This window comes from Dysidea avara, chromosome 1 (genome assembly GCF_963678975.1).
Source record: "Dysidea avara chromosome 1, odDysAvar1.4, whole genome shotgun sequence".
NCBI classification, from domain to species: domain Eukaryota; kingdom Metazoa; phylum Porifera; class Demospongiae; order Dictyoceratida; family Dysideidae; genus Dysidea; species Dysidea avara.
The window spans coordinates 49,144,274-49,423,935 of NC_089272.1; the positions used below are offsets into that span (position 1 = coordinate 49,144,274).

At 37.3% G+C, this 279,662-nt stretch overlaps 10 protein-coding genes and 7 long non-coding RNA genes across 43 annotated transcripts; 7 read left to right on the forward strand and 10 right to left on the reverse strand.

The window, feature by feature from the left end:
- Positions 1 to 2,341: 2,341 nt before the first annotated feature.
- LOC136266307 (uncharacterized) lies at positions 2,342 to 5,795 on the reverse strand. The gene is made up of 9 exons (XM_066061318.1): positions 5,338 to 5,795; positions 4,944 to 5,214; positions 3,340 to 4,879; positions 3,202 to 3,282; positions 3,064 to 3,144; positions 2,920 to 2,997; positions 2,761 to 2,826; positions 2,630 to 2,695; positions 2,342 to 2,541 (listed from the first exon to the last, which is right to left on the reverse strand). Exons 1-5 carry the CDS (start codon positions 5,496 to 5,498, stop codon positions 3,080 to 3,082), a joined length of 2,118 nt encoding a protein of 705 aa, XP_065917390.1. The 5' UTR covers positions 5,499 to 5,795; the 3' UTR covers positions 2,342 to 2,541; positions 2,630 to 2,695; positions 2,761 to 2,826; positions 2,920 to 2,997; positions 3,064 to 3,079.
- A 1,461-nt stretch (positions 5,796 to 7,256) lies between these two features.
- Positions 7,257 to 9,101, reverse strand: LOC136250741 (uncharacterized). Its single transcript, XR_010698697.1, has 4 exons — positions 8,738 to 9,101; positions 7,771 to 7,896; positions 7,667 to 7,706; positions 7,257 to 7,614 (listed from the first exon to the last, which is right to left on the reverse strand). It is a non-coding gene; the product is annotated as an uncharacterized lncRNA (long non-coding RNA).
- A 4,290-nt stretch (positions 9,102 to 13,391) lies between these two features.
- On the reverse strand, positions 13,392 to 14,929 carry LOC136250743 (uncharacterized). The gene is made up of 4 exons (XR_010698703.1): positions 14,459 to 14,929; positions 13,656 to 13,757; positions 13,538 to 13,605; positions 13,392 to 13,480 (listed from the first exon to the last, which is right to left on the reverse strand). It is a non-coding gene; the product is annotated as an uncharacterized lncRNA (long non-coding RNA).
- A 4,855-nt stretch (positions 14,930 to 19,784) lies between these two features.
- LOC136267138 (E3 ubiquitin-protein ligase TRIM71-like) lies at positions 19,785 to 70,655 on the reverse strand. 3 transcript variants are annotated; one of them, XM_066062233.1, is made up of 6 exons: positions 70,157 to 70,655; positions 21,827 to 22,134; positions 20,458 to 21,505; positions 20,316 to 20,408; positions 20,173 to 20,241; positions 19,785 to 20,122 (listed from the first exon to the last, which is right to left on the reverse strand). In XM_066062233.1, exons 1-3 carry the CDS (start codon positions 70,244 to 70,246, stop codon positions 20,650 to 20,652), a joined length of 1,254 nt encoding a protein of 417 aa, XP_065918305.1. In that variant the 5' UTR covers positions 70,247 to 70,655; the 3' UTR covers positions 19,785 to 20,122; positions 20,173 to 20,241; positions 20,316 to 20,408; positions 20,458 to 20,649. The 3 variants fall into 3 exon arrangements, with proteins under 3 accessions (XP_065918305.1, XP_065918287.1, XP_065918296.1); XM_066062215.1 differs by lacking the exons at positions 19,785 to 20,122; positions 20,173 to 20,241; positions 20,316 to 20,408; positions 20,458 to 21,505; positions 21,827 to 22,134 and adding exons at positions 67,832 to 68,289; positions 68,339 to 68,429; positions 68,479 to 69,512 and having other exon boundaries at positions 69,843 to 70,603; XM_066062224.1 differs by lacking the exons at positions 19,785 to 20,122; positions 20,173 to 20,241; positions 20,316 to 20,408; positions 20,458 to 21,505; positions 21,827 to 22,134 and adding an exon at positions 68,447 to 69,512 and having other exon boundaries at positions 69,843 to 70,603.
- LOC136267195 (uncharacterized) lies at positions 57,734 to 60,961 on the forward strand. The gene is made up of 4 exons (XR_010706570.1): positions 57,734 to 58,510; positions 59,368 to 59,433; positions 59,489 to 59,576; positions 60,540 to 60,961. It is a non-coding gene; the product is annotated as an uncharacterized lncRNA (long non-coding RNA).
- LOC136267200 (uncharacterized) lies at positions 63,417 to 158,746 on the forward strand. 3 transcript variants are annotated; one of them, XR_010706576.1, is made up of 9 exons: positions 74,328 to 74,418; positions 76,698 to 76,859; positions 77,054 to 78,470; positions 152,779 to 153,216; positions 156,525 to 156,648; positions 157,047 to 157,120; positions 157,663 to 157,910; positions 157,987 to 158,094; positions 158,501 to 158,746. It is a non-coding gene; the product is annotated as an uncharacterized lncRNA (long non-coding RNA). The 3 variants fall into 3 exon arrangements; XR_010706579.1 differs by lacking the exons at positions 74,328 to 74,418; positions 76,698 to 76,859; positions 77,054 to 78,470; positions 152,779 to 153,216 and adding exons at positions 63,417 to 66,253; positions 79,781 to 80,218 and having other exon boundaries at positions 158,501 to 158,736; XR_010706577.1 differs by lacking the exons at positions 74,328 to 74,418; positions 76,698 to 76,859; positions 77,054 to 78,470 and adding an exon at positions 150,971 to 151,606 and having other exon boundaries at positions 158,501 to 158,741.
- Positions 91,772 to 94,585, forward strand: LOC136267213 (uncharacterized). The gene is made up of 2 exons (XR_010706584.1): positions 91,772 to 91,954; positions 94,309 to 94,585. It is a non-coding gene; the product is annotated as an uncharacterized lncRNA (long non-coding RNA).
- Positions 106,704 to 110,416, reverse strand: LOC136266315 (uncharacterized). Its single transcript, XM_066061329.1, has 6 exons — positions 110,263 to 110,416; positions 109,887 to 110,183; positions 109,476 to 109,757; positions 108,746 to 108,822; positions 108,128 to 108,365; positions 106,704 to 107,629 (listed from the first exon to the last, which is right to left on the reverse strand). The coding sequence occupies exons 1-6, from the start codon at positions 110,327 to 110,329 to the stop codon at positions 107,619 to 107,621; spliced, it is 972 nt and encodes a 323-aa protein (XP_065917401.1). The 5' UTR covers positions 110,330 to 110,416; the 3' UTR covers positions 106,704 to 107,618.
- LOC136242038 (E3 ubiquitin-protein ligase TRIM71-like) lies at positions 125,595 to 129,605 on the reverse strand. The gene is made up of 3 exons (XM_066033360.1): positions 129,411 to 129,605; positions 126,869 to 127,410; positions 125,595 to 126,540 (listed from the first exon to the last, which is right to left on the reverse strand). Exons 1-3 carry the CDS (start codon positions 129,603 to 129,605, stop codon positions 125,685 to 125,687), a joined length of 1,593 nt encoding a protein of 530 aa, XP_065889432.1. The 3' UTR covers positions 125,595 to 125,684.
- On the reverse strand, positions 133,869 to 144,564 carry LOC136266338 (E3 ubiquitin-protein ligase TRIM71-like). Of its 3 annotated transcripts, XM_066061373.1 has the most exons (7): positions 143,972 to 144,564; positions 135,939 to 136,471; positions 135,361 to 135,605; positions 134,556 to 134,664; positions 134,420 to 134,505; positions 134,275 to 134,370; positions 133,869 to 134,224 (listed from the first exon to the last, which is right to left on the reverse strand). In XM_066061373.1, exons 1-5 carry the CDS (start codon positions 144,491 to 144,493, stop codon positions 134,493 to 134,495), a joined length of 1,422 nt encoding a protein of 473 aa, XP_065917445.1. In that variant the 5' UTR covers positions 144,494 to 144,564; the 3' UTR covers positions 133,869 to 134,224; positions 134,275 to 134,370; positions 134,420 to 134,492. The 3 variants fall into 3 exon arrangements, with proteins under 3 accessions (XP_065917445.1, XP_065917439.1, XP_065917430.1); XM_066061367.1 differs by having other exon boundaries at positions 134,275 to 134,505; XM_066061358.1 differs by lacking the exons at positions 133,869 to 134,224; positions 134,275 to 134,370 and having other exon boundaries at positions 134,472 to 134,505; positions 134,556 to 135,605; positions 143,972 to 144,563.
- On the reverse strand, positions 158,174 to 184,709 carry LOC136267073 (uncharacterized). Of its 12 annotated transcripts, none has more exons than XR_010706528.1 (12): positions 184,606 to 184,709; positions 176,396 to 176,472; positions 175,871 to 176,081; positions 174,994 to 175,356; positions 174,021 to 174,146; positions 173,919 to 173,958; positions 173,797 to 173,866; positions 171,080 to 171,118; positions 160,815 to 160,977; positions 160,629 to 160,759; positions 160,515 to 160,582; positions 160,160 to 160,462 (listed from the first exon to the last, which is right to left on the reverse strand). XR_010706528.1 is itself a non-coding variant. In XM_066062128.1 (9 exons), exon 9 carries the CDS (start codon positions 169,902 to 169,904, stop codon positions 168,285 to 168,287), a length of 1,620 nt encoding a protein of 539 aa, XP_065918200.1. In that variant the 5' UTR covers positions 169,905 to 169,924; positions 171,080 to 171,118; positions 173,797 to 173,866; positions 173,919 to 173,958; positions 174,021 to 174,146; positions 174,994 to 175,356; positions 175,871 to 176,081; positions 176,396 to 176,472; positions 184,606 to 184,709; the 3' UTR covers positions 167,450 to 168,284. The 12 variants fall into 12 exon arrangements, 3 of the variants coding, with proteins under 3 accessions (XP_065918200.1, XP_065918209.1, XP_065918217.1); XR_010706519.1 differs by lacking the exon at positions 184,606 to 184,709 and adding an exon at positions 171,002 to 171,028 and having other exon boundaries at positions 160,815 to 160,954; positions 176,396 to 177,763; XR_010706509.1 differs by lacking the exon at positions 184,606 to 184,709 and adding an exon at positions 171,002 to 171,028 and having other exon boundaries at positions 176,396 to 177,763.
- LOC136267162 (uncharacterized) lies at positions 166,407 to 168,214 on the forward strand. The gene is made up of 2 exons (XM_066062254.1): positions 166,407 to 167,007; positions 167,402 to 168,214. Exons 1-2 carry the CDS (start codon positions 166,407 to 166,409, stop codon positions 167,761 to 167,763), a joined length of 963 nt encoding a protein of 320 aa, XP_065918326.1. The 3' UTR covers positions 167,764 to 168,214.
- On the forward strand, positions 177,234 to 179,409 carry LOC136267258 (uncharacterized). Of its 2 annotated transcripts, XR_010706604.1 has the most exons (4): positions 177,234 to 177,313; positions 177,362 to 177,668; positions 178,889 to 178,966; positions 179,162 to 179,409. It is a non-coding gene; the product is annotated as an uncharacterized lncRNA (long non-coding RNA). The 2 variants fall into 2 exon arrangements; XR_010706603.1 differs by having other exon boundaries at positions 177,247 to 177,668.
- A 2,249-nt stretch (positions 184,710 to 186,958) lies between the features above and the next one.
- LOC136250751 (E3 ubiquitin-protein ligase TRIM71-like) lies at positions 186,959 to 189,180 on the reverse strand. The gene is made up of 2 exons (XM_066043027.1): positions 188,223 to 189,180; positions 186,959 to 187,894 (listed from the first exon to the last, which is right to left on the reverse strand). Exons 1-2 carry the CDS (start codon positions 188,624 to 188,626, stop codon positions 187,039 to 187,041), a joined length of 1,260 nt encoding a protein of 419 aa, XP_065899099.1. The 5' UTR covers positions 188,627 to 189,180; the 3' UTR covers positions 186,959 to 187,038.
- Positions 189,181 to 189,946: 766 nt separating this feature from the next.
- On the reverse strand, positions 189,947 to 190,486 carry LOC136247228 (E3 ubiquitin-protein ligase TRIM36-like). The gene has a single exon (XM_066038867.1). The coding sequence runs from the start codon at positions 190,484 to 190,486 to the stop codon at positions 189,947 to 189,949; it is 540 nt and encodes a 179-aa protein (XP_065894939.1).
- Positions 190,487 to 193,044: 2,558 nt separating this feature from the next.
- Positions 193,045 to 196,074, forward strand: LOC136266359 (uncharacterized). Of its 5 annotated transcripts, none has more exons than XR_010706081.1 (10): positions 193,045 to 194,554; positions 194,706 to 194,749; positions 194,800 to 194,977; positions 195,027 to 195,082; positions 195,138 to 195,322; positions 195,362 to 195,517; positions 195,568 to 195,648; positions 195,700 to 195,787; positions 195,841 to 195,898; positions 195,950 to 196,074. It is a non-coding gene; the product is annotated as an uncharacterized lncRNA (long non-coding RNA). The 5 variants fall into 5 exon arrangements; XR_010706078.1 differs by having other exon boundaries at positions 193,087 to 194,558; positions 195,373 to 195,517; XR_010706075.1 differs by having other exon boundaries at positions 193,088 to 194,554; positions 195,027 to 195,086; positions 195,373 to 195,517.
- A 28,688-nt stretch (positions 196,075 to 224,762) lies between these two features.
- LOC136267267 (uncharacterized) lies at positions 224,763 to 234,073 on the forward strand. Of its 5 annotated transcripts, none has more exons than XM_066062362.1 (18): positions 224,764 to 224,908; positions 225,860 to 225,928; positions 226,535 to 226,616; positions 226,674 to 226,973; positions 227,106 to 227,387; positions 228,399 to 228,475; positions 228,778 to 228,994; positions 229,068 to 229,376; positions 229,900 to 230,019; positions 230,085 to 230,118; positions 230,188 to 230,266; positions 230,586 to 230,624; positions 230,679 to 230,705; positions 230,802 to 230,840; positions 230,902 to 230,979; positions 231,325 to 231,366; positions 232,970 to 233,082; positions 233,859 to 234,073. In XM_066062362.1, the coding sequence occupies exons 2-18, from the start codon at positions 225,863 to 225,865 to the stop codon at positions 233,875 to 233,877; spliced, it is 1,923 nt and encodes a 640-aa protein (XP_065918434.1). In that variant the 5' UTR covers positions 224,764 to 224,908; positions 225,860 to 225,862; the 3' UTR covers positions 233,878 to 234,073. The 5 variants fall into 5 exon arrangements, with proteins under 5 accessions (XP_065918442.1, XP_065918434.1, XP_065918449.1 ...); XM_066062377.1 differs by having other exon boundaries at positions 224,767 to 224,908; positions 225,860 to 225,965; positions 229,897 to 230,019; XM_066062355.1 differs by having other exon boundaries at positions 224,767 to 224,908; positions 229,897 to 230,019.
- The last annotated feature ends 45,589 nt before the right edge of the window (positions 234,074 to 279,662 follow it).

Below are 279,662 nucleotides of genomic sequence, written 5' to 3' on the forward strand. Positions count from 1 at the left end.
GGGCCACTTAATGCATCATAATTTAAATAAATAGGATGGCCAGAGCCTCAATATCTGCTTCTCAGCAAATATTCTTCTGTTGCTATTTTAATGAGTGGACAGCTAACCTGTTTCAAGTTGAAGTTAATAACCTGTTTTGTAAGTTTAGTTTTTGTAAATACTTTTTGCCGTGCCTGTGTACTGTCCTCATTTTCGGTCAGTTGGGCGGTCGCATGTTGTCCGAGGATTGACTTGCATTTACTTTGTAGTTGTTTCATCACAATTTGATGGTGTTTAATAAAAATATCCTATAATACTATTCATTGAAGTCTTTATACGATATAACTTTTTTTATAGTCAAACAAATTACCAGACCACATTGTAAACTCCCCATCTCTTGATCAGTTTTACTTGTACTTATTAAATACTGTATTATGATTTTATGTAGCTAATGTATTTTTGATCTATATATATGTATTGTATCCTTCAAAGTGAAGTTGTATTGCAGTAATGGTAAATAATAATGACCCTCATATAGCTAGAGGGGAGCCTATGTGATTTTGATCCTGATTATAACCTTTTCTCCATACATTAATGATACTGCCTAGAAATTAATACCAGTTTTCCACCATGTATACAGGTTATACATACCGCAAAATACAGCTATACATGGATAAAACAACAATAATAAACAGATTACTTGCTAAACAGAAAATAATATGCATATGATCCTGTGCAGTTTTCTAAGTTTAAAACCATTTCATGGTTATATTTAATGAAACGCTGTTGATTGGTTGATTTCATGCCATCATAAAAGTATGGTCGTCCATGCCACAACACAATTGAAACAAAGTGGCCTCCAGTGTTGATCGTGCAACCACCAAGTTGGTAACAATAATTGTAAACAGTGATGGACAGTGGCATCCAGTTGATCTGATGAAGGCTGAGAGATTCAATGCTAATAGGAAGCAGCCATGGATGCTTGTTCATGAAACCAGATGAAAGGACTCTTGGTTTTCCATTGCAGGAATAGAATTTCTCTCTACTGTTTTGTGTTTTGATAGTTTCTGTGGTATTAATCCTGTCACTGAGAATATAAGGAGCTTTCCGAGGTGGTTTCTTAGGGAACTCGGATCCACAGTATCCCATGTCATCTCCTGGAACTGGAAAGATTCTCTGAACATTGGATGGACACAGAGTCGGAGGCAATGAGAATGTTGTTTGGTAGCCTGTTTTCACTGGGTTGTTGGCTGGACAGTATTGAGATTTGCATTGCTGCGACACCTGCAGTTTCCATACATGTGAGATTAAACACAGAAAAGCATTCTCTTCCGTTCCAAAGCAATCGATCTTTTCATTATCAGCTTTGGTGAAATTGAGTCTACTGTGTGCTGCTTTCAGAGCAAGTGACTTTGCTTCTTCGATGTTTTTTCTTTTCATCAATGTGATACAAGCCTTCAAGGTGTTTTCCATGTCATCAGTGCCAAGGTTTTCTGTGAAGTTTGGGTATTGTAGGCAGTACAACATAAAGATGGTCAGAAAGTTGTCTGATGTACATGTGTTGGTGAATTCTCGATGGTGCCATTGAATAGTTGCTGGTATGATACATCTACTGCAAATAAAATCACTTTTGCGTGTAGGTATTGGTATGCCAAGAGCATTCAGGCAGGCTTTATGAAACCAGTCTTCGCATCTGCTGCATTGATACGCTTTATACTCCTTTTGGTGATCTCCATAAATTACTCTTGATGTAGACCCATCAATCCAAGGAGTCTGGCAGAAACAGTAGAGATTAACATGATCTATTGTAGTCTGGCAGAACTGTTTTTGTTACATAGATAGGTGTAATGTGCCAACATCTGGAGCTTTCAAGCTTAGGAAGCTGTGGAGGTATTGTGATGTGTCTTGAAGATTCACATAAGCTCTAGCTAGGTCCAAATTCTCATCCAGGCATGTCGCAATGAGAAGCACTGCTGTAACTGCATCGGCATCATTTGGTTTACAGCATTTCACTCCAGTGTAGACAGTTAAAACTGCATGAGCAAGTGAACGACAAGCTGTCCCAGCATGATAATTCAATTCCATGATGTCTGGTTCATCATATGTACAAATCACCTGTGCATGAAATGTACTTTTGACTAATTTCATTTGACCATTTAGCTATTATATGTGTAATATGTTTTATAATAATCACCTGAACTGCTGGTACATTATTCTCATCAGGAAGCCGTCTAAGAAATGCAACTTGGTTATTTCTCATAGTCTGGACAACTACTATCTTTCCCACCACTAAATCAGCAATTTGCTACAAACAAATGCAAAATCATCTACGTACATGTCTTTTAACTGTTGTACATACCTCTTTCAAGCTTATTCTACAGACATGTGGACAAAGAAGTGTTTTAGGATACATCTTCTGCAACTTTTTCAGAATACTAGACCACTTAAACTTGGTAGAATCGCAACAGGCAAAGTCTCTGGAAGCTGAAACATTGCTCATCCTTTCCCGTAATATTCTTGAAGTATAAGGTGACTCACTCACTCTGGTAAATCTTTTAAGATCTATTGTTAACAAATTAAAATCAAAGTACACTCATCAGATCAGAGCAATAAGTATGCATGTTATAATCATTTTAGAGTGTAAGTATACCTTCAGATGCCAAACAAGTGTGTGAAACATAGTCACTAAGCCGTCTGCTTATGTTGTGATTGCTGCCTATTATGTAGTGTGAAATTATGACAGTATTAGGATAAGTGTACTATGCATGTGAACTCACGTACCATTAGAATTATTCAAGATACAGTTCCGATCTTCATGATCTTCCACATTTGAGTTGGTGTTGACATCTACAATCATAATGAAGATAAGAAATACATCATTCAGCATTATCATTTTAGCTACTGCATAGCATGTGAACATTAAAGTATGGGTCTATGTACCTTCATTCTCCACATTTTCAGTAATACTTTCATCAAGATCAGGAGTTGCCTCAGTGCAGGTGGTTGGTTGACTTGGTTCTAATTTCACAATTAAATTATATATTAACATTATGTATGTAGTCCATATTCTAATAATAAACTGACCTGCTATGGAAGCACATCAGTGTTTCTTAGAAGGTTGGCTAACAACGTGATTGGTTTTTCCAGCTGCAGTATTGTCTGTGCCTGTGTTGAATGGTAGTACCTATACATGTATATATGACAAAACAATTGATGTACTACCTATATTGCGGCCATCCTTTTGTTCCATTGATTGATGGCTATTGTGAACTGTTTCACCTTCACCTTCACTGTCATTGACATCTGTAACATGGAAATACAAGAATATGTACACATCTATTGGAAATACTATAAACTTACTATTAGCAGCAACCTGGTTAAAATCTCTTTTTCTTGGAGGTTTTCTACCAGAAGGTCTTTCTTTGTTCTTCTGTCTCACCCTCTGAGTAAGCAGTGTCATATTAGGCTTGGTGTGGTCACTGATGTCCTGCCCTATCATTAGCTTGCAGGCAATTATGTGGTAACATTTTTTCACTGAAGGACAGGAGCAAGTCTCTTTTGGAAACAGTCGGACAGCATACGGTGTCTCATTATCTGCACCTCTTACAATCCAACATCCCATTTCAGTCAAACCAACTCGCTTGTCATGAACTGCTTCTCGTGCCAATGCTAGCTGACTGTTTAGCTTGCAAGTGGCTTTGTCACTGGATACTGAAGCAGTAGTGTCATCACGAAAAGAGCAAGGGCTGGCTTCTTCATAAGATGGTAAAATTCTATCCCCGGCTTTGGCCACAATTTCTTTGGGGTCTATTGCTTTTGGCAAGAATGGCATTAGACTGGCATCTCGCTGCAAGTAAGAGAGTTCTTCTTTCAATTGCCATGAACCACAAAGATGGTAAGCCCTAATAATTTCTCGCTGGTAATAGCTTGAAAGATGAAATAGAGATACACAGATAACATCAAGGGGAACTTGTTTCCATTGCTGCAGATTGTGGAGAACAGCATTCATGGATTCAGATGGATTATTTGTTAGCCCATTCTCTGGATCAGAAACCCCCATTTCTCTAAGTTTCCAAATGGATGAATGCTCCTTAAACGCTGGCAAAAGCTTTTGTTCAAAATATCTCAGAACAGTTGGATTCGTAAAGGAAGCCTTGGTGATGCTCCAGGAACTGTCGAAATCATCTTCATTTTCTTCAATCATCAAAGCTTTGAAACTGTTGGCATAATAACTAATCTCAGATGGCTTACAATTGGCTGAATTCTTCAAGTAAAAATGCAAATCAAGTTCTAGATGGTTCCAACAAAAAACATTCAGACACATTGGAAACACATCAGAAAAATCAAATTCTCGATCAGTAACCATTAGAATCTTCTTTGAAGCAAGCAGAGGTAGTGACTTTCTTATGGTTTTCATAAACAGCATGTGGTCTTCCTGAAACCTCCTGGAATGGATAAAGAAAGCCACTGGTGTGATAGGATCTTTCTTGAAAATAGCATTTCGGAAAACTAGAGTAGACAGATAGAAATCTCCCATGTTGAAAACAGTGTCATAATGCAGGGTTACAGGGGTCGTGGAAACTTTCAGAAGCATCTCTAAATTCTCCAAGAGAGGATGTGGTACCATGTGAACACAGACTGTTGGGTACACTTGAAAATTTCGAAGAAAATTTTGGGGCTCTCCCTTACGATCTTTCAGTTGCAGCTGGAAACATAGTTGGTATGTGTTGTAAATACCATCATGTGAAATCCGGAACTGGCGATTCTCATCTTTCTGGAAGTTTTTGATTTGATTCTGGTCTCTAGGTGTGTTGATGACATGTCTAGGCCCACCTTCATCTTCATTGACGAACTGTTGATAAACTTTCTGTGCTGACATCATTGGTCCTTTATTAGTAACCTGCAAAATTTTGAACATAATAGGCAGGTCCCTAACTATTTCATGCTTAACTATTACACTATACCTTTTCCTTAATGTGAGGTGCTGACCGTACAAATGGTTTGGTACTTTTCTTGCTGTTCCGGTGTGCACATGGTACAAATGCATTGTGATCTCCCAGATAGTGAATTAAATAGCTTGAGCCAATACCCCAATATTCCAACCGCTTGAAGGAGTTATCACCAGTTTGCTTTTCTATCCCTGCTACATCAATAGCTCCAGTCTTCTTCTTCACAGAATAATTCCCACGGTCAAAAGTCCTAGTGCCTTTATGGACCCATCTATATTGGTCACATCTGTGTAGATAAAGAGGTAATTTTAGCACAGTATAATATACACAAACAATATAGGTATAGGCAAGAGTTAATAATAACTCTTGATATAATTCTATATGTTCATGATTGCATAGCTCACTATACCTTAGCTTCTTTTTGTTGCTCTCCCATTGAGATTCATCTGGACCTAAATCAAACAATATCAGTGTTCCTCCTTGGGGTTGCACGGGTGGCTTGACAGAGGTGTTCAAAAAATCTTTGTAGTTGGTTCCAGCTCCTTCTAAATAGGATACAATCTCCTCCATTTCGAGGGCACCATTTGAAATCACTGTGCAGTCATCTGTGTCGTGATTCGAGCCATCTTCCTAGTCATCCATAAAGAGATTAGTCTCAGCAGATACTAAGTAGCTCAAACTGATTTAAGTCACCGTTACAATAAGTCTGTCTTGTAAGTTTGAGTATAATGTAGCTAAATCTCTCAAGCTTTATTATAAATAGCACCTCTGAAGTAAAGAATGCTGCTCTCAGCTATGGCTTATTGCAGAAATCTCTCAGTGACACGTGAGCACAGCTACGTCAACATGGCTTCGTCCCCGTCCCGCTTTTACCCCCTTTCGTCCCCGTCCCGCTTTTACCCCACCCCTAATCATGCAGTTAAATCCCTGATGTTGGCTGCAGATTGTTAACATGAAACGATCTGACTGCTCTATTAGAGTATTTGAGCGTTCTATTAGAGTATATCGATCTTTTAGAGGTTTTTCAGCTCCTTTCAGCCAGCACTCCTGTCAGCTTTATATCATGTGGTAACTTAACTCTTTCTTCTAGGTAATCAAACAGAGACACGCCCCCTAATTCCACCGATTATTCCCGTGGTCGTCCGATTATTCTAAAATTATGCCTGTAACCATCCTATTATTCCGGAATAGAGGATATGCATGCTATATTATTCGAACGAAAAATGATCAGCGGCGCGGCGCTTCCAAAAAAAGTTGATGGTGAACGACTATCGAAGATTTACGAAAATTCCATATAAAAGTACTGGGTAGTGAATGCGGCTCGAAGTATAACTCGCCTTTTAAGCTACAAGCAGGCTTTCTGTTGTCGTGAACGATTACCACAAGGTCACGAAAAACTCATATAAAAGTATGGGCAGTGAATGAATGTTCGAACTGGAACTCGCCACTAAAGCCACGGGCCAGCTTCTTCTCGCCGGATGTACTACTTCTTAGGCAGAAGGATATGTCACTTAGTAAGAATTGCTCGTAACTGATCTACCGTCCATGTAATGAATCGATTCGCATTCCGTTCACCGTCATGACGTATGAAAAAATCACGTGTTCATTAGAATGTATTCGGCAGTGCATATCCTCTAATTGAAATTGGTGACCTATTATTCTCAAGATTACTCCGACATAATAGGCGCAGGCTTAATAATTAATGATCAGTCAGTGGTCATGGTTGTTTGCAAACAGCAAGATACATTCCTCTTAAGTGAGTGTAGCTTTAACTCACCATACTAATAAATTACAGTAGCATGGTTCCACATACAGTATCACACATTCCTGATATTAAAAGTGAGAGTGGCTCACGAAAGAAGCTGGCCTACCACAAGATTAGACCATGTCTTGTACAATAACAATCAAGTAGTGAGCAACAGATATGGATTCGTGCAAGCTGAAACTACTGACAAACGGGCATGGCTGTATGTATGGCTTTGTACAGACAACAAAGCAGTCCTGATAAGTGGAAATGGCTCATGAAAGAAGCTGGGTTGCAGCAGGACTAGACTATGACGCATTAATACTTTCAAATCATCCAACTATTTAATTTGTTTCACACATGATCTACTCCAGGTCAGACCCGGATAAAATGTGACCTGGTTGACCCAACTTGGTTTCAACACTGTTTTAAACATGTGCAAATAAAGGCTAGACACTACATTTTAAGCATTTTGTCCATAATTAATATTCTAGAAATATCAACCAACAAATATTAGTAGTTTTGATAATTACAAATTATAATTAAAATTCCATAGTTGTATTATAATAATTATAAGCATTACACTATTGCATCAATCACCACAATATACATTATGTATAGCAATTATCGTGGCATAACCTATACAAAGAATATGTGTGAAAGCTACAACTTGTATTTAGCAAGTAAAAAAAAGGTAACACATACACAGTGGAGCCTCCCTACATATAATAGACATTTTGGAACCAAGATTGTTTTTGCTGGAACATGCAAGCATGGTCACAGATCTCCATGTTTTCAAGGAAAGTTGTCAGGTGGTTTCACCGTAGCTACAACTTTTCCCTCATCAACAAATTTACAACACAAATTATTCGATCACTCTGATCCTTAATAGATTTATTAGTAGATCTGGAGCTGGGTGATGATGATTGGTCAAGATGGACTCTGGGTTAATAGAAAACAGTTCATGTATGCCACACATCTATGTATAACTCACATTTTTGTTTCCATGTCAGATGACAGGAAATTCATCTTTCCTGCACACAAATAAAATTGTCACATAAAACTCACAACAAAAGTATTCCATATAACTAATCATACTTCGGCTCTTTCTTCTTAATACACACAAACAGCAAGATATGATGACCAGCAATACAGTGATAACACCAATAACTGCACACAATGCAGCAATGTATATCATAGCATTTTCATCAAGGAATGAAGAAGCTGTAGGAGGGAACAGTATGTAAGTATCACAAATCATATCTACTTAGTTACCTGTTGTAGCTATAGGAACTGCTATCTCAGTAGGGACCACATAGAGGGACCCTTGAGAAGTTTAAAGCCTGTCAATACAAGGAGTCAGAGTGTAGGCACAAAAAGTGTCAAATGCAAGAAGACAGACACAGTGGTGACTCTATCCTCCAGTATTAGCATGCACCAAAGGAGCCACAACCCTCTAGCGATTCAACCACATTTCAAACACATTGATTTCTCAAGAGCAATAGGCTATATTGGATGTAGTATATATGTATGTATGTCACTAGGGACAATCTGTAACATACAGGGCTACTATAAGCAAACTTCAAAACTACTACCAACTATTCAAAATGTCGTTTATTTTCAGACGACCATTCAGTATATTAAATATAAAAATTTAGTTACACAGTTTCTTGGTGTTTGTAATCTCAGGCATTCAAATTCCACTGGACACTTGTTGGTAATACTGGACATGTGAGGCATTCCTCCATGGTGCATTAAAATGAAATGGATGTTTCACAATTTATGGATCCTACACAATGACTAAAGTTATTAGTCTCTTGTTCACACTGATGACACCAACCTGACACCTTCCTAAAACAAATGTTTAACCATAGCTAGTGCACTGTATCCGTCACTACAATATAAGGCCATAATATAGACCCTACAGTTACTATTAACAATTGCAGCATATAATCATCCAAGCATGTCAATAGGTAAGTGCACAAGTAAAAACCATTCAGTTAGCTACATGCAGTACAGTGTAACTGTGCAGCTTCTAACCAGTTCAAGCTAGTTAAAAACTTACAGGATGTTCCAGGTTCTGGCTGTTCTGTTGGTTCTGGCTGTTCTGTTGGTTCTGGCTGTTCTGTTGGTTCTGGCTGTTGTTTTGAGCTTGGCTATGATTAGTGTGTGGGATTCAGCTCTGGTGTAAGTTTTGGTACTGAGACAGTTTCTACTATACTGTAATTCTCCAGTGGCATACACCTGTACTGTTTTGTGATTCAACTACCAGCACAGAAATGTGGTAGTCAGTATCAGCCATGACTGATATTTCAGTATGTCTAGTGAACACATCAGAAGTGACCTCATCACATGTAGTTCAGTCTTGCTAAAACTAGGAGTTGACTTGGTCACATCACATGATATGTAGATGGACTGGCTATTTAGAAGCAGCATGATTGATGCTGACTGGAGCCATCGTACAGCTACAATATAAGTATAAAACATAACAGTCAATGAAATGCTACACAATATTGCTGTCCAGGAGACCACCTGATTATAAAAAGCTGGTACCTCTGAAAGTGTGTAATTAAAATGGTTATTGCAGATACTTGTACAAGGGCCCAAAACATAAACACCTTGACAATCAGGACACTAGTCCTACACTGTCTAGATTTCATATTTGTATTTCAGTAAACAGACCCCTTACATCTGGACACCTCATAAGGAGACCTGACACATGTTCATGTATTGATGTACACATTTACACCTCCAAAATAAGGACACAACAACACCATCTTAAGTTGTCTGGAACAGATACGTATGCAGTGAAACCTGTCTAAACTGGTTGCTTCAGGGAAAAACTTTTTGGACAGGTGAATTAGTGTATAAACTTCCCACTTATGGTTAACCCTTTTCAAGGTGGCCTTTCTATACAAGTGGCCACTAATACAGGTTCCACTGTAATTCACCACTTAACCCCCTGTACAGTACATACCTAATGAAGTACTAACTGTCTCAGTACATCCCACACTGTTCACACTACAAACAGAAATGATGTAATCTGTTCCAACATCAAGATGTCTGGAAACATTATCATCTGATGTCATATTATGTGACATTTGGAAGGTAGTTGTGTTAGGTGATACTTGGAAGGTAGTTGTCATATCATCTTCACCAGTCAAAGAGACATTTAAGGCCTCCACCTCAGTCATGTTATGTGACAATGATGATGCCTATAGACACATAAGATTCAGTAATAAGTGCACATTGCATCAGTGTTCAAAATGTGTAACAAGAAGAGGATAAAACACTATGGACTCTATCCTTAATATGCTGTATGTTATGCACACCTAAAAGATCTGTCATTGACAGCTGATATTTGTAATAGGTGTTTATAAACTAATATAGCTGGATAAACTACAACACAGGCTGGTCCCCATTTAAACAATGTGAGTAAAGTTTTATGATCAGCAGCTTTAATTACTAAGCCGAGCAGCCTTGTTACCAGACCAGTACTCTATATCCACACACACACTTGTACCCACTCACATTCCAGGTTATGATAACAACAGGCTTGTAATCAACAAATTGTAAGTTGACTACCAAATCACTTGGAGAAGGAACTAAAAGATTAACAAACATGTAACACACAGCATTACCATACATACATTATATGTAAAGTTAAGTGAATTGACGTTCATACATACATGACAATAGTCTCTATACAGCACATATGGAGGACTGATAACTAGCCAAACAATTATTGTGGCTAGCAGAAACATCCTGTATGTATTTGTTGGTGATATGACAGTTACAACATTTGTGACCGGATCTGCGAAAACCCGACACAATCACGCAAGCCTAAATTTACAGTATAAAGCATTGAATACAATGGTGAAATACTTGTGTATTATTGAAAAAATTCTGTAAATTTTTTGAACGCCTCTTTCTTTGTGAAGGAAGGGACTAACAGCAAAATCCTGGATATCATCTTATTCGCCTACTCAAGAAGAGTTGGCAAATCTTTGTTTTGTTGCAGTAGATCCAAGGATACGGAAGTTATATGAGTGTTTGTTTACGACGCATCAAAGCAATCGTACGCAATCGATTTTTCTTCATGAATTTCGCCTTTGTATGCAGTGAAGAAGGATGAGTAAAGGAAAAACTTACCCAGTAATTGATTCCCCAGTTCATGGTGAACACGATAGTGAAAATTGTAGCTCTGTACCTCAATTCGTTGGTAAGTTACAACCGTTATTGTAGACACCTTCAATTTATTTTCCCTATATTTGCTGTACAAATCAATTTTTCTGTTGGTGTAACTTTGTAGGGCTGTAACTCCCAAAGTTATTGGCATATGAGGCTGAAACTTTGCCAGAGGATACACTTGGCTAAGTAGATTATAAATATTTAATAAACAGAAATTTGAAAAATGCGTGATTGTGTCGGGTTTTCACAGATCCGGTCACATTCAGCCTCCTTATAATCTTTGTTTGTGGAGGTAGTGGTACTTCAATACTGTATTTCATATAAGGACCCGCCGAATATGCTCATTATTTTACCTACTGCGCTATATATGCTGCCCAGCTCAAAATTTTTCCTAATATGCTTAAAGTAATTCTCAACATTTACCTATTATGCTCAAAGTATGCTCAATATTCATACCTCAGTTCCCATGTTTTACTAGTAAATTTGCACTTTATGGGAAAACAGTAGTTGCAGAAGCACAGACTGTAAATCCTTGCTTGTTAAAATGCATGTCACAGTAAAGATCAATATACTCTAATAGAACAGTCAGCTGTCGGATTATTCTCTGACTGCTCTATTAGAGTATATTGATCTTTTCTGTGATATGTATTTTGATAAGTATGGTAATGCACAAGTGTTCTGCCTATTATGCTAGCATTATGCTCAATGCGTTCAGGAACCTATTACCGTATAGTAAAAAACTTTGGCGGTAAAAAAGTGTGATGAAACCACTCTGTTGAAAAAATTGGCAGAAAAAACTTTGGCGATTGAAATAATATTCGCCAAACTTTTTACTGTATGGTACGTAAGGATCTTGGTAAGGATAAGACGACAAGGTCAACTCATCAGTTAAGTAGTGTAGTAAGCATATAGGTAGCTAACGTTGTTGTTGTAGCAGTACTTTTGTAGCTAAGTGATCTAACGATGCACTAGCAAAGGTGTGCTTCTCTACCTCCTGCGATGCCGAGAACGACTGTATTTGCTTCTCAGTGAACTCCAGTAGCAGAGGTTATCACGTATATCAAAGTATTTGGCCAAATCGATCACGAGGTGGCAAACTAACTGACGTGTGAACGGGAAGCCAGTTGGAAATGCTAGTGCTTACAACTGTGGGACACATTCCTAGGAAAATCAAGATCTCCAAAGTCAGCTTGATCTTTATTGCGTGGTTGTACGAACTGACCTTCATCTCAAGTTCTAGTTACTCAATGCGAGTCTCAATGTACTCGTGTGATCAACTAAAATAATTGGCAAAAAAAACTTTGGCAAATTGAACGCTACTCGTCAAATTCGTCAGTCTTTTACCGCTAAAATTTTTTACTATACGGTATGCTCATTATTACACCAGCATAATCGGTGGGTCTCTAATTTCATATTATTGACACACCACAGTGTTTTCAACATAAAAATTACCAGAAATGTGATCCTGTTACAAAATGCTCAGTGTTTTCTGTTTCAAAGATTACGCAATAGTCTACATAAGCATAGCAAACCTTCTAGTAGCTGTGTGAAGCACTGCCATTGCTGCCCAGTGAACCACCTGTGCACAATTCATAGTTGTGTAGTGTGATCAACAATAACAGCAAAACAAGTAGATAAAGTGTCTCCATTTTCTGAAAAAAATTCTGCCTGCAAACTGAGCTTCTAAAAATTTTTCGAATGAGCACACTTTTGCCTAAACCATCTGTACATTCATAACTTTGCCATGTTATAGTATCCACAAGAGATCTGTAGTTACAGAGAAACTGTTCATGTCTCACAGATTTCATAATCGCAAAAAAAATTATGCTGGAGGCTATCTTAACAGCTTCACAAAACAATAATCTGCTATACCAATAACATGCAACACACTTTCCCTTCATCACATTATGTGCAGTCCAACATGCACAACAAAAGCAAATACACATGTAACTGACATGTTATAATAAACATGTATAGGGAAGATAACATGCAAAAGGTTTCAAGCAGGAGACCCTGTTGAGTTATTTTAATGAGGTTGTCTAAGAGTTTCAGAGAAAAGCCACATTAATAATTAGCACACATAATTATTAAAATTCATAGATGATATATTTTTTTGTTCAATATTATTATCAATACACTAAGCTGTTATTTCTACCAGACTATATCATTGTCTGGTAGAGAAATGACAGTGGAGCCATGAGGCAAACATGCTGGAAACTCTTGTTTACTAATGTGAGGTGGTTAACAATGAGTCAGACAGTCTATGAAACTTCTGTATATAACATGGTGAAAATTATTCCAGCTGAAAAGTTACTTTCATGGAATTAGCCACAAAACACTTATTTTTATATAAGATTGACCTAAAATATAGCACTGTGACAAGGTTGAATAAAGTACATACATATGAGTGGGTGAGTTAGAGAACTTAAAGATAGCATGCGATGAAACACTGTAGTGTAAGATTGCTGTATTGGTATGAGAGAACTTTAGCACAACTGAGTAAACAGCACCTAGTGTTACAAGGTAGTACCATGTGGTAATTTTGTTCATCTCTACGAATCATCAATACGACAAGCTTTATCACTGGCAGACTCATTGCCTGAATGTTTTCCGTGCACTGTAAATGGAAAAAAATAGATGTAATGCCAAAACATTGTACAGTATGATTAGATACCTGTTAGTATTGTATCTTTTCCAAACAACGTTCCACCTCTTAAAGTCGTATCTTTCTAATAGTCATATCTAACAAAAAATATATTACCTACTATAGAATTATCCTTCAAGTAACTCACTAGGAAATAATCAATCTAGATGCCAAAACAGCTTGTCCTGGGCAGCGATCAATCCCTGAATAATAATTCTATTACATGCTGAATGGTCCGACGCAGAGAATGCTATTGAAAAGAAGATACGCATGTGAACTACTGCTGGTAATAGGAAAACACATCACAATACCAGTACAAAATATTTTACAGCTGTACAAAGTGATGAATTAAGAATCCTTGTATTTTGATGGTATGTTGTTGTAGCAGTAAGGTTCACCTCACTACCATAGTCAACCTAGTAAATGCGACGGTCTTCATGTAAACTTACCTAGTTTGTAAAATTTCTAAAGTTCTTTTGATTTTTTCAGGATTGAAAATTTAATAAAACATATAAACTGAGTATGAATACATAAGTATAGAACTGCATACAGTAGTACTATACAAAAGCAGTTTAAATTATCTGCCTCTTTAACATTGGACCACAGTGGCGTTACGTTTTTGCATAGGCTAATGGTAACAGGGATACATTTATCTGATGTGTAGTAAACAATGGTGTGCATGTAAAAGCTCAGATTTTGAAGCCACCTTGCAAATTTTTTTGTTGGATTATAATATAGATAGCCACTATTTTCATGTCATTGTACCCACAAACAATCAAGCCAAATGTCATAGCATGGTAAATACTATGCAAAACTATACATTAGCATCAGAAATGTCAAACAATTATGCTGTATCCTAAACTTCTAATAATGCCAAAGTCAAGCAGAATAAATCCACTATATTTCTGTAAAACACTCTAGTTGGTCATAAGGACCTCATACAAGCTCTACCTTCTGTGTTCACTGTCCAGTGCCTAACCAGTAAAGTTGATAATACACTTGAGAGCCATGGGTATGTGCTATTACAGATTTTTGATCAAGAATTGGATTCCAGGATAGATACACAAAGTACCATATCATTTACACTTAGAGGAGACACACATTCCACACTAACATCCAATACAGTTTTTTGGATCTAGAATTGGATTAGAGGAAACAGATGCACAAAGTACCATATCACTTACGCTTAGAGGAGACACACTTCTTGACATACAATCCACACTAACAACCAATATCACATTAATGATAACCACTAACCTGAAACTTTAAAAATTTTCATGTGGTTAGGCCACTCCAATTTGTTTTTATGTTTCTGGTCATCTGAAATTTAGTTTTAGATGCGGCCGGGCAGAATTCAGCAACAAATCAACCATGAAGTGACTGCTCAATTAGAGTATTTTTTGTGATTTACTGACTGTTCTATTAGAGTATATTGATCCGTACTATGCACTCTGACATTATAGTGACACGTAAGCAGTTAGATTTAGTATGTTTGTAGCAGCCCAATATTTGTTACTGAAATCCAACTTTTTCAAAAATCTGATGCGAGCATATTCCCCATGTATTTCTGAAATTTCGCTTTCTGTAAAAAAGGATGCGGGCGATGGACCAGAAACATAATTACCGAGTGGCCTTAGCCCATTCTTTGTCTTAAATTGTATCTCATCCCTAAAAAAATGCAAAGGAGTACGTGCAATCTCATACACACAACTCACCTCAAACATAACCTCGAGTAACCATCAGTCATTCGCTAAAACTGCTAGTTCATAAATCTCGCGATCCGCCGGTGTTGCTACACTAAAATCAACTATAACAAACACATGCAAATTACTGCTTGCCTTTACTGTGCTTGGGTATCAAAAGGCGGCACAGAGGTACTGAAAGTCAGGAAACACATACTCGTACAAGGCGATGGCGCCACCATAGTCTGAAGGCCACGGCAGGATTTCGGGTCGCCAAGCTGCGATCTTTCTCCTCCATCCATGCGCGCCACCATCACGCTACTTCAGCGTTAAACCTTAGTGTTAACTGCTCTAGCTGTACCGCTGTCACCGTCAGCCACTTCTTCCTCGACTTCTTCTTACAATTTCCGTAAACTATAATAAACTAACATTTCCAAGAAGCATTAGCGCAGTAATGCGCTGTTGCAAGTACGGAAATTATAAAGTTACTCTGCGATGGCGATAACGGCTTCAACTAGACTACCTGATGAATGGTGATAATAAGCCAAATAGATAGAAGTCACAGTGGCCATGCAGAGCGCCATGTTCTAGTAAGGCCACTCCAAATAAATTCTCTGTTTTCCGTCCTGGACACTGGCATCATTCGCATGCGGGCGGGCGGGCGGTCCATTTCCATTATTTCATTATAAGATTGGCTAGCCTTTCAAGCCATTATTTGCCTGGAACAGCCAAAAAGGCTGCATAAAAGCATGCTTAAACTTGTTCCTTCCTTAGTAAGTTGCAAAAATAACACAAACGCGACGTTTGTGCTGACTTGATAGCTGACACGTGAGCTGACACTGTTTCAAGATAGCTTTTACTGAGTCTATCAGTATGCAAGAATAACCGGAAAATAATGGAAGAATACGGAATAATGGAATATTTAGAGCTGGCAGTAACCAGATGCGGGCGGTGGACGGGAAACAGAATTTATTTGGAGTGGCCTAATCGCTGGCATAGCAACTTGACGTCTAGCAGCCTCGGTCGGACTGTCCAGCTCGCGCGTTGTAACCATAGTCAGTCTCATTCAGTGGTGCACATTCATCAGTAATAATAAATTCTTAACTAAATAACTTCCATTGCATACATTTAAAATCTTAACTACTTTACATATGTTTACTGTGCAATGTAAATATATGGAAAGTTAGAGGGCTTTCAAAGATCGTCTTTCGGCCATGGGTTTCCTGAAACAAGGAAATATACATAAATCCAATCCGTTTTTGTAGTGTCGAATCCTCAAAACTCAAGGGTACAATTATCAATTTTGTAGTACTACCTGACCCTCTAAAAACAAATTAAATTTTTAATCAAATGTCTGGCCAGGCACAATATTATTTTATGCAATAGCGGATCCAGCATGGGGCATTTGGGGCAAATGCCCCCCCCCCCCTTCCACCTGTGGAGGAGCTATGCAGCCATGCTTCTGCTTAAAATAGCTACTAAACTTTGTGTCAGGCCAAGATGAGTTTATTAACACATGAAAATATGCACTATTTATTACAAATTCACGTGAAACCAAAACAAACCAGTCAAACTAATTGTAAAATTGCCATCCCAGCACCTTCGTGCGTATTAAGCGCCTCTAAAATTAATTATCGCGTTGCTGTTTTCTAGATATTCAGAGCCTTTTAATAGCTTTAAGACTTCACAACCATCCGAAAAGGCCAAAATGACAAAAATCAACTGTAAGACACTACTAAGAGGTGATTATTTGTTGCTTCAAAAATGCAGCACTGAACTAGAGAATCTGGCCCTCTCCAACCACCTACAACTTAGCCAGTTTGTGCCCCTCCCCTTGCCAGCTCCTGGATCCGCCCCTATTATGACCAATCAAAATTACACCAAATGTTTCCTAACGGCATTCATCCATTGTATCCCCTCCCTGAACTTGTAAGTGGAATCACTACATGCACATACATGCTCTTGACACCTTTATTGCTATCATTAATCGTGCATCATGCACTTGTACATTATTAATGGGTAATTTTTATTAGTTTAGTTCTAATGCACCTATCAATGTTAAGTCCCACTACCCCCCTCCCGCGCTTACTAAGGGATTAGTGGGGGATTTTCGCCGATTTGATCAGAAATTTTGCCCCACTAGTGGGGCATTTGACCGTTCGAAATTTTAGGCGTTTGCTTTAGCTTGCGAGCTATGAGAATTGATCTGTTTCCTAAAGTTTATTCCAGTGATACTACATGGAGATTTGACCACTAGTTGTTCCCCAGTGGGTGGAGAATTTGATTTTTCAAAAAGTCAAATCTCCACCATTTCCCCCACTACGCCCGGGAGGGGGGAGGTGGGGGATAACATTGATAGGTGCATAACAGATTTGCAAAAAGGGTCGGGGAACATTTACTTGAAATTTAGTCAAAGGGTGACCACCAACATATACTGGTATACATCGCTTAATGGATGGTTCAAGTTTATAATTTTATGTATATCTGAAGTTACTGGAATTGGATGTGTGTGAAAGATCCCTTTTCACAAATCCAGTCACATAATGATGTGACCCTATGGCATAGGCATCTTGAATATTAGTGGTGTTCACAATTCCATGAACAAAGTTAACCACTACTTCTAAAATAGTGCTTAACTTCGGACGTTATTTAGCTACATGCTGTTGTATTTCACTTACAGAAATGCCACAAGAGCACCTATGTGGAGTTGGAAGGTTTTGATGACCAGAGACTTACAGTCATGCCTGTACCAGTACCAGAAGTGTTCAGATGTACATGTGAAAGTTTACTTGAGGTAAGTATAGTAGTACAGTGTACACTGTAGACTTCAAGTGGGAAATGAGTCGTCATTTTAACTATGGAAAGTTTCAGTAAAATTTTTGTGTGCCTCAGTATTGTGTGGTGTTTGGTTTAAATGATCACAACCAGCTATCATAATATAATTAGCTTTAAAATAATTCATTTTACTTGACTGTTCTATTAGAGTATTTCAATCTTTTGCAACACTGGTAACCATGGTTGCATTGTAAACAATGTTGAGTAGTGATGTTATCACATACAGTAGATGGTGGATAATGAAATGCTTGAAATTGTATATGATTGTTCAATTAGAGTATTTCAGTCATAGTTGTATGTTTTATTAGAGTGTTTTAATGGCTCTGTATGAACTTCTGTTATCTGAACAATTTGGTAAACTAAAACACTTTTATCATATGCATTGGCTGATGGTTTCTATTGTGCTACAACTAAATCTATACTACAGCTGTATATATTATGAGGATTGAGAGAAGATGAGCTTTATTACTTAATTTAGTATTATGGCCAGGCCTGCCCACTTAGTCAGAAACTTGACTGTAAAATGTTCGATTTGGAGAATTGACCATGAAGCTACCTACACATGAAAATAGTTGTTTTTGCTTTTCCTGTTAAAATACACTGATGTCTTACTTTGGAGCAGTCCACTTCACTCTTTGTCTTGTTGTCGTTTGTGTATTCTGTGTATATGTGTATGGATGTTTGTTTGTTTACATAATATTTTTTCATTTACAGTAAACAAAAACTTCAGTTGCTTAGCTATTGTATTGATGTTATGTTGTATTAGGGCAATTTTAAACAAGTATATTATTTTGCTGCACTTATCCTTGTCTTGTAGCATTAAAACATGATGGTGTGCTCTGATTGGAAGACTGGTTATTGAACTGTGTCGTTATTAAGATGTGGCAATGTATGTTTGATTTCCAACCAATATTGGAACTCATGATAAGCTAATATTTAGATACAACTAAAATTATAGCTATAGCGTTTGTGACAATTCAACAAAAAAGTGTAGTTGTCTAAAAAATGGCCATAGTCAGTGTAGACAAACTTGTGGTCACATGTCAACAAGAAGCGTATTTAATGGACTATTTTAGGAAAGTGACCTGACTCTTAGTCCCTATTAGTTTATCGTAGGTAAACTGCTACAAATCATTTTTGTCTGTGTGGCAATTATTATAGCAGTGATTGTGTAGCCACCATATCAACAAGCTTAAGGTTATTAATAACTAATTGTACATAACAACACTTGAAATATCACCTCATTGGTGTGTGTACACAGGAATTCTGAAAGAAGGTTTCCACTAGTACTGCATACGCAGCTAGTGACTGTTCTATTATGTTTACCATCATTCGGAATAATAATGTGACCAGATCTGCAAGAACCCCACATATTAGCAGATCTACGAATTCCATTTTATTACATTTTCTTTACCTAAAGGAATGATCAACTGAAATTTCAGTTCTAGAATCCAAGAAATTTTGAAGTTACAGTACTATGAAGTGGTAACAACAGAAAAATCTATTTTTCATATAGTGATGTAAATAAACCTCACTACTGTACATGTCATATGATATAACATTTTGGTAGGAGAAAATTTTTACAGTTTAAAGCTTAGTTGCATGATATTATTTTGGCAAATGCTTGTGCCATACTGCATTGTCTCTAATAATTTTACTTGGATAATTGTTTTGTATTATATGCTGCATCAGTAAGTGTCCCTGAGTTATCTAGTTTATAGACTACTCATAAGTCATAAATCCCTTAAAGGTGTTCAGGCTGTTTGTGTAATAATTATGTACACGAAATAAAATGATTTATTTAATTCTCAGAAATACATTTGTCCAATCAGTATAGTAGTGACCACACCCACCTCTACAGGAGAGTAGGATCTGGTGATATTGGTCAGTATTGGACACTGATGTGTTTAAAATACATTAAGCCAATCAGAATGTCTTAGAATTACATCATCTACTACATGTGGTAATGGAGAACTAATAAATTGACAGATGATCCAAAAATCCTAACCATTATCACCAGACCCTATACCCTAGTGTGGAGGTGTGGTGTGGGTGTGAGTAGTCCGTTGGTAAATAGGAGAACATGTTGTAACACCTACTGAAATAAACACATTTAAATGACACATCCAAATAAGGTAGTACACATACCTTATTAAGGTGAAGACTGATTTAATCACTTGACAACCACAACAAATCCCTCATGTAGATGTCACTACACTGGGTGGATCACATGATCAGGACACTGGTAGTTTATAAAGTTCACACATTGTCAAGTTACACATTTTGATTACTTTATTCTGTACACATAGTACAATCTGATTGGCTAAAAGTCCCCAATGACATCATTTCAGATGATCTTCATTGTACACATCTACTTTCTCCACCTGTATAGAAAAGACACTTGTATACCAGCTCGTCATCACCAACACTTACTGGTAACTTCCTGGTAACAGTGGTTGTGTGGTTGTCATGGCTACATAGTAACAACACAAAACAACCACACCATCATCCCTCACAAACTAATATGTACCAATCAACCTCTCTAGTTAGAATATTGTATAAGCAATTAGTAACCATAGTAATAATAGATTACACCATACAAACACACAAAATAACAATAATTATTTAACTGATAACTTGTAGTCTATTGTTGTATCCCTCCACAACATAAACACTACCAGTAGAATAGTTTATTGCTATACCAGTAATAGCATTAAATTCTCCTTGTTGAGATCCCCTCTTTCCAAACTGTTCGATTAACTGATGGGTGGGGCTCCATACTCTAATTTTATTGTTATCACCACCACAACCAGCTATGATGTGACCATCAGGGCTAACTGTAATGGCCCATGGCTTGTCACATGTTATCCTACTAATAAAACTGCCAGTATTACTGAAGAGACTAATATGATTACCACCATGGTCACTAACTAACACTCTATTGTCAGTATCAATTGCTATTCTACCAGGATACTGAAATTGTCCAGGGTTGAACCCTTCACTGCCAAATGTAAATGCAAATTTATCATCTTGTTGGAATACCTGGACCCTGCGATTCCTCCCATCTACAACATACAACATTTTATTACTACTGAAGACTAGTCCCCTAGGTTTATTAAACTGGCCATTGTTGTTCCCTATATTGTTACCAATTATTGATAAGAGTTTCCCTTGTAGGGAATACTTCTTCACTTGATGACTATCAGAGTCACTAATAGCTATGATGCCATCCTTACTGACTGCTACACCATTAGGATTGACCAATCTGTTGTCACCACTTCCTTGTCCAATCACTGCTAATAAGGCAAAGTTACAGTCCAGCACAATTACACACTTGTTAGTAACATCAGCAACGATGACTTCATTATTAACTCCTATAGCAACATCATGGACTTTACCAAACTTGTTCCCACCATAATGAGTGATCACTTGGCAGTGTCCTTCTCTCATCTTGCTGTAGTCTCTCAGTACAACTGATATCCTACAGTAACATGACAGGATCACATGATCTACTGTACATTAATAATACTGGTGACATCACTTCCTGGAAATGAGATAACATTATAGTGGAAAGTTTGAATGATAATCACTTGTATGTTTTGTATGTATGACACATTGTATGGGAAAATAATACATGTATAGCTATTGTATAGTAGTGTGACTGTATAGACTGACTGTGTAGTAGTGTTAATATGCATAGTCATTGTGTAACATTAGTATACACTAACTGAATAAGTATAATACAATCACACCTCACATGTTATCCACAAAACACTCTAATAGAACACACACTATTCCTTACTTGTGAGGACTACCTGGGATGTGTTGTCCATCAACTACAATTGATATCATGTGATCTCCAAGTGTCCTTGGAGTGAAGGGTACTGTGTAGTTTCCACCACTAATATCCTTGACTGGTCCCACTACTATGGCTTCTCCAGTTTTGGTGGTCACGGACACTTCTACTTCACTACTCTTGTCATCAACAATGTCACCATTGACATCTCTAAGTGTTACTATTAGTGATGTCTCTTTGTTCATTGCCATTGCTGTAGGGAAGGTCACTTCACACTTGCTGGGGTCTAGTGGAAATCCTCCCAACTTGGTCACCTCCTCACAAAGACGATCCACCTCTCCATACTCAACTTCTCTTTGTTCGTTTATTGCTGGTTCCAGTCTTGATCTCTTCTTCATTATCATCAGGTGATCTTGTCGTCGCTCCAGTATCTTCCGCCTCTTAACCAGTTCAGTGGTAGTCACTTTGTTCTCTCTTGTCTTCTTTAACAGCTCCAGACAATTCTGTAGTTGTGTCCATAGTAACAACAACCTTTCCAGCTGTAGCTAATATTAAAACAATAACAACAATAACTGGAGACACATCTTTACAACAACCAAATCCATGAAGAACTACTTTGCAGCATAAAATTACTGATAATACTATTTGCATTGTTGGTTTAGGCCGTGCAAAATATGTTTCTGGTCCTACCAATTCCCCAAAATTGACCAGGTGACCAAGTTTTTTTTTTTTGCAACTTTTGGATGTGGTACACTACATTTGACATAGCAGTACATGGAATTATAGGGAAAAACAAAGTTATTGTATAAAGTTAGTGTATCTTTATAAAGAGAGAGTGTTTACAAGACATGAAAACCTTTCAACGAAGATAAAATATTTCAAATTATTGTATGGTGATTGTGCAATTCGTTCAGCAAAAAAATGACCAGGAAGGGAACCAGAAACATGTAATTAACTTTTCGTGGCCTTAGCTTTGACTAACAATTTCAAGCCAGTTTCAAGCTTTTAGTTAGTAAAACAGATAATGTGTTTGCTTTTAATTTTTCTAATAGAGAATGCTAAATGGTAGGTGGGAGGGGCTCACCTATTACACAAAATCATGTGAATTGGTTTGGTATGTAAACCTGTATGGTATTATAAATAAACTTATAATAGATCTTGCATGACAACAACACATGTCATCTGCAGTAATTAATATCTAATCCAAAACAGCCAAGCTGTAAAAAAAGAGCACGGCCCTCAGAAAGGCTATGGTGAAAAAAGATGTGAAATTCAAGGTGGCGGCCAAGAAATGGCTGTGATGGTAGGTTAATGGTAAAAATTTTAATAACAACAATTCAGGTGAATTTGGTGCCGCTTGGTCTTGGCACAAAATTCACCTGAATTGTTGTTATTAAAATTTTTACCATTAACCTACCATCACAGCCATTTCTTGGCCGCCACCTTGAATTTCACATCTTTTTTCACCATAGCCTTTCTGAGGGCCGTGCTCTTTTTTTACAGCTTGGCTGTTTTGGATTAGATTTCACTTCTTTTTGTATTTGTATACCCCAAAGCTGGCCTATGGCTGGCTTTGGGGCTTTTTTAACTTATCTTTTTTTCTTTACCACAGGAAGAAGAAAAAGATGAAATACTTTAACTAATTCAGATTTTATCAGTAAATGTACAAATTATATATATATAATACATACAATTATTGCATGTCAATTATTCCCTACGGATAACTTGTTTGCAGCTGATCTCTCTACTGGGTAACTTGAAATGTAGCTGAACTCTGTACAGGGCAATTTGTTTGTAGATGAATTCTCTACAGGATTCTCTCTACAAGGTTACTTCTTCTAGCTGAACTCTCTACAGGGTGATATTTTCGTAGCTGAACTCTCTACAGGGTGATTGATTTTTTTGCAGCTGAACTCTCTACATCATTGTTTCTTTGTAGCTGAACTCTCTACAAGGTGACTTCTTCTAGCTGATCTCTCTACAGCGTGATTTGTTTGCAGCTGAACTCTCTACATGGTGGTTTCTTTGTAACTGAACTCTTTACAGGATGACTTGTTTCTAGCTGAACTCTGTACAGGGTGATCTGTTCATAGCTGAACTCTGTACAGGGTGATTTGTTTGCAGCTGAATTCTCTACATGATGGTTTCTTTGTAGCTGAACTCTCTACAAGGTGACTTCTTCTAGCTGATCTCTCTACTGGGTGATTTGTTTCAAAATGAACTCTCTACAGGGTGACTTGCCTGTAGCTGAATTGTCCATCAGATTAACTGTTTGTAGCTGAATTCCCTACAGAATAACTTGCAATGTAATACAATTCTATAATGGAGTGAGTTATAAACGTAGCTGAATGCTTTATTAGGGTGACTGTTCTATTAGAGTATATCGATCTCCCATTTGCTACACGTAGTTGTGTTTCGAATCATAACTCAGTGGTTTGTAATCCGATTCTTCTGTACTACTGCAAGGACTTTCTATGATGATTATTCCAGCTACATACTGATTTTCAGCTCATTGCTCTAAGCGGTTTGCCTGGTAGATGTGAAAACTAATAGTTTCTTTATTCATAAAAATCGATCGCGTAATTTTGACACAGGTTGGGTTTTGTGTCATATCTCCATGGTCTTTATCTCGATTCCTTTCAAACCACAAAAGGCACTCCTACAACGGTTACTCCATCTCCTATCAATTTTCAACTGATTCCTCCAAGGGGTTTACCCTGAAGGCGTGACAGACCTTCGACCTTATTTTGCGCAAATAATCGATCATAACTCCGTGAATGTTCATCGGATTCCTACCAAAGTTGGTACGGAGATCCGCCTTAATGAGCCCTTTAAGTGTGCCAAATTTCAGCCCGATCCAAGCATGCATTCGTGTTTATGGAAGATTTTGCAAAGTGTGCGAAATGAAGATGAAGAAGAAAAAACGAAGAAATTAAAATGAAACTTTGTTCGCTCATATCTCGGAAATGGCTGGAGCGATTTTCTTCAAATTTGGCATGTAGACTCCCCTAACTGGCCAGCACTTCTGTAGCAAATTCGGTTCCAATCGGATTAGGGATCACAGAACTACATAGGTGTGAAAATTGCATTTTCTTTCTTCCTTTTAATATACTCACGGTGTAGTGCGCTGGCTTCTTGGGCCACATGACACACTACCGTGTGTCTTGACTATAGTTTAAACATAAAAAATGAATTGATTTGATTGGTCAAAATCTTGTGCACGTGATTTTGCTGGTATTTGTTGTCACACAATATCTATTAGAACTGCTGTATCTAGTGCAGTACATAAGCCCTAAAAATTGACATAATCGTTCACTTTTTGATAAAAGCACCAATTTTTTTACAGGGTATATGGAACGTGCACTAAGTGTTTTAAGAAGGGGAGGCACATAAAAAGTCCTCAGGAACACCCCTTTTTGCACCCTGACAAGAAAACCATTTGTTACTATTAAAAATCAATCATGTTTCTATCAAGTTAACTGCTGGGCCTAGTATCATAGTAGTACAAAGCATACAGCTGGAACATAATAGCCTATTAGTAATCTATAAAAAAACAAATAGTTTTCTCACCTAGGCAGTAAACAAAATCACTAAAATTTCCATTTACAGGGATTCTGTTAAAGTTTTGGACCTTCAATGCTGACGATTGTGTAGTACTATGTACAAGGATCATCCTGATGTGTATCGTTTCTTTATTAAAGGGGTATAACAAAAGTTATTTAATGCTAAAGTCACAGGTGGATATCTCAACAGAAAACCATGAACTACAGCAGTTCAATTATGAAGCACAGAGCTTGAACAAAAGGTCCCTTGTCCTTATACTGGGTACCATGTGAAAGGTAGTTAAATTTCTAGTTTAATGAAGGCAGTTGCAAGTTGTTTCAACATCTTGTTCTCAAGTTACAGCGCTTTCAATTCAGTGTAATATAGTATAAGCAAGAAAAGCACATGGATGTGTCATAAGGTACTTCTTAGTGCTCAAAATTTCACTTCATTGGAACCCAGCTCCTTTATGCTTATTTTGAGCATTATTACAGCACTAAGAAATACCTTAATATTCACCTGTGTACTTTTCTTGCTTATGCTATATTACACTGAATTGAAAGCGCTGTAACTTGAGAACAAGATGTTGAAACAACTTGCAACTGCCTAACTAGAAATTTAATTACCTTTCATATGGTGCCCAGTATAGGGACAAGGGACCTTTTGTTCAAGCTCTGTGCTTCATAATTGAACTGCTGTAGTTCATGGTTTTCTGTTGAGATATTCACCTGTGACTTTAGCATTAAATAACTTTTGTTATACCCCTTTAATAAAGAAACGATACACATCAGGATGATCCTTGTACATAGTATTACACAATCATCAACATTGAAGGTCCAAAACTTTAACAGAATCCCTGCAAATGGAAATTTTAGTGATTTTGTTTACTGCCTAGGTGAGAAAACTATTTGTTTTTTTATAGATTACTAATAGGCTATTATGTTCCAGCTACTACTATGATACTGCCCAGCAGTTAACTTGATAGAAACATGATTGATTTTTAATAGTAACAAATAGTTTTCTTGTCAGGGTGCAAAAAGGGGTGTTCCTGAGGACTTTTTACGTTCCTCCCCCTCTTAAAACACGTAGTGCATGCTCCATACACCCTGTAAAAAAATTGGTACTTTTATCAAAAAGTGAACGAATATTTGGCTTAGGCGCTGGACTAATCATGTTACTGAGGCAATAACACTTTTGTCTGGCAGATTAACTACAAAATAATACCTTTAGTGTGTTCTCCCTCTTGTCTGCTCCTTTGGTAACATCTGTTATGACTTGTTCTTCTCGTTCATCGATGACTTTTCTAAGAGCGTTAAACACCTCCCTTGTCCTCTCCATGTTGTACTCCTTTCTGCTCCTAACACGTTGTCTCATTTCCTTAACAACGGACACTGCTCGTTTCGTCTCTTCCAGTAAACCCGTCATGTGACCCACAGCTTCTCCCAGTCTCCTGGTTTCTTCATCAGTTACACTTGTAATGCTAGTACGCTGGTGTGTTGAGTGACCATGGGAGACACAATCTCTACATAACTCAGTTCCACATTGTCTGCAGAACACGTCAAGTTTTCTTCGTGGATGATCAGCACAATATTTAGAAATAGGCGTGGTGGCGGGATACTTCAACAAAGCGGCGCATTCTTCGCTACAGTTAATAGCATCTTGAAGTTGGTCTAAATTATCAAAATGTTCCATCAACACTTGACACTTCGCCACAGAAGACACGGAAGGAAGGAGAGCAGAATCCATTTTGATCAAACGCACGGGACACTCTTTGAATAAGCAGGTACTAGGCGCGCATAAAAAAAATTGAAGTTACAGAAGTTCGCACGTCTGGTCATCTAGTCATCTATGGTCGCAGCATAGATAATAGACAGGGGTGTCTATTATCTATGGTCGCAGCAACTGTTATTGGTCACCAGGGCGTGTTTAATGGAGTGCTGATAACGGAATGACAGTTTGTGTGTAAGTTTTTAATGTGTGTCTGTGCTCATTGCGGGACTGTATGGTATTTATTTATTTATTTGTGTATGCTGTGCAAAACCACTTAAAAAACACTTAGTGAATTTGCCCTCCCCCCGGCTACGCCTTTGGTATTTATTTATTTGTGTGTGCTGTGCAAAAATCTCAGATAGATACTAGCTATAGCTTATGAAACGGGTTGGAAACTGATGATGTCACATAACAAGGGGGTGACACACAGGCACTCACTGTAGGTAGATCTGTGACCGCGGTCAAAGAAGGTCAAGGCCACCAAAATTGTGCCAATTCAATGGTCAAAAGTAAAAGCTTCCAACCCACAATTGAAAAGTGCTGAAATATCGTTGCTAAGTCACTGGTCAAAGGTCGAAAAAGGCTCTTAGTCACAGGTCAAAGCGAAATTTCAGCCAGTCAAGACTTTGACCGTGGTCGCTGATCCACTTACAGCACGTACCTACGTGACACCCCCTTGCATAACTAATGTGTATTGCGTTTACTTGTTAGTGAAAACAATACAGAAACAACAAACATGTTCCCCCAGGCTTGGTATGGTTGCACCAGGTGTTGGTCCACTTGTCCGTACCATACATTACTTCAGCTGTTACATTACTTCAGTTGACCTAACATTGATAATTAATAAACTATGTTGTAGTGTTTAGCTATGTGCATGGATTGTCTGAGTAGTTTGCTGAGAGCAGTGGCAAATTATAAGGGGACTTCAGTGGTACACATCTCATCAAGTGCTGATGAGCTGGCTCAGAAGGCAAGCATGTAGTATAATGGTGCACATCAGCTACCCAGTGCACAATTGTCTTCTCAGTCAGCCACACAGTGTTTTCCATGTATACAATACATTGCCAGTCACCTCAGATAGTCATAGTAAACGGTGTTTCAAACATACCGAACAGTGGTAACAGGCTGTGAACAAAGTCAACAACACACATGCTATATGACTGGCTCCTGCAGGAGCTACTTCATCCAGGTGGGTGGCAATGGAAAGAATGATGGAAGATTTCATCTGCTCTGTTTCATAACAGTTTTCAGTTACAGGTTTCTGACTCCCTGCTTCACAGGCTCACTGTTAGCCTCCTTGCAAATCTCTAGAGGGATAGTTGTCTAATAATAACAGGTACAACCTTTCATGTATTCCTAAATGTTAACATAAAAGCTCAACCTTATACTTGACAAACAAACAGAACAAAAAACAGAATTTGTTATGTTTAAAATGACACTGATCCTTATATTTTAGTTGTCAGATATAAGACATTGAGGAGAGTTGTTCTGGAAACACAGTAACAGTACTACAATGAAAAATTAATTTATTATTTATACTCCCCAGTATTGAGCAGTAACACATGACGTCACAATAGTTACATAATCACTCCCGTAGGGCAGAAAATGTGTGCATCTAACCTGAGGTTTGTTTAAAATGTCTTAATGTAACCATGTTACCAGGAGCAAGGAAGTAAGCAGTGTAAGAGATATTTTAGTGTAGGGTTATGGCAAAAAAAAATGTGTAGGCACAAGGATTTTGACACTTTCAAAAATACAATAGAAGAGTCCTCCCACAATGTTCATATCAACAAGTCAACATACAATATTTCATTGTTTCTTACTGAAGTGTTGTTTGGTGACAATCATTTTATTGAGCTTATCCTTGTAACTAACCTGATGCCAATTGCCCCACGGAATTTGCCATTACACATTTTAATTGACGTAAACGTTATCCCTTTATGGGCTAAAATCGCCTTTCAACTGTGGTGGGGATTAGACAAACCCTATCCCCCAGCAGTGGGGCTTTAGCTCTTGCAAACTGTCAAATACCCCATACATATGAGGTGGTATGGGGCTTAATGTTGATAGATACCATGAACCGGTATTTACTAATTTGACTACATAACCTCAAATACCAACTCTTCCTTGGCTCTACTGCACTAATAAATAACTTCTATAGCCTTATGTGTAGGTGTAGCGTGTAATATAAATCATGACATACAGTTTAGGCATTACTGGCAAATTGTGTTTGTTGTACAGGTGCAATGGCTACAAAACAATTTCTGTGAACACAACAATGAATTACTAACCTTTTCAACCACACAAGGGAACATAACTCATCTGTATAGATGGTTTTGTCTGACACTTCGTCACTAGCTTAACACTCCTTGTCTGCCCATTTTGTACACACATTACTTATGTGATGTCATCAGTTTCCAATCCCTTTTCTATAACTAGTATATTAAAAATTATAAATTTAAAAATAAAGTAGGAATCCAAGCGATAAAAAGTAGTGAAACAAGAGAAGAACGATGGTAGCTATTACAGCATAGCTCGGTGGGAAATCCCTACTTTGGCATGAAATAGCCATTATATTGTGTTCAATGCCAAAGTAGGAATTTCCCACTGAGCTATGCTGTAATAGCTAGCATCGTTCTTCTCTTGTTTCACTACTTTTTATTGCTTGGATTCCTACTTTATTTTTAAATTTATAATTTTTAATATACTAGTTTGTTTAGTTTTTTTGTTAAAGCATACAGCTAGCTATAAACATGTGACTGTTCTATTAGGGTGACTGCTGTGTTAGAGTATCTCGAGGCAGCCTGCAAGATATGCGCTTGCCCAAAAAGGGGCATGGTTTCGATCGATTATAGAGTATGCCGAGTCAGCCTTCCAAATTGAAGGTGTGTGGTCACTGAAATACAGCTAGTGCAAAAGTTGTATGTCATCGTGGTTTCAATCGATAGATCGATAATGCGTAGAATGAAGAATGGGTGTGATCTTGTGACCTATCGTGAAGCTATCTAGTACCAGTACCTCCGTACAGTACCCTCCGTCATAGATTATATCAGTAAGGAATATAATCTATTCTTCTGTACAGTAGCGTAGTCTAAGCACCTTAAATAATCTTGTGGCGTCTATTATGCTGCTTAAGAAAGTGTTGATACGGAAAATTAACGTCTTGATATGGTTTCGTTGGATGAAGAAAAAGACAAGCAGCCTGATTGAAGATAAAAGAAAAGACAAGGCACAGAGGGCACACACTCGTCGGAACCCCAAAAGGCACATCCCACTGGTGAGTTTGTTATTGTTGCATAAAATGGTGGCCGTGCACTGCTTCGTTTGGCCTCTAGGCTGGCGACTGTGGTCAGTCAGTCAGGCAGTCAGTCTAAAATTCAAAGTTTTGGTGATTTTAAAATTCTGTATCTGGCCACCTGTAAGCGTTTTGTTGTATTTAATGCTGTTTTATGTATTATATGGACTAGTACTATTCCATAAAGGTGATTTTCGTCTCGTAAGATATCTCTAGGATGATTTTTAAAGGCGGGATTTTGGGTGGCGCGCAAAAATTTCACATGGATTCCTACTTACGTAAATGGTACGACTGTACCGTTTGATATCTATGGGTTAGCATAGGCATAGATATTATAGCTTCTATAATATCTATGGCATAGGCAACTCATTTCTAACACCCCCAACCACTATGGAGAGTGTCAATGAGTTCCAACAAGCTTTCGCCCACATTTCGACCCACAGACATTCAATATTCAGTTATACGTTTTTTCAACAGCAAGATTTCAAACCGTGCCGTGACTGTGACGCCGTAGAGCCTGCTTCACTGGCAAGTACCGTGAAGAAGAAAGTGGTATGGTTTAAAACACGAAATACCGTATAGCGGGAAATTTCCGGAGGGTGTAATTTTCGGATAATGATCATTGTGAACTATTCCGGAAATAAATTTTTGGATAAACCACCACAATCGACACTTCACAGAAATATACAGAATCGCGCTCTAGCAAGGCAGGTGAAAAACTTCGTGCGTTATCACGAGGCACGTTATCAGGTCATGGATTACGTGATGGACTCTGCTGTAAGAGGTTACCATATATATCAAGCTATATGGCCTAATCCGTATATTGGTGAACGGTTAGAGTGCCAGGAGGAATATGGCAACGTTCATGATATGTATGCCGTTTCAGTGGTTCATGAAGATACTATCGTTGGTCACTTACCACGCAACATTTCTACACCTTGCCATGTGTTTCTTCGTTCTGGAGGTAGTATAGTTTCTGTTGTGAATGGAGCGAGGCGTTATTCAGCAGATTTAGAACAAGGTGGACTCGAGATTCCTTGTTGCTTAATTTTCAGAGGCACTACAACTGAAAGCATTGAGAAAAGTAAAGGAAAGTTGGAAAAGGCACCTAAAGAATCATGTGAAACTGTAGTTCAGCCTATAGACAGTGAGAGCTCTACTAAGCCAATGGGAAATGACCTACAGACAAGTAAATTATCCAGTTCCAGTACCACTCAGCCAATAGGAGATAGCTCACGGACAAGTAAAATACCTAGTAACAATGCCACTAAGTCAACAGGAGGCCAGTCAAAGTTCAGCGATAGCAAGCTACAACAGAAACAACCAGAAGAGCATTCCACTGCATTTGTGGCAAGCAGCAAAGCTGAAACCTTGTTTGAAGCAGGAGGGTCAAATGTACCTGATGGAACCTACCTTATTATAGAAGATAGTACTGACATGGATGATAATGAGACGTGGCTCAAGATGTGTAAGATTGCATTGCTAATTTCAGATAGAAAGATTCTTACTTCAACTGGTTCACCACTGAATGACAAGCATATTAACTTGGCCCAAATAATGCTTAAACACCAGTTTAACACACTGAACGGTTTTTGTTCTACCTTGTTACAGCATAAAAGTTCAGGCAATAAAATGGTCACTGGAATTCAAATATTCCATTGTAATTATCACTGGTTTACTGCTGCTAAGCTTTATTCTGAAGGGCCTTTAAAGGTTTATGATTCTGTGTTTATGTACATTACTAAAGAAGTTAGGTCTCTTTTATCTAATAAGTTTGAGTTTCACAACCTTGAATTGGCTACAATGCAAAAACAGACTGAAGGCAATATATGTGGACTTTTTGCAGTTGCTATTGCTATTGTATATGATCAAGACCCTAGTGATATGCATTTTGTTGAGCACAAAATGAGGGAGCATTTGTGCAAGTGCTTTGAAGAGGGTTTCGTGTGCACGTTTCCCACTCTGTAATAGATCCCACTCTAGATAGTTTGTGTGGTGTGTACTAGTAATGAACTGGACATCTATATAGTAGCTAGTTGTCACTTTGTAATTTTACAGATGTAAATCATTATACAAAGCTATAATAATTGCATATACAATAATGATCTGCAATATAGATTGAGCTATAATATTGTAGACAACATGCTTGACTTCAACCTGTTTTCCCAAATATGTAAGCATTGTGTATATAGAAGGGCACTATAAAAATTTTTTTTTTAAATTAGAAAAATTTTTTAGCTACTTTAGTATACCTGGATTTGACTGAAGTAGATATAATTTGCAGCAAATGTATGGTGCTTATTGTTTCTATCTTAATTCTCTGGAATCATTACTTTTGATCCTGCATGACAATGCGTTTTGTTTGTCCCTTTAGTAATTCTAATAAGTCCCCTTACTTCAGCTTTTATAAGTAACTATATGTCTATAACTGATCTCAATAAATTATTATACTACTTATAATTACTCCTGCATGGCCACTGTGAGTGGAACTTCAGTATGCATAGATCTTAACGACTACTCGTGATTGTATTGTTCATGTACATATGCCATAAAGCAAATTAATAATAAAGTTTAAAAATGTTATGCTGTTAATGTCAAATAATCAAATCACATAAGACATTGTACAAGAAGTACTGCCAACATAATGAACAATGTAAGAATGGTTATATAAAAATGATGAATGCATGTCATACATTATGCTCAACACTTTGTAGTATACAGATGTTATTCTTGTAGTCCAGCTTTCCGGAAACCATTGATTATAATTTAAGGATTACTTTTGAAGTAATCGGACATTTTAATCAGCCATTTGGCACCAAGAGACTTAACTGCACTCATACGAGTATCTACTGGCTTTACTGATGATCCTTCTTTCAACTGATGGCACACTTCCCTGGCATACCAAAGATGAAATTGTCGACGCAGAAACTCTTTAGCTGCTTTATTCACAGACACATCTAGGGGTTGTAAACGATCTGTACATGATGCAGGAATAAGCAATGTGTCAATATGATTATCCCTCAGTATCTGTAGTACATTGCTGGTACACTGGGCCTTAAAACGGTCAAATACTACAAGTGCTGGATGATCACTAGGCAACTCTAATTCCTCTCTCTTTTGTTTTACATAAGGTAACAATATTTTGTAAATGTAATCTTTGGTTTTCTCATTAGCCCAATGGTTTTCAGTACACGTAATGAGCCGGTCTTCTGGAAAATCAACTGTTGGCAGACATCTTTTCGTCTTTCCTTTATATATCACTTGAATAGGTAAAAAATTTCCTGTTTTGGTCGCAGCAAAGACAGCAGTTATCTGCCGCTTGTCATCTATTCCAGATATCTGTACTCGCTTTTGCCCTTCCTTTTCCATCGTCCAGGATCCTACTGGTATATACTTAATACCAGTATGGTCCCAGTTGATCACAAGAGCATCAGGAATATTCCCATAGTCCACCAATACTTCAGCATCATAAACAAACTGAGCCTTACGTGCATCAAAATCTTTTGGTGGCACCTTCGCAGAAGTACTGACCCTCCTTTTCACATAACCCATTCTGTGGAGGAGTGATTTTGCCCAATCTTTACTGATTGCAATGTGACCGCCATTGCTTGCTAGTAAGTTATTATCATGATGTAACACTATTCCCTCAGCACAACCCATTACGACTGCTGTATACACCACCACTCCATGACAACGCATATCTCGTACATACGATTGGACATGCCCATCCAGCACGTTGCCCAACAGCAATGTCCGACCTCTCTTCTTACTAGGAAGCTCTGTAATTTCAAAGTCATCCTTTCCTTCGTGTTTCTGTTTTTGTACTTCTTGCTGATATTGCTCTTTCCAATCAAATACGCCGCTTGAAGGCAGTGTTTTCTTAGGCTCTATCTTCACGTAATACTTAATAGTGGCACTAATCCCGTAAACAGCTGCTCTCTTCGCTATTTCCGCCTTTTCTTTTCCTGTGTACACCCGATATTCACCACGTGGCTTACCAGTTTCCTGCTTCTGTTGGCGTATCTCCATCATTCTGGTGACACTTGAATTGGCAGCAGCAATTGCAGAACTGGGAACTTCTTTAGCCAGCGGACCGTTATCATCAGGTAAATAAGAAATACCGGTATCGCCACTCTGTTTACACACCTTGAAGTACTTGAGGAGCACCATGACAACTCACGATTTTTACAGCCTAAATGTACGTGTGAATAAACAATTTCGGAAAAATTATTTTCGGATATTATTTAGTTTTCCGAATTGTCCGAAAATTACACCCTCCGGAAATTTCCCGCTATACGGTATGTTTACCTGTTAGGCATAGTGTCAGTCGCTTTTGTCACCAAATCCATGCCTCGCTTGGAATGGCGCACGACTCATCAACTGGCAAGTGCCAAAAAGATTTAGAATTCGAATATTGAATGTTTGTGGGTCGAGATGTGGGCGAAAGCTTGTTGGAATTCGTCAACACCCTCCATAGTGGTTGGGGTGTTAGAAACGAGTTACCTATGCTAACCATTCAAGGAGGTGTCATGTTGGCTCACGCTGTAGGTAGATCTGCGACCGTGGTCAAAGCCTTGACCGGGGAAAATTTCACCTTGACCCTTGACTTGCAGCGTTTATCGTCTTTGATCTGTGACTTGAGCGTTTCTTATCGAACTTTTGACCTCCTCTATTTTCCAATACACACCTGTACTTGTAACCTAGTATAATATTTTCTTAGTGCGTGCTACCAGCAGCTGGGTAAGAAAAATCATTATAATCACGGCGAAATACCTGGGAGATTTAAAACATCTTCTTGGAGATCCTTACTTCTTGTGTATAATTCTGTTAACTTGATAATAGCTACATATAGTTTCCGATTGAACCTTCTGTATCGTCTTGACCCTTGACCCACTGTAAGAGCTATTTTGTGGCCTTGACCGTTGACTTAGAGTTTGACCGTGGTTGCAGATCAACCTACACAGCAAGAGCCTGAGTGACACCCCCTTGCCGTTTCAGACCCTTTTTCGGAGCAAGCGCTTTCCAATCGATAAGTGCTGTGCGGAGAAAAAGTGGTCTGGCCACGCGAGACTAGTATCTGTGTTCATTGCTACTGTATGTGAGACTGTGTTTGTTTTGTTTACTTACTAGGGATGCAACAATATTACAATATATCGATATATTGCAATATTTTCTACCATAATACAATACAATATTGTCATTGCTGTATTGCAATATACAGCAATGACAAAGGGACCAGAAAGTAATAATTGATGATTTATTGGTGACCAGAAGCTATACTCTGAACGTATAGCACACCTAGCTACTTGTAAATGCGTTTGATGATGGTTGCTTTACCTGTGGGTATACAGTCTGCTGTACCTCAGCATACAGATATGGGCTATTCAAACAATTGCAACATTCACTTTGCCACATTTCAACATTGTATTCAAATATTGCAATACAACAATATATTGCAATATTTTTGAAAACAATACGCAATATGGAGTTTACCCATATTGTTGCATCCCTATTACTTACAGTACGATTAAACCTTGTCTTTTGTACAACCCTGACCCTAGACATCACCATAATGTAGTACACGTATGGCAGTCATTTACAGCCTACCAACCTAGGAAATAGTCTGGTAACACCCACCTCTTTGTATTATAGAGGAAGGGTCTGGTGACCATAGTATATGGTACTTGTGCTACTACCACTATAGTGGTGGAACCAATCAAATCACATTATCCAGTTTAAATAAGCATGTAACATAAACCGTGTATAACACAATAACAGTGTTGGGAGTAACGCGTTACTTATGTAACTCGTTGCATAATATTATTACTTTTGTGGTACAAAGCAATATAACGAAATACGGGCTTTCTTGCCCATAAATAAATACGGGCTTTCTTAAAATGTAACTAAGCAATATAACGAAATACGCTATAAAAACAGGTAATATAACTCAAGTTACTTTACTTACAAATGTAACCCGTTACCTAAGTAATATAGTTACTGTAACGAATCTAATATTACGTAATATTATTACTACAAGTAACGAAGTTATTAATCTCGTTAGTAATCCACTGAGTAACGCTTAGCCACAATGAAGTAATGAAGCCTACTGAATGAGGCTTATTCACCAGCTTTTTACTTCTAGCCAAGATTTGCACATTGTCCAACAACGCAATCATGTCACGTGATAAGATGGTATGTGACAGCTTAAGGCTGTGGACACAAAGTAATATAATGTGTAATATTATTATAGTTACTTTATTTTATGGGTAATATGTAACTGTAACTAAATAGTTCAGTTGCAAGTAATATGTAACGAGTTACATTTAAAAAGTAACTTGCCCATCACTGTCAGTTACACTAGTTGATGTCACTACTAGAGTACTTGCTAGAAGTAATCATATCACCATCGACCTTCCTTCTTTTGTGCATTTAAATGATCGTGTGGCTAGAGATGATTGGCTTTAAAGTATATTGTACCAATACTAGCTCGCCTATTAAAAAGGTTAACAAAACCACATGATAAAGGTTGAACAAACCCCATAATATTATAAGATAATGTGTGATTAGTTGTGGTTGAGGATGGTATGTTAATGGGATGATGTAAGAAGCCCTATACTCTCTGAAGTGGTATATAGTTATATATACCACTTTCACACCTCACTTCAAAGGGAAGAGAAGGTGTACTAGTGGTATAATAGTACTGCTATCAGTGCTCAGGAATGCATTAACGAGAATAGGAGGTAGTATATACAAGTTATATCCCTCCTAGGAGGGATATAACTTGTATATACTACCTCCTATTCTCATTAATGCATTCCAAGCATTCTCAGAAATCATTTGATTTATTTGATGAAACTGTGTGATCTCCTCTCCTTTAATATAGCGACACTTCACAGGATCGATAGTGGGTTTTAATTTTTATAAAGTGAGCTAAAGTGCTCAGTGTAAAGTGATCATGGACTTAGGGAAGAAGATAGTTCATTGTTTTACTGAATGAAGAAGGTCACAGGTTAGTTTATATTGAACATGTTGCATTCAATAGTCATGTGGCGATGTCCAGACACTGAGTATAGTGCTTAATTGATTTAGCCCCATTAATGTTAATAGTATTCACTACTTAAGTTTATTCATGGCTAGCAAAGTAAGTACTTCAGTGCAGTTGAATCGTCTTTACATTGCTGTTTTGACACATGGTGCGATGTCACAAGCGCGTAGTGACTGGGCATGGCGCTTAATTTGCTAGGCCATTATAGTGCTGTAAACATATTCACTGCTTTAGTTTATTCATGGCTAGTATAGTAAGTACTTTATAGTGCACTTAAGCTCTTCATTATGAGCTGTTCAGCTCATGTTTGGGCTTCCTGTGTTTAATTGCGTACCCACAATCGAAGCGATCTGCATGCTCGTGACGATACACTTACGTTCGGCCTCTCAGCAGCGTCTTGTCGTTGCTCTTACGACGTTATCCACAATCGAAATTCACATGGTCCCATATAAATACACTCGCAAAGCATTCCTGCAGTTTCCATGTACACTTGCAGGTGAGTCACCCAAGTGGAATATATTAGTTGTAACATGGGCACTTGTGATTTGCCTGAAATATACACACTCGCACTCGGGCTGTGCCCTCGTGCTCGTGTGTATATTTCAGGCAAATCACTCGTGCCCATGTTACAACTACTACGTACATATAAGGTCATAAAATAATAGCGTTTAAAGGGTATGTAGTTGTATTAGTTATTGGTGTGTAGTGTATACTACATTACATATCATAGTACTGTATAGTAGGGACCACGAAAGATTGGGCGTGGCCCATGAAGAAACATCAAAAGTTAACAACCAAGTACACAAAAAAATTGGAATTTTCAACTAGAGTAGGTAGGGACCATAGCACATCAATAAAAGTACTGAAACAAGTTGGAGTAGTGCACGATATTAAATCACAGTAAAACAATAAGAAGTGTTGTATAGGGTTGAAACGATCATGGCTTTTTAGTATTTGAGTACTCTCTAGAGTTAACAATCGAGTACTCAAGAATACTTACTACTTGTAGTCATACACATTTGACATGTTTAATACTGACCTTTAGCAGTCTATTCAAGTAACACTATACACTGTATTAAAGTACTGATTAACCAATCGAATTCTATAGCCTTCATTGTGTCACTCCCTAATGACAAATACATCATGTGAGCTGGGTCATGTGATCTTAACAAGTACTCTAGTACCAATTTCACTATCGGAGTATCAAAATCCTTAATGAGTACTCACTGAGTATTGCTATTGTTTCAGCCCTAGTGTTATATCCCTACTGTGCTCAAGATACCATAACAAGAGCACAGTAGGGATTGATATAACACTACTTGTTGTTTTACTGTGATTTAATATCATGGACTACTCCAACTTGTTTCAGTACTTTTATTGATGTGCTATGGTTCCTACTCTAGTTGAAAATTTCAATTTTTTTTGTCTAATTGTTTATACTATTATCAGATCATCTGTGCTGATTGTCACAACAAATTATATCTTGTACTGACAAGTGGTTGAACACATTTTTAGTAATTATTTCATGTTCTACAATAAGTTAAAGAATGAAAGATCAAAGCGAAAGTAGTGCTATATTTACCATACAGAACAGTTTATGCGCGACCTTAGTGCTATATTGGTAACCACAGTGCTATCTATATTGGTAACCACAGTGCTATCTATATTGGTAACCACAGTGCTATCTATATTGGTAACCACAGTGCTATCTATATTGGTAACCACAGTGCTATCTATATTGGTAACCACAGTGCTATCTATATTGGTAACCACAGTGCTGTATTGGTAACCACAGTGCTATCTATATTGGTAACCACAGTGCTATCTATATTGGTAACCACAGTGCTATCTATATTGGTAACCACAGTGCTATCTATATTGGTAACCACAGTGCTATCTATATTGGTAACCACAGTGCTATCTATATTGGTAACCACAGTGCTATCTATATTGGTAACCACAGTGCTATCTATATTGGTAACCACAGTGCTATCTATATTGGTAACCACAGTGCTATCTATATTGGTAACCACGGTGCTATCTATATTGGTAACCACGGTGCTATCTATATTGGTAACCACAGTGCTATCTATATTGGTAACCACAGTGCTATATTGGTAACTGCAGTGCTATATAGAGGTAGTTATAGCACTGTGAGTGGGCTTCAGACGATTAGTTACGTGGCGCCTGACCCTAAAATTGAGACAGCAAGGACGATTAACTGGAGAAGAAAGCACCTAAGAGACAGAGGAAAAAGCACTTCAGAGGGTCTTTAAGGTACATTTGTATCCAGGGTTAAGTTGATTGTTACACTGAAGGCTTGCTTCACTGAAGGCTTGCTTGGTGAGTCTCAAATAATTTTACACATGTTTCACTCAAGCTCCAGCTTGAAACTTGGATGTTCTTTAAATTAGTTAAAGCATTGCCTCGCTCATGCTATGTGAAAAATATAGCACTCAAAGAGTGGTCTTGAGATGAAATGCAACACTCAGCCTTGCCTTGTGCTATAATTACTATATTATTTTGTCTCTTGCTCACTCTTATATTTTCATGTAGCACTCGTGGAAATGCTTTAACTAATACATATAGTACTACCATACTGCATGATACTGTGTTAACCCTGCACATGTCATCATACAGGAACTGTGTTATTTTTATATATACCCTGTGTCTGAAGTCTCTAATCATTTTAGAGAACCTCTCCAGAGATCTCTTAGTGATTTTGAAGACCTAATTACATGTATCTCCCGAAGATCAAAGGATATTAAGCATACCATTTTCTTAGAGCTTACAGTGAGCAGCACTGAGGGTCTATAGCACCTTGCAATTGTGTTGCAGCCTTAAATTTGAATTACTACAATATACATTACTGTGTTGTGTGTCTTGGTTGGTGTTTTCGCTGTATTGCTAGTCATCATATCTTACTGGTTGTGTATATTAAGGAGAAGGAGTCAAAGTATGTATGATTGTGTTTGGTTGTGTGTTATAGATAATAATTTTATTTGCATGCAGGAGTTGGATTTTTGGAATCTGATATGGAATTAAAATTGTGAGTTATAGAGCTGTTGAATTGTGTAGCATACACAAACTGAGTGTATTTCATGTGTTATTTATCATTAGTCCATCATGACCGATCATCATCACCAGCTCTACTGTCTATTAAGGATCAAAATGATGTACGTAATAATTTATGTTGATCATATTTTGTCACTTTTAAGTTCTTAGTTACGGTGAAAGTTAATTTGTTTAAATTGAGGAGATGATAATCATTATACAGTATGATATTACTGTATAGTAGGGACCATGAAGGTTTGGGCGTGGCCCATGAAAAATATCACCCAAAAACTAGCCTCACTTTTCCCTGACAATGATGAAGTATTGGTTTGGAAAAGCCTAAAAAAGCTTTCAGATTTATCTAAAATGCTTTCAACAAGTTGCTATGAAATTTTTTTTTTAAATTTTTAAACAGAATTTTTTAATGACTGACCGAGTAACTGACTGATTCCTTGCAAGCATAACTCAATAACGGCTAAGGCTATGGGTCCGATTTTTCACTGTTTGTGAAGTCGCTTTAGCCGGACTAGGCCTGAGCCTATTATGCTTTTCAAATTGCCTATTATGATTTTGAGCAATGCTCCAAAATTTCCCCTATCAATTATGCCCAGTTGTGTCCCATTATGCTCCAAAGATTCTCATATAAATTATGCATTGACTGCTCTATTAGAATATATATTTCAACTTGCGGTGACTGTTCTATTAGAGTATATCGATCTTGACTAATCTTTTCTTCACAACATAGGTATATAAAATAAAATCTGATTTTTGTTGTGTTTGCACACTATTCCATTCTGCATCATGCAAAATAGGCAGAGTTTCAGCTTCTATGATAACCAATACAAATGCCTACACCCTGGATTATGCTGGCATTATGCTGGCATTATGCTCAATGCTTTTGGCTACCTATTATGCCCCAAATTATGCTGGCATAATCGGCACAGCCGGACACATGCCTTTTTGCATGTACAATGCATTCTTCATGGACTTACCAGTGTCCTCCTTTGTGTCCGTTCATCTTTGCTGACAGTGAAAGGTGTCGATTTGGTGGTGGTGCGTGATGGCCTCCCTTTGTAATGGAAATTATCTGTATTTTTCATAGTGGCTACTTTGATTGCAGAAGTACTTTTCAAACAGCTCTTGATTTATAATGCTGTGTATAGTGTGAGACATCATAAACTTCCAAAAACGACATGCTCAGAGTTTTCTTTAATAACTTTTGAACAGGTGTTCTGTACACATTGTTTTCATATTGTGTCAATTTTTACACAAAAATTCTAATTCTCTCTTTTGTTAGAGCACCAAGTGTATGCTTTATTAGAAAATTATGTTTTAATTTTTTTTTGAAAGTTTGGGTGTGTCTGCCAACTATTTACTAAAACTCAAACTACCTATAGTTGAAACAAAAATTTCCATTTGCAAATTTATCCTTAGAAAACATGATATAGCAGTGTTTTTGAAAGTATGGACTGTAAAAGATCTGGTGAACCATTATATGTATGACTCTGAAATTTATGCTATAAACAGTGTACACATACTGTAAAATTTCCACTGTAACAGAATTTTAAAATTCTAAAGTTAACAGAACTGAACTAAAAACTAGACTATGAATTACCGCCCACACAATTATAAATCTATTAGTATCGTTGAGGCGTTCCATATTTGAAACAAGCAAAAGTGTTTTTTATGTCTTATCTTATGAGTACATCATAGTCCTAAAATGATATTTTGAAAAGTGTCTTGAAAATTTTCCCTAACTTTAGAAGTTTTGGAAGTTTATGATGTCTTGCACTGAACATAGCTGACAACAAAGCGTAATGGATACTTCACTTTTCAGATGATAATTGATAGTAGGGCATGTGGCACCATTTCTTTCTTTTGATGTGGTATGCATGAGTTCACCAGTAATAATTATAAAAAAAAGTTAACAAACAAGTACACAAATGCACAGTAGGAGATATAACACTTCTTATTGTTTTACTGTAATTTAATATTGTACACTACTCCAGCTTGCTTCAGTACTTTTTAGCAATGTGCTATGGTCCCTACTCTAGTTGATAATTCCAATTTTTTGTATACTTATTTGTACTTAGAGTATTTATTTCCCTTATTATTCCAGAACAAATGTGCAAATAATGGTGCCAAATTGTAGAGAGGCTCTACTGTATGTAAACGTGTAATATTCATGTCACTTACATGCATTCTTTGTAAACCGCAATTTCATACGGTTAGAGAACTTCCCAGTCACACTCATAATCTACTTAGTTGTTATGGTCCCAATTACCCCTTAATTGGTTTAGGACAAGCAGGACACTTTGATAATCAGGTTAGTTACAAGCGTCTGTACTGGTCCCATCTATTTTGTGTACAGTTTAGTAGATATGTGTCTTAAAATGGTTATTATTTTATTGTAGATGCCAACGTATACTGAAGTTGTAGACTTGATAAAACCAGTAAGTGATTTTGATTAATGTACATACCATACATGTTAGAATTAACTACTGGTGTTTTTGCTTATAGCTACTAAAAGCATAGTGATACGTATGTAAGTATGTACTGTTCATCGCTTACATACAATGGAACCGCTCAGTGAAATGTGGACATTTTTCTATCAGGACACTTGTCATATACACACATTTTTACCCCTGAAATTGGGACACCTTTCCTGTAAGGACACCTTGATAAACAGGATACATGTCCGTGGTCCAATATGTACATCAAAATGAGTACTGCATACTTTGAAGTTATATTCCTGGTTGAAGTGGCCAGGGGTAATAACCAACTACAGTATTTGTAAGACATTTACATTAATTTCTTCCACTGTAAAGAAAAAGTGACCTTATTTACCTGAAAGAAAATCAATACATAGATCACTATGTGATAGGGATGCACCGATACCACTTTTTACCAGCCGATCTGATACATATTTGGTGAAAATTGGCCGATACCTGGTCAATACTGATACTTTGCCATAGAGGCATTATTTACAAGAAACAGCCACTAGTATTTCCACTCTGTTTAATAAGCAACTTATTTAAATACAGTTGCTAATGCCTTATAGCACTGCTTGTTGGTTTTGTGGCCATCAGGCATCTGTAAGATGATCAGTCATCACTTATCACATATGGCTTCAATGAATCTTGTTTTGTGGCTTACTGCCTATTCAACTGTACTAACAACCATAATCACTGGCTTCTTTCAAGTAATTTATGGTTATAAAATTATGTTCTTCTTAATACCGTATAGTAAAAACTTTGGCAGTAAAATAGTGTGACGAAACTCCTCTGTTGAAAAAATTGGCGGAAAAAACTTTGGCGATTGAAATAATATTCACCAAAGTTTTTTACTGTACAGTACGTAAGGTTAACAACAAGGTGTCAGCTCATCAGTTAAGTAGTGTAGTAAGTGTATAGGTAGCTAATGTTTTTATGTAGCAGTGCTTTTGAAGCTACTGATCTAGCGACGTGCTAGCAAAGGTGTTTTTCGCTATCTCCTGCAATGCCTCGTGCAATGCCGAGAGCGACTGTATTTTACTTTTTCAGTAGTAGAAGTTATCATGTATATTAATTTGGCCAAATCCATCACAAGACGATGAACTAGCTGACGTGCGAATGGGAAGCCAGTTGGAGATGCTATCCCAAGGAGTGCGAACACATTTCGAAGATCTCCACCAAAGTCAGCTCGATTTTTATTGCATTAGCTGACCTTCATCTCAAGTTCTAGCCACTCATTGTGCTCATGTGATCATCTAAAATAATTGGCGAAAAAATACTTTTGCAAATTGAATGCTATTCGTCAAATTTTTTTACCGCCAAAGTTTTTTATTATACGGTAGTCCATTCCACTCACTGCCATCTTGTAAAACAATTAAATGATGTCATACAAAGTATCGGTTATGCTATCGGTCACTTAAACCATAATCAATACTGATCTGATACCACCAAAAATGGCTGATACTGATAAAATTGTTGGTATTGGTACATTCCTACTATGTGATGTAGTACTGTATTGTGGGGACATTGTTGAAATCATGTTTTATCTCATCCGATTTGTGTCCATTAATGTACATAGATGTTTGTTTGCTTCAACTAATGATATTGTGTTTTGTATAGATACCAACATACAATGAAGTCACAGCTAGTGTTCAAAAGTCTGGTAAGGAATTGACCTGTGTTTAGTACTTGTAAATAGGACTCAAGTTGACCATTGTATGTACTTGTTTGAATTGAATTTATTATGTCATGTCAAGTATTTACGTAGTTTTGTGTAGTTGCCGAGATACAGTGAAGTTCATTTAATTAAGACTTCATAAAACTGTTATGTATGTGACTGTCTCAGCAAAAACCTGACTTGTTCGCAATTTTTAAAAAAAATTATTCACTTATTCATTCATTCTTTGTAGCATACGTAATTTATGAATTATTTTTAAAGTTTGATACGCATGCAAGTTGGTTTTTTGCTGAGACGGTCACATATTTGTCATACAGTATTTGTAAACATGTTTTTGAAATGATGGGTTTATGTGTAAGTGTTTTGATAGGAAATACAAATAGTTGAATTTCATATTTTATTTGTATAGTGAGAAAAGTCATCAACAAGAACTTCTAGGGAATTAAAAGAACCACAAAAGGTACTTGTGTACTGTTTACACATGTACAGGATATTGGGGTGGAGGAATGGTATATCATAAAGTTCATCAATGTACTATAGAATTAAAGTAGTGTTGTGATATAAGTATTGACCTGAAAACTATTGATTTTTACTGACAGTATGAGCTATGGATTAAATGTCTGTTGGTACATACATTTGCAGTTGTAGGCCACCTCCCTTGTATCATGGCTTTCATTGAGCTTAATTTTCCTTGTACTTGCCTATCAATTGTATTGGGGACATAATTACAGGTATGACAGGTGAACTCAGACATACCACACCAAAAGAAAGAAAGGTGCCAAGCATATCATAAATTACATCTGAACATGTGCCCCAATTATTTATTACTGAAACATGAAGTGACCACTTGGTGTTCAGCTATGTTCAATTACATACAAGGTGTTACAAATGAGAACAGTACAAGAAGCATCTCTGCCAGCAATCCAGTCACTATGGAAAATAGAGATAATTATAACTGAAATAGTAGACAGCACAAGGAAACCATTATATGTACTAGTGAGTATTAACACCTTGCACTGCCAGCAAAGAAAAATAAGACACAAAGGAGTACAAAGCCAAAGGCAAGTAGTCCATGAAGTGATCATTGTATGTACTCAGAGCCTGAAATTACAATTTTAAACTTTTCTAACAACATGTCTGAACATATGTCAAAGTGTTCAGACATTTCAGCTTTTGGTCTGACATAGCCAAGTTCAATGTACAGTGAGTATTACTATAAAGTGACAGACAAGTGGCAAAAATTAAGCAAACCACAAAACCAATAAAATGCAAAATAAAATCCCAGTCATCTAGTATGAACTTGTCTAACTCCTTATCCTCCTTGTCAATATCTTCATTACCGGCATCATATTCCTTTTCATCATCATCAAGCACTACCACATCGCATTCCGACGTGCTTAACTTTTCTTGGACATTCGTGCCTGCCAACCAGAACACTGCAGAGTGGACTGCTAACCTACAAGAGGTAATAGTTAGCTAACACTAAAGCGGTACACAAGATGTGCGCCAGCTAGTCTTGCTCTCTAAGCAAGCCAGCCTTAGCTGCACACCCGTATTGCGAGCGTACAAAGCTAGAATTAAAACTTAACTTACTGTACCAATTTTCCCAGTTTTAAACAAATAACGTGATGAGTAACACGAAGAATAGCACACCAACAACAGTCATTCAACAAAGAAGTAGGGAAATAACGCAAGAGCAGTACAACTTTTGGCACCATGAGGGAAATATTTCATATGTGAAATTTAGCACTTGCTCATAGAATTGTCTCGCATCCTCCAGTCCAACTTTGATCGATTTGCAACAAGCAATTCACAGCAATCTATACCCGCATGTGGAAGGCTTTCCTTTAAGTCACTTTGGCAATGGATAACTAGCATTTTTAATGGCTCGGACACTATGTCCGCACTAAGTCATACTTGGTCAGACATTTGCTAATAATGGTCGGAAATTGTCCGATGTCCGACTGTAATTTCAAGCTCTGTGTACTGTGGTGTGCCAGTAAATATCTGCTGGGCTGGAGCAGCAAGCCTGTAGTCTTTACTGTTGTACTGATCTGAAGGCATTAGTAAGTAAGTAGAATATTCCTTTGAATGTAATTTTAAAAATATTGTAGTTACTGGAAATTTTGGATTGCACATACATAAGATACTTGTGAGCTTGATTATACCTTGTGAGCTTGATTATACCTTGTGAGCTTGATTATACCTTGTGAGCTTGATTATACCTTGTGAGCTTGATTACATGGAGGTGTAAGGTATTGTGAGGATGGGTTGTGATTAATATTGCGAGGAAGTTCAAACCTCCATGATCCCTTTTATACACTTTATGATGGGTAGTAGTGTATGATATTTACATGTGTATGTTCGTTTGGTTGTAAATAATTATTTTATGTGTCTCTTTATTAGCTGACAATACCAGACACTTGTGCAGTAGTTGACATGACAAAGGTGAGTATTACAAGTATTAAATGTGGAGTAGTTTCGTTTATTTTATTATGCGCATCTAGATATTGTATACTTAACTGTAAGCTTGTTCTATTTTATAATTGGGCTGTGTGAGAAACCAAAACTCCCCAATACTTTTGTGAATACTATTGTCTATTGATGCAAAAGCCCTTAGTGGTAAGATTCACTAGTGAAACAAGTTGAGTAGTTATTTGTGACATACAGTAGAAACTCAATTATCCATTGCTTTAAACGATGTTCCAATTAAAATGCAGATGTGTGTTCTATTAGAGTATTTCAATAGCATGAAGTGGTTCCATGGAAGGAACCATGGAGGTGCACATAATTGATATTGGTGTGTCTATTGATAACACATTAGTGTAACATGTCAGCTTTATTATCCACACAACACACTACCTTGTGTTTTGATATTGTTGATGTATACAAGTGTTATGGATGTTTGTTTATTTTGTGGTTTTCTTCCTTTACAGTAAACAAGAAAACTCCTCATTAAACTTCACTTGATGCTGACCTTTTACTGAAGACCACCTCAGTGCAGTGACCAAGGCTATTGGAAACCAGAAATGAAAAGGGAGAACGGAAATGGTCAAGGCTTCTTCCATGCTACAGATAAACCTCACTTTATGATCACCTCTTAAAGAACACCTGTAGTAAAGAATCAAGTATAATTATGTAGGTCCTACACACTTTGTGACATCATGCAATAATCACCCTAGTCACCTATAGTGTTCTGTGATACAGTGAATTTTGTGTATCACATATCACCATCAATAAACTGTTCGATATGATACTGTATCATGATACTATAATGAAGTGGTCATGGCTAGTTATAACTGGCATATTAGCTAATAATTGTAATAATATCCAATTTATCTGTACCTTAAAGAGCCGACACTGATTCTACGTACATTCACTGTGTATTCTTTATTCAGTGAAACTACAGTATTATACTGATGTGACATATAGCTAGTGTGTTCTGATATTTGAAAAACAGAGTTGCTGTTAAAAAGTACATCTCTACCCAGATACCTGCCTCTACCAGACATTTAGCCACTGTAAACATTTTAATGCATGTTCTCACAAAGGCTTGTCCGAATTACTCTGCATTTTGATGAGTTGTCAAGATGGCTATGGCAGGTTGTTTACTGCTTGGTGGTGCAGTTCTTTATAGTTAAAATGTAACAGCTACTGTTTTTAGAAGACCCAAGTAAGAATATTTTAGCCATAGTAGCAGCACTTATACACACATATCTGTATGGCTTCTCGTAACATTGCATTTTATAGCACAGGTAAATAGAGAGGCTTTCTAATTGAGTATCTAGATCACTGTTACAGTAATAGAGCAATCACTGACTGTTCTGCTACAAAACTTCAATATATCGATATTTTCTAAGTACAGTATCGTGATACTTATTTGCTGTATCGATATGTATTGCAGATCCCTATATAGTCACCTAAGCTGTATGAAAGATAAAAATTCTTATCAAGCAGATGTCCTATAGCTAGCTGTTTTCAAGCCGAGCTATGTGATGTTTGGGACTTAATTGTGAAGAGGTGACCACCATAATTGAATGGTCTAATCAACGATGTCATTAAGTAGCTATGCCTTAACTAGCTTTGGGACCAAAGTCTTTGTAAAATGGTGGCCACTATGTGAGGATTTGCTTATGCATGCAGAGTAGACCATTTCCATTTAGACTATGGTACGCATAGTATGCTTTGAAGTTTAGTCGTTAATGAGGTGATTAAAATCCAAACGATACCTGTGGATAGGTATCTACACTGGTTAGGTACCTGTGACAATTTTTTTGTCATGTGTGTGACATGCTTTGCTGGATTCCAGTCACAACAGCCATCAGAAATCATCACAAGAGTGTAAAGAAAGCATCACTGGATCATAAAGATGATGGTATTCATCTAGGAAGCCCACCAGCAAGTTATTTTAGCACTGATTTAATCAGGAAGCCATGCAGTGACCAGAGCTGCACAAGCCACAATCACCCTTGGTGATTATTGTGCCATTCCTCAGGCATCAACATAAGTTATGTGTTATTAGGTCCCTTACTTTAACAGCTGTAGTTCTAAGATTTTAACACTTCTCATAAGAAATACTCATAATGGAATAAAGGTTTCCCTACTGTATGATATTGTTAAAAATCAATTTTATTTCTTATGATATCACGTAGGAACACATTTGTCCAATCAGTACATTAGTGACCACACCCACCTCTACAGGAGAGTAGGATCTGGTGATATTGGTCAGTATTGGACACTGATGTGTTTAAAATAAATTAAGCCAATCAAAATGTCTTAGAATTACATCATCTACTAGATGTGATAATGGAGAGTTACAGTGATTTGCATGTCGGTTGTCTGTCGTACAAAAATTCTGAATGGGACTCACATGAAAACCAACTATAAACAACCAGACCTTTTCAAATTCTTATGAAATACAGTATCTGATTGGCTATTTTTCACGTGATATTGCCAGCAATATTATCAGACCCAATACCCTAGTGTGGAGGTGTGGTGTGGGTGTGAGTAGTCTGTGGAGACCATGTTGTAATGCCTCCTAAATTAAAAAAATGTTTAAATGACAGATCCATATTAGGTAATACACATACCTTATCAGGGGAAGTCCCTGGTGTGATCACTTGGCAACCACAACAAATCTTTTACTTCAGTAGATGTCACTATACTGGGTGGATCACATGATCAGGACACCTTTGATGCTGTGCTACCTATAATAAACCAGGTGCCCAGTTAATACTATCCCTTGAATTAATTAACTAACTCTTTCTAAATTTTATTTTCTAAAGCTATAGAACCACACAGGTGAAGTCCATACTATGACACACAACATTTCAAATCTCCCTGCTATAGTACCACAAACACAATACCAGGTTCTTGCATTACAGTATGTACCAACAGTTGCTGTTCTGCACATTTGAAAAGTATAGCAGTATATTAATTATTGTTGTAATAATATAATAATTATACAAACATTGATAATAGACACCCCATACTGGACTGGAAACTTCTAAGCGCCACCTAATCGATCTGCGCTTTACATCCCTTATACCGTACACAGTACTGGGATTATAGTTTATAAGAATGTGTTTTGCTTACTGGTGAGTAGTAAACATACCACAATGGAATATAAGGTTTGGCCTGCTCATAGTGGGTGTACTGATGTGTATTAGCTAGAAGTTTGACAAACATGAAAGGTTAATATGAGAGGTGGGATTTGTGAACTTGTAAACATCAGCCTTAAACTAGACTTGTTCACCCCACCATTTTCACAAACATGTTCAAATACTTTTTATATGGAAAGTGCCTATACCAGTAGTAGGCCAATCCCCACCCAAGAAACAATCTACTAAACTTACTAGCTAAAGTAACTGAGCTGTATCCAGACAGTAAAACAGAATCTTCAAATGAAAAAGAGTGTTTCAAAACTTCAGGCACTAGGCCTTAGCCTATTATGCTCTCAAAATTTTACCTATTATTCTTTCCCAAAAAATTCTCCTATTATTCTTTTTGTTATTCTTGTATCCAGCCTATTATTGCATAATTATTTTCATTCAGTATAATTTATATCTGTGGCTAGTTGTTTAGTTTTCAAGATGCTGCTATAAGTAGTTTTGTCCGAATTATTGCCATAGCTATATGAAGCATTCCACCGTACACATCACAATTTTTTCTATCCATAATAGTTACAGCATACTTAGAATAGCTATCTACAGTAATAATTCAAGTGTATTTAATTATTAGTGTATTATAATAATATGCTGTAACTACTACCAGCGGCGGAGGAAGTAGTTGATATGAGGGGGGGCTGTGGCTGACCCAGACTTATTTCTATAGTTTGGTAAGGTGAGACCAAAAAAAAAAAAAAAAGGTCGCAACCAACTGACAAGAGCTTTCCACCTCACCAGCTACCATTTCTAGCTGATAAACTACATAAAAATCCTTACATAGCTCGCTACACACTGACTACTTTATTAGAGTGACTGCTCTGTTAGAGTATCTCGATCTTTATCATGATTTTCAGCCCCACTCCAAGAAAGATAATTTCGGTGTGATATCATTTTGAGGGGGGGGCTAAGCCCCCCTCAGCAGACCAAGGGGGCTTTAGCCCCCTAGCCCCCCCCCCCTTTCCGCCGCCTATGACTACTACATGTATAGCTACTAAGACTAAGTTAGGTAAATAATAACGCTCAAAGACTTAAAGAAGATACACTGGAATAAGATGTACAAGTTTCACAATTGCAGATAATCATGCAGTTAAATCCCTGATGCTGGCTGCAGATTGCTAACATGAAACAATCTGACTGCTCTATTAGAGTATTTGAGCGTTCTATTAGAGTATATCGATCTTTTAGAGGTATTTCAGCTCCTTTCAGCCAGTGCTCCTGTCAGCTTTATATCATTTGTAGTAGCTTAACACTTTCTTCTAGGTAATCAAGAAGAGACACGCCCCCTAATTCCATCGATTATTTCTATGGTCGTCCGATTATTCTAAAATTATGCCTGTAACCATCCTATAATTCCGGAATTATTCTCACGGAATTGGTGATCTACAGTCGATTGCAGAATTGTTGAAATTCCTCTTCCCGTGCCGTAAACATTCCGTGGGCTGGAAAACTATTTGTAGTGACGCCGGATCACCCGGATTGAGGAAAAAGATTAGTGTGGTTCAGTTGCTGTTGAATCCGTAGCAAGGACAATAAAATTTACTCACAGGGAGCCTTACGGAAGCACTCACGGTACGGCATACTTTTTTCAAGAATTCTGCAATTGACTGTATTATTCTCAAGATTATGCCGACATAATAGGCGCAGGCCTATCAGGCACTAACCGTGGATAGTCAGTCACGTAGTTTCATATAGGCACTATACGTGTGCTTCCAATCCAGGTAGGGGTGTCTACTATCTATGATGCAAATTACTGGTAATGCATAGGCGGATCTGAGGGGGGGCCAAGGGGTGCTGTGCCCCCCCTGGCCCTTCTCTTGCCCCCCCTTGGACCTATAATACTATATTGATACCAGAAACTAGAATCATGCATTTACACTGTATTCAGAAGTATAGAAAGCCAATGGGCAAATAGAAAACAACAGTTTAAAATGTACAGTATAGCCAAACTGTACACCTGTACACTGTAAAGAAAGTGAGGCAATAAATTTTTGAATTTTGTTTCAAGATCGAGATACTCTAATAGAGCAGTCACTACTCTAATAGAACAGTCGCAATTCCAATTCATCGATTTACAATTTTTACAAATCATAACAAAACTAGCTACTCCTTATTTTGATTTAGTATACACTTTACCATCAAACAGGTTTATCTCAGATAGGCTAACCAATCTTTCTATGCATTACAAAGCATACACTTTGTTAGCTAAGTGTTATAAAAAATTCTCTCAAATTCAATCCTAGGAGGTCTAATTTTCTCCAACTACAGTCTAAAACTGTATGTCCATCATTCATCCAGCTATATGCTGAATAAAGTTATGCAAATGAATATAACTTGTGTACTAGAATTCCATTCTTATTCTCATAGTGGAATAAACACTGTTGTGCACTAAAACTTCTTGCTCCCCCTTGGCCCCCCCTGACATTGTCTCCTAGATCCGCCTATGTGGTAATGTATTAAATTTCATAATTCACCAATTATTTTGCATTTCATGGCTTACATTAATATGCATTGCTAGGGACATGAGGAGCAAAATTTTGGTTAATCTATAGCATTATCTAACTGAACAGTCATTTTTGATTTTGAACACTGAATAATCATTGTGTACTATATGTGAGTGGTCCCAACATGTCCACAATACACATGGGGCTCCATGATATCTTCTGACACATGACACTGATATAAGGTAGTCATGTACATTTACTATACTAGCATTCAGTGAGTGACTAGCCAATGTTCTAACAATGGCTACTCACATTCCCACCCTTATTTAGAACCCTACAGCGTACCTACCTCAAGTCAACCTTCACATCTGAATAAGTCACTTCTGGTACTGGTACAGGCATGACTGTGAGTCTCTGGTCATCAAAACCTGCCAATTCCACGTAGTTGATCTGGTTGTGCTTCTGTGAGTGAAGAAATATAAAGTAGATAAGTAAGGAAACATTATGTGACTGAATTTGACAAAGTACACAAAACATTGTTAGAGATATGTGACTGGGTCTGCAAAAACCTGACACAATCATGCAAGCCTAAGTTCACAGTATAAAGCATTGAATACGATTGGTGAAATACTGGTATAAAATCTGTAATTTGTTTGTATGCTTTGTCCTTAGTGAAGAAAGTGCCTATCAATAAAATCCTGGATATCATCTTATTCACCTACTCTAGAGGATTTCAAAAATCACTGTTTCATTGCAATAGACTAAAAGATACACCAATTACTGGTGTTTGTTTACGTCACGTCGAAACAATAGTATGCGATCGACCTTTCTTCACTTCGTAAAGGGAATACGCAGTTAAGAAAGGTAATACAATGAAAAACATACCCAGTAATTGATTCCCCTACTCATGGCAACATAATGGTACACATTTCAACTCTGTATGTCATTCTGTTTATAAGTTACAGTAAGCAGCTGTACCTATACCTTGCTGTACAAATTGGATTTTCTGTTGGTGCTACTTTGTAATGCTTTAACTTGAAAGTTATTGCCAAACCTTATAGCCAGAACATATGCTTGGCTAAGTAAATTATAAGTATTTAATAAATAGGAATTCACGAATGCATCAGGCTTTAGCAGATCCAGTGATTTTAAGTACAGTGGAACCTCGATTATCCATTGAGGGGAAAGGGTGTTCATATAATCAAATAGTATGTAAAATCGAACATCCATATATTTAGCTTTGCTCAACTACTCCAATAAAACATATCAAACTACTCTGATTGAGCAGTCAATTTGGCGTTTGGATAATTGAGGTTTCACTGTATTGTGACTTTCTAGTCTGTAGAGCTGTAACAGTATGTAAAGTGTAATAAATAACCTTCAGGTCCTTCACATCTGAATAAGTCACTTCTGGTACTGGTACAGGCATGACTGTGAGTCTCTGGTCATCAAAACGTGCCAACTCCACATAGTTGCTCTTGTTGTGTTTCTGTGAGTGAAATATAAAAGATAAATAAACATGCCAATGAATTTGACAAAGCACAGAAAGCATCGTTAGCAGATATGATGTGACTTTCTAGAAAGTACAACTATATGTGTAGTATAATTGTATGTCCTATTTTGTTAACTATTTTAAGCTGGGTGGTGAGATTGGTGAGTTTTTGTATAGAAACACAAAATGGCATCAGAAGACAAGTTAAGACCAGAGGTCAATTTTGGGGTCCCCATGGACCCTTCTTGTGCTCAAAAGGCTCCATCTAAAATGAATGACATCATCCTGCAATTTGTGGCTTAACCCACCATATTATAAACACCATTCCAACAATACCATGGCTGGCTCTACTTGTTGTCACAATGACCACCACAGAAACCAGAATTACCAGTTCTGATAGAGTGATGTATGATAGTCTACTAAGCCAACAATACAATTTGTGTGTGATCGTGTGCAGTGTGTGCGTGGAAACTGGGTTATCTTAATAAAATCACGTTAAAAAGTTATATTGATTGTGCACCTATTCAAACATGTAATATTGTATGTAATCGGGATCTACAAAAACTAGACACGTTGCACAAATATGCCTACTTTTTTCTTCCACGAAGTATATGTACTATTGCAATATTCAGCCTATAATAAACTACTAAGTGGCTTTGTAAACACAGTCAGTGTTGCACATGACTTGTTATGTGATGAGGTGTAGACTGTGCCCACATGTCTGGATCATACACAAAATATTGGAATTAACATCATCAAACAATTTTAATGACATTGCATTGCAGTAATAGTAAACTTTTTGGTCATGTATTGTATAAACATTCCACAAATAGAACACAATAGTGTGTTACACTGTGTATGTAGCCAACAAAGCCAGCATGCATGCCACACTGTACATAATATCCACCTCAAAAACACCTTCGCTGTAAAAAAGGCGCGTCCAAGAAACTAGAAGTACCTGTAATCCAATGTAATTAAAAACAGCTCAGTTGTAGGGAAAGACTTCATAAAAGTAAAAATAACTGGTAACTTAAAGAGCTGATATCTGGAGCAGCCAAGAATCAATCTTACTCATACTAAATTTTTTTACTCCATGAAAGAACACCTTGCATTGCATAATTGGCTGTAAAAAAAGTGCACCCAAGAAAGTAACTGGCAATTGAAATAGCTGATATCTGAAGCGGCCAAGAATGAATGCTGATATACAACTAATTGGAATTAACAAAAAGTTTATTATCGAACCTTTATCTTTCAGCTGTGTTCTACATTCACTCTTGCTGCATCATAAATTGATTTCTTTTAACTCTAATTGGCTGGTAATTTGGCTGCCTTTTTTAATATTCAGTGTATAGAGCAAAAAAAAGGCGGCCGAATTACCAGCCAATTAGAGTTACAAGAAATCAATTTATGATACAGCAAGAGTGAATGTAGAACACAGCTGAAAGATAAAGGTTCGATGTTAAACTTTTTGTTAATTCCAATTAGTTGTATATCAGCATTCATTCTTGGCCGCTTCAGATATCAGCTACTTCAATTGCCAGTTACTTTCTTGGGTGCACTTTTTTACAGCCAATGCAAGGTGTTCTTTCATGGAGTAAAAAAATTTAGTATGAGTAAGATTGATTCTTGGCTGCTCCAGATATCAGCTCTTTAAGTTACCAGTTATTTTAACTTTTATGAAGTCTTTCCCTACAACTGAGCTGTTTTTAATTACATTGGATTACAGGTACTTGTAGGTTCTTGGACGCGCCTTTTTACAGCGAAGGTGTTTTTGAGGTGGATATCACTCATTTTTGTTATATAGTGATAGTCCCACTGGGGGAACAACAAAATTGTTAAAAATTTAATGGTAACATTTAGCTGACTGATATTGGGAAATTAGCAATAATATTATTGTCTTGGAGAGTCAAACATGTGCACCTGTCATTTTGTTTGACAAAGGCATGCACATTACAGACTGTTCACACTGTAAATTTGGAAGTATGAATTTACAGTGTAGAATAGACAGACTGTTCTATAGATTTATGTTTACTGTGGCGTTCATTTACTATTTACAACATCTCACATCTGTGGTAAATGCTTTAGATTATGCACATAATTAGCAAGTGCCTAATTAGTTCACAATTACTACGCAGCTAGCTATTGACTGTTCTATTAGAGTATATTTATCTTTTTTATAATATTATTTACAAAATATATCTGTGGAATACTTCAGGCATCTTATGCTCAAACTTAGCTAAGTGTTAACTGGGTGCGTAATAAATTACTACACAGCTAGCTATGCATAATTTTGACTGAATTCATAATACAGACAATTTATTGCACAGGCATTGATTGATGGTAATACGACGCAATGCTTACCAGCAGCTATAGTGATCTTACTTAGTTCACTGCAGCTATATACATGTAAGTCTCAGATTATATTTCAAGTGTTTTTGTGTTGTGGCACTGTAGGGAAACACTATGCATCTCCTCATCTCAATAACTGCATCATCATCATATTTATAGATCAACTGTTGTAACTGGATTGACAAGGTGTACTGATTTTCTAGTCATATAAAATCAATAAAGAGGGATCAGTAAAGAGGATGGAGGGAAACCAACAAGATATCAGATAATTGAACAAGAATTATAGGAGGAACAGTCACAATGCACTTAAATAAAACATATTCAAAACTCTTTGCTGATACGATAACCATGAACTCTGCTCAGACAATTATCTTATCATTGTGTTGAACATTTTATAATTTGATTCTTAGTGTGGAGCTAGAGCCTTAGATTTCCCAGGCCTCATAGTACATGGAATAGCAATTTATACCGGCAGATGAAAGAATATCTTGTATATGCAACCTGAAAGCTAAACTCTAGTGGGATAGCATTTAATAATAATAAATAAATACATAAATTATAGTCATTATTATCAAGAGTCCATGCAAGCATATAACAAGAGTTCATTTTAATATGAAATAGGGCATCAGAAGATACTACCAGTGCATTGAGATCTAAGCCTTTTTGACTGGAATTAAACAAACTTTCAAACTTGATGAAGCGAATTTGGTCACTGAAGGACTAGCTAAAAGTTGCAGTATACTTAGCTAAAATTTTCTGAGGGAATATGTCCCAGAGGGCCAGACTATATAGACCAGTTGACTTAGCCTTAGCTACCACTTTCACCTTACTCTGGTGCCCCTGATGTATCAGCAACATAATAGTAGCTATAGAAAAAGCTAGTTAATGCCATAGGCATAGCTAGGGTGGGTATTTGCCCTACCATCATGCGTTCCATGCGACCATATGCATCATCACACAAGAAATCCTATAGCTAGGCTATAGTACACACGTACCGCAATGCTGAGCCATGACTAAGGACAAGTACCACACAAGACTGACAATTATCACGTGATTTATTTAGGGGAAGTCCGTTGGAATGTCCCTGCAACATCCGAAGTGGACACACGTGATACGCGGTTTTGATTAAAATTGAACAAATGTTGTGTAAAATGGCAGTCCAAAAAGGAGAGTGAGAGTAACGAGACTGAGTAATCAACATTAAGTCTTGTTGTAACTGGATTTCATTTCATAGTGAGGTGTACTTTAATGCAGAGACCGTACACCGTTGTTGAAGTATGAAAGAACCCGTGAAAGAATAAGAGTCTGGAGTGGAGGTTAACGAAACTGATTAGATCGAGGATTAGATCAACATCGACACACACCGATTAACCCCATTTGCAGTATTTTAGAGTCCCGCCAGGCGAAAACTCCTAGTAGCTCCACTAGCTCGTATTAATCTCATGGCGAGATTGTAGTGACAAGGTGTACGGGACCAATTACCAAAAAACCATGGCTATCTTATCACAAGGGGGTGTCACTCCAATAGGCACTGTACTACGATCTGCGACCGGGGTCAAAGCCGGTCAAGATCGATTTTCGATTTTGACCGTTGACTTTCATCAAAAATGTCTCTTGATCACTGACCTGGTTCCGTTTATTTTCGCGATATTTTCGTGTACTACTTACTCGCGAAGCTTTGACCGTGTTGAGAAAACAGTTTGACCGTTGTTCTTCGTGAAAAATCAGCCTTGTTCATTGACCTTTAGTTTTGACCGCGGTCGCAGATTGTAGTACAGTGCCTATTGGAGTGACACCCCCTTGTATCATTTGCCACTTACATCATCATCAGAATTCTTGGAACTTTGGCTGCAGATGAAAAGTCAGTAAGTGAATCTGTGTCAGATATCGATGTTTGTATGAAAAGGTATACCCATTCACATGTTCTGGTCTAAATTACTGAATTTATGTACAGTAAACATGAAGAAGTTTGCTGCATGGGATGGACATTATTTTGTTTAATCATAGAACACTGTCATTTTCACAAACTAACCTGCAGAACTAATTCACAGTGCTTTTGTTCAATTGTAACAATAATGTAGTGAAGGTTAATAATGGCTGTCAAGACATCAAAATAGATCAGAACGTTCCTTTCCAAATATCTGGCATTCAATTTGCCATAGAAAAAGTAAGTGATTTTCAACCTTAAAATGACAAGCTTAAATTTCCTGATTTCCTTCTGCTATAGCTCATCTTAATCACTATTCACTGCTATTTCCAAATCTGGTTCGGAATCTGAGGTATCTATCACATGTCATGGGTTATCACGCCGTTTATTGCATGACCCCAAAACACTCAATACAAAATGTATGGGGGAATTCGCTACACCTGGTCAGTTTAGGTCATTTTGACAAGCCAAAATTTCCGTGAATTGGCGGCATCATTGTACTCGCAAAGAGTTGCTCTACATGTATCAAATTCAGAAAATTACTAAACAGACTTGAGGTAGGTGGTACACGATAATTAATTTAATTTTTATATTGAAATGTATTGGACATGCTGTCCAGCTGGCGTCTTTGCCATGTAGCAAATGTCTGCAAACTTCTTGATATGTCTGTCTATTCAGGTCTCTGTGTAACAATGTCAACTGTTTAAATGAATGAAATCCTCAAATGTTTATTTTGTGTAAAAAGTGATAAATTTAAGTGTATTGCATTTAATGCTCACCTATCTGTTCTTACAGGCAATCTAGTCATAGCGATTCACCCACTAACAGTGGATGTGGTTGTGATACTTAACTCTGGACCAGGTAGGACCTTTATTAGTATTGTGAATTTCATACGATTGGTCTCTTGTGTTGTCAGATTACCAAGCAAGTTGTGTTTTGTGGTGACCACAAACCCAGCCCTAGTGATAATTGGCCAGGTGTCTGATTAGCAGTTTTGACTTAAGGTATGTACACAAGCTCACAGCAATTGCTTTATAAGTTGTACTTTTATGCACTAATGTAACTTAATGTTACTTAAGATCAGGTATTGGTTGTAAAATGGGTTAAACAATATTATCAGGTATTCACTTAGCTTAAAAGTTGGAATTGGTACAATTGCCAGCGGCGGAGGAAGTAGTTGATATGAGGGGGGGCTGGGCTGACCCAGACTTATTTCTATAGTTTGGTAAGGTGAGACCAAAAAAAAAAAAAAAAAAAAAAGTCGCAACCAACTGACAAGAGCTTTCCACCTCACCAGCTACCATTTCTAGCTGATAAACTACATAAAAATCCTTTCATAGCTCGCTACACACTGACTACTTTATTAGAGTGACTGCTCTATTAGAGTATCTCGATCTTTATCACGGTTTTCAGCCCCACTCCAAGAAAGATAATTTCGGTGTGATATCATTCTGAGGGGGGGCTTTAGCCCCCTAGCCCCCCCCCCCCCCCTTTCCGCCGCCTATGACAATTGCAATCCTGAATTTCCTGTTGTATAGCTAAGAAATATATTTACCATGTTGTATATTCTGTTTGGTGGTCACTTGTTGTTTGACAGGTCTCATGTTTACGTACTTAGGCACCAAAACACATTTACGTTACCTCTGGTACACACTAGAAATTTCAGAGGGGGTTTCAGATTCCACTCAACTTTAGCCTAGCTATAAGTCAAAGACCAAAAATAAAAAAAAGGTCACAACCTGCTGTAGAACGTCGTAATTGTGATTTCAAAGGCTAAAGTATGAAGTTTTTCATTTTACACCCATAAGACGACTCGTCAATAAATTTTGGGCGTGCTATTTCCAGAGAGGATTTCAGTTGAAACCATTGCAACGCCCTTGTATCTGCCACTGGTACACCAGATTCACTTATAGTCTTAAATATAATTTTTTAATTGTTTAATTCAGTGCCTGCTTATTCTTTTACAGGGCTCACTTAATGTTGTGTCATCATGCAGATTTCGAAGAAATAATCACTTGGTGTTAAACTGATGTTTATTAAATTTTTGTTATGTGTTGTAATAGCATTGTTATATGTTTACTCTACCGCAAGGAATTTTCATGAATTTTGCAGCAATCTTAGAATTGCCTCATTTGTTCTGTCACGGCAGTTCACACTTCCACAAAGCACCATCAGTTTAAGGTGGAGTGTAGTGGCTTTCATTATGTGCGTAAACTAATGTAGGACAACAAAGTTTTGTCTGGAATGTGGTTCGTGGTTTGTGACTACATGAGTCTTCAGTGGTCATTCCACACAACTTGCTTGTATCATAAGTGGTGCATGGCACTAAATGGAGTATTGACTAATGATTTGTAGTGTCTGTACATTCTTCACGCTTTCACACCTTGTTTGTAAGACATCTGTCGATTATAAACGCTCGCATGGGGCGTGGCACTAAATGGACTCTAAAAGATTTCTGCTCAAAACGCCTTCCCTAGGGAACCTACGGATCTGCACGTTTTCACAACTTGTTTGTCAGACATTAGGGCTTGTGTCCACATTGTGTCTTTAAAAGTTATTGTAGGGATTACAGGTTTGAATGGAGAAAATACGCGTAGAATTAGATAATGTCAGGCCTAGATTACAAACACGGGTAAGATGACTGGTATAACGTGACGATACGTGTAACACAAGGTAGAGAAATAAAGTGAAATATGTCTATATACGGCTATATTTTTTATTTTAGCAAGGTCGCAAGAAAACGATGACTAAAGATTTTTTTATTACGTAACGCAATACAGATATGTTGCGTAATCCAGGGCTAATATTGCGAAACCGACCCTACACGTAAATAACTCACAGTAGTGGCCGCGTCTTTTAATTGGGCGTGCGCTTCGTTTCTTGGCCGCGCGCCTCACTACCATGAGTCTTGATATTGACAGGAAGAAAGAAATGGCATTTTCTTTGCAATATAGCTGACTGCCAGGTTGGATACAATATAGGCTGCAGGGAAAATTACACCAGTCAATTGTGAGATGAATGATTAAAATATTTTCCTTCATTTTTCTTCCTTCTTAAGCCATAGGGGATCTACAGGGGTGGGTTTGCAAAACTTTCAGACAAGTAAATATGTAGCTAAATAATTTAGCTACATATTTTGATTTATTTTTCGATCTACAAGTATAGTAGAGGGAAAACAATCCATGAAACATAATTATGATCAAATTGGTATGGCCTGATTATTCAAAACTATCATGATCACTTGAGCTGTCATGACTATCATTTGAGCTTTAATTTCATGTGACACCATAAGTGAAATTCTCGAAATACAATGTGCAAACGTAATTAGTACAAGCCCCTGCGAGCAAGAGGAACATTCAAATTTAATAGACACCTATTTGAATAAATTTTATTCTACAACATGTGGAGGGGGGGGATTCTCTGATGGCTCACGGAAGAAAACTACATGTTCATGTGGGCATCTGTTCAGTTTATTGGTGGTGAATCCTCGTTGAATACTTGTAAAATATTTTGGAAGTTTCTGAGAAATTTCAAACCTGTAAGATTGTTAATAGATTTGTATATAAAGGAATGGCACATCCTTTCATATTAAAACTAATGTCAAATTTTCTGGATTCTGTTTTAGGCTTTGACCGTATTTGGTGAAAATTACAGTACCTTGCAAACAAACCGCCATAACTTCCACATACTTTAGTATACAGAAACACAGTTTAGTTTATCAGATTCCTTGATGTCAGGCGAATCCTGTGGTGTATTAGATTTTGTTCTGAGACAAGTGGAAATGACAAAAAGAGCCTTGTTCTGGTAAATTACGCATCATCAGGTGGGTAAATAAATGCTGGGAAAACAAGGTTTTTTGGCGTACTTCTCTATATGATTCTATATGATCTCATCCGGGTCAGACCCAGATAGTCAGTGAAGTGGATAAGACCCACTTGACCCGGACAAAATGTGACCCAAATGACGCAGATAATCCGGATGACCCGGCCCACTTACAACGCTGGTTTGTACTTTTGTGTTTTCTGTATATTGTATAGAGGGAAACTTTGGCGATTTGCTACAAATTCACCAACATTTAACCTGTCAAGTACTTGTAGCACCTCAGATTAGCATCTTTATAGCTAAACATTGAGGTTGAATTTGCCAAAGTTTATTTCACCAAATGCAAATTAATTTAGCTTGCTACTGATCAAAGTTTATCCCGCCAAGGTTTCCCTTTATATGGTATAGTGCAAAAAGCATGTATTATGTATTGGACAAGGGAATGACAAGGAATGACAAGGTTTTTTAAATCAGCTTGTTTGACCAACCTAAGATTGTGGAAGAAGAAGAAAAAGCAGATATTACATCATTTTAATGATTAGAATTAAGGGTAAAACTATGTATTGAGTGAAAAAATTATACCATCGATAATGGCTGCATTTGACGAAATGTATAGAATAGTTTTGATATGTTATGACTCTATTCCAAGGTAGGCCATATAACAAGGATGATATGATATAGTTGTAATTGTAACCATTAACCAATGTAGAGGCTGGATCTTATAAAAATTGATTATTGTTATTATGGATCCCGTGTAGAACTTGCATGTTGGTCAAGCTATATTTATGCTTTGGTTGCAAAGAGCAATTAAGTTTGATGAAATATTAGAGGCATTTTATTAATGTGAGGACTTGGTAAGAATGCTGTTTCACATTTTCTAGTCCTTGGTCTTAATGAAGTAACAGGGCTGGAGGAAGCGGTCCGGCCTATGGCCTGACCACTTTCAGCATTAACTTTTAAAATATATTTCTGAGTCGCTGATAGGCATTGGTCGGTTATGCTGGCATGTTATTCGGAATGATAGATACCTAAAGCATCATGCTAGCATTGTGTTATAATGCCAGTAGAATATTTATATCATACTGTTAATCCTTCCCTGTGACAATCAGTCATGGAGATGATCGAAACACTCTAATAGGACAGCCACCCTAATAGAGCATTCAGGTACTTACTGATTTATTAGTCAAACACTTTATGAAGCTTGCAAATACGAAATAAATTATAAATAGCTTTGCATGGAAGTGTACATAATTGGATGAATATTTGAGCACTGCAGCATGGCATGATAGGGTAAGATTAAACATATAGTTTAGTGCCTAGCTAGCTATTCACTGAGTTGTGGCTTCATCTCATTAAAATTAGTTGTAAGTTACATTAGCTATCAGTTTCAAATATTAGACTCATGCATGCATATACTGTAGCTATAACAACAGGTAACAATACTGTATTTACATGTGTTACAACTGTATAATGTAAGAAATTAATGTGATCACATGATGTAGCTGCATGTAGTGAGTTTAACACAAGTGTTAGTCAATAATATGCTAGGGAATTTACAGCTGAAAATAGTCTCAGATTTAATCTCAGAGCATGCAATTTAGAAGGGTAGCATGCCCCCAGACCCTCCTAGCATTCACACAACAAGTGCTCAGCATTTCATAGTGCCTACTCCTTGGCCTGACCACTTTAGAATTGTTTCCTCCGGCCCTGAGTAATCTGTGAGTATTGGAGAATGTATTCTGTAACATTTTAGTGTAGTTCAATTTGCTGTAAAGTTATGGAGCATATTGTTTACCACTAACATGTTCAACACTATCAAATATTAAATTAATTTCAGTGTGGCTTTAAGCAGTGTTACTCTTGTGAGGCCCAACTAGTATCAGTAGTAGAACACATTTCAGACAACTATGACCAATAGAAGCAGATTGATCTTATGGCAAATCATGATGGGATATTACCCTTCTTCTTGTAAACTGGTGTAACATTTGCAGGTAAGGCAATCACAATAGAAACAGTTCCAGTTGACAGATTAAGTAAAGATGATCTGCATGGAGTCAGTGGCGTAGCTAGCTCAGAAGGATTGGTTGGGCACCATTGTAGGCGTACAAGTTGCAGTAATCAGCATGCAAAACATGGGGGTCTGGCATGGGCATGCCCCCCAGGAATATTTTTGAAAATTACATGCTGAGATTCAATTTAGTGACATTTTGCAGTTAATCTCTAGTAGGACACTAGCTGTACGAATGCTTTGTGTGTATAATAATTATTATTAGTTAGGTAACTGTAGGAGGCTTCATATTGCACCTCGTATCACACAGTTTAGCTATAGCTAGCTACGTACGATGAGTACCTGTGCTGGTAGGGCACTGGAACTGATTGGTTGGGCCTGTACCCTACCAGTACCCACCTTAGCTACACCACTACATGGAGTATATAGGTGCAATTTCTGCAGCACATACAGTGTTTAGATACTATTGATGGAATTTCATCTGATTTGTTAGTATCTAGCAGTCACTGTGGTTGCACAAGACTGAGTATGAGTAGTCCTTATATGGCTAGCTACTTTTCTCTTCTATATTATCATTTAATGGACACCATTCATATTAACACATGTATAGTAACCTTGTCCCCACCAACCTGAATTTTGTAGGTGTGAATCAGTTGCTCTTCCCAGTTATGATATACTCACATACACTAGGTGATATACATGCTCATGGTATGCCTCATGTGTATAATGTAGATTACATGTACTTATTTCTACAGGTGAAATGACTGGGGATTTGTTTATATGGTCATGGGAAATTATAAAATTATCAGTGAGAAGTTTGATGAACTGACTCATGCATGACACTCCAGTACAGTACTTTGGATGCTGAGCACCTTTAATTCAACAATGTCATAATCTATGTATGTTGGCTATCCTTTTGAACCTTGGAGAGGTTACTTCTGATATTCACACCTATATACAAACAATATAAAACTCAGATACACATTTCCCCAATAATATGTAAACAAGAAGATTCACCACAATGATCTTCAAAACAACCCTGCTGAGTGGCTATCCAAGGTGTGTAATGATGTGGCAACACGAATTAGCAGGAATATGGAGACCACATTATTAGGTAGGTAGAATAAGCTTTTTACCCCCTCCCCCCCCCCATCCTTTACATGAGGACATTAGTTGTCTACAGATGTGTCTCACCAAGGTTCCACTGTGAGCTGAATCCTGGTAGAATTACACAATCAACTCATTTGTACTACATGATCATCCGAAAACATTTTAAAATCTTTTCACTCAAGTGTTTGACACAATATTTATGACCAATCAAAATTACACCTAAGGGAAAAGCCATAAAGTGCACCATCTATATCCAGTGGAGCCAAACTGCATGTATACTCTCAATTGACACCTTTATACTGTCACCATTAATTATGCATCACTTGTACATTTCTAAAACTGCTCAGTATTGATTAATGAGTAGTTTTTATTAGTTTCGCTCTCCCGGAATTGCAACTTACAAAAAGCAAGTGAGCATGTCCAACATATACATCACTTAATGGATGGTTCAGGTATATGTATTAAGTTATGGTATCTGAAGTTCATGGAATTGGGTGTGTGTGAAAGATCTCCTTTTTGAAAATCCAGTTATGTGATCATAATTTGGTAGGAATGAGAGGTGTTTGCAATTACATGAACAAAGTTAAACACTCTTGTTTATGTACATTCTGTTATATTTCACTAACAGAAACACAACAAGAACAGCTATGTGGAGTTGGCAGGTTTTGATGACAAGACACTTACAGTCATGTTAGTACCAGTACCAGAAGTGACTTATTCACATGTGAAGGTTGACTTGAGGTAAGTACAGTAGTACATGTACAGTGTATACTGTAGACTTCAAGTGGGAAAATGAGTGGCCATTCAGTTTTAACTTTGGCAAGTTTCAGTAAAATTTTTGTATGCCGGCCTAGCTAAATAGATTATTCAGTTTTGTGTGGTCTACAGATTAAATGGTGATTATAAGGATTGAGAGAAAATGAACTTTGTTGATGGCTGATTTCTTCGAGTAAGTTTTGTATGTGGTCTGGCCTGTCTACTTGGTAGAAAATTCCACTATAAAATGGTCCCATTTTGAGAATTGACCGTGAAGTTACTTACACATGAAAAAATAATTGTCCTTTTGTTTCCCAGTTAAAAACACACTGATGTGGTGTGCCAGCTTTCTTTGGAGCAGTCCACTCCACTGTGTGTCTTGTTGTTGTTTGTGTATTCAGTGTCTATACATGTATGGATGTTTGTTTACATAATTTTTTTTTCATTTACAATATAAACAAGAAGCCTCCGGTTGCTTAGCTATTAATAATTTTAAACAACTATTTAATCTGTTATTATTTTTGTTGCACTTATCCTTGTCTTGCTGTAGCATTAAAATGATGGTGTGCTCTAATTGGATGATTGGATCAGTCATTGAACTGTGTCATTATTAAGATGTAGCAATTCAATTTCCTTTGAACTGATAATAAAATGGAGTACGTCACCAGTCCACATCTACAAGACTACCCACAAGATGATGTGGTCCTGTACCTAGCAAACTGTTAACCCAGCCAATGAATAATATATCCACGTGCCACTAGGTGATGAGTGTGGGCTGGGAGTATTTTTATTGTTACAATACAGCTAAAATAATTTATTATAGTTAGTATGTGTGGCAGTTCAACAATATAAAGTGTGGTTGTCTAAATGGTCAGTGTAGACAAACTTGTGGTCACATGTCAACAGGAAGTGTATTTAATGGACTATACTTTAAAAAAGATTGTAATAACAAGTTAGTGTGATTTGACTCTTGGTCCCCATTAGTTCATGGTAGGGTAAACTGTTACAAATCATTTTTGTCTGTGTGACATTAATAATGGCAATGATTGTGTAGCCACCATGTATATTAACAAGTATAATAATGACTAAGTAAATATTGTACATAATTATACAACACTTGAAAGGTTTCCACTAGTACTACAGCTAAGTGACTGTTCTATTAGAGTAGTTGATATTTACCAGACTGCTTAGAGTATGATTTTCATTCAGAATAGTATCAAGAGTTAATAATATTATGTGACCAAATCTACAAGAATCCCACATGTTAGTGGATTTACAAATTACATTTTTCTTTACCTAAAGGAATGGTCAACTGAAATTTCAGCTTTGGAAGCCAAGAAATTTTGAAGTTAACAGTGCTACAAAGTGGTAACGACAGAAAAATCTATTTTTGTATAGTAAACCTCATTACTACCATATATGGTACAAAATTTTGGTAGGAGACTTAGATAATTTTTTTGTTGTATCACATGCAGCATCAGTAATGTACTATCCCTCAGTTAACTAGTTTATAGACTACTCATACGTCATAAATCCCATAAAGGCTGTTTCCGTATAGTAATTATGTACATGAAAGAAAATGATTCATTCAATTCTCAAATACACAGAAATACATTTGTCCAATCAGTACATTAGTGACCACACCCACCTCTACAGGAGAGTAGGATCTGGTGATATTGGTCAGTATTGGACACTGATGTGTTTAAAATACATTAAGCCAATCAGAATGTCTAAGGAATACATCATCTACTACATGTGGTAATGGAGAACTAATAAATTGACAGATGATCCAAAAAATCCTAACCAATATCACCAGACCCTATATCCTGGTGTGGTGTGGGTGTGAGTAGTCTGAGGAGAACATGTTGTAACACCTCCTGAATTAAACACATTTAAATTACACATCCAAATAGGGTAGTACACATACCTTATTAAGGTGAAGACTGATTTAATCACTTGACAACCACAACAAATCCCTCATGTAGACGTCACTACACTGGGTGGATCACATGATCCGGACACTGGTGATTTATAAAGTTCACACATTGTCAAGTTACACATTTTGATTACTTTATTCTGTACACACAGTACAATCTGATTGGCTAAGTCCCCAATGACATCATTTCAGATGATCTTCATTGTACACATCTACTTTCTCCACCTGTATAGAAAAGACACTTGTATGGCAGCTCTTCATTACCAACACTTACTGGTCACTTCCTGGTAACAGTGGTTGTGTGGTTGTCATGGCTACATAGTAACAACACAAAACAACCACACCATCACCCCTCACACACTAATATGTACAATTACGTAGAATATTATCATATTGTGTAAACAATTAGTAACCATGGTAATAATAGATTACATTATACAAACACACAAAATAACAATTTAACTGATAACTTGTAGTCTCTTGTTGTGAAACTCCACAACATAAATACTCCCACTACTGTTCATGGCTATACCATTGATAGTATCAAATTCTCCTTGTTGAGGTCCCTTCTTTCCAAAATGTTCTATCATTTGATGGGTGGGGCTCCATACACCAATTTTATTCCTATCACCATAACTAGCTATGATGTGACCATCAGGGCTAACAGTAATGGCATATGGTTTATCACATGTTATCCTACTAATAAAACTGCCAGTATGACTGAAGAGACTAATATGATTACCATCATAGTCACTAACTAACACTCTATTGTCAGTATCAATTGCTATTGTAACAGGATACTGAAATTGTCCAGGGTTGGACCCTTTACTGCCAAATGTAAATGCAAATTTATCATCTTGTTGGAATACCTGGACCCTGTGATTCCACCTATCTACAACATATAACATTTTATTACTACTGAAGACTAGTCCCCTAGGTCTATCAAACTGGCCATTGTTGTTCCCTCTATTGGTACCAATTATTGATAAGAGTTTTCCTTGTAGGGAATACTTCTTCACTTGATGACTACTAAAGTCGCTAATAGCTATGATGTCATCCTTACTGACTGCTATACCAACAGGATAGACCAATCTGTTGTCACTACTTCCTTGTCCAATCACTGCTAGTAAGGCAAAGTTACAGTCCAGCACAATTACACACTCGTTAGTATAATCAATAATGATGACTTCATTATTAACCCCTATAGCAACATCACCGAGTTTACCAAACTTGTTCCCTCCATAATGAGTCATCACTTGGCAGTGTCCTTCTCTCATCTTGCTGTAGTCTCTCAGTACAACTGATATCCTACAGTAACATGACAGTATCACATGATCTACTGTACATTAATAATACTGGTGACATCACTTCCTGTATGTACAGGAAATGAGATAACATTATAGTGGAAAGTTTGAGTGATAATCACTTGTATGTTTTGTATGTATGACACATTGTATGGGAAAATAATACATGTATAGCTATTGTATAGTAGTGTGACTGTATAGACTGACTGTGTAGTAGTGTTAATATGTATAGTCATTGTGTAACATTAGTATACACTAACTGAATAAGTATAATACAATCACACCTCACATGTTATCCACAAAACACTCTAATAGAACACACACTATTCCTCACTTGTGAGGACTGCCTGGGATGTGTTGTCCATCAATTACAATTGATATCATGTGATCTCCAGGTGTCCTGGGAGTGAAGGATACTGTGTAGTTTCCACCACTAACATCCTTGACTGGTCCCACTACTATGGCTTCTCCAGTTTTGGTGGTCACGGATACATTTACCTCACTATTCTTATCATCAACAATGTCACCATTGACATCTCTAAGTATTACCATTAGTGACGTCTCTTTGGTCATTATTGTCATTGCTGTAGGGAAGGTCATTTCACACTTGCTGGGGTCCAGAGGTAGAAATCCTCCCAACTTGGTCACCTCCTCACAAAGACGTTCCACTTCTTCATACTCAACTTCTCTTTGTTCCTTCATTACTGGTTCCAGTCTTGATCTCTTCTTCATTAACATCAGGTGATCTTGTCGTCGCTCCAGTATCTTCCTCCTCCTAACCAGTTCAGTGGTAGTCACTTTGTTCTCTCTTGTCTTCTTCAATAGCTCCAGACAATTCTGTAGTTGTGTCCATAGTAACAACAACCTCTCCAGCTGTAGCTAATATTAAAACAAGAACAACGAGACACATCATTACCACTACCAATCCCAGGAAGAACTACTTTGTAGCATAATATTACTGATGTTAGCATTGTTGGTTTAGCTTTGACTGTCAATTTCAAGCCAGTTTCAAACCTTTAAGTCAGTAAAACAGATAATGTGTTTGCTTTTAATTTCTCTAATAGAGAATGCTAAATGGTAGGTGGGAGGGGCTCACCTATTACACAAAATCATGTGAATTGGTTTGGTATGTAAACCTGTATGGGGTTATAAATAAACTTATAATTAAAAGACCTTGCATGACAACAACACATGTTATTTGCAGTAATTAATATCTAATCCAAAACAGCCAAGCTGTAAAAAAGAGTGCAGCCCTGAGAAAAAGGCTATGGTGAAAAAAGATGTGAAATCCAAGGTGGCGGCCAAGAAATGGCTGTGATGGTAGGTTAATGGTAAAAATTTTAATAACGACAATTCAGGTGAATTTGGTGCTGCTTGGTCAATTGGCACAAAATTCACCTGAATTGTTGTTATTAAAATTTTTACCATTAACCTACCATCACAGCCATTTCTTGGCCGCCACCTTGGATTTCACATCTTTTTTCACCATGGCCTTTCTCAGGGCTGCACTTTTTTTACAGCTTGGCTGTTTTGGATTAGATTTCACTTCTTTTTGTATTTGTATACACCAAAGCCGGCCTATGGCCGGCTTTAGGGCTTTTAACCTATCATTTATTCTTTACTACAGGAAGAAGAGAAGATGAAGCAGGGTGATTTCTTTGTAGCTGACCCCTCTGCAAGGTGATCCTTCTAGCTGATCTCTCTACCGGATGACTTGTTTCTAGCTGAACTCTCTACAGGGTGATTTGTTTGTAGCTGAACTGCTGAACTCTCTACAATGTAACTTCTTCTAGCTGAACTCTCTACGGGTGGCTTGTTTCTAGCTGAACTCTCTACAGGGTGATTTGTTTGCAGCTGAACTGCTGAACTCTCTACAATGTAACTTCTTCTAGCTGAACTCTCTACGGGTGGCTTGTTTCTAGCTGAACTCTCTACAGGGTGATTTGTTTGTAGCTGAACTCTCTACAAGGTAACTTCTTCTAGCTGATCTTTCTACAGGGTGATTTGTTTGTAGCTGAATTCTCTACAGGGCAATTTGTTTGCAGCTGAACTCTCTACATAGTAGTTTCTTTGTAGCTGAACTATCTACAATGTAACTTCTTCTAGCTGAACTCTCTACGGGTGGCTTGTTTCTAGCTGATCTCTCTACAGGGTGACTTGTTTGTAGCTGAACTCTCTACAGGGTTATTTGTTTGTAGCTGAACTCTCTACAAGGTAACTTCTTCTAACTGATCTTGCTACAGGTTGATTTGTTTGTAGCTGAACTCTCTACATGGTAGTTTCTTTGTAGCTGAACTCTCTACAATGTAACTTCTTCTAGCTGAACTCTCTACGGGTGGCTTGTTTCTAGCTGATCTCTCTACAGGGTGACTTGTTTCTAGCTGAACTCTCTACAGGGTGATTAGTTTGTAGCTGAACTCTCTACATGGTAGTTTCTTTGTAGCTGAACTCTCTACAATGTAACTTCTTCTAGCTGAACTCTCTACGGGTGGCTTGTTTCTAGCTGATCTCTCTACAGGGTGACTTGTTTCTAGCTGAACTCTCTACAGGGTGATTAGTTTGTAGCTGAACTCTCTACAAGGTAACTTCTTCTAGCTGATCTTTCTACAGGGTAATTTGTTTGTAGCTGAATTCTCTACAGGGCGATTTGTTTGCAGCTAAACTCTCTACATGGTAGTTTCTTTGTAGCTGAACTCTCTACAATGTAACTTCTTCTAGCTGAACTCTCTACAGGATGATTTGTTTCTAGCTGATCTCTGTACAGTGTGGCTTGTTCCTAGCTGAACTCCCTACAGGTGATTTGTTTGCAGCTGAGCTCTCTTACATGGTGGTTTCTTAGTAGCTGAACTCTCTACAAGGTGACTTCTTCTAGCTGATCTATCTACAGGATGACTTGTTTCTAATTGAACTCTCTACAGTGTGATCTGTTTATAGCGGAACTTTCTACTGGGTGATTTGTTTGCAGCTAAACTCTTTGCATGACTGTTTCTTTGTAACTGAACTCTCTACAAGGTAACTTCTTCTAGCTGATCTCTCTACAGGATGACTTGTTTCTAACTGAACTCTCTACAGTGTGATCTGTTCATAGCGGAGCTTTCTACTGGGTGATTTGTTTGCAGCTAAACTCTTTGCATGATTGTTTCTTTGTAACTGAACTCTCTACAAGGTAACTTTCTAGCTGATCTCTCTACAGGGCAATTTGTTTGTAGCTGAATTCCCTACAGAATAACTTGCAATGTAATATAACTGAGTAAATTATAAATGCAGCTGAATGCTTTATTAGGGTGACTGTTCTATTAGAGTATCTCGATCTCGCATTTGCTGTATGTAGTTGCCTTTCGAATCATAACTCAGTGATTTGTACTTCGATTCTTCTGTACTACTGCAACAACTTTCTATGATGATTATTCCAGTTACATACTGATTTTCAGCTTGTTGCTCTAAGCGGTTTGCCTGGTAGACACGAAAACTAATAGTTTTTTTATTCATAAAAATCGATCGCGTAATTTTGACACAGGTTGGGTTTTGTGTCATATCTCCATGGTCTTTATCCCGATTCCTTTCAAACCACAAAAAGGCACTCCTACGATGGTTGATCCATCTACATATCAATTTTCAACTGATTCCTCCAAGGGGTTTACCCTGTAGGTGTGACAGACCTTCGACCTCATTTTACGCAAATAATTGGTCATAACTCCGTGAATGTGCATCGGATTCCTACCAAAGTTGGTATGGAGATCCGCCTTAATGAGCCCTTTAAGTGTGCCAAATGTCAGCCCAATCCGAGCACGCATTCGTGTTTTATGGCGAATTTTGCGAAATGAAGATAACGAAGAAATTAAAACGAAATTTTGTTCGCTCGTATCTCGGAAATGGCTGGAGCAATTTTCTTCAAATTTGGTATGTAGACTCCCCTAACTGGGCGGCACATCTCTAGCAAATTTGGTTCCAATCGGATAAGGGATCACAGAGCTACATAGGTGTGAAAATTGCATTTTTTTTCTTCCTGTTAATATACTCATGGTGCGGTGCGCCGACTTCTTGGGCCACACGACACACTACCTTGTATCTTGATATTATAGTTTAAACATAAAAATGAATTGATTTGATTGGTCGAAATCTTGTGCACGTGATTTTGCTGGTATTTGTTGTCACACAATATCTATTAGAACTGCTGTATTATGTTACTGATACTAACTTTGTGTGGCAGATTAACTACAAAATAATACCTTTAGTGTGTTCTCCCTCTTGTCTGCTCCTTTGGTAATATCTGTTATGACTTGTTCTTCTCGTTCATCGATGATTTTTCTAAGAGCATTAAACACCTCCCTTGTCCTCTCCATGTTGTGCTCCTTTCTGCTCCTAACACGTTGTCTCATTTCCTTCACAACGGACACTGCTCGTTTCGTCTCTTCCAGTAAATCTGTCATGTGACCCATAGCTTCTCCCAGTCTCCTGGTTTCTTCATCAGTCACACTTGTAATGCTAGTACGCTGGTGTGTTGAGTAACCATGGGAGACACAATCTCTACATAACTCAGTTCCACATTGTCTGCAGAACACGTCAAGTTTTCTTCGTGGATGATCAGGACAATATTTAGAAACGGGCGTGGTGGAGGGATACTGCAATAAAGCGGCGCATTCTTCGCTACAGTTAATAGCATCTTGAAGTTGGTCTGGATTATCAAAATGTTCCATCAACACTTGACACTTAGCCACAGAAGACACGGAAGGAAGGAGAGCAGAAGCCATTTTGACGAAACGCACGGCACACCCTTTGAATAGACAGCTACTAGGCGCGCATAAGAAAAATTGAAGTTAAAGAAGTCCGGTCATCTATGGTCGCAACAACTGTTGTTGGTCACCAGGTCGTGTTTAATGGAGTACTGATAACGGAATGACAGTTTGTGTGTAAGTTTTTAATGTGTATCTGTACTCATTGCGAGACTGTATGGTATTTATTTATTTTATTTGTGTATATTATATGCTGTGCAAAACCACTTAGTGAATCCACCACACCCGGCTACACCTTTGGTATTTATTTATTTGTTGTGTGTTGTGCAAAAATCTCAGTAAATACATAGATACTATAGCTTAGGCCACTTCAACTTAATTTCATGTTTCTCGGCCCGACCGACTCATTTAATTTCTTGGAACAATGTATATGTTAACTTTTAAAATCATGAGTTTAGCCACATGAGTGGAAGGAAATGGTGTCGATGTATTGCTGGCCTTCCGTATCAGTAAAGCGCGGAGCGAATTTGGTTATTGCAAGAAAAGATTTAGCTATTTTTATTTTTGTTGTAAAATAACTTGGCACATGAAGCTATTTACTTTATGGGTGTGTATATAATACTACATTAAAATATGTATTATTCTTTTGCATGGTTTTATTATACTGTGAGTGACATGTTTAGCTTGATAATAGCTATGTATACTTTTGATTGTGGGTTTTGAACCTTCTGTATCGTCTTGACCCTTGACCCACTGTAAGAGCTATTTTGTGGCCTCGACCATTGACTTAGAGTTTGACCGTGGTCGCAGATCAACCTACACAGCAAGAGCCAGAGTGACACCCCCTTGCCATTCCAGACCCTTTTTCGGAGTAGGTGCTTGTAATTCCAATCGATAAATGCTGTGCAGAGAAAAAACGGTCTGGCCATGCGAGACTAGTATCTGTGCTCATTGCTACTGTATGTGAGACTGTGTTTGTTTTGTTTACTTACAGTATGATTAAACCTGTCCTTTGTACAACCCTGACCCTATACACCACCATAATGTAGTACACTTATGGCAGTCATTTACAGCCTACCAACCTAGGAAATAGTCTGGTAACACCCACCTCTTTGTATTATAGCGGAAGGGTCTGGTGACCATAGTATATGGTACTTGTGCTACTATCAGAGCCAATCAAATCACATTATCCAGTTTAAATAATCATGTGACATAAACCATGTAGTTGTGCCATTAATAACACAATAACCATGATGACCAAATTAGAAAGCAGTGGATAATCCCCAAGTGAGACTCTGAGATGCACACACAGTAAAGACTTTTGTTAAGAAGTATAAACTTTTGTGCTTTCTTTGCCAAGTTACAAACTAAACAAGTAATACTATTATTACTTTGCAGAGGCGGATCCAGGAGCTGGCAAGGGGAGGGCACAAACAGGCTAAGTTGTAGGTGATTGCAGGGAGAGCCAGATTCTCTTGTTAGTTGCTGCATTTTCTGAAGCAGCAAATAATCACCTCTAATAGTGTCTCACTGTTGATTTTTGACATTTTAGCTTTTGCAGATGATTGCGAGGTCTTAAAAGCTGTGTAAAAGGCTATGAATCTCTTAAACAGCAGCAACGTGATAGTTATTTTAGAGGCACTTGGTACGCATGTAGGTGCTGAGGGACAATTTCACAACTAGTTTGACTTTGGTTCACTTCGGTTTCAGTTAAATTTGTAATAAATACTACATATTTTCATTAATTATAAATTGATCATTCTTGCCCTGACATAAAGTTTAGTATTTTAATCAGAAGTACATGTATGGCTCCTCCACAAAGTGAGAGGGGGGCGTTTGTCCCACATTCCCCATCCTGGATCCGCCATTGCTTTGTGCACACATTTACATTCTGGTCACACAAGTACCATATACTATGGTCACCAGACCCTTACTCTATTTGAAGGGGTGGACTACTTAGGAAACAGATAAACCTTGAGACTTGGTCTTGATGTGTAGAACTGTATCTGTACATTATTGTAGGCAGAGATGACAGGTGGAATAGCTGTCATGTTCAGACACTGGACAAAACACATATAATACACATGCTCATCTTCATATAGACATCAATATAGTATTGAGAACATGTTTTGTAGTGATAAGCTGCACAAGAAACCTATAGTAACTGTGTAGAAGTCTTTCAAGGTTATTTCTCCAGCTAAAGATATCAGTGTTCTGTGATATAGTGCATTTTGTGTATCACATATCACCATCAATAAACTGTTCGATACGATACTGTATCATGATACTATAATGAAATGGTCATGGCTAGTTATAACTGGCATATTAGCTAATAGTTGTAACAATATCCAATTTATCTGTACCTTAAAGAGCCGACACTGATTCTACATTCACTGTGTATATATTTTAAATTTCTTTATTCGGTGATGCTGATAAACTACTGATGTGACAAAAAGCTAGTGTGTTCTGATATGATTTTTAGTACGGACAACAGAGTTACTGTTAAAAAGCACATCTCTACCTGGATACCTGCCTCTATTACACCACCCAGACAATTAGCTACCACATGCAGCTCTTCATACCTAAAGTGTAACAGCTACTGTTTTTAGAAGACCTGGGTAAGAATGTTTAACCATAACAGCAGCACTTATACACATGTATTTGTATGGCTTTTTGTAAAATTGCATTTTATAGCACAAGTTAATAGAGAGACTTTCTATTTGAGTATCTAGATCACTGTTACAACAATAGAACAATCACTGACTGTTCTACTAGAGAACTTTGATATATTGTTCTTGTATTTCACTCACAGAAACACCACAACAACAACTATGTGGAGTTGGCAGGTTTTGATGACAAGACATCTACAGACCAGTACCAGAAGTGACTTATTCAGATGTGAAGGTTGACTTGAGGTAGGTTTCTACTAAGCCCCAATAGACACAATACAAACCCTAGGGGTTAAGTGGGTATTTGTTAGATATTCAGATTGTACTTCACATATAGCTAGGCTACAAGGGAATTATATAATATGCTTGTTTTGTAAAAATGCTTAGTACAACTCATTATATCATCAAAACTAGTCTACACACAATTTGTTCTGGCATTAACATCAGCCACTCAACTACTCTTACAGGTACAAATGACATCAACTGATCCTAAGCTTTAACAACTGTTTATTTTGTTCAGTTTCTGTAGTCAGTTACACTAGTTGATGTCACTACTGTAGCATAGAGTGATAACTCAAAATTACGTTAAAATGCGTAATCGTAACTTCCACGGGGTAAGAAGTGGGGCAAATTCAATGGGGGGGCACCTTCAAGAGGCTACAACTCGGTTTCTGGTGCTTCATTCGGCATGAAACTTACTCAGGACATAGAACAAAAGTTGGGAAGCATGATGAAAACCATCACTTGGGCATCGGGTTGGTTTTACCTGGGTTCAAAGGATAAAACGGCTGTTTTGGGCTCAACTCGAAAAAGCCATTGTCACTAAACAACACTTCAGTAAGAAAGAATAAACAACTATGAACCATTGTATGTCAATGTGTCGATATAAACATTGTGGGACTCTTCTATCGCACTTTTCAGAAGTGTCAAAATCCTTGTGCCTACGCATTTTTTGTCAGTTATCAGCCATAACTCGCCCAGCACGGATCAAACTAACTTGCACTACTTAAATATCTGTTATACTACTCTCTTCCTTGTTCCTGACACCGTGGTTTTATTTAGAAAGACAGTCTCAACAAACCTCAGGCAAAGTAAACTCGTGCCCCAATGGCATGCATACTTTTTCTGCCCTGCAGAAGTGATTATGTAACGACTGTGACGTCAAGTGTTACCACTCTATAGCACCATCCACCTTCCTTCTTTTGTGCATTTAAATAATCGTGTGACTTGAGATAATTGGTATATTGTACCAATACTAACTCGCCTATTAAAAAGGGTAACAAAACCACATGATAAAGGTTGAACAAACCCCATAATAATATTATAAGATAATGTGTGATTAGTTGTGGTTGAGGATGGTATGTTAATGGGATGATGTAAGAAACCCTATACTCTCTGAAGTGGTAGTTATGTACATATAAGGTCATAGAATAATAGTGTTTATACTGTATGTAGTTGTATCACTTATTGGTGTGTAGTGTATGGAACTTGTTAAATGTGTGAGATTTTGAAGATTGAACACATTGAAACACTGTGTTAAGATTTCATGGACATGATAAGGTCACTATTGATAATTGACTTCAGATCTACTTTGTAGATAGTGCTTGTGCCTTGGGAGAGTATGCCCTTAAAGTAGAACCTGTTGTTGTGTAGAGTTTGTGTACTATTGTTGTGTAGAGTTTGTGTACTATTGTTGTGTAGAGTTTGTGTACTATTGTTGTGTAGAGTTTGTGTACTATTGTTGTGTAGAGTTTGTGTACTATTGTTGTGTAGAGTTTGTGTACTATTGTTGTGTAGAGTTTGTGTACTATTGTTGTGTAGAGTTTGTGTACTATTGTTGTGTAGAGTTTGTGTACTATTGTTGTGTAGAGTTTGTGTACTATTGTTGTGTAGAGTTTGTGTACTATTGTTGTGTAGAGTTTGTGTACTATTGTTGTGTACTATTGTTGTGTAGAGTTTGTGTACTATTGTTGTGTACAGTTTGTGTACTATTGTTGTGTACAGTTTGTGTACTATTGTTGTGTACAGTTTGTGTACTATTCAAGTTACTGGACCATGTAGTGTGTATATAATACACAAGTAGAGGAAGGTGAAAAAGTTGAGGGCTCAAAATATTTGAGCAGACCCTTGTATGGAAGCTGGAGTCTTGTTAATGGTTATAGTGATTACAACAGTGTGCTTTGGTGCACTCAGCATGCTCCTTTTAGCCCCCCCCCCCCCCCCCCCAAAAAAAAAAAAGTTTTGGTGCTATGCGATTGATTTGGGTGGTACTTTTTGTAAAAGCATTGTCAATTAAAATTCATGACAATGTTTTATCATGTGATACACTTGTGACATCCAAAAGGTGCCATGCAAAATAGTGAGAAAGTTTGTCCATGCAAAGTGAAGTTTACTACTTTATGACAAAGTGGTCTTTGTACAGAAATGGTCTATATAATTAGAGTTGAGTGATAGTGGATTATTGTGATAGGTATATATAGTAACAATCATGATCTTAATGGTACACTATCGTGCTATCACGATTGCTTATCCATGTCTGTGCTTGGGCAAATACGTATATGGATAACAAAAGCAAAGATGATAATGTTGAAGTTCAGTAAACTGTAAAAGACCAGTAGCATGAGCATGAACAACAAAGATAACAACTGTAATACTCACACAACAATTATAATAGTTGTGCTGTCGCTCAGCTCTATATAAAAAGGTGGTCTTTAAGAGGTGGCCACTAAGTAAGGGTTGTACTTTAGTTATAATAACTTGATTATTACCATTTTCTATTTACGGTTTCCGTTTCCACTGATTCCAATTGCTCATTTTGTGCACTTGTAATCACTGTTAACCACCTATAAAAAACAAGTGTTTTTTTGCAGGCACTGAAACTTGACACCTCTAACTATAGACGAAAAGTTCATATATGATAGCTATGCAAGAAAAGATGGTATTAGCTTTTTGCAGAGTGGCACAATTGTAGACAGTGTGGCTTTGTTGTGCTTCTTGTCCATTCTGAACTAATTCACATACTGTATCACTGCTCACGGGTCCCCCAATTTACCAGTTAGAAAGGAGACTGACTTCACTGGTAATATCATGGGACACATTCAGCCATACCTCATGTGGTGATGTGACATACAATGTGACCTTATCTGATGGGACAACAGAACTGGTGGAGGAGAGAACCACTACTAGTAATACTATCAGTTTCATTGATCTTGATAATGATACTCAATATGAAGTGACAGTGTTGGCTATTAACAATGCTGGACCAGCAACTGTTGTTACTACTAATGTAACCACCTTAACTCCTTCAGGTTAGTGGATGTGTGTTAGTCGAGTTGTGATAATACCATGACAATAATGTCTTGTGTTGTGTAGGGCATTATACAACAGTTACACATGCCACATTATGTGAGCCCCATGAACAATCAAATATCAAATTACTCACTATAAACAAGGGATTCTATTATCTAGTAATTGTTTACACAATGACAACCACAAAGCCATTGTATAACTTTGAAGTACAATATCAGCCTAGGAAAACCCACATGTAAAATTTTACAGTAAACTTATCAGTCTAGTAGTGTTTATGTGTACCAGTAGTGAAGAATGGCTTTGTCGACTTCTGTGAGTTTAAGCACAATAAACATTGCTTACCTGTTGACATTTGAAGAAATTATCTTCAAGTGTGGTTTTTAGATGTTTGAGCAAGTGCACATGTACATATGTGCTGTACAAAAGTAGCAGTACGCCACTCTAACCTTTATGATCTGTCTCCTTACTGTTTCTCTTGTTAATAGTACCAATATCACTTGGAATATTTTGCTACAATGTTATTATCGACCATCAAAAAGTGTGTGATGTCATCTTTCCCACAATCATGAGTGAGGGACCAGTTATCCCTGTTCCCCTTCACTTTAGGGTGTGATCATTACAGATCTACTAACACTTTTGACAGACGCTATACAGAGCTCTTATAAAGTTATGCTACAGGTATTTATAATTGATTTTGCCATAACTATTATGGCTGTTGTGGCTGTGGTTGGGCAATGCATTAATTAAAGTATCACTACAACAAATTAACAAACAAAACCACAATAAAAGGTTAAAGTCATGCACTATTATTATGAGGTCATTTTGTGGTCTGTGGGAGGATATTCCTGTAAGTAGAGATCCCCCAAAAATGATGCGTGTGCCTAAAATGCCGTTTTCAAGAGACATCTTATGCCACGAAAGTCACCTTTACGGAGTAATATTAGTCCATCTAAGGCCAATGAAACTTGATTACCTGTTTCTTGCTCAGATTTTTGAAAATTTGATGCAGGCAGGTGGTTATTATTCATTATTTTCCAAAAGCACAACACACATCCAAACATGAAGATTTTTGCCAAAAAAAACCCAGTGAGATCTATATTGATTACTCTTGCATTAAATAGCTAAAGTATAACAAGTGATTTTCCCATTAGAGTATAGCTGATTGCTCTATTAGAGTAAAAGTGACTGCTCTATAATAGTATTTCGATCTGAAATACCAATAATGAAATTCCATGCAGGTGTATCAAAAGCATGCGGGCGATGATGCGAAATTGCTAATCAAGTTTCATTGGTCTAACATGAAATACAGTATTAAATACAAGAAAACACCTAACAGTGACTGGATATAGAATTTTTTTTTTAAATCGCCCAAATTTGAAATTTTGTTTCACTCACTCACTCACTCACTCACTCACTCACTCACTCACTCACTCACTCACTCACTCACTCACTCACTCACTCACTCACTCACTCACTCACTCACTCACTCACTCACTCACTCACTCCCTCGCTCGCTCGCTCGCTCACTCACTCACCCACCCACCCACTCACTCACTCACCACAGTCGCAAGCCTAGAGGCCAAATGAAGCAGTGCATGGCCACCATTTTACGTCACAATAATAAACTCACCAGTGGGATGTGCCTTTTGGGTTTTTACCACTTTTCGCTGTTTTCTTCTTTCAGATGCAGGAAGTGTATTGACCAGACCAAATTTGTTGTCTTCCTTATGGACTTTTTTCTTGTGTCCTTAATTCAGAGAGTTTGTTTAGAAAGACATCAGCTGTGGACAGTGAGACCTTAATTACCCAAACTTTTGATTATCCAAACCCTTTTGAGCTTCATTGAGCTCTAGCAATTTTATGATGAACTTTACAATAGAGCATTATTTAGAATATAATCTGATCTTATTTTCAGGTACCTGTGTTATTGTTCCATGTGTTCTTAGTCACTAGTAGTAAATGCAGTCGACTTCGGTGTCTACAATGATGCAAGTAGCTAGTACATTAGTTTTCATCATGCAGTTATCATTGAAATTCAATTACATTATGCAAAAATTGTTTGCGTTATGACATCATGTCCCCCCCCGACTATTTATTTTGTTCAGTTTCTATAGTCAGTTACACTAGTTGATGTCACTACTGCAGTACTTGCTAGAAGCAATTAATTCTGTTCATACCATCCTCCGTCTTCCTTCTTAATGCTTTTAAGTGATCATGTAACTTGAGATGATTGGCTACTGTGCTGCCTAATAAAATGAAACTGCAGAACAAAAGCGTAACAAAAAAACCCCTATAATAATAATAATAATAATATTATCATAAGGTAATATGTGATGTAGTTGTGTAAGCTGTGGTTGAGGATGGTATTTTAATAGGATGATGTAAGAAACCCTATACTCTCTGAAGTGGTAGTTATGTAGAAGTAAGTACATATAAGGTCATAGAATACAGTGTTTATATAGGACCTACTGTATGTAGTTGTGTATATCACTTATTGGTGTATATTGTACTTTGTGTGGGAGTATCAAAGCAATGCCGCGTATTGTATTGTCCATACAGTACTAATCAACTGCATAACTGTACTGTATGAGTCATACAGTACAGTTATGCAGCTAATTGGGCAAATACAGCACAGTTATGCGGAGAATTTATTTAAGTAACCAACACACTGTAAATCGCTAAAACCAGCCATACTAATCCTATGAGTTTGTTCTACAGCTAGGAATAGATTGTATAAACACTTACTGATCGTCTGATCACGAAGCTTTTTAAACATGACTTTACTAAGACAGCATGATTGATCATGTGTGTGACATTGTAAATCGCTAAAACTAGCCAAACCAATCCTATTAGTTCGTTCTACGACTAGAAATAGATTAGTTCAACACTTATTGATATCCTGATCACCGAAAATCACCACGGTTTGAGTACTAGAGAAAATCGGTCTGAGCCAGATGACCAGGAAGTACAATAGCTATGACAGTTAAAGCACCGCGTATGTTTGTGTGTATGAAAATACTGTGTGTATGAAAATACTGTGTGTATGAAAATACTGTGTATATGAAAATACAGCACTCGGGGGTGCCTTGAGGTAAATGCAGCACTTGGCTTCGCATCTTGCTGTATTAGACTCTCGACACGTCCCTTCATGCTGTATTTTCCATACACACGTGCAACAGTGCTTTAACTATAATATAGTGTAAGGAACTTATGTGGGAGATTTTAAAGATTGGACATTTGCGTAACCGAGGCACTATGTTAAGATCACATGATCATGAACTGCATAAATTTAATTTGATCATCAGGACACTATTGGCTGGCTTTAATTACGCAGCTCTACGTTCTAAATATTGTTTATACCTTGGGAGGGTGTGCTTGTAAAGCAGAACCTTTGTTCTTTAAAGTTCATGGCTATACAGTGTTCAGCTTATTGGTGTGTAGAGATTGTGTACTATTCAAGTCACTGGACCATATGTAACAGTTAGAGACCTACCATGAGGATCTTTGTGATTTTAAAAATCCAAGGTGAAGCCAAGGTATTTTTCTGAGTGGGCAGCCTCTAACTGACTTAGAAAATGGTGTGGGACTAGTAGATAGGGACCCGCCGATTATGCTCATAATTTTATCTATTATGCTATGCTGCACTGCTCAAAAATTCACCTATTATGCTTAAATTAATGCTCAATATTTACCTATTATGCTCGATTATGCTCTATGTTCATGCCTTAGTTCATATGCTTTGCTACTAGTTTAACACTGTATAGAAAGAAAAAAATGAGTGGCTGGAACGCAAATAATAAATTCTTGCTGCATGCCAGCATGTAAGAGAAAAGATCGATATACTCTAATAGAACAGTCAGTTTGATGATTATTCTATTAGAGTTACTGACTGCTCTATTAGAGTATATCGATTTTTTTGCAATTGTCATTTTTCCAGCAAGAATTTACACTATCGTACAAATATTTAACCTATTATGCTGGCATTATGCTCAATGCTTTTAGGTACCTATTATGCTCAAAATTATGCCAGCATAATCGGCGGGTCCCTACTAGTAGATAGATTGATCGTGGGTTGAGTACAACGTCATCGTGTCATCATCTTGCACAAAATGTGAACCCACAATCATTTTCCACATTGCCGATTATCACTGATCTGCTCTGCGTCCTGCTATTCAACACATTGTTAATCAAAACAACTGGCTGTCTTATACCAGCGTTGAAACCGGGTCGGGTCATCCGGGTCACATTTTCTCCGGGTCATCCGGGTCTGACCTGGTTTACAATTTATCCGGGTCTGACCCGGATTGGATCACGTGAGAAACGAAATTGTTCATTTGACAACGTGGAACTTATAGACGCTATCGCGTAGCTCTTTCGTGAGCCACGCCCACTTATCGCATTACCAACATATACTCAGCCACGCCTATTTGTTAGTAAGTGCAGTATGTAGCACGAAATTGAGGGTATCTATGGTGAGGGGTAGCTATTGTCAGTAGGTGAAGACCCTTTTTTTTTTTTTTTTTGGTCTTCCACCTACAGCTAGGCTGAAGTTGCAATATTTACTCAACACGAATCAAATGCTCAAAATGTAGACTCATTCGTTCGCCCGAGACTAGCCGAAACACGTCTCGGCTTTAATTAATCCGGGTCACATCCGGGTCAGTGGGTCATCCGGGTCAGCAGTAGTGACCCGGTTTCAACGTTGTCTTATACGTATGTGATTTGGTGGTGTAGTACATTGTGGGTCATTGCTCCCAGAGGAGGTAGGACATGAACTGTACACCACTTGATTCATTGAATAATTTACGTATTATTATCTTATGAGTTTCAATAATCACAGTACAAAACCAGCCAACAATGAGGTTCATTTGGGATCAGTAATACTCTCATAGAAGTATTACAAGGCTAGTTTCTTGTTAACATTTTGTGGCAAACCTATATCTCCTATATGGGTCATTCCATACCAAATCAACAAAAAAAAATCCGGCCCCCTTTCGATTTTCATGAAATTTGGCACAAACATGGACCCTATCAAGAAACTTTCTCACACCAAAATTTAGGTCATTTCATTGGTCTCCCTTTAAGTTATGACCACTCAAAGTTTCTGCTGAAAATTTTATTTTGCTTACACGTCTTCAATAAAATGACCATAACTTTGCTTGTGATTGATGTAGAAATTTCCAGTTTAGATTTTTGAAATCTTTATTAAATTCTCTTTTAGGTGATATATAATATTTTATAATTGCTCAAAGGAAAAGGTCAAACCACAAAAATGAAACGTTTTCCTTTGATCTTCATTTTCAAAAATATATATTCTTTAATTAAATTTATTTTTGGTTTGCATGTTGCTCTATTGCCTATCATTCATCACTGTGAGTTTAAATTTGGGACCAATAGTAGATCATGAGTTATAAGTGTTAATGTGTAGCCTTGTAATCACTGCTGTTTGTATGATATTTTTACAGTGTAATTTCTAATACCAATTACAAGTAGCCTTATATTGGTATGTTAAATATCATTTATGCATTAAAATAGTATTGACAAGGGCTCACTTCAGTGAAACCATATTAACAGAGCCACTTTTAAAGCTAAGAAAGTTGGAGCAATAATAAGGCTGCCTAATAAAGGAATCACTGATTATGTTTTTGCTGTAAGTTCAGTGTCTTATAAAATAGAGGTGGCCACTATAACAAGGTGGTCTTATTATAGGGGTAGCTATATTTATAAGGGATTTTCTGTACGACGAATGATATTCCAATCTATTCTTTCAATTTTATTTACTGTATAATAATAATACTCAGCCACAGATTATGATGATAGTTTCCAATCTTATATGTGTGTATAATGGATGCAAACGACAGTTATTCATACATATGTACATGTAAAGTGGAATTGAAATGCCATGTCTTAGTGATATCCAAAGCTTCTTGGTATTAATAACTAGATAGCTGCTTCATATAGTTGCACTAGAGTAGAAATATCCTATTTTAAGTTGGCTCTTATAAAAAGGTGGCCTTTAAGGTAGCCGCTAAGGTATGTTACACTGTATATCACTTTTGAATCATACTTTGAAAGAGCAAGCCTACTACTGACCACTTACAGGCCAACTTTATATGTTTGTACCTATAAACAATGCCTTTGCTGGAAAAATGTACACTTTTAAAACCACTTACTCGTCAGAAATTTGATGGAATAGAGTGGAAAGTTACCACCTGTATAGAAAGGCCACCACTCCATAAGGACCAATTTTAAATTGTTGCTATACACTTATGCAAATGTATTAAGCAGCTACCTGCACATTAAGGCCCAGAAATTTTGGCCCTAAGGTACCTGACTTTAACTCCATACATCAACTGTATCATGATAAAAATAGCAATGTATATAGCTCTTCTATAATTAGAATCATAGAAATGTTCCATAGAAATTACATTGTAGAAAGGTTCACTACAGCAATTGTACACTGATACATATCTATAGCTCTACGCGAAATACATTAACAATCAATTAAAGAAAGGGTCAAGGTAATTAACTTAGAGTTAAATCAGAGCATTATAGTAAAACTTGAGACTGAAAGTGGTGCATATTGCATGACAGTCTCTACAATCATTCACATGTAACTTTGATATGCAATGAAATCTGATGCATTGATATCAGTACACAATTGAATTTTTGAAGGTATAAGTTGAAAAGACTGTTAATACTGTATCAGTCATTCATTACTACTTGTTAGAAAATCTCTAGTAGATTACAATATTAAAACATTCATGTCTGTGTTAAGAACAAAGAATGCAGCTACATAACATCATGTTTTATTTTAAGTGTTTCAAATTACAGTGGAACTTGTCTTAGTGGCCACCTGTAACGAAAGGCCACCTTTCTATTAAGGGCCAACTTTAAATTGTTCTAGTAAGACATTTATACACATCAAACTATATAAATAGCCACCTGAATATTAAGGCCAAAAAAATTGGCCCTGACTGGCTTAGATAGTTTTCACTATAGCTACATTTGTGTATCAAAATACGCACTTGCATATCAACAATCAGCATTAAATGCTAACAGTAGCAGTAGCAGTTACTGTAGCTAGTGAAAATGTCATCAAGTTCAATATTTCACTACTGTATAATAGACTTGGCATCATAATCAGAAACAATTTATACGAGCTTGATCAGGGGTAAATTACTTGAATATGTGTGTTTAAGTATAAGCTTTTACTGGGTTTTCTTACAAAACATAAACAAATTAACACTACTTACAAACCAACAATGTATTAATGATTGTGACATAGTATTATATAAAGTTACTTGCAATTGGTATTGCATCTTTGCATACTTGAACCATACAAACAACAGTAATTACAAGGCTACACATTAACACTTATAACTCATAATCTACTATTGGTCCCAACTTTAAACTCACACTGATGAATGATGGGTATTAGAGCAACATGTAAACCAAAAATAAATATAATTAAAGAATATATATTTTTGAAAATGAAGATCAAAGGAAAAAGCTACATTTTTGTGGTTTGACCTTTCCTTTGAGCAATTATAAAATATTATATATCACCTGAAAGAGAATTTAATAAGGATTTCAAAACTCTAATCCAGAAGGTTCTACGTGAATCACAAGCAAAGTTATGGCCATTTTATTGAAGACGTGTAAGCTTCATAAAATTTTCAGCAGAAACTTTGAGTGGTCATAACTTAAAGGGAGACCAATAAAATGAGCCAAATTTTGGTGTAAGAAAGTTTCTTGAAAGGGTCCATGTTTGTGCCAAATTTCACGAAAATCGAAAGGGGTCTGGATTTTTTTTTGTTGACTTGGTATGGAATGACCCATATACTGTATAATACTACCATACTGTATGATGGTTAGAGCTGTATGATATATTCATTTGTTTTAGTAGAGCGGCTAGCAACAAATTTTGATGAAATCATTCACTTTGTGATAAAAGTACTAAATTTTATGTAGAAATAGAGTAAAGTATACTAAATCATTTGAGATATGGTGCCACATCAAAATCATTGCCTTAGGGCATGTTTTGAATCTTTTAAACTAGGTTATAAGCCCATTTCTGGCTACTCGGGAAACCATACAAGTGCATCCAAAATCTTTTGTTTTTGCTTAAATAGCATAAATGTACCTCAAATTTACAAAAAATCTTTCAAAATGTGGTAAAATAACCTGTTTTAAACACTTCAAATGAACCAATATTTCAATGTTAAAAGTACAGGTATCACCCAATAGAAATAATGTATTGCACATACATGGCTTCATACACCATGACCCTCTGTGCTTCTTAACATGACAATGGAACATAATTTATAGCCAAATATATCACACCTGTGGTTGAGATCAAAAGCGCCGTGCTGTGGTATATACCACAGCAAACTGTGGTATATAACTGATATACCATGCTTTGTGGGTACGCTTACCAAATATGGTGTAACTCCACTCATTCTGCGAAATCCTTATAGTGCTACCGGGCATAAACCTCCAAACTTATTTTACTTCATCGCCCACACATTTATTTCTATATGCCACTAGATACATTCTGTAATGTTTTTATCCTTTCATGTGTTACTTTGCTCATTAATATTTCATATTTTTTTGCTTTTATGTGGTTATGCATATTTGCAGTGTCTCAGAGCGTACTTTTATAAATTGTGGTTTTCAACAAATTTCACAGAAAAATCAGTAATCTGACTTCTTGATGTCATAAAACAAAAACTAAAAAGAAATTTATAAAACCCCAACTACGAATTTTAGGCATGTCTATCTCCTTTCAGAAAATAATGAGTATATGTAAAAATTTTGAAGTATGTGAAACTAGATACATTTTTTCGAAACCCTATGAAAATCACAAAAATCACCATAACTTACTTTTAAAACATTTTTTTTACAAATCTGGCTCTACAAACTGTAGGGCTTGATGAGACCTTTCATCTACTAGAAAATTATTGAAAAACTCAAAAGTATATAAAACTAGATACGAAAAACCAAAAACCATAAATATACCATTTGCGAGATAATTGTGGTTGTTGCCATGGTGACTTTTGTACAAATATGTACAGATACATGAGTATAACCATGTGCAAACAACAGAATTAAGATGTGTGGTGTATGTCTCAAGTTATAACCAAAAATATGAAATTTAACTTTGGAAGTACATGCCCGGTTGCACTATATCTAAACGGTAAACAAGTCTCTATTAACAAGTGCTTAAATCAACCAACAATTATTCACCTGAGCAATTTTCCATGAACTCTTGTCTCCTTTACTAACTTCTGTCTCCTTCAATAATCGCGAGTAGATGGGTATGACATCACTATAGAGTCTAAAACGTCTGATCCATCAAGGATTTCAAGTCTCTAATACTGACAAGTGCCTAGAATCATTCACCTGAGCAAGGAGGATTTTCGATGAACTCTTGTCTCCTTCTCTAACTCTTGTCTCTTTCACTAATCGTGAGTAGGCGTGGCATTGCTAAAGAACCTAAAACGTCTAATCCATCAAGGATGTCTACTCAACAAGTGCTGTTTCACTATATATACCTTGTTCATGGGATGGGAAATTGGTCCATAACTTTATGTTAAAGATAAGGTAATAGACAAAGTGATTTACAAGCCAGAAGTGCACAAGACTGCTTGATAGCCACCACATTAGAGACAACTAAATTGATTATGTAGGTTATTGCTTAGGAAGATAAAATCAACCATAGAAAGCAGACCATCATAAGTACATGTAATTTAGCAATGCAAAAATGAACAAGTTATTGTCACTTTGTGCACCTGTAATTGTGTAATTCTGTTGTGGTTTTGTGCTCACATGACCCAGTTTAAATGTATCACCTGTACATCCCTAAAACTGGTCAGTATTAAATGAGTGTCTTTTATTATGTAAGCTCCAGCAATATGACCCAGTGGTGCACATCTTGAATGTTAGTGATGTTTATAATTACTTGACCAAAAGTTAACCACTACTAACGTTTATACATGTTCTTGTCACTAACAGAAACACCACAGCAACAACTATGTGGAGTTGGCAGGTTTTGATGACAAGACACTTATAGTCATGTCAGTACCAGTACCAGAAGTGACTTATTCACATGTGAAGGTTGACTTGAGGTAAGTATGGTAGTACAGTGTATACTGTAGACTTCAAAATATGGCAACTTAATTGGCTTTCAGTAAATTTGCAGAGATACTTAAATTCAATTTTGTGTGATTAGTTGAAATGATAATAATATTTCTAGCAGCTACTATAATTATTACAACATGAAAACTGACTAATTCTTAAAATTCATTAAAGCACTGTGTGGTCAAGTGAACATGCTGCATTTAGGCTGTGCAAATATCTTCTATTGCTATGTTGTTGCTGCTAAAAGTTGTGCAATAGAACTGACTTTGTCTCACTTATCAGTACCTAGTGTCAACTCTGCCTGAGCATGTTGAAGATGCTTTAATTAAGCACCACCTAAATATATTTCTGTATTTGTATAGTGTTTGGTATTTTTCTACTGAGCCCCAATAGACACAATACAAACCCCTAGGGGTTAAGTGGGTATTTGTTAGATATTCAGATTGTATACTACACATATCGGCTTTAAGGGAATGTGCTTAATTTGTAAAACTGATTAAGTTTTATTAGTACAACTCGTTGTGCTGATCAAAACTTGTTTACACACAATTTGTTCTGGCATTGATATCAGCCACCCAACCGTTCTTACAGGTACAAATGATACAAATGACAACAACTGGATTATAAGTTTTATCAACTATTTATCAGTTGAGAGGAGGTAGGACATGATGTCACAATAATTGCATGACATTTGCGTACTGTACATTTTTAGCATATGGTATAGCTCTAGTAAACTTTGAAGTTTAGCGCTGGATTTATTGTCAGAAATAGTAATTCACTAGTGTAGAAATCGTTTCATGTGATGAGCTTCATTGAGCTCCAGCGATTTTACAATGAACTTTACAATAGAGTGTTATTTAGAATAAAATCTGATCTTATTTTCAGGTACCTGTGTTATTGTTTGATGTATTCTTAGTCACTACTAGTAAATGCAATCGACTTCGGTGTCTACAATGATGCAAGTAGCTAGTATATTAGTTTTTCATCATGCAGTTATCATTGAAATTCAATTACATTACGCAAAAATCAGTTGTGTTATGACACCATGTCCTACCCTGGCTATTTATTTTGTTCAGTTTCTATAGTCAGTTACACTAGTTGATGTCACTACTACAGTACTTGCTAATAGCAATTAATTCTGTTCATACCATCCTCTGCTGTGATCATGTAACTTGAGATGATTGGCTACTGTGTTGCCTAATAAAATGAAACTGCAGAACAAAAGTGTAACAAAAATCACATAACAAAACCCTATAATAATAATAATAATAATATTATCATAAGGTATTATGTGATGTAGTTGTATAAGTTGTGGTTGAGGATGGTATGTTAATAGGATGATGTAAGAAACCCTATACTCTCTGAAGTGGTAGTTATGTAGAAGTAAGTACATATAAGGTCATAGAATAATAGTGTTTGTACTGTATATAGTTGTATTACTTATGAGCCTTATCCGAAATTACGTCACAGACATAAAAATGGCCGCTGTAGTGTGGGGACGTTCGTAACATTTGTATGGGCGACTATGGGGAGAAAATTTTTGAACGGCAATATCTCAGCCAAGGCGGAAGATATCGAGCTCTAACCAACAGGTATGGTGATAAATTTGCTGAAAGAATAGGAATCTAGCGTTGTTTTGAAAATCAACCGAAAATCGCTTTTACGTACTTATTGTAATGTCTTATAGCCATACCTGCTAGTTACAGTTCGATATTTTCCTTCTTGGCTGAGATATTGCCGTTTAAAAATTTTCGTCCCATAGTCGCCCATACAAATTTTACGAATGTCCCCACACTACAGCGGCCATTTTTATGTCTGTGACGTAATTTCGGATAAGACTCATTGGTGTGTAGTGTATGGAACTTTTCAAGTGTGGGAGATTTTACAGATTGGACATTCACATAATTGAGGCATTATGTTAAGATCACATGATCATGAACTGCATAAGTTTAATTTTGGTAATCAGGACACTATTGGCTGTACTGTATTGGCATACAGATTCACTGCTCTATCAGAGTAGATGATTAGTTTGTTAACTTTTTGCTATAGCCAGTATATGCTTTATTAGAGTATCTAATTTCCCTGCTCATTTCAAGTGAACTACACAATAGATTAAGGGGCGTGGTTACCATATCTTGTTTTCTACAGTAAAAACTGTAGCTGGGAATGTGGTTACCATGATCTGATTGTTGTTTAAGGGTGTGGCAGTGTGTTCTGTTAAAGGGAGGGTTGCTATGTAATTATTTTATACAGAAAGTACAACTACAGGTATCGACTCCCTCTTACAATAGTGTATGTGTTTCAAGTATGTACGTAGTTCGGTCTAAACATGCTTCTCTCAGGAAATTGTTTATAAGGGAAATTAACACTTTGGTATTGTTTCCTTTCAAGAAGAGGAAGATGACCAGTATGATTGAAGGTACTGTGCAGCGTTGTAAGTGGGTCAGTATTGTTGACCTGTTTGACCCGAATAATAATCCGGATGGGACCTGGATCTGACCCAGTTTAATTGAAATAGAGGCATGCCTTAAGGGCTAGATTGAAAGTTTACAAGTTCCAATAGTTAGCCCTACACTATAGAAAGGATTGTCTGCAAAAAGTAAGTTGCTGCGTATTATCAAGTGGGTGTGGCTCTACATGCACGTATTATCAAGTGGGTGTGGCTCCACACGTGTTATCAAGTGGATGTGGCTCCACGTAAGTCTACATGCAGCTACAGCAATTAAGAATTTCCAGAAGTTAGTCAAGTAGCAACACAGATTCGGTAATGCCATGCATACCCACAGAGAACAGCTGATACAATTCTGATAAGTGGGCGTGGCTCTACATATCCTGCACAGACAGCAAAAGTATATTCCGAATGATTATTATGATTATGAATGGCGGGCGTGGCTCCACGTATGTTTCTTGAGTACCTGCATTTCCACCAATACAATCGAGCTTGTTAACTTATAGTCACATGCGATCTCATCCGGGTCAGACCCAGATATTCAGTGAAGCGGAGAAGACCCACTTGACCCACACAAAATGCGACTCAAATGACCCGGATAATCCGGATGACCCGGCCCACTTACAACGCTGGTACTGTGAAAGGCAAGGCACAGAGGGCAAACACTCTTTGAAACCCCAAGAGATCCGAGTTAAGTACTGTGGCATAAAATTGTAGCTGTACATTTTACCCCTAGCCTTGTGAGTGTAGTTAGTGAGGCAGGCAAGTAGGCAGACCAATGCCGTGTATGTATAAATTTTTGAGGTATGTAATTTTTGTGGATCGATGAATTTCACCGGTTTTATTTTCAAGGATCACTTGTTTTTCACTGAGGTTATCTATTAGAAAACAGAGCTTACCTTGACAATTGTTAATTTTCAAGGATGAAAAGGTTGCAGAAAGTTGAGCAGCCGCGAACATTACATACGTCGAAAACTTTTACATAATAAATATTATGATAATCGTGTTCTGGTGATTTTTAAAATGAAAAAATAGATTTCTGCAGAATTAAATGCTGAATTGGATGCTAGGTGCACCAAGACTCTTCCTTAACTTGAAATCCTTTAGACCTGAAGTGTTGAAATAAATAACAAACACATGTTTTGCTATGTTGGTAGATTCACTCTCCCAAATCACCTACCACTATTACAAGTATCCTTTATAACATTGATGTACATATCTTAGCCCTGGTCTTCTATGATTAACCAACCCATCAGTGTAGGTGTATGTTCTATTAGAGTATTTCAATGACACTATGTCATAAAGTAGTCCCATGGAAGAACCACAGACGTGCTACATGGATATTGGTGTGTTTATTCTACCTATTGATAACTCATTAGTGTAACATGTCAGCATTAGCGTCCACACAACACACTACCTTGTGTCTTGATATTGTTGTTGTATATAATTGTTATATGTATGGATGTTTGTTTACTTTGTGGTTTTCTTCCTTTGCAGTAAACAAGAAAACTCCTCACCACTATCCCATGAACACTACTACAAGTACTACTACTACTTTGTGTAATAAACACTTTGTAAAGACTGTAACCACATGATGTTGTGGTAAACTAATTCTGTTCTTGTCCGCAAAGCTTCCTTGATCATCTTTGTGTGGAATAAAATGACAATGATTAATGTACTATATGAGAAATGTTATTGGCTATAAGTGTACTACATGTATGTGTCACTAATATGGAAAAACAGAATAGACAGGTACTATCAACCTTTTACTTAAGACCACCAAAATACAGTGACTGGCATGGCGTAATTGGAGACGATAGAAATGATCAAAACTTCAGTAAAACTTTGCTTAGTGGTCTATTAACAACACCTGACTACATGTCTGTCAAGTGTAATGAGGTCCTACATCACTGTGGTATGACAGTGGTATGGCAGATCTGGCACAGTGGAGCGTGTGTCCATCCCCTCCCCCCAAAGAAGATACAACATCCAGATACTGTAATAGAACAGTCAGTCAAATATTCTAATAGAACAGTCACCTTACATAACACTATTAAGAATACTCCATAGTTACTGAGTTAGAATCTACACATGTAGTGTCTAAGTGTACCTCATGCATGGGCACACTTATCCTACTAAGCACATGGTCTTGTGTATGCCATATATAGCTACATGTATAAGCTAGCTGAACTACTCATGATAGTCACCAGGAGCTTATAAGCGCCAAAGGTGCAAAAGAGTGTGAAACTTCAATTCAATGAGGTTGTGTGGTAACAGTGCTGAAATCCAAAGTTACCTTATATGGAACACCACTAATAGTGTTGAAACCTCACCAACCACACAGGCCATCCTACATACCTGTCATTATAAACACATTCACTAGTGCTGTGCAGCATGAAATGAGCAGTACCAGTTGTGGATCAACAGTTTTTAGCTGGTTAGCAACACTTCCCTTCTTGTTGCTGTCTCACATGCTATAAAATTAATACAAGTCTATTGGTGTCTCCCATCACTATAAGAACTGTTGCATTGCAAATGCTTCTTACTAATTGCTTATGTAACGAAACCACCAACAGGTGGCCTGTGGTGTTCCAAATAAGGCAATATTTCACTATAGAAGTCCCACATGGTTAAATGCATTCATTTCACACTCCTTCGGCACTTATAAGCTCCTGTAGTCACTTATCCCTGTGCAACTCTCACTTACAAAGCAGTATGATTTAGATTTTTTTTTTTGCATAATTAAAGCAATTCAATCTACGTTAAAATCTGAAAGCTTTGCACCCCCAAACTTCCTGTGTCTACTACCCACCTTGCCCAACCCTGAATTCACTCAAGTGAAGTGTTGTACACTATACAAAACCTCAGTCCTACTGTATGAAGATATGTTAATAAGGTCACAATACCACAAAGGGTTAGCTGTCATTTACACATTAAGTTGTGTTATATGATTGTTGTTTTAATTTACACAGAAATTATAATACAGTTGTCCATGGCCAATTAGTACAGTAGTGACCACATCCACCTCTACAGGAGATGAGGATCTGGTGATATTAGTCAGTATTCTTGGATGTGTTTAAAATACATTAAGCATGTCTTAGACATGTGGACTGGATTATAGACAGATGATCCTAACCAATGTCACCAGACCCTATACCCTAATGTGGAGGTATGGTGTGGGTGTGAGTAGTCTGTGGAGATAATGTTGCAATGCCTCCTAAATAAAAAAATGTTTAAGTGACAGATCCATATTAGGTAATACACGTACCTTATCAGGGGAAGTCCCTCATGTGATCACTTGACAACCACAACAAATCTTTTACTTCAGTAGATGTCACTACACTGGGTGGATCACATGATCAGGACACCTTTGATGCTGTGCTACCTATAATAAACCACGTGTTAACCGGGCACCAACTCTTTCTAAAGCTACAGAGCCATACTATGACACACAACATTACAAGTCTCCCTGCTATATTATACCACCTAACCACAATAAGCTCATCCATATAATTATGGGCTAACCACAAACACAATACCAGGTTCTTACATTACAGTATGTACCAATAGTTGCTGTTCTGGACATTTGAAAAGTATAGCATAATATTAATTATTGTAATAATTAGTGCATAAACGAATCTACTGCATTCGTTCAATGGTTCGAAGGGTACATCATTCAAATGGCAAAAGTGAAGTTCAAATTTTGCACAAGCGCAACCTGGCCATATTAGTGAGCAGAAGAACGTAAGAATCCAACTGCTCAACACGTCATGAATAATTTCACCGTGGGCAGTTACACTTGAGACACTAGAAAGCAATGGAAGGTGGTTGTGCTAGGTGTTTGACAAGTTAATTAGCTCACACCACGAGTGGCCACACCCACCGCTAATCATGAAGTGTAGTTGGGACAAGCTGTAGAGGAAGAATATTGGTGAGTTGTGTACTACTGTAAGGTCTTATAGCAGCAGCTATACATTTTGTTTTGTGTTTTCTCCAGCTGCTATATCCTGTTAAACAGACAAGTAATATTGTCAACGTGAGAAATTCCACTTGTCAAAGGGAGCCAAAACAAAAAAGTGGAATTAGCTACAATAGTACAATACACTCAAAATTATTCCACCTACATAATAGTAGCTAAATATTCATCAATCCTTCGAATATTGCATTCAAATCTTTGAAGCATAAAATCGACATCGATTTATGCACTAGTAATAATACATGTAAATTACTGGTAAGTTATTAAAATTTAATGTATTTCATAACTCACCAATTATTTTTGTAAATTCATTGTTTACATTAATTGCTAGGGACAAGTGAGGCACCAAAATTTTAGGTAATCTATAGCATTGTCTAACTGAACAGTCATTTTTGATGATAATCATTATGTACTATATGTGAGTGGTCCCAACATGTCCACAATACACATGGGGCTCCATGATATCTTCTGACACATGACACTGATATAAGGTAGTCATGTACATTTACTATACTAGCATTCAGTGAGTGACTAGCCAATGTTCTAACAATGGCTACTCACATTTCCACCTTTATTTAGAACCCTACAGTGTACCTACCTCAAGTCAATTTTCACATCTAAATAAGTCACTTCTGGTACTGGTACAAGCATGACTGTGAGTCTCTGGTCATCAAAGCGTTCCAACTCCACATAGTTGCTCTTGTTGTGTTTCTGTGAGTGAATTATAAAAGATAAACAAACATGCCAATGAATTTGACAACTATTTTATGCAGGTAGTGAGATTAGTGGGTTTTATATTGAAACACAAAATGGAGTTGGATGACGAGTTAAGGCTAAAGGTCAAATTTGGGGTCCCCATGGACCTTTTGTGCACTCAAATGGCTCCAACTAAGCAATTTGTGGATTAACCCAGAGGAGGATGGTCATGCGTTATAAGCCTACGAGGTAAAATTATGCAACCAAGCATTGTTCTAGGTGTTAAGGCTTGTTTAGCAGCTAGGAAAGCAGTGAGAAGGTTTGTAAGGATGCTGGGATGCTCTGGTATGGATATACAATTTTGACCTTTAGAATATTAAGAGGTATGAATGTTGAATTAGTTCAACACTTTCTTCTTTACTGGGTAAGTTTGTCCTTTACTTGTATTTTTGCACTGCATACAAAGGAGAAATTGGTGAAGAAAAATCAATTGTGTATGATTGCTTCGACGTAACATAAACAAATGCTCATAACTTGAGTATCCTTGGGTCTACTGCAACAAAACAAATATTTTCCAACTCGTCTTGAGCAGGCGAATAAGATGATATCCAGGTTGTTATTGTTAGTCCCTTCCTTCACTAAGAAAGAGACGCTCAAATATTTATGGATTTTTCAATAATACGCAAGTATTTCTCTCATTGTAATCAATGCTTTATACTGTAAATTTAGGCTTGCACAATTGTGTTGGGTTTTCGCAGATCCGGTCACATATACTCTAAGAAGATTTCTGATACTTCCAATTTCATGTAATAACCTGTGGGCCATAGCTAGGCAGCGTGTGGCTGTAAACCAGTTGCACTAAATGGAAGTTTTAACCTTTAAACCTGTAAAGAACTTTAGCAGAATGTGTGTTTACATATTACTGGCATGCTTGGTGACTTAAAAAGGAGAAACTTAACTCTTTGTGGTTAAAACTTAACATTGGTTAAAACTCTGTTAACTGGGCTACTTGGAGAAGTTTAAATGAACACTGCAGCTACAAAGGCTTATTTGCTATGAAAACTGTCAAAGGATTCCAATGCACTAGTCCATCATTGCGTGTTCTTGCCACATGTATAGTTTTGATTGTGGGTTTAATCACACAAGTAATAGATGCCCTGATGGAGAATTCAATGACACAAATTGCAAGTTGATAGGAGCAACCATTGTTAAGTAATAAATAATTTTGTAAAGGTACAGTATGTAACGTTTTGTGTGTTTCTCTACCGAAAAGCTGCTTACATGGCAGGTTTTGGCTCTACAGTTTCATGTTAGGGTAAAACCCTGGGTACCATTTTACTGATTATTACAGAACAAGTAGAATAGCATAAATTGCATAGCAATAGGAAAATTACAGCACTTTGTCTTAGGCATGTGTATTAGGACCAGTTTTCTGGCCTGTGTGGGTTTAAGGGTTATGAGGACTTTATTACTGAAGATAGGAAAATGTGACAAAGAAGATATGTGACTGGGCCTGCGATAATAGGGCATGTGGGCACATGATTTTTGCCTACTTTTTCACACTTTCATCACTCATAACGTTTTGTATCAATATGCTATGGCATTGCAATTTTCAGCTCTTAGTAAGCATTTAATTGGCATCATTATGCAAGTTACAGAATGCAAAAATACTATTCCAGTACTGAGATATGACCTGTAGAGTGATGAGGTGTAGTTTGTGCCCACATGCCCTGTTTTCGCAGGCCCGGTCACATATGCAGATTGCAATGCAAATTCATTGTGGTGATAAATGGCACAAGTCGAGTTCTATCAACTACAAATGAATGATTCTAGTTAGTCCATCACTATAAGTTTTGATTTACAACTTATTGTGATTGTGTACACATGACCAGTCATAATAAAATTACACAATAAGCAAAAACTACTTCACATTATAGCCTGTACATGTAATTGTAGTAACTGTATCTAGAGGTGTACCGATAATCGGATCGGCCAAAATATCGGCCACCGATATGGCATTTTCTTTACCAACATTGGTATCGGTACAGAACAGTAGGAGGACCAATATCGCTACCGATATTTATACAGCAATAGTTTTGTACATAAACAGATTAAAATATTGGTTTTCTATGTTATCCATGTGGCTGTTTAGTGGCAGTGCCTCTACAGCAAGTGCTATGAAAAGCCATACAAATACACACAATTCTAGTGTTCGTTGCTGGAAAGTTTATCAGTCTTAAATAAAAGAAGCAGTTATATATTTGCATATAGTACCTTTATAATATATTAGACAATGGTATGCAGCGTTTCGTTTGATGTGTGGAGGTCTCTTATTTGCGAAGAAACCTGGTATCAGGTGTCTTACTGGTAAGACACCCCACAGTTGTTTACAACCATAATGTGGCCTACAGTAATGCAATTAGCCTTTTGTGGACAATTAGTATTCCGCACATCAGTAAACACCAAGCGATTGCGAGCAGGTTATTACAAAGAAATTACACTCAGGTACGCTGTTATCGTGAGTAGCTCAGCGGATTTATAGACCATCATGGTACAAGCCATTAATTCAGTTTGTGGCCTTCGCCATATTAAAGCACACTCTGTAGACCATGCAAGACAGCTATGTTGGCACTGGCTATTCCCATTTGCTGCCATTCACACGCATCTATAATGCCTCAAACATACTTTTTCAGTATCGACTTTACAAACCTTCAGTTATTCGCGCTTCATGGCTTGCGCGCGAGCTTGCGCGACCTCACATCTTTTGCTCGCTGAAATACCCTAGGTGTTTACAATGGGAACTCTCTATACCAACTCACTGCTTCTACGCCATTGTCTAAAACACTTAGACACTCACAATAGGCGTCTTCGAGGATTTAAAAACCATCGGTGACGTCAATAATTACCTCGGCTGCGCCTCGGTAATTATTGACGTCGTCGTCACCTCAGGTTTTTAAATCCTCGAAGACACCTATTGCGAGTGTCTAACTATTACAAAGAACAGTCACAGGATAACCAAGGAAACCTACTGTACCAGCCTTCATACAAACCAATAAAATGCAGAGTAATGCAGAAATATCCATTTAAGGCTCTGTGGGAGTATGTATAAAAATGTCTGTGGGTGCCTAATTGTCTGGAGTGCACAATAGAAACCCAAGCCAATATCACCATGGCATGGAGTGAGCAATGAATATGTCCACATGTTGTTGTAGAGTAGGTAAATGTACACTTTGCATAGATTAACTATGACTTTTGTTTGTAATGCAAATATCGGATCAACTATCAGATCAACTATCGGTCATCGGCTTCTTTTGGTGGTATCTATACCGGATATTGGTACATGCCAAAAACCCATATCGGTATCTAACTGTATCACTGACCTTTGTCATGTCAACTACTGCATAAGTATCTGGCATTGCTGGCTGTATAAAATAAAGTGAAAATAAGTTAGTGAATAATACATGCACACAATACCAATTTATGTACTATAACTATTGCTGCATATGTCATGATGTTGGAGTAATGAGAATTGTAAACCTGTCCTCTTAAACCACCGGAATGTAGTGTGTGTGTGCGCTTGTGTGCATGGCGTAGGCACATGAAACAGTGATTTTACTCTATTTCACTAATAAATTCAGAGGCCCTTACAAAACAAAGTAGATGACCTTGATGTTTATGCAAAGTGCTAACTAAATATCCACGAAGCCCCTCCCCCCTTTGTTGGTTTGTTTTGTACTGTGAATATTGAGACTCACGTGATGGTAGTAAACAATTTAATCAAGTGGCATGCAACGCATATCCTACCCCTTCTGGTGTGTGTAATACTGTGTATGTGTGTGTGGTGTACATGTGTGTAGTGTACATGTGTGTAGTGTACATGTGTGTAGTGTTCGTGTAACAATACAACACACTGAACACAAGTACATTTTGTGGTTCTGTTGATTCACTAAAAGTTCTTGTCGGTGATTTTTCTCCCTATACAGTGTATATTCAATGAAAGGAAACTGTACAATACAACACAATAAACCCTATAAGGCTTGATGTAGTATGTACAATAAAGGTTATATGACATGTGTTATCACACACAAAAAGATATTATAAATTCAACAGCAAATGTGACCATCTCAGCAAGTTTGCATAACCAATTTTTTCTCTCAGTTCTCAGTGTAGAAGCAATGGGTGAGCCTATTGTGGTGAGCAGTTTAGGAATTATATTAGTCAGTATGAACAACAAAGAAATTAATTTGTATGATGACTACACTGAAAAATAAATCAAACTCACATCATTTGCATTGGTCTACAGAGTTGGAATTTGGCTTAAAAATGATCACCATGAACTGGCAAATCAATTAAGATAAGTTTTTAGCCTTTGACATATGTAGATGTATGAAGGCATTTTAAATAAGAAATGACAACTATTTTGCATATGTCTACTGCATCACATGTGAAATACATAATATGATTGAGGTTAAAGAAACGAAACTATCTCCAAGAACATGTGAATATAAAATGGTGTATAGGTGTAATTGATTTGAGATTTACCTTCCCTGAGTCTAAAACTTGTACATTGTTTTCTTTGTAGCATGAGAATTTGGTTTTCTCAAAAAGCATGGTAGGTGGGCAGGTTTTTGCTGAGACGGTCACAAATATAAATATCATCAAATACATTTGAAGTCTGCAACTTCACTGTACGTCGACAACTAAACACACATAAAAAAATACATTCAAAGATTTGATATAGTGTACTATTTAACAAATCAAGACATATATTTAAAAACTAAAATTCCAAGAGTACAGTACATGCACTGAGTCAATATGTGCCAATCAATTACTTACCGGGCTTTTGAATTCTGAAACTTCATTGTATGTTGGTATCTACAGAAAAATAGTTGGACAACCAAACATCAATATCTTTCTGAAGAGCACAATTCCATACAGTTATGAGTTTGAAAAAAGGAGGCAAACTTTATGCCATCTCTAACGTACATATTTAAATGTACACTATGCACATATACACACGTACCTCATATGTGCTTTCAGAAAAATTTCTTTTTCTATAACCAAAACACCAGTAGTTAATTCTACAATGTATGGTTACATAGATCAAAATTACTTACTGGTTTTTCAAGTATACAACTTCAGTATACGTTGGCATCTACAATAAAGAATGAATCATTTTAAGACACATGTGTAATTTAGTGATGCCACAATATAGAATTGTATATCATGATACAATATGATATACAGTGTACACTTATGCTCATCATCACTTTACTGCATATTTATGTATGGTGTTATTGAAACCAGGTCACTGTATGACCTGCTGACCCTAATTAAACTGAGGTTTGCCAAGAGCTGTATGTTTCGGCATAGATAATAGAGTACATAACAGGATAAGAAATGTAATAATGTGATGTCACTAAATATGCACATTTCTATTGGAATTCATGTACATTGTATTACATCACAAACATACTGGTTGCACTTGCTATGCTTGTATCAACAAGAAACAAATTGTTGTAATGACAGGATTTTGTAACCAACGATTGTGAAACTTCATTACAATGAACTCAAATAAGTGATTGAAGGAACTAGGATGGTACCAACCCTCAAGGAAGTTACATGTACAATAAAATAAGAAAAAAAATGGCTTACTTTAACCCTTAAACTCACAGAGAACTTTTGGGGAATGCATGTTTGCACAATATGGGAACACATGGTGACACTAGTTGGGGGAACTGAATTCTTACAGCCTACAACTACACATTTATTAAAGGTATGTTCACTGGACTACTTAGAGAAGGTTAAATGAACACTGTAACTTACTTGTTATGAAGCAATGAACAACTGTGAGTTGCGTCTCCGTGTTTCAAAATTCTTGCCACATGTATAATTCTGTTTACTCATGTGAGCTGTATATGGCCTAATAGAAAATTTATCAGCGAATCAAATGGAAGTTGTTGCAAGGTGATAGGAGCAACCGCCATCGAGTTATTGACCATTTTATAAAGGTATGTAAAGGATTTGTGTGTTTCCTTAGCGAAAAGTTATTTTCATGGCCAGTTTTGGCCTCACCATTTAGTGTTAGGGTAAACCCCTAGGTACTGTTTAATTATTGTTACATCAAAAGTAGAATGATGTAAATTGCGTAGCCATAGGATGGACGTTTCAAAAGTTACAGCACTTTGTGAAAGGCGTGCGTATTTATTTTTAAATCCAGTTTCCTGGATTATGCGGGTTTAAGAGTTAAACCCCATAACTTTCTTTGCAAATATATGTGACCATCTCAGCAAAAACCTGTCTAGTTCACACAAGTATGCATTTTGAGAAAAATGAAATTTAAAAAAATTGGTGAAATAATGCGTGTTACAAAGAAACTTTTATGTAAGTTTTAATTGAGCCATTACTCAGTGAAGGAAGACTCAAATTGATTAAACCTATTATACCATCTTATTCGCCTACTCCTGGGGAGTTTGAAAATCCTTGTTAAATTTCTGTAACTCCAATGGTTTGCGTGTCACATGCGTTCGTTTATGATGCGATAGACGTAAGCGAAACCGTTGCCATTTCTTCAATAAAACTGCCTTCATATGCCTATGCGGAAGTAACTGCTGGGCAAAAACTAAACCTTGGTCGATCTGCCAACCCATGGTGAACATTGTAAGCCAAATCCCAAACCTGTAGACTAATCCAAACGGAAGTTATGACTGTGAATGTAAGCATCTGTAGTATATTTTTAGTATAATTACTGTACAAATCGATTTCTTTACTCTTCCTACTGTCTAGTGATGTAATTCCAAAACTACTCACCATAATCGACTGAAACTTTGGTGGACCATTCCTTGAACAATGCAGATAATGTTGAGAAAATAAAAAGAAATTTGGAAGTTGTGCGAACTAGACGGGTTATTGCTGAGATGGTCACATATTCTATCCTTTTAGTATGAAACTTACTCTAGCAATTTAACCACATTTTAAAACACAATGATTTTTCACCAGCAAAAGGCTATGTTGGTACTATATCATTACAGAACCACAAGAAGGCTACAGTCTGTAACACAGGGCTGCTATGAGCGAATTACAGTAAGTATTCAATTATCCAGACACTCAAATATCCAGACTCTCGATCATCCAAAACAGTACGAATAACTGTTCTATTAGAGTATTCTAACATTTACCGTATGTTCTATTAGAGTATTTTGACATTCACCGTATGTTCTATTAGAGTATTTTGACAGTTACTGTATGTTCTATTAGAGTAGTTAAACAAAACTGTGCATAAAAATGAATGAGATTCACTTAACTCCAGACAAATTCACTTATCTGAACACGTTTGTAATTGAACCGGCACAAGGTGTTCAGATAACAGGGAACCCACTGTAACTTTAAAATGTAAGCAACTTAAATTTAAAATGTAATGACCATTCATACTAGTATATTCATTGAAATTATAAATCTTTTGTCAAATAGTCTTTTAATGTTAGTAATCCCAGGTATTCAAATCACACTGGACACTAGTTGGCAGTACTGGACATGTGAGGCATTCCCCATTGTGATGTGCATTAAAATGAAATGATGTTTTATATAATTCTATTCGCCTTTTGTTTCAGCAGGTTGTGGGCGTGTGCCTGGTTTACTGAAATTAATTTCATAATTAAGTCTGTATTAAACTTCCACACTCATAAATTTTGCTCCGAGACGGTTTCTTTTTGGCGGTCTGAAATACAGGTATTGTGACTCTTCATATACTTTGTGAATGGTCTTCCCTTTTGGTTTTATAGAGGTTTAACAGTTTTTAAAACAACACTGAAGGCCTTAGGCTACCAGAGATATCGTATCCTTCAAGTTGAAAGGGAGGCATTACTCGTGCTTATGTGAACAAAAATGAAGGACAGCCTTGAGGCCTTTTCTAAACAATTCGCATGAGAAAACATGATAGACACACTATAAAACAGTTGAAGGGGTCATGGAAATAAGGGACACATGTGCCACTTTACATTTTTAATTTCTTCAACATTGGAATGGCTTGATTTAGCTATGTGAATAATGTTGTCACTAAGTAAACAATAAAACTTAAAAGTTCATGGCAGTATCAAAATAATTTTAAGCAAACATTCTAATTCAATTATGTACCAAAATTTTGTTTAATGGCCCACCACCATGGTCGCCTAAATTTTCAAATGGTGCTTGTCCCATTTTGCAGCTGACCCCTTCAATTGAGATACTTCTGTGCATAATTTGCAGTTCAAAATGGTTTGTATTATGCTTCCTTAGCAGTGCATAGCAACGTAATCAGCGAATTATTCATGAATCATGAAATACACTAAATCACAGTATATTTAACTAGCTGAATAAATAATAGCAATATACCATAATCACTTGATTTGTTGTGCCGCGCCCTTGAATAGTACCACACCATACTTTTGTAATTACTCTTTACTAGTGCTCTCATAACTTTAGTATTAATCTCCATCTTGATATAAGAAAGGCATTGTCCTGGTAAAACTTAAACGGCTGTCACATAATCGAAATTCCCTTTAGTAAATTGACCACGTAGCACGAGGCGTGACATGGTTGTGCTACAAGGACTTGAGTGAAAGAAAGGTCTTGTATAGAAGTTAGTAGCAACGTGTTGTGATTGTTTCATAAAACTAGCTATAGTAGTGGTTTAAAGTGTTAGTAGTGCACCCTCGAATAATACCACAGTGAGGCACTATTTGAAGGATTTTATCTTCATTTTTTGGGACAAAAAACGTACCTCTTTACCCTATTTATATAGCTGTACATCTAAAAAGTTTCACACTAACACACAGAACTCACACGCTGTGAAGCAAATGGAATAGGGCTGCTTCTTCTTCGTCACACGAAATAAAAGTTGTCCCACCATTTTGTTGCTAAGTGTGATGATATCATACTATATACCAATCGAATCGCCATCACGCGAGGAATCAATTAATCTATATTAGAATAGTGTACCACCACCGAGATGGAAGTTATGGCCTTTTTTTCATAGGTATGTAAATATTATGTGTGTTATATACTTCTTGTGTTTATTCTAAATGATGTTCGTTCCCTGGATGGTTTTCTTGGCTACACATGATACACAATTCAAAATGCCCCCCCCTCCTGAATAAAATGACAATGGAATCAGCCCTGTAATCCCTGGACCGAAGGCACTACGAATGGATTTCAATAGACATGCGTCCATGGTAACAAAGGGTTAAGCATAGTGCCACTGTATCTAATTTACCATCACTACATGAATTCAATAAAGAATTGCACAACACATCCCACCTGTAAATTTAAGACCATGATGTAGACCCCACAATTACTATTAAAAATTACAGCAGTATGTAAATATGGTAAGTTTATAAGCAAAACCATTCAGTTAGCTACATACAGTACAGTGTAACTGTGTAGCTTCTAACCAGTTCAAGCTAGTTAAAAACTTACAGGATGTTCCAGGTTCTGGCTGTTCTGTTGGTTCCAACTGTTGCGTCAAGCTTGGCTGTTGTATTGAGCTTGGCTGTTGTGTTGAGCTTGGCTGTTGTGTTGAGCTTGGCTGTTGTGTTGAGCTTGGCTGTTGTGTTGAGCTTGGCTGTTGTGTTGAGTTTGGCTGTTGTGTTGAGCTTGGCTGTTGTGTTGAGCTTGGCTGTTGTGTTGAGCTTGGCTGTTATGTTGAGCTTGGCTGTTGTGTTGAGCTTGGCTGTTGTGTTGAGCTTGGCTGTTGTGTTGAGCTTGGCTGTTGTGTTGAGCTTGGCTGTTGTGTTGAGCTTGGCTGTTGTGTTGAGCTTGGCTGTTGTGTTGAGCTTGGCTGTTGTGTTGAGCTCGGCTGTGGTACATGTGTGGGATTCGGCTCTGGTGTAAGTTTTGGTACCGAGATGGTTTCTACTATACTGTAATTCTCCAGTGGCATACTGTTTTGTGATTCAACAACCAGCACAGAAATGTGATAGTCAGTATCAGCCATGACTGATATTTCGGTATGTCTGGTGAACATTTCAGAAGTGACCTCATCACATGTCGAACAATTCAGTCTTGCTAAACATTTAACTCTAGGAGTTGACTCAGCCACATCACACGATACATAGATGGACTGGTCATCTGGATGTCACTGGACTATTGCTGACTGGAGCTATCGTACAGCTACAATTTATAAAACATAACAGTGAATGAAATGCTATGCAATGTTGGAACTTTAGCTGTCCAGGGGACCACCTGATTATAAAAAGCTGGTACCTCTGAAAGTGTGCAATTACTGTAAAATGGTTTTTTGTACAAGGGCCTGAAACAGGGACACCTTGACAACCAGGACATTAGTCCTAAGGGTGTAGGTTTCAGTCGTATTAGAGTAAACAGACCCCTTATATCTGGACACCTCATAAAGAGACTTTGACACATATTCATGCATTGATGTACACATTTACACCTCCTGACACAAGGACACCATCTTAAGGTGTCTGGAATATAGCAGTGGAACCTGTTGAAGCTGCAGGCCAATTTTTTATGGCCTAAGGTACGGTAGCGTTAGACAGTATAAACTTCTCACTTGGGGAATTTAAATGAACCATTTTAGATGTACAAGTGGCCACTAAGACAGGTTCCACTGTAATTCACCAGTCAACCCCCCTGTACAGTACATACCTAATGAAGTACTAACTGTCTCACTACATCCCACACTGTTCACACTACAAACAGAAATGATGTAATCTGTTCCAACATCAAGATGTCTGGAAACATTATCATCTGATGTCATATTATGTGACATTTGGAAGGTAGTTGTATTAGGTGATACTTCAAAGGTTGTTGTTATATCATCTTCACCAGTCAAAGAGACATTTAAGGCCTCCACCTCAGTCATGTTATGTGACAATGATGATACCTATAGACACATAAGATTCAGTAATGTATACACATTGTATTCAGTGTACAAAATGTACAACAAGAAAAAGGTTAAGGATAAAACACTATCGACTCTATCCTCACTATGCTATCCCAGCTCGAAATATTGCACATCTCCTAAACATGCATGCACACCAAAAACATGGACAGCTGACAGCTACAGTTAACAGGTGTTTATTAGTACAGTTGGATAAACTGTTTCTAATAATATAACAGGTTGGCTTGGTCCACATGTAAACAATTTGAGTAAAGTTTCATGCTCAGCAACTTCACTTAGCAGAGTGGCCTTGTTACCAGACCAGTGATCTATAACTACACACACATGTACACACAGACACACGCACGCACGCACACACTCACATTCCAAGATATGGTAACAATAGGCCTGTAATCAACAAACTTCAAGCTTACTGCCAAATCACTCGGAGGAGAAGGTACTAAAGATTAACAAACACATAACACACAACAATACCATACATTATATGTAAAGTTAAGTGAAAAATGAAGTCTACACATAAATGATACATACAGAGGACTGATAGCCAGCCAAACAATTATTGTGGCTAGCAAAAACATCCTGTATGTATCTGTTGGTGATATGACAGTTACAACATGTAGCCTCCTTCTAATCTTTGTTTGTGGAGGCTTCAATACTGTATTTCATATCATTGACACATCACAGTCAACAGAGGATTATGAAGATCATTTCAATGTAAAATTCCCCAAATATGTAATCCTGTTACAAAATGCAACAAATTTTCAAAGTGTTTCTTGTTTCAAAGATTACGCAATAGTCTACATAAGCATAGCAAACCTTCCAGCAGCTGTGCGAAGCACTGCTACTGCTACCTAACACTGGGGTACCTGTACACAACTCAGATACTAGAGCCAACTAATGCAAGCAAGTCATCCCCTCCTGATGGACTACAGCGTAGTAACCTCCACGAGGACTGCACTATGTCTTATGGAGAAAGGATATTAAATGAGAAGTTTCAGAAGTCCACAACAATCCCAACACCGATAAATGAGCCACTCAGTTGTGCTTTCATTTCCCAACAAACACCAGTACATATACAAACACTCCACTAACCTGAAGGAGTTAAGGTGGTTACATTAGTAGTAACAACAGTTGCTGGTCCAGCATTGTTAATAGCCAACACTGTCACTTCATATTGAGTATCATTATCAAGATCAGTGAAACTGATAGTATTACTAGTAGTGGTTCTCTCCTCCACCAGTTCTGCTGTCCCATCAGATAAGGTCACATTGTATGTCACATCACCACATGAGGTATGGCTGAGTGTGTCCCATGATATTACCAGTGAGGTCAGTCTCCTTTCTAATACCTTGATAACTGGTAGGGTTGGGGGACCTGTGAGGAGTGAAGCAGTTAAAGTGTATAAACAAAATGTTCAGAGAGACTTTAAACCAGGCATGTGAACAACAACATAATAAAATGAGAAATCATTGCTTGTTGAATTGTATTCAGTTACTAACTTACCCATGACTGTTAGAATGCCAACTGAACTCTGTCCAGGAGGTAGGAATGTAAATTCACACTGAAATCTAGTTTGATTCACTATTTCATTTGCAGAATACACTGTCAATACTGTGTCAATATTATCAGCTACCACTGTCATCTCAAATGTGTTGTTAGTCCCAATTTTACTACCAGAAATTGCTTGTCCATTTATTCTCCACAGAGGAGTCAACGATGCAGTATAGTTATGTCCACAAGTGATATTAACATCATCTCTAGCACATATTGTAACATCTTGAGGTGGGTGGATAATAAGACCTGTAATACATGTATTGGAGTACAGTGAATGAATTAGAGTGAAACCCTCTAATAACAAAATACAGTGTGTATTATTCACCTTGTTGTTCAGAGTTGTGTAGTGTGATCAACAATAACAACAAAACAAGTAGATAATGTGTCTCCATTTTCTGAAAATGATAAAACACACAATAAGACACTTTAGGAGTATTAGGCCTTTTACTAGAGGTCTTCCTCTTTGAGACTGCTCAAAATGTGAATATACTAAAAGTACAAGCTATCAACGTCAACATGCATGTGTACAGCAGGTCCAATTATTATTATTATTTTTGTGAATCAAAGTTTTAACTTACAAAAATTTCTGCTAGCAAACTGAATTTCTAAAAAAAATAATGAGCAGAACCATCTATAGATTCTTAAGTTTTCATAGCTTTACCATGTTATAGTGTCCAAGAGATCTGTAGTTACAGAGAAATTGTTCATGTCTCATAGATTTCATAATTACAGAAATTTATGCTGGAGGCTATTTTAACAGCCTCACAAAAAATTGGACCTCACAACAATAATCTGCTATACTGATGTTAGCAGTCCAACATGCACAACATGCACAAACACACATGTAACTGACATGTTATAATAAACATGTATAGGGAAGGTAATATGTAAAAATGTTTCAAGCAGGAGGCCCTGTTGAGACAAGTTATTTTAATGAGGTTGTCTAAGAGTTTCAGAGAAAAACCACATTAATAATTAGCACACATAATTATTAAAATTCATAGATGATATATTTGTTTGTTCAATATTATTAACAATACACTAAGCTGTTATTTCTACCAGACTATATCATTGTCTGGTAGAGAAATGACAGTGGAGACATGATGCAAACATGCTGGAAACGCTTGTTTACTAATGTGAGGTGGTTAACAATGAGTCAGACAGTCTATGAAACTTCTGTATATAACATATGGTGAAAATTATTCCAGCTGAAAATATTTTCATGGAATTAGCCACAAAACACTTTTTTATAGGATTGACCTACAATAATAGCACTGTAATAAAGCACATATGTATGAGTGGGTGAGTTAGAGAGCTTAAAGACAGCATGCGATGAAGCATTGTGGTAGTGTAACACTGCTGTATTGGTATGAGAGAACTTTTGTACAATTGAGTAAACAGTGTCTAGTGTTGCAAGGTAGTGTCATGTAGTCATTTTGTTCATCTCTACAAATCAAACCTCTTTACCTTCAGCCATCTCTAGTAAAGTGTGTAGACAGTCTATGTTAAGTTGCAGAACAAACAGCTAGGATTGCTTAGGCTAGAATATCTTTCAATTCTTTTCTGAGATGTAAAAGGTCACACGCATACTTAAGCAACAAACATGCTTTGATCTCTCAACACAAAGAGTAATTGAAAGTGCAATTAGCTCTAGGTGTAACATCAACAATAGAAACAAACACATTTCAGTACAAACATGTGAGACCAACACAGAAACAACTGCTCTCTGAGACCACACCAGACACATGTTACTCCAAACATCATCTATCTCACAACATGTTTACAGATGGTATGCAGGATTGATGTCATACCTGAGAATTCAGATATAGCAATGGAACTGGACTAATATTAAAGGAACTACTGTGAAACAAGTACACCTTGATAATTAGGATACTAGTTCATGGTCTCATTTGTATTAGCTACTAGAATAAACACATTCAGATCCCTGAAATCAGAACACCTCAATCAGGACACTTTGTCCTAGTCCCATGGTGGAAGGGTGCCACATTCGTCACTGCTAACAACAAACAGTTCCCTTGTGTTCAGAAAGCAAGTGAAACACACCCTTTATCACCTACACATGTTACTTATTTACCAAAAAGTCTCCATAACAACTGTATGTAATGTTTCTGTAAACTTCAGACAAAGCAACACATTATGATAAAAGCAGTGTTAATCATTGTAACAGATAACTGTCTTGAGTGCATTCAATTGTTGTACAAATCGGTACTAACAGTACAGGTGAAAATAAGCTTCAAAATGGAAACACTGTCAACTTACAGGTACAATTAAACCAAGTGTTCTAATCATTATTCATTACTCTTGAAGGATTTAGATATACTGACCTGGACACACAACTTGTAACAGATACAGGTAGAAGCCAGTAGAAGGATCACACAATTTGACCACAAGACAAAGATTACCGCCAATTTCTAGTGATATGAAATAGTATACTCTTTGTACAGTACATGGTTGAATGGCTCAGTAAACACAAACAAGCTCCCAGTAATTGTGAAAGAATATTAATGGAATGTCACGTTCTTTAAATAGGCCCTGCCTTCGGGATACATAAATTTGACAATGGAATCTACATAAAACGGATGCCTCAGAAAGTGTCCTGATTATTATGAAGATGCTCACATCATACTGTTTACTTTGGGACCATAATAATGCCAGTATGTCCATTACATAGGTGACCTCACTGTCCACACTAACAGGTGCCACTTATATAAACTCTAAGAAGGACAAATTATACAAACATAATGTTAGAGCATACACTACAGTATTTAGTTACCACTTCAAAGCTAGCTAGGGTTTCTTACATCAGTCAATTTACATACAGTCATTGACCACAGTTTGTACAACACAGATACCCACTAACAATTTATTTTAGGTGGTTACTTTTTGGCACCATATTACAAATATGTAATCACCTCAGACCACGTAACATTTAAAAGAACAATGGAGATATTATTCGTGTGGGAAGGTTATACAACGGAACTCAAAAAGGGATGTTTTAAATCACAGCCAACTTCATAATAAGGCACATTTGTGTTATACAGTGGGCGTCTATCCATGGTCCCATGTACACACGTTTAAACCCTTGAAATTGGGTCACTTTACTAATAAGGAAACAGTGAAATAATCAGGTCAATTGTTCACAGTCCTGTGAGTAAACAAGTTGATGTAAAGCTATTTCTAAAACCAGGTGCCTATGCAGTTAATACTATCTCATTCTAACCAAATAGGCAATTAATCAACCATGTATATAATTGCAGTTTATATTCATGCTATTGTTATTATTAATTCAGCTAGATAATTAGATTTGTAAATACTGTAATTTAGCATATTTCATGAATTATTTTGTAATTCGGTACTTACGTTGCTATGCACTGCTAAGGAAGCACAACTATAACAAACCACTTTAAACAGCAAATTAAGCACAGAAGTATCTTCTCAACTGTTTTATAGTGCGTCTATCGTGCTTTCTCATGCAAATTGTTTAGACAAGGGCTTGAGGCTGCCCTTCATTTTCGTTCGAGAATAGAGTATATGTATATGAAGAGTCGCCATACCCATTTTTCAGACTGCTGAGAAAAAACCACCTCAGCGCAAAGTTTACCTGTGCGGAAGTTTAATACAGACTTCATTTTGCTTTTACTTCTTACGTGCAAGCTGCTTTTACCATTTAGCTAATGATTTTGCTCACGTCGGTGCGTACAGACAAACATAAGTAGATAGATAGATCAGTTAGATAGGTAGGTAAACACACTAAAACAAAAGCAAACCTCCGGCAGCCATGCGAAACATAGCTATTGCCGCCCAGTGAACCAGCACTGGGATGCTTGTGCACCACTCAGGCACTTGTGCCTTGTGCAGGCAAATCCTCCTGGGGCAAGGCTAGTAACCCGCAGGAGGACTGTCCAGGTCTCATGGAGAGAGGTCGCGGAATCTAAAGTTCCACAACGACCCCAACACCACTAAGCGAGACAAGGCATTTGCTTCCCCAGTTGACACCAGGCCACCAGGTCCCCTTTTAAGCAGCTGGGTAGACTGGAAGGTACACACACACACACACACACACACACACACACACACACACACACACACACACACACACACACACACACACACACACACACACACACACACACACACACACACACACACACACACACACACACACACACACACACACACACTTTTCTGAAAACAATTTCTGCAAACCAGACGCATTTGGACCTCATAAATCAAGATGTGTCTCTATTACAGACATGGTGCCAAGGTGTGCGAAATATATGGTTCCACTGCAGATGTGGTTGTCCAGAAAAGCACAAAACTTACTAAAACATTTTGGACTTTTAAATTCACACCACAGTAAGTTGAGCATGACCACCATAAATATGTTGCAGCAGGTGTCATCTTAGCTTAGCTACAGCTAGTTACATGTGGGTGGGAGGCACCTATTAGTGAAAGACAAAATCATATTCTAACAATAGGCTGTCCTGTGCTATAAACTTTATAAATAAAAGCCAAGGAAAGAACCCTCAAAGGCAACACATGCTTACACATGGTTAAACAAACTACTTGCTGTACAAAGGTAGCCAATCTTTCTCATAAATGAAGCAGTGGTGAGGAATATTATGTGGTCAGAGATCAGAAACAATCACGCAAGCACAAACCGTAGCAATCACTTCTAGACAAGACCACCAAATTGCAATTGTAGTGGCCACTTTCAGCATAGTCCCAAATGCATTTCTGTTCTTATACAAGCCTTGCACAGCCAGAACACCATAGGGAAAAGGGGCAAGGTGAATGCAGTACAGTATTGATCGATGAGAATCACACACGTGGCTTCCAAACCTACTGTGAAGCCATCGTGTGCAGTTCTCGCCGTTCTTGAGCCTTTATCAGCCGTGCAGTAAAATTCCCAAAATCTGGGGGTAATTGCCACAACAAAACTGCTATACTGCATTTCACCTGACCCTTTTGTTTCCGACCCAATAGCAAAAGAAGAAAAAGCGGTCTGGCTGCGTGAGACAATAGCCCATCTATACGATACGATGTAACGTACCGCTTTGCCTTCAAGACAAATGCGGTAGCCACAACGCTTCAAAAGGGCATGAGCTAGTACATATTAAAATCATGTCCTATTAATCTACCAATTTGTACAACTAAACCTTTTAAAATTAGCGTACCTCTGGTTTCTTTCAAGGCTGAACCTCCGTCACCGCTTTGGTACCGCTTTGGTACCAAAATAGATAGATAGTACAACTGGATTCCAAGCCTATTACCTGCGTCGTGTCAACTTGAATGCGCAATCAACACAACCAGCAGCCCGGAGAAGCCTGCAGCAAGGATCCGCTGGGCCACATTGCTAAAGTATGCTGTTTGTGTGTTCGGGTAAGGGCTGGTACAGATTTCCAGGCAGTAGATCAAACGTCGCATCTTCGAAAGCGTTGTAAGACAACTGCAAGGTCTGGAGCAGCATAACGCAATTCTGCTGCTAAAAAAATCGCTGCCATAAACAAAGTAACCAGCCAAACAGAACGCTATCAGCCTCTGCTGGGCCACGGCACTCAGTGGAGTGCAGCAATTCCCATAGCAATGCCAGGTACGCCTACTTTTACCGGTGTCCGGAAACCCCAGCCACATAAATTTTTAGCATTTTCTCAAATTGCAAGTTTAGGCCGTTCTTTCTCCTAGCACCCTATACCTTGCCACTTACAATTTATACCACTGATAGCCTAGTTCATTGGCTACAATTCGGCACCAAGCATGTTAGAATCCGTTCTTATCTCAAGGAGAAATAAACGATTTTCTAATACATGTACAAACTTTGTCCGGAAACGCCCGCCCCTACCTTACTCATCAAGGCAAGTCTCTAAGCGCTTGCGCGTATTATATATATATTCTATGTTAGATTTGATTGTTTGATACTGGGCAGGCAGCACTGCTGATGTTGCTCGAGGGACTAAGTTTGTCCCAAAAAATCTCCTGCATCTGGTTACTGTCAGCTCTAAATATTCCATATTCTTTCATTATTTTCCAGTTATTTTTGCATACTTACTGACAGGCTTATTAGTAAAAGCCATCTTGTAACAGTGTTAGCTCATGTGTCAGTAGTGCTATCAATGTAAGTCGGCACAAACTTCACGTTTGTGATACTGTTTTTGCAATCGACTTGAAAAGGAAGGAACATGCTTTTGTGCAGCTTTTTATAGCTGTGCCAAGCTTGAAAAGCTGCCAATCTCATAATGGAAATGGACTACCCACCTGTATGCAAATATGCCTGAGGTCAGGATGGGAAACAGGAAATTTAGTTGGAGTGGCCTTACTCATGTTTGATCATAATAAAGGCCATGACAAATGAATCTTAATGTGGCAGGCCAGTGTTTTGGCCAACCCATGATGTAATATCAATACTACTAGCACTAATTGTGAAATGGAGCACTATCTCACTTACAAGAAATGCTTTACCTGTAAAATATTCTAATAAAGCAGCCACATAAGTCAAATAATTTAGCTACATATTTTGATTTATTTTTCGATCTACCAGTAGAGGGAAAACAATCCATGAAACATATGATCAAATTGGTATGGCCTGATTATTCAAAACTATCACTTGAGCTGTCATGACTATCATTCGAGCTTTAATTTCATATGATACCATAAGTGAAATTCTCGAAATACAATGTGCTAACGTAATTGGTACAAGCCCCTGCGAGCAAGAGGAACATTCAAATTTAATAGACACCTATTTCAATAAATTTTATTCTACAACATGTGTGGGGGGGGGGGGGGGATTCTCTGATGGTTCACGGAAGAAAACTGCATGTTCATGTGGGCATCTGTCAGTTTATTGGTGGTGAATCCTCGTTGAATACTTGTAAAATAGTTTGGAAGTTTCTGAGACATTTCAAACCTGTAAGATTGTTAATAGATTTGTATATAAAGGAATGGCACATCCTTTCATATTAAATCTAATGTCAAATTTTCTGGATTCTGTTTTAGGCATTCGCCGCATTTGGTGAAAATTACAGTACCTTGTAAACAAGCCGCCATAACCTCCACATACTTTAGTATACAGAAACACAGTTTAGTTTATCAGATTCTTTGATGTCAGGTGAATCCAGTGGTGCATTAGATTTTGTTCTGAGACAAGTGGAAATAGCAAAAAGAGCCTTGTTCTGGTAAATTACGCATCATCAGGTGGGTAAATAAATGCTGGGAAAACAAGGTTTTTTGGCGTACTTCTCTATATGATCTCATCCGGGTCAGACCAAGATATTCAGTGAAGTGGATAAGACCCACTTGACCCGGACAAAATGTGACCCAAATGACCCGGATAATCTGGATAATCCGGATAACCCGGCCCACTTACAATGCTGGTTTGTACTTTTGTGTTTTCTGTATAGAGGGAAACTTTGGCAATTTGCTACAAATTCACCAACATTTAACCTGTCAAGTACTTGTAGCACCTCAGATTAGCATCTTTATAGCTAAACATTGAGGTTGAATTTGCCTAAGTTTATTTCACCAAATGCAAATTAATTTAGCTTGTTACTGGCCAAAGTTTATCCCCGCCAAGGTTTTCCCTTATATGGTATAGTGCAAAAAGCATGTATTTTGTATTGAACAAGGGAATGACAAGGTTTTTTGTTTGACCAACCTGAGATTGTGGAAGAAAAAAAAGCAGATATTACATCATTTTAATGATTAGAATTAAGGGTAAAACTATGTATTGAGTGAAAAAAAATTATACCATCGATAATGGCTGCATTTGACGAAATGTATAGAATGGTTTTGATATGTTATGACTCTATTCCAAGGTAGGCCATATAACAAGGATGATATGCTATAGTTGTAATTGTAACCATTAACCAATGTAGAGGCTGGATCTTATAAAAATTGATTATTGTTATTATGGATCCCGTGTAGAACTTGCATGTTGGTCAAGCTATATTTATGCTTTGGTTGCAAAGAGCAATTAAGTTTGATGAAATATTAGAGGCATTTTATTAATGTGAGGACTTGGTAAGGATGCTGTTTCACATTTTCTAGTCCTTGGTCTTGATGAAGTAACAGGGCTGGAGGAAGCGGTCCGGCCAGTCAGGCCATAGCCTGACCAATTTTTAAAATATATTTCCGAGTCGCTGATAGGCATTGGTCGGTTATGCTGGCATGTTATTCAGAATGATAGATACCTAAAGCATCATGCTAGCATTGTGTTATAATGCCAGTAGAATATTTATATCATACTGTTAATCCTTCCCTGTGACAATCAGTCATGGAGATGATCGAAACACTCTAATAGGACAGTAACCCTAACAGAGCATTCAGGCACTTACTGATTTATTAGTCAAACACTTTATGAAGCTTGCAAATACGAAATAAATTATAAATAGCTTTGTATGGAAGTGTACATAATTGGATGAATATTTGAGCACTGCAGCATAGCATGATAGGGTAAGATTAAGCATATAGTTTAGTGCCTAGCTAGCTATTCACTGAGTTGTGGCTTCATCTCATTAAAATTAGTTGTAAGTTACATTATAGCTATCAGTTTCAAATATTAGACTCATGCTGCATATACTGTAGCTATAACAACAGGGAACAATACTGTATTTACATGTGTTACAACTGTATAATGTGATAAATTAATGTGAACACATGATGTAGCTGCATGTAGTGAGTTTAACACAAGTGTTAGTCTATAATATGCTAGGGGAATTTACAGCTGAAAATAGTCTCAGATTTAATCTCAGAGCATGCAATTTAGAAGGGTAGCATGCCCCCAGACCCTCCTAGCATTCACACAACAAGTGCTCAGCATTTCATAGTGCCTACGTATACTCCTTGGCCTGACCACTTTAGAATTGTTTCCTCCGGCCCTGAGTAATCTGTGAGTATTGGAGAATGTATTCTGTAACATGTTAGTGTAGTTCAATTTGCTGTAAAGTTATGGAGCATATTGTTTACCACTAACATGTTCAACTTTATCAAATATTAAATTAATTTCAGTATGGCTTTAAGCAGTGTTACTCTTGTGAGGCCCGACTAGTATCAGTAGTAGAACACATTTCACACTACTATGACCAATAGAAGCAGATTGATCTTATGGCAAATCATGATGGGATATTACCCTTCTTCTTGTAAACTGGTGTAACATTTGCAGGTAAGGCAATCACAATAGAAACAGCTCCAGTTGACAGATTAAGTAAAGATGATATGCATGGAGTCAGTGGCGTAGCTAGCACAGAAGGATTGGTTGGGCACCATTGTAGGCATACAAGTTGCAGTAATCAGCATGTAAAGCATGGGGGTCTGGCATGGGTATGCCCCCCCAGGAAAATTTTTGAAAATTAAATGCTGAGATTCAATTTGGTGACATTTTGCAGTTAAAAGTTGTCATCTCTAGTAGGACACTAGCTGTATGAATGTTTTGAATAATTATTAGTAGGAGGCTTCATACTGCACCTCGTATCACACAATTTAGCTATAGCTAGCTACGTACGGTGAGTACCTGTATTGGTAGGGCACTGGAACTGATTGGTTGGGTCTGTGCCCTACCAGTACCCACCTTAGCTACACCACTACATGGAGTATATAGGTGCAATTTCTGCAGCACATACAGTGTTTAAATACTATTGATGGAATTTCATCTGATTTGTTAGTATCTAGCAGTCACTGTGGTTGCACAAGACTGAGTATGAGTAGTCCTTATATGGCTAGCTACTTTTCTCTTCTATATTATCATTTAATGGACACCTTTTATATCATATCCAACAATTAAGCGACTTTTAATAAAATTTTTTTTATTGGCAAGATACACGCGTCTACACTGGAAGCAGGTTTTCAAGGCTCTGTTATGGAGCGTCAGATAACTTTTAATCCTTTTCCAGGTTCTAGCAGGAATGGCCAGCATGACATCTACTTTCACGTAAAATGTAACAGCTTAATACGGCCTTCTTCATGGTACAAAGTAGGGGATTTAACATTACACATAGAACCATTGACAATGAAAATATTTGCTCACCCCAACAATCCAGGCGCGAACTTTTTAACGATTCCAGGTTATACCAGGCTAGATCTATCCTTTCTTGAATACTTCAGCTAGCTATACCGTTCGTGACGAACGTTTTACACGGTACAAATAATTTTATAAAAATCACCATCTCAATCCAATAGTCGCATACCCTGGCTGAGCACTGATTAATGACGCGCGCGCTATACTGCGTGGGCGAGTTGCAATGGAGAAGTATTCCGTTCTTGAATGTTTAATTCATCAACTTTTCAATGGTAAATAGTCCTTGTACATCATGCTAATAACTTTTTTTGATCACGTGATACATCTTTGTATTTTGTACATGTAATCAAATAAATATTTTGAAAAATGGTCATTATAAAAATTTCAAGTTATTTGTTTGCAGTTCTCCAACGTATAAACCTGTGGAAAAAACAGTCACATTTAAATTGGTGAATTTAAAAACAAAAATCTTTATCACGCACACACTACACACACACACACACACTACACACACACACACACTACACACACACACACACACACACACACACACACACACACACACACACACACTACACACACACACACTACACACACACAATACACACACACACTACACACACACTACACACACACACTACACACACACACACTAAACACACACACACACACACACACACACACACACACACACACACACACACACACACACACACACACACAGACACACACACTTCACTACATATTCACATAAAAATAAAACACTACAAGGTATGGTAATGGTTGTTTACATTGGTTAATTTTGTGGTGTGCCACATATAGCAACAAGGGAAATGTGTATCTGTGATCAAGAATTTAATTTAGTTTGTAATATCATAATTAGATGGTCACACTATCTTTGTCAACTAGAGATGAACTGGCTTTTGGTAAAAAGAGAGGGGTAGCCAATGCCTCGGGACTCTTGTATGCTATGTGAGAAATCCAATCAGAAATACACAAATATATTAGAAACCAAATCCTAAATCCAAAATCATGTAAAAATAATGGAGAAAGTGAGTTTAACAAAGTAGACAATGATCGATCATGAATAACTAGAACAAGATGTAGATCAACAACTGTACAGATAGTTACTAGTTAGCAATATCTCTTAATGCTTTTAAAAATACATAAAGATTGGGAGTCTCGTACACGCCAGTTGGGTGCTTTGTGTGGGCATTGGCAACCCCTCTGGTACACCATTTCTGTGTTTTGCGTGGGCGTTGGCTACCCCTCGGGAAAAATAAAATAATGAAAGACTATACAGAAGCTGATCTGTACAGAAGATGAGCCCTACACAGCTACGTGGGCTTCTTTTTACAAAGCATACACTCACCTTATTTGCACATAGCCCAATCATCATCATGGACGCTTCCACCTCCCACCGTGCACTAAAGTAATAGAAACAAACATCATTAAATAATATAAGCATTAATAGTATTATAGCATAACACAGCAGCACAATATTACAGCATGATAAACAAACCAAAGTATTTATACAGAAAACTATGTCATAGACATTTAATCGTCTTTGAGCAAGGCCATTTTAACGAAGGCGCAAATTGGGCGTGGGTGGGCAATTCATTACATTCTTTTCGCCGTTTATAACTATCACTGGCAAACTAATGCATATACAATATCAAAGAACGTATATATTTAAACAGTTGTATGATACTTATAGACTGTTTTTTCACTGTCAACCACTTCAGTTGTATGATACTTATAGACTGTTTTTTCACTGTCAACCACTTCTTGCGCGTGGGAGGCCCACCACCCCTCCCCTCCGCACCCTCCTACCCCCTATATGATATCCCACCCCCTATATGATATACGTGCTATACAGGTGAGCATATAAAAGATGCTAAAATTAACAGGTTTTTGTAGAATCAGTTTTATTTTTAAAATTCTAATTGAACAAACAGTACATTTTCATACTGTAGCTGAATGACATTAAAATACATTGAATTGTCTGATATGTTAACACATGCATAGTAACCTTACCCCTACCAACCTGAATTTTGTAGGTGTGAATAAGTTGCTCTTCCCAGTTATAATATACTCACATACACTAGGTGATGTACATGCTCATGGTATGCCTCATGTGTATAATGTAGATTACATGTACTTATTTCTACAGGTGAAATGACTGGGGATTTGTTTATATGGTCATGGGAAATTATAAAATTATCAGTGAGAAGTTTGATGAATCGACCCATGCATGATACTATCCAGTGCTTTGGATGCTGAGTACCTTTAATTCAACAATGTCATAATCTATGTATGCTGGCTATCCTTTTGAACCTTGGAGAGGTTACTTCTGATATTTACACCTATATACAAACAATACAAAACTCAGATACACATTTCCCCAATAATATGTAAACAAGGGGGTTCACCACAATGATCTTCAAAACGTCTCTGCTGAGTGGCTATCCAAGGTGTGTAATGATGTGGCAACACGAATTAGCAGGAATATGGAGACCACATTATTAGGTAGGTAGAATAAGCTATTTACCCCCTCCTCCCCATCCTTTACATGAGGACATTAGTTGTCTACACATGTGTCTCACCATGCAAAGTTCCACTGTGAGCTGAATCCTGGTAGAATTACACAATCAACTCATTTGTACTACATGACCCTCCGAAAACATTTTAAAATCTTTTCATTCAAGCGTTTGACACAATATTTATGACCAATCAAAATTACACCTAAGGGCAAAGCCATAAAGTGCACCAAATTGCACATGTATACTCTCAATTGACACCTTTATACTGTCACCATTAATCATCCATCACTTGTACATTTCTAAAACTGCTCAGTATTGATTAATGAGTGGTTTTTATAAGTTTCGCTCTACCGGAATTGCAACTTACAAAAAGCAAGTGAGCATGTCCAACATATACATCACTTAATGGATGGTTCAGGTATATGTATTAAGTTATGGTATCTGAAGTTCATGGAATTGGGTGTGTGTGAAAGATCTCCTTTTTGCAAATCCAGTTGTGTGACCATAATTTGGTAGACATTAGAGGTGTTTGCAATTCCATGAACAAAGTTAAATACTACTTCTTTATGTACATTCTGTTATATTTCACTAACAGAAACACTACAAGGACAACTATGTGGAGTTGGAAGGTTTTGATGACAAGACACTTACAGTCATGTCAGTACCAGTACCAGAAGTGACTTATTCAGATGTGAAGGTTGACTTGAGGTAAGTACAGTAGTACAGTGTATACTGTAGACTTCAAGTGGGAAAATGATTGGCCTTTTTTTAATTTTTGGCAAGTTTCAGTAATTTTTTTTGTATGCCGGCCTAGCTACGTAAATAAATTATTCAGTTTTGTGTGGTCTACAGATTAAATGGTCACAGCTGTATGATTATAACAATTAAGAGAAGATAAAACTTTGTTGATGGCTTACTTCTTTGAGTAAGTTTGGAATGCAGCCGGGCTTAGTAGGAAATTCCACTGTCCCATTTTGAGGAGTGACCATGAAGCTACTAATGCAAGACAAATTATGTTTTTGTCACTGAATACACAAACAACAACAAGACACATAGTGGAGTGGACTACTTCAAAGAAAGCTGGCACACCACATCATTGTTTTTAGCAGGAAAAACACTGTATGGATGTTTGTTTACATATTTAAATGGTTTACAATATAAACAAGAAAACTCCACTTGCTTAGCTATTGTATTGATGTTATGTTGCATTAGAGTAATTTTAAACAACTGTTTAATGTGTTATTATTTTTGTTGCACTTATCCTTGTCTTGTTGTAGCATTAAAATGATGGTGTGCTCTAATTGGATGATTGGATCAGTCACTGAACTGTGTCATTATTAAGATGTGGCAATGTATGGAAAGTTCAATTTCCTTGGAACTGATAATAGATGGAGTATGTCACCAGTCCACATCTACAAGACTACCCACAAGATGATGGTGGTATTATGACCCTGTAACTAATAAACTGTTCAGTTTGTTAGCCCAGCCAATATTAGTAATGCATGCACGTGCCACTAAGTGATGAGTGTGGGCTGGGAGTATTATGATGTCTATGATACTAGTATACAACTAAAATTATAGTTAGTGTTTGTGGCAGTTCAACAATATAATGTGTAGTTATCTAAAAATGGCCATGGTCAGTGTAGACAAACTTGTGGTCACATGTCAACAGGAAGGGTATTTAATGGACCATACTTTGGGAAAGATTGTAATAACAAGTTAGTGTGACTTGACTCTTGGTCCCCATTAGTTCATGGTAGGGTAAACTGTTACAAATCATTTTTGTCTGTGTGACATTAATAATGGCAATGATTGTGTAGCCACCATGCATATTAACAAGTATAATAATGACTAAGTAAATATTGTACATAAATTATACAATTGAAAGGTTTCCACTAGTACTGCAGCTAAGTGACTGTTCTATTAGAGTAGTTGATATTTACCAGACTGCTTAGAGTATGATTTTCAATCGGAATAGTATCAAGAGTTAATAATATTATGTGACTAAATCTGCAAGAACCCCACATGTTAGTGGATTTACAAATTACATTTTTCTTTATCTAAAGGAATGGTCAACTGAAATTTCAGCTTTGGAAGCCAAGAAATTTTGAAGTTAACAGTGCTACAAAGTGGTAACGACGGAAAAATCTATTTTTGTATAGTAAACCTCATTACTACCATATATGGTACAAAATTTTGGTAGGAGACTTAGATAATTTTTTTGTTGTATTATATGCAGCATCAGTAATGTACTATCCCTCAGTTAACTAGTTTATAGACTACTCATAAGTCACAAATCCCATAAAGGCTGTTTCCGTATAGTAATTATGTACATGAAAGAAAATGATTCATTCAATTCTCAAATACACAGAAATACATTTGTCCAATCAGTACAGTAGTGACCACACCCACCTCTACAGGAGAGTAGGATCTGGTGATATTGGCCAGTATTGGACACTGATGTGTTTAATTTAAAATACATTAAGCCAATTAGAATGTCTAAGGATTACATCATCTACTACATGTGGTAATGGAGAACTAATAAATTGACAGATGATCCAAAAAATCCTAACCAATATCACCAGACCCTATACCCTAGTGTGGAGGTGTGGTGTGGGTGTGAGTAGTCCGTTGGTAAATAGGAGAACATGTTGTAACACCTCCTGAATTAAACACATTTAAATTACACATCCAAATAGGGTAGTACACATACCTTATTAAGGTGAACTGTCTGATTTAATCACTTGACAACCACAACAAATCCCTCATGTAGACGTGTGGATCACATGATCAGGACACTGGTGATTTATAAAGTTCACACATTGTCAAGTTACACATTTTGATTACTTTATTCTGTACACACAGTACAATCTGATTGGCTAATAGTCCCCAATGACATCATTTCAGATGATCTTCAATTGTACACATCTACTTTCTCCACCTGTATAGAAAAGACACTTGTATACCAGCTCTTCATCACCAACACTTACTGGTAACTTCCTGGTAACAGTGGTTGTGTGGTTGTCATGGCTACATAGTAACAACACAAAACAACCACACCATCACCCCTCACACACTAATATGTACAGTTACGTAGAATATTATCATATTGTGTAAACAATTAGTAACCATGGTAATAATATATTACATCATACAAACACACAAAATAACAATTTAACTGATAACTTGTAGTCTCTTGTTGGAGTACTCCACAACATAAACACTACCAGTAGAATAGTTTATTGCTATACCATTAATATCCTTAAATTCTCCTTGTTGAGATCCCATCTTTCCAAACTGTTCTATTAACTGATGGGTGGGGCTCCATACTCTAATTTTATTCCTATCACCACTACAACCAGCTATGATGTGACCATCAGGGCTAACAGTAATGGCATATGGTCTATCACATGTTATCCTACTAATAAAACTGCCAGTATGACTGAAGAGACTAATATGATTACCAGAAAGGTCACTAACTAATACTCTATTGTCAGTATCAATTGCTATTCTAACAGGAAACTGAAATTGTCCAGGGTTGGACCCTTTACTGCCAAATGTAAACGCAAATTTATCATCTTGTTGGAATACCTGGACCCTGTGATTCCACCCATCTACAACATACAACATTTTATTACTACTGAAGACTAGTCCCCTAGGATCATTAAACTGACCATTGTTGTTCCCTCTATTGTTACCAATTATTGATAAGAGTTCTCCTCGTAGGGAATACTTCTTCACTTGATTACTACTAAAGTCGCTAACAGCTATGATGTCATCCTTACTGACTGCTACACCATAAGGATCAACCAATCTGTTGTCACCACTTCCTTGTCCAATCACTGCTAATAAGGCAAAGTTACAGTCCAGCACAATTACACACTTGCTAGTATCATCAACAATGATGACTTCATTATTAACTCCTATAGCAACATCAGTGAGTCCACCAAACTTGCTCCCTCCATAATGAGTCATCGCTTGGCAGTGTCCTTCTCTCATCTTGCTGTAGTCTCTCAGTACAGCTGATATCCTACAGTAACATGACGGGATCACATGATCTACTGTACAAATAATACTGGTGACATCACTTCCTGTATGTACAGGAAATGAGATAACATTATAGTGGAAAGTTTGAATGATAATCACTTGTATGTTTTGTATGTATGACACATTGTATGGGAAAATAATACATGTATAGCTATTGTATAGTAGTGTGACTGTATAGACTGACTGTGTAGTAGTGTTAATATGTATAGTCATTGTGTAACATTAGTATACACTAAATGAATAAGTATAATACAATCACACCTCACATGTTATCCACAAAACACTCTAATAGAACACACACTATTCCTTACTTGTGAGGACTGCCTGGGATGTGTTGTCCATCAACTACAATTGATATCATGTGATCCCCAAAAGTTCTGGGAGTGAAGGATGCTGTATAGTTTCCACCACTAACATCCTTGACTGGTCCCACTACTATGGCTTCTCCAGTTTTGGTGGTCATGGACACTTCTACTTCACTACTCTTGTCATCAACAATGTCACCATTGGCATCTCTAAGTGTTACCGTTAGTGACGTCTCTTTGTTCATTACTGTCATTGCTGCAGGGAAGGTCACTTCACACTTGCTGGGGTTTAGCGGAAATCCTCCCAACTTGGTCACCTCCTCACAAAGACGTTCCACTTCTTCATACTCAACTTCTCTTTGTTCCTTCATTACTGGTTCCAGTCTTGATCTCCTCTTCATTATCATCAGGTGATCTTGTTGTCGCTCCAGTATCTTCCTCCTCCTAACCAGTTCAGTGGTAGTCACTTTGTTCTCTCTTGTCTTCTTCAATAGCTCCAGACAATTCTGCAGTTGTGTCCATAGCAACAACAACCTCTCCAGCTGTAGCTAATATTAAAACAAGAACAACAATAACTGGAGACACTACCAATCCTAGGAAGAGCTACTTTGTAGCATAATATTACTGATGTTCGCATTGTTGGTTTAGCTTTGACTATCAATTTCAAGCCAGTTTCAAGCCTTTAAGTCAGTAAAACAGATAATGTGTTTGCTTTTAATTTTCTCTAATAAAGAATGCTAAATGGTAGGTGGGAGGGGCTCATCTATTATTATTATTATTATTATTATTATTAATGCTTTACAATGCAACATACAATTACAATTATACATGTGTAGGTGGGTATAGATGAAGAAAAAGTTGCATTGATGGTCTGCCAGCAACCTGTGCTGGCAGCCGGGAGTTAATTAAACTTATGTAGTAAAGTTAATTGTCAGTCCAGAATCATAGCACTTGCTGCATCTACAGCAGTTATGATAGGTGCAGGGATTGTCAGGAGAGAAATTTGTGGTGAAGTGTTGCCATAAATAGTTCTGAATAGTAGCTTTGATGACTGGTAGGGACTGGTTGATGTCAATGCAAGGTAATTGGTTCCATATCCTGGGAATTCTATTAAAGTAAAAGTTTCTGGCATAGTTACTATTAGTGCGGACATGATTTAGTTTGTTAGTAGACGAAGACCTGGTGTTGGAAGAGCTAAATGATATGTAGTTGTATATGTTAAATTGAGAAGATGGCTGTTGTAAAGCTTTGACAAGGAACATAATATCATAGAGATCGATTACTATCTGTAATAGGATGGATGGCTGTGGTATTCAGGATTAATAGTCCTCGCATTGTAAACAGGAAGGAAATAGTGCTTGGCGGCATTCAGGATTAATAGTGAGAGCATTGTAAACAGGAAGGAGTAAAATAGTGTGAGGCGAAGCCGAGCACTATTTCCTTCCTGTTTACAATGCGAGAACTATTAATCCCGAATACCACAGCCATCCGTCCTATTGTAAATCCATAGCAACTGTTACTAGGCAACAGAAATTCTAAAAATAACCACTGCAAAAAACCAGTCACACTTAGCAACCATTGCTATGGTCTCAAAGTGATGTTTATCCTAACAATGGTTACTTAGCAACCATTGCTAAGCAACCATATTGTTGCTATGCCATCAGGCATCTATCACTATGGTAACGCTAGTTGTCAAGTTGGACATCTACTTCTAATAGAAACACACCACACTATTTTAGCCAATCAAATTAGTATCACAGGTTTTTGTCAAGGGACCTTGACAAACAAGTGTAATACTAATTCTATTGGCTAATCGCTTGACGTATTTCAAAAATAATACATCAAGCTGCCATTGAGAGTATTATACAGTAACACATTCAGTTGTTGGATTAGGTATGTAAACCTGTACAGCGGTTATAATAGATCTTGCATGACAACAACACATGTCATTTGCGGTAATTAATATTATAGTTTAAAATGAATTGATTTGATTGGTTGAAATCTTGCGTAAGTGATTTTGCTGGTATTTGTTGCCACACAATATCTATTAGAACTGCTGTATCATGTTACTGAGACAATAACACTTTTGTGTGGCACATTAAAGAAAATGCCAGTAGTGCTGTTGAAAGCCACAAAGTCCGCCTGAAGTCTCAGGATCATAGCTATCTCTTCACTCCCTATCCTAATGGCTGCTATACAGAAGTTTTCAAGTTACTTGCGAAAAGATAAACACAAACGTGATCACATGCGTACTTCATGTGAGGACTTAAAATGATTTTTGATGAACGTTTGTGTATTTCGCCTATCATTCAAAAATTATCATACAGTACACATCAAATTTTGCTGGTGAACTGAACTAGAATCCTTGCTAGTTCGAGATATTTGAATCACGGGTCACGTGTACGATCACGTTTCTGTTCTACGTTTTCGCAAGCGACTTGAAAACTTCTGTACTCCTCTACACTGCATGTGCTTAATCATACATACGTCTGAGGGTTGACATATCAGATAGACCACTCATGTCCATGTTACAACTACAAAATAATACCTTTAGTGTGTTCTCCCTCTTGTCTGCTCCTTTGGTAATATCTGTTATGACTTTTTCTTGTTCATCAATGACTTTTCTAAGAGCATTAAACACCTCTCTTGTCCTCTCCATGTTGTGCTCCTTTCTGCCCCTAACATGTTGTCTCATTTCCTTCACAGCAGATACTGCTCGTTTCGTCTCTTCCAGTAAACCCATCATGTGATCCACAGCTTCTCCCAGTCTCCTGGTTTCTTCATCAGTCACACTTGTAATGCTAGTACGCTGGTGTGTTGAGTGACCATGAGAGACACAATCTCTACATAACTCAGTTCCACATTGTCTGCAGAACACGTCAAGTTTTCTTCGTGGATGATCAGGACAATATTCAGAAAGGGGAGTGGTGGCGGGATACTTCAACAGAGCGGCGCAGTCTTCGCTACAGTTAATAGCAATGATCTTGAAGTTGGTCCGGATTATCAAAATGTTCCATCAACACTTGACACTTCGACACGGAAGGAAGGAGAGCAGAAGCCATCTTGACCAAACGCACGGCACACCCTTTGAAAAAACAGTTAGGCCACTCCAAGTCATACCTTAGTTTCTGGTCACTCCCAGGCCTACAAATGGATGCGGGCGGGCGGATGATCAGGACTTCAGGACTATAGACTCTACTGTGACAATATACTGTATGGTATTATTATTTGCTCAATTTAGCAAATTCATGTTGATTTTGTTTTTAGTCAAACTTAACCAACAACATAAGTAGTTGTGCTTCGGCAAAAAATGCACTAGGAAAGTTGTTGATGGATCATGGCTAGCTATACACTGATGTATAGCATTTAAGTATATTTATTTATTTATTTATTTAGAATATACTATAGGAAACAGTGGCGGATCCAGGATGGGGCATTTGGGGCAAATGCCCCCCCCCCCCCCCCCCTTCAAGAAATTGCATACAAGATCGAGATACTCTAATAGAGCAGTCAATTACTCTAATAAAGCAGTCACAATGTTCATGAGGCAGTGTAGCTTACCTATGAAGCTATAAATAGGATTTTATTTTACATAACAGACGTGATATAGTTGGTAAGGATAACTAGCTATTATTGTCGTGACCTTTTTTTTTTTTTTTTTTTTTTTTTTTTGGTCTTCAACTGTTTTTCAGAAAGGTGCCCCCCCTCTTTCCAAACTCTGGATCCGCCCCTGGGAAATGTTTTGCTCATGTAGCTACTTATGCTTTCCAAGTGAAATAAATGTCTCATTAGCTATGTCAGGAAAATATTACTATGACTTATATAGCTAAGTTGTTCAAATGATCATGATCCAAAATGAAATTTAACTTCTATTTTCACATCAGAAATTCTTCATTTAGATGTGAAGTCGTAGCCCACTAGCTATGTGTTTCCAGCCTTCTATTCAGTAACCTTGAGAAAAGTAACTGTCAAAGTTTTGAGTCATTGAGTGCTCCAGACTAGTGTTTTTTAGTGATCATCTGGGAATGTTTAAACTATAAGGGTTTCTACTTGCCAATCTAATTTTAGTTATGGAAAAGTTTAAGTTTAAGCTCACCGAATGTTGCCGGCTTTCCATACCCCTGCAGTGTTCAGTGATAAGGAATTTGAAGTTACTAGACTAATCATTAGAGGACTACATTTGAATTATAAAGTTAAAGCTATGGCCCATCTGCATGGGCTAGTAGTTAATGCTACTGAAATTACTTTGGTTACAGAAGCATTAGTAACAGTTATAATCTGAACAGCTATATAATCAAGGACAAAACTATATAACTATAGTTAGAAACATTTTATTAGTGTGGCATATATACCTAATATTAGAGTTAAGAGTAGTGTGACTGCTCTATTGGAATCCCTGACTGCTCTATTAGAGTATCTCGATCTTTTACAGTAAAAAATAAGTGTCTTGCTGGGTCACATGCACTTAAGCACCTGTAATATTAATAATAGTCCTCATAAACTAGGGTTCCAGGTTTACCATGCGGGCGGGTGACCAGAAACTAAGGTTTGACTTGGTGTGGCCTTATTAGGCGCGCTTAAAAAATTTGAAGCTAAAGGAGTCCATACGTCTGCAGGTTATCTTATGGTCGCAGCAGCTGTTACTGGTCACCAGGTTGTGTTTAACTCGGTGTTTAGTGGAGTCCTGATAATGGAATGACAGTTTGTGTATAAGTTTTTAATGTGTATCACAGTGGCGGATCCAGGATGGGGCATTTGGGGCAAATGCCCCCCCCCCCCCCTCCCCCCCTTCAAGAAATTGCATACAAGATCGAGATACTCTAATAGAGCAGTCAATTACTCTAATAAAGCAGTCACAATGTTCATGAGGCAGTGTAGCTTACCTATGAAGCTATAAATAGGATTTTATTTTACATAACAGACGTGATATAGTTGGTAAGGATAACTAGCTATTATTGTCGTGACCTTTTTTTTTTTTTTTTTTTTTTTTTTTTGGTCTTCAACTGTTTTTCAGAAAGGTGCCCCCCCTCTTTCCAAACTCTGGATCCGCCCCTGGGAAATGTTTTGCTCATGTAGCTACTTATGCTTTCCAAGTGAAATAAATGTCTCATTAGCTATGTCAGGAAAATATTACTATGACTTATATAGCTAAGTTGTTCAAATGATCATGATCCAAAATGAAATTTAACTTCTATTTTCACATCAGAAATTCTTCATTTAGATGTGAAATCGTAGCCCACTAGCTATGTGTTTCCAGCCTTCTATTCAGTAACCTTGAGAAAAGTAACTGTCAAAGTTTTGAGTCATTGAGTGCTCCAGACTAGTGTTTTTTAGTGATCATCTGGGAATGTTTAAACTATAAGGGTTTCTACTTGCCAATCTAATTTTAGTTATGGAAAAGTTTAAGTTTAAGCTCACCGAATGTTGCCGGCTTTCCATACCCCTGCAGTGTTCAGTGATAAGGAATTTGAAGTTACTAGACTAATCATTAGAGGACTACATTTGAATTATAAAGTTAAAGCTATGGCCCATCTGCATGGGCTAGTAGTTAATGCTACTGAAATTACTTTGGTTACAGAAGCATTAGTAACAGTTATAATCTGAACAGCTATATAATCAAGGACAAAACTATATAACTATAGTTAGAAACATTTTATTAGTGTGGCATATATACCTAATATTAGAGTTAAGAGTAGTGTGACTGCTCTATTGGAATCCCTGACTGCTCTATTAGAGTATCTCGATCTTTTACAGTAAAAAATAAGTGTCTTGCTGGGTCACATGCACTTAAGCACCTGTAATATTAATAATAGTCCTCATAAACTAGGGTTCCAGGTTTACCATGCGGGCGGGTGACCAGAAACTAAGGTTTGACTTGGTGTGGCCTTATTAGGCGCGCTTAAAAAATTTGAAGCTAAAGGAGTCCATACGTCTGCAGGTTATCTTATGGTCGCAGCAGCTGTTACTGGTCACCAGGTTGTGTTTAACTCGGTGTTTAGTGGAGTCCTGATAATGGAATGACAGTTTGTGTATAAGTTTTTAATGTGTATCACAGTGGCGGATCCAGGATGGGGCATTTGGGGCAAATGCCCCCCCCCCCCCTCCCCCCCCTTCAAGAAATTGCATACAAGATCGAGATACTCTAATAGAGCAGTCAATTACTCTAATAAAGCAGTCACAATGTTCATGAGGCAGTGTAGCTTACCTATGAAGCTATAAATAGGATTTTATTTTACATAACAGACGTGATATAGTTGGTAAGGATAACTAGCTATTATTGTCGGGACCTTTTTCTTTTTTTTTGGTCTTCAACTGGTTTTCAGCAAGTTTTTTGGTCTTCAACTGTTTTTCAGAAAGGTGCCCCCCCTCTTTCCAAACTCTGGATCCGCCCCTGGTCATTAGTTCATTGTAGGGTAAACTGCTACAAATCATTTTTGTTTGTGTGACATTAATTATTATAGCAATAATTGTGTAGCCACCATATTAACGAGGTTATACTTATTAATGACTAATTGTACATAACAACACTTGAAATATCACCTCATTGGTGTGTGTACACAGGAATTTTCCACTAGTACTACAGCTAAGTGACTGTTCTATTAGAGTAGTTAATAAATATTTACCAGACTACGTATACGTTAAAGTATGATTTTTATTCAGAATAGTACAATGTGGCCAGATCTGCAAGAACCTCAAATGTTAGTGGATTTATAAATTCTATTTTTGTTTTACCTAAAGGAATGGTCAACTGAAATTTTGAAGTTACAGTGCTACAAATCTATTTTGTGATGTTGTAAATAAACTTTATTACTACCATACAATATAAAATTTTGTTTGGAGGAAATTTTGAGTTAAATTAGTTGGATGCTATTATTTTGGAAAATGCTTGCCCATACTGCATTGTCTCTATTAATTTTACTTGGATAAAATTTAATTTATTGTATCATATGCAGCATCAGTAATGTGTCCCTCAGTTAACTACTATTCATAAGTCATAAATCCCATTAAGGCTGTTTTCATATAATAATTACGTACATGAAAGAAAATGATTTATTCAATTCTCAAATACACAGAAATACATTTGTCCAATCAGTACAGTAATGACCACAACCACTTCTACAGGAGAGTAGGATCTGGTGATATTGGTCAGTATTGGACACTGGTGTGTTTAAAATACATTAAGCCAATCAGAATGTCTTAGGATTACATCATCTTCTACATGTGGTAATGGAGAACTAATAAATTGACAGATGACCCAAAAATCCTAACCAATATCACCAGACCCTATACCCTAGTGTGGAGGAGGTGTGGTGTGGGTGTGAGTAGTCTGTGGGTAAACAGGAGAACATGTTGTAACACCTCCTGAATTAAACACATTTAAATTACACATCCAAGTAGGGTAGTACACATACCTTATTAAGGTGAACTGACTAATTTAATTACTTGACAACCACAACAAATCCCTCAGGTAGATGTCACTACACTGGGTGGATCACATGATCAGGACACTGGTGATTTATTAAGTTCACACATTGTCAAGTTAAACATTCTCATTACTTTATACACACAGTACAATCTGATTGGCTAAGTTCCCAATGACATCATTTCATATGATCTTCATTGTACACATCTACTTTCTCCACCTGTATAAAAAAAGATACTTGTATGGCAGCTCTTCATCACCAACACTTACTGGTCACTTTCTGGTAACAGTGGTTGTGTGGTTGTCATGGCTACATAGTAACAACACAAAACAACCACACCATCATCCCTCACACACCAATATATAGCAATCAATCTCTCTAGTTAGAATATTATCATATCAAGTAAACAAGTAGTAACCATGGTAATAATGGATTGCATCATACAAACACACAATATAACAATTTAACCGATAACTTGTAGTCTCTTGTTGTTGTACTCCACAACATAAATACTCCCAGTAGAATAGTCCATTGCTATACCATTAATACCATAAAATTCTCCTTGTTGAGATCCCTTCTTTCCAAACCTTTCTATTAACTGATGGGTGGGGCTCCATACTCTAATTTTATTGTTATCACCAGCACGACCAGCTATGATGTGACCATCAGGGCTAACAGTAATGGCCCATGGACTGTCACATGTTATCCTACTAATAAAACTGCCAGTATGACTGAAGAGACTAATATGATTACCATCAAGGTCACTAACTAACACTCTATTGTCAGTATCAATTGCTATTCTAATAGGATTCTGAAATTGTCCAGGGTTGGATCCTTTACTGCCAAATGTAAATGCAAATTTATCATCTTGTTGGAATACCTGGACCCTGTGATTCCACCCATCTACAACATACAACATTTTATTACTACTGAAGACTAGTCCCCTAGGATCATTAAACTGGCCATTGTTGTTCCCTCTATTGTTACCAATTATTGATAAGAGTTCTCCTCGTAGGGAATACTTCTTCACTTGATTACTACTAAAGTCGCTAACAGCTATGATGTCATCCTTACTGACTGCTACACCATCAGGATCAACCAATCTGTTGTCACCACTTCCTCGTCCAATCACTGCTAATAAGGCAAAGTTACAGTCCAGCACAATTACACACTTGTTAGTATCATCAATAATGATGACTTCATTATTAACTCCTATAGCAACATCACTGAGTTTACCAAACTTGTTCCCTCCATAATGAGTCATCACTTGGCAGTGTCCTTCTCTCATCTTGCTGTAGTCTCTCAGTACAACTGATATCCTACAGTAACATGACAGGATCACATGATCTACTGTACATTAATAATACTGATGACATCACTTCCTGTATGTACAGGAAATGAGATAACATTATAGTGGAAAGTTTGCCGAATGATAATCACTTGTATGTTTTGTATGTATGACACATTGTATGGGAAAATAATACATGTATAGCTATTGTATAGTAGTGTGACTGTATAGACTGACTGTGTAGTAGTGTTAATATGTATAGTCATTGTGTAACATTAGTATACAGTAACTGAATAAGTATAATACAATCACACCTCACATGTTATCCACAAAACACTCTAATAGAACACACACTATTCCTTACTTGTGAAGACTGCCTGGGATGTGTTGTCCATCAACTAAAACTGATATCATGTGATCTCCAAGTGTCCTGGGCGTGAAGGATACTGCGTAGTTTTCACCACTAATATCCTTCACTATTATGGCTTCTCCAGTTTTGGTGGTCACGGACACTTTTACTTCACTACTTTTGTCATCAACAATGTCACCATTGACATCTCTAAGTGTTACCATTAGTGACGTCTCTTTGTTCATTATTGTCATTGCTGTAGGGAAGGTCACTTCACACTTGCTGGGGTCTAGTGGAAATCCGCCCAACTTGGTCACCTCCTCACAAAGACGTTCCACTTCTTCATACTCAACTTCTCTTTGTTCCTTCATTACTGGTTCCAGTCTTGATCTCTTCTTCATTAACATCAGGTGATCTTGTCGTCGCTCCAGTATCTTCCTCCTCCTAACCAGTTCAGTGGTAGTCACTTTGTTCTCTCTTGTCTTCTTCACCAGTTCTAGACAATTCTGTAGTTGTGTCCATAGTAGTAACAATCTCTCCAGCTGCAGCTAATATTAAAACAAGAACAACAATAACTGGAGACACATCTTTACCACTACCAATCCCAGGAAGAACTACTTTGCAGCAAATTACTGATGTTTGCATTGCTGGTTTAGGCCATGCAAAGTTAATTATATGTTTCTGGTCCTACCAATTCCCCAAAATTGACCAGGTGACCAGGCTTTTTTTTTTTGCAACTTTTGGATATGGTATACTACATCTGTGACCGTCTCAGCAAAAACCCGACTTGTTCGCACAAGCATGTGTATTGAGAAAATTGATAGGGTCCGCAATCCGAAAAATCAACTTTTACAAATCGATCCCCCTACCATTGTGGGATGTTCATTGTGGTATCCCATTGCAAGATTCACCATGAAACCGGAGGCACGATTGTTGTCTTCACAGAAATATCGATTTTAGTATTTCGTGAGATGCAAATATTATCTTTAAAATTTTGTGCTCCACACAAAGAACAGGATAGAACTTGCTCCTTAGCTAGATATTATCTACAGTTAATGTAGTTAAAAAGTACGCACAGTAATAAGCAAATGATTCACTGGGTTCCCGGCACAGGGTCGCTTTCTCTCAAAAAGCAGAAGACGAAGCACAAATTTTCGAATTCAAACTGCCCTACCAGCCAAGACAAGAAAAGCCAACTCTTCCTCATAGTGATGTGATAAGGTTGGATGCATAGTCTGTCTATGCTGTTAGTCTGGATAGGATCTGACACTTCTCACCATCTGGGTGAAGAACGTCAAAATTTTCGTGCGTCATTTCAAGGGATACTCTCAATGGTACCAAAGTGCTTTCCAGTACTTCTGATGCCACACTGGTCACTTAATTTTGTTTAGAATGATGGATCAAAACGTTTGGTAGTAGTAGTAGTTGGTGTTTCTGTGATTTCATATGATGCAGTATACCAGCAGCTCACCCGGAGCTCCACCCAGCTCAAATCAAAAATGACAGATTATGTGCTTTTTTCGGTTTGTTTTTGGATGTTTTGCAGCATAATGGTGATGTAGGGTGATCTAGTGAAGATTTGAAGCCGCTGTGGAGCGTAAGAGGTGAAGTCAAATTTGGACGATTTTGCTGCCTCCCTTGATGCATAGCTTAGAACGAGGCGTGGAAGCCGTGGATGAAATAATAATTGACAACCGCTGCTACCAAACGTTCAGGGACATCTTTTTCCATAGTTTTAGTTTATAATTGATGATTATTGTGGCTGCAGAGGCGCTGGAATTGGCTAGAAAGCGCGACACAATTCTTTGATGCTGCAGAAAATTTTGACGTTCGTCACCCAGATGGTGAGAAGTCTCAGATCTTTTCCAAACTAACAGCATAGACAGACCATGCACCCAACCGTATCGAAACACTATGAGGAAGAGTTGGCTTCTCTTGCCCTGGGTGGTAGGGCAGTTTGAATTCGAAACGTTGTATCTCTTTGTCTGTTTTTTCAAAGAAAGCAACCCTGTGCCGGGCACCCAGCGAGTCATTTACTTATTTCTGTGAGTACTTTTCAACTACAACAACTCTGGATACCATTTGGCTAAGTAGCAAGTTTCATCCGGTCCTATGTGTGGAGCACGAAATTTTAAAAATAAAGTTTGCATCTTGCGAAATACTGAAAACAATATTTCTGTGAAGACAACAATCGTGCCTCCGGTTTCATGGTGGATCAAGCAATGGGATACTACAATGAACATCCCACAATGGTAGGGGGATTAAATTGTAGAAGTTGATTTTTCGGATTGCAGACCCTAAAATTGAAATTTAAAATAATTCGTAAAATTATGCATGCTACAAAAAAACTACGCAAGTTTTTATCAGGCCAGTACTTGAAGAAGGAAGACTCAAATCGATTAAAACTATATACCATCTTATTCGTCTGCTCATGGAGAGTTCGACAATCTTTGTTTCGTTTCTCTAGCTCCAATGGTATGCGTGTCACGTGCGTTTGTTTACGATACGGTAAACGTAAACAAGATTGTCATCGTTTCTTCTACCAAACCGCCTTCATATCCATATGCGCAAGTATCTACAGGGCTAATACTATACCTTGGTTGATGTGCTGATCCATGGTGAACGTTATAAGCCAAATTGCAACATTGTAGACTAGTCCAAACGGAAGTTATGGCTGCGAATGTAAGCGCCTGTAGTTTATTTTCAGTATAGTCGCTGTACAAATCGATTACTTTGCTCTTCCTACTGTCTATCGCTATAGTTCTAAAACTACACACCACAGAAGGCTCAAACTTTGGTGGTCCATTCCTTGGACACTGCTGAGTGAATAAAAAAATATTTAAATTGTGTGAACAAGTCGGATTTTTGCTGAGACGGTCACATTTGACATAGCAGTACATGGAATTATACGGAAAAACAAAGTTATTGTATAAAGTTAGTGCATCTTTATAAGGAAAGTGTGATATCTTAGTAGTAGCTAATTTACTAAAGCTAAGTTCACATCAATAAGATTATAGCTAATTCACTTTAATTCACACTCTCTGAAAGTATTACAAACAGCACACATTTATATAGTCACACTAAGAGAATGTTCTAGAACTACAAAGGAAATTAAAAGTTACTAAAATAAGTATCAAGTACAAGAAACTAAAAATAGCTAATTTTATTCATGAACATTAGTCTACAAACCTACAGATTATTGTCTCTATATAGTTCAAAGTCTACAATACCACATCTCCTCCCTCTGTCAAGAGTGACTTTGTCCATCAAAGTTAAGTGTAAGACGGTCAGGAGGTCGACGTTGTCGTAACGGATAATGTCTTTCAGGAGGTTCTGTTGTAGCTGGATTAGTGGTATGCTGTTCGGTGGTAGCTTCAGAGACAGTGGTATCCTCTGGTGGTGAATAAGGATAAGTGTCAATGTCAATAGTGTCAGATGAGGTGGTAGCAGGTGTGGCTATAGCCTTTGGAGTGACTATCCTATGACGTAGTTGGTCTATGTGATGTTTGACAGTTCTGCCATTATTAATTGCAACACTAAAAGTCACTGGACCCAGTTTCTGTAGAATCACACCAGGTATCCATTTGTGTGGTCCATTGTATTCTCTGACAAATACAGAAGTGCCTGGAAACATAGGTTATGATCTAGAATGTTTGTCATGATGTTGCTTCTGATCTGCTTGTTTAGATGTCACTTGTTGTTTTGTGTTTGGCATCATTAAGTCAAAACGTGTTCTCAGTTTTCGTTTGAAGAACAGTTCACAAGGAGCAACATTAGTGGTGGCATGAGGAGTTGCACGATACTCAAACAAGAATTCTGATAAACGGTGGTGAATTGATTTGCCATCATTGGAACTAGCCTTCAGGGTACGTTTCAGTGTTTGTACAAAACGTTCAGCAAGGCCATTTGAGGCTGGATGATAGGGAACACTGAGAATGTGTTTAATACGATTGCCTTCTAGAAACTGTGTAAATTCTGCAGATGTGAATTGAGGACCATTGTCCGATACTAATTGTTCTGGCAATCCATGACGAGCAAACAGTGACCTTAGGACTTCAATTGTCTTTACAGAGGTAGTAGTTGACATCACTTCTACTTCTGGCCACTTTGAGTGTGCATCTACAACAATAAAAAACATGTGACCCAAGTATGGCCCTGCAAAGTCAACATGAATACGTTTCAATGGGATGTCAGGCCATATCCAAGGGTGTAGAGGTACTGCAGCCGGATTGGCTTGGTTAGCTTGGCAAGATTGACAAGATTTGCCCAATTCTTCAATTGCTTTGTCTAGTCCAATCCACCAAAAGTAGCTTCGTGCAATTGCCTTCATTCTTGTGATTCCAGGGTGATTAGCATGAAAAGATTTCAGTACTTGTGAATGAAGTGTCTGTGGAACAATCACACGCATACCCCACATCACACAGCCATTCTCAACACCAAGTTCATTCTCACGGTGTTTGTAGGGTTGAAGTTCCTCTGGTACCTTGGTAGGCCATCCCTCTTGCACATAATGGTAGACTTTGCCAAGTATGGTGTCACGCCTGGTAGCTTTCTGAATATCTCCAAAAGTTACAGGAAGAGCTTGCACTTGTGCAATGTTAAAAGTGGTTACACACTGAGAATCTAAGTCTGGAAGTGTTGAAGGTAACGGTAACCTTGACAGACCATCAGCATTACCATGGTTTGTAGTCGACTTGTATTGGATAGTGTAGTCATATGCTGACAGTAAAATTGCCCATCTTTGTAAACGTGCAGCTGCTAGAGAGGGTATTCCCTTCTTTGGTCCCATGATTGTAACTAATGGTTTGTGGTCAGTTATGAGAGTGAAATTACGCCCATAGAGGTAACGGTGAAACTTTTTAACACCAAAAATCAGTGCCAGAGCTTCCTTTTCTAGCTGTGTGTAGTTCTTTTCTGCACTTGTTAATGTACGGGAAGCAAAAGCTATTGGACGTTCGGAACCATCTGAGAAAATATGAGAAATAACTGCACCCACTCCATATGCAGAGGCATCAGCTGCTAAGGCAATTGGCAAATTGGGGTTAAAATGAGTAAGTACACAAGCTGAGGTTAGCTGTTTCTTGGCATTCTGAAAAGCTTTGGAACACTCAGTTGACCAACACCATTTCTTGTTTGATTGTAAAAGTGAGTTCAAAGGGTGTAAAAGTGTTGACAAATTTGGAATAAATTTTCCATAATAGTTAATCAAGCCCAAAAATGATCTAAGTTGTTGCACATTGGCAGGAGGTGGGGCTTTCACAATGGCCTCTACCTTCGAAGGGACAGGTTCAATACCATCCTTAGTTATCACATGTCCTAAGTACTCAATAGACTTAAGTAGGAACTCACACTTCTCCAGTTTCAGTCTGAAACCATGAGTAGTCAGTCGAGTAAACACCTGTTCAAGGATACAGTGGTGACTGTCTTCATCTGAGGTACTGACCAATATGTCATCAATATAGCAGCACACTCCAGGAATTCCTTGTAGGACAGTGTCCATCAGTTTTTGGAAAATAGCTGGAGCTGAGGAAATGCCGAAAGGCAATCGGTTGTAGGCATACAGACCTTGATGAGTGTTAATAGTCAAGTAAGGTTTTGAGTTGTCTTCAATTGGCAACTGTAAGTAGGCTTGGGACAAGTCTAGCTTAGAAAATATTTTCCCTGACGATAAGGTAGAAAACAGCTCTTCAGGAGTTGGTAGTGGATATTCTTCAACTGACAAAGCTTGGTTGACGGTAACTTTGTAATCTCCACAAATACAAAATTTCCCATCTTTCTTTGGGACTGGAACAATTGGTGTGGCCCACTGGCTATGAGGAACCTTAGAGATTATCCCTTGCTTTTCTAGCCGATCAAGTTCTTGGCTGATGGCATCTTTGATTGCAAAGGGAACTGGTCGTGGTTTGAAAAATCGTGGAGTAGCATCTGGCTTTATGTGAAGTGAAGCTGTGAATGGCTGAATCTTTCCAAGTTCTTTTGAAAACAGTGTCTCATGCTGCTGTAAAAGTGAGTTAAGTGGCTTCAGTTTAACTGTTCTTAAGGTGAAAATGTTGTGCCAGTCAAGTTGGATGTGTTTCAGCCAATTTCTGCTTAGGAGACTTGGTCCATTCCCTTTAACAACCACTAGCATCAGCTTCCTTGTTTGGTTGCCATACTTCACTGTCACATTGAGTGTGCCCTCTACCTTCATGCATTCATCTGTGTATGATTTGAGTACCAGATTAGATGAATGCAGAGTTTTGTTTCTAAACAAAGCTTGTTATGTGGCTTCTGATATGACAGAGAAAGCTGCCCCAGTATCAACCTCCATGTCAAGTTTCTGTCCATTTAGAGATAATGAAACAATAATGGGGTCAGCAGAACGAGTGTCCACTCTATGGAGCCCAAATTCATCTTCACTGCTGTTAGCATTTTCATCAGCAGGTGGTTGTGTGTCATCTTGTAAATGATGGGTCGTTTTGCCTTTGATGTAAGTTTTTGTTTGTCCAGGAGTTGATTTAGTTTGAGGGACTTTGGTATGTGAAGCCTTAGAGCGACAGGCGGGGGCGATATGTCCAGTCTTGCCACAGTTGTGACATTGAGCCTCTTTAAATTTGCAGTTTGCAGCACTGTGATTTGAACGCCCACAACGATAGCAGTTTTCAAATTGACGGTTAGAGTTTGCTGGGCGTGGTCTTATTGCATTGATTGTGTCAGTCTTCTTAAATGATTTAGAGTCTTTATCAGCTGACTCCATCCCCCTCGCGATTTCCAAAGCCTTAGGATAGGTCAAGGTAGTCTCTGCTAATAGACGGCGTTGTATGGCTTCATGATGGAGCCCACATACAAAACGATCACGTAAGGTTTCTTTCAGATTACCTTTGAATTCACAATGAGTAGCAAGCTTCCTCAAGGCTGCATCATACTGTGCAATTGACTCAGTAGCTGTCTGATCACGTTTATGAAAAGGAAATCTTTCTGTAATTATGGAGCGTTTCGGTTGAAAGTGATCGAGTAGAGCTTTTGAAATAGCTTCAAGTGATTTTTCACCTGGTGTAGCTGGAGCAAGTAGATCACTTAGGAGAGTGTAAATAGAAGCACAAATTGAACTAAGTAACACTGCAACTTGCTTCTTAGCATCAATCTCATTGGCTTCAAAGTATAAGGTTACTCTTTGTAAGTATGACTTAATAGAGTCTGATTCAGGTCGAAATTCCTGCAGTTTCCCAAAATGAGTAGCCATAGCGTGAGTATATAGAAATTCTCGTCGCCAATATGTGATATCTTAGTAGTAGCTAATTTACTAAAGCTAAGTTCACATCAATAAGATTATAGCTAATTCACTTTAATTCACACTCTCTGAAAGTATTACAAACAGCACACATTTATATAGTCACACTAAGAGAATGTTCTAGAACTACAAAGGAAATTAAAAGTTACTAAAATAAGTATCAAGTACAAGAAACTAAAAATAGCTAATTTTATTCATGAACATTAGTCTACATACTCACAGATTATTGTCTCTATATAGTTCAAAGTCTACAATACCACAGAAAGAGTGTTTACAAGACATGAAAAATCTTTCAACAGAAATAAAATATTACAAATTATTGTATGGTGATTGTGCAATTCGTTCAGCAAAAAAATGACCAGGAAGGGAACCAGAAACATATAATTAACTTTAGCTTTGACTGTCAATTTCAAGCCAGTTTCAAGTCTTTAAGTCAGTAAAACAGATAATGTGTTTGTTTTCAATTTTCTCTAATAGAGAATACTAAATGGTAGGTGGGAGGGGCTCATCTATTACACAAGATCATGTGAATTGGTTTGGTATGTAAACCTGTATGGGGTTATAAATAAACTATAATAGATCTTGCATGACAACAACACATGTCATTTGCGGTAATTAATATTATAGTTTAAACATAAAAAATGAATTGATTTGATTGGTCGAAATCTTGTGCATGTGATTTTGCTGGTATTTGTTGTCACACAATATCTATTAGAACTGCTGTATCATGTTACTGACAATAACACTTTTGTGCGGCAGATTAACTACAAAATAATACCTTTAGTGTGTTCTCCCTCTTGTCTGCTTCTTTGGTAATATCTGTTATGACTTGTTCTTCTCGTTCATCGATGACTTTTCTAAGAGCATTAAACACCTCCCTTGTCCTCTCCATGTTGTGCTCCTTTCTGCTCCTAACACGTTGTTTCATTTCCTTCACAACGGACACTGCTCGTTTCGTCTCTTCCAGTAAGCCCGTCATGTGACCCACAGCTTCTCCCAGTCTCCTGGTTTCTTCATCAGTCACACTTGTAATGCTAGTACGCTGGTGTGTTGAGTGTCCATGGGAGACACAATCTCTACATAACTCAGTTCCACATTGTCTGCAGAACACGTCAAGTTTTCTTCGTGGATGATCAGCACAATATTTATAAACGGGCGTGGTGGAGGGATACTTCAACAAAGCGGCGCATTCTTCGCTACAGTTAATAGCATCTTGAAGTTGGTCTGGATTATCAAAATGTTCCATCAACACTTGACACTTCGCCACAGAAGACACGGAAGGAAGGAGAACAGAAGCCATTTTGACCAAACGCACGGCACACTCTTTGAATATAGACCTTATTCACAGCTACTAGGCGCGCATAAAAAAAACGAAGTGTATATTTAGCCGGTACCGGTTTGCAAACACTAACGGCTATTGTACCGGCACTAGTAGGTTGCCCCGAGCATTCAACTTTAGGGCACGCGTCTAGTAGGTTGCCCCGAGCATTCAACTTTAGGGGATGCGAAAAGTAGTTCCTTAGCGTTAGGGGTAGGCTAGGGTTCAGCTTTGGTTTCTTCTTCACTCTTGTTCACTTCAGTCGGATGTTTATAACGTAGAAACTAAATAATATGACTAGCTGCAGCACCGGTGGTATAATCGTTACAAACATTGTTTATGAGTACGGATGCCCGGGTTCGAACCCTCGCTTAGACAACTTTTTTTTCGCTTTCTTAGGTTTTTTGTACAAGTTTTTTTTAATGCACGTAACATTCTATTCTAAGTATTATACCCTCCACTGCCGGCAGAATAGCCGGCAAAACAGTGTAACCGGTACCGGCTCTATATAACCTGCCTAAAAAAAATTGAAGTTGAAGTCCGTACGTCTGGTCATCTATGGTCGCAGCAACCGCTATTGGTCACCAGGTCGTGTTTAATGGAGTGCTGATAACGGAATGACAGTTTGTGTGTAAATTTTTAATATGTAACTGTGCTCATTGTGAGACTGTATGGTATTTATCTGTGTGTGCTGTGCAAAAATCTCAGTAAATACATAGATACTATAGCTTATACTGATGATATCACATAACTAATGTGTGTTACAGACAGCTGGTTAGCAATATTGTTCATTAAAGTAATGTAGGTAGCACCTGTCCTTAATTGCGTTTACTTGTTAGTGAAAACAATACAGAAACAACAAGCATGTTCTCTCAGACTCATGGTTGCTCCAGGTGTTGGTCCCCTTGTCTGTACCATAATTACTCTAGTCTGCCCAGCCTGGCTCGCGCTAATGCGCAAACACCGTCTGGTGACAATGCTCAAGTTTCTTGGGCCCGGAAGTGCGATCCAGCCAAAATATTGGCTGGCCAATCAGAATTAACGAGTTGCATAATCGCATGAATGTATTGGAAGTAGATGAAAAAGCAGATGATTTAAAGCCGTTTATCAGAAGTCACTCACCTAGGTTGTTCAAAATGTTTGTTGTCAAATTGTTTTTTTCCGATCTCACCTTATGAATCTTGACTTCACATTTCACCAGAAATGAAACGCTATCCTCTAATACGATAAATGAAGAGATCGCATCTAGTAAACTCCCTTTCTGAGATTTACTTTATTCCTAGCCTTTTTCAAACGGTTTTTCACTGTTTTAAAATGATTATGCAACTCCTCGATTCTGATTAGCCAGCCAATATTTTGGCTGGATCACATTTCTGGGCCCAAGAAACTCGAGTATTGTCACCAGACGGTGTTTGCGCATTAGCGTGAGCCCAGCTGGGTGCGAGACTAACATTACTTCAGCTGTTACATCACTTCAGTTGACCTAATGTTTATAATATAAACTATGTTGTAGTGTTTAGCTATGTGCATGGATTGTCTGAGTAGTTTGCTGAGAGCAGTGGCAAATTATAAGAGGACTTCAGTGGTACACATCTCATCAAGTGCTGATGAGCCGGCTCAGAAGGCAAGCATGCAGTATAATGGTACACATCAGCTACCCAGTACACAATTGTCTTCTCAGTCAGCCACACAGTGTTTTCCATGTATGCAATACATTGCCAGTCACCTCAGGTAGTCACCTCAGGTAGTCATAGTAAACAGTGTTTAAAACATACTGAACAGTGGTAACAGGCTGTGAACAAAGTCAACAACACACATGCTATAGGACTGGCTCCTGCAGGAGCTACTTCATCCGAGTGGGTGGCAATGGAAAGAATGATGGAAGATTTCATCTGCTCTATTTCATAACAGATCAGTTACAGGTTTCTGACTCACTGCTTCACAGGCTCACTGTTAGCCTCCTAGCAGATCTCTAGAGGGATAGTTGTCTAATAATAACAGGTACAACCTTTCATGTATTCCTAAATGTTAACATAAGAATCTCAACCTTATACTTGACAAACAAACAGTATAAAAAAACAGAACAAAAAAACAGAATTTATGTTATGTTTAAAATGACACTGATATAAGACATTGAGGAGAGTTGTTCTGGAAACACAGTAACAGTACTACAATGAAAAATTAATTTATTATTCATACTCCCCAGTATAGAGCAGTAACACATGACGTCACAGTAGTTATATAATCACTCCTGTAGGGCAGAAAATGTGTGCATCTAACCTGAGGTTTGTTTAAAATGTCTTAATGTGACCATGTTACCAGGAGCAAGGAAGCAAGCAGTTTTTAGTGCAGGGTTATGGCAAAAAAAATGTGTGGACACAAGGATTTTGACACTTTCAAAAATACAATAGAAGAGTCCTCCCACAATGTTTATATCAACAAATCAACATACAATATTTCATTATTTCTTATTGAAGTGTTGTTTGGTGACAATCATTTTTTCAAGCTTATCTTTGTAACTAACCTGATGCCCCTTGCCCCACGGAATTTGCTGTTACACATTTTAATTGACGTAAAAGTTATCCCTTTATGGGCTAAAATTACCTTTCAACTGTGGTGGGGATTAGACAAACCCTATCCCCCAGTAGTGGGGCTTTAGCTCTTGCAAACTGTCAAATGCCCCACACATATGAGGTGGTATGGGGCTTAATGTTGATAGATGGATAACTTTCACCATGAACCGGTATTTACTAATTTGACTACATTACCTCAAATACCAACTCTTCCTTGGTTCTACTGCACTAATAAATAACTTCTATAGCCTTTTATGTAGGTGTAGTGTGTAATATAAATCATGACATACAGTTTAGGCATTACTGGCAAATTGTGTTCATTGTACAGGTGAAATGGCTACAAAACAATTTCTGTGAACACAACAATGAATTACTAACCTTTTCAACCACACATGGGTTTGTCTAACAGGCGCTTCGTCACTAGCGTAACAAGCCTTGTCTGCCCATTTTGTACACACGTTAATTATGTGACATCATCAGTTTCCAATCCCTTTTCTATAATATCTATAGGTTAGCATTGGCATAGATATTATAGCTTCTATAATATCTATGGCATAGGTACCTCGTTTCTAACACCCCCAACCACTATGGAGGGTGTTAATGAGTTCCAACAAGCTTTTGCCCACATTCCGACCCACAGACATTCAATATTTGGTTCTACGTTTTTTCAACAGCAAGATTTCAAACCATTCCATGACTTTGACGCCATAGAGTCTGCTTCACTGGCAAATACCATGAAGAAGAAAGTGGTATGGTTTAAAACACAAAATATGTTTACCTGTTAGGCATAGTGTCAGTCGCTTTTGTCACCAAATCCATGCCTTGCTTCGAATGACGCACGACTCATCAACTGGCAAGTGCCAAAATGATTTAGAATTCAAATTTTGAATGTTTCTGGGTAGAGAGATGTGGGTGAAAGCTTGCTGGAATCCATTAACACCCTCCATAGTGGTTGGGGTGTTAGAAACAAGTTATCTATTCTAACCGTTCAAGGGGGTGTCATGTCGGCTCACGCTGTAGGTAGATCTGCGACCGTGGTCAAAGTCTTGACTGGGGAAAATTTCACCTTGACCCTTGACTTGCAACGTTTATCGTCTTTGACCTGTGACTTGAGCATTTCTTGCTGATCTTTTTGCCTCCACTTATTTCTCTATTTTCCTATACACACCTGCGCTTGTAACCTAGTATAATATTTTCTTAGTGCATGCTACCAACAGCTGGAAAGAAAAATCATTATAATTACGGCAAAATGCTGGGAGCTTCAAAGCATCTTCTTGGAGACCCTTACTTCTTGTGAGTTACATATAATTTCGTAAATTTGATAATAGCTATGTATAGTTTTTGATTGTGGGTTTTGAACCTTCTGTATCGTCTTGACCCTTGACCCACTGTAAGAGCTATTTTGTGGCCTTGACCATTGACTTAGAGTTTGACCGTGGTCGCAGATCAACCTACACAGCAAGAGCCAGAGTGACACCCCCTTGCCATTCCAGATCCTTTTTCGGAGCAGGCGCTTATAATTCCAATCGATAAACGCTGTGCAGAGAAAAAACGGTCTGGCCATGCGAGACTAGTATCTGTGCTCATTGCAACTGTATGTGAGACTGTGTTTGTTTTGTTTACTTACAGTATGATTAAACCTGTCCTTTGTACAACCCTGACCCTATACATCACCATAATGTAGTACACTTATGGCAGTCATTTACAGCCTACCAATCTAGGAAATAGTCTGGTAACACCCACCTCTTTGTATTATAGCGGAAGGGTCTGGTGACCATAGTATATGGTACTTGTGCTACTATCAGAGCCAATCAAATCACATTATCCAGTTTAAATAAGCATGTGACATAAACCATGTAGTTGTGCCATTAATAACACAATAACATGATGACCAAATTAGAAAGCAGTGGATAATCCCCAAGTGAGACTCTGAGATGCACACACAGTAAAGACTTTTGTTAAGAAGTATAAACTTTCGTGCTTTCTTTGCCAAGTTACAAACTAAACAAGTAATACTATTATTACTTTGCAGAGGCAGATCCAGGAGCTGGCAAGGGGAGGGGCACAAACAGGCTAAGTTGTAGGTGGTTGCAGGGAAAGCCAGATTCTCTTGTTAGTTGCTGCATTTTCTGAAGCAGCAAATAATCACCTCTAATAGTGTCTCACTGTTGATTTTTGACATTTTAGCTTTTGCAGATGATTGCGAGGTCTTAAAAGCTGTATAAAAGGCTATGAATCTCTTAAACAGCAGCAACGTCATAATTATTTTAGAGGCACTTGGTATGCATGAAGGTGCTGAGGGACAATTTCACAACTATATAGTTTGACTTTGATTTCAGTTAAATTGTAATAAATGCTACATATTTTCATTAGTTATAAATTGATCATTCTTAACTTGACATAAAGTTTAGTATTTTAATCAGAAGTACATGTATTGCTCCTCCACAAAGTGAGAGGGGGGGCGTTTGTCCCAAATTCCCCATCCTGGATCCGCCATTGCTTTGTGCACACATTTGCATTCCAGTCACACAAGTGCCATACACTATGGTCACCAAACCCTTACGTTATGTGAAGGGGTGGACTACCTAGGAAACAGATAAACCTTGAGACTTGGTCTTGATGTCTAGAACTATCTGTACATTATTGTAGTCAGAGATGACAGGTGGAATAGCTGTCATGTTCAGACACTGGACAAAACACATATAATACACATGCTCATCTTCATATAGACATCAATATAGTATTGAGAACATGTTTTGTAGTGCTAAACTACACATGAGACCTGTAGTAACTGTGTAGAAGTCTTTCAAAGTTATTTCCCCAGCTAAAGATATTAGCGTTCTGTGATATAGTGCATTTTGTGTATCACATATCACCATCAATAAACTGTTCGATACGATACTGTATCATGATACTATAATGAAGTGGTCATGGCTAGTTATAACTGGCATACTAGCTAATAGTTGTAATAATATCCAATTTATCTGTACCTTAAAGAGCCGACACTGATTCTACATTCACTGTGTATACATTTTAAATTTCTTTATTCGGTGATGCTGATAAACTACTGATGTGACAAATAGCTAGTGTGTTCTGATATGATTTTTAGTACGGACAACAGAGTTGCTGTTAAAAAGCACATCTCTACCTGGATACCTGCCTCTATTACACCACCCAGACAATTAGCTACCACATGCAGCTCTTCATACCTAAAGTGTAACAGCTACTGTTTTTAGAAGACCTGGGTAAGAATGTTTAACCATAACAGCAGCATTTATACATGTATATTTATATGGCTTTTTGTAAAATTGCATTTTATAGCACAAGTTAATAGAGAGACTTTCTATTTGAGTATCTAGATCACTGTTACAACAATAGAACAATCACTGACTGTTCTACTAGAGAACTTTGATATATTGTTCTTGTATTTCACTCACAGAAACACCACAACAACTATGTGGAGTTGGCAGGTTTTGATGACAAGACACTTGCAGACCAGTACCAGAAGTGACTTATTCAGATGTGAAGGTTGACTTGAGGTAGGTTTCTACTGAGCCCCAATAGACACAATACAAACCCTAGGGGTTAAGTGGGTATTTGTAAGATATTCAGATCGTACTTCACACATAGCTAGGCTTCAAGGGAATTATACAATGTGCTTGTTTTGTAAAAATGCTTAGTACAACTCATTATATCATCAAAACTAGTCTACACACAATTTGTTCTGGTATTAACATCAGCCACTCAACTATTCTTACAGGTACAAATGACATCAACTGATTCTAAGCTTTAACAACTGTTTATTTTGTTCAGTTTCTGTAGTCAGTTACACCTACGCATTTTTTGTCAGTTATCAGCCATGACTCGCCCAGCACGGATCAAACTAACTTGCACTACTTAAATATCTGTTATACTACTCTCTTCCTTGTTCCTGACACCGTGGTTTTATTTAGAAAGACAGTCTCAACAAACCTCAGGTAAAGTAAACTCGTGCCCCAATGGCATGCATACTTTTTCTGCCCTGCAGAAGTGATTATGTAACGACTGTGATGTCAAGTGTTACCGCTCTATAGCACCATCCACCTTCCTTCTTTTGTACATTTAAATAATCGTGTGACTTGAGATAATTGGTATATTGTACCAATACTAACTCGCCTATTAAAAGGGGTAACAAAACCACATGATAAAGGTTGAACAAACCCCATAATAATATTATAAGATAATGTGTGATTAGTTGTGGTTGAGGATGGTATGTTAATGGGATGATGTAAGAAACCCTATACTCTCTGAAGTGGTAGTTATGTACATATAAGGTCATAGAATAATAGTGTTTATACTGTATGTAGTTGTATCACTTATTGGTGTGTAGTGTATGGAACTTGTTAAATGTGTGAGATTTTGAAGATTGAACACATTGAAACACTGTGTTAAGATTTCATGGACATGATAAGTCACTATTGATAATTGACTTCAGATCTACTTTGTAGATAGTGCTTGTGCCTTGGGAGAGTATGCCCTTAAAGTAGAACCTGTTGTTGTGTAGAGTTTGTGTACTATTGTTGTGTAGAGTTTGTGTACTATTGTTGTGTAGAGTTTGTGTACTATTGTTGTGTAGAGTTTGTGTACTATTGTTGTGTAGAGTTTGTGTACTATTGTTGTGTAGAGTTTGTGTACTATTGTTGTGTAGAGTTTGTGTACTATTGTTGTGTAGAGTTTGTGTACTATTGTTGTGTAGAGTTTGTGTACTATTGTTGTGTAGAGTTTGTGTACTATTGTTGTGTAGAGTTTGTGTACTATTGTTGTGTACAGTTTGTGTACTATTGTTGTGTACAGTTTGTGTACTATTGTTGTGTACAGTTTGTGTACTATTCAAGTTACTGGACCATGTAGTGTGTATATAATATACAAGTAGAGGAAGGTGAAAAAGTTGAGGGCTCAAAATATTTGAGCAGACCCTTGTATGGAAGCTGGAGTCTTGTTAATGGTTATAGTGATTACAACAGTGTGCTTTGGTGCACTCAGCATGCTCCTTTTAGGCCCCCCCCCCCCCCAAAAAAAAAAGTTTTGGTGCTATGCGATTGATTTGGGTGGTACTTTTTGTAAAAGCATTGTCAATTAAAATTCATGACAATGTTTTATCATGTGATACACTTGTGACATCCAAAAGGTGCCATGCAAAATAGTGAGAAAGTTTGTCCATGCAAAATGAAGTTTACTACCTGACAAAATGGTCTTTGTACAGAAATGGTCTATATAATTAGAGTTGAGTGATAGTGGATTATTGTGATAGGTATATATATATAGTAACAATCGTGATCTTAATGGTACACTATCGTGCTATCACGATTGCTTATCCATGTCTGTGCTTGGGCAAATACGTATATGGATAACAAAAGCAAAGATGATAATGTTGAAGTTCAGTAAACTGTAAAAGACCAGTAGCATGAGCATGAACAACAAAGATAACAACTGTAATACTCACACAACAATTATAATAGTTGTGCTGTCGCTCAGCTCTATATAAAAAGGTGGTCTTTAAGAGGTGGCCACTAAGTAAGGGTTGTACTTTAGTTATAATAACTTGATTATTACCATTTTCTGTTTACGGTTTCCGTTTCCACTGATTCCAATTGCTCATTTTGTGCACTTGTAATCACTGTTAACCACCTATAAAAAACAAGTGTTTTTTTGCAGGCACTGAAACTTGACACCTCTAGCTATAGACGAAAAGTTCATATGTGATAGCTATGCAAGAAAAGATGGTATTAGCTTTTTGCAGAGTGGCACAATTGTAGACAGTGTGGCTTTGTTGTGCTTCTTGTGAGTTCTGAACTAATTCACAGACTGTATCACTCCTCACAGGTCCCCCAATTTACCAGTTAGAAAGGAGACTGACCTCACTGGTAATATCATGGGACACATTCAGCCATACCTCATGTGGTGATGTGACATACAATGTGACCTTATCTGATGGGACAACAGAACTGGTGGAGGAGAGAACCACTACTAGTAATACTATCAGTTTCACTGATCTTGATAATGATACTCAATATGAAGTGACAGTGTTGGCTATTAACAATGCTGGACCAGCAAATGTTGTTACTACTAATGTAACCACCTTAACTCCTTCAGGTTAGTGGATGTGTGTTAGTTGAGTTGTGATAATACCATGACAATAATGTCTTGTGTTGTGTAGGGCATTATACAACAGTTACACATGCCACATTATGTGAGCCCATGAACAATCAAATATCAAATTACTCACTATAAACAAAAGGATTCGATTATCTAGTAATTGTTTACACAATGACAACCACAAAGCCATTGTATAACTTTGAAGTACAAAATCAGCCTGGGAAAACCCACATGTAAAATTTTACAGTAAACTTATCAGTCTAGTAGTGTTTATATGTACCAGTAGTGAAGAATGGCTCTGTCGAGTACTGTGAGTTTAAGCACAATAAACATTGCTTACCTGTTGATTGACAGTTAAAGAAATTATCTTCAAGTGTGGTTTTTAGATGTTTGAGCAAGTGCACATGTACATATGTGCATGAGGCCACTGTACAAAAGTAGCAGTACGCCACTCTAACCTTTATGATCTGTCTCCTTACTGTTTCTCTTGTTAATAGTACCAATATCACTTGGAATATTTTGCTACAATGTTATTATCGACCATCAAAAAGTGTGTGATGTCATCTTTCCCACAATCATGAGTGAGGGACCAGTTATCCCTGTTCCCCTTCACTTTAGGGCGTGATCATTACAGATCTACTAACACTTTTGACAGACGCTATACAGAGCTCTTATAAAGTTATGCTACAGGTATTTATAATTGATTTTGCCATAACTATTATGGCTGTTGTGGCTGTGGTTGGGCAATGTATTAATTAAAGTATCACTACAACAAATTAACAAACAAAACCACAATGAAAGGTTAAAGTCACACACTATTATTATGAGGTCATTTTTGTGGTCTGTGGGAGGATATTCCTGTAAGTAGAGATCCCCCAAAAATGATGCGTGCACCTAAAATGCCATTTTCAAGAGACATCTTATGCCACGAAAGTCACCTTTACGGAGTAATATTAGTCCATCTAAGGCCAATAAAACTTGATTACCAGTTTCTCGCTCAGATTTTTGAAAATTTGATGTGGGCAGGTGGTTATTATTCATTATTTTCCAAAAGCACAACACACATCCAAACATGAAGATTTTTGCCAAAAAAAAACAGTGAGATCTACATTGATTACTCTTGCATTAAATAGCTGAAGTATAACAAGTGATTTTTCCATTAGAGTATAGCTGATTGCTCTATTAGAGTAAAAGTGACTGCTCTATAATAGTATTTTGATCTGAAATACCAATAATGAAATTCCATGCGGGTGTATCAAAAGCATGCGGGCGATGACGCGAAATTGCTAATCAAATTTCATTGGTCTAACATGAAATACAGTATTAAATACAAGAAAACACCTAACAGTGACTGGATATAGAATTTTTTTAAAAAATCGCCCAAACTTGAAATTTCGTTTGACTCACTCACTCACTCACTCACTCACTCACTCACTCACTCACTCACTCACTCACTCACTCACTCACTCACTCACTCACTCACTCACTCACTCACTCACTCACTCACTCACTCACTCACTCACTCACTCACTCACTCACTCACTCATCACAGTCGCAAGCCTAGAGGCCAAATGAAGGAGTGCATGGCCACCATTTTACGTCACAATAATAAACTCACCAGTGGGATGTGCCTTATGGGTTTTTACCACTTTTCGCTGTTTTCTTCTTTCAGATGCAGGAAGTGTATTGACCAGACCAAATTTGTTGTCTTCCTTATGGACTTTTTTCTTGTGTCCTTAATTCAGAGAGTTTGTTTAGAAAGACATCAGCTGTGGACAGTGAGACCTTAATTACCCAAACTTTTGATTATCCAAACCCTTTTATAATTATCCAAACAGTAGCAGTGACTGTATTTTGTCAACAAGTGTATGTTCTATTAGAGTAGTTGAACATGGCTCTGTATTTTATCTCAACTAATTCACTTTAATATCTGAACACTTTTTTGTGATATTCACACAGGTATTCAGGTAAAAATAGAGGTTCCACTGTTCCTATAAAATAATATAGGTGCACTGATATGACATTTAGCTGATATTCCAATAACCGATATAAAACAAGCAGAAGGAAAAATTATAGGAATTTTAAGCTGGATTATGGATCAAAAAACAAAACAGCAGGTTATAGACTGAAGAGTAGGGATTAGATGTCTGCCAGAATATCTGTAGGTATAGGCAACCTTCCTTGTTTCACAACTTTCAGCTGTTTCCTTGCTTTTTTGTTCTTTGATCACTAATCCAGCTTAAAATTCCTAAATGTGGGCGAAAAGCATGACACAGCCAGAGGGAAGCTGTATTGCGCTATCGCAAATTGACACCTTGTGTTGTCAGCAAAAAGAACTGGAACACAAAGGAGGACAAAGGTAAGTCCATGATACGTGCATTGTACATGCTGTGGTTGGTGAAAAAGCACATTTTGGAACGAAGCGACGTTGAACAGTGAAAAAATCAAGCCTGTAGCCTTATCCATTGTTGAGTTATGCTTGGCTGAAGGCATCAGTTAGTTAGTTAGTCAGAATAAATTTCTAGTAAATAGAAAATATTTAGAAATTTGTTGGAAGGGTTTGGGGGTCACTCTGAAGGCATCTTTGGGCTTGGCTATGCCTAACCAATATTGCCAAGCTGTTATGAAGGATATTTGAGGCTGGTTTTAGGGTGATATTTTTTGGACAAGAAAGCCCAAAACTGCATGATTCCTAATATACAGTACTACCATACTGTATGATAATATTATCAAGCTGATTAACAAAGCCAATCTAATATGGTAGCATAAACTTTTTCTTCTCACAATTTTCACTCAAAGTTCAGCTGTAAAGTGACAGTGTGGGACTTCAATCAATAGTCGACATTACATAAACAGGCACTGCTAGAGCACGAGTGCCCATAAATAGATGTTAATGTATATCTGTATCTGCTACTTATTTACACATGTTACTGATCTGATACTGATATACAAAAACAAGGCTGATATAGCATAACTGATAACCTATAGCCGATCTGATTTTTGGTGTACCACTAATTGTAAATACTGTTTATATTGTAGTGTTACTTGTTTGTTGCTTTAATTCTTTTCTCTTAATTCTATGTGTAATAAACATTACTTAACACTTTTTAAGATTGTATTGTGTTAAACAAATTAATTCTATTCTTGTTCTGCAAAGCTCCCTTGGTCATCTTTGTGTGGAGTAAAATGACAATAATTAATGTACTATGTGAGAAATGTTTAATGTCTATAAGTGTACTACATGTATGTGTCACTAATATGGAGAAACAGAACAATTAACTTGACTTTTTGTTTATTTAATACAGTGACTGGTGTAAATGGAAACGATGGAAATGGAGAATGGAAAACGTCAAAACTTCATCCATGCTACTGTAAAACTCTGCTTAGTGGTCACCACCTGGTTACTAAGACTACCTGACCACATATTTGGTAAGTGTAATGAGGTTCTCACTTCATCAAGCCAGTCATAGGTTTCCAAATCTGTTTTCTTTTGCTTGCATGCACCCATATAAAATCAAGGTAGTTTCTACCTTGTCAGCTTTACAAGGTAGTTTCAAGGTTGGTAAATAATTGTATAACCAGGATAAGGTTGTATTCCAGAACCATATGGTTGTTGGGAGGTTGTATTACCATGATAAAGTTGTCAGAAGGTTGTTAGTTTATTGTACGTATACCACCATAAAGTTGTTTCTTAGAATATAATTGACCATCGTAAGGTTATATGCTCTTATACATTATATAATCAATGATTACCACATGTGTACATATAATGGTATACTATTTTGCATGTAAAAAAAACTAAGTTGCATGTTCACTTCTTATAATAGATATGTGTGCTGTCACTGCTGTGGATATTGAACCAGTGCTAATGTGATTGGGCGCTTGATTTAAATAAACAAATGTAAGTTTGTAGTTATTGTAGTCTACAGAGATATCATGCAGTGATTAAATCCTATAAAGTCTGAATGTTTATTATAGTGGAGACCTCAGAAAAGTTTCCAATATAGATAAAGTTCCCTTAAAATATGAATATTATTAGGTGATAGTATAGTACAATTTACCTGACCCAAGCCATATAGCTATAAGAAAACAGCATCACAACAAGTGTACATGCACTGTACATTATATAGACAGAATCTAGATGTGTCTAACCCATCTGTGCATGCTGGCCTGCACACCTCACATACCCATGGTTGCCCACTGAGTGGATCCGCCAAGTTGGTGTTGATAGGAAAAAGTGTTTCAGAACTATACTTTCACAGACAGACATTCAAGCATATAATCAGTGACCCTTACCAACAATCATGCTGAACTACGTACTGTTAATATTACATATGTTATGTAGTACATGGGAGCTACATGCAGACCATACGACATGACTATAGCATACCAACTCCTGCAAGTAATTTACCAAGCCAGTAATGTGCAATGATCTCTTCACAGGTAAAAGTATATGCAGCGCAGCAAACTGAAGTCTCATTGAAGAACAAGACATGATGAAGAACATCTATAGCCTGGCAGACCACGGCATGCAGTGTGCTATAATTGACAATGAAGGCTAGGGGCAAAGAAGACAGGACTACACTACTGAAGCATGGCTATAACATTTCTTCACAGCATTGAGCTATGATGATTGAACCACTGCAATCACTCAGCCAGCAAAGAGTAGATTGAAGATAGCTCCTGGGGAGGTGAGAAGGCGGCTCGCGTAATTGTAGTTAACCCGAAATTTAGCCTCACTGATAGTGTTTATTACTTTCTCACCAGATGAAACTACTTGCTACAGTGTACTACAGTGACTCAGTAGTGAACTCAGTCCAGTTATGAAATGATTCTCCACTCAGTATCAAAGCTATCCAGGCAGGTTTTCTTCAGGTCAGTAGCTAAAGTAATTATCGCTTGTGAATATTATTAACAGTAGTGTGGGAGACATTCTGTGTAAATAGCATAACTATTTCCTCAAATGTATTATTTTGATGTTAAAAATCACAAATAAATAGCTCAATAATCGAATGTATATTATCACAAATGTGCAATACATCTTGTCAAGTCTTTAGGGCATTGGATGTAGCTGTGAAGAAAACAGCACAAATGTTGAATATCACTGTACCATGAAGAAGCTATAAAATTCTTTTATTTCCTTGTTCTAGTACCGGTCAAGGGTTTCAGGTACAAAGGTGATCCAGCATTGACCAGCAATATCCACAACACCTAGCTGTGAACATAAAGCAATACAGTGTTGTGTGACAAATATTTGCATGTACACTTTTGTTATTTCCAGACCCACCATTCCACTACTATCATAATTTACACCGATGTACTGCAATGATGTACTGCCGCATACACCAGATTTGCTCAATGCATCAGAAGATAACTGATGAATGTATTCAAGAGATAAAGCAAGCTGTGACTTTGGAACAATAACACTAACAATTGAAGTAACAGATGTTATTTAAAAATTATGTTTGTGACTGTTTTATTTTTTGTGAATGTGAGAGCTAGGGCATAGTTTTAATAGGACCAAAAGGTACTCTTAATTTCTATGAACAACCTTGCTACTAGGTAGTATGTAAAGTGGAAAACAGCTTGAAAGTGTGTGAATTGCACAGTGTTTACAAGCTGAAAATAGGTGGATGCACCCTGGTCGTACAGCTAGACTCAACCTGGTAGCGAGATAGTAACACAACCTGGTATTCAGGTATCAGCAACTATGTTTTTTCTATATGGGAATCCACACTGAAAATCTAGTGGGTCTGCTGCTCCTCCTGAACATTGTGTGTAGTGGATAGTCAAAGTGTCAGCCTTTTGTGATGAATAGTCTTGGAGTTATATAGTGCTAGACAGTTGGAACAGGAATGAACTTGATTTGTACAGCAACAATACGGCAATAAACTACAGGTGCTTGCTGAATCAATTATAACTCACAACTGAAACAAGCTATAAAGACATGGCTTGGCTCACTGTTCACCACAAACTGGCACATCGATCAGAGTATAGTGTTTTCCCTGTACATCTCCATGTGGACAAAGCAGGCTATTTCAACAATGAAAATTAATGACAATGGTAAACTTTATCCATATCATAAATAAGTGCCTATAACTCACATACCGTACTTTGTAAGAACACGAAACAAAAATTTTCTTACTTCCAATGAACAGGAGAATTTGATGTGGTATAAGGTTTTATTGATTTGAGCTTTGTTTCAGTATATATAATGCAAAATTAAAGCAATCGACATATACGTAAAATTTTTATGTAGCACGACCCATGTATTTCAATGTTTTTATAGCAATATAAAATTTTGCAAAAACAGCCAGTTTTTGCTCAGCGGGTCACAGTTTTCACCAAGATGATCTTTAAAGCTGACATTTTAAGCACATGCTAGGAATTCATTGACATATATAATTATGCTTGGCATAGTTTCAGGAGCAGGCTAAGAGTGGAGCTATGTATGTGAAGTTTGAAGCATACAACAGACACAGATGTCATTCTGGGGCCAACATGCCCCACGTCAATAATAAGCCCCCAGGAGAAATTCAGGTCTTAAAATTTAACTTCACTTTCTGGAAACCTCAGAAACAGCCCTGAATCCATCCCTGCTTCATGACATCAATAATGAGATCACCAGGGCTATTATAAGGTTAAATGTATACTGGTTATATTATTATTATTATGCATATGGAGCTTTGTCCATGTAAGTCACAGTGGCAGATCCGGGGGGGCTGGAGGGGGGACTGTAGTGTGTGCCCTTCCCCAAAAAATAACATGATACAACATCCAGATACTCTAGAGTGGTTAGTCAAATACTCTAATTGAGTAGTCTGCTCATGATCACATGACAATACTCCATAGTTGCTGAGTATGAAAAACTAAAATCTGTACATGTAGTGATAAGTGTACCCATATCCATGGGCACACTTATCCTGCTAAGCACATGGTCTCGGGCCATTCTTTAGGTCCAATAGACTTATCACAGCAGATTGTGATCTAGACTACAGACTAGCATGAGAACGAACCACTAATTAAATGGCCTACCAACCTCATTCAACCTCTGGATGACCAGTTGTGTAATACCAACCCTAGTAGCTCCTGTATCCCCTTTACCACTGGACCCATTAATTTTATTATTGTTGATAATTTATTTAATGCCCTTTTGTTGAAGAAAGAAATGTGTGCACTAGTTCCAAGAGTTACCACGCCTGTAGGCTGGGCCTTACATTGCTTCTGTAGTTATAGAAGTTTCCTGCAAGTGAGATGACATACCGACCTTCACTGATCACTACAGTTTGCCATACCTGCGAGAGGGTCCACATGGAACTGAGATTCACACTGACTGGACCACAGAAAATTGGCAGGAATATTTCTACAAGTAACATAGTACAATAAGATAAATCATGTAGTGCACGTACTATAAACGTCTTAGATCACTTGGCTAGCTAATGGCATGTTAAGGAAATTCAATCTCAGGAAGAAAACTCAGTTTTTGATTCACAGGTGATGTTTATCTTGCACACCATAGCAGCAGAGTTGTAGGTGCATTCTAAATGGGGACATTAGCATCTAATACAAGAACAATGTACAGTGCAGTAAAATACCTGATTAATATCTTCTCTCTCCAAACCATTGTAGACTTTCACATCACGAAAGATGACCTTCAGAAAACTCAGCAGGAATTAAATATCTGTGTTGTGCTGCAAAATCATCAATATCTGTATCCAAGCAGTCCTTTAGAGTGCTGAACATGGCACGATAATGTTGCTTGTGAAGAATGAGAATTTAATTCAAAATATCAAATAAAAAAAATTCCTATAATGGACATATGGTGACCAAGAATGTTGGCAGGAGGTTGTCATTATTTCAAAGTAACTTAGCACATGAAAACTGGACATGTACAAATCCCACAATATAGTTTGCCTGTCCACAATATAGTTTTCATTACAGGAAAAGAGGTGTATCAATACAAGATCTCTAAAGAGTCTAAAGATGGGTGCTTTATGTAACTGAGTAATGACCTCTAGAAGAAATCCCATTGGCTCTATCCTGGCAAAAGAATTGGCATCATTCAAAATTTTTCTGTGTCCAGAATACCTTCACCATTCAGTTTACAAGATTAAATACCATACCTGTTTCACTGCACGTAGAAAAGTCTCAATAGTAGCAGTGAAATTTATCCCGTATTTCACTGACAGCAGTGAAAAGTTGTAATTGCAATTTCATTGGCTAGAATTTATGTTAACAATGTAGCGCCAATTAGTGTCGACGCGTGTTTAGTACATAGTGACAAATTGCGTATATAGCAAAGCTAATGCAGCATATGCAGCGAGTATGGTATTAACTGGGAATAGCATGGGTAGCAGTGAAATTTGGGATAAATACCACTCTTGTTGTATTGGAAATGGTAAAATTCACTCGGCTTCGCCTCATGAAATTTATCCCCATTTCCAATACAACACTCGTGATAAATTTCACTGCTACCCATGCTATTACTAGTACAAATTCCTAACCAAGTAGATTACTGATACAGTGGAACCTCGATTATCCAAACTAACTGGGGGGGAAGGGTGTTTGGATAATCGAAAGTATATACGTAAGATCGAACATCCATACATTTATATACTGAGCTTTGCTCAACTACTCTAATAAAGCATACACTTTTCGACAAAATACCCTAATTGAGCAGTCGTTTTGGTGTTCGGATAATCGAGAGTTCGGTTAATAGGTGTTCGGATAATCGAGGTTCCACTGTATGTCCAATTTCATGTAGTAACATGTGGACTATAGCAGTAGGCAGTGTGTGGCTGTAAACTAGTTGCATCAGATAGAAGTTTTAATTAGGGCTAAAACGAATATTCTATATGAAAGAGAACGAATATTTTTAGTCAAGAACGAATAATAGAATATTCTATATATAGTGTAATGCTCTTATACAGTGTACATGTGTTATTTCTTATTATTTGTATTCAATTGTAAAACATCATTAAAATTTGTTACAGTAGGCAGCTTTTGAAATGAAGTGAAAGTGTCTGATGATGTAGCTACTAGAGGTGTGCCGATAAGGATTTTTCAGTTGTATTGATATCTGATTAATTTGTACCTAAAAGAGCTGATACTGATTATATACCGATTAAATTATTGTATATTCGTAAATCAAATAGAACTACAGGTGTAGCTACTGCATGATGTATATTCTAATGATTTGTAGCATTGAGAAAAGAGAAGTGATGTAACTTTACTATATTGCACAACTACCTATGGTGGTGTGGCCTCTATTACACAACCCAGACAATTAGGCACCGCGAATATTTTAATACATGCTCCTTTGTCCGGATTACTCCGTGTTTTGATTAGTTACCAAGATGGCTGTTATACACAGGTGATCACTTTAGTTTTCCTGTACTGCAGTTTTTTATTCTTAAAGTGCAGCTAACAGCTACTGTTCTGGGTAAGAATATTTTAACACTAATAGCAGTACTCACACACGTCGTCATATGGCTTCTCGTAACTTAGCGTTTTATAGAATAGTGTAGAGAGGCTTTCTGTTCGTTTGTAGTGAGCAAAAAGCCTTTTCATAGCTGGCCATGCAAACTAATCGATTCATAGAGCGTTTGTGTCCATTATTACTGAATATGGAAGGTATATCGGCAACCAATCTGATCACCCTCGCGATCACCAATCCGATTATCGGTACATCTCTAGTTCAGTGTCTGATGTTGTTGAAGTTGTAGAGACTGACAAAGATTCCTCATTACTAGTGTCTGCCATCTTTACTGTAATTTCGATGTTTCGAATTCGATAATTCCTTCGAACGAAGTCGAATCGAATACGAATTCGAATATTCGGTATATTCGTTTTAGCCCTAGTTTTAATGCCTAAAGATTGGAGACTGTGCTTATTATGTCTATGAGAAGTATAAATGATGACGATAATACATTCATTGCAGTGATAAATGGCAAGTCGGGTTTCCATCAACTACAAATGAATGATTCTAGTGAGTCCACCACTATAAACTTTGATTTACAACTTTATGCAATTTGTGTGTGTGCGTAGTGTGTGTACAGTTTGTGTGTGTAGTGTAGTGTGTGTAGTGTGTGTGTGTAGTGTGTATAGTGTAGTGTACTGTGTGTATAGTGTAGTGTACTGTGTGTATAGTGTAGTGTACTGTGTGTAGTGTAGTGTGTATAGTGTAGTGTGTATAGTGTAGTGTACTGTGTGTGTAGTGTACTGTGTGTAGTGTAGTGTGTATAGTGTAGTGAGTGTATAGTGTAGTGTGTGTGTAGTGTAGTGTGTGTGTAGTGTAGTGTGTGTGTAGTGTAGTGTGGTTTGTGTGTGTGTAGTGTGTTGTGTGTACGTGTGCGTGCGTATGTAGTGTGTGTGCATGTGTAGTTTGTGTGTGTGTGTGTTGTGTGTAGAGTTCGTGTAACAATACAACACACCAAACACAAGTACCTTTTGTTGTTTTGCTGATTCACTAGAAGTTCTACACTGTGATTTTTCGTCTTATATATTTAATGAAAGAAAACTGTACAATACAACATAATAAACCCTGTAAGGTTTGGTGCAGTATGTACAATACAAAACGTTTAACCATTAACCAATATATGAGTACATATTTGTGTTAACACAAACAAAAAAGATATTAAAATAATAAATAATAATAATAATAGTCATTTATTTAAAAATCATACATATACAACTAGAGCAAATGTGACAATCTCAGTAACTTCGCAAAACCACAGATTTATTCTCAGCTATTCTACAGTGTCCAAGGCAAAGTTTCAGCCTATTGTGGTGAGCAGTTTAGGAACTATTACCCTAGTCAGTATGAAAAGCAAAGAAATTAATTTGTACAGTGACTATACTGAAATAAACAAAATAGTATAGCGGCGTAGCCCCCAAAATTGGCAATATTGTGCACTTTTTCATAAAACCACAAAATTTTCCACATAAATAGTACTCCTCATGACATGTAATTTTAGATATAGTGCCATCGCTGTGTTGACCCTTGGTGACTTTTACGGTCATTTTTGTACAGAAAATTGATCATTTTTGTCTTTAACTCCCTGAGGCAGTAATTAACTTGTTAAAACATGGTACCAAAATAAAGATCTTGCTGATAGAACCAACTTGGCTTTTATTTGAAGTCAATACGTGATTTCAGTACAAAGTTATGACCATTCTACTAGCTGTAAAATTTGATAAATTTACCTGCCCTCGAGCCGAGGTGTGAATTACCTGCACTGCTTGAAGGTTCTTAGTTTACTAATTTGTTAAGATTCTTTACTGTAGTTGTACCCAGTTATAGTGATAGTAAAATATCAGTAACTTTAAGTATATGGAACATAATTGTTTTACTAAGTTTTAAACTTTAAACTCTCAGTAAAACATCAGTGAATGTGGGTTTACTGAAAAACTACTAAATAACAAACAATAAGCCTTATGCCAAATGACGTCACAAAATAAAATGGCTGTGGCTATTTGGGGACTCTAATAGTTTCGCTGTACTTTGGTATTGGAGTTCTTGCTTAAGCGTCTCGTGTACCCAGCGTACAAAGGCCTTCAACGTGAGTTATGTACAAACATTGTATTGTTGTATATATATGAATGTCTGAACGTTATTTCTTTCTCGATTCAGTGAAGTAACGGTATTTTTTTAACAGGCGACTTAATGGCGTCTGAAGAGAGCTCGGAAGGGAGGGCGAATATTGCTGCAGATTTTGAAGTTTTGACAGAAGGTGATATACCAGGTGCTTCACTAGACGGGAAAAAGCCGAAACAGCTTAATATTACCCAGTTAAGGAGATGGCTGGCTTGTAGGGGAGCTCCATTAAGTGGGAAAAAGCCTCAGCTTATTGAACGGTTAGATTACTTATAGTATTCAATACTTCAACCTTGTTATGTGTACTTAGGGTGGAATGTTACATCCAGTATGGCTGGGATTAGTATATTGTAGATCCTGACAAGGGCATGAACTGTAGACGGAAACTGTCAGCCATCCACAAGCCTGATTCAGAGCCACATCATCTACTTGAGTCTTTGCCATTACCAAGTGATCCAGTGGACAAAACAGCTACAGTGTCTGCCAACGATTACCTTTAACACTATATACGATTTTCTTGTTGATCGTAAAGTTTTATTGAAGAAGGTCAGTCATATAGAAAATGTTACGGAAAGTCAAGAGCAACTGTCAAGCGAAGAAGGTTCATGCGATAAGTCATGGTATGAATCTGTTGAGTACACACGTACCCTGGAGAAGGCTTACCGTTTTTTTAAAGATGGTCATGTTCAAGCTATCAAGTACCACCCATGGTCTAGTCAACCCGATGTGATTTGTGTGACATCTACCGTTCTACCATCTATGCGAAAAGATCGAGTCTATTGTGCTACAATTGCTATCAAAGAATCTACCTGTCGTGTTGTGACTGCATATTGTACTTGCCCTCCAGGACTTTCAGGTTGTTGTAATCATATCACATCAACTCTATATTGCCTTGAAGATTTTGTGCGTAGAGGTTTAAGAGAAGAAGAAAGAATGGGTTGCACAGAAAAGCTGCAGAAATGGAACCAGCCTCGGAAGCGTAATGTGGAACCACGCCCAACAGACGATGTAGTATTAACTAAAGCAGAATATGGGAAAGAGAAACGTTCAAAGGCACTACACGTAAACAAGTGGGATTGTCGTCCAGATACAAGAAGAATAGTGGATCCTAACAAAGTACGCAGATTAAGGGAAAGTTTATCTGAAATAGAGCAGAATAAACTTTATTCAGCAGACTTTGCTATTTGCACTGCCACTACTGTAAAGGAAAGAAAGCAGGCCCTTGAGAAGAAGTCAATGATTTCAAGCTATGGAACATCATGCTTTCTACAGATTTTAGATGAAGAGCCTGCCCCAGAAATAAGTAGAAAAGAGGAGATGAGGAAGGATAGGCTTGCCCGAGCAGAGGAACAGAAACAGTTTTTCATGCAACAGGTGGCTGTACAGCAAACCAGTGCTAAGTTGTGATGCTGCTCCATCAAAACAATGCATTACATGTGAAACTGTGATACAAAAACGAGCAGATGAACTCTACAACCAACATGTCTGTGTTAGTCCTAATAGTATATCTGAGATCGAAGAATCCACACGGGGCCAACACCAATCTCAGAAATGGCATCATGAACGGAGGCTTCGTCTAACTGCTTCAGTAATGAAGGAAATCTGCCATCGTCGACCCAGTACAAGTTGCACAAGATTTATTAAAAAGAAGTTATCATCAAAATCCATAGACACACCGGCAATTTCTTATGGAAGAAAAAACGAAAGCCAAGCAGTTTCCAGCTACGTAAATTATCAAAAATCTAAAGGAAAGTTTGTTCAAATTGAATCGTGTGGGCTCTATGTTGACAAGGCATTCCCTTGGCTGGCAGCAAGCCTGGATGCTATTGTAACTGACTTTAGCAAGGCGAGTCATAGTAAGGGGTGTTTAGAAATCAAATGTCCTTACATGTGTGAGAGACGAACAGTTACAGATGCATGCAAGAATATCAATGGGTTTTATTTAGTTGATGTAGATGGAAGCACTGAACTATCGAAATCACACATGTACTTTTATCAGGTGCAAACTCAAATGCATGTCACTTGCCTTAACTGGTGTGATTTCTGTGTTTGGTCACCAGTAGGAGAGCCTTTTGTCCAGAGGATTGAGTATGACAAAGCATTTATGGATAAAGCACTCACCAAAGCACAGAATTTTTATTTCAACAAATTTTTTCCGGCGGTTACACCTTACATGATCATTTCTCCTTGTGGTTACAGTAGGGATGCCACGACATAGAAATTTTTATGTCACATGTCATAGAGGTTTATGTCACGACATGTCATATGTCACGACATAAGCAATTCTTTAAGTTCCGCAACTGAATCTGATACTTATGAAACTGTATAGCTGTATATTTTGATTCAAACATGCAAAGATATCAACTTAAACATCAACAATATTACCTATGACATCAACAACCAACATGGCTCATACTTTTTGACAATTTTTCTCAATTTATTGCATCAAATTTGATCAAAATGAATGGAAAAGTGTGCATTATTAATAGACATTTATGTCACGACATAAAGAAGCCTATGTCATATCATATCATGGAGCTTTATGTCACGACATGTCATATGTCACGACTATCGTGGCATCCCTAGGTTACAGCAATTTATCTCAGAATAGCCCAACCAAAGAGATACCTCTGCACAGACAGGTTTTACCTAAGTTGGAACCTAGCACCAAATGTAATACTGACCCTTATCTGAACCTTGGCATGCATAGGACTAGTGTGAGTCATATTAAACAAGATTCCAAAAAGCAAGAATTTAATACAGAAAAGCTAGTGCCAGCAAGGAATTGTGACCAGATCCTTGGTAAATCAGTGTACCAGAAGATAATACAGCCTTCTGAATGCGATGATCTGCAGTTAGTGGCTGCTTATTCCAAGCCATCACTAGAATTCCAATCTATGAAAAGCATTTTACTGCATTTGAAACTTCGAAAACATGCAGTAAGATGAGACGGCAATTGCCTTTATCATGCAGTTGCCCATCAAGCTGGATTGATACCATCATCCAGTAGTGGCGATGAAGCAGTGTGCAGGAACCTTAGACACTTGACTTTTTTGACCATGTTGAATTATCCCACCATTCAGTCAGAAGGCTGGTTATCACAAGTGGACTGGATACAAACAGCAAGCAGTACTACGAGACAATGAATGGGGTGGAGACGTAGAAATCCGACTGATGGCCATTGGCCTTAAGAAAGAAGTGATTGTAGTTACTGACTCCACTGTTGGAAATATTTTTGCCCGAAAATACCCTTACCAACCACCACCTGTTTCTAAAATGAAAGGTGGAGTGTTTATTCCATTGACTTGTGACGAGTTGTGTGCCCAGTATGATTCTTTGCCGTGTCATAATTCATTGGTTCTTTTGTACAATGGACATAATCATTTTGATTCTACCAGACCCTTGTAATTTCATGGAATTTTCAAATTACCACACACAGACTTCAGTACATATGTAGATATAAATCACATCAAGGGGGAAATCCTAGGACTGTATATATTGAACAAACAAGGGGAGGACTAAAATTACATAGCATGGCACAAATATATATGATTTCATTGATGGAGTCCCACATGGTGGCACAAATTGGGGATTGTAAGATACGGAATTCTTTGATTCTCCCAATGGCTCTCTCTACATGTATTCGCAGCTTCGCAATTTTCTTTGTATGCATAACATCTTCGCTAGAAAACTGGCTGTTAGATGACAAAAATGGAGGTATGTTTAACTTCACTCCAAGTGGTGCTAATAAATCTTGAATATCAAATCCTTTATCAGCCATAATCTCGTCTCCTACTTTGAGTTTATCCAATAATCCACTTTGTTCTACTAGCTTTTTATCTGATATTGACCCTTCATAGGTAGGAGATACAAAGACGACAGCTCCGCTGGGAATAATTCCTATCATCACCTTAACTGTATTTTTGTTCTTATAAGACGAAAAGGTAGTAGCTTGTGTAACCAAAGAAGAAGGGCGTTCAATGCCGAATTCTGTACAATCAATCACAAGTCTCGTGTTCGGGTATTGCTCCTTAAAAGCTACCGGCATATACTTTTGTACTATGTGCCATGGTGGAAAACGTTCCAAACCCTTTAAACTGTGATACAGCAAGTTGATCCATGTTGCAATGATTCTGGACACACATGACTGTGACAAGCCAAACCTGATGGCTAGGTCTAGCTCAGGGTCGTTAAGCCGAAGTCTTACTAGTGTAAGGAATAATTGCTCAAATAAGGGCAGTTTGTAATCCCTTCCAGTCTTTACATCATTATAGCTCTCCTTTGATTCTCCACCTCGCCACTGTCTCATAACTTTTGCATCGGATTCCAAAATGATGTTGTAAAAAGTTAAAAGAGTATTATAGTCTGGGAAGCCAGTATAAAATGAAACTAAGCCATCATCTTCCTTGATGTTTGCAAGCCGGAATAATGATTTCTCATACTTAGCTTGTGTTTTAGCTAGCTGTTCTGACAACTCTGCCACTTGAGCTTTCAAATAATCAACTGAACTGTAATCAATATCTTCTGTATCAATTTCACAGAACTCACTTAAAGATGGTCCAGAACTAACACTGTCCTCCTCAGAAAAAGATGAATCACTTTCTAATACCAAAGCTGCTCTTTGAGATGTGGTGGTTGTGCGCTTTTTGATATTGCAGCTGGGCCAAGAAAATAGTGAAGGAACCGCCGTCTTTGTCAGCATACGCCTAGCTGCTTGCGGATCCTCTCCACCACAAAGATAATCCTCTGGTTTAAAATGCTCAGAACATACTTTAGTGTATTCATTGATCACAAAGTCTGGCCCAGGGTCTCGTTGTATCTTAACAATCCATTCTTTAGCCCTTTCTTTGTCTGTAGACAAATTTGGAAACGAATGAAAAGAGACTCTAGCACTACCAAGTTGCCTTCGTTCGGCTGATCCACCAGATGCGTTACGGCACGAGGGAACACAGCAATATTGACCCTTCCACACCTCATCACGGCATCTCTTGCTCGTGGTACTTATATCACCATTTTTATCAGTTTCTGATGTATCGTGTTCAGCAAAAAGTTTAGCAATGTTCACACTCTCTGACTCTCCTGACGCCATCTCGGACGCTTATCACTGACCTGTTTTAAGAAACCAGCATTACTTCACTGAATCGAGAAAGAAATACTGTTCAGACATTCATATAATATTATATATACCACAATACAATATTTGTACATAACTCACGTTGAAGGCCTTTGTACGCTGGGTACACGAGACGCTTAAGCAAGAACTCCAATACCAAAGTACAGCGAAACTATTAGAGTCCCCCAAATAGCCGCAGCCATTTTATTTTGTGACGTCATTTGGCATAAGGCTTATTAACTGCTCCATGTACTGGGGACATACCAACCTAGTAAACTAAGAAACTTCAAGCAGTGCTGTGGGCAGATACTTATGCATAAATTTATCAAATTTTGCAGCTAATAAAAATACTCATAATTTTGTACTGAAATCATGTATTGATTTCAAATAAAAGCCAAGTTGTTTCTATCAGCAAACTCTTTTGTTTGGTACCATGTTTTTAACAAGTTAATTACTGCCTCAGGGAGTTAAAGACAAAAATGATCAATTTTCTGTACAAAAATGGCAGTAAAAGTCACCAAAGGTCAAATCAGCAATGGCACTATATCTGAAAATACATGTATTGAGGACTACTATTTGTGTGGAAAGTTTCATGGCTTTATGAAAAAGTGCACAATTTTTTGGTTGTGCTGCTATACTAAAATGTATGTACAGGTGTTTAAATTCACAGCCATCACTTTCATATGCATTGGTCTACAAGTTGGAATTTGGCTTAAAATATGAATCAACAAATCAATCAAGGTATAGCTTGAAGTCAATTCAATTTACACATAAATGTATGAAGGTGTTTTAAATGAAGAAGAAATGACCTTGCATCTATTACTTCACATATGACATTCATACCATTGGGACTAAACTAACTCTCCATGAACATGTGAATAAGATGGTGCATAGGTTTAATTGATTTGACATTTGCCTTCCTCAGTAATGGCTTGATTAAAACTTGTGCATTGCTATCTTTGTAACATGAGTAAATTCACTAACTTATTAAAATTGTTTTCTCAAAAAGTACGGTAGGCAGGTTTTGTTGAGACGGTCACAAATATACAGTACAAACATGTACACACACACACCTATACACTTTTAGAAGATTTTCTTTTCTATACACAAAACAACAGTAGCATGTATGGTAATAGGTCAAAATCACTTACTGGTTTTTTCAAGTCTACAACTTCAGTATACGTTGGCATCTACAATAATGTATCATATAAACATGTGTGTAATTTAGTGATGCCACAATATAGAATTTTTTTATAATTATCATGATACAATAGAATAAATAATTTGATGGTATCAAACAGTACGATAGTACTGTTTAAGTAGGGATCCGGGTGCGCCTCAAATTTCGATCCCTCAAAAATCATCCTAGAAATATCTCACACAGCAAATAAACCTTTTACTAAAGAGTCTTCAAGTTTCTAACTTTATTTCTAGCGTTATATATCAGGAAACGACTAGAAAAGTGCTGGAATTTTATTTCTAAAAAATCGCTAAAACAGAAATTTTTGTCTGCTTGCCAGCCTGCCTGCCAGCCTGACCACATTCGCAAGGCTACAGGCCAAATGAAGCAGCGAAGGATCACCATTCTTTGCCACAATATTTAACTCGCTGCTGGGATGTGCCTTTTCGGGTTCCGACGAGTGTCTGCCTTCTGCGCTTTGCCTTTCCTTTTATCTTCAATTACGGATCGTCTTCTTCTTTTCCAGTCACAGAGGCGTTAATAATTCGTATCGACACTTTCCTTAGAGCAGCCGTATTCGGACGCCACAAAACTAATAACGGATTCCGTACTGTAAGGGCAAGTAGATGCCTGTATAGCAACACTTGCAAAGCGATCAAACAGCCTAGTGAAGAACACACGGCCACGCCCTTATCAATCAGAGCGCGCGCTCGTACTTAATGATCAGTGGACCACGCCCATTATTAATGGTCCAGCTGTAACTAATTGTAGAAAACAGGAGATAGAAACCCTGCATGCCTTTCAATTTAGTAATTGAGCAGCTTGCATAAAGCAAGCAGCAAGATCGAGATATTCTAATAGAGCAGTCAGTGCCAAAGATCAATAATAGCAAGAGTACATAATATATATATTTAGGAGAGTATCCAACGCTGTATTGCCCCTTCAAAACGCATTGCGTAATAATGTTATGCAATAGTCATCATCACCAAAGGTGCTAACTTGCTTCAAGAGCTATAAGGGCCTTGAAGTGCTTGCAGGTCTTCCCTTTGGTATATCAACGCCTATCAACAAGTCTTTCATGATGAAGCCATGTGTTGGAGTTTACTGAAATTATACTAAAATATTCGGATATGTTATACAATGTTGCACAATTATTAGCAGTGTGTTTTGAAGGGGTAATACAGGCATTGGATACTCTCCTAAATATATATATTATGAACTCTTGATAATAGCTATATACCTATACCAAAAAAAGTTAACAAACTAGTGAATTTAAAAATTGTTAATTTAGAAATGGAAGTAGGGATCAAGCAATAAAAACTACTGAAACAAGTGATTTGAATGATGGCAACTATTACAACATAGCTTTGTGGGGAAATCCCTACTTTGGCATTGAACATATATGGTGACGTGGTGAGATGCCAATGTAAGGATTTCCCCACAAAGCTATGTTGTAATAGTTGCCATCATTCAAATCACTTGTTTCAGTAGTTTTTATCGCTTGATCCCTACTTCCATTTCTAAATTAACAATTTTTAAATTCATACATTTATGCTCACTCTATTAACATATGTTGTTAAACCAGCATCAAAACCAGGTTACTACTGCTGACCTGGGTGACCTGGACTAATTGAACTGAGGTGTGTCAAGAGCTACGTTTCAGGTGCTCTGGCCACTACTATGTTGAGTACAAGGGTAGCACTATTAAAACTAAACAAATTGTAAGGTGTATAATTAATGATCAGTCAGTGGTCATGGTTGTTTGCAAACAGCAAGATACGTTCCTCTTAAGTGAGTATAGCTTTAACTCACCATACTAATAAATTACAGTAGCATGGTTCCACATACAGTATCACACATTCCTGATATTAAAAGTGAGAGTGGCTCACGAAAGAAGTTGGCCTACCACAAGATTAGACCATGTCTTGTACAATAACAATCAAGTAGTGAGATGTAAGCCTGCAGGCAAGCAACAGATATGGATTCGTGCAGGCTGAAACTACTGACAAACGGGAATGGCTGTATGTATGGCTTTGTACAGACAACAAAGCAGTCCTGATAAGTGGAAATGGCTCATGAAAGAAGCTGGGTTGCAGCAGGACTAGACCATGACGCATTAATACACTTTCAAATCATCCAACTATTTAATTTGTTCACATGATCCACTCCGGGTCAGACCTGGATAAAATGTGACCTGGTTGACCCAACTTGGTTTCAACACTGTTTTAAACATGTGCAAATAAAGGCTATAGACACTACATTTTAAGCATTTTGTCCATAATTAATATTCTAGAAATATCAACCAACAAATATTAGTAGTTTTGATAATTACAAATTATAATTAAAATTCCATAGTTGCATCATAATAATTATAAGCATTACACTATTGCATCAATCACCACCATATACATTATGTATAGCAATTATCGTGGCATAACGTATACAAAGAATATGTGTGAAAGCTACAACTTGTATTTAGCAAGTAAAAAAAGGTAACACATACACAGTGGAGCCTCCCTACGTATAATGGACATTTTGAAACGAAGATTGTTTTTGCTGGAACATGCAAGCATGGTCACAGATCTCCATGTTTTCAAGGAAAGTTGTCAAGTGGTTTCACCGTAGCTACAACTTATGGAGCCACACAATATGCTCCCTCATCAACAAATTTACAACACAAATTATTACATCACTCTGATCCTTAATAGATTCACTAGTAGATCTGGAGCTGGGTGATGATGATCGGTCAAGATGGACTCTGGGTTAATAGAAAACAGTTCATGTATGCTACACATCTATGTATAACTCACATTTTTGTTTCCATGTCAGATGATAGGAAATTCATCTTTCCTGCACACAAATAAAATTATCACATAAAACTCACAACAAAAGTATTCCACAAATAATCATACTTCGGCTCTTTCTTCTTAATACACACAAACAGCAAGATACGATGACCAGCAATACAGCGATAACACCAATAACTGTACACAACACAGCAATGTATATTGTAGCATTTTCATCAAGGAATGAAGAAACTGTAGGAGGGAACAGTATGTAAGTATCACAAATCATATCTACTTAGTTACCCATTGTGGCTATAGGAACTGCTATCTCAGTAGGGACCACATAGAGGGACCCTTGAGAAGTTTAAAGCCTGTCAATACAAGGAGTCAGAGTGTAGGCACAAAAAGTGCCAAATGCAAGAAGACAGACACAGTGGTGACTCTATCCTCCGCCCCAAAGGAGCCACAACCCTCTAGTGATTCAACCACATTTAAAACACATTGATTTCTCACGAGCAATAGGCTATATTGGATGTAGTATATATGTATGTATGTCACTAGGGACAATCTGTAACATACAGGGCTACTATAAGCAAACTTTGAAACTACTACCAACTATTAAAAATGTTGTTTATTTTCAGACGACTATTCAGTATGTTAAATATAAAAATTTAGTTACACAGTTTCTTAGAGTTTGTAATCCCAAGCATTCAAATTCCACTGGACACTTGTTGGTAATACTGGACATGTGAGGCATTCTCCCATGGTGCATAAAAATGAAAAGGAAGTTTAATAATTTATGGATCCTATAGTGTACACAATGACTAAAGTTATTAGTCTCTTGTTCACACTGATGACACCGACCTGACACCTTCCTAAAACAAATGTTTAACCATATAGCTAGTGCACTGTATCTAATTTGCTGTCACTACAATTTAAGGCCATGATATAGATCCTACAGTTACTATTAACAATTTCAGCCATATAATCATCCAAGTATGTCAATAGGTAAGTGCACAAGCAAAGTCATTCAGTTAGCTGCATACAGTACAGTGTAACTGTGCAGCTTCTAACCAGTTCAAGCTAGTTAAAAACTTACAAGAAGTCCAGGTTCTGGCCGTTCTTTTGGTTCCGGCTATTGTTTTGAGCTTGGCTGTGGTAGGTGTGCGGGATTCAGCTCTGGTGTAAGTTTTGGTACTGAGACAGTTTCTACTATACTGTAATTCTCCAGTGACATACTGTTTTGTGATTCAACAACCAGCACAGAAATGTGATAATCAGTATCGGTCATGACTGATATTTCAGTATGTCTAGTGAACACATCAGAAGTGACCTCATCACATGTAGTTCAGTCTTGCTAAAAATTTAACTCTAGGAGTTGACTTGGTCACATCACATGATATGTAGATGGACTGGCTATTTAGAAGCAGCATGATTGATGCTGACTGGAGCCATCGTACAGCTACAATATAAGTATAAAGCATAACAGTCAATGAAATGCTACACAATATTGCTGTCCAGGAGACCACCTGATTATAAAAAGCTGGTACCTCTGAAAGTGTGTAATTAAAATGGTTATTGCAGATATTTGTAAAAGGGCCCAAAACATAAACACCTTGACAACCAGGACACTAGTCCTACACTGTCTAGATTTCATATTTGTATTAGAGTAAATAGACCCCTTATATCTGGACACCTCATAAGGAGACCTGACACATGTTCATGTATTGATGTACACATTTACACCTCCAAAATATAAGGACACAACAACACCATCTTAAGTTGTCTGGAACAGATGCGTATGCAGTGAAACCTGTCTAAACTGGTTGCTTCAGGGTAAAACTTTTTGGACAGGTGAATTAGTGTATAAACTTCCCACTTCTGGTTAACCCTTTTCAAGGTGGCCTTTCTATACAAGTGGCCACTAAGACAGGTTTCACTGTAATTCACCAGTCAACCCCCTGTACAGAACATACCTAATGAAGTACTAATTGTCTCACTACATCCCACACTGTTCACACTACAAACAGAAATGATGTAATCTGTTCCAACATCAAGATGTCTGGAAACATTATCATCTGATGTCATATTATGTGACACTTGGAAGGTAGTTGTCATATCATCTTCACCAGTCAAAGACACATTTAAGGCCTCCACCTCAGTCATGTTATGTGACAATGATGATGCCTATAGACACATAAGATTCAGTAATAAGTGCACATTGCATCAGTGTTCAAAATGTGTAACAAGAAGAGGATAAAACACTATGGACTCTATCCTTAATATGCTGTATGTTATGCACACTTAAAAGTTCTGTCATTGACAGCTGATATTTGCAATAGGTGTTTATACACTAATACAGCTGGATAAACTACAATACAGGCTGGTCCCCATTTAAACAATGTGAGTAAAGTTTCATGATCAGCAGCTTCAATTACTAAGCCGAGCAGCCTTGTTACCAGACCAGTACTCTATATCCACACATACATGTACCCACTCACATTCCAGGTTATGATAACAACAGGCTTGTAATCAACAAAGTGTAAGTTGACTATCAAATCACTTGGGGGAGAAGGTACTAAAAGATTAACAAACATGTAACTCACAGCATTACCATACATAAAAGTTAAGTGAATTGACGTTCACACATACATGACAATATTCTCTATACATGACACACATAGTGGACTGATAGCCAGCCAAACAATTATTGTGGCTAGCAGAAACATCCTGTATGTATCTGTTGATGATATGACAGTTACAACATGTAGCCTCCTTCCAATCTTTGCTTGTGGAGGTAGTGGTACTTCAATACCGTATTTCATATAAGGAACCGCCGATTATGCTCATTATTTTACCTACTGCGCTATATATGCTGCCCAGCTCAAAATTTTGCCTAATATGCTTAAAGTAATTCTCAATATTTACCTATTATGCTCAAAGTATGCTCAATATTCATACCTCAGTTCCCATGTTTTACTAGTAAATTGCACTTTATGGGAAAACAGTAGTTGTTGAAGTACAGACTGTAAATCCTTGCTTGTCAAAATGCATGTCACAGTAAAGATCAATATACTCTAATAGAACAGTCAGCTACCTGATTATTCTCTGACTGTTCTATTAGAGTATATCGATCTTTTCTGTGATATGTATTTTGATAAGTATGGTAATGCACAGGTGTTCTGCCTATTATGCTAGCATTATGCTTAATGCGTTCAGGCACCGATTACTGTATAGTAAAAAAGCTTGGGGGTAAAAAAGTGTGACGAAACCCCTCTGTTGAAAAAATTGGCAGAAAAACTTCGGCGATTGAAATAATATTTGTCAAACTTTTTTTACCGCCAAAGTTTTACTGTACAGTACGTAAGGATCTCAGTAAGGAGAAAACGACAAGGTCAACTCATCAGTTAAGTAGTGTAGTAAGCATATAGGTAGCCAGTGTTGTTGTTGTAGCAGTACTTTTGTAGCTACTGATCTAACGACACTCTAGCAAAGGCATCACGGTGCTTCCCTATCTCCTGCGATGCCAAGAGTGACCGTATTTGCTTCTCAGTGAACTCCAGTAGCAGAGGTTATCACGTATATCAAAGTATTTGGCCAATGAGACGACGAACTAACTGACGTGCGAACGGGAAGCCAGTTGGAAATGCTATCCCAAGGAGTGCTTACAACTGTGGGACACATTCCTAGGAAGATCAAGATCTCCAAAGTCAGCTCGATCTTTATTACATGGCTGTACGAACTGACCTTCATCTCAAGTTCTAGTTACTCAATGTGAGTCTCAATGTACTCGTGTGATCATCTAAAATGATTGGCAAAAAAAACTTTGGTGAATTGAACACTACTTGCCAAATTCGTCAAAGTTTTTTACCACCAAAAATTTTTACTATACGGTATGTTCATTATTATACCATCTTAATCGACGGATCTCTAATTTCATATTATTGACACACCACAGTGAACAGAGGATTGTAATGGTCTTTTCAACATAAAAATTACCAAAAATGTGATCCTGTTACAAAATTCTCAGTGTTTCCTGTTTCAAAGATTATGCAATAGTCTACATAAGCATAGCAAACCTTCTAGTAGCTGTGTGAAGCACTGCCACCTGTGCACAATTCAGAGTTGTGTAGTGTGATCAACAATAATGTGTCTCCATTTTCTGTAAAAATTTCTGCCTGCAAACTGAGCTTCTAAAAATTTTTCGAATGAGCAGACTTTTGCCTAAACCATCTGTACATTCATGACTTTGCCATGTTATAGTATCCACAAGAGATCTGTAGTTACAGAGAAACTGTTCATGTCTCACAGATTTCATAATCGCAAAAATTTATGCTGGAGGCTATCTTAACAGCTTCACAAAACAATAATCTGCTATACCAATAACATGCAACACACTTTCTCTTCATCACATTATGTGCAGTCCAACATGCACAACGAAAGCAAACACACATGTAACTGACATGTTATAATAAACATGTATAGGGAAGATAATATGCAAAAACGTTTCATGCAGGAGGCCCTGTTGAGACAAAAGTTATTTTAATGAGTTTGTCTAAGAGTTTCAGAGGAAAACCACATTAATAATTAGCACACATAATTATTAAAATTCATAGATATTTGTTTTGTTCAACATTATTAACAATACACTAAGCTGTTATTTCTACCAGACTATATCACTGTCTGGTAGGGAAATGACAGTGGAGCCATGAGGCAAATTACAGCATGCTGGAATTACAGCATCACCTACACATGTTACTTAGTTACCAAAAAGTCTCCATAACAACTGTATGTAATGTTTCTGTAAACTACAGACAAAGCAACACATTGTGATTAAAGCAGTGTTAATCATTGTAACAGATAACTGTCTTGAGTGCATTCAATTGCTGTACAAATCGGTATTAACAGTACAATACTGACTAGGTGAAAATACGTTTCAAACTGGAAACACCATCGACCAAACCAGGTGTTCTTATTATTGTACATTACCCTAGATATACTGACCTGGACAAACAACTATGTAACAGATACAGGAAGAAGCCAGCAGAAGGATCACAAATGTTGACCACAAGGTAAAGATTACAGCCAATTTCTTGTAACATGAAACAGTATACTCTTTGTACAGTACACAGTGTCGGGCAAGTTACTTTTTACAAGTAACTATTTACATATTACTTGCAACTGAACTATTTAGTTACAGTTACATATTACCCATAAAATAAAGTAACTATAATAATATTACATATTATATTACTTTGCGTCCACAGCCTTAAACTGTCACGTGTGAAACTACCACCTTATCATGTGACATGATTGCGTTGTTGGACAATTGGTTATAAGTAAGAAGCTGGTGAATAAGCTTCATTCAGTAGGCTTCATTACTTCGTTGTGGCTAGACGTTACTCAGTGGATTACTAATGAGATTAGTAACTTTGTTACTTGTAGTAATAACATTATGTAATATTAGATTCGTTACAGTAACTATATTACTTAGGTAATGCGTTACATTTGTAAGTAAAGTAACTTGAGTTATATTACCTGTTTTTATAGTGTATTTCGTTATATTACTTAGTCACCACAAAAGTAATAATATAACGTAACGCGTTACTCCCAACACTGACAGTACATGATTAAATGGCTCAGTCAACACAAACAAGCTCACAGTAATCGTGAAAGAATATTGATGTACTCAAATAGGCAGGGTACATTCCACAATGGAATCTGCACAAAATGGATGTTTCAGAACCAAAAAAGTGTCCTGAATATCAAGATGTCCAAGTCAGTGTATGCGCTGTTTACTTTGGTGGGACCATGATAACACCAGTATGTGATGATACAAGTGACCTCATATTTACTTCCACACACCATTTATATAAACTCTCATAAATTTTATATACAAACATAAATGTCAGATTGTACTATTATTAGTTACCACTTCAAAGCTAGGGTTTCTTACATCAGTCAATTTACATACAGTCATTGACCACAGTTTGTATAACAACACAGCTACCCACTATCATTTTATTTTAGGCGGTTATGTTTTGGCACCATATTACAAATAAATAATCACCTCAGACCACAAAACATTTAAAAGAACAATGGAGATATTAATTATGTGGGAAAGTTTTCATTGCAATATACATGCATATCAAAAAGGGACATTCTACTTAAATCACCGGACAACTTCACAATAAGGCTCATTTGTGTTTTACAATAGACACTTGAAATAAGGACACCTTACTAAGAAGGACACCTTGATAATCAGGACCACTATCCATGGCCCCATTTGTAATATGTGCACACATTTAAACACTGGAAATTGAGACACTACTAATAAGGACACACTGATATAATCAGGTCACTGCTCCACTGTCCTATTTGTAATAGTGTACATATACAAGTATAGACTAGTGCTGAAATGAATAGCAATTTTTTACTATTCAAATAGTTGTGAACAAAACAACCAATTATTCGATTATTCTTTAAGCATGAATAAATACTGATACCTTCGTTGGGTAGTAAGGTAAAGCCTGAGAGTTATTTCTATCTCTTCTTAAATGGAATTTTTCAGTATGAATATGTCACTTTGTTAACAATCTCAAGCTTCTAGGTTGGCTATATTCATCTGATCACAGCTTACTACAGTGATAAAGAATATTCAAATACCTTATTTCTATAAATATAAGCTGCGAGAAATTTTCACGAGTTAAATTTTCGTGTTAAAAAATTTTCACCTGTGTCCTCAAGCGACGAAAAATTTTTAACAGTGAATTACGTAACTTTATTAATTCTATACGGCCTTTTTCGAGGCCTTTTTGTATACAGGAGAAGCAGAATGACAAGCAGCAAAACTGAACTGTGGCGTCTCCGTTCCGCCCATGGAGGCTGCACCCCAGATTCAGAAGTTATCTGTCACAAGTCAAGCAATGGACTGGAGTGAAATGGCTGTAGCTATAAGCTCATTTCATCAACTTGCATATTTGTGAATATATACTCCATTTAATGTGTCCTGTAGTAGCTAGTTGTCTATCACGGAATCAGATGGCATCATTACCAATGTGCGGCGAAATAGATCGGCAGCTCCCTTCTCAGTCTCCTAGGATGAGGGAAGCCTTTGTTTTTAAAAGACCGCAGCAACCTCGATCCAGGTGGCCAGAAAGCAGTTAACCGAATTCATTTAGACATTCAACTTCTCGAATATTACGTTGGTAAAAATTTTTTGCGTAATAAATTTTCGTCGGATGCTAGCTTCGACGAAATATTTTTAACGATTTATAAATATAGAAATATGGTAGCATGTTAACGAATCGAATAATTCCATGCCAACCAAATATCTCAACAATCATTTCAGCACTTATACAGACCCTTCAAATCAAGAGGTATCTCTAATACAGAGATGTCCAAAATACATGGCTCCACTGCAGCTGTTGTCATCCTGAAAATACATACCTACAGACATTTTAATTCACATCACAGTAAGATGAGCATGCTACTAAACATGCCCACCATAAAGATGGTCAATCTTTCTCAACCCTTCATGAATGAAGCAATGGTGAGGAAAATAACATGGTCAGAGATCACAAACAATCACTCAAGCAGAAAACTAGCGTGTACCCTTAGTAATCACTGCTAGACAAGACTACCTAATTGTAATTATAGTGCCCACTTCCAGCATAGCCCCAAATGTAAGGTGTAGGCAACTTTCTGTTCTTATACAGTCTTGCACAGCCAGACCATCTTTTCTACTTTTGTCATCAGGTGGGGAAAAAGGGTCTGATGAATGCAGTATAGTGTTGATTGATGTGAATCACACATGTGGCTTCCAAAGTTACTATGAAGCCATCGCTTGCAGTTATCGCTGTTAATGAGCCTTTCTAAGCCGCGCAATAAAATTCTCAACAACTGAGGGTTGCCACAACAAAACTGCTATACTGCGTTCACCAGACTCTTTTGTATCCGACCCAATGACAAAAGAAGAAAAAGTGGTCTGCTAAGCGAGACAAGAGAGAATAAACGTCTTAATGATTAAGACAAAATATACATTACAAGCATACAGGGACCTAGACACAGGGTTACCATGTGCTGATGGATCAGTACAGGAGTCCTGATAAGACTTACATTAACTAAAATTAAATTACAATACACCAAAGAATATCTATATATATATATATGTGTGTGTGTGTGTGTGTAATACTTAAAGTTTACCTAAGGTGGTCTAAAAGATCCCAGTCCAGAGAGGCTCTAGAATTAAAAATTCTGTAAGAACAGGACACAACAATGCGAGCTGCCTGCTCAAACAAGGATCTTACAGTTTTCTTTGGCACTTCACAAGCAGTAGCCACTTGAGCAATTGTTTTTGACAAAAAGTGGCCTAAATAATGGAACAAGGTTGACAGTTAACCCAGAAAGCTGGAGGTCATATTGCAAGGAGCTATATCAATCTTCCTTTCTAGCTCTAGCAGCAAGATGTTGCTGGGTATTAGTTGGTACTGTCAATTCAAACAAACAAATGGAATCATTAGAAACCAATACCAAGTCAGGTCTGCTGAGGGTGGAGGAAAGATTGGTTGGGATGGTACTAGGGGGGCTGGAACTAGCAAGATAACCTGGAAGGTCAGCGTAAAGTTTGAATGTTTCAGGTAAATGCTGTTGGAGCCCATGAACAAGGACCTGTAAAACTGAATCATGTCTCCAGGTATACCTGCCTTGATCTATAGCAGCAGGACAACCTATCAAAATATGGTTGGTTGTGGGTTGAGGAACTTGACAAAGAGCACATCTAGGATCAGTAATGATGTTCCATCTAGCCAGGTTCATGGGGGTTGGTAGAGTGTCACAACCAGCACGTAGCAGGAAGGACAGCTGTTTTTCAGGGAGGCCATACATCAATCTCTTCCATAGAGGGCAAGCTTGCTCCAGTCACAATATTTAAAAATGTATTTTGAACAGTTAATGGTTCCAGTTTTGATTTTCAATATTCAACGTGAGCAGACTGTAAGTTGTGGAATGCATGGTTCTTGAAAGTTGCAGAGTGAATGTTGGCAGCTGAAGGCTTAGCAGCAGATAAACAGTCAAGGACAGTGGAAGAGATATCGGATCTGTTAGCTAAAATAGAATGTCACAGCTCTATAATCAGTGGATCAACTGACCGCTCAATAGCCAGAATGTATGAAAGCTTAGCTGATTGCTTCAGGTGTGTGTATAGTCCATTCAATACGATGTAACGTACTGCCTAGCCTTCAAGACAAATGCAGCAAGTCACAATGCTTCAAAAGGGCATGAGTGACGATTATTAAAGAAGTTAATGTACCAATTTGTACGACCACTAAACCTTTTCTTTTAAACCAGCGTACCTCTAGTTTCTGTCAAGGCTGAATTTCTGTCGCTGTTCTTGTAGTTTCTGGTTCTATCGAAAGACTGCACTACTCTTCCTCTCGCCAAATTGCGCCTTGTGTTATGCGGGAACTATTATTAAATCAGTAAGTGTGGTGGTGACCATGGCTTTTGTTTGCGCTAGAAAATCCCCGCCAGGCTGATTTGCACGGATAGTTATAAAAACTGGAATCGAAATGGGAAACGAAATCAGCCTACAGTCTATTGGAGGACAATCACTATATTATTATTATTTATTATCAATTTACCACAAGGGAAGGAACGGTACAAAAGGAAAGCCTGTACAAGGTACTGTCCTAATACAAAACACATACAACCACTAAACAAAACACACACAAAATAACACTTACAAAACAAAACAAATCAACAACAATTATAATTACATCTACAAAACAACAACCAGCAACAATAAATTACATTTAAAAATTACAACAGAAATGTCTGTAAATAGCGTGGCAAGAAACAGAACGGCTCTCAATTCCCAGAATACTGATTGGTACTTTGTTCCACACAAACATGGACAAAATAAGAGTATCGTCTAGCATTGATTGATGAAGGTGGGGGTATGAGGGTAAGATGATGGCTACTCGTAGGCATAGTCATATGCACAGTTGCACTATAATATATGCACGCACTAACTGTTTATGCATCAGGCAAGACTCCAGGTGGAAGATTTCTCTGCACGGCACTTATCGATTAGAGATATTAAACGCCTGCTCCTGTCCGAGGGTGGGGACTCTACAATAGTAAAGTTCTGTGCTTGGGTAGGTGAGCGTTGATTGTTCCTTGACCACTTTCATAAGAGGAGTAAATAGCAATAACTACTTGATCATTACAAACCGTTTACGGTAATGATTGGCTGCAGTGGGTTGACGAGTCTGAAGCCATGCCTTTAAGAGAGGGATGAAGCCATCTGTGGCTATTATGGCACACCTCTTATGTAAGTGGTCAAGGGACAATCAACGCTCACCTACCCAAGCACAAAACTTTTCTATTGTGGAGTCCTCAGACCCTCGGATAGGAGCAGGCGTTTAATATCTCCAATCGATAAGCGCCGTGCAGAGAAATCTTCCACCTGGAGTCTTGCTTGATGCATAAACGCATATATTATAATGTAACTGTGCATAATATGGTGATTATCCTCCACTAGACTGTAGGCTGATTTCGTTTCGTTTTCCGTTTCGATTCCGGTTTTTAAAACTATCCGATTTGCACATGTCAGCACCACGTGTCCAGCACAGACGGTAGTCTCGCTCACGTGGGACAAACTACAATCATTTAGTACGGTACACATCATACTGCTGCTTTGTTACTGTACCATACTAGATGTTTGACCGTCTACCGCCGTCCGAGCCGCCGTCTATGATCCTTGAGAGGGTGAGATCCTCTTTACCAAGTTTTCCCAGTGGCGCTTCTCAAATTAGAAATTAAGTTTATAAACGCCACGGGTGCTTATATTATTAATCAACAAGCCAATCTACGGAGAACCATGGCGATGTATATTATCCTAAGGAGAGGACCAATTCATTGAAGTTCAGACCATAACTAGAAGTCAAAGATGACACTTAAGACTACGCCTCAAGACAAGTCTCTAAGCGCCTGCGCGTATTATATACTGTTTCCGGCAAATTAAAAGCAGCTAACTTTCTTGAATCTGTGCCCACACAGTTTGATCTCCTTTAGTAAGATTTGATATTGGGCAGGCAGCACTGGTGATGTTGCCCAAGAGATTAGTTTTGTCCCAAAAAAAGTCAACTCACACAAGGCCATGACAAATTAATCTTAATGTGATCATGTAATATCTACTACTAGCAGTAATTGGTGCAGTAGGGAAATGGAGCACTCTCACAAGAAGTGGTTTACTTGTAAAATACTCTAATAAAGCAGTCATCAGAGATGCCAACCTCTGAACACTTAGGAGTGAGACCTCAAATACGACCAGTGGAGCTCCAGGATTTTCGTTAGTGAAGACCAAAAAAAAAAGGTCGCTACATGCTCAAAGTACAAAAATAAACACAGATCTGTCCAATTTTAAGCACAGCGCTACTTATGAAGCAGAGCAGGCGTGAGAACTAAGCTGAAAGAGTGAGAAACAGAGGGTTAGGCGTGAGATTACTAGCCAAAGAGTGAGACTCATGCCTAATATAATACGTGAGAGTTGGCATGTCTGAGTCATATAAGTCAAATGATTTAGCTACACATTTTGATTTTTTTTTTTGAGGTATATATTATCTGATTTTTTGAATTAGCTACCAGTAGAGGGAAAGCAGTCCATGAAACATATGATCAAGTCGGCATGGCCTGATTATTCAAAACTATCGTGACTATTATTACTTCAGCTTTAATTTAATAATGTGCACACGTAATTAGCTATAGTACAAGGCTCTATGAGTAAGAGGAACCTTCATAGACACCTATTTTAAACTGGGGGGGGGGGGGGGGGGGTAATTCTCTGATGGTTTGCGGAAATAAATGTTCATGTGGGTATCTGTTCTAATAATAGTGGTGAATCCTTGTTGAATACTTGTAAAATAGTATGGAAGTTTCTAAGAAATTTCAAACCTGTAAGATTGTTGATAGATTTGTAATTAGAGGAATGGAATATCCTTTCATATTTCTGGTTTCCACTAGGCTTTGCCTGTTTTTGGTAAACATTACACTACCTTGTAAACAAACCACCATAACTTCCACATACTTTAGTTTACGGAAGTTGGTATATCAGATTCCTTGGTGTCAGGCGAGTCCTGTGGTGTATTAGATTTTATTCTGAGACAAACAGAATTGAGGGAATTAGGCATCATCAGGTGTTTAAATAAATCCTGGGAAGACAAGTTTTTTGCATACTTCTCTGCCAGTTTAAGACTTGGTACGGGTGAATTCTTAATCAGTGTACTTCAACACATAAAAATGACATTGAGTTTAGCAGATTTCGTTGAGGATAACAGGGTTGTACTTTTGGGGGTTTTCCACCTGTGTAATTAATTTCTCCAATAGACTGTTGTATGGAGTGTGCACCATGCCTTAATCAAATGACATTGGTAATGTTTCAATAACAGTACAGGTGGATAGAGCAATTCAAGGGCTTTCTTTCTTTACATAATGTGCTGTAGAGATTATGGGTGCTAATGTTTGTACTTTTGTGTTTTTTTGCATGTAAATCGGGTTGAAATTGCCAAAGTTTATATTGCCAAAATGCAATTTAGCTTGCTACTGACCAAAATTTACCCCCGCCAAGTTTCCACCTATATGGTATAGTGCAAAAAGTGTTTGCTTTGATACAATATTTATGACCAATCAAAATTACACCTAAGGGCAAAGCCATAAAGTGTATCATCTATATCCAGTGGAGCCAAACTGCATGTATACTCTTGACACCTTTATACTGTCACCATTAATCATGCATCACTTGTACATCCTTAAAACTGCAGCTGCTCAATATTGATTAACGAGTGAATTTTATTAGTTTAGCTCTACTGGGTTTGCAGACGATCTTCATTGTACACATCTACTTTCTCCGCCTGTATAGAAAAGATACTTGTATACCAGCTCTTCATCACCAACACTTACTGGTCACAGTGCTTGTGTGGTTGTCATGGCTACATAGTAACAACACAAAACAACCACACCATCACCCCTCACATACTAATATGTACCAATCAACCGCTCTGGTTATGTAGAATGTTATATTGTGTAAACAAGTAGTAACCATGGTAATAATAGATTACATCATACAAACACACAAAATAACAATTTAACTGATAACTTGTAGTCTCTTGTTGATGTACTCCACAACATAAACACTACCAGTAGAATAGTTTATTGCTATACCATTAATACCACTAAATTCTCCTTGTTGAGATCCCCTCTTTCCAAACTGTCCTATTAACTGATGAGTGGGACTCCATACTCTAATTTTATTGTTATCACCATCACAACCAGCTATGATGTGACCATCAGGGCTAACAATAATGGCCACTGGTCTATCGCAAGTTATCCTACTAATAAAACTGCCAGTATGACTGAAGAGACTAATATGATTACCATTATGGTCACTAACTAACACTCTATTGTCAGTATCAATTGCTATTCTAATAGGACACTGAAATTGTCCAGGGTTGGACCCTTTACTGCCAAACATAAATGCAAATTTATCATCTTGTTGGAATACCTGGACCCTGTGATTATACCTATCTACAACATACAACATTTCATCACTACCAAAGACTAGTCCCCTAGGACCATTAAACTGGCTATTGTTGTTCCCTCTATTGTTACCAATTATTGATAGGAGTTCTCCTTGTAGGGAATACTTCTTCACTTGATGACTACTAAAGTCGCTAATAGTTATGATGTCATCCTTACTGACTGCTATACCATCAGGATCAACCAATCTGTTGTCACCACTTCCTTGTCCAATCATTGCTAATAAGGCAAAGTTACAGTCCAGCACAATTACACAATTGTTAGTATAATCAATAATGATGACTTCATTATTAACTCCTATAGCAACATCAAGGAGTTTACCAAACTTGTTCACTCCATAATGAGTCATCACTTGGCAGTGTCCTTCTCTCATCTTGCTGCAATCTCTCAGTACAACTGATATCCTACAGTAACATGACAGAATCACATGATCTACTGTACATTAATAATACTGGTGACATCAATTCTTGTATGTAAGGAAATGAGATAACATTATAGTGGAAAATTTGAATGATAATCACTTGTATGTTTTGTATGTATGACACATTGTATGGGAAAATAATACATTTATAGCTATTGTATAGTAGTGTGACTGTATAGACTGACTGTGTAGTAGTGTTAATATGTATAGCCATTGTGTAATATTAATATACAGTAACTGAATAAGTATAATACAATCACACTCACATGTTATCCACAAAACACTCTAATAGAACACACACTATTCCTTACTTGTGAGGACTGCCTGGGATGTGTTGTCCATCAACTACAATTGATATCATGTAATCCCCAAAAGTCCTGGGAGTGAAGGATGCTCTATAGTTTCCACCACTAACATCCTTGACTGGTCCCACTACTATGGCATCTCCAGTTTTGGTGGTCACGGACACTTCTACTTCACTACTCTTATCATCAACAATGTCACCATTGACATCTCTAAGTGTTACCATTAGTGATGTCTCTTTGTTCATTACTGTCATTGCTGTAGGGAAGGTCACTTCACACTTGCTGGGGTCCGGAGGTAGAAATCCTCCCAACTTGGTCACCTCCTCACAAAGACATTCCACTTCTTCATACTCAACTTCTCTTTGTTCCTTCATTGCTGGTTCCAGCCTTGATCTCCTCTTCATTATCATCAGGTGATCTTGTCGTTGCTCCAGTATCTTCCTCCTCCTAACCAGTTCAGTGGTAGTCACTTTGTTCTCTCTTGTCTTCTTCAATAGCACCAGACAATTTTGTAGTTGTGTCCATAGCAACAACAACCTCTCCAGCTGTAGCTAACATTAAAACAAGAATAACTGGAGACACATCTATACCACTACCAATCCCTGGAAGAACTACTTTGTAGCATAATATTACTGATATTCGCATTGTTGGTTTAGCTTTGACTGTCAATTTCAAACCAGTTTCAAGCCTTTAAGGTTATGGTATAGTCACGGGCAATCATTCAAAATTTTGAATGCCTATCGATTCTTTTTGAGAAGCCCATAAAATCAGTCTAGCAGCGTGAAAAGTTTTAAATGAAGGTGAAGCCCTTCATATTTAATGTTTTTATGTAGCTACAGTGTAGTTTCAGGCAGGTGGAACACTACAATTTGTTGTAGTAACACAAGTAAGCCAGCCTGTACATCGCTCAGCTCCAGCTGTCACTACGATGTTTCTCCGCCGCCAAATACAGCAAAAGCTGTAGGCTCTATTGGCATTTCTGGGGCATAGTGACACTGTATATTAAATTTATTAGGTCTTGTGGAAGCGATTTTGGAGTGTTTCTTCCCAGTGACTCAGATACAAACCTTCAAAGAGCTTGTTTCACTCGAAAAAACTACTAAAAGTTCAATAAAATGTCTGTACAACTAGTAACTTGAAAAATCGCTTCCACAGGACCTAGATATTTTAGTTGGTTAGCCACTTGTGTTGAAATTATAAGGATTCTGTAGTCTGTTATCCTGGTGTTTGGTGGCACGTTTTTATAAAACATCGCTCTATTGTGTACCACACACCCAAGAACAGTCGTTGTTCTGTAGTAAAAACAAACAAGCACAATTAGTTGTATTGCTAACACAACACAGTTGTTGAAATTATTTATCCCTGCTTGGTTTAAAGCAGGTTTTGTAATTTGTTCCGCCCATGCATATAAAACTATTCCGTAACCTTAAGTCAGTAAAACAGATAATGTGTTTGGTTTTAATTTTCTCTAATAGAGAATGCTAAATGGTAGGTGGGAGGGGCTCATCTATTATGTGATATGGTATGTAAACCTGTACAGGGGTTATAATAGATCGTACGTGACAACACACGTCATTTGCGGTAATTAATATTATAGTTTAAACTTCAAAAATGAATCGATTTGATTGGTCGAAATCTTGTGTAAGTGATTTTGCTGGTATTTGTTGTCACACAATATCTATTAGAACTGCTGTATCATGTTACTGACAATAACACTTTTGTGTGGCAGATTAACTACAAAATAATACCTTTAGTGTGTTCTCCCTCTTGTCTGCTCCTTTGGTAATATCTGTTATGACTTGTTCTTCTCGTTCATCGATGACTTTTCTAAGAGCATTAAACACCTCCCTTGTCCTCTCCATGTTGTGCTCTTTTCTGCTCCTAACACGTTGTCTCATTTCCTTCACAACGGACACTGCTCGTTTCGTCTCTTCTAGTAAACCCATCATGTTATCCACAGCTTCTCCCAGTCTCCTGGTTTCTTCATCAGTCACACTTGTAATGCTAGTACGCTGGTGTGTTGAGTGACCATGGGAGACACAATCTCTACATAACTCAGTTCTACATTGTCTGCAGAGCACGTTAAGTTTTCTTCGTGGATGATCAGGACAATATTCAGAAAGGGGAGTGGTGGCGGGATACTTCAACAAAGCGGCGCACTCTTCGCTACAGTTAATAGCATCTTGAAGTTGGTCTGGATTATCAAAATGTTCCATCAACACTTGACACTTCGCCACAGAAGACACGGAAGGAAGGAGAGCAGAAGCCATTTTGACCAAACGTACGGCACACCCTTTGAATAAACAGCTACTAGGCGCGCCTTAAAAATTTTTGAAGCTAAAGGAGGTCATCTTATGGTCGCAGCAGCTGTTATTGGTCACCAGGTTGTGTTTAACTCGTGTTTAATGGAGTCCTGATAATGGAATGACAGTTTGTGTGTAAGTTTTTAATGTGTATCTGTGCTCACTACGATACTGTATGTAGGCATAGATAATAAGGTAAGGTATATATTATCTATGATGTATAGGGTTTCCACTCAAAATTGGAAGGTGCTTCATTTTCTTGTTTCTGGAGATTTTCTCACAGATTTTCAATAAAGCAGTAGATGAACTGAAACAAAGATGAGCAAAAGGAGAATCCGGTTTAATTATATGCATGGAATGGGATTGTAACAAGCCGTAACAACTTTAAACAAGGCTCTGTTACGTTGTTCAGAATACTACTCAGTCTTCCTGATGAAAGCTTTACATACACTACAGAAACTGTTGACAGCAGTATAGTTAATAATAAGACGAGAGTTATGTATACCAATGCAGACCAATTTTTGAATAAAAGAGATCTTCTAATGCAAATTGCAGGCAGCACCCATTTGGATATTATTGTCATTAGTGAAACACTACCTAAAGCACCTAATGCAGTTGTTGCTCTTTCATTGATTACCCTCCCTGGTTATCACTGTTATTCAAATTTTGATCCCAATAATTATGACCCCATCTCATTTGATATACGAGGAGTAGGTATATATGTTCATCACAAACTACAAGCTTCACAAGTATTTTTCAATTCACCTCATTTCAAGGATCATGTTTGGGTTAGTGTCAAGCTGCAAGGATCTGACTCATTATTAGTTGGGTGCATTTATCGCAGTCTCTCAGACAATATTGACACCAGCACAGCATCCCTTTGTGATTTACTTACCAGTCTTCATAATTATACACACTTGTTAATATGCGGTGACTTTAATTACAGGGCAATATCTTGGTCAAACTTCTCTGGTACTGGTAATAATTATCACATTGAACCATTTTTAGATACAATTGATGACTTATTTCAGCATACTAATGAACCCATGAGGTAGAGAGAAGAGGAAACTCCCAGTTTGTTGGACCTTGTTTTTTATAAATGAACAGGATAATATGTGACCGGATTTGCGAAAAGGTACCTTTTCCACACATTTGACATACCAGTAAACAAAATGATGTAACACTTGACTCCTTATACTGATTAACTTGCTCTTAGTCTGAAACTGTAGCCAGATACTGTAGCTATATTCATTGAAAATTTCAAGCAATTGTATGTCATGAGCAAAACGTTATGAAGCATTAAAGTTCAAAAAATGGGTCAAATTGTGTGTGTGAAAAAGGTACCTTTTCGCAAATCTGGTCACATATTATGATCAATAATTTAGTGTATACCGCCCCTGGGAAATAGTGATCACATATGTATAGAATTTGATTTGATTTGCTACTCAGAACCAAAGAAGTATGATAATCTTAAATATAACATTAGAGCAGCTAACATTGACCTAATGAAACAAGCTCTTAGTAATGTGGACTGGGTATCTATTATGGAAACTCTCGACACTAATGAGTCTTGGTTATTGTTTAAGTCCATCTTTCAAGATATTATTGATAAATATGTTCCTACTTATAAACAAAGAGAAAGGAAAAATTGTATTCCAATTTTGAAGTATTCTGTTTAAAGAAAGAGAAAAACAAATTGTGGAAAAAGTATCGTTCAACTCGTTCTCCAACTGATCTATTAAACTTCAAATAATCAACTTAGAAGCCTAACTCGCAACCTTAAAAAGGACTACGAAAAGCAATTAGTTCAGAATGTTAAATCCAAGCCTAAAGCTTTTGGCAGTATGTAAACTCCAAAGTTAAGACACGCCCCAGCATTACTGAATTGATCCGTTCTGATGACAGTGACATGAGCTACCTTGTTTAATAATTATTTTTCCACTGTTTTTACTAATGAACAAGGACGTAGGAACGATTTTTAGAGTGGGGGGGGGGGGGGGGGGGTGGGCAAGGCATCCAAAATCAGCTAACTATAAACTGATCAACACCCAGCCCATGCTGTCCCACATTGATAGGGCTCCTGTAGCTCAGTTCATATGTGCGTTTATATATAGGTGTTGTGAAGTGTTATATCACTAGCTAATAAATACAACCCTACAACTACAATGTATGCACAGCTATCTGCTCACTCCCTATTCTGCTAATGGCCGCTATACCTACTGCACGTGCTCGATGCATGTATATATCACGTGAGAAATCATGGTCACGTGAAGGTCTTTCCTCTATGTTTATTGTACCTACTACAAGGATTATAACATTAACAGTGTTATCCGCTAAGCGAAACATCATACCTTGAAGGAACTGAGTTATCTGCTGTAGCAGGTTCCGACTGTGAGGATCACGTGAACCCCACACCACTACTGCGTTCATGGCTGGCTACTTTCATTTACATATCTTTGTATGCCTCTCTTTTAGACTAGTCTACTTGATAAATCAACTCTTCACCAAATTCAATAGTCAGTAAGGTAGGGGCGGGCGTTTCCGGACAAGGTTTGCACACGCATTAGAAATTTGTTCATTCCTTCTCGAAAGAAAAACGAATTTTAAAATGCTTAGTGCCGAATTGTAGCTAATGAGCTAGGCTATCGGTGGTATAAATTATGGGTGGTGAAGTATAGGGTACTAGGAGAAAGAGCAGTTTAAATTTGCAGTTTGAGAAATTGTCAAAATTTTATGTGGCTGGGGTTTCCGGACACCACTAAAAAAAGACGTACCTGCCATTGTTATGGGAAATGCTGCACTCTATTCAGTGTCAAGGCCCAGCAGAGACTGATAGCATTCTGTTGTGTGGTTACTTTGTTGGTGACAGCGATTTTTAAGAAGCAGAACTGCTGCCAGCCTTGTTCGGACCGTGCGTGTGTCTTGCAGCACTTTCGAAGATGCGACATTTGATCTACTGCTTGGAAATCTGTATCAGTCCTTGCCTTAACACCGAAACAGCATAGTTAAGTAGTGTAGCCCCGCGGATCCTTGCTTGGGGCTTCTCTGGGCTGCTGGTTGTGTTGATTGTGCGTGCCAGTTAACACGTCGCAGGTAATGGGCTTGGATTCCAGTTGTACTATCTCTAAATCATGTATCCGTTCACTGAATAGTGTGACTGATCATTTGTGCTGCCTACGGTCGCTTAGAATTATGAACGGTGCCCTCAATCTTCTGTTAACATATGGTTTCTGTACAGTAAACAAACACTGTGAAAAAAGAGGAATATAAGATGGTATATCTAATGGCTTAAACTATACAAATAATCTCAGTATAGCCTTGCATTATACTAACTATCTTATACTTTAGTATAAACCCCATCTTATATTATGGGAAACAGATTATATTTTAGTTTAATACACATTCTTTGTATGGCTTTGTTTACTTAACTAAATGTGATAACTTTTTAGGTTCACCATCAGGTCTCATTATTGTCTCATTTTTAGCTTCACCATCTCATTATAAGCATCTCATGTGACTTAAGATTTTTTTACTGTACCAAACAAAGTCATGATGATTTTACAATAAGTAGCTACACTTCTGTTAATCACTATATAGCTAGCTAACTAGCTTCAGTTTGTTGTGATAATTTCATACACACACATTTTCATATAGCAAAGCATATAATACCACTAAAATTAATCATTCAATCTAAGAGCCATACAAATCTAGATTTTCTTGCACAGTTAGCACACCTGCAAAAGTTCGTAGTAATGCTTGTTTAAAATTGAAGGGGTCAGTGGTGTGTGCATGCGTATTAGGTGCAATTAAGTCGCCATCTTTGTCGCTATTGTTGTATCAGAGGTTGTAAATGTGAGTGATACGACGGTGTATCTAGCGGAGAGAGTGTGCGCGATCGGCGCTATCGTCCAATGAGCCACGATGATAGTTATGGACCACAACTGTACATCCCTGCTGGCTGTAGTGGTGAAGTGGCGCGCCCAGGCCAAGTGGACAATTCCTTCGATGGCAGCAATCAAAAACAGCTCTAGATGAGTAAGTATTAGACTAAAATGATAGCTTGTACGATAGGTTTAGCCGTATTACTATTAAATTGTTTATTGTGTATTTATGACAATGGCCTGCAAACGATTCAACTTTGGTGTTGCTGTGTACGTATTACATGTTGTATATCCTGTTATCTCAGCTTATGGCGGATGACGAGTGGACACAGTTCATCAGCCATCAACGGTAAGAGTATACATGGTCTGCTCTTACGATTTTGTATATTATCTCTTCAGAGGTACAGTTTCTTGTCGAACCTCTTAGTTCTACAGGCTGTCAGTGTACAACATCTGCAGTGTTAGTTTCCTTCAATGGCAGCTGCTTCCTTTAAAGAATCTGGTAGTGACCATATGCGGACAGTTTTGTTCTTTTTTCACAGAGTTGATCAACGTCATCTTCTAATTACTTACAGCTGTAAGTGCATTAAGCCTGATTGTGTTTTTATTCATTCTCTTTTCAATAGGGTAGAATTACAGACTTGGTCTCAGTTCTAGGAGATTCTTCTTATTGCTAACATCTGTAAGTAAGTACACTGAGAGTGTCCAGTATACAATTTATATTTACCTTCGTTTAGGTTTGTGGAAACTGGTCTCATTTCTTCTGGGAACCGGTCTCATTTCTTCATGTTTTTCACTACTTTTTATCAACAGCTGACGGCTGCTACCTTGTCTGGTACTGTAAATGAGTTGAGTGTTTTCAAGAACCTGTTCCGTCTTGTTTGTCCTTATTTCACTGACCATGCTCGTATTGCTAACAAAAGTAAGTTCACTGAAAGTATGCAAATTATATTATATTTAGTCTTGTTTCAGTTGTACTTAGTGATTACAAGATTCTTGGACTTGGTTATCAGTGTATCAGATGCTTCTTGTGAGCTTACGTAACACATTAGCCCAACAAAGTCACATACTAAGTGCATGGCTGTTTTATGTCTGGTTAGACTCACTGATAACACCTGTAAGTGGACCAAATAATCCAGAATATGAATTATGTTTGCCTCCATTTAGGGTTGTGAGACCTGGTCTTATTAGACTTGTCTTAGATGTACATGGATTGTCGGTCTCAGTTTTAAAAGATTGTTACAAACTGTAAGTACAGTGATTGTTCAGTATACGCGTTATATTTACCATCTTTAATAGAGTTGTGGGACCTAGCCGCCGTTCTACATAGTAATACTAGGTTTCCAGACAAGGTCTCTGTTTTATGAGATTCTTATTGTTGCAAACTGTAAGTCCAACGATTATCCAGAATACACATTATATTTACGATCTTTGTATTAGAGCTGTGGGAGACGACTATCAGATTGTCACAGAGTTCTACATAGTGATGATAATACAGGTAATTTGTAATGGAACTTGTGAATTGTATTTACTGTCTTACCTGCTGCAGTTGGATAAAGACTGATAAATGACGAAATTGATTTGATACTGCCATGGCCAAGGAGACATTGATTTACTAGCTGTACTTATTGTGGTTTTAACATATTTACAGAATTAAATTCATTACAAATATAATTATAGAAATTATTTAATTAAGGTAGCCACAGATTATAGGAATGTAAAAAAGTACAGTAGTATAGTAGCCAATATATGGTTGAAATAGGCTTAGTATAGTCTGATAATACACCGCACTATACTAGTGATTTAATCTCTAATATATGACTGTCTTAAATGTATTCAATAAGCTTGTTATAGTAAAGTCCTAATCTAATAATATATGCTATACTATTTCATTCCAATACTAAAATAATAATAAGACTGTTATAGACCTTATTATTCTGAGCTTTTTTCACAGTGAAATAATAGTAGTAAAAGTTTTTTACACAAAAATATTCTACACGCGCAAGCGAATTGTGATGTATCTCGGCAATCCTTAAAGCTATCGAAACAAAACTTTAGTATTTTATAGTACACAAGTAGGGTACTTAGGTACTTAAACCATAGCCTGATTGGTTTCTATTCCATCCTTCAGTAGCAGATTAAAAACTAAGTGTCCGGAATACCCAGCTGTCCGGAAACCCCCTTACTTACCTTACTCAGAAGTCAGCAACTCCTGTACATTCATGCACTACAATGAGACTGCCCTCTTAGACCTGCTGCTATCCTTCCATTCGAGCGTAATCTTTCCCATCATAATACCACCGATGTGGTATTCTTTCCACTATTTAAGTTCTCACTGTACAGGCTCCAGGTAAATATTTGAACAACAGATGTCACGTGCAAGGACCAATCATAAATAAGGCCTATGAAACTTGATTAGCAGTTTTGCATCATCGCCCGCATGCTTTTGATACACCCGCATGGAATTTCATTATTGGCATTTCAGATCAAAATACTCTAATAGAGCAGTCACTTTTACTCTAATAGAGCAATCAGTTATACTTTAACGGAAAAATCACTTGTTAGCTATATGGATTAGTAATGTACTTTAGCTATTTAATGCAATGTAGATCTCACTGTTTTTTGGCAGATACCTTCATGTTTGGGATGTGTGTTGCGCTTTGGAAAATAATGAATAATAACCGCCCGCCCGGCGCATCAAATTTTCAAAAATCTGAGCGAGAAACTGGTAATCAAGTTTCATTGACCTAAAATTATAGGCGCTTTTGGTGTAACAGTGAATGGCTTGACAGTTGTGGAGGACTCGAGGGGGGACTGGTGATGCCAGTACTGGTACGTGGTGTTGTATGGCTTCTCGTATGGATGTATGTATTTCTGTGTATATAGCTTTGGCTGATTGTTTCAACCTGAGCTAGTCGGCCACAAAAGTGGGGGGGCCAAAACATGCTTTTGAAAATAGTGTGGGGGCCATGGCCCCCTGCCCCCCCGGTTCCGACTCCCTTGCTAATGAAGATATAACGTCTACCCCTAGTCTCGCGTAGCCAGACCCTATTTCTCCGCACGGCGCTTATCGATTGGAAATTATAAGCGCCTGCTCCGAAAGGGTCTGGGGACTCTACAATAGAAAAGTTCTGCAGGCAAATCACCCCTGGGTAGGTGAGCGTTGATTGGTCCTAAACCACTTTCAGAAGAGGTGTGGATGACCACAGTTGGCTTCTATGCCACGATGTAGTTAAAGTTTGAACAGGCTGAAGGATGAAGCCAACTGTGGTCATCCACACCTCTTCTGAAAGTCACCTACCCAGGGGTGGTTTGCCTGCAGAACTTTTCTATTGTAGAGTCCCCAGACCCTTTCGGAGCAGGTGCTTATAATTTCCAATCGATAAGCGCCGTGCGGAGAAATAGGGTCTGGCTACGCGAGACTAGTCTACCCCTACAATAGACCCTAATGGTTCCCCTCCCATATCTGAGTCGATAGATTTCACCCCGGATATTGTTTTAGATAAAATTATGAACATGCATAACAATAAGTCTCCAGGACCAGATGGCTGGCCAATTTCTATAATAAAATTTGTGGGTAAATTTATTGCTATCCCATTGTTTATTATCTTCAGCAAATCTTTTATTAGTGGAACCTTACCGCATGACTGGAAAAATGCCCAAGTGACACCCATTCACAAGAAAGGTGCTAGAAACATTGTTGGTAACTACCGTCCAGTCAGTCTTACGTCCATTTTTGGTAAGTTAATGGAAACTATAGTTAAAGATCATTTAATAAGTCATTTAATATCGAACAATTTACTCTCAACTTACCAATTTGGATTTGTACCTGGCAGATCGTGTACTACTCAATTACTTCACGTGCTTGATTATTTCACTAAACACTTAGATGAAGGTTACTCTGTTGATGTGATATATCTAGATTTTCAAAATGCCTTTGACACAGTTCCCCACGAACGCTTGATTCAAAAATTGTCTTCTTTTGGGATACATGGTAAGATGCTACAGTGGATAAAAGATTTTCTTAAGGACAGAACACAAGAAGTAGTGGGAAAGAAATCTAATTCCATTCCTGTTAAAAGTGGAGTCCCACAGGGTTCAGTGTTGGGTCCCATCTTATTCACAATGTTTGTCAATGACTTACCTTCAGTTGTATCAAGTCCCATGTAAATGTTTGCTGACGACACTAAGATTTTCCGTGTTGTAAGAACTAGTGAGGATTATTCAGCACTACAACATGATTTGGACTTACTTTATGAATGGTCAATTCATTGGCAACTTAAGTTCAATATCTTGAAGTGCAAGCATATGCACCTTGGACCAATGCATCACTATGGGCCATATTATTTGGATGGAACAGTTATTCAGGGTTCTGCCCACACTGGTCGGCAGTGGTTCAAAACGACCAGTACCTCTAAAAACCGACCAGTACCCTCTTAAATCCGACCAGTACAATTCTTACATATATCACTGATACACATGCAAAATACCCTAATATAACACACAACATATCAGTTCATATTAACTTTAGGCCACCACTCAGGAATTTCTGGGCAGAACCCTGGTTATTGACAATAATGATTCTTACAAAGACTTGTGCATTATCTTGGACCACCAACTTAAGTTCCACCTGCATAGCTACCACAGAGGTTGCTGTAAAAGCTAATCGATTACTAGGATTAATTAAGAAATCTTTTGATTATTTAGATTCTGATATGTTGACTAAATTATTTACAGCTTTTGTGTGTCCAACACTTGAATATAGTAACGCAGTATGGGGGCCTTTCTATTTTCTTGATCAAAGGAAAGTGGAGAAAGTCCAACGTAGGCTACACGTTTATTGCCATCATTAAGAGATAAACTGTACGAAGAGAGACTAGCAGCACTACAACTACCATCCCTGGCTCACAGGCGTCATAGAGGTGATATGATACTACTTTACAAGATTATCAATAACTATTTTAATTCAGATTTTCCACTCTATATACCTACTCCGATACCACCATTACAAGGGGGCATCAGTTTAAGCTTTTCAAATGTCACTCAAGATTAAACTGTCGATCAAAATATTTTTTAATAGGTTAATTAATGATTGGAACGCTTTGCCTGCAGTTGTAGTTAATGTAAATTCTGTAAATAATTTTAAATCCTTCTTAGATAATCACTTATTTGATTCAAGATTTACTTTTGTATAATGGTTAATTGTACTATTGTGTGCAGATCCGGTATACAGGCTGTGCTTTTACTGGTACTTTAATCATAATCATAATCATTTACCTTTAAGATAAAGCAAACAAGTGCTAAATTGTAATCGAAATGTTTGCAGCAGTCGCTATCAACACAATTTTAACATATGTAAATATCCAAAAAGTGGTCACTTGACTAAAAATCCCTTCATATAGGATTTCTACTACAAAATAAGATGATGCCTCAGCCTTTTTCATTATTTCTGATGATTTTCATGCAGGCCGACCTTAAGATAAAACAAACAAGTGCTAATATATTAGTAAATTGTCTACCACTTTCAATATCTGTGTAGTTTTAACTGTAAATACCCAAAAAGTGGTCACGTGGCCAACAATCCCATCACACCTATATACAGGATACTAAAGCACTACAAGATGTAGAAGTCTTCATTATAAGGCAAAAAATATACTAATTGTGACTTCAGTCACCCTAAAATATAATGACTTTCTAATAAGCTGCCAGATTCAACTATCATGATATTTTTGGTCACGTGACTGCTTTTTGTATGTTTTTGTGTGATAAACTAATGCTGATACCCAATGCTACAAGCAATCCAATAATATCATGATCACTTGTTTGCTTTATCTTAAAGGTCAGTCTGTGTGAAAATCACCAGAAACAACAAAAGGAAGTACCTTCTTATGTTAAGTTGGAAACCCTACTGTATGCTGTATGCAGGCCTGGCTGTATACGAGACTGAATGGTATTTATTTATTTGTGTGTACTGTGCAAAAATCTCGGCAAGTATCAATGCGATTATAACGCACAGGTGTGATTATGATAATTATCTACGCACAGGTATGATTGTGTATGTTTGGTATGTTTAAACCTTGTCCTTTGTACAATCCTGACAGGCTAGTCTGCTACAGCCTATAGCTACCAACCTAAGTAATAGTGTGGCAGCACCCACCCCTTTGCATTATAGAGGAAGGATCTGGTGACCATAGTACATGGTACCTGTGCTACTACAGTCATTTTCAGGTTGCTTGCGAATACAATTAAATAATTCGCATACATCATGTTTGAACATGATTGTGTGAATTGTGTGTAGTGTTTAATGTATAGAGCTTTTTCATCTCCTTGACAACTGTTATTGTTGGCCATATTGTTGAACAACTTTGTACGCAGCAGGCCTATTGACAAGTTGAAATTAGCCAATCTGCGTAAACCGCTAAAAATTAACAGTCCAAGCCATGGTGGATTGGGCTTGATATTGGGTAAGAATAAACATATATAAAATGCATGCTAACCTGTAAAGCAGATGGAAATATCCCATAGAATGCTTGATACTGATGTTCATAAATATGGCCAAAATACAGTATAACAAACGAAAAAATATGGATCCAATTTTGGTCGTCAAGGAGATAGAAAAGCTCTATTGAATAACTACCTCAGTGTGTCCCTGGCATTGACTAATGATCTTTGAAAGCAAATAATGTAGTTGTGCTAGTGAAAGGAGTTCAAGTAATCAGTTGTGTGATTTGTTCAATTGCAACCTGAAACCGACTGTACCACTATAGTGGTAGACCCAATTGAATCACAGTATCCTGTTTAAATAGGCTTGTGAGTAAACCATGTAGTTGTGCCATTAATAACACAATAACCGTGATGACCAAGTTGGAAAGCAGCTGATACTCTCTGAGGGAAACCCTCGAGATGCACACGCAGTAAAGACTTGTGTTGAGAAGTGTGAAGTTTTGTGCAAGACATGTGACCAATAATATAGCTGTACACTTACAAGTCAGTGCATAAAATTAGTGTATCTTTATAAGAAAAGAGTGTTTATAAGACATGAAAACCTTACAACAGATATAAAATATAAATTATTGTATGGTGATTGTGCAATTCATCCAGCAAAAAAATGACCAGGAAGGGAACCAGAAACATACAATTAACTTTTTGTGGCCTAATTTTCAGGAAAATTTTTGAACACTGGTCAAAGTGTAATAGGTAAAACAAAAAGCACAATCAGCAGGTTCTTACACAAAGCCTGGCAGCAAGCAGGTGGTCATTTGTGGCACACATGCCAGGGTTGACTAGCTTCTACTATCAGAGTTCTGACCACATAAACTCAACTTCAGATACTGTACAATCGGGGAGGGGGATGGTATGCATGTGAATGCTATGGCCACTTCAACTAAATCTTTTGTTTGTTGAGCCTGACCGACCCTATATTTTTCAGCATAAAAAATAATGATGTTAATCACGTGATCACCTTGCAAAGAGTGATAACCATGAAGGAGTTGCAAATTTACCTTTAAGCTCTCAAAAAGTAGGTAACACTAAATATCTTACCATATAACTGCCTGCTCACAAGTGATACAGTAGCTTAGCCACCGTTTGACTTGCAAAGTCACTCTTCAGCTAGCAAAATTGTATATTTTTATTTTAATTTTACTGACCAACCGACCTTTATTTGGCTGAATTTTGCCTGAGAAACAGAAGATTTAGTTGAAATGGCTTAATCAAATAATGTAAAGTACCAAAGTGTCAGAGTGCCTAGCAAAAAGTATTATATAGAAATGTACTTCTGGTTTCTGGTACGGCCTCAGTGATATATCAGTTATGAACGATTGTATATGGCCATTAAAAGGTTGTTGTAACGGGAAGTCTGTGACTGCCATTCTTCATCATTACTGGACTGAATTGTTTACTCATTTTCAAGTAATTAATTTTATACTGTGGAATTGAAGTTGTATAATAATTTTAGTATGGACCACACAACTATCTAGTTTGTACTTAGTAATACATTATTGTGAACATGGTACCACATGTTTGGATGTCAATAACCATTTGATGTAACACTCATTTTATTTTATACAGCTGACAATACCAGACACTTATGCAGTAGTTGACATGACAAAGGTGAGTAATACAAGTATACTAAAATGTGGAGTAGTTTTGTTTATTTTATTGTGAAAGTCTGGACCTGACAAAACTGACTATGTGTACACAAGCATAGTAAGAACTCATGTTCAGTGTATTATAATAACTTCCCAATTGGTACAGCTAAGTCCATGAAACTTACACAGTAATAGAGCTGTTTATGGGCCTCATGGACACATCCATAGTTTTTATTGTACACTCTGTTTGAGCCGCTATAATTATAGTGTTTAGTAGAAGCTGATATCAGGCATTGGGAAATTGGTCCATAACTTTATGTTAAAGATAAGGTAATAGACAAAGTGATTTACAAGCCAGAAGTGCACAAGACTGATTGATAGCCACCACATTAAATTGATTATGTAGCTTACTGCTTCGGTAGATAAAATCAGCCGTAGAAAGCAGACCATTATAAGTAACTTGTTCAGTTTTAGCAAAGCAAAAATGAACAAGTTATTGTCACTTTGTGCACCTGTAATTGTGTAATTCTATTGTGGCTTTTGTGCTCACATGACCAGTTTAAATGGATTACTTGTACATCCCTAAAACCGGTCAGTATTAAATGAGTTTCATTTATCTCGGCTGCTAGTGAGGCATAATATTTTCACCAACAGAGTAGTTAATTTGTGGAATTCTCTTCCAGCAGATGTTATTTCTGCACCAACTGTGGCATTGTTTAAGAAGAATCTTGATGATTTATGGAGAACAACAAGATATGGGCACTCTCAAAGGCCTGCGGCCTAGCTTGACAGTCTTGTACTGCCAAGCAATTTTTGTCCATTAATAATAATAATAATAATAATAATAATCTAATCCAAATCAGCCAAGCTGTAAAAAAAGTGTGCAGCCCTCAGAAAGGCTATGGTGAAAAAAGATGTGAAATCCAAGGTGGCGGCCAAGAAATGGCTGTGATGGTAGGTTAATGGTAAAAATTTTAATAATGACAATTTAGGTAAATTTTGTGAAGTGGCACAAAAATTCACCTGAATTGTCGTTATTAAAATTTTTACCATTAACCTACCATCACAGCCATTTCTTGGCCGCCACCTTGGATTTCACATCTTTTTTCACCATAGCCTTTCTGAGGGCCGCACACTTTTTTTACAGCTTGGCTGTTTTGGATTAGATACTACCATACAAGAGAGCAAGTGTCCTAACAGAGTATGTGTATTATGCAATATCAGAGCGTGGATATAGTTCATCTTATCAAGTGCAGTACTAATAGTTGGTACAGAGGACAATACAGCAATGACGTTAACAGTCACACAAACAGCCACCACCAACACTGGTAACACTCTCTACACTGGCAGGGAATACTCATTTGTTATCAACAGATTACAAACATATTATATCAGATCATCTTCATACACAAGAGATTTGACTGGGACAAAAATTGTTACTGATAAACAAGTATCAGTGTTTAGTGGTCATGAGTTAGCCAAGATACCATGGAGCACATGTTGTGGTAATCCACTGATAGAACAAGTTCCACCAGTTACATCTTGGGGTAGAGTATTCTATACTATGCCATTAGCTACCAGGAGATCTTACACTATTAAAATGTTAGCATCACGTCATTTGACTAAGATTGATGTTTACTGTAGCAATTTTAAAGAATCTTATACTATCAATGAAGGACAGTATTCTAGTAAAACATTATCCAGTCAAGAAAACTGTGCAATTTATTCAAATATACCAATACTGGTGGCTCAGTTTAGTCAAGGTGGATATGAAGAGCGTGATTATATTGGTGATCCTATGATGACGATAGTTCCTGATGCAGTTCAGTTTTCCAATAAGTTCCCAGTCACCTCTATTCGTAACCCAAGTAGATCTGGCTACAAGCACTATCTTAACATCATAGTGTTGGCACAATACTTTCAACCTGATATGATCCACTTAATATCAGGAGGAAGGAATGTATCACTAAACACACAGGAATGGGTACCAATAAAAGTCAAATACACTACTGAAGCATATGCTACACAAGTGACTATATCAGAAGGTGTAGCTGAAATTATACATGCCAATAAGGATGGTTTGATGACAGTAACTACTTATGGTTTAACCAGTTATGAAAGTTATGGTCATCCTGAAAGACTTGAATATAGAACAGGTTTGTTATGTGTTATATTATTCCCATGTATGAGAGGGAGTTTAGAATAACATAAGTGCTAAAGTCAGAACAAATCAAAGCGTGATGTACACCTGTACACAATACTGATATCAAACAGTACAGTAGTACTGTTTAGTAGAGTTTCCTCCTAAAACGAATGGTTCCAACCACCAATTAAAATGCTGCCATTAAGAAGCTAGCATTATAGAAATATCATGTTCATCAAAAACAAAGAGTCTTAGTGCATCTAGCAACAAATCCAGCATTAAAAACCAGAAAATAAGTGGCCAAATATTAAATTGAAAAATATTGTCAAAAGCTGATTTTTAGTATGCCTGACTTCCTTCCTGCCTGCCTGCCAGCCAGCTTGATGGCAGTTACAATGCTAGAGGCCAAATGAAGCAGCACACAACCACCATTTCATGCCACAATAACAAACTGACATGTAGTGAGTATCTGGCTTCTGCACTTCGCTTTTCCTTGTATCTTCAATTACATGGTTGTCTTCCTCTTCATGCAAGAAAACCATACCAAGGCATAGACACCACAAACTATTTGAAGTGCTTACATTACTGTAAGGAGTAGATACCTGTAGCTGTACTTATAAAATTATTGCATGGCGACCATGCCATTGAATAAATGATCAAAACATGCCTCAATGTCCTTAAACGGTCAGAGCTCAGCGACAATTCCCTTGATGATCTCACTGCAATCAGTGGCAGCTTTGCTGTAGAAAACAAGACATGGCCACCACGTCCCATACTCTATTGTGTAGAGCACTCAAGATAAGCAGATCCGAGATGAAATTGAGATACTCTTATAAAGCAGTCACAGCCACATTTGGTAATTTAAAAATGGACTAAGGTTTAAGAGTTAAAAAGTAGTGAAAGAGGATATATGAATGATGGTAGCTATTGCAACATAGCTATGTGGGAAAGTTCTTGTAATGGCATGCTACCACCATCTTTTCAATGCCAACGTAGGAACTTTCCATTAGGGCTATTTGTAATAGTTACCATAATTCATATATTTCTTTTTGTACTACTCTTTATCACTGGAATCCTACTTCATTTTTTGCACTAGAACTATTCAGACTTGGGACTATAAGCTGATACCAACTGTATGACAACAAGACACTGTAAAGGTAATATGACTACACTATAGGAAAATCAACAAAAAACATCTATTTTAGTTCAACCAGCTTGACCAAAGTCAAAAGGCTAGATATTAGCATTAGTTAACCTTGCAACAGGTGCACTTTTCACTATGATATTTTTTCTCACTGGACAGTTTTTGCCTTTGCCTTGATTGTACTAAGGTTCTTTGAGACACAACTTACCCAGAATGTGATGGTGAAAAGTTCCTGTGCAGGTCTACAGCTGCCATTTCAATATATGTATGACTGTTTAATTTTAGGCCTGTTGTACAAATCAATCTTTCCATTATTACCACTTTGTATAGCACTGTAGCTTCTAAACCTCACTGAAACTGTGGTTTGTAGCTTCTAAACCTCACTGAAACTGTGGCTGACCATTCCTTTAGCTATCTATAAGTGTAAAATGCACGAATGTGTGGGTTATTTGCAGTATTTGTGGCTAAACAAGGTATTTAATTTGCAGATTAATTTGATATTATTTGTTTCAGTAATTTCTATTGTAATAATTTTTACTACGTAGCACAACATTAAACATATGTACGTAAGTCCTTTATTTATTTGACATGCTACAGTTGGCATCCAATAGATTCAGACTATCCCATATTTCCTTGGGGTATTATGGCTAACTTGCACAATTACTAAGCACTTTATGTGTACCATATATACAGCTGTATGTAAAGCTACATATAATATTTATCATGTTTTTCACTATATAAAGATGCTCCAGTTATTGATGTTGGAGTGATTGATCAGACAATAGATGAAGGAGACGCAGCTTTCTTCACTTGTCAAGCTACTGGTACACCAAATCTTAACATCAGTTGGTACTTCAATGGTGCTCTAGTGGAGAAGACAAATACTATGAAGTATATGATATCAGAGTTGTCATTGAATCCCACTACCAAAAACAGTACCCTAGAAATTATGGATGCAGATTCATCTGACATTGGCACCTATACATGTAATGCTTCCAATATATTGTCTAGTGATACTAGTTCTGGAATGTTGGCTGTTGATGGTGAGTCTGTTAGTCAAAAGAGTACAATTTTATTATTTGTATATAGTCATTATGTACTTATGTATGTGTTATTAATAAGTTGCGTGATCACACATATCTGTGGTAAGATTATTTTATTTGTTAATGCTGGGAACTATCTGGAGCATACAAATAACTGTGATGGCATAATCTCCACTTCCCTAGACACATACTACATCACTCAGGTGCACTCACCTAATAGATAAAAGAGCTACAGGCTATAGTTTTACACACTGTATCTTAAATTAAAACAGATTTCTACACATAGTATACTATAAATCATTAACTAATTTACAAAGAGGTTACTGCACTAAGCAATGTACTTGAGGTTACTAATAGAGGGCTAGTTGAACAATGATAAACCCCAATGAAAAAACGAGAAATCATGATTGTTACAGTAAGTACTGGCTGAATGCAGGGGAAATCCTGGATCCCAGGCTGTGTGGCTCCTCAAGCACTTGCCTAGACTGTAATTTTTATACTTTAAAAATTATAAAATTGTAATTTTTTGGTATATAGTCTGTATTGTATACAATGTTTAAAATTGGTATATAATTTTTATTTGCTTGTATAATTTTGAAACATTTCCACCAGTTTGGTACTGGAGATTTTACACGAAGGACACAGCCTGTGCATAGTCATTGTAGAGATACAAGTAGCCTATATCAAAAATAACAAGACGGTGTGCTAATAATATGCATCCACACCTTGTTTGTAACTTCTGAAAACACCTGTAGTTTTATTGCATGTTCTTTTTACATGTAGTAATTGGTGAGTACTATCTGGGATACTTTGGAAGTTTTATTGATGGACAATTATCTATCATTCTGCTAAATACAATATCCTCTTCTATCAATTTCACCATTGAAGCTCCAGTAGTAGGATATTACTACAATGGAGTAGTTGATAGTGGCAGTGAGTTATTGTGAGTTTGCCATTCAGTGTAGCAGTATTTCCTAATGATACAGAGTATAAAGGAATTTTCCTAAAAGCTGATAGCAATGAAATGATAGTGATTGGTCAGAATGAGGCAAATGGGTCAAGTGACACATTCTTTGCTATACCATACAAGAGATCAAGTGTGATAACAGAGTATGTGTATTATGGGATATCAGTAGCTGGATATAGTTCATCTTATCAAAGTGCAATACTGATAGTTGGTACAGAGGACAATACAACAATGAAGTTAACAGTCACACAATCAGCTACCACCAACACTGGTAACACTCTATACACTGGCAGTGAATACTCATTTGTTATCAACAGATTACAAACATTTTATATCAGATCAACAGGAGATTTGACTGGAACTAAAATTGTTACAGATGAACAAGTATCTGTGTTTAGTGGTCATGAGTTAGCCCAGATACCACAGAGCACTTGTTGTGGAGATCTATTGATAGAACAAGTTCCACTAGTTACATCTTGGGGTAGAGTATTCTATACCATGCCATTAGCTACTAGGAGATCATACACTATTAAAATATTAGCGTCACATAACTCGACTGAACTTCATCTGCACTGTCACAACTTAGAAGTATCTCATATTGTTAATGAAGAATCTTACATCATAAATGAAGGCGAATATTCTAACAAAACATTATCACAACAAGAATATTGTGTAATTCGCTCTAATAAACCAGTACTGGTGGCTCAGTTCAGTCATGGTGGATATGAAGAGGGTGATATTTTTAGTGGATATGAAGAGGGTAGTGGATATGAAAAAGGTAGTGATACGAAGAAGGTGATTACATTGGCAACCCTATGATGATGATTATTCCGGATGCATTTGAGTTTTCTAATCAGGTTGCTGTTACCACAGTCCGTAATACAACTCAATCTGGCTACAGACATTATGTTAACATCATAGTGTTGGCACAATACTATCAACCTGATATGATCCACTTAATATCAGGAGGAAGGAATGTATCACTAAACACACAAGAATGGGTACCAATAAAAGTTGGGCTCACTACTGAAGCATATGTTACACAAGTGACTATATCAGAAAGTGTAGCTGAAATTATCCATGCCAATGAGACTGCTTTAATGGCTGTAGTTATCTATGGATTTTCCAAGTATGAGAGTTATGGTCATTCTGGAAGATTTGTCTATGGAACAGGTTTGTTTAATGTATGTGTATGAGGGCCTAAAAGTGAAAGATAAGTCACTGAGTTGTATATTATGTATTATATTACTCCTTGCTTTTACCCTCCTCTACCATTGTGCCTGCATGGACACAGGATAGATTCTGGAAGATGCAAGCACCCAGTCTAGTGATTGGGTAGGCGGTTGTTAAGTATTCAGGAGGCTCCAGCTGCAGGGGGCCTATTGAATCAGGCAAGTAGGGGTAAACTACCTACCCACTAGAAAAGGAGCATAATTTGTAGGTGCAAAATGGGAATTTATGCTTCATTTATACAAAATAGACCAACTTATAGGGCCACAGAAAGACAGTTCACCTGTAGTGATCCGTCTTTCTACCCACGCATTAGGTTATTTCATGCTGATATGTAGGTATTTACCAAGCATATAATACCTGATCCATTTTGGTGACCTCTTGAAAAGAAGGCACAAGGTCAAGTGTAAATGGGGGTAGGTGTTATTGTATTGTTTCTCCCATTTCTTTAAAAATTTTATATACAGTTGTAGCTGTTAACCAGTCAATCAAATCACAAGATGTAGTATGGGATGATGTAGTCTAGTGGCATTATTAACCCAGATGTAAGTTAAGACATTCAATTTATGACATAGTTTGTACTAAGAGCACCAAAATGTGTCTTTAAACAGTGCAGAAATATAGCTAGGCATCTACTGTATGAACCAGATGTTAAGTTAAAGGTATTAACTTATGACATTGTTCTCATTCTAAGGGCACCAAAGACCTAGTGCATAACAATGCGTACATAATTTTGCTCCCACAACACAACAATTATCATTCACTAGAGTGTTGTGGATACCTAAGCTTTGGCATATACAGTACATACCTAAATCACTAAGAAATTGGAATACCAGGAACACATGTGAATTATAACATTGGATAGTCAACATGAAAACACTGACATGACAGGACACACAGGTTTAAATCATGTTTAAAATGCAAGGTCCCCTATCCACCCCCCATGAATCTGAGCTTACCATTACTATTGCAGTAGTAATGTACTGCTACTGCTTTTGCCTTCGTGATTAAATATTGTGATATTGCACTACCAATACCATCACTCATCCCTAGTAACTATACAGTGTTTGCTCTACATCTAAGCAAGTTCCTTCATAGCAAGTTCTTTCATAGTGAATCTCTTTGTAGTGAGTTCCTTATATACATAGTTGCATTTACAGCTTAGAATATAGAAAGTGGCGGCTAACCATAGAATCTCTGCAGCTGGTAGGAGTTGCCATACACAGTAACTACAGTTGGAATTGTTGACCTTGATCTGTGCTACCATGAGACATGCTATTCTCATTCATTAAATTTACCTTAACTATGACATTTAACCTACGTTTTATTTTCTATATCTTAAACTTAAAAATGGGGAAAATTTGTTATTTTGGGCTGTGCTGCTGTATGATACAGGGTTCTGAAGTACCATATAGCGGGTTTTATCGATGAGCTCCTAATTTGTGTGAATTATGCAAGATGCTGCAGGCTTGTAGAATTTAATTCTACAGTTACAGTACTCTTATACTTTTGTTTTCAATCGATAATTCAGTCTGCATGTGTTACAGTGTGAACGACTGAATTAAAAACTTTTGACCTAAGCAGGGATCGAATCCAGGTTGGTTAATACTATAGGGCTACCAGATTTGTGAGCAAGCATTAATGTTGTATACAGTATTTGTGAGTTTGACAGGTATGTAACTCAACTTTTCATCAGTGCTAGACCGGTGCCTTCAACACACTCAAATTTCCAAATGATAGGCTTCATGCATCAATATGTGCTTTGGATGCCTAGTAACTAAATCTAAAAGTTTAACTTTAAAAGGTGTTCACTAAAGGACATAATTAGAAAGAAAACAAAATTGTCCCATCAGTTGGATTCAAAATATCAACCTCTTGCATACAAGTCAAGTGCTCTACCACTAAAGCAATTTGTTCTGTGATTTTCAAAGAATTGTAACTCAAGTTTTCTCTGCACCATGGCATGTATATTATAGAGAGCAAGCGAAAGCATGTGTGAAATTGTGATGATAATCTTAGGTGGTGGGATGAAAGTGCTTTGTTTTCAGCATCAAATGTGTTCATACAGGCAGGATCTATATGCAACATGACAGACAAAAATAGTCAGACAGATGGATAATTTTTCAGTTTAAATCTGTGAACATTGCATGGAAATTGCAGATACGTTACTACGTCATTACACAATTAGTATAAGTAATCACACACATTTGAGTGTAATTTTGGCTGTTACGAGTACAAGTATTCCATAATTGCATGAAAATGTGTGTGATTGCCTACTAATCATATAGTGATCATCCGTAGTACACATCCTCCTATTGAGTTTTATCAAGAGTTCATAATATATATACTAAGGAGAGTATCCTACTCTCATATACCCCTGTAGAAAGGCGTATCGTGAAGTTATGACGTAACACTTCTGAGTTCGCCCGTTTTTCTTTGTATAATTAATGATGTCATTAGTTGAACATGGTATCGATTGAATGCGTGCCTACCAACGTCACTAGCAACCAAATTAACTCCAGCTCTAAGCGTTTCTCACCCAACTACAATCGTTCCTTCATGGGTTAAGACCGCTTCGTAGGCGTTTCTTACTAGGCCATTCGCGAATACGGCTATCCTGAGCGTCGCAAGTGTGAAACGGTGCTAAGGATTCTTGCACTTTTACGGCTTCCCGTACGTCACAACATCTTGTCGTTATGTCATAACTTCACGATACGCCTTTCTACAGGGGTATATGAGAGTAGAATACTCTCCTTAGTATATATATTATGAACTCTTGGTTTTATGTGGCCATTAGCTTCTAACAGGTGATTGCATCATTCTTCCAGCATTTACAAGGCTTCTTAATCTGATTGGTTTATTATTATCTAATCCAAAACAGCCAAGCTGTAAAAAAGAGTGCGGCCCTGAGAAAGGCTATGGTGAAAAAAGATGTGAAATCCAAGGTGGCGGCCAAGAAATGGCTGTGATGGTAGGTTAATGGTAAAAATTTTAATAACGACAATTCAGGTGAATTTTGTGCCAAGACCAAGCGGCACCAAATTCACCTGAATTGTTGTTATTAAAATTTTTACCATTAACCTACCATCACAGCCATTTCTTGGCCGCCACCTTGGATTTCACATCTTTTTTCACCATAGCCTTTTTGAGGGCCACACTGTTTTTTTACAGCTTGGCTGTTTTGGATTAGATTTCACCTCTTTTTGTATTTGTATACCCCAAAGCCGGCCATAAAGCCGGCCATAGGCCGGCTTTAGGGCTTTTTAACTTGTCATTTTTTCTTCACTACAGGAAGAAGAAAAGATGAAGCAGGGTGATTTCTTTGTAGCTAACCTCTCTGCAAGGTGATCTTTCTGGCTGATCTCTCTACCGGATGACTTGTTTGTAGCTGAACTCTCTACAGGGTGATTTGTTTGTAGCTGAACTCTCTACAAGGTGACTTCTTCTAGCTGATCTTTCTACAGGGTGATTTGTTTGTAGCTGAATTCTCTACAGGGCGATTTGTTTGCAGTTAAACTGCTACAATGTAACTTCTTCTAGCTGAACTCTCTACGGGTGGCTTGTTTCTAGCTGATCTCTCTACAGGGTGACTTGTTTCTAGCTGAACTCTCTACAGGGTGATTTGTTTGTAGCTGAACTCTCTACAAGGTAACTTCTTCTAGCTGATCTTTCTACAGGGTGATTTGTTTGTAGCTGAATTCTCTACAGGGTGATTTGTTTGCAGCTAAACTGCTACAATGTAACTTCTTCTAGCTGAACTCTCTACGGGTGACTTGTTTCTAGCTGATCTCTCTACAGGGTGACTTGTTTCTAGCTGAACTCTCTACAGGGTGATTTGTTTGTAGCTGAACTCTCTACAAGGTAACCTCTTCTAGCTGATCTTTCTACAAGGTGATTTGTTTGTAGCTGAATTCTCTACAGGGAAATTTGTTTGCAGCTGAACTCTCTACATGGTAGTTTCTTTGTAGCTGAACTCTCTACAATGAGACTTCTTCTAGCTGAACTCTCTACAGGGTGACTTGTTTCTAGCTGATCTCTCTACAGGGTGATTTGTTTGTAGCTGAACTCTCTACAAGGTAACTTCTTCTAGCTGATCTTTCTACAGGGTGATTTGTTTGTCTCTACAGGGCAATTTGTTTGCAGCTGAACTCTCTACATGGTAGTTTCTTTACAGCTGAACTCTCTACAATGTAACTTCTTCTAGCTGAACTATCTACGGGTGACTTGTTTCTAGCTGATCTCTCTACAGGGTGACTTGTTTGTAGCTGAACTCTCTACAGGGTGATTTGTTTGTAGCTGAACTCTCTACAAGGTAACTTCTTCTAGCTGATCTTTCTACAGGGTGATTTGTTTGTCTCTACAGGGAAATTTGTTTGCAGCTGAACTCTCTACATGGTAGTTTCTTTGTAGCTGAATTCTCTACAATGTAACTTCTTCTAGCTGAACTCTCTACAGGGTGACTTGTTTGTAGCTGAACCCTCTACAGGGTGATTTGTTTGTTGCTAAACTCTCTACAAGGTAACTTCTTCTAGCTGATCTTTCTACAAGTTGATTTGTCTGTAGCTGAATTCTCTGCAGGGCAATTTGTTTGCTGCTGAACTCTCTACATGGTAGTTTCTTTGTAGCTGAACACTCTACAATGTAACTTCTTCTAGCTGAACTCTCTATATTTTGACTTGTTTCTAGCTGAACTCTCTACAGGGTGATTTGTTTGTAGCTGAACTCTCTACAAGGTAACTTCTTCTAGCTGAACTTTCTAAAGGGTGATTTGTTTGTAGCTGAGTTGTCTACAGAGCAATTTGTTTGCAGTTTAACTCTGTACATGGTAGTTTCTTTGTAGCTGAACTCTCTATAATTTAACTTCTTCTAGCTGAACTCTACAGGGTGACTTGTTTCTAGCTGATCTCTCTACAATGTAACTTCTTCTAGCTGAACTCTCTACAGGGTGACTTGTTTGTAGCTGAACCCTCTACAGGGTGATTTGTTTGTAGCTGAACTCTCTACAAGGTAACTTCTTCTAGCTGATCTTTCTACAAGGTGATTTGTCTGTAGCTGAATTCTCTACAGGGCAATTTGTTTGCTGCTGAACTCTCTACATGGTAGTTTCTTTGTAGCTGAACTCTCTACAATGTAACTTCTTCTAGCTGAACTCTCTACCGGTGACTTGTTTCTAGCTGATCTCTCTACAGGGTGACTTGTTTCTAGCTGAACTCTCTACAGGGTGATTTGTTTGTAGCTGGACTCTCTACAAGGTAACTTCTTCTAGCTGATCTTTCTACAGGGTGACTTGTTTGTCTCTACAGGGAAATTTGTTTGCAGCTGAACTCTCTACATGGTAGTTTCTTTGTAGCTGAACTCTCTACAATGTAACTTCTTCTAGCTGAACTTTCTACAGGTTGACTTGTTTGTAGCTGAACCCTCTACAGGGTGATTTGTTTGTTGCTAAACTCTCTACAAGGTAACTTCTTCTAGCTGATCTTTCTACAAGTTGATTTGTCTGTAGCTGAATTCTCTACAGGGCAATTTGTTTGCTGCTGAACTCTCTACATGGTAGTTTCTTTGTAGCTGAACTCTCTACAATGTAACTTCTTCTAGCTGAACTCTCTATAGGGTGACTTGTTTCTAGCTGAACTCTCTACAGGGTGATTTGTTTGTAGCTGAACTCTCCACAAGGTAACTTCTTCTAGCTGATCTTTCTACAGGCTGATTTGTTTGTAGCTGAATTCTCTACAGGGCAATTTGTTTGCAGTTGAACTCTGTACATGGTAGTTTCTTTGTAGCTGAACTCTCTACAATGTAACTTCTTCTAGCTGAACTCTGTACAGGGTGACTTGTTTCTAGCTGATCTCTCTACAATGTAACTTCTTCTAGCTGAACTCTCTACAGGGTGACTTCTTTGTAGCTGAACCCTCTACAGGGTGATTTGCTAGCAGCTGAACCCTCTACATGGTAGTTTCTTTGTAACCGAACTCTCTACAATGTAACTTCTTTTAGCTGAACTCTCTACAGGATGACTTGTTTCTAGCTGATCTCTGTACAGGGTGACTTGTTCCTAACTGAACTCTCTACAGGTGATTTGTTTGCAGCTGAACTCTCTTACATGGTGGTTTCTTTGTAGCTGAACTCTCTATAAAGTGACTTCTTCTAGCTGATCTATCTACAGGATGACTTGTTTCTAACTGAACTCTCTACAGTGTGATCTGTTCATAGCGGAACTTTCTACTGGGTGATTTGTTTGCAGCTAAACTCTTTGCATGATTGTTTCTTTGTAACTGAACTCTCTAAAAGGTAACTTCTTCTAGCTGATCTCTCTACAGGGCAATTTGTTTGCAGCTGAATTCTCTACAGGGTGACTTTTTTGAGCTGAACTCTCTACATGATGGCTTCTTTGTAGCTGAACTCTCTATTAGGTACCTTCTTCTAGATGATCTGACTACAGGGTGACTTGTTTGTAGCTGAATTCCCTACAGAATAACTTGCAATGTAATATAACTGAGTAAATTACACAAGCAGCTGAATGCTTTATTAGGGTGACTGTTCTATTAGAGTATCTCGATCTCGCATTTGCTGCACGTAGTTGCCTTTCGAATCATAACTCAGTGATTTGTAATCCGATTCTTCTGTACTACTGCAAGAACTTTCTATGATGATTATTCCAGCTACATACTGATTTTCAGCTCGTTGTTCTAAGCGGTTTGCCTGGTAGACACGAAAACTAATAGTTTTTTTATTCATAAAAATCGATCGCGTAATTTTGACACAGGTTGGGTTTTGTGTCATATCTCCGTGGTCTTTATCCCGATTCCTTTCAAACCACAGAAAGGCACTCCTACGATGGTTGCTCCATCTACATATCAATTTTCAACTGATTCTTCCAAGGCGTTTATCCTGTAGGCGTGACAGACCTTCGACCTTATTTTACGCAAATAATCGGTCATAACTCCGTGAATGTTCATCGGATTCCTACCAAAGTTGGTACGGAAATCCGCCTTAATGAGCCCTTTAAGTGTGCCAAATTTCAGCCCAATCCGAGCACGCATTCGTGTTTTATGGCGAATTTTGCGAAGTGTGCGAAATGAAGAAGATGAAGAAGAAAAAAACGAAGAAATTAAAACGAAATTTTGTTCGCTCGTATCTCGGAAATGGCTGGAGCGATTTTCTTCAAATTTGGTATGTTGACTCCCCTAACTGGGCGGCACGTCTCTAGCAAATTTGGTTCCAATCGGATAAGGAATCACAGAGCTACATAGGTGTGAAAATTGCGTTTTCTTTCTTCCTGTTAATATACTCACGGGTGGCACGCCGGCTTCTTGGGCCGCACGACACACTACCGTGTGTCTTGATAATCAAGACACACAGTAGTGTGTCGTGTGGCCCAAGAAGCCGGCGTGCAACACCCGTGAGTATATTGACAGGAAGAACGAAAATCCAATTTTCGCACCTCCGTAGCTCTGTGCTGCCTTGATGAAACAAGACGATTTTTACTGTGGACACTCCCTCCAACTTCAGCAATCCACATTCCACATTTGAGCGAAATCGCTTCAAGCGTTCTCGAGATATGCGACTTCAAAACTTGGCTTAGTTTCTTGGTTTTTTTCTTCTTATTTTTCTTCCTCTTTTCACAAACCGCTATCTGCATGGAATACGATAAACAGGCAAAGAGTTATTAGCGATTATTCACGAAAAATAACACCAATATGTTGTCACATTATCGTGTGTCTTGATAGAAAAGCAGAATAAACAGGTACAATTAAATTTGTTATGCTCCTCCTGAAAATTATGTGTACTCAAATTGAATCTGGTAACAATTTTCACCAAGATAATCTTTCAAGCTGATATTTACACATGTTAGGATTTGATTAGGCTACTTATGCTTGGCATAGTTTGGCTAAGGGTGGAGCTATACTTGTAAAGTTTGGAGCATACAACAGACTTAAAGTCATTCTGGGTGTTGACATGCCCCACATCAATTGATAAATCTAAATCTAATCTAAGCCCCCAGTAAATTTCAGTTCTTAAAAATATACTTAGCAGTTTTGATTCTGGAAACCTCAGAACATCCCCTGCTTCATGACATCAGTAGTAAGGTTAAGCCACACTTATGAGATATACCACATATTCAGTTGGTACCTGAAAATGCAGGGGCGTAGCCAGGATTTTTTGAAGGGGGGTTCCAGCACCAGCATTGAGTTACTAGAAGCAGGGGTCTGGGGGCACAGCCCCCAGCCGCTGAGAGACTTTCAATATTTTAATAAATTAAAACTCAGCAAATTGCTATATTTTATGCAAAAAGTACATTAATTATGATGCATTAAGTGCCCCTGGGATGAAGGTAGTACTAGATAAAGTCACCTAGTGGAAACAGACAGCATAACACATAGAGACACATATAGTAATCTGTAAGTGATGGTTATATCTCACTGTGGTATAGGGGCCATGAATCCACTGATACAAATGACAATCAAAACAATATAACTATACAAATATGCATAGCATGAATTCATTTCGCATAACACAAGTGATAAATTACTGGAGCTCTATATCTTTAAACACTGCACACCAAAGCTATAGCAGTATAAGGTCATGCTAAGTTTTGCATTTAATGTTGGAATGTCTGAAAAACTTCATATGGACATGGATATTTACATGCATGTTCTATTAGAGTATACCTGACTGCTCTATTAGAGTATATACCTGACTGCTCTATTAGAGTATATCGATCTTTTTAACAAGTTTTGAAGAGAGCTCATGTTACCTCTGTAAATCCTTCCCTGAGAGATGAATGTAAGTTTTATCAATTGTTGTGCTGTGCCATTACACTATATTGCTCACTTATTTTGTCCTGCCACACTAAATGGTGTGTTAGGATCCTGCTTGCAGAAGTCTAAATTTTACAGGGGGGTTCCTGAACCCCCCGGAACCCCCCCTCCCTACGCCCCTGAAATGTATGGTGGTTATATGGAGCTTTGTCCATGTAGGTGACAGTGGTATGGCAGATCTGGCACAGTGACGTGTGTTTCCACCCCCCCCCCCCCCCCTCCAAAAAAAGATACAACATCCAGATAGACTAATAGAACAGTCAATCAAATACTTTAATAGAGCAGTCACCTCACATAACACTAGTACTGTTGAGAATACTCCATAGTTACTGAGTTAGAATCTACACATGCAGTGCCTAAGTGTACCTCATGCATGGGCACACTTATCCTACTAAGCACATGGTCTTGTGTATGCCATATATAGCTACATCTATAAAGCTAGCTGAACTACTCATGATAGTCACTTATCCCTGTACCACTCTCACTTAGAAAGCAGTTGATTTAGATATTTTTAGCATAATTAAAACCATACATTAAAATCTGAAAATGTGACCGAATTTTGGAAAATCAACCATATTGCCATGGTATGGGCACATTTTACACTTAAAAATTAACATTTATTGACCAAATAACAAGCTTTATATATAGTACAAATCTACTTGTTAATAATTGTAAGCCATTTTCAATACCTTAAATTAATAGAAAATTCTAGAAATATTTTTATAACTATGCTCTACTCCTAATAGTAATCCACTAAACATGAAAATTCTAATTATTTCATGCACACTCATATGGGTGATTTTCCAAAATTCGGTCACAAATAGCTTTGCACCCCCAAACTTCCTTTGTCTAGTGTCTAGCTACAGTCTGTACTACTCACCTTGCCAAACCCTGGATCCACTCAAGTGAAGTGTTATACACTATATAAAACCTCAGTCCTACTGTATGAAAGATAAAAATTATGTTAATAAGGTCATAATACCACAAAGGGTTCCCTGCCATTTACATGTTAAGTTGTGTTATATGATTGTTGTTTTAATTAATAATATAAAACAATTGTCCAATTAGTATGGTAGTGACCACACCCACCACAACAGGAGAGTATATAGGATCTGGTGATATTGGTCAGTATTCTTGGACGTGTTTAAAAACATTAAGCATTTCTTAGACATGTGGTATTGGATTATAGACAGGTGATCCTAACCAATGTTGCCACCAGACCTTATACCCTAGTGTGGAGGTATGGTGTGGGTGTGAGTAGTCTGTGGAGACCATGTTGCAATGTCTCCTAAACTAAAAAAAAATGTTTAAATGACAGATCAATATTAGGTACTGCACGTACTTTATCAGGGGAATTTCCTGGTGTGATCACTTGACGACCACAACAAATCTTTCACTTCACCAGGTGTCACTATACTAGGTGGATCACATGATCAGGACACCTTTGATGCTGTGCTACCTATAATAAACCAGGTGCCCAGTTAATACTATTCCCTGAATTTATTAACTAACTCTTTCTAAATTTTACTTTCTAAAGCTACAGAGCCACACAGGTAAGTCCATACTATGATGCACAACATTTCAAATTTCCCTGCTATAGTAGTTGTATATATATTATTATTATACCACCTCACCATCACAATAAGCTCATCCATATAACATGACCAAATTTGTGGAAGCTACCTTTATCACACACAAAATTTGACCCATTATATGAACTTTGAAGCTTCAGAACTTTTTTATCATAGCGTATAATTGCCTGAAATTTTCCATGAGTGTAACTACAGTATCTGACAGCATTTTGATACCAAGCACAAGTGTTACATTGTTTTGTTTGCTGGTATGTAAAACGTGTGGAAAAAGTACCTTTTCATAAATCCGGTCACATAATTATGGTAAGAGGGCTAACCACAAACACAATACCAGGTACTTGCATTATACAGTATGTACCAATAGTTGCTGTTCTGGACATTTGAAAAGTACTACAGCATACTATTAATTATTGTTGTAATAATACATGCAAATTACTGGTAAGTTATTAAAATTGAATGTATTTCATAATTCACCAATTATTTTTATAATTCATCGTTTACGTTGTTATGCATTGCTAGGGATATATGAGGTACAAAATTTTAGTTAATCTATAGCATTATCTAACTGAACAGTCATTTTTGATTTTGAACACTGGATAATCATTGTGTACTGTATGTGAGTGGTCCCAACATGTACAGAATACACATGGGGCTCCATGATATCTTCTGCCACATGACATTGGCATAAGGTAGTCATGTACATTTACTATACTAGTATTCAGTGAGTGACTAGCCAATGTTCTATAAAATGGCCACTCACCTTCCCACCCTTATTTAGAACCCTACAGTATACCTACCTCAAGTCAACCTTCACATCTGAATAAGTCACTTCAGGTACTGGTACAGGCATGACTGTGAGTCTCTGGTCATCAAAACGTGCCAACTCCACATAGTTGCTCTTGTTATGTTTCTGTGAGTGAAATATAAAAGATAAATAAACAAACATGCCAATAAATTTGACAATTCTTTTAGGTGGGTAGTGAGATTGGTGGATTTTATATTGAAATACAAAATACAGTCAGATGACAAGTTAAAGATAGAGGTCAAATTTGGAGTCTCCATGGACCCTTCTTGTACTCAAATGGCTCCAACTAAGTAATTTGTGGCTGAACCCAGAGGTCATGCGTCATAAGCCTACGATGTAAAATTATGCAACCAAGTATTGCATGTACATGTTCTAGGTGTTAAGGGTTGTTTAGCAGCTAGGAAAGCAGCGCATTGTACTGAGAAGATTTGTAAGGATGCTGCAATGCTCTGGTATGGATATACAATCTGTTCTTTAGAATGTTAAGAGGTGTGAATGTTGAATTAGTTCAACACTTTCTTTGAGATCATGATGACTCATGACCAACCTCATCTGGGATTAACCCACCATAATAAACACCATTCCAACAATGCCGTGGTCAGCACCAAATGTCTATAGCTACTTGTGGTTGTCACAAAGTCTACCACAGAAACTGGAATTGTCAGTTCTGAAACAGTGAAGCATATTAACATGATATTCCATTAAGCCAACAATACAACTGTGGTGAAAATTGTGTGTGTGTGTGTGTGTGTGTGCGTGCGTGCGTGCGTGCGTGCGTGCGTGCGTGCGTGTGTGTAATAGACATCCGGATAGACTATAGCAATGCTAAAAGTGAGCTGAGAGGAAAAAATGGAGGCTGAACTAGAAGAAAGGCACTCAGAAGGTTAAGCAAAACCAGAGAATGATGGTAGTGGAGATTAGAAACGTTGATCAAGTTGTGTAGCTACAGGATGATGAGTGAGTAGCATAATGTTTTATCACCTCAGTTCTGTGTAAGGGTGGTAGTCTCATCCTCCAAGCCCTTTTTGTGGGGGTACATAGCACTTATCAATTAGAAATTATAAGTACAGTGTGCTCCCTCCTAACAGTGTGCTCCCTCATGGCAGCTAACAACAGCTAACAAAAGTGTAAATGACTATCTGCCATTGGTCTACATTATTATCAATTGTTGCATGCTCAGTGGTACTTGTGTACATATATACATGTACCAGCATACTGTTATTCTGTGAAAAGTTTCAGTACAAATTTTACCATTGCAGCTATACAGCTATAACTGGGCAGTATAGCATGAATGTACGTATATATGTGTGACCGGATCTGCAAAAAGGGATCTTATCAAATTTCCAAGTTTGATGGGTAATAACTCATCATGTGTTTAACCTATTGTCTTAAAATTGCATCCAGGAATGGTGCTATGTTAGGAGTGTAAGGCGACCAAATTTCAGGCTGGCACTACCATACTCACAAGTCAAGTTATGGATTGCCAAGTACATGCAATTGGAAAGGCTATAAGACCCCTTTTTGCAGATCCGGTCACATATATATAATTATATGGGTGAATATATACACTGAATTATAATGCTTTTATTTCAGTATAATTATAGTCACAAGAATTTGTTATTGTATTGTAGTATGAGGCCTCACCCAATCTGATACAGTGTAGCTGCTGCATCCACTGGAAGACCATTATTATAACTACTATAATGTGCTACACCAAGCAATGTTTCCTTAGTAACAATTCTCTTTAATGTATCATACATTGGTATAGAATTTTTGATGTTATAGTTTCACCTATTAGCTATTAGTTCTGGTCATAGCCAATTTTTGTATAGATGTGGGTCACTGAATGATGGCATCTAAACTATCTAGGCTTCTGTTTACAGCTGAAATATAATTATTCTTTGTACACAGCCATACAATAGTTTATTTTACTAATAGTGGTTTTCAGTACCATGTGTATAGCATGCAACATATACCTGTGCTGTAACCATGTGGTAAAATTTGGCAAGGTCATATAGTCTTGATAATTGATCTGGTTTTGTCAGACCCATGTAGTCACATAATTTATTTGGTTAAAAGTGTTTTTAGTTTTAGTATGTAGCTATGTATGTAGGTATACCTTAAAACTTGAGCAACACTATCAGTCACATAGATATCAGTATGATACATCCATAAACGTAATGGCATTCATACAAGACTGAGTCGACCACATGCATGCACTCTAAATTATATTGATTATCATTCTTGGTGCTTTTTGAACATCATGTGCTATAGTTATACTGTCTGATTATATAATTATACACAAAGTCATAGCCATTAACACGGATGCTGGTATCATGGGTCATGGGGTATAATGGGTTGCATAATATTACCTTAAGATTGTATTTAATGGCTGCATATTTACATATATTAAGAGGAAAGGGATTATACTACTTCAGACTTTTAGACACAGATCATAAGCTATAACCACAAATCAAATTGGGTGAAAATGTAGCTCTTTAAGCTGTATCACTATTATACTTATTAGGAATACTGTTGCAGATTAGCATGTATCCATCACCATGGGAGTACAAAGTTGTTAAGTACAGTGCACAAACTAAGTCGGTGTTTTGACTGTCATTAAATATTTCTATATAACATTTACCTCACGAAGATGAAACAGCTAGCTAATGACCATATGAAAATATATAGCTATTATAGTGACTCATAATATCCCATATGAATTTCTCATAGCAACATTTGCAGTACTAGTGCTTTAGAGAAAAGCTAGATTACGAAAAGGTATGCCAATTTTAGGATAGTGTAATTCATAGTTGCACCATCCCTATACAAGTACATGTAGCTAGTGCATGAAATATCCAGCGGGATCATGCACTGTAGGTAAGCAATGCTTTTAAATCTTGTTTTCAATGAAGTGACTATACCACGACTACACTCTAAAGCTTTATAGATAACGATCTTTTTTTAGATGACTATTTTTTGATACAAAATAAACACATTAAACAGAAACAAAATATAGCACATTAAACAGATGAGTCAAGCTGACCAAGCGCAGTTCAGCAGAGGTTTTGGGGGCGCTCCACAGGTCTGACAGTCCCACTGCCCCGCGGATAGCCAGGATGGTAGACTGGAGTAAAGAAAATGAGATGCAACATCACATCAGTGAAAGTGTCTTGGTAGCTATAGGGTGTCTTGTGAGCTATAGGGTGTGCCATGCTTCTTAGAGAGTAAATCTAAGCAGCTATAGAATATAGCTGCCTCCCTACCAAATCCACCAAATGTAGAAAACACAAGAGGAGTAAATGAACCACACTCCATGCACACTTAGTCTCGCATAGCCAGACCCTATTTCTCCGCACGGCGCTTATCGATTGGAAATTATAAGCGCCTGCTCCGAAAGGGTCTGGGGACTCTACAATAGAAAAGTTCTGCAGGCAAATCACCCCTGGGTAGGTGAGCGTTGATTGGTCCTAAACCACTTTCAGAAGAGGTGTGGATGACCACAGTTGGCTTCATCCTTCAGCCTGTTCAAACTTTAATTACATCGTGGCATAGAAGCCAAGTGTGGTCATCCACACCTCTTCTGAAAGTGGTTTAGGACCAATCAACGCTCACCTACCCAGGGGTGATTTGCCTGCAGAACTTTTCTATTGTAGAGTCCCCAGACCCTTTCGGAGCAGGTGCTTATAATTTCCAATCGATAAGCGCCGTGCGGAGAAATAGGGTCTGGCTGCGCGAGACTAATGCACACTGTGAAGTGCAGGTGTTAAAAGTCCTTTACGAGCCACATCAACTGATCTTGCTTGGAGCACGACACTATACAGTCTTCACATTACGCGCACAGTTTGTGTTATATAGACAGTGCTGGTACAATGCTATTGATTGAGAAAGAATAGTGACACCAATTTGAAAAATAGCCATGTGTTTATTAGTATCCGCTACTCATAATCATTTCTATTTCAATCGAATTGTAAGACTTTGGAATCATCTACCTATTTTATACTTATCCTTACCATCTTATGCCATCAAAAAAAACTTACAAAGCATCTATGGGACCATTTAATGGTTAACTATAACTCTGATCGATCCTGTTCATTTCATCTCTCATGTCCATGCCACCAATGCTCAAGACAACCAGCCTCTACCAATTTTCTCCCCCTTTAATTATTGACACTGATCTGCAAACTATAGCATAGTTACTCTACACAGTTAAGTAAATTTAGTAATAAGTGTTAATTGTGATGAATGTATAGCTGTACATTTCTGGCTGTGGGCACAGGTTTCCCACAGACTTTTGATGCAGGCTATCCTGCATCAAAACGCATTAGCTATAAATAAATATATAAAACTAATGTAGACGTATAAACAGTGAGTATGATGCGCGTGAGAGCAGGAGCTTATCGAGTCCGGACTCGATAAGCTCCTGGTGAGAGCTATAGGAGAGCGTAACGATAGTCACGTGCCACGTGTGCAGCAACATACTAACATGTGCTAATCAGCTAGGTGGACACTCCGGTGTACACAAAACCGCGATCGGCTACACCGACTATTTCACTATAGCTATTTGGCGTTAAGAAGATATAGCTACTGTATACTTCATAGACCTAGGGCGATTCTGGCACCTATTTTACCGAGATACAGATAAACCCAGTAGAAGCGTTGAAAGGAACGAAAGGTCAGTTGGTTGCCGTCGCACTTATTAGCTAACCTGAATCGTTTTATTCAATGTATTGAGTGCATGGCCAGTAGCTAGTTTAAGAAATAAAATTATAGCTACATAGCTAAAGCGAGGTCATGCACTTCTGTTGGTCGCAAATTGTTGCGGCTAGCTATAAACTTGTTTCGCTATGACCTTTTGAAACTAGAGTTTAGCAATTGTGGCTCGCTAAATTTTTTGGTTGTTCAACGAAGAAACAACGTGTTTGATTCTATGCCGAACTATAGTAACAGTTTGTATAGCCATGTTAAATTGCGATCTCCATGCGGCATTCATGCGGCGCTCGTGTGTATATACTGTAGTAGCTACACTGTATAGGGCACGTATCTAGCGCGTAGTTCATGTGTCCTTATGAAGTTTACGTGACTGATAGTCTGATACTAAATGTTATAACAAGGTGGTATTACATGTGTATAACAAGGAAACATGGGTGGTAGATAGTGCATGTAATTGAAGAAAAAGTGACTGGCTTCCATCAAAGCCAGCATGTGATTGCAATACATCTTATTGTTACGCTGTGTTGGGTTGGGTTACATCATGTTTCTAAACTGATTACTTACAGGAAGTAAGTGGTCCATTTGAAATCCTTTGATGCCAATGAACAATTAATTAACCTACTAATGCTTGATATGAGTGCATGGTAACCCATGCAGTAACAAGTGAAGCCTGCTTGTTGTGTAAGGATCCTTTAGCTCAATTATATGTTTGTGGTATCAGCTACTTGATAGCTATAGAGCTACGAATGTTTGTCCTCAGGCCTTTGACTTTATTCATCAACATTGATTAGAAGCTTTAGTACATGTATGTTGCACAGAGTAATTAATTGGTACCAATATGTGTGTGTTGATAGAAGGGTAACTACTTTTTGTGTTTCAGTGATAAATACTTATAATCTTTCCCTGCCTATAGAAAATGATGCAAATTTTGAGGAACAAGGAAGTATGTCACATGGCTTCTGTGACTGAATTTCATATGAAGGTGCAAAACCAACAGATACTGTTCCCCACCTAATGAAGTTAGACATTGAACTTCTGAGTGATGTAAATCTGAGTGATGATCCCCATTGCATCTACAAATTATGGCATGTTGTTATTTTACAATAAGATTTCTAAGCTACGTAATTCTTGTAGGGGCTTCCGCTTATTATTTATAAAAGTATGGAAACAGCTTTATAGACAATGTTATTCTGATTGCTACTGCTTCAGCAAACCAAAACAGAGGAGAATGCTGTAAATTATTTTAAGAGAATCAATAGCTCATGTGAACAAGTACATGTACCTAAAAATTATTTTTGTTACAATAGATGACAAAGGTTTAAGACCACAGAAATCTCAACTGAGAAAAAAGATCCAAAATTTGTAATATCTCCCTTTCACTAAACCAAGTCTTCTAGTAGTACTTGTAACTGGAGTTGCTGATTTTTAAATATGACGATTGTCAATTATTACAAAAAGGAGTGGAATGTAAACAGTGATCAATGAAAATATGTGAAACCATATCATCTGAGTGGATAGATGTTTAGCTAGTGGCTAGATATAGTCAGGCCTCAAAAATTTAATTAAAGTGTTATTCATTTTCATGCAGTGCCTCACTCTGAAGATGGAGTATCATTTCCTATTTATTCTGTTACTATTGTTGATCACACTGCACGACTCTGAACAACAAGGTAAATAATGCAAATCTCACTACTATTCGTTTAATCATTATGTACGTATATGAACAGGTCTTGTAATTACCAACCCACCTCTGGATAATGTAGTGTGTGTTGGAGATGAAGTTAACATCACTTGCGGGTATAACTTCAGTGTTCAAATATTTCCAGTCTGGATAATTGGCGGTCAACCATTTTCTGGTAGTAATATTGAAAACAGTTCCATGTTTGAGTCACCCATTGTTGGTGATACCTTTGACACAGTATTAACAGTGCATTCTGCTGATGAAATGATGAATCAAACAAGTTTTAAATGTGAATTTCAATTCCTTCCACCTATAACAAGTTCTGATGGCTTACTAACAGTCATGGGTATGTATGCATATGCTTATGTGCACCTGTAAACGTTATTTAGAGGATATAGTAAATGAAATGTTGTTTGAGTGTGTTTTGAAATGACTTGTTTGTTCTTTAAGCATTAAACAAGTCTATCTTATTTTACAGGTGTCCCAATGGCATCAATTATCAAGGTGTTAGAAAGGAGACTGACCTCATTGGTAATATCATGGGACACATTCAGCCATACCTCATGTGGTGACGTGACATACAATGTGACCTTATCTGATGGGACAGCAGAACTGGTGGAGGAGAGAACCACTACTAGTAATACTATCAGTTACACTGATCTTGATAATGATACTCAATATGAAGTGACAGTGTTAGCTATTAACAATGCTGGACCAGGAACTGTTGTTACTACTAATGTAACCACCTTAACTCCTTCAGGTTAGTGGCTGGGCACAAATAATTATGTTACATAGCATAAGCTGTGAGTGACTATATGTAGAGAAATTTGTATAGTTGGTTATATATATGCTAGGTATTTATATTTCTTTCTTCAATTCTGTTAGCTATCATTTTTCTGTGCCTCTTGTGCTTTACAAAATATTACAAATCTGTAACATTTGGTATACTACTTTGATGAAACTAACTATTGCTAAGTTTCACAAGAGAATTGCACACTGTAGAATCATTTGTTGGGTGCATGTGCTTTTAAATTTGTACTTCAAACATTGCTGCATTGATGGAATCTGCTACTGTACATGTTTATAATCGTGACTAAAACAAAGAGATGGACATGTGTCATACATCATGATACATGCAGATAGCTAGATAGGGTGAGATTTTAGTTACTTTTGTGTTCATGGTACATATTGTATGACCAGCACACCCAAGCACCTAATGTCAGGTTGTAACAACAAAATTTTAAGTGAGGAGTGGTAGCCGGTTGATGTACATGACACTTTGAACAGTGTGTGAAGTTCACATGCTGTATCCAGGGGGTCCGGGGTATGCCCCACAGGAAATCAGTCTTATGAAATTGAATTTGGTAACAACAATGAATACATGACTGCTATATTAGAGAAAGTGAAGGTGCTAAGCTCCCTCTAAACTAACAGTGGTGTGGCTCTAGTCCCTTTCCCCTGTTGCTATGCCTAGCTATGTGTGTGTGTGTGTGTGTGTATGCGCGCGCGCCTGCATGTGTGTGTGTGTGTGTGTGTGTGTGTGTGTGTGTGTGTGTGTGTGTGTGTGTGTGTGTGTGTGTGTGTGTGTGTGTGTGTGAGTGAGTGAGTGAGTGAGTGAGTGATGTATCACCATGATAAACAGATTGTGTAAACCACCATGTAGCTTAAACAGCTCACAATTCCTGTGGAGTTCATGAAAATGTAAAAAATAATCTTTGTATTCTGTATTTCATATAGATGCTATGCTTATTTTGTTGCTTTCAAATTTTAGCACCTTCTCCTCCAAGAGACTTGACAGTTTACATAAAGTTTGTCAATTACAAGCCGGTTGTTAAGATTACCTGGAATGTGAGTTTGTAGTACACTACACATACTGTAGTTACTATCCAATATTCCCTAAATAGTGTTTTTTTCAGCTTTTGTTTTGGTGGCCTACGAATTAACTTGCTGGAGTTCAAACAAAGATAGACTGGTTCTCAGCTAGGGTTAGACTCCACTCATCTTATACATGCAAACAGAGAACCTATACTGTGTGTACACCATGTGCATTGCTGTACCATATTATTTGACTGTACCTGTATTGCTAGGATACACACTTATTGTGCTGTTACTTTCATTACTAAATACGTTGTGCCTACTTGTGTTTGTAGGTTTCTCCATTATCACCTAATATGCCTGAGGTGGAGGGTTTTACTGTCTCTATGACTGGTGAAGATGGCAGGCCTAATATTTATAAAGTGGGACCTGATGTAACCACTTTTACATCAGACAATGATGTTTCCACCCATCTCAGTGTTGGAGTTTACACTATTTCTGTCTGCAGTGAGAACAGTGTGGGACACAGTGAGGCAGTTAGTGCTCCTTTAAGTATGTACACTGTAGTAGAGTACTGTAGATTCACATTTTAAACTGCTGTTACACTCAATCAATATTCACACAGCTGTTCGATGGCTCAAGTCAGCATCAGTCCAGCTACTCCAAGATAATGAAAGCATCTCTGTGATGTGTAACGTGACTGAGTCAACTCCTCTAGTTAAATGTTTATCCAGACTGAACTGTTCTAAATGTGATGGGGTCACTTCTAAAGTGTTCTCTGGACATATTGAAATACCAGTCCTAGCTGACAATGATTATCACATTTCTATACAAGTAGTCAGAGAAGACACTGGTGTAACACTGGAAGATTATAGTGAAGTAAAAACCTTCTCAGTCCCAAAACCAACAAGCGACCCAAGCTCAACAATGCCAAGTACTAAGTTTTAATTATAATTGATTACACCTATTTATTTACATGTACTGTATCATATTTATTTGTATGATAGTCCAGGTGTTTATTTCAAGTGATTTTGGACTTAGGTTATACGGTAAATGAGCCTGGAATCTATTCAGGCCCAGGCATCTATATATTAGAGAGCACAAGGAAAATAACGATTGTACACATTATAGTGCTTAAAACATCTTTATAATTGACTTATGCTTTGGAATCTTTACTTGTAAGAAATGACAAAGTGAGGTAAAGCTTATTTATCTAGTATGTAGAGTTTTGTATAGCACGCAACTCGGCTGTTTATAACCTATGCTTTAGTACCCCAGTACTCCAGGAATGTATTCTGTAATTTGGGATGAAGAACCAGGTGTATATCTGAGCCCTGCTTTAAAACAGACAAAAATTATATGGTATATCAAAATGTAACTAGCTGAATGAATACTAAAGTAGTATTGGTTATATTATTGAATAATTCGTTGTAATGTACTTCATATTATTCCAGCAGCTTCATCCAGTGATGAAGACAACCCCAAACATCATATTGCTGTATTAAGTGCTATTGTTCTTCTTCTAATTGTGCTACTGGTTGCTATGATGTTCTGCTTGTGTATCTCAAGGAAAAGAAGTATGAATCTATTCATAGCATTGTAATGATGTATTTTATAAACAGCAATCTTCTTGTTTATGTAGGAAATTTGCTTTCTTTGGAACCTGACAAAAAAATGTACGTCATTTAACCTCTTAACTACATACAAACTGTGTGTGCTTTTATATGTGATTTTTATTAACACAGAGCCTGTAGCAATGGGCACATCCATAGTGATGGGTCATTAACAACCTCTACAAACGGTTCTATCAAGGATCACAATGATGTAATGGTCTATGTTGTTACAGTATGTGTCACTTGCATGATTGCCAAGGGGAGTCTTGTCATAGCTTATGTATACATGTATTAGTCTGCTGAGCTTTCGTTGTTGATTTTATTTTCACTTTTGTAAGTAGAGCAGGCTTAATTAAATGGGAGGGATGAAAAATGTTAAAATTAGTGAGATATGTGGCCATTTAATTATATGGAACATTTGTTAGCTATAGTGTATGTTCTATTAAAATAATAATTCATTATACCCCTGGGTGTAAGAGGATATATAGGGATGCTACCTGCCATTAGATGATTTATCATTTTCATTGTAGACACCAGGATATAGTGAAGTTGCAGACTTTAAAACTCCAGTAAGTAATTGATTCAGACATTATAATAATTATGGAATGTTTTGCTATTTATAGAAAAGAAAATCAACTAGCAGTGCAGAGGTAGGTAAATTAAATGTACAACTAGTTGATGGTTGTGCTCATATCAAGCTCTGCAGTGCATAAAGTTGTTGTTCATACCACAATATGTTTGTGTAGATACCAGCATATAGTGAAGTTGTTGAGTTCAAAAAGCCGGTATGTAATTGTTGGTTGTGTTTGTAAACTTTGATTAATATGTTTTCTATTTACTTTATAGAAAAAAGCATCTTGCTTTTTAGAAGGTGAAAAGTCACCAATTACAAGATCTTCTAGTGAATCATCAGAACCACAAAAGGTACATACTTACAATGTTTGCTAACATTCTCTGAATGAGACTTTGTTAGTATACAGCTGTAATTGTTACTGGATCTTCGAAAAGGGGTCTTATAACCTTCATGTGTTTAACCTATTGTCTTAAAATTACAACCAAGAATAGTGCTATGTCAGGAGTATAAAGTGACCAAATTTCAGGCTGGTACCATACTGGCATCCTCACAAGTTAAGTTATGGATTGCCAGGTACATGTAATTGGAAAGGCTATAAGACTCCTTTTCACAGATCCAGTCACAATTGCAGTATGGTTGTGCATTTTTGCATAACTTTTTTTTGTTTTTATATGCCACTTGTTTCATTTACATAGCCAATGAAGCCAGATGCTTATGCAGCTGTTAATATGGAGAAGGTTAGAGATATATATACAAATACTACTAGTTCCACAAAATAGAGTCTTACAGCTTTTCGGATTGCATATACCTGGCAACCCATAACTTAATTTGTGAAAGGAGGTAGCAGCTTGAAATCGATGATAGCTAGTGTTACCACTAGCTTATCACTTTGGTGTAATTTAAGGCAATTTGTTAAATGTATGAGGAGTGCCAAATATGGAAATTTGGAAAGGCCCTCTTTTACACATCCAGTCACATATTTGTGAAATGTTTTATTGCTGAGGCAAAGTTGTCTATGGGAAGATTAATCTTTTATGCACATTAGTTGCTGCTATTGTAGTTAGTACGTAACTATGAATATCAATCAATGCCATGTTTTTCCGTACTATACTGCATGTTAGGGATCATGGGGGTTTGCAAAAATACAAAACCAGCCTCACAATACCTTCGTGGTGACTTGGCACTAAAAGTTGGCAGTATTAGTTAAGCCCAAACGTGCCTTCAGTATGATTCAAAATGCTTCCTATAGGTTGCTACAAAGTTTTTATTCAGTGGAATTTTCTCCTGACTGACTGACTGACTGACTAGTCAGACAAGTGTAAACTCGATAATTATAATGGCTGGGCTTGACAGTATATCACTGTTAAACGTTGTTTCAGCCTGCATGTTGTACTACGTGCAATGCACACATCATGAACTTGCTTTTGTCCTCTTTTGTGTTACATTTCATTCCATTGACAGTGTAAGGCAGTAGTGTGTGATGGTTTTCCTACAGTGTATTTGTAATGGGAATTTTTTTTAGTGACTGGAATGATTATAGAGATGCTGGCACTTCTCATAGTGTTCTTCACTGCATAATGAGCTAAACAAAGCATAATGGCCACTTCGGTAATTGATAGTTGGGTTGTGTGTTCAGCCGGAAACATCAAGTCTGGTGCTATTCTTTGTTACCGATTCATGTTCGCCAGTCATAATAACAGTGTGTTACAGAAAAGTAAACAAACAAGTGTAAGGAGAAAGTAGGATTTTTTAAAGTTCTGTTACAGTAGTACAGAGAGATTGCCTACTCCTGAGATATACTAGTGGATATTTAATTCAGTTGTGGGGTATAGACTATGATCACTAGTATCTTCAGGTGTAGGTGTCCTCACCTTTTACATCTACAGTATGATCCCTAATTTAACTTAAAATTCATTGTTTCTTGTGCTTGTTTATTTGAGTTGAAAAAACAATGTTTTGAAGTGACAGAAACCTGTTAAGAAAGCTACCATCAAGACAACCAAAGTAGCTCTTTAGGCAAGACCGTAAAAATGATGCTCTAATAATAATAATGCAATCATTATACTCTAATATAAGAGTCAAAATTTAATATTCTAATAGAACACTCACACTACTTATTGTCTCGTCTACTAAGCTATCCTGGATTTATGACTCTTTACATTTGAGAATATTTAAATAAAATGTATAGAATAATTATTTTCTTATAAAATTAATTTTATGCATGATTTCCTGGACATTACTTTCGAGTCCCTGTGATAATATGGGCTTAACCATTTCGCCCTTGGGTCTGTACATAGCATTTGTTGGCTTGCTTTAACTACAGTTTATATTTTTTCACAGAAATACAACAAGAGCAACTATGTGGAATTGGAAGGTTTTGATGACAAGATACTCACAGTCATGCCTGTACCAGTACCAGAAGTGACTTATTCAGATGTGAAGGTTGACTTGAGGTAGGTACTTCAGTGTGTCCAGATTATAGCATTATGATTAAAGGTTGTTACTTGAAAACATGTACATGATGCATAATATATTATTGTATAAAGAATCTTCATGAGGTTTTAGTGTTATTCAATTGACTTCCTGCTTCTCAGGCTTTTTGCAGATCCCTTGTGGAATAGGGAATAATAAACACAGGATCCATGTCATTAGGAACCCATGGAAAATGCTTTTTAATCTCTCTATTTTGCTTTCTAGCATTTCTTTTCTTCTTCACCTATTATTCCTAAAATTATTCCCTGGAATGATTCCTGAAATGCAGCTAAATGTATCTGTTTTCTTCTGCAACTGTAGAGGCAATCATACTAACAAGATTAAATAATTGTTGCACCTTAAAAGATTGTAATACTCTAACAGAGCAATGACCTTACATTAAGTGACTGCTTTATTAGGGTAGGTGAATGCTCTATTAGATTATCTTAATTTTTATTTATGCTGGTGGTGTTTGTGAGACATATCTAAGAGAATTTTACATTATATACTGCAAGTAAAATTATTTATGATTTTAAATTAATCATTTCTGAAAATCATTCTATAACTATTCTTAGTTCATTTTGCCACCTATTATTCCTGATATTATTCTACAACATTTTCCTAAACATCATGCTTTAACTACGACATTAGATCAGTTGTTCTATGTACTTACATGATGCACTTATTGCAGTCAAAACTGTTGCTCTATTATAATGTAAACATACCTTCATATTATGAATTTAGATTTTTTTTGCAGTAAGCAAGAAAACTCCTAGACTTTGACCAGTTCTATCCGCTACACCATGAACAACTACTGTACTTTTAGTTATATACACATACTAGTACTTAAGTAGATTTTTTATAAGCTGTATCACAAAATCATTAATCATTATCTGATAATGTGTATGCTTGCATGCTTTGTACTCATATATGTATGTACTGAATGAATACTGCATGTTTAGTACTTTTTGAGTTTTATGATTATTTCATACACGTGCAAGTGCATTATCTTCAACACATTTCAAAGTTTCACAGTGAAAAGTTCATATGAGAGGGAGGGAGGGAGACAGACTAGAAAGTTCATGAGAGAGAGAGAGAACTATAGAATGTAGGACAAGTGCAATAAACTAATATGCTACATATTTAACCTGGTAAATAAATATGAGCAGTTACAGAATTAAATAAGAATCATAGGTACAAGTTTCCCTGTCTCGTGTTTGCATGAGTGCACTCACACTCAGCAGATTTTCTCAGGGACACATGATGCTACTACTGGAATTCTGCATGAGGGGTTCTTTGATTTCTGTACAATTGTGCCAAAAGCACTTTACTGGTGTTTCCAAACCCATGCATATTATGCATGCATGCACAGTACCTCTCTCCTCTTCTAAAAAGATCACTAGGTTTTCAAAAAGACAAACACAAAGTAGGATCGTTATGCCTCTAGATTACTGGCACTTACTATAGCACAGTTGTAAGGAAACCACATTTAGGTCCTATGTAGTTTCAATGCCTGCATCTGGTTTTGCCTGGTTTTAGATCTTTTCTTTGGTAGGAAACTGATTTATTTTCCTTACTCCAGTGCTACACTGATGATCTAGTGTTAACCAAATAAACAAAATTATGTTAACTGATTATATTAAGTTATCATTATTCTCTTCTTATGTGATTTGTGCATGTACAAGGGTTAGAATAATAGAAACTGTTCAGTGCTCATTTGCAAAATTAAATTAATAGCTACCATTAATCTTTCCTTGATTGACAAAGACACGTACTAATTGTAATACTCCAGTCCACCAAAATTTCAACATAGCTATTCCATGTAATGAAGGAATAATTATACTCTAATAAAGTAGTCATGTTGTCATAAGCAAATAGTTATTGCTCAAGCATGACAATACAATGTGATATTACTGTTGATGTGCTAAAGATAGAACAGTGAAAGACAGTGATAACTTGCAGTACTATCTATTAATATTTACAGTAACTGTATCAAGACACACGGTAGTGTGTAGTGCGGCCCAAGAAGCCGGCGCGTAACACCCGTGAGTATATTGACAGGAAGAAAAAAAACGCAATTTTCGCACCTCCGTAGCTCCGTGCTGCCTTGATGAAACAAGACGATTTTTGCTGTGGACACTCCCTCCACCTTCAGCACTCCACATTCCAAATTTGAGCGAAATCGCTGCGCGCGTTCCCGAGATATTCGACTTCAAAAATTGGCTCAGTTTCTTCGTTTTTTTTTCTTCTTATTTTTCTTTTTCTTGTCGCACACTTACAAAAACTGCTATAAAACTCGAACGCCATATCCGATTGCCTTGAAATTTGGCACACAGAAGGGGAATATAAAGGCGCATCTCGGTACCAACTGTGGCTGGAATACGATAAACAGGCAAAGAGTTATGAGCGATTATTCACGAAAAATAACACCAATATGTTGTCACGCCTACAGGGTAAACCGCGTATGGGAAGAAGCTGAAAATCGGTGGGTGAATAGGTTAACTATTGAACCTCAAACCTTTTGTGGTTTGAAAGAAATCGAGCTAAAAAACAGGAAGATACAACGAAAAAACCAACAGTGAGTAACAATTACGCAATCGAGATTAGCTAATAAAAAAAACGACTGCTTGCCACGCCTACCAGATAAACCGCTTGGGGTAATGCTTTGAAAATAGTTGTACAGATGGAATAATCATCTTAGAAAGGCTCATCAATGGTGTAGAAGAATCAGACTTAAAACCACGGAGTTATAACACGAAATCCAACTTGGTGCAGCAAGTGCGAGATCGAGATACTCTAATAGAGCAGTCATCCTAATAGAGCAGTCACCCTGAAGAGAATTCAAGAGATCAGCTAGAAACAAGAAACCTGTATAGAGATCAGCTACACACAAGTCATCCTGTAGAGAGATCAGCTAGAAGAAGTTACCTTGTAGGGAGTTCATGCAACTATGGAAAGGGATAGTTCAGCTAGAAAAAATCACCTTGTAGAGTTCAGCTATACAAAGAAACCACCATGTAGAGAGTTCAGCTACAAACAAATCTCCCTGTAGAGAGATTAGCTAGAAGAAGTTACCTTGTAGAGAGTTCAGCTACAAAGAAACCATCATGTAGAGAGTTCAGCTACAAACAAATCTCCCTGTAGAGAGATCAGCTAGAAGAAGTTACCTTGTAGAGAGTTCAGCTTCAAACAAATCACCCTGTAGAAAGATCAGCTAGAAGAGGTCACCTTGTAGAGAGTTCAGTTACAAAGAAACCACCATGTAGAGAGCTCAGCTACAAACTAGTGACTTTGTAAGAGACATCAGCTAGAAGAAGTTTCCTTGTAGAGAGTTCAGCTACAAAGAAACCATTCTTTAAAGAGCTCAGCTACAAACAAATCGCCTGTACAGAATTCAGCTACAAATAAATCACCATGTAGAAAGATGAGCTAGAAAAAGTTACCTTGTAGAGAGTTCAGTTACAAAGAGACCACCATGTAGAGAATTCAGCTACAAACTAGTGACCCTGTAAAGACATCAGCTAGAAGAAGTTACCTTGAGAGAGTTCAGCTACAAAGAAACCATTATTTAAAGAGCTCAGCTGCAAACAAATCACCTACACAGAATTCAGCTACAAACAAATCACCATGTAGAGAGATCAGCTAGAAGAAGTTATCTTGCAGATAGTTCAGCTACAAGCAAATCACCCTGTAGAGAGATCAGCTAGAAGAAGTTTGCTTGTAGAGAGTTCAGCTACAAAGAAACCATCATTTAGAGAGTTCAGCTTCAAACAAATCACCTGTAGAGAGTTCAGCTACATATAAATCTCCCTGTAGAGAGATCAGCTAGAAGAAGTTACCTTGTAGAGAGTTCAGCTACATATAAATCTCCCTGTAGAGAGATCAGCTAGAAGAAGTTACCTTGTAGAGAGTTCAGCTACAAACAAATCACCCTGTAGGAAGATCAGCTAGAAGAAGTCACCTTGTAGAAAGTTCAGTTACAAAGAAACCACCATGTAGAGAGTTCAGCTACAAACTAGTCACCTTGTACAGACATCAGCTAGAAGAAGTTACCTTGTAGAGAGTTCAGCTGCAAAGAAACTATTCTGTTTAGAGCTCAGCTGCAAACAAATCACCTGTACAGAATTCAGCTACAAACAAATCACCCTGTAGAGAGGTCAGCTAGAAGAAATTACCTTGTACATAGTTCAGCTACAAAGAAACCACCAAGTAGAGAGTTCAGCTGCAAAGGAATCACCCTGTATAAAATTCTGCCACAAACAAATTGCCCTGTAGAAAGATCAGTTAGAAGAAGTTACCTTTTAGATAGTTCAGCTACAAACAGATCTCCCTGTAGAGAGATTAGCTAGAAGAAATTACCTTTTAGAGAGTTCAGCTACAAAGAAACCACCATGTAGAGAGTTCAGCTGCAAAGAAATCACCCTGTAGAAAATTCTGCCACGATCAAATTGCCCTGTAGAAAGATCAGTTAGAAGAAGTTACCTTGTAGAGAGTTCAGTACAAAGAAACCATTCTGTAAAGAGCTCAGCTGCAAACAAATCACCTGTACAGAATTCAGCTACAAACAAATCACCCTGTAGAGAGATCAGCTAGAAGAAATTACTTTGTAGAGAGTTCAGCTACAAAGAAACCACCATGCAGAGAGTTCAGCTGCAAAGAAATCACCCTGTATAAAATTCTGCCACAAGCAAATTGCCTTGTAGAAAGATCAGTTAGAAGAAGTTACCTTTTAGATAGTTCAGCTACAAACAGATCTCCCTGTAGAGAGATCAGCTAGAAGAAATTACCTTGTAGAGAGTTCAGCTACAAAGAAACCACCATGTAGAGAGTTCAACTGCAAAGAAATCACCCTGTAGAAAATTCTGCCAGAAACAAATTGCCCTGTAGAAAGATCAGTTAGAAGAAGTTACCTTTTAGAGAGTTCAGCTACAAAGAAACCATTCTGTAAAGAGCTCAGCTGCAAACAAATCACCTGTACAGAATTCAGCTACAAACAAATCACCCTGTAGAGAGATCAGCTAGAAGAAGTTAACTTGTAGAGAGTTCAGCTACAAAGAAACCATCATTTAGAAAGTTCAAATTCAAACAAATCACCTGTAGAGATTTCAGCTACAAACAAATCTCCTTGTAGAGAGATCAGCTAGAAGAAGTTACCTGGTAGAGAGTGAAGCTACAAACAAATCATCCTATTGAAAGATCAGCTAGAAGAAGTCACCTTGTAGAAAGTTCAGTTACAAAGAAACCACCATGTAGAGAGTTCAGGTACAAACTAGTCACCTTGTAGAGACATCAGCTAGAAAAGTTACCTTGTAGAGAGTTCAGCTACAAACAAATCTCCCTGTAGAGAGATCAGCTAGAAGAAATTACCTTGTAGAGAGTTCAGCTACAAAGAAACCATTCTGTAAAGAGCTCAGCTGCAAACAAATCACCTGTACAGAATTCAGCTTCAAACAAATCACCCTGTAGAGAGATCAGCTAGAAGATATTACCTTGTAGGTATTTCAGCTACAAACAAATCACCCTGTAGAAAGATCAGTTAGAAGAAGTTACCTTTTAGAGAGATCAGCTACAAAGAAACCATTCTGTAAAGAGCTCAGCTGCAAACAAGTCACCTGTACAGAATTCAGATCACCTGTAGAGAGTTCAGCTACAAACAAATCTCCCTGTAGAGAGATCAGCTAGAAGAAGTTACCTTGTAGAGAGTGAAGCTACATACAAATCACCCTATTGAAAGATCAGCTAGAAGAAGTTACCTTGTAGAGAGTTCAGCTATTAAGAAACCACCATGTAGAGAGTTCAGCTGCAAAGAAATCACCCTGTAGAAAATTCTGCCAGAAACAAATTGCCCTGTAGAATGATCAGTTAGAAGAAGTTACCTTTTAGAGAGTTCAGCTACAAAGAAACCATTCTGTAAAGAGCTCAGCTGCAAACAAATCACCTGTACAGAATTCAGCTACAAACAAATCAGCCTGTAGAGAGATCAGCTAGAAGAAATTACCTTGTAGATAGTTCAGCTACAAACAAATCACCCTGTAGAAAGATCAGTTAGAAGAAGTTACTTTGTAGAGAATTCAGCTACAAAGAATCCGTAAAGAGCTCAGCTGCAAACAAATCACCTGTACAGAATTCAGCTACAAACAAATCACCCTGTAGAGAGATCAGATAGAAGAAGTTACCTTGTAGATAGTTCAGCTACAAACAAATCTCCCTGTAGAGAGATCAGCTAGAAGAAATTACCTTGTATTGAGTTCAGCTACAAAGAAACCATCATGTAGAGAGTTCAGCTGCAAAGAAATCACCACTGCCCAAATTTCAAGGCAGTAGCTCTTTCCAATCTGAAGTTATCAATTGTCAAAGTTGGCAAATTGGATGTGTGGAAGGCCCCTTTTTGCAAATCCGGTCACATATGTATTATATGTGACCGGATTTGCGAAAAAGAGTCTTCCACACACATCCAATTCTATGAACTTGAATGACCATACCTTTGTGCTCAAAGAAGATACTAACCTGAAATTTTGTTCATGTATTAACCTATGTTGTTACTCATCACTGTCCAAATTTCAAGGCAATACTATTTTCCTATCTGACATTATGAACTGCCAAAGTTCGTAAATTGGATGTGTGTGGAAGACCCCTTTTCGCAAATCCGGTCGCATATATATAATTTGTACATTTACTGATAAAATATTTAAAGTACATCTACTTCATCTTTTCTTCTTCCTGTAGTAAAGAAAAAAAACATAGGTTAAAAAAGTCCCAAAGCTGGCCATAGGCCGGCTTTGGGGTATACAAATACAAAAAGGAAAGGAAATCTAATCCAAAACAGCCAAGCTGTAAAAAAAGTGTGCGGCCCTCAGAAAGGCTATGGTGAAAAAAGATGTGAAATCCAAGGTGGCGGCCAAGAAATGGCTGTGATGGTAGGTTAATGGTAAAAATTTTAATAACGACAATTCAGGTGAATTTTTGTGCTGTTTCACAAAATTTACCTGAATTGTCATTATTAAAATTTTTACCATTAACCTACCATCACAGCCATTTCTTGGCCGCCACCTTGGATTTCACATCTTTTTTCACCATAGCCTTTCTGAGGGCCGCACACTTTTTTTACAGCTTGGCTGTTTTGGATTAGATAGTAGGTATCATGAATGTTAATACTGTTATCACAGCTGATCAATACATAATTATAAACAAATCGTAACCATATCCCTCTGTTATAGTTATGCATACATGCATACATGTTATATATACATTTAGCTACAGAACATACATGAAAAGAAGAAGCAACAGGCATTCCAACATTGTAGCTAGGTTAAGAATTGGTGTGCATTTGCCCTATGAATACAATAATTGCTATTAGTCCAACTATCCTTGCTCCTTATACTGTGCCTATGAGTAAATATTGGAAATGTAACTGTTCTATTAAAATTTGGATCTGTGTTTTGTAAAGTGTTCAATAATATACATCCACAGTAATACTTTGAAATTAAAATTACAGCATGCATATTCTAAACATAAATATTACTGCTGTTTCAGCTAAGCCACTGGATTACAAATTTGTTACAGTGAATTCTCTACATCCACATTATATTAATCACTCTCATAGCAGATGAAGTTATGTACCTGCACAATAGCAGAAGCACTAAAGCTGATGTAAAGTTGTAAACTCAGGGGTGGATATTTTAGGTTTGTCAGGGGGTGGGTGCACCAGGCTAGTAGGTATATGGAGCAAGAGTCTGGGGACTGGGGTAAAGGTGTGTTATATGTTTCAGGAATGAAAGTTTTGATGTAGGATACGTAGTTTATGTGATTAAATTGTGATTTATTTTTCCTGCATTGATCAAGAACTTTCAGTGGCAATCTATACCGTCAGAATGGCACTCAAAGGACCATGTCCATGTGCCTTTAATTTGCAAACATCCCTAGCAGGCTATGTAGCTAAGTGTGCCCATGGGATGGTACACTGCAGATGAAGGATTTCAAACTCAGATAAAACTGTGAAGGACATAATTATTATTATGCTTACGTGTTAAATAGGATGACTGTTCTATTAGAGTGTTTAACTGACTGTTCTATTAGAACAGGACTGCTCTCTTTTCCCTCACTGCCCCCCCTCTTCCCTGGGTCCACCACTGAAGGTCCAACTGGCAGCTTTAACAATGACCAATTTAGGGGGTGCTATAGAGCATCCCCATAAATATTAATGTAGTGTGCTAACTAGCAAGTTAGTAGAACTGTGTACTTTAGTTAGGTAGGCATAGGCAATGGAAAAATAGAAGGAGCAAGGAAAAAGATTAATTAAACTCTTTTAAGAATTAACAAAAGGTGATGGGAATAAGGATTATCATTGAAGCTGTTAAAAGTGAAATTCTAATAGAACAGTCAGATTAACTATAATAACAGTCAAAGGATTTCTTAAAGGTCAACAAAAATGATAGTGAAATTGAACATTTTCTTTATCTTTGCACTAATACAGTATCTCACTATTGTACTTCCATATCAAAGGAAGTTGAAATTTTGTACCTCATATGAAAATAAGTAATTTGACAACCTGTAGAGGTGTACTGTACGTAAGTTAACGATTGGAGTTTAATTAATCCCTCCAGACCCCATGCTTCCTAAGTAGCTATATACACTTCACACAAACTTTAAGTTTTCTTTAATTGTGGTCATGAAATTGCAAGAAAAAAATGATGTCAACACTGTATTCCTATTGTAGTACATACTTGCAGATATCCTACAGTTGGAAAATAATTTAACAACCCAATTGGCAAGTGTGTATGACCGCTCTCTGTATACAACAAAGAATATACCCCGAGCAAAATCATGTTTTGTATACAAACAAAAATGTTACCCAACCTAAGTCTTTGCTACGTAATTGTATGTATAGAATTTAACATCCCTGCTTTGTGCATTCTTATATCTGAACAAAGTTTACTGTATATAACAAAGTAGTCATTATCTGCTGCAGTATTGTAGCTTTGCTGTAGTTATGTAAGCATTACTAAACACATTTTCATAGAAGGTATGTAGCTGTAATTTAAACAGATGTCATAGGTTATTAGCCAGTTATACAATGCAATGGTGAGGCTTTAAATTCCTACGTAGACAGTCATAATAATAACATACAAAGTAATGCATGCCACCATTTACAGATGCAGACAGTACTATACAACAGTCATACATGCATACAACTGAATACATGCATACTTAGAAAACTGTACACCATGTGTAAAGTTGCATCCTGTATTCTAACCCCCTTCAAACTTAATAATAAACCCTGATCTAGTTTTCACAATAACATGTCAATTGCATAGTTTAATTTCACTGTCATTGAATGGTTACATTATCTTGACTTTGGTATATAAATAGCAGCATTCACCTTCTATTTTCTTTGCCTACAGTACTGATGATTGTGTAGTAGTGTACAGTAGTTGCTAAAAAATCGAACATTGTGCTAACCGTTTCATTTCAAGTCTTTGTGACAAGTTAATGAGGTACAGGTGAATGTATACAGCTTTCTGTCTTGTGTGTTTAGTTGTGTAAATGATTAATTAGTTTCAGCAAATTAGTAAATTTTCATTAAATTGTTTTGTTTTGTTGGTAGAATTGTTCAAATGGAAATTAAGATCATCATAGCTATTGCTTTTGTGGCTTGCCACATAATACCAGTGCTGGTAGATGGAATGAATATCCAGTACATTTGTGCCAGTCACATTAGTAAAAGTAATTCTTGCATTAAATGGCAGAATAGCCTAGATCTAGAAAGATTGATCAAGAATTTTACAGAACTCAACTTCTCACCAGGGACATACACTTTGCAGCAAAATATTTTCATCACCAATGTCAATAATGTTTCAATAGTGGGTAACAGTAGTACCGCACCTCTGGTTACATTTGATTGTAAAAACTGGAACTCTTCACTGGTTGTAACTAACTCAGCTTTTATCAAATTAAGAAACATCAGATTACTTGACTGCAGCAATTTCATCAGTTCAGAATACAGTGTCTTCTCATTCCCACCATTTACTAGAGCAGCAATATTCATATACAATGTATCCTCACTTGTGATCAGTAATGTATTACTAGGAAATAGTTGTGGTCATGGGATAATTGGAGTGAACATATTAGGTAGGTTATTACTGGAATATATCAAAGTGTATGGTAATACTACCATCAGTGACACTTGTGATAAACAGAAGACTGCTATTGGAGGAATAATATTAATGAATTTGGAGATTAAGAATACAGCACCATATTTAACTAGCACCACATTTGACTTCAAAGAGTGCATGTTTTTCAACTACAGCAGTGATATTGTTATTCCTGAAAATACTGGAAATAGGTCATCAATTTATGGTAATTACCTCCATTCATCAGCTATTGGTCTAGTACTGTATCAACAAAAAACCCATATTGATGTAAATATTGAGAATACTGTAATAACAGACCTTTCTTCTGTGAATGGATCAATGGTCACTGTTTTGTATTCACAGAATAATACTGCAAATGTAACATTGTTTAACTGTACTATACATGAAACTGAGACTACTGGGATTTATACTTATATAGTATTCATAAATTATAAGAATGGAACAGAAAAATACATAAACAGTGTATCAAGCATATTTAGTCTTTACTCATGTTGGTTTTCATACAATGATGCTGTTTCTATGTTGAGAACCAGACACATTTTCACTAATAATTTGGAGATGAAGCTGATCAATAATACTTTTATCAATAATACAGCAAAGAAGCTATTTCACACATCAGACATTACTCCAATTCTGAGTGGACATAATAAATTTATTAACAACATGGTGGGTATAGTTATAACTGTGACCAAGTACATGATATTAGATAACAACTCCAGCCTTCTCTTTCTTAGCAATAAGCCTAATAGAAATTATGATTTGAAATATAAATATGTTGTTCAAACAGACAAGAAGTCCTCTAAACAATGCATCTTTCAGTTCAGAAGTACAACCAAAATAACTGCTAATATCACATTTCATAACAACAATGGATTTAACAGGACAGTATTCGGCAATCCTTTTTATGGGTGTACTTGGGTTACTCATCGTAATCAGCTCCCAGCTGAAGTTTTCAGCAAAGTGATACGCTTTGTTGGAAATCAAAATAATGGTATAGCTGGTTTTGAAAATAGTATTTGCCAGTGTAATGAGAAAGATGATTTGGAGTGTCTAAATGTGAGGAATCTGTCTGTAATTCCAGGTCAAAATGTTACAATGAGGTTTGTACATTTCAAATTTGACATAGCCTTGTTTACGGATTTCATTTCAACAAGGTTCACTAAAGTGGCACCAACATGTAATGTGTCTACTCATGATTCAATCAATCCAAAGATAGACTTAATACTGCAAAATTCTACACACAGATGTACTGATGTGTCCTACGTTATATCATCCAACTCTTCAAAAAATGGAATATGTTTGCTTGTGTTGAGAACTGCCACTAGCGAGAAAACTATCTATGCCTTCAGAGTACGCCTGGAGAAGTGTCCACTAGGATTTGCACTAGATTCCAATCGCAGTATTTGTGCATGTGATCCAATATTTATAAACAGCATAAGAGGATTGTCATGTGATATTTCTAAACAGGAGTTTATAAGACCACCAAACACCTGGATATCAAAGAAAGGAAATGATATCATTTACACTACCAACTGTCACATTAATTATTGCTCACTACATCCAATACCAGTGCAGTTAACTGAGTCTGACCATCAGTGTATTTATAACAGAAGTGGAATAGCATGTGGAGAATGTGCTCAGGGATTGAGTGCAGTACTTGGAACATCACAGTGTAAACATTGCTCCAACTACTGGCTCTTCATGATACCTGTTTATGCTCTTGCTGGGATACTACTAGTCGTGGCATTGTTTGTGTTGAACTTGACTGTTGCGGATGGAGATATTTATGGGTATATTTTCATGGTGAATGGCTTACATATTCACATTGAGAGAGTATTTCCATCTAACGATGGTGTTGCATACATTTTGGTATCTCTTTCTAACCTAGATCTAGGTTTTGAGGTTTGCCTTTATAATGGCATGACTCAGTATGCAGCTACATGGTTAAGGTTTGTATTTCCCATTTATGTTCTTTTCATTGTTGTTGGGTTAGCGTTTGCCAGCCGATATTACACGATAATTGAAAGATTGACTCGAAAGAGAGTTATCCCTGTAATAGCAACCCTGTGTTTATTATCCTACAACAAAATAATGCTGGTAACTTTCAAAGGATTGTTCTCATACACAGTTATACACCATGTACATAGTAACAAAACAGATGTTTACTGGTCAAGGGACACTGACGTCCATTTGTTTGGAGCAAAGTTCTGCTTGTTGTTCATATTTTGCCTTATATTGTTTCTGGTTTTACTACTTCCCACTAACATTTTGTTGATATTCAGTAGAACTGCTTATCGATTCAGGTTCATTGTCAACAATTTTAAGCCATTTTTAGATGTTTATCATGCACCGTTCAAAGAAAAGTGTGAGTATTTCTTGGGTCTTGAACTTGTCCTTCGGGCAATAATATTTGCTTGCTTTTCTTTCAAAGCACAAGATACAGCAGCAATTTATAGCACAGTCCTTATTATCTACTTTGGCCATTTGTGCTGGGTTCAACCATTCAAAAGTCGGTTTAATTTAATGCTGTACAGTTCATATTTGATTTACATGTTCTCATTTGTTACGCTCTTTACACGCTACTTTCCAGCAAAGCAATTTCCTTATGAACTAATATTCAACTTTTTGATACTACTGGCTTTCTTCCAATTTGTAGTCATAATTGCAGTTCATGTCTGGAGGTATATTCTGTCATACAACAGTTTGATTAATAATAGTAAAGAAATGCTGAAAAGAGCTGTGAATGATTACAAACAGAAGTTTCACATAAACAGACGATCTTGGAATCAAAGACCATTGACGATACCATTAGGAAGTTGTGAGAATCTTCGGGAAGAATTACTAGTGATGGGGTCAGATGTTTGATCATTAAAACTTAATATTGTTGTTTATACACATTTCCAGCTACAATATTATGCATGATAATACAGATGTAGCGCTATCATAGTGACAGTGCATGTCTAACTGTATAACATTACACTGCATGTAGACTTAAAAGTTGTAAGTAGTGATATAAAAGCATATATAGCCCACACAAGCTGAAGTGCTGTTTAGAACACAATGATAGTATTACTTACAGAGCATTGTACTATGGTGGGTAATTGTGGTTGTAATCTACATTATATTATGTGATGTGCTTGGACACATTGGAAACATAATCAGGATGGCTGATATAACTAAGCAATAATATACCATGTATTCACTAACCAGCAGAAGTCATGTTGACATTAAAACTCCATTGAATATTGACAAATCGAAAATCATAAATGACATCCTTTGGTGTAATTTAAAGTGAAACAATGGACTTTCTATTCCTCCATGGAATTCATAGTCAAAAAACCAAGCATTTAATTAACAAAACTGATAGACACTTGGACAATTTCATGTGCATGCCAGTGCGTGTGTGTGTGTGTGTTTGTGTGTGTGTGTGTGTGTTAGGAATAATCTTGAGAGGCATCACAGTCTAACAAAACAATTTACATGTGATCATTCAATTTATTGTACATGTGTACTGTATACAGTTTAGTAGTTAATGCTTTTTCTGAGGTGATCAGTGGTTCATTTAGTGTGTGGAAAAATGCTATTAACACTGTAAACATCAAGCTTAGTAAGTAACTGGGCCTGCAAAAATAGGGCACACGATTTTTGCAAACTTTTTCAAACTTTCCCCACTCATGACTTTTTGTACTACAGACTACTATGCAATGGCAATGCAATTTTCCACGGTTAGTAAGCATTTCATAGGCTTCATGATGCAAGATACAGGATGAAATAATAATTCTGTTCCAGAACTGAGATTGATTAGTATTGTGACAAGGTGTAGTTTGTGTCCACATGCCCTGTTTTCACAGGCCCAGTCACAAACACCAAAAGGGGCTTCAGGTTCTTGATGCAATATTGGCTAAGAGAAACATGCACTTTCGTGTCATCTACTATATTATGTGCAGTTTATTGTACCCCATAATTTAATCAGGCTTGTTAAAAGATCAGTAAAATTGTTTACAGGATTATCAGTTGGGAAAGGCTGAAAATACAACGGTATTCACAGTATTGTCCTGATAGAATGATCATTAATGTATTGAAGTGCATTCTAATTGAGCAATCACATCTTCACTAACCAAAGACATGCTCAGTTTGAATGCTACATAATGTACTGTAGGTACGTTTTGTACTGTACCTTTCCTTACATAATGACTTGCCTTATTGTTTACAGTGCCTACTTTCGCTTGCATTATTACATATTTCCAGTTCTGTTATATAAAATATCGGACATTTGCTTGTCTTATCTGTTGATACATGTACATATACTGCAACTAAAAGCCTTCTTTATATCTTACATTATACTTTCTTGCATAAGTACCGTATACAAGGTATGCTACGTATGAATCAATACAAGAACTATATACACACAACAATTAGTTACTTGTACACTTACGTACACTACATGATAATAATTACTTAAAGGAAGTTATAGTCTGTTACCATGATAGTACAGAATGTATACTTTGAGCTGACCCCTGAGAAAACAGTTAAACCTTTTCTCCAGGGAATAGCATTTCAGCCCACCAGATGATTAGCTAGTGGTGACAATAAAGATGTCAAGAGCAATTTGGTTTCTTTTCAATTTCAGGAAAGCATTACAACAGGCTTTGCGTTTATGGCTTTCCCCAAAATAATAATTGTATTATTGTGTTGATATAAAATCCACATGTATGTAAGCAATGTATCATATAATATAATTTGAGAAAAATATTTTAGTGGGTCAAGTAGTACAACAAATGAGCTGAGCCAAATTTCAAAAATTGTGTAGTTCCATCCATGAGTCGTTAAGGGCTGACATATACACTACTTACTATAATCAGAGACAGAACCAGTATGTAGTCGTTAGTGTTAAGAAAAGAAATAACTGTATCACTATAATTATAGTACAGCATGCAAAGCACACTCAGGATGTGGAGCATTTCTGGAGTCTAGGGACTAGGAAGGAAATTTAAAAGTTCAACCCTCATGAGATTAAATTTGTTAGCAACTTTTACTGAACTTTATTAATAAGCATGCATTGTGAGGGGTCAATCACTTAGTTCACTCCAATCACTCAAATCACTCTGATCACTCTGTAATCACACCCAGATCACTCAGATTGATAATTCAGTCCAGTCACTCATTATAACTCCAATCACTCAGATGTAAAACGTGAGAGTATTGTGATATAAATCCTACTTCCATGTTATGGAAACTTTGTTCCTTAAAAAATCTAGAGGAAAAGTCTGAGTTGTAGTTATAATAGGTTGGCATTGCTATATTGAGCATTTTCATGTTTCAGCATAAATTTTAGGCTGCTTTCAAGCCTTCAAACTGTAAAAATCCAACAGCTTCAGGGGGTTGCACCCCCGACCCACCTAAAATTCTAATAGCAATACAAACATAGTTATGCTGTGCCCCACTTGGCCCCCTTTAGGCCAGGTCTAGAATTGCCACTGTCTGTATTGTCCTGCCAACACATCAAGGTGTTGACTATTGACTGCTATCCAACACTATTTTCTCTACTGAATGATAGAATCACTTACCTAAAGAACTTATCACTGAGAAATATTGAAATTTTGCTAATTAATGTTCACAGCGATCTGTGTCAGTCGGATATTCACTAAATTGCTTAGTGAAATACACATATGCATAATAATATGATGTACTATAACATGTGCAATTTACAGTACATACCCTAATTTAAGCAGGCTTTTTTCAACAATCAGTAAAGGTACTCAATTGGTATAGACTGAAGATCAATTGTTTTACAGTATCATCCTAATAGAATGATCGTTGGTACATTGTAATTGAACAATCACATGCATCTTCACTAACCATAGACACTCAGTTTGAATGCTACATACCGTATTCAGGTATGTTTTGTACTTGCACCATTAACTGCTTTACATAATGACTAGCTTTATTTATGCTATGTATTATGTATTTCTAGCTTTGTCATGTTATACCATTGAATGTTTGATCTACTTATATATTGTACATGTTGCAACTGCTACACTGTACAGTACATGCCTGCTTCATACCTTACACCTCCTTGTTCCCCCTTTTGTTAGGGACCCGCCAATTATGCTCATAATTTTACCTATTACGCTATGTTGCATTGCTTAAAAATTTACCTATTATGCTTAAATCTGTGCTCAAAACTTACCATTATTTCTCAAATTATTCCCAATTATAATACAAGAAGCAAGTCACCTTGTAGAGAATTCAGCTACAAAGAAACCATCCTGTAGAGAGTTCAGCTACAAACAAATCACCCTGTACAGAGTTCAGCTGTAAACAAATCACCCTAGCTGTAGAGAGTTCAGCTACAAACAAATCAACCTGTAGAGAGATCACCTAGAAAAAGTCACCTTGTAGAGAGATCAGCTAGAAACAAGTCACCTTGTAGTGAGTTCAGTGACAAAGAAACCATCTTGTAGAGAGATCATGATCAGCTAGAAACAAATCACTTTGTAGACAGATCAGCTAGAAACAACTAACCTTGTAGAGAGGTCAGTGACAAAGAAACCATCCTGTAGAGATATCAGCTAGAAACAAATCACCATGTAGACAAAAAAATCATCCTGTAGAGAGATCAACTAGAAACTAGACACAATATAGGGAATTCACTAAAATTTATTTCAGTTACAAGCAAATCACCCTGTAGAGAGTTCAGCTACAAATAAATCACCTCATGCAGCTACAAACACATCACCTTGTAGTGAGTTCAGCAAGGCTTGACACTTTTCAAAGCGCTTTAGCAATAATTTGTGTTTGAGATGCTGACAATTCACATTTTTGCAAACTGAGATAGTTCATATATTTATAATTATTACAAAGAATTCCTGCTACTGCCTCTGCCAATTGTGTAGTAATCTTAGTTCAAGAAAATAGTATTTTGAACTGAAGCAAGCAAAGATAAAAGTTTAGCTTCTTCCAAATTACAATTTGATATGTCAATTAAGGTATTCCAATGTTGTATAGTATTTGGATATGAGTTTTAATACAATAGACAATATATCTGCTGGTGGAATAGCTTCAACTATCAGCAATAACATGTTGGAACATTTAAATTTAAATGATCGGAGTTTACGAGATCATGCGGTTGTAGCAATAGCCGATGCATTGGTAAAAATCAATTCTTTAGTGTACCTTAACTTTGGCAACAACTGCATTACACAACAGGCAGCCACAAAGATTGGAAATGTTATTTATAGCAATCATACAATAAGGGAGTTGCACCTTCACAACTACTTAAGACCAGATACAAGTTCAGTTATATTTTCAGTTGCTAGACAAAAGTCTGCACTGAAATGCCTGAATTTGAACTCAAACATCATCACACCTTTTACAGAAGGTATCATAGCATCAGTTGTTGAGCTCACAGTTAGAATACATTGATTTATCATATTGCTCCAGCAAAAATAGTGTTCCAATACTACATATTCTAACCCCGTCTTTATTCAGTATTGGAACAACTATTTTTAAAAACTCCTTATAACGAGACAAAACGAACCTCAAATCTATAAATGACTCTAAGGTTATTCACTATTGGGTGCTGTGGTCTGTTTTTGTTTGAGCCAAAGTAGAATTTTTGGACTATTAGTTCAAACATCAAAATATAGACGGAATAAATACAGTCAGTATTTGTGTATGAATTATGCTGTGGATCAGAGTCTGGATTTCTTCAACTTTTGAATGGGTTTATCAAGATAAGCATACTACAGTATGTCAATATTGAATCAACTACTGTCACCTAAAGATCAGTGGGAATACAATTGTAAATGCAGACACTTTAGTGCAAGTAATTAGAGCAAATGTAAAACTGAGGCATCTCAACATGTCTCATTGCTAAATCAATGCTGCTAGCCTTGTTGTAGTTTTCAAAGCCGTACAAAATAAAATGTGTTTGTCTTACTTTGATGTTAGTTACAGTTTTATAGTCAAAATGGCTACCTTAGAACTGGATAAAGTATTTCATCGCAACAAAATCATAACACATTAATTTTATTATTGAGTCATTGTGTGTTTGAACTAAAGTCATTTAGCAAAATTGTGCCACCCCTAAAACTATTTGGTTGTTTAAGGCATTTAGGCACTGTGAATGGTCAATGCTTGGCAGATGATATATGAGATGTTATTGAGGGCAATATAATGTTACAACATTTGAATCTATCGAATTGTAAGTTATTTGGACTTCACGCCTTATGAAGATTACTTCAAGTGTAATGAAGCTATCAATGTTAAAGCACTTGGATACTTCTTGCAATGAAATAACTGATGAAACTGCTGCTGCAATTGCATCTGCTATCAAAAACAATCCATCTCTCCAAGGACAATTGTAATATACAAGAATTAGGAATCAAGAAAATTGCCAATGCATTGAGATGTATATCATCTTTGCTGTCTCTTGATATTAGCAACAATCAAATCACAGCTAAAATTGAGCTAGAAATTGCTGATGCAGTAAATCCTGCTCTACAATTGCACATACATAGCCATTAACTTCATCAATACTAGTTTGATTATTATCATAAGGATCAGGATCACAATCATTATTAATAATATCTGTAGTCTGTAGTACAGTTAACACCGGTAAATCCTGCTACACCAGTGATATTTACACAGTTTCCACCATAAAGACATGGATTAGGCATGAAGTATTACAAATCTGCTTTGTCTTTTCATTCTTTCTGTGATAAAGAAAAGGATAGGTTAAAAAAGCCCCAAAGCCAGCCATAGGTTGGTTTTGGGGTATACAAATACAAAAAGAAGTGATATCTAATCAGAAACAGCCAAACTGTAAGAAAGGTGTGGCCTCTAAAAGGCCATGGTGAAAAAAAGATGTGAAATCCAAGGTGGTGTCCAAGAAATGGCTGTGATGGTAGGTTAATGGTAAAAATTTTAAGAACAACAATTCAGGTGAATTTGGTGCCGAAACACAAATTCACATGAATTGTCGTTATTAAAATTTTTACCATCAACCTACCATCACAGCCATTTCTTGCCGCCACCTTGGATTTCACATCTTTTTTCACCATGGCCTTTTAGGGGCCGCACCTTTTTTTTCAGCTTGGCTGTTTTTGATTAGATATATACATTGTATATACAACATGTACAGCATTCATCATTATTGTGTTGATATGATGTATACATAAGTCAGACATTTTAAACACAAATAAACAGTCTTACATACATAACCATGCATCACTATACAGTTATATATACTGTGATAGTTAAAGAATAACAATGAGCCATGCACCTACTTACTATTCCCATTAAATAGTTGTCAGATCTCTTATCTGAACTATACATAAGTGAGCCTTTTTGGTAAGCTGAACTGGTGATGCGGGATGAACCAAAATTAATCCAGAATTAGTTAAGTACCACAGTTGATGCTTATCAGAACCCACAAAAGGTGTTGGTTGATATAGACAGCAGGACGTTGGCCATTGAAGTTGAAACCCACCAGGGAGTGTGTAACAACTTACATTAACTGGCCTGGATAATATGCAAGTGATCTGTTTTCCTATAGGAGGTTCATTCCATTCATGAATATAAAGAGATTCGTTTACTATACAGCAAATGGAATTATGTGATTAGTTAGATGTGTAGGAAATGCAGGTTTTACATTACTTATGGATGGGGATACACAGTCTCTTGTTGTAACTCAACTTCATTGTCACATGTAGCTAACAAATGTATATTTGTGCACATTACATTAACAATAGAATTGCTAGTAATAATATAATAACACAACATAATATCATCTTCACCACAATACCTTAACCAATGAACCATACAATAACTAAGTGACATGTCACTTCCTTTAAACAATCACCTTAACCTGTATAGGCATATTTTACTTACTTCTTCAAAGTTCATATTTAAGTGTATGGCATTAATGTACCTCACATACCTACTGTACATGTATGTGTTGTGACTTCTATAATTTGCTTCTATCCAGTATGCCAATTAAGGAACTGCACCTTTATTACTGTATGTATAAGTTTTTTTGTCAATGTCACTTTTTAAAGAATGAAATTTGTCACACTATTTTCTCTATGATTGCATGTAATGTGTTTGCATGTTTCCCTGTAATACAAATCCACCTCAAAAACACCTTCGTTGTAAAAAAAGGCGCGTCCAAGAAACTACAAGTTCCTGTAATCCAATGTAATTAAAAACAGCTCAGTTGTAAGGAAAGACTTCATAAAAGTAAAAATAACTGGTAACTTAAAGAGCTGATATCTGGAGCGGCCATGAATCAATCTTACTCATACTAAATTTTTTAATCCATGCAAGAATACCTTGCATTGGCTGTAAAAAAAGTACACCCATGAAAGTAATGGGCAATTGAAATAGCTGATATCTGAAGCGGCCAAGAATGAATGCTGATAGGAATTGGAATTAACAAAAAGTTTAACATTGAACCTTTATCTTCCAGCTGTGTTCTATACATTCACTCTTGCTGCATCATAAATTGATTTCTTTTAACTCTAATTGGCTGGTAGTTTGGCCACCTTTTTTTTTTGCTCTACACACTGAATATTAAAAAGGCGGCCAAATTACCAGCCAATTAGAGTTAAAAGAAATCAATTTATGATGCAGCAAGAGTGAATGTATAGAACACAGCTGAAAGATAAAGGTTCAATGTTAAAAGTTTTTGTTAATTCCAATTAGTTGTATATCAACATTCATTCTTGGCCGCTTCAGATATCAGCTATTTCAATTACCCATTACTTTCATGGGTGTACTTTTTTTACAGCCAATGCAAGGTATTCTTGCATGGATTAAAAAATTTAGTATGAGTAAGATTGATTCATGGCCGCTCCAGATATCAGCTCTTTAAGTTACCAGTTATTTTTACTTTTATGAAGTCTTTCCTTACAACTGAGCTGTTTTTAATTACATTGGATCACAGGTACTTGTAGTTTCTTGGACGCGCCTTTTTTTACAGCGAAGGTGTTTTTGAGGTGAATATCACTCATTTTTGTTATAGTGATAGTCTCACTGGGGGAACAACAAAATTGTTAAAAATTTAATGGTAACATTTAGATGACCGATATTGGGAAATTAGCAATAATATTATTATCTTGGAGAGTCAAACATGTGCACCTGTCATCTTGTTTGACAAAGGCATGCACATTACAGACTGTTCACATTGTAAATTTGGAAGTATGAATTTACATTGTAGAATAGACAGACTGTTCTATAGATTTATGTTTACCTTGTGGCATTCATTTACTATTTACAACATCTCACATCTGTGGTAAATGCTTTAGATTATGCTCATAATTAACAAGTGCCTAATTAGTTCACAATTACTACACAGCTAGCTATTGACTGTTCTATTAGAGTATGTTTATCTTTTTTATAACATTATTTACATAATATATCTGTTAACTGGGTGCGTAATAAATTACTACACAGCTAGCTATGCATAATTTTGACTGAATTCATAATACAGACAATTTATTGCACAAGCACTGATTGATGGTAATATGATGCAATGCTTACCAGCAGCTATAGTGATCTTACTTAGTTCACTGCAGCTATATACATGTAAGTCTCAGATTACATTTCAAGTGTTTTTGTGTTGTGGCACTGTAGGGAAACACTATGCATCTCCTCATCTCAATAACTGCATCATAATCATATTTAGATCAACTGTTGCAACTGGATTGACAAGGTGTACTGATTTTCTAGTCATATAAAATCAATAAAGAGGGATCAGTAACGAGGATGGAGGGAAACCGACAAGATATCAGATAATTGAACAAGAATTATAGGAGGAACAGTCAAAATGCACTTAAATAAAACATCTCAATTAATGTTCAAAACTCTTTGCTGATACAATAACCGTGAACTGTGCTCTGACAATTATCTTATCATTGTGTTGAACATTATATAATTTGATTCTTAGTGTGGAGCTAGAGCCTTACATTTCCCAGGCCTCATAGTACATGGAATAGCAATTTATAACTGCAGATGAAAGAATATCTTGTATACGCAACCTGAAAGCTAAACCCTAGTGGGATAGCATTTAATAATATTAATAAATAAATACATATAGTCATTATTATCAAGAGTCAATGCAAGCATATAACAAGAGTTCATTTTAATATGGAACTCTAACTATCTTTTGGACAATGTATATAGGGCATCAGAAGATACAACCAGTGCATTGAGATCTAAGCCTTTTTGACTGGAATTAAACAAACTTTCAAACTTGATGAAGCGAATTTGGTCACTGAAGGACTAGCTAAAAGTTGCAGTATACTTAGCTAAAATTTTCTGAGGGAATATGTCCCAGAGGGCCAGACTATATAGACCAGTTGAAATAGCCTTAGCTACCACTTTCACCTTACTCTGGTGCCCCTGATGTATCAGCAACATAATAATAGCTATAGAAAAAGCTATAGTTATAGCTAGGGGCGGGCATTTGCCCTACCATCATGCATGCGTTCTTCTATGCGACCATATGCATCATTACACAAAAAATCCTATAGCTAGGCTATAGTACACACGTACCGCAATGCTGAGCCATGACTTTTATTCCGCTATTCCTTATTCCGTCTTTTACAAACTCCCATAATCTATTCCTCTGTACAGTAGCGTAGTCTAAGCGCCTTAAATAATCTTATGGTGTCTATTATGCTGCTTAAAGAAAGTGTTGATACGGAAAATTAACTATGGTTTCGTTGGATGAAGAAGAAGACAAGCCGGGGGGGCCCGACACCTGTTGAAATCACTTACGCTCTCGGTTGAAATCAGTTTTGAAATCAGAAATCAGTTGCTGAAATCAGAAATCAGTAAACAAAATCAGAAATCACACAATTGCCAAAAAATCACTTGAAATCACTATGAAATCACGTGAAATCACAATGAAATCATGATTTTCACTCTCTCTTCGCTCGCTCTTTCAGGTTGATATGATTATGTACTCACTTCTGCTGATTAATTCTAGATGCTATACTCCCCGGCTATACTTGTCGCGGATTTCCATACTTGTGATTATTTGAGGATTCATTGGCCTTGACTCATGCAGTTGGGCTGCTATACTCGGCTCTCGGCTAGCTAGCTATGCCGCTGCTCGACCAAGAGCTTGATGAGGTGCCCGCGAGGGGTCCGTCACGACCCTAGAATCCTGTACGAGATTCCGAATCCCACGAAATTCCAGGCAAGATTCCGGATTCCAACCCAAGATTCCAGATTCCAAGCAAAATTCCGGATTCCAGATATCCAGTTACAGCTAGCTACGGAACTAGCTGTGAAAAGCTCAATAATACTCTAGAAAGCGAGATAAAAGGTTTTCAAAGCGTAAGGATGATCCAGAAAGCTGCTTTTTATCTTGTAACAAGCAAGTAAATATATAGATCAAATGTTTACAAACTTTGTATACAATCAACTCATTTCAAAACAGATTATTAAAATTATATAATCATAATATAAGCACAATGACAATTAGCTACCTCGACAATTACAAATACATGATGTGTCATACAATAATGTAAACACGTAGCTATAAATGTTAGCTACCTATAGATTCCACTCCTTAAATTTGCTGCATTCAACACAGTACCACAATTTTATATCATCACAGTAGTCCACACAAGCAGCATGAAACAATTTATCACATCTATCTCAGCATACCATCTTGCAACCATCATCTGGCATTTGACATATGCAGTGAACTTCAACTACTTCAGTGCTTAAAATCCTAGACTTACGCTTGCGACGCCGTGCGGAGGGGAATTCTTTTATCTGACAAGTTTCTAGAGTCTCCTGTAGATGTGATCGCAAATGTAGATGTGAATGCTTGGTATTATAATTCTTCAAGATCAAAACTTTGTGACCTGGAGGAAATTCAAACGAGGACCCAGAACTAGTAGGTAAGAACTTGCTGTGCATGTTAGGATCATGTGAAAATTGTTTCTCTATACAAATGTTTCCATTGTTTTAACAGAATCTGCATGCATCCATGTAATGGAAACCCTATAAAGCAACTCTTACAACACAAGGATCTTGGTATCATTTTCTCCTACAATCTCAATTGGACAGACCACTATAAAACTATCACTACTAAAGCATATCAGATTCTAGGCTTGATCAGACGTACATTTAGGGTCAATTGTATAGAAGCTAAAAAGCAACTCTACATTTCCTTGGTTAGATCACAAATAATGTACTGCTCACAAATATGGAGACCTCAACTAATAAGAGATATAACTACCTTGGAACGTGTGCAGCGTAGAGCTACTAAATTCATACTTAATGACTACATCTCACCTTATAAATCAAGGCTACAACAACTAAATTTATTACCGTTAATGTACATCTATGAACTGACTGATTTAATGTCTCTGATCAAATCCTTGAATACACCAACAGACAATTTTGACATCAAAATTTTATCTCTTTTAACACCAACAACACTAGATCTGGAAGTCACTTAAAACTACGCCATCCTAGGACATTATCCACCTCTCATCATCATTTCTATTTCAATCGAATTGTAAGACTTTGGAATCATCTACCTGTTTGGAATCATCTACCTGTTAAGACTTGGAATCATGTTAAGACTTGGAATCATCATCTACCTTGTTTGGAATCATCTACCTGTTAAGACTTTGGAATCATCTACCTGTTTGGAATCATCTACTTATCTTTACCACCTCATGTCATCAAACAAAAGCTCACAAAACATCTATGGGACCATTTTACAGTTAACTTTAACTCTGATCGATACTGTTCATTTCATTACTTATGTCCATGCCACTGATGCTCAAGACAACCAATCTCCACCAATTTTCTCCCTCTTTAATGACACTGAATTGCAAATTAGTAATAAATACATAGTTACTCTACATAGTTAAGTAATAAGTAATTGTAATGTAGTTAATTATAATTAATGTATAGCTGTACATTTCTGGCTGTGGGCACAGGTTGCCCCAGACCTTTGATGCAGTTCTCCTGCTTCAAAATGCATTATAAATAAATAAATAAAATAAATAAATAAATGTAAGCAATAGATTCTTCCGTGTCAAATCCTGATACAAGAAAACATTTGTGTACATATCCTGGTAACCTTTCTTTCATCAATGATAACAACTCTGGTGAAGAAACATCCGGCGAGACAAAATTCGAGACAAAATCAGAATCACTATGAACAAAAACTAAATAAAAAAGCCATCACAAATAAATTTTTAAAATGCATACCATCACTGCATGGCCACTGAGCTGGCGAAGGGCGAGGCTCTGGGTTAGCTATCGCACTATTGCTCGTTGCTCACTAGGCTACTGGTATCTCGAGTTAGACACATCAACCACGTCGCCTCGCACGTCGCGGACCACGTTCTATCACTCTTGAATCCGTAAAAAGTCAGCTCAAACACTTTGAAGTAACGTTCAAAGTTATAGGTTCAAAGAACAACTCGGGCAGAACAGGCCCAGCGAGGCCCAGATACAGAACGTAGGCGCGCGCTATTAAATTATCCGGAAGTCTCCTGAAATAAACGGATTTCTATCGAGCCAAAGATTCCAGATTCCAAGGCAAGATTCCTGATTCCGTGTGGGATTCCGAGGGATTCCAAACGAGTTGTACGGGATTCCAGCTCGTGACGGACCCCTCGGGTGCCCGTCTATAGCAAGACACTAGAATCCATACAACCCTCAAGCAGATCTGGACAACTATTATACTTCCAGCATTGCTATTTCTAAACTACCCACTACCATCACATGTATACCTTCCAACATTACTGAACTTCAACTGTAGCTAAAGCTGTGATAACAATAACAATCATTGATTAGCCATCATACAGCTAGCTGTACATAGCTAGGTGCCAGACTAGGTGTAACAGGCAGGTGAATTTGACAAAAAAATCTAGACTAGCTAATTTTAGCTGTTTGTGCATAGCTAAGTGATAAAGTCAATCAATCTTTTTGCAGATTCATCCGTAACAAGAATTAAGAAGGCGATTGCACTATACCATAGCTACTGCAAGTTAATATGCAAAGGTGGATAAAAACTTGATCACTTCATCAGGAGAAATGCTTGCCTCCATGCATGGTATTTAGACTCATTATAATAAGTATCATGTACTTGTACAGCTACGTATTATACAGCTGGAATTATGTTGCTGTTATAAAGATTCTTTTATACAACCCATGCAGTAAAATAATGTTATAGTATTTATTGTGTGTTTGAATCATTTTATTCAAGTAAATGATATGACTATAGAATTATAATATAAGATACACGTATCCATCAAAACTCAAGTCTTTTTACTGTTACACTGATTACAGTACCACGTTTCCCCTATCACAGATAGATTTGAAATGCTCAAACATGCAGTATGATACCATTCATCACAATTGTCACAGTAGATCATATCCTCGCCACCACTATCTGGCAGTCTACAAACACAATAAATGTAGCATTTCTCTACATGAGCTATTGTAGCAGCCCTTTTCCGAGTTTTTATAGTTGGAAATAATGATATCTTGTTGTGCTTCAGAATTTCAGTCAAGTGTAAACGTAACTCTGCTGGATTATACACCACTGTTGTTGGGTCTTGGCCCAATAGTAAGCTAGAAAGCATTGCTGTGGCATAAAGCCCACAATCCACGGAATTTGCTTGTCTTTGAACATTCATAATTGTAACATCAAAATACTTTTCCTTGGATTGAATTAACCTTGCAATAGTTTTCAGAGTATCTTTGCTGGCAGATGTAAATATCGAATCATATAAACAAACATTACTACCTTCAACTTGTAGTAACGCCCAATGTGATCGATCAGGAATAAATAAAATTTGCAAAGATTGTGCAAAATCTCTCACATTCAACAAGGTTTTGTTGAGTATTAAAGTATTGTGTAATCCTCCAATTAGAGGAAATTGCATCTTTGCTACATTGTGAAATGCATTTATGTGATTGTCCTTCAGTTTACTCCCATTGAGTATCAGCTGTTTGTCTTTGCTGGTAAGCGTGATTCTTCCACATATTGTCCATTGTAATTTCACTTCAGCATTAGATACAGGTATGTCGCCATCGTTTATAAGTATTGGAGAATTTCTACTGTTAGCAGATGTATGGTTATCGGCATGTTGGCTGTCCTGAAAAATGTTTTGAATAGTTAAAAGGGTACTTGAATTAAGAGTGAACTCTTCTGATGTTATCAGTTCCATGTTATCTGAATTGGTTTGGCTAATACCACTCTGGATTGTAGGAGAATCACCTAAATTTCCAAAGCATGCTGTGTTTGGTATAGTACACAAGTACATCTTCATGGAAATGTGCATATGAGTAGTTTCATTAGAAAGAATAAATTTTTGTGGAAATTCATGATTTTCATTCGTCAATGCAGTGTACCAGCTACACAGTACACCAATGTTTGGGTTCAAAACATCAGCAGTTAAGCCACGGTATTGTTTAGCACTTACTTTTTTTTCTTGATAGTATGAAAACTGAAGTATACGTCTAATTTTCCATTCATTTGCAGCTGTTCTGAAGACACACATGTCACTGACAGTAACAGATGAGTTCACTATCGGATGCATTACGGAAGGGAGTTGGGTCTTTGCGGGTTTAGAATTTATACAGAAAGGCTGTTTGCTTCTCACACGAAGCAGACGGTCACTAGAAGCCCGTTCAGTTTCTTGAAGTAGCCAAACTGCTGTGGTCTTATGAATATATACACTCTTGTCACCACTGCATACTTCCACAAAACGAGAGTGCTTTACTTTAGATGGGTGTTTTGTGGAGGAAGTTGACTGCATTTCATATACTGGTAGTCCACTGGCTTCTATTTTTTTAAACGACGCAGAGTGCAAAGCATTCAAATATTCAGCAGTGTTACCATCAATGATTTTGGCTTTGGAAAGTTTGAGAATTCCAGATGCTACTTCTCTTGAATCTTCAGGAGATGGTTCCTCCTCTGGCACAGCTGACTCAGAGACTTCTTCTTCGTGATCATCATTCTCTTATTTTACTAACTCATTCTCTTTCAGAAAAAATACTGGCTGTTTATCGCACTTATCATTAGCTTTCAGTAGCTGTGACATTCCTAATTCGTCAATACTTTTCTTAGCATCATCTAACGCTTTGTCAACAGATTTTGAAATGTCTTCAAGTGAGATAGAAGCAACATTGTGATACACGGTGTTTGAGTATCCTTCTTTTCTTTTGTGAGACTCAGGATATCTAATTTCTGTTTCTTCTGACTCAGATTCCAGGATCCCTTGAACATGTAGTCTGTGGAGCCTTTGTAACAACCCTAATATTCCAAAGTTAATGACAGTAGAAAACACGCTGCTCATGCTCCTAGCGGAACGAAATACTTTCTCACAGCACTGTGATCCTAGAATCCATGGGAGAAAACTATTACTGTCTGATGCATAGACAGCTTGCAATGACAGGATGTACACAATTAGTGAGTGAGCATTCAGTTCCACACATGTGTAGGTATTGCAGGTGATGAAATTATCAGAAAGATTGTACTCTGGGCAGAGCAATACCCACTGACGCCAGTACCGTAAAAAAAAAACACAATTATACCATGCCTTCTCTACTCTTACCAAACATTCTAGGCTCTTGTCTAAAAATGTGTCTGTAATTGACTTCATTATTTTCAAATATACAACAGTACCTTTGGCATCTGGGATACTCATCAATATTTCCATGACAGAATTACTGGTCATTCGTGTGACGGCTTCATAGTTCTGTTTATCTTTATGATTAACATCTCTTTCTCGTAAACCATGTTGGTCTTTCGAAAATGCACTTTGTACAATTCATAAATGGTGATTTCCAGCAGCAAATTTACCTAATGGCAAAACAATTGATGGTCTTAGCAATCTTGATTTAAGCTTAACAGCAACGTGAACTGGATCTTGCATAAATGCTATCGATGTTGGTCGTTTCAAAAGAAACCAAGAACTCCAGGTTGATGGTATTTCAATTGTGTTAGCAGCTGGAGACATTCTGGACAGGGATCCTGGGGAGGAAGACAGTAATTGTGTGGACACTTGCATTGCTTTCAGTTCCCTTGAATCTCCATCTGCACCAATGCTTAGGAGATGAATACCTTGGCTTTTGAGTTCACTGTTAATGTAATTCCATCGTTTTAGCACTAGTTCAGCACTGAATCTATTATCCGTTCCAATGCAAGACAAACAAAATGCTGGGACTTTGTCTGTAAGTGGTTTCACCATATAAACAAATGCATATTTCGCTACACTTGAAACACTGAAAAACTCTTGCATAGACTCAAAATCAGTAGCAATGAAAGCATCACTTTGAGGTAAACCATTATCACAGCAGGGTAAAACAAAGCCAACAAGTTTATCAGATTCTACATCGTACTGCACTTTTTTGATGACCCGAGTAGCATCTTCACCGATACTTACTATCTTGGGGCATTTAAAAGCAATCAAATGGTTAAGTAACTCATCAAATCTGAAAACTCCTTCATGGATTGGTTGGTAATCCTTAGCAACAAACCTTTGGACTGTCCGGAGACTAGGCAGTGCTTGTGGCATGTTGTTACGTATAAAGGTATATGCTCGTGATCCACAGTAAATGAAAAGTGAAGTTGCAAACTTTTTTAGTATTATATCATGCCTTACTTGTTGTGGTTGTTTGTTCAAATTCATTTCAGCATTGGCAATCAACCTTTGGAATACAGCAGTAAAAGTTTCAGTAGATGGGCACTCTTCCATTACATCTGGATTGCATTCTATTAAGGATTTAACATTGTGCAAAATATCACAAAAATCTGTAATCTTGTTTTGAGATGGGTCACTTCCTGCCTCTAATAATGACAGCTTTTTCCGAGTTTCCTAGACCAATCAGTGTGGGGGTTAACTGCTTTTGGACAATTAAATGATGCACCCCCTCCTATCTCATTGTTTAACTGCGAGCAGGAGGGGGGATCCGAAAAACCGGCACAGTAGAATCGCTATTATTTGACTGTGTTTGCATGGCTTGTTTGGGAATGGTTGAACATTTAATGCTATCAATCTGAACATTTTTATCTACTGATGTTAACGTAGGAACATTGTCTGGAGAAACACTTGAAGAAGGACACGAAGAACTAGTATTGCTTTGTTCAGGCAATGGTAAGCATGGATTTTCTGTAGGCAAAAAATTAACAAAATCTGAAACATCATCCCGACCAGCTTTAAGCTTTGTTTGTGAGCACTTGGAATCAGCTTTAGATGCTGTCTTAGGTGTGAAAAAATTATGGATGGTGTTATCTTTAGATGTCTTTAGATTATTTTTAATACACTTGGGGATATGTCAAGTGTAATTAGATAAAAGTGCTCCTCCATCTTTGAGACCAAGCATGTAATTTTTATGACATAAAGTGCAATAAATATAGACACGAAAGTTAGGACCAGAACAAGAGCTATCGGTGTCTTCAGAGGCAACAGATTTGACCTCAAAATGTTCGTTTTCTTTAAAATCTTTTATCGTTAAATGATTAGGATTTTTTCCTTCTCTTTGCCACTTGCAAATCTGTTGGCGCACCATTGCCACTGCTTTTGTTTGATTTAAGCCATCATTTGATTCAGAAGAATTTGTATCTGCCAAATTTGTATCGCTCTTAGCCATTTTTCGTTTGAAAGGGATGGCAATATTACTCTTACCACTGGATCGCTTACAATTCAATCGTTTAGCTTTTTCCTCTTGATCTAGTTTCTTTCTATTTGCTTCAACAAAATCAACAATCCTTTGTCGGTGGCCAGGCAAAAATTTGAAAGTGCCATTGCTTGTAACACCATGTTGAAAGTGAGGGTCTCCAGCAAATTCTGTAGAAATAAATTCTTCAATTTCCTGTAAAGAATTTCCAGGGTTCCTACTGGTATCCATTTTGGAAATTACTTGTAGTGTGTCATAACCAGTAGCCATAAAACTTTCGACAACATAATCAGGCAGCTCATTTTTCAAAGCAAGACGAGCCTCTTCTTCTTTTGACACAATTATCAGCTCTTCAGAATTAGATTCGCTTAAGCTGTCGTCCATAGCTCTTTACCTTGAAAGACCTACAGGGAGTATATGTTAACAATAGCCAACTATACATAAATATGCTACTGAATGAGAGACAATATTAGATTACAGCCAGTATAAGTCACCAAGGGAACTATCACTTCTTAATAGCATTCACACCCTTTTAGCTGCTCAAACCTCAAAGATTTCTTATGTACAAATACTCATATTGGAAAATATAGGATTGGTTGGTTTCAAGCAATGGAATTTACTAGAAGTGGGCTGAGCTACAGTAACAGCTAAAAAGAAAAGGGCCACAAAACATTAGTTTACAATGTTTAGCAGGAAGAGTATATAATGCATATATATACACTTCAGTATATCCTATACTTAATTAGTTTAACCCATGTATATGCAGTCATGACGCTAGCTACATTAGTTATCATGTGGTTCTGCTTAAATTATTAAGGTACACATTATTGACTACGCAGGTAGTAACACCATTAACAAAATAGCATTATTCAATTTAAATAGCAATGCTAATTGCCACTATGACAATTCCTCATGACCAATATCTGCATTGTAATATAAGTGAGCCAGGTCATCCAGGTTGTCTGGGTCATCAGCATTCAAGTTTTCCCTGGTCAAGTGAGTCTCATTCCTTTTATTGAATACTTGGATCTGACCAGGATGATATCACAGAAATGCAAACAATGCACTACTTAAATAGCCAAAAATAAGGAGCTACCTTACTAAATGAGAATGCATTTTGTTATGCAGGGAAATATGCAGAGCCATGCCCACTCATTGAGGAAGCATTTCACCCTTCAGGTATATGCACAGAACCACTGTCATGTTGCTGTTTGTATATAGGTCAAGCTATAGGTAACTGGTCTGGCAAGCAAGCCTGTTGTAAAAAGCTTAAGTGGAGCCGCACCTACTTATTAATCCATCATAGCTATGTTTTGTTTCTTGTAGATGATTCTTATAACCTCAATATACTCTACGCAACAAATAAACCTGAGAAGTTATGGATCTTTTTAACTTCATATTTTTACACAGGGTCTATACTACTCAATCCAGGTCACATCTGGGTCTCATCCAGATTACTAATCCACGTCAACAGGTCATGCGGGTTAGCAGTAGTAACCCACTTACAGCACTGATTAATATTTAATACAATATATGCATTGGCTCAAAGTTATGCTTTTAAAACAATGGATGATACACCTATAGGCTTAGGAATGTCAGTCACAATAACTCATATGTACATGCTGTACATAATGGGTTAATCTGTTTTTTGATTGATACAGCATATCATCAGTTTAAGCTAGCTAGATTTCAAGGCATGCTGGAAAGGTGTCAGTAAACTAAAGTTAATCTCGATTGCAATTGGAACTACTTGCTAAACTGGAGGATAAGCTTTCCTCAGTTATCAAAAATCTCTCTTGCTTGGTATTAATAGCATCCAGAACCAATGCATGAATGTTCCTAGCTAGTTCACACCTCCGTTCAACACGTGGTGAGACAGGAGGTTTAACACCTCAAGCAAACAGCAGGCACTCATGATACACAAACACTTACCGCTACCACGAGGACAGATCAACTGGGCAACGCAATAAAGAGGCTCTACGAGGCTCAAATTTATCTCCTAGCAACTTCCACGACTTCTAACCAAGATTTTAACGCTCGGAAATCCGAAAGGAAATGACGTGATTAACCATGAAATCACGGAAATCAACCGTAAAAGAAACTTAATGTCTGAAATCGTCTGGAAATCAGAAATCAGCTTTGAAATCAGAAATCAACTTTGAAATCAGAAATCAGTCCTTGAAATCAGCAATTGATATGAAATCTCGTACGCTTTTGGACGATTTTTAGAAGGTGTCGGACCCCTCGAGACAAGCAGCCTGATTGAAGATAAAAGAAAAGACAAGGCGCAGAGGGCACACACTCGTCGGAACCCCAAAAGGCACATTCCACTGGTGAGTTTGCTAGTGTTGCGTAAAATGGTTGCCGTGCACTGCTTCGTTTGGCCTCTAGGCTTGCGACTGTGATCAGTCAGGCAGTCAGTCTAAAATTCAAAGTTTTGGCGATTTTTAAAATTCTGTATCCGGCCACCTGTAAGCGTTTTGTTGTATTTAATGCTGTTTTATGTATTATATGGACTAGTACTATTCAGTAAAGGTGATTTTCGTCTCGTAAGATATCTCTAGGATGATTTTTAAAGGCGCGATTTTGGGCGGCGCGCGAAAATTTCACTACTCACCGTACCGTTTGATATATATTTTCCTATTGGGGGTTAAGGGATAATTAATAAGTAGTGGCACTCCTTTTGAAATTACTTTTATTATGCTAAAGAATAACTGTACTAAGTTTGGTTCTTTAGTCCAGTAAATCACAATCTTGACCAAATTTTACATATGTGACCCTATTTTGGAAAACCATACATCTGGGCACATTGGCCAATTTTGTTTTTTATAGCTACAATGAAGCACTGAGTGGCAGCGGCGGAGGAAGTAGTTGATATGGGGGGGCTCCGCTGGGCTGACCCAGACTTATTTCTATAGTTTGGTAAGGTGAGACCAAAAAAAAAAAAAAAAAAAAAAAGGTCACAACCAACTGACAAGAGTTTTCCACCTCACCAGCTACCATTTTTAGCTGATAAACTACATAAAAATCCTTACATAGCTCGCTACACACTGACTACTTTATTAGAGTGACTGCTCTATTAGAGTATCTCGATCTTTATCACGGTCTTCAAGAAAGATAATTTCGGTGTGATATCATTCTGAGGGGGGGGCTAAGCCCCCCCTCAGCAGACCGAAGGGGGGCTTTAGCCCCCTAGCCCCCCCCTTTCCGCCGCCTATGCTGAGTGGTTATCTACCTTGTGTGAAAATTTTGTGATGATACACTGAAGCATTCCAAAGATATGGCCAATTTACTGTCTAATACATTACAAACTAACTTTTCATTATCAGTTTATAGAACTGAATAGTGATCAGATGTGACAAATTGATGACAAATCACTTTGTTGACAAAGATCACCATTCTTACAATCTAAAATTATTGAAAAGAGGTTCTTGAGAGTTTCATGTGTTCTTTGTCCTTTTTCTCAATTAAATCACTTGTAATATAGTGTAAAGACAAGAAAATGTTTGGTTTTGGGAATGAACAAATCACCCAATTTGTAAGTTAATTGTTGTCCCACGCATTGTGAAACTACTACATGGTCTGATATAATTCAGTATATCTCCTAGATAAAAGAAGCTATGGGTGTGAAATTTCACAGCAAGAAGGCTTAATAGTTGCTTTATCAGAATATGCAAAAAATTAATTTTAAAAATCACTCAAATTTTCAATTGAGAATTCTCACAATTTTTTTCTGTGCTCAGATGTATGGTTTTCCAAAATGGGTCACATATGAGACTGGACTAGTAGATTGACTGCTTTATTTGAGTAATAATCACATAGTGATTTAGTTTGCCATACATTAGTCTCAATAGTAGGAGTGCAATTGATCCCAAATTACATGGCCTTATTTCTGTAATTGCACTGCAAAGTAGCCAATAAAATAGCAGAATAAGCAGAAGCCTTTTAAGTGCAACAATAAATTGATATAATGAATAGCCAATCAAATAAGCTGACAATAAAAGCTTTTCATGTACAAAAATGTAGAGTAGCCAACCAAAATTGCCAGTATGTGAACCTTTTAAGTGCAACAACAAATGATGTAATATAAAAACGAATGATGCAATCACCTGGTAGAAGTTAATGGCCACATTGAACTTAATTGATGTGTACTACAAACCATGTGAGTCAATACCTATACAGATCAATTGCTGGTTTCAGGCTTTTAACATCATAATGCGAAGCCACTTTGTTGAAACTCCAAAATAATTTATTTTAGTACAGGAGTGAGTGTATGTGTGTTTAAAGAATCCTGTATTGGAAGATTAAGATATGAGATCCGTAATGTTCATTACAGAGTAACAGTAATTCAAGGCCGGAGGAGACGGTCCGGTTGGTTAGGCCTGAGCCGGACCAATAATCTGGAGCTGAACCATCTAGCTGACCAGCTCGAACTATATTAATCTCATGCAATCTGGACGATCGCATCTACATGTAGCTGCGTACATTAATATTCTATAAACGTTATTGAAAATGCACGACACGAGTAGTTACCTAGTTTCTCAGCCTAACTAAAGCACAAAACTACTTGTATAGTACCTCCAATTACCTTACAGTACAGCATAGCATTTGTTAGTCTGGCGCCGCCCGCCCCTTCGCATAAAGTAAGGGTCTGGTGAAATACAGATACTAAATCATTTCTAGCACCCAGATTCGGTGCTAGCCAATTAGTGCATGCCAATGACGTTAATACAGAAATCGCCTTGGCAACACAATGCTTTTGTTCGAATTGAAGTGCAATCATCTGACGTAACAAGCATTACGTGCGCTGTCTAATTGAATTCCTTTTGAAATGATTAGGTATTTGTATTTCTCCTGACCCTTACTTTTTGCGAAGGGGCGGGCGGCGCCAGACTAAGCATTTGTATCGTTTTGTACAGAAACGATTGTGGGTTCTACGTACAGTATCACGTGTGCTGACAGTTGGCATTTATCACGCACGTTTAAGGCAGGTGCCTTCTTTGATTCTAAACCACCACACTTATATCACAATTCAATCTTCATAAAATAATCATTAGCATTCCTTGGCTTGTCTCTCTTGGCTTCTTTAACTGGGCAAAGGGCTGGCAGTGACAAACCAGGTGACTCATTCCACGGCAAGAAGCTGTACACCCATACATTACGCGGCGGCCATCTGGATGAGATTTTGAGTAGAAATCACTCCTCTTCAACTACCCACTTGTCCTGTTGAGATACTGAGCAAACTCTCAGTCTCACCCACATTGCGCCATCAGATTTTCGAATACTGATTGGTCTCATGACTGTCCACCAGTATATTTACGTGATGATACGTTCACTTCATACAAACCAGTATAGTAGTATAATGCATTTTTGTAGCTGTGTAGCTTTTTATTGTAGCTATGTGAATTCACTGAATAGCTACAGCTAACTGCCTAGTCGATTAATTATATCCTAGCTAAAGGTGACCATGCTGCATGGGTTCCCCCAATTTGGGGGAAAAGTTGCAAGTTGCTAGCTAGTTTTACTTTAAAATTTAGCATCAATTTTAAATTTTAAGGCATTTCCAAGCCTTTAAATTGCAAAAATTCTGCAGCTCCTGGGGTTATTCCTGGGGTTATACCCCCAGACCCCCCTTGAACTTCTAATTGCTATAACTAAATGAACCATATGGCAAGTTTCATGCCGTGTCCCCTGTATGTCAGGTCTACAAGTATACATAGTATAGAAAGTCTGAAGAACAGCAGATAGGCTTGAGCATATTTATATAGCTAGCTAGCAGTGAGATATCACTAAAATTGCATATCTGAGTGTCTAATTTTCAAAAATTTTCTGTGCCAGGGGCATGCCCCCATGCAGACCCCCTAGAATGCTCATGCTTTGCACTTCGCAGAGTGTCGAAGCACACTGTGCAGCAACTCCTCTCTTATTGGAATGTATATAGTAGCAATTTCAACATTATAGTCAATGGCCTGACCAACTCAATTTTCCCTCCTCCGGCCCTGCAGTTACCATAATATATTATACTGCTGCAAATTTTCCAACTGCTGAATGTCTGGAAGTCCTCTTTGGTTTGTATACAGTACATGTTATTAGTAGTTCATAAATCCTGATAGTTATGCGAACAAATGAAAACTTAATCTAATGGTATCAACCAAATAATACCAACTATAGATTTTTTACTACTACAACTATGATCTATTCTACACACAATAGCAACATTCATCAAAATGCTGCTCAGTTTAATACAATGTTATACAGGTGATTACTTAACAGTATTTGTAATTATTCACGAAGTATGCTGTGCACACACCCAAAAAGTTGCAATAATATTATGTGACGCTACAATTCTATAAATATTACAGTATGTATAATGCACACATGTACATGCAGTTTATATATCTGTTCATAAATGCATGAATTACATTACAGTGTACATGTACGTTCAGTACTTTATCTTACGTAAGTGTCCAAGTCTAAAGCAAGTAACTCCTCTTGAAAATCTTCACAGCTTGCCATGGAGACAACTATCGGGTTCACATTTTTATGTTTGCTTCTAGAAAGGTTTAATTTGTAATGATTAATGTATCTCTTTAAGACCAGTTAATATCTATTGAAATAATCAGAGTATCTCAAGATGTATTTCCAAGCATGGCAAACAAGGATTCCTACAAACTGGATAAAAGCCAAATACACTACCAGGTAGAGCATCAAACCATATGGATATTGGCCATAAGGGAAATAACGAATAAATAGCGTTGTATATACACCGAGGTATATCAGGTAAGCCACATAGAGAATTGTATTTGTTTTACTTTTGAATGGTTGAGAACAACACAAATGAGCAAGGTAAACTATTAATATCGTATTGTAAATTGCTACTGTATCTGGTGGCTTGAAAGAGTAGCAAGCAAAAAGTATTGCTCGAATAATAAATTCAAGGCCTAAGAAATAACTGCAGTTCTCTTTAAATGGTGCTTGATAGACATCTAGAAATGGCTTTAAATTATTGACAATGAACCTGAAGCGATAGGCAGATTCAGTGAAAATCAACAAAAGGTTAGTTGGAACTATGACAAAGAGGAATACATTAAGACAGAATACAAACAATAGAGCAAATTGTGTACCAAACACAGAAACACTAGTGTCCATAGACCAGTACACATCAGTATGTTTGCTGTATAAGTAGTATATCACCATGTATGAAAACAGTCCTCGAAATGTTAGCTAGAAACAAGTCACCCTGTAGAGAGATCATTGACAACTGGAAACTGGAGAGAATTCAGCTACATTTTGTAGAGTATTTCAGCTAGAAATAAGCCACCATGTGGTGAGTTCAACTACAAACCATTCACCTTGTAATCAAAGAGTACTGTTACATTATGAGGCTTCCTGTAGAAAAGAACTACATACACATTTCCCTGTAGCTGAAAACAGTTAACAAAATTAAAAATTATTGCCTAAAATATATGTAGCTAAACAAATCATTAAAATCTTCATAATAGTCTTCTCTCTAGATCTGTGGTAAAGAAAGACAAGTTAAAAGACATACCTAAAGCTGGCCATAGGCTGGCTTTAGGTATGAAATTACAAAAAGAAGTGATATATAATCAAAAGCAGCCAAGCTGTAAAAAAAGGATGCGGCCTCCAAAAAGCTAGGGTGAAAAAAGATGTGAAATCAAAGGTGGCGGCCAAGAAATGGCTGTGATGGTAGGTTAATGGCAAAAAAATTAATAACGACAATTCAGGTGAATTTGGTTCCGAATCCTAGTGGAGGAGGCAACACAAATTCACCTGAATTGCCGTTATTAAAATCTTAGCCATTAACCTACCATCACAGCCATTTCTTGGCCGCCACCTTTGATTTTGTATCATTTTTCACGATGGCTTTTCTGGAGGCCGCACCCTTTTTTTACAGCTTGGCTGTTTTTGATTAGATAGTATATATTTCACTTGAAGCAGCTGTCTATTACCTTCGTACGCAATAAGTGCCTCTAAAATAATTATCGTTTGTCTTGAAACTATTACATACAGCAACTGTTAAAGACCTCAGCTGCATTTCTAATGGCCCAAATGTTGAAGTAAAGCATCGCTGGAGAGCCCACCATTAAGAGTGGAATCCTCGTTTTTAGAAATCTGGATCCCGAGGTGGATCCGCCCCTCAAAGACATTATTATCTACCTGCCTCACAAAAAAGCTAAACTGGTAATTAAGACTATATAAAACGACTACCCAATGCTAGAGACAACTCCTTGGGTACTACACCCGTTCACCCTCGTCATACGCACACGATCGTTAAAATCACGTGTTTGTGTTGTGGCGCGCGGTGCAACTATCAAGCACCTCAACTATTAATTATCTTTCGAGAAGAACAAAGAAGCGAGGGGTCCGCCACGATTCGGAATCACGTCGAAGACCTCAGGAATCACTGGAATCAATCAAGGAATCATGGAATTATGGGAATCTGAAGCGGAATCAACTTTGTAATTAGAAATATTTTGAAATAAATGTTATGAAAATTATATCGTAAATTACCGTTTAACACAGTATAACACACTCATAAGCTAAAGACGCTAACTCTCACTTGTTTTGCACCTGGTTTTACACTTTGTGTATACGCCTACGTGTATTACAGTGAGTGTTCCTGTGCGTTTCTAGTGAGGTTTAAGTCTTCGCGAGTGAATGCGAGCCGTCGCAGAAGCAGCCTCGGAAGCAGCTAACTACAGCCACTATATACTAGCTAATTCATTCTCCGTCGGCTGGCTGTTGGATCGAGGTTTCCGGGATTCCAGAACATCCTGTAATCTAACAATTTTCAATAACAGCTCCTACAAGTTCTCAGTGGGGCCCGGATCCGGTGTTCCCAACGAGACTTATAGCTACTAACCCTTAGCTAACTAGCTTGTTAATGAGTTGCAATACATTCTTACTATAATTATTGCAGAACTCATATGGGTGAGTATATTACAATAAAGATGTAAAATCATGAGGCTACAAATATAAGCTATAAAAATAAATTACAATGTAACATGTTTCAGAAGTTCCTTAAAAGTATCTATATTGTCACAATTTATATCACTAGGTAGAGTGTTCCACAATCAAATTGAAGCAGGAAAGAAACTGTATTTATAAGAATCAATAGCTGTGTCTGGCTGTATAAATTTAAGTTCACTACTTCTGGTATACCTTGATCTATGAGCTATATAATCAGGAAGTGATACATCCGCAATGCTATGAATAATTTTATGGAACATCTGAAGCCTTAAATGTTTGAAATGAGTTTCAATGGTGCTCGAGTTAAGACGTGATAACATGTTTGATACACTGCTGGTTTGATATTAATCATTCATTACAAAGCGAGCTGCACATCTTTGAACAGACTCAAGTTTGTTTTTTGACCGTCTGCTGTAAGGAGCCCATGCTGCAGCTGCATATTCCATTGTGGGCTTGACATAAGTAAGAAACAGGTCGATTCTTTGATTTTACAGGAGCAGTTTGCAAAATTTCTCCTCACAAAACTTAATACAGGCTTTTCCTTTTTGCACACATTGTCCACATGTTGGTTAAAAGATAATTTTGAATGAATTGAGACTCCCAGGTACTTGGCACACTGAACCACTGTAAGTTGTTCTCCATGAAGGTGGTAACTGGAGTATATAGGGTTTCGTTTAAGAGTTATAGATACAACCACGCATTTGTCAACATTGAAAGACATTTTCCACTTTTTCTCCCATAGCTCCAATATCTGTAAATCATCTTGCAAATCTTTAACATCTGTTAAACTATCAATTCTCCTATATAGAATGCAGTCATCAGCGTATAAGCGACAAATAGAACTTAATTCGTTAGTGATATCGATTTGATTGATTGATTGATTTGATTTTTAAATTAGCCTCAAGTCAGTCGGCAATGCTGTTCTTCCCTGACTGAGGAGGAAACACAAAAAATAGCATACATATACACATATGAATTACAACTGCACACACACAAAGACTGAACAAAAAATTACAACACACACATAGCACATACAAAACAATTAAGCAAACAATTTACAAACATAAAAATCATCAACAATTAAATTTTACACAAATAAGAAAATAAATCGTCCTGAAAAGTTGGAGATGTCAACATGTTGTTAGGAACTGCATTCCACCAGTGGGCAGCTTGAGATCTAAAATGCTTTTGAGTAAAAGAAACTTTACATCTTGGTGGCTATGCAAATAGCTGTGTAGTACAAGTAGCATATTGATATCATTTATGTATGTAAAAAATAGCAGAGGCCCTAGTACAGAACCTTGTGGGACACCACTCAAAACATCACAGGGGGTGGAAGTGCAACCACCACACACAACACTCTGTGTACATCCAGTCAGGAAAGATGTTATTATTATTTTATTATTTATCTAATTTGCCAAAATGACAGGGTGGCACCAAAAGGCATAGCCTGTACAAGGGTGCTTCCCTAAACACATACATTACAAAAATAACACTACAAGGACAAAGAATAACAACACAAGTACACTACAAAGAAAAGAAACAATAGTTACAATAAGCAAAACACACACAGAGACTTAAAAAGCTACATACAAAAAAGATGATAAATGGAGCGACGAAAATAATTTACAGATTTAATAATGAGTGTATCAAATGATACAGTGTTCCACAAAAATACAGTATTCACAAAAAAAGAATAACGGTGACTGTTGATAGAAGATAGTAAAGGTACAATAGACAGTTCATGGGCTCTGGTGTAGGAAGTATTACAGCGATAGTAATCATGAAAGTTAAGAGATGCTCTGTTGTTGAGGATATCATACAGTGTTGACACAGACAGATAGTTACGACGATCAGTGAGACTATAGGCCAGCGCAGTGAATTAAGGCAATCATCAGATGACTTACTCCATTTCCTGGAAATAGGATCCCACTGGCTCCCACATGCCCACCTAGCAGCACGACGTTGTATAGACTCCAGTTTAAGGTCTTTCATCAGGGTTAGCTAGTGTTGTGATGGTATCCACTGACACTTTTGCCAGACGCAGAAATATAGAACTGCCTGCCCAGTAATGATAAATAAAAATAGGCTATTGCCAGCGAATTTCTAGCGGCTCGAGTCCATGCCAGGTGGAACTTAACATGACTTCAATACTCACCAGTAGGTTCAGCAGAGGTAGCTAAAGTGATACACTGTGATAGTCACCATTCTGGCTTGCCTATAGTACAGAATCCATTCTAGGGAATCGTGGAATCAACTTGGAATTACAGAATCAGCCTTGGAATCAGCCGGAATTATTAGAATCATATGGAATTGTAGGAATCCCTTTTGGAATTAGACGGAATAAAGGAATCGCGAGGAATCGCTGGCAGAATCAGAGGAATCAGAGGATTCAACGTTCGGAATCTAGGAATCAACTGGAATTACGCGGTGATTCCGAATCACGTCGATCATAATCCTGAGTGGCGGACCCTCGCAAAGAAGCGAATGATGCAGTGGACAGAACGTAATCGGAACAATAGATTCGCGGATCTGCCGTCATTGCCTTAGTTGTCTGAAGTTTCTGGAGTCGTATAGCTACACCTATCGCAACCGGCAGGCAGGCTGGCAGATGAATCCAGGTGAAATTCGAAAAATTTAAAACCCAGTCACTGTACATCGAAACATTCGTCTTTTCACTTTGTTTAACCAAGGTACAGCATCATTTCAGCAGTACTAATGTATTCCAGGTGGTTTTTTCGGGTAAAACGTATTACAAGGCCATTTGTTAAGGTGTGAAAATCCATGAAACCATAATGATTTCTTACCTCGCGCGCCCTACTTTCCTTGGCCACGCTACTCACTACCTTGAGTCTTCATAATGCTGTTGTGGCAGATGACACTTCATTAATTTTTGGATGTATATTTTCAATTTAACATATTTGACCTTGCCCTGCTGAATTGCCACATACATAGTTGTAACGAAGTACATAGTAGTGGTAGTATTAGATATGCTGTCATAACTATCTACTGCTACATAAGGTATTATATAAATGAAACTGTCACCTTTGCATTGTTAGGCCAAAATAATTCTGACCTTAATTACATAAGTAGCTGCATGCAAGTGGCTGCATTTGATTAGCCAATTCAAAATGATTATTTTAACTCTCTGATTTCTAGTTTAGACACATGGCCTTATTTTGACCTGATTTTATTGCAAAACCTTATATTATGTAATCCAGTCTGAGGAAAACTGGTCTTATTCCCTATTTAAAAGTATTGAGAAATGCCGGTTTAAAGTATTTAGTGTGTTGTAGCTTGCCAATGGTTGAAGCTATGTGTACCACATTTTCACATGTTTTACACCAATTCTTTACCTTCCAGAGCATCCACTGTGCAAGTAGCCAACAACTAAATGTGACCAGGCTTGCGAAAATAGGGCATGTGGGCACAAACTACACCCAGTTACTCTACAAGTCACACCTTGGTATTGCAATAGAATATTTGCATTCTGTAACTTGCATCATAATGCCAATTAAAGTACTTACGAAGAGCTGAAAATTGCATTACCATAGCATAATGGTACAAAAAGTTATGTGCAATGAAAGTTTGAAAAAGTAGACAAAAATCATGTGCCCACATGCCATATTATCACAGGCCCAGTCACAAATTATGATGCTTACACTATAAGCATTAATTTATGTTATGGTGCATGCACAGAAAGAATCTGTTAATAAGAAACCTTCTGTAGCCAGTAGCCAGGCTCATGTGAAAACTTTCTCAATCAATGAAAGGTGTTGTGCTTCACATGCATTGTAATGACATTACTGTAAGCTATAGCTATGGGAGTGTTATGTATCATTATTCTTGTCCTAGCTGAATGTGTGATTGTGAGGCAAATAATGAAAGCATACATTTATTCTGATAGCATGTGTGTAGACATTGATGACATGCAGTATAACACAGTAGCTAACCTAGCATTGCATTTTATATCCATGTAAAATAACTCGGAGGATTTTATTTCCTTGCATTACTATGATAACTGTTTATGGTGATCTATGATAACTGCTTACGATGATCATAGTTTACATACATGATGTAGTGAGTGTGGTTGTTGGTGTGGTAACTGCAATATAGAGGATGAGTTGTAATTTAAATTAGTGCATAAACGAATGCTAGAATTGAGCATTCGAATGTTTGAATGAAAATCTGCGGATTATCCGAATTTTTCTATTATTTAAAACCCACAATCAAAATGTTTAATTATTGGATCTAACACCCCGTTCACACTACCCTCTAACCCGGGTAGAGCACGGCATGGCTTGAAACAAACTGAAGTGTGAATCAATCGAGCCGTGCCGAACTGGGTCCAGCATGGCACGACAAGGAGAGGTGGGCTGGCACGGGTTGACCCTGAGTTGACTCAGGATAGCATACAGTCTGAACGCATTCCGAGCTGGCCAAGTCAGGTTAACAATATAACTTGTTTCTGTTGGCCACACAGCAAGTATATTCTATGTTCTAAAACTGTTCTTCAAAATGGCTATGACGTACCATAGTTCTAGTAGACTTTGTGACAATTACGCTCGAACGACGTGTTAATAATCCTGGAGAAAGGAGCATCCACTAGCTTAAACATGGTGTCTCTAACATTGTACGGCTTATTTCAGCTGGTTCTACACTTCCTTGCTACAATTCTAGTGTCTTTTTATTAAGCGTCTAAATAATCAAAAGCTCATGCGCTTCTCTTAGCTAATTATTATTTGGCGCTCGCACTATCGAGCTCGTGTCAGATGCAGTAGTGTGAACAAGTTCCAACCCGAGTTCAATAACCCGAGTTGAAAACACTCTGGCTAACCCGGGATAGTGTGAACGGGGTGTAAGGAGTAAGACTTATTGTTGTGAGGATTCTATGCACTTACTTGTTGAAATACTCTTTGATATAGACATTAAAATGAGTGTAAACAGTAGCGAAGTAGTAGTTTTATCGCTGTAATCGACCTCACGCCTGGTGCGCTAGCCGTCGCTTGTAGCTTCACATGCACCTGACTGTAGACAACAGGCTGTTAACTAAGTGTAAACAATAGCGAAGTACATGTTAACAACTTGACACCTGGCACGTGTTGTGTCCTGTACTATTTCAGCTGCACGTGACCTAATTATATACATTGGGCGTCCACGTAAAAGATTCGAAAGTTATGAATTTGTATTCAAATGCTCCCAAATGAATGAACATTCGAATTTCAGAGCACTAATTTATATGGCTGTCACCACTGACACCTTGGCGATGATGAATTGTACTCTGTTTATCCTATAAAGTAGATGTTGTTGTGACAGAAGATAAAACAAGCAAGCTTCATTATGAACTATTTTGGCTTAGTTTATATTTAGCAATTTGACCTTGCTCTTCTACGTACTTGTGATGAATTACATAGTAGTTTGAATGCATAGTATTTTGATAATCTACAACATACATTAATGAAACCTGTCAGTCACCTTCACATTGTAAGATCAATACAAAATGCACCTTTATTACATAAAATAACCAGCTGCATTTGATTAGTCAAGTCACTTGTATACAAATTGTAATTTTGGTTTCTTAAGCGATTGCTAGTTAATAGCCTTATTTTGACCTTACATGGATTTTAGCTATTACAAAACCATAGCAAAATAAATGCACTTAATTGTGTTTTGCAAAAAAAAAAAAAAAGTTGTACATATAATTATGTAAAAAAGAGTTTGGAAATCGTTTATTCATATATGCACAATACTCATCCACTTACAGCACAGCACTCATCCACTAATCAGCAATCATCGCTATTATAAAAGAAAGAAATATTTTATTTATCATTGTAAATAAGTTAATAAACAAGCATACCTGTATATGGTTAGGATCAAAAGCCATTTATAGAATTGGTAAATACAAACAGTCAATAACATCCAACACTGTAGAAATTAGGAATGCTGCTTACATGAGTATCTGTAATATGAACAATGAAACCTGTGAATCTCAGGATTCACAGCTGGGTGAGCTGGAATTAGGAGTCATCTGACTATGTGAATATCATTGCATGTATGCACAGTACAATTATCACCAATTATTTGTTTCATAGTATACTATGTATCAATTATCTAAAAATTCCTGCAGTTTGCCATCAACGCATATCTGGATGATGCATTTGTAATTGGTGGAAGTTTCACTGAACATATATGGTTAACTTGCAATTGAGAAAGTTTTGCTAGAGATTTTGCACCTATTTTTGCTATTAGATGGTGGCTAACTAAAAATAAATATGTAATAACTTTAGTAAAATATTATAGGGTATTTGTCACACTCCGTTTATTCTTATGATCACAGTTCACTGCATTTAATAGTTTCTACTGCTTGTTGTATGTTATATGTGCAATTGCTTGCCAATATAAACATTATATTGGTTAATCACATTGTATAGTAGCATTTGCCATGAAAATATTAAATTTTAAATTCATTCAAACTGTGTAAAACCGTAGAATGTAGGGATTGTCACTGAACACAATACTGTCCAAGATATCACAGCAGGTTCAATCAATATAGCTATATAGAGCAAACAAATTATATATCTCAGTTTTCCACATACTCATGTCCATAACTACTACATATGTGACCGGGCCTGCGAAAATAGGGCATGTGGGCACATGGTTTTTGCCTACTTTTTCAAAATTTCATCACTCGTAACTTTTTGCACCATTTTGCTATGGCAATGCAATTTTCAGTTCTTAGTAAGCAAGCA

What these genes read in the sequence shown, in the direction of transcription:
- LOC136266307 (XM_066061318.1), bottom strand. Translation starts at nt 5,498, where the DNA reads ATGGAGGAGATTGTATCCTATTTAGAAGGAGCTGGAACCAACTACAAA. An exon ending in CACCTCACATTAAGGAAAAG is followed by an intron (nt 4,880 to 4,943) that starts GTATAGTGTAAT and finishes AAAATTTTGCAG; the next exon opens with GTTACTAATAAAGGACCAAT. An exon ending in TAACCAGGTTGCTGCTAATA is followed by an intron (nt 3,283 to 3,339) that starts GTAAGTTTATAG and finishes TCCATGTTACAG; the next exon opens with ATGTCAATGACAGTGAAGGT.
- LOC136267138 (XM_066062233.1), bottom strand. Translation starts at nt 70,246, where the DNA reads ATGTTAATGAAGAAGAGATCAAGACTGGAACCAGTAATGAAGGAACAA. An exon ending in TGGAACGTCTTTGTGAGGAG is followed by an intron (nt 22,135 to 70,156) that starts GTGACCAAGTTG and finishes CTTTGTGAGGAG; the next exon opens with GTGACCAAGTTGGGAGGATT. An exon ending in ATCCCAGGTAGTCCTCACAA is followed by an intron (nt 21,506 to 21,826) that starts GTAAGGAATAGT and finishes ATGTTACTGTAG; the next exon opens with GATATCAGTTGTACTGAGAG.
- LOC136266315 (XM_066061329.1), bottom strand. Translation starts at nt 110,329, where the DNA reads ATGGAGACACATTATCTACTTGTTTTGTTGTTATTGTTGATCACACTA. An exon ending in TGGCATTCTAACAGTCATGG is followed by an intron (nt 109,758 to 109,886) that starts GTAAGTTAGTAA and finishes CACTCCTCACAG; the next exon opens with GTCCCCCAACCCTACCAGTT. An exon ending in AACCACCTTAACTCCTTCAG is followed by an intron (nt 108,823 to 109,475) that starts GTTAGTGGAGTG and finishes GTTAATCTTTAG; the next exon opens with TACCTTCTCCTCCGAGTGAT.
- LOC136242038 (XM_066033360.1), bottom strand. Translation starts at nt 129,605, where the DNA reads ATGGGTTTACTGGAAGAGACGAAACGAGCAGTATCTGCTGTGAAGGAA. An exon ending in AGAGGGAGAACACACTAAAG is followed by an intron (nt 127,411 to 129,410) that starts GTATTATTTTGT and finishes TTTTAATATTAG; the next exon opens with CTACAGCTGGAGAGGTTGTT. An exon ending in ATCCCAGGCAGTCCTCACAA is followed by an intron (nt 126,541 to 126,868) that starts GTAAGGAATAGT and finishes ATGTTACTGTAG; the next exon opens with GATATCAGCTGTACTGAGAG.
- LOC136266338 (XM_066061358.1), bottom strand. Translation starts at nt 144,493, where the DNA reads ATGGCTTCTGTTCTCCTTCCTTCCGTGTCTTCTGTGGCGAAGTGTCAA. An exon ending in AGAGGGAGAACACACTAAAG is followed by an intron (nt 136,472 to 143,971) that starts GTATTATTTTGT and finishes TTTTAATATTAG; the next exon opens with CTGCAGCTGGAGAGATTGTT. An exon ending in ATCCCAGGCAGTCTTCACAA is followed by an intron (nt 135,606 to 135,938) that starts GTAAGGAATAGT and finishes ATGTTACTGTAG; the next exon opens with GATATCAGTTGTACTGAGAG.
- LOC136267162 (XM_066062254.1), top strand. Translation starts at nt 166,407, where the DNA reads ATGAAGGAAATCTGCCATCGTCGACCCAGTACAAGTTGCACAAGATTT. An exon ending in CATGATCATTTCTCCTTGTG is followed by an intron (nt 167,008 to 167,401) that starts GTTACAGTAGGG and finishes TGGCATCCCTAG; the next exon opens with GTTACAGCAATTTATCTCAG.
- LOC136267073 (XM_066062128.1), bottom strand. Translation starts at nt 169,904, where the DNA reads ATGGCGTCAGGAGAGTCAGAGAGTGTGAACATTGCTAAACTTTTTGCT.
- LOC136250751 (XM_066043027.1), bottom strand. Translation starts at nt 188,626, where the DNA reads ATGATAATGAAGAGGAGATCAAGGCTGGAACCAGCAATGAAGGAACAA. An exon ending in ATCCCAGGCAGTCCTCACAA is followed by an intron (nt 187,895 to 188,222) that starts GTAAGGAATAGT and finishes ATGTTACTGTAG; the next exon opens with GATATCAGTTGTACTGAGAG.
- LOC136247228 (XM_066038867.1), bottom strand. Translation starts at nt 190,486, where the DNA reads ATGGCTTCTGCTCTCCTTCCTTCCGTGTCTTCTGTGGCGAAGTGTCAA.
- LOC136267267 (XM_066062355.1), top strand. Translation starts at nt 225,863, where the DNA reads ATGATGCAAATTTTGAGGAACAAGGAAGTATGTCACATGGCTTCTGTG. An exon ending in TGACTGAATTTCATATGAAG is followed by an intron (nt 225,929 to 226,534) that starts GTGCAAAACCAA and finishes ATTTTCATGCAG; the next exon opens with TGCCTCACTCTGAAGATGGA. An exon ending in GGCAGTTAGTGCTCCTTTAA is followed by an intron (nt 228,995 to 229,067) that starts GTATGTACACTG and finishes ATATTCACACAG; the next exon opens with CTGTTCGATGGCTCAAGTCA.